Source organism: Schistocerca americana, chromosome 8 (genome assembly GCF_021461395.2).
Source record: "Schistocerca americana isolate TAMUIC-IGC-003095 chromosome 8, iqSchAmer2.1, whole genome shotgun sequence".
Classification (NCBI taxonomy): domain Eukaryota; kingdom Metazoa; phylum Arthropoda; class Insecta; order Orthoptera; family Acrididae; genus Schistocerca; species Schistocerca americana.
Genome location: NC_060126.1, coordinates 288,303,324 through 288,591,681, shown reverse-complemented (window position 1 = coordinate 288,591,681; position 288,358 = coordinate 288,303,324). Strand labels below are relative to the sequence as shown.

Here is a 288,358-nt window from a genome sequence, read left to right as displayed (position 1 = left end):
ATGCTTCGATTATTTCCTTCAAATTTTCGAGTGTTTCCATTAGTGCCTTTGCATTCCATAGTGTAACACTTTTAATGGCTTGCTTGCCTCCTTCCCCTTACACCAAAACTTTGAAAGCTAATATCTCTGAAATCGCTTGGTTTTTTTCCAGTTTTAGCCTCTCAACAGATGCGCATGACCAATCTCAATCGAGTGGTAGCAGTAGCTCAATTTAGAAAAAAAGTGATTTACTTGTGTTTTTTTTCCCTAAGGATTCATATATGTCTGCATCTACATAGATACTCTACAAGGCACTGTACGGTGCGTGGCGGAAGGTACAATTCACCACTACTAGTCACTCCCTCCCCCGTCCCATTCTCAAACAGAGCGAGGAAAAAACGACTGTCTGTACGCCTCCGTATGAGCACTAATTTCTCGTAACTTATCTTCGCTGTTCTCACGCGCAATGTATGTTGGCGGCGGTAGAATCGTTGGGCAATCAGCTTCCCTAAATTTTCTCAGTAGAGTTCCTCGAATCCCTCCAGGGATTGCCATTTGAGTTCCCGAAGCATCTCCGTATCACTTGCGTGTTGTTCGAACCTACTGGTAACAAATCTAGCAGCCCGCCTCTGACTTGCTTCGATATCTTCCTTCAGTCTGACCTGGTACGGATGCCAAACACTCCAGCAGTACTCAAAAATAGGTCGTGCCACCGTCCTATATGCGGTCTGTTTTACATGTGAACCACATTTTCCTAAAATTCTCCCAATAAACGGAAGTCGATCGTTCGTCTTCCGCACACAGTTCTCACACGTTCGTTTCATTTCATATCGGTTTGCAGCATTACACCCGCGTATTTAAACGACTTGACTGTGTAAAACAGGACACTACTAATACTGTATCCGAGCATAACAGGTTTGTTTTTCCTCCACATTTAGAGCTAGCTGCCATTCTTCGTCCTCAGTCGTCAGGTTACATTTTTTGAATGAAAAGTTCATATTGGTGGTCAATGCATTGTTCTTGGGCAAAATAACATGGAAATAACGAATTTAAAAAATGGTTATGATTGACAATTATTTTAGAGTTTTTTCAAAGTGAATACCATTTATATTTGAAAACAAGTAAAATATATGCAATAACCAGAAAGTTCAGTATTAAGTATCGAAAAGTTATGAAAACATCACTGGAGTGTGAAAAAATAAGTCGTTGCCAGATGGAGTCCTGGTGTTACAACGAAAACAATACAACGCTATGTTGTTGGGATGAAATAAACGGTCATTTGTTCAACAGTGTTGTTCGTATTAGCATATGACAGCAGCGTCTAAACGAACTCTAACCCAAAATTGCTATAAACAAATAGAATGTACTTTAATTTTTCGAAGTCGTGCTGATACTTTTTTTAATCTGATGTTTCAACTCACTCAAAGCATACTGAGGAAAACAGGTGATGCAGTGGAAGCACGTGGTGCAATGTATATGTTACAATTAGACGCAGCGCTCTTGGTTTAATCTCTGAACTAGAAAAAAATGAAATGCGGATGTTGCATGTATGCTACATTGTGACTGGGGAGATTAAATAGGTTTGTTTAGACACAGAATCTACATAACTGTGTATCGTAAATATGATTTTCTGTGAGACGTGCTTCAGCAGCTTACGATCAACGCGATGAATAGCGACGTAGGGATGTTGGCCAAATTCGGATGGCCTCGGACACTGTACAGAGTGAGTTTGGTATTTACTTTCCACCCTATCTCCGCGATTCAAAAGACAAAAAAATCTCAAATATTTTTTCATAAATGATGATAGGAGAAATTTTACATGTAAATTCATCGTGCTACAGGCCAGGATATGACAGTTACAACATTCGAAAACGGTTGTCAACAATTATGACTAATTATGCGATTCTGCTACTTAAAAGTTTTTTTTCCAACTAAGTAAGCAGTTCATTTTTAAATTTTCTAACGAGGCGAAACTGATTGTAGTATCATTTTTGTAACCCAAAGTTAGAAAAACGCAACAAAACAATTTCATTTTCTATAACGTGTTGCAATATATGAAAGAAGAAAAGTTCAACGGCTATACGAAATAAAAACACTTGGAATATAAATATTGAGCGGAATATGCAGTAGATGTAAATATCTGAAAATTTTTTCCGCAACAACCGTTACGAAAATTTCGCCCCTCTCTTTTTTGACATCAGAATCTACTTAATGTGACGAAATTTTTGCAAGTTCGTTTTTTCTTGTTCTTAATGACTTTTCTGATTAGTGGCTCTATGATTGCGAGGTTTTGAAAATCACAGCTGTTTTCCAATTCACAAACCATTTTTTATGTATAACACGAACCCAAACCCAGCCGACAAAATTTGGGAAATCTAGGAGAGACTTTTTCTCAATCTTTTGGTTCAGGGGGCCAGGAGTCTCTGGCGGCCCGCCGCAGAGTAATTATGTAATACTGATTTACTGGGTTTGTCACACACTTTACCTTTCTTTCTGTGAAAATATATTCGTAATAATAAAAGCACCTGCAATATGCAATCACTAAACGAAATACGAAATGATCCGGTTTCTCGTAGGCGCCTATGAGCCCACAGAAGTAAAAGTACGTCACTAAGGGAGCAGTTCAGCATGCAGTCGTTGTGCCGGTCATCCAGTGAAACCTCACACCAAGAGCATATCGGCAAACTCTTCATAAGTGAGCCTATACACAGTACTGCTGTGTATCATTGTTAAATCATTGTACGACCAATACTGCTAGAGGAAAAAAGCCGAGACAGAAAAGAATAGTACTCAGTGCAAGCTTGAGGGTGAAGTATGTTATCAACAGCAAGTACTGTAACTGAACGGAACAATATTACTTCTAAGCAAGACAAACACCGCAATCCTGTCTACATTTGCATATTTACAGAGATGATATCGGTGCAATACTGATGCGAAGAAAAATGGGGTAAAGAAATCAAACCAAGTGGATTTAGAGTGAAAATTTTACTTTGGAAACACTACTCACACTGTGACTAAATCATGTCTCCGCAGTATCCTATCTTCCAGGAGGGCTAGTCCCGCCAGTTTCGCAGGAAAACGTTTGTAACGTTTGGAAGGTCGGAGGTAAGGTACTGGTAGAAGTAAAAGTGCGGTGACGTATCGTGAGCTGTGTTTGGATGGCTCTTTTGGTAGAGCACATGCCAGCGAAAGGCAAAAGCTACGAGTTCGGGTCTCGATCCGGCACACAGTTCTAATCGCCTAGGAAATTTTCGAAATCGAATTACTCTGTAACAAGCCATCTGAGACTACGGATCCATGATACCGAAATACTCGAAAAATGTCCCCAACAACCTCAAAAATTATGTCAATGGAGTTTGGATTTACCCTGCATATGATATTGGTATTCTAACGGAAATAACTGTTTGTGACTAAATATGAGATGAGGTTGGCGGTATTCGCAATGCCCCGTGGCGCTTTATCTTCCTTGAGAGGGTTCATGCAGCAGGTTGCTGAACGTACAAAGTACTTTCTCGTGGCAAAAGCATAAATTTTTCCATGAAGGCATTGCCGTCTTGTCTCACTGTAGGATAAATATATTAATAGTTATGGCGATTACTTTTGAAATAATAAACAGCTTACTTACTTTCTTCAACGTGTCTCGTTTTCATTTGACTGCACCTTAGAGTTCAAGTAAACATAACATGAGAAACCAAAAGTATGATGGCAGTGTGTGACACGACATCAGTATAGCAGCCTGTAGTTGCATAATGTTTTTTAGGTTAAAATAATTAGTAATAATATTAATTCTGTCTCACTAATCACAACAATATGCCAGTAAATCCCGAAATACGTGCCTCAGCAAATGACCAAAGGACACCACGTAATATTTGGTGATTGACGTGTCCAGACTAATGCTTAACACTTATGGAAGGAGTGAATATTAGTAAGGATTTTGTTCATTAAACAGTCCGAGAGCGATGGGCGATAGATCGTATCCAAAATTTTTCCAGGTAATTTCAGTAAGACCGGCATGTTATAACGTGTTAGGGGACCCAGGCTGAAAGTGTAACTTGTGTGATATAGTTATGTGCGTACAGTTTGAGTAGTAATAAGGATTTTTTTTAATTTGGCCAACGACACCTTATGGTTATTCAAGGGATACGATCAATATGGACGCAGCACTCTTATGTGTGCTCAATGGGGACTAACATGTGAAACATATAATCACCCTGCAGTCGAAGGCGATTAGTTTCCGCCAGCTCAATCCAGCCCACTTAAAACATCATAATAGTAATGGTGCGAGGCAAAGGGAGTGTGCCAAATCTCTTTCCCCCTCTCCCGCCTCCCCCCCCCCCCCCCCCGGCGCACATGCACAAACACAAACACACACACACACACACAAACACACACACACACAAAGCCAGTCATACCATTTAACCCATTCATCAGACATTATGTGCGCAACTTCTCGGATGCAGTCATCATGCTGCAATGTGTTTTATGGATTTCGTTGATTCTTTAACATATGGACATACATGAACTGTATCAGCATTCATCGATCATAATATCACAACTAATAATGATTTGTGTTAAAAATCATCATAATTCTTTTTCGGTACTCTTATTTTGATTCGGTTAATGATTTCAGTTCTTCACTCATTTGTAAAGTGTCGTTCATGACAGACAGGTAGCCATGCCCTCTATCCAGAGAAAATTTTAATTCACTTGATAGTACACAAAATGGTGTCACTAACTCAGCATTCGGGCATCCATGAACAAATGCTGTTATACGACCACGTATAATGAAACGAAATAAAGGTTTACACATTCTTCGTTTTGCAGACAGTGCTAACATGAAACGTTTACCAACTGTAGAGAATCAAATCTCTGAAGTATTTTTATCATTATCAATCTGCTGTAGCTTTCCTAATTTAAAAAAAAAAACCTTAGGAATAATAATTGTGACAAATACACTGTTCGAATCTTGTTTCAAAGTAGTTTGTGTTTTTCTCTTTTCTACGGAAATCAAAATCAGTGAAACGGCAACTAATTAATACCAGTATAAAATTACGTAGCAATTAATTAATTTTTCAAAACGTTCGTGGCTATGGAAGTGAGAGAAAGTTTCATTCAAAAACTAATGTCGGATAAGTAGACAAGAGAGCGCAATTATCACTAGGAGCGAATAAAATTCTCCCGTTGAGTGAGGATACCCATGAACGAAGCCCATTTTTTTTCGAGTGCCGTTAAAGAAACCGAAAGAATTCCATGCACTACTAGTCCTGTTTCAATATGGTTCTTGTTAAGCAACATGACAATTGCCCCTCATGTATTACTGACCACTCAGCCAGTGTGCGGGCAGAGTACTATATCTTTTTTAAAACCCTATAAATAACAGCAATATTGCCAGGATGAGGATTTCATTCTCCAACAGCGTGAGCACTGATATGACACTATATATTGGATGAAAACTGTTCGATCCGCTTGAAAGTTTCAGTACCATTATACACTCCTGGAAATTGAAATAAGAACACCGTGAATTCATTGTCCCAGGAAGGGGAAACTTTATTGACACATTCCTGGGGACAGATACATCACATGATCACACTGACAGAACCACAGGCACATAGACACAGGCAACAGAGCATGCACAATGTCGGCACTAGTACAGTGTATATCCACCTTTCGCAGCAATGCAGGCTGCTATTCTCCCATGGAGACGATCGTAGAGATGCTGGATGTAGCCCTGTGAACGGCTTGCCATGCCATTTCCACCTGGCGACTCAGTTGGACCAGCGTTCATGCTGGACGTGCAGACCGCGTGAGACGACGCTTCATCCAGTCCCAAACATGCTCAATGGGGGACAGATCCGGAGATCTTGCTGGCCAGGGTAGTTGACTTACACCTTCTAGAGCACGTTGGGTGGCACGGGATACATGCGGACGTGCATTGTCCTGTTGGAACAGCAAGTTCCCTTGCCGGTCTAGGAATGGTAGAACGATGGATTCGATGACGGTTTGGATGTACCGTGCACTATTCAGTGTCCCCTCGACGATCACCAGTGGTGTACGGCCAGTGTAGGAGATCGCTCCCCACACCATGATGCCGGGTGTTGGCCCTGTGTGCCTCGGTCGTATGCAGTCCTGATTGTGGCGCTCACCTGCACGGCGCCAAACACGCATGCGACCATCATTGGCACCAAGGCAGAAGCGACTCTCATCGCTGAAGACGACACGTCTCCATTCGTCCCTCCATTCACGCCTGTCGCAACACCACTGGAGGCGGGCTGCACGATGTTGGGGCGTTAGCGGAAGACGGCCTAACGGTGTGCGGGACCGTAGCCCAGCTTCATGGAGACGGTTTCCAATGGTCCTCGCCGATACCCCAGGAGCAACAGTGTCCCTAATTTGCTCGGAAGTGGCGGTGCGGTCCCCTACGGCACTGCGTAGGATCCAACGGTCTTGGAGTGCATCTGTGCTTCGCTGCGGTCCGGCCCCAGGTCTACGGGCACGTGCACCTTCCGCCGACCACTGGCGACAACATCGATGTACTGTGGAGACCTCACGCCCCACGTGTTGAGCAATTCGGCGGTACGTCCACCCGGCCTCCCGCATGCCCACTATACGCCCACGCTCAAAGTCCGTCAACTGCACATACGGTTCACGTCCACGCTGTCGCGGCATGCTACCAGTGTTAAAGACTGCGATGGAGCTCCGTATGCCACGGCAAACTGGCTGACACTGACGGCGGCGGTGCAGAAATGCTGCGCAGCTAGCGCCATTCGACGACCAACACCGCGGTTCCTGGTGTGTCCGCTGTGCCGTGCGTGTGATCATTGCTTGTACAGCCCTCTCGCAGTGTCCGGAGCAAGTATGGTGGGTCTGACACACCGAAGTCAATGTGTTCTTTTTTCCATTTCCAGGAGTGTATGTTTGTTATAAGTAAGGAAGCGGCGTGTAACAGCTTGAAAAAACATTGGAGCGCAAACATAAAAAATAAACAAAACTGAGTCCCTACGAGCTAGTCTCGAAACGAGAATGTCTTTATGGAGCTTAAACGATCATTTCAAACGGAAAGAGGGACATTAAAGAAATTCTAAAGAGAGAGAGAAAAGTAACTAGGAATATGTTTGCTTCAAATTATAGTAAGGAACACAAATGCTAAGAGCAAATAAACAAATTAAATAAAATATACCAACATTTATTCCGGTACGAGAAATCGTAGGCTAAAATTCTTTGACCATGTTCAGAGAAATGAACCAACCAGATTAACTAGATCGTGGAATCGTGCGACACCCACAATAAAGCTGAAATTCAAATAATAGAACAGATTGGTGCAGTAAAAGAAAACATGAATCTAGCGGGGGAATGACGCAGCTTGATATACATACTGAAAAATTTGTTGGCAGAATATTCACGATACACACATCATATGAAGGGCGGAAAAGAGCTCATTCTGAGATAAACAAGTAATACAGGCACAAAGAAAAGCTGAAACAAAACTCTGGAAATGCTTCTTGTTGTACATCACGTTGTCAACTAGAGCCCAAACTTGAATAACACATATAAATAAACAAAATCCACTGAGTACCAGAAATGTTGACTAGCCATTTTGTTTGCTAATTTGTACTCGTCAGTATTGCTCCGATTTGCCATTTTATTTTTTTAATGACTGTCAAAAGTTATTTACGTGACCACAGGTTCAGTTTCGTTGTGCGCTGACTATTTGCTTGTAGGACATCACGTGCTCAGGAAAGCTCTAATCGTAGTAAGACAGAACCTGTCTCGGCGGGACGTAATCATATTACCGGTCGTTGCTAAGCGACAAGCATCAGATGCCGTGTACTAACATGGGCGTTTACGAGCTGCTGCAGGCAAAATCGCCTGAATGTAATCTCTGAGCACATATCATTAGGAGAGACCACTGGCAACAGGTTTCCATCCTGTACCCGTGGTCACCGAGCACGCTATTCAGCTGACTATCGCAGAAGGCCGTAAACGTCGTTATGTGAAACTGATTGAAATCGCTTGCGGATGTTCTGATACTACGCTAGCCGCATGTCGATGAACCTGCCTGCGTACCCTGTGTTCTGACAATGGCTGCCGATAACAGGCAATAAATAAATCAAAGAAATTAAGCGTACCATATTGCTGACAGATGAAAGACGAATGTCGGATAGGAATCTGAACCACAAGCATCGCTCGTAATGGGAAGCAATCGACTTTCGGAGACATTCGCGCATGCCGCACCAACCGACTCTATTGCTGATAACCTCAGTCTCTCAGCTGGTTTTTGAGTCAAGACAGATGTTAAAGGCAGCAGAACGAGAACAACTGTGGTATAGGGATGGATACGAGCACACGGCTTTAACGTTTCGGGATGATTCATCGATTCTGTACACCGTATCCAATACTTTATTTTATAACAAAACTCACAAATGATTTCTGTTTCATCTGTCTGCGTGATACGTTCTGCCACCGAGAAAAAATACGAACAGAGGTTGCATTATTCATAAAATAAGAGCATGATAAACATTAATTCAGTAATTTTATTTTTTAAATCATTGTCTTTATTCGATGTACACTCCTGGAAATTGAAATAAGAACACCGTGAATTCATTGTCCCAGGAAGGGGAAACTTTATTGACACATTCCTGGGGTCAGATACATCACGTGATCACACTGACAGAACCACAGGCACATAGACACAGGCAACAGAGCATGCACAATGTCGGAACTAGTACAGTGTATATCCATCTTTCGCAGCAATGCAGGCTGCTATTCTCCCATGGAGACGATCGTAGAGATGCTGGATGTAGTCCTGTGGAACGGCTTGCCATGCCATTTCCACCTGGCGCCTCAGTTGGACCAGCGTTCGTGCTGGACGTGCAGACCGCGTGAGACGACGCTTCATCCAGTCCCAAACATGCTCAATGGGGGACAGATCCGGAGATCTTGCTGGCCAGGGTAGTTGACTTACACCTTCTAGAGCACGTTGGGTGGCACGGGATACATGCGGACGTGCATTGTCCTGTTGGAACAGCAAGTTCCCTTGCCGGTCTAGGAATGGTAGAACGATGGGTTCGATGACGGTTTGGATGTACCGTGCACTATTCAGTGTCCCCTCGACGATCACCAGTGGTGTACGGCCAGTGTAGGAGATCGCTCCCCACACCATGATGCCGGGTGTTGGCCCTGTGTGCCTCGGTCGTATGCAGTCCTGATTGTGGCGCTCACCTGCACGGCGCCAAACACGCATACGACCATCATTGGCACCAAGGCAGAAGCGACTCTCATCGCTGAAGACGACACGTCTCCATTCGTCCCTCCATTCACGCCTGTCGCGACACCACTGGAGGCGGGCTGCACGATGATGGGGCGTGAGCGGAAGACGGCCTAACGGTGTGCGGGACCGTAGCCCAGCTTCATGGAGACGGTTGCGAATGGTCCTCGCTGATACCCCAGGAGCAACAGTGTCCCTAATTTGCTGGGAAGTGGCGGTGCGGTCCCCTACGGCACTGCGTAGGATCCTACGGTCTTGGCGTGCATCCGTGCGTCGCTGCGGTCCGGTCCCAGGTCGACGGGCACGTGCACCTTCCGCCGACCACTGGCGACAACATCGATGTACTGTGGAGACCTCAAGCCCCACGTGTTGAGCAATTCGGCGGTACGTCCACCCGGCCTCCCGCATGCCCACTATACGCCCTCGCTCAAAGTCCGTCAACTGCACATACGGTTCACGTCCACGCTGTCGCGGCATGCTACCAGTGTTAAAGACTGCGATGGAGCTCCGTATGCCACGGCAAACTGGCTGACACTGACGGCGGCGGTGCACAAATGCTGCGCAGCTAGCGCCATTCGACGGCCAACACCGCGGTTCCTGGTGTGTCCGCTGTGCCGTGCGTGTGATCATTGCTTGTACAGCCCTCTCGCAGTGTCCGGAGCAAGTATGGTGGGTCTGACACACCGGTATCAATGTGTTCTTTTTTCCATTTCCAGGAGTGTATTTCGACGTGTGTGTTGGCTCCAAACCCTGAAGTATATATCTGCCTGCAGGAGGATATTTAGGTTTTGATTTTAAATTGCACGTTGAAATAACTTGTTTCAGGAAATTTATCTTTCACACAGAGCATTAAAATTTTTTCTTTACGTGTCATCACAGTTTCAACATTCACATGTGATACTGAGAAAACGACGTGATATACAGAGCACAGCTCCCAACCAGCTTCATATGAGAACTACTTCTCACGACTCACCAAGAAGAACAAAAATTAAACAAAGAACAAAGATTACATACGTATCAAAAAATTTCTTCTACGTAAAAATGAATTACTTACCGATAACATTTTCTTTGCAATTTCCTTTTGAAAGTTTATAATTAAACATTTTAATGTAGATGGCTTCAAATGCAAGTAAAATTCAATAAGTAAATTTCTTAATAAATCTGACACATCACAAAAAATTAAGTTTTCTGAAAAAGGTAGAAGCAATATTGTTTGTTAGAGCTATTGTTTCAACACATATTGTGTATATAAAGAGTAGAAAAGTGTTTTATTGATGTCATTGAAACTACACGGAATGTAAAATTACAATTTCGATCTCAGCTGTGTTGTATAGCAAATTTATGGAGTTTATCGAACAACACGTTTCTCCTAACAAGTACTCTACGTAAAGGAAGACGAGCTATTGACCAGTTCCGTTATAACTTCTGCCCTGGTTCATATCATGAAGATCTCAGATAACGACCTAAAGAAAAATCTGCGCATATTTTCGGATTACACCAACGTACAGAAACGATAACCCCTCATATACAGCAAAGTTGACACTACAATGTCTGCTAGTTCGTGCGAGTAATGAAACATAATTCTTTTCACAGTTACGATAGTATTCAGACTGCAAAATTACAGGCACTAATGAGCTGACATGTTCTTAAACCAAGAGCATATATCATTTGAAACACTATTACTTCCCATATAATACGCAACCTAATACATTATCATCTACTTTCATCATATCACTGCTAAGAAAAAAATTGTTTTGCTAACGAAATTCAAATCTCAACCTTGATGAAAAATTCATGATTACCGATTTCCTTTCAAACGCTTGTCACAGACAGCTCGGACTCTGGTAAATGGAGGAAAACTATGATTAAAAAATAAGTTAAGAAAAAGAGTTAGGACGTTGTGAAATGAAATGTGTGTACACGCTGTTTGCAATATTTGGTTCATCTCAGATCTGCCAACAAAAGCGCTGTTTGCAGGTACTGACGGACGGAGCAAAGAAGACATAAAAACCAGACTAGTTTTGGCAAAAGGGCTTTACTAGCCAAAAGAAGTTTACTAGTATCAAACATAGGTCTTAATTTGAGGGACAAATTTCTGAAAATGTGCGTCTGAAGAACAGCATTGTATGGCAATGAGACATGGACTGTGAGAAAACCGGAACAGAGGAGAATAGAGGCACTTGAAATGTGGTGGTACAGAAGAATGTTGAAAATTATGTGGAATGATAAGGTAAGCAATGAGGAGGTACTCCGCAGAATCAGCGAGGAAAGGAACATATGGAAACACAAGATGAAGGGACAGGATGATACCTATTAACACATTAAGGAAAAACTTCCATGGTACTAGTGGGAGCTTTGGAGGGTAAAAATTCTAGAGGAAGACTGAGATTAGAAAACATGACTGGAATACATCCAGTATATAATTGAGGAGGTAGGTTGAAAGTGCTACTCTGAAATGGAAAGTTGCCACAGGAGAGAAATCTGTGGCGGACTGCATTAAACCAGATAGAAGACTGATGACTCAAAATGAAAAGGAGTGTAGCTCAGTGATCACGCGCCAGATCACAGATACAATGGTCTCGGATTAGATTCTCCGTCCGTTCTATGATTTGTATCCGTCACTTATCACCTCTTTCGCCTCTGCCAGTATTACTTAACGTCGAACAGCCAAGGTCCACAGTGATTCGAAGTCCACGTTAATGATGTGGAATGATTTTAAAGAGAGAGTATCGACAGCAATTGTGAGAGATATATCACAGTGTTGGTACTCATCCCCCATGGTAGACAAAACGGGTCAGATCGCTGTTGCAGAAGCAGGGACAAAAGCATGCCAAGTTTAAAACAACGCAAAATTCCCAAGATTGACAAAGTTTTGCAGAAGATCGAAATATAGCGCGTACTTCAATGCGAGATGCTTTTAATAATTTTCACAATTAAACTCTGTCTCGAAATCCAAAGAGATTCTGGTCGTACACAAAGCACATCAATGGCAAGACGCAATCAATACATTCAAGTGCGATAACGACGGTGAAGTCACTGATGACAGTACCACTAAGGCAGAGTTACTAAACACGGTTTTCCGAAACTCCTTCACCAAACAAGACGAAGTAAATACTCCTGAATTCCAATCAAGAATAACTGCCAATATGAGAAACATAGAAGTAGATATCCTCGGTGTCACAAAGCAGCTTAAATCACTTAATGAAGGCAAGGCTTCCAGTACAGGTTGTATACCATTCAGGTTCCTCTCAGAGTATACTGATACAATAGCTCCATATTTAGCAATTACATACAACCGCTCGCTTACAGAATGATCCGTACCTAAAGACTGGCAAATCGCTCAAGTCACACCAATATCCCAAAATGGAACTAGGGATAACCCGTTGAATTACAGGCCCATATCACTAACGTGGATTTGCGGTAGGTTTCTGGAACATATACTGTATTCGAACCTTATGAAGTACCTCGAAGAAAACGATTTCTTGACACATAGTCAGCACGGATTCAGACAATATCATTCTTCGGAAACACAATTAGTTATTTATACTCATGAAGTAATGAGTACTATCGACAGGGGATGTCAAATTGATAGAATACTTTTAGATTTCCAAATGGCTTTCGACACCGTTCCTCACAAGTGTCTTCTAACCAAACTGCTTGCCTTTGGAATATAACCTCAGTTGTGCCACTGGATTCGTGATTTCCTGTCAGGTCACAGTTCGTAGTAATAGACGGAAAGTCATCGAGTAAAACACTTTCTTGGTTCTAGCCAGGCACATATTCCCTTCTGTAACCCCTAGGAATGTTTGACTTAGCAGCTTTGATAACTAGTCTAACGAATTCATCGTAGTTTCGTAGTTGTTTGCTGTTGTCTGTAAGTTCTTCGCAGCGAAGTTGGAGTCAAGGCCTTTTGAGAATCCATCCCAGTTAGCTCGTTGAAAATTCCATCTGGGTGGGGCATTGAGTTTACAAGGGGAATTTTTAAACCAATTTCTGCCATAGCAGGATGGTGTTGGCAGCCTCTTGTTTCCATCTAGCGAATCGTGCTGTGAACTACAAACCAAGTGTTCTGCTCAATGGACAAACGTTGAGGTACAATCCTTTCCCAAAATATCTCGGAATCACTCTAGGTAGAACCCCGGGCTACAAAGAGCACATCACCAAGCATTCTCATAAAGTTTCTGCAAGGAACAACGTACTAGATAAGCTCAGTGGTATTACCTGGGGAACCTCTTCTGACTGTCTGCGTTTAACTGGCATCAGTCTTGTGTACTCTGCTGCCGACTACTGTGCACCTGTCTGGCTGGAAAGTGTACATGTGAAGAAGGTAGGCACAAAACTTAACGACACAATACGCTGCATTACTGGTTCCATCAAATCAGCCCCATACCACTGGTTACCTGTACTGAGTCACATCCCTCCACATCACTTAAGGCGGAAACAAGCTCTACGGAGAGAGGCCAAGAAAATCTCTGCATCACCTTCTCTACTACTGCACCAGGAATTCTGTCATCCGCCACAGCAACGATTACGATCAAGAAGACCAGCAAGTGTTACTGCAGGACAACTCATCGCGGATGGTTTTGATCTAAATGAAAGCTGGAAGTATGAATGGTCAACAAAAACATTGGGAACAAGAGCCCATCACCTTGATCCCACAAAGAAGCCAAAAGGTTTTGACCCACCGAGGAAACTTTGGTGCCTCCTCAACGGGTTAAGGACTGGACATGGTTGTTGTAACAACTTCAGGTACAAATGGGGCTGGATCAGTTCACCAACGTGTGAATTTAATCAAGAAGGGCACACAATTGAACATTTAGTCCAACGCTGTCCAGTTCATTCATATCGTGGAATTCTCGATGACTTGTTCACTCTCACACCAAGCTCAATTAACTGGTTGAAAAACACGGACTTTAAGGTTTAATCTTGTCATATATCGTATGTATATTGTATAAAATCATTTGCCTTATATCAACTGTATATTGTATAAAATCACCATACGGTTACACAAATAAATCGAGTAAAACAGAAGTAACATCCGACGTTCCCCAAGGAAGTGTTACAGGCCCTCTGTTGTTCCTGATCTACATTAACGACAGGAGACAATCTCAGTAGCCGTCCAAGATTGTTTGCAGATGATGCTGTCATTTACCGTCTTGTATTGTCATCAGATGACCAGAGCAAATTGCAAAATTATTTAGATAAGATATTTGTATGGTGCGAAAAGCGGCAGTTGACCCTGAGTAAAGAAGTGTCTGTTCACATGAATACTAAAAGAAATCCACTAAATTTCGATTACGCGATAAGCCACACAAATCTGAGGGCTGTAAATTCAAGTAAATACCTAGGGATTACAATTAGAAATAACCTAAATTGGAACAATCACATAGATAATGTGGGTAGAGCAAACCAAAGACTGCGATTCATTGGTAGAACATTCAGAAGGTGCAACAGGTCTACTAAAGAGACTGCTTACACCAAGCTTGTCCGCCCAATTCTGGAGTATTGCTGTGCGGTGTGGGATCCGCACCAGGTAAAAAGAATGCCAGCTCGTTTTGTATCATCGCGAAATAGGGGAGATAGTGCCACAGACATGATACGTGAATTGGAGTGGCAATATATAAAACAAAGGCGTTTTTCGTTGCGACCGGATCTCCTCATGAAATGTCAGTCACCAGTTTTCTCCTCCGATTGCCAAAACTTTCTGTTGGCACCCACTTACATAAGGAGGAATGACTATCATGATAAAATAAGAGAAATCAGGCTCGCACAGAAAGATTTAAGTGCTCGTTTTTCCCGCGTGCCGTACCAGAGTGGAACGGTAGAGAGACAGCTTGAAGGTGGTTCATTGAACCCTCTGCCAGGCACTTTATTGGGAGTAGCAGAGTAATCACGCAGATGTAGATCTAGATGTAGAAGGTCCCTGCGTAGCTGTGTAGGTAGGTCCTTTCAAAGTTCGAAGGTAGACAAAAATACAGGGATATGCCACTTCCAGCTGGACAATGCCAAGTAGGGCACTGTCGTTCTCAAATCAACTTCCGCCTTGAAGACTGATATCAAAAGGAAATAAAGAGGGCTAGTGTGACTGGTGCAAATTCATTAAGTACATCTGAATTTCTAGAACGAATGAGGGTAGTGACAACAAAACTACTATTCACGTTGGTTCGTAGAACGTATTACACTTAAGGAGGCATCCAAGTTGCTGACAGGAATGAGATACAGAAGAATGGAAAAGAATGTTGAGGATCTGTTAGATCAGCCATCCTCAGAGTGGTGGGTGGACCCCTTGCGGATGGTGGGCGGGGGGGGGGGGGGGGGGGGAGAAGTGCAGAGAGTAGCAGAGGGGAATGACAGCTTTTATTGAAATATTTGTATTTCGTATTATGTATGAGAAAGACTTCCAGTCAACAAATATTTCTGGCATCATATTCCACTTCCATGAAACAAGCAACTTCCTCAATCATTAATTTCTATTTCAATTCACAAGAACTGACCAGCAGATCCAGTCAGGAGGAACAGTGAGAAAAATAGCGAATAACATTTCATCACACAGCCCCCGCCACCGATCATCCAGAGGATTGGCTGCTTACCAAATATTTAACAACCGTGGCCTAGGGGCAGTCTGCTTTCGGGAGATGAGCGGCGAGGACTTCTTGTTTACGACCCGTCCGCAGAGTCACGAGCGCGCGTAGTTTGTTTCTTCCTCGAGGTAGCTAGTACTCGCTTCCGTTGACATTGAGTCGCTATGGCTCATCCCCACAGAAAGGCTACCATCAAGATCAGCCTCCAGCCCGACTACGCAAGACCACGAGACTTTGAAATCGAACGATTAATCCGTGATGAAGTTGAAATACCACAAGAGCACATCACCGGTATCCACCTACCCATCACAAGTTGTAAGTGGCGTGAATAAAAGGAAATTCGAGACCAAAAGCTAAAAGCTCCCCTCTCTATGTGACAACGCGCCACGCGGTCAGTCCAACTCACCCTTCTTCGACTGGAGCACAGCTGTGTACGCTTCCCGTACCGGCGGCAGACTGCCTCCCGTTTCTCCAGCCTCTTCCACGCTCCGCGTGGACCGGAAAACCCCAGGATGCCATTTCCGCCACCAACCTAACGCAGGTGGATTTCTTACAAGTAGCGGAAACCTCTTTGCCGACTTGACCACTACGAGAGTTGGCAATGAAAGGTGGCTACAGGACCCTTTCAAAGTAGCGTCACTTACGTCAAGATGGACTATGAGGACTTCTGTCACGCTATTGTGAGCAGATGTGCGAACACTCTCGAGTTCAAACACTCCGATGGTCACATCAGGGCGGTTACCGTTGACTATGCACACTAATTGTGGAGAAATTACGACGCTACCCGGTCGGATACCCGAGAACTGTTCAAATTGTAAATACGCCGGGAAAACTTCATATCGCACTCTAAGTGTCTTCGAACTCCCGTTCGAAGTGCCGCCGGACGTTGTTACCGCAGCTTTCCGCCAGTACGGGACGGTATTTAGCCACTTGGCCGAAAAATGGAACACCTTCGAGACATACCAGGTCGTCAATGGCGTCCGACAAGTCAGAATTGAATTAAAAAAAAAAAAAAAACACGTGCCATCCTACGTTGTCATAGGTGCTTCTGGTTGCGGCCAGGAGGTTCATGTACGTTCGGAGTGTATTCAACGTCGGGTTACACAAATTCCATTAGATGATGTGGCACCAACTCCTACCCTCCCGCCCTCTCCTTCAACTACGCAGGGGTGACACGATCGACCATCATGGCACATGAAAGACCACTTGGAAGACAGCAAGCGTTAGAATACACACCCGTCGCAGGTCCTGGATTGACCAACACAATTACGGAGGTCACAGAGGTTGCAGAAAGCCGCCCATCGACTCCGCAAGAAGATTCGGATGAAAGAATAGAACTCGACGCTAGGTTTGTACCGACTCTACTTTTCTTCCTGAGGGGGATACGATGCGGGAACCGCACATTCTTTCGGACACAGAAACCCACATTCGCAAACAGGCAGAAGAAACATAAAAAGCGACGCAACACACCATCAGACGATTGCCTCCAACGGACGTCTTCTCCAGTTGACTACCGGACGGACTACGAGACGAGAAAAATGGGTGACACTGGATCGCCCTCACCTGTCACTTTCTCTGATTTCGACACACCCGTTTCTGCTCTCTCTGGTACACAGACCACAAGCACAGCTTCTGCCACTGGTACTCGACCAGAAACAACTGCGGATTCACCCTAGGTCACTCAGCTCACAAGTGGCCTTCCGCAGCCACTGATAACTTACGGACCTTGGGCGGACGTTACTGAAGACGATTCTGCGCCCACTGTAGTGCATGAGGAGAGGGGTCTTTCCTCCCACACTTTGGCCCTTCCCGAATAGCAACAGATGACGGCCCAGACGCGGCCTGCAGATCACACGCCCCAACTTTTACGACGACGCTGACGGCAGCCCCCATTGCAGGAGACGATCTACAGATATATCGCTTAAGAGGATCAATATTAACACCATTCGGAGTCGTACGAAGTTGTTGCTGCTCCAACATATGCTCAGTGCAGCAGACGTTGACATTGTCTTCCTCCAACAAGCCTTCGTCGCCGATTTCCCGAGTATGTATGGTTATAAGGCTCATGTGTCCCACGTCTCGCCAACTAACAGCAGAGTCGCAGTTCTCCTCAGGAAGGGCCTCGAGGCGGACGAACTACGATATCTCCCCTTCCGGAACGAATCGCCGTCGCGACCGATCGCTCTTCTTCGCAGAAGGAGTAGCACCGCTTTTGCAGAGCAGGCACGTGTCTTGGTATTAGGGGCCATTTCAATAGTACCCAAGCACTTAAAGATCAGCTGCCACGCCATTCACCGTGTCCCGAATTTGGGACACTCATCAGCGACCTCCAGCTGGTAGATGCATGGGAACATGTCCGAGGAAATCGACCGGGATACGCTCATTTCACGACTCACTCATCTATTCGCATCGATAGGACTTACATCTTCCGTTCTCTCGCAGCTACAGTGAGCAACGCGGAGGTGTGGCCAGTAGCCTTTTCTAATCACGACGCCTATATGGGTTTCGTCACCCTTCGCCGCCAACGGGTGTGGCGCAGCCGACATGCCTGGAAATTAAACCTTGCATATCTCGCTTCTCCCGATTGTCGATGCGCCATCGATGACACGTGGAGTTCGTGCGTCCGCCGCCTCCCGACGTATCTTACATCGTTCAGTTGGTGGTTAACCTGCTCCAAGCCGGCCCTACGGAGAACCTTTATTACGTATGTTCGTGAGACCGCTGCTTGGAGGCGGCCGACACTCGACTTTTATCTCACCGTCCTTCGCGAATGTGCATCCTTGCCACCCACACCGGAACGACAGTTGACAGTACAGCGTGCGAAGCCGCAGAGCGTAGCCCATATGCACCAACACCTCGAAGGGACGATCGTCCGAGCGCGAACGCATGGCAGCCTCTCAACAGAACGACCCACAATGTACCACGTCATTCGAGAACGTAAACTGCGAAGACGGGCGCTGATACAGGCCATCACTACGGCAGGCGTCCGTCGCCACACACACAACGCGATATTGTTGCAGCCTTCTTCGACCATTACGCACGACTTCATTCCGCTCAATGTTCCGACCCGACGACGGTGACAGTGTAGGGGTTCTTATTGAGGTAGTGGCCGTATTAAACATGAATAAAATATATTATGTGACAGTGACGGCTAACTACCACTGATTACTGAATCAAAACGGTATTGTAAATATCTTGTATTCATTGTAAATTATCTCACGATTGAAATTAGATCATATTGAACAACTCATGAATGAAAACAAATTAAACACTGTTCTTAGATATACTACACTGGTAAGATTGGCTCTCAGCTCTTAATGTTAAGTTGATGCGAAGTTAGATTTAATTATGCCCCTGGATAAGCAAATGGTAAATGCGATCTGACTGCGTTCCTATAATCTCAATGTTAAGTTGATGCGAAGTTAGATTTAATTATGCCCCTCGATAGGCAGATGGTAAATGCGATCTGACAGCGTTCCTATAATCTCTTTTGTGTCTGAAATAATACGCACTTCGGACACCACCACCAAGAATCAAACCAAACAACATGCAAAAAGAGAAATTACCAACAACGAATCATAAGCAAAACTGCACGGATGCTCAGTGGATGGCAAGAACACGATCCAACAACTATTTCTGAACTTTACTGCCGCTGCTGCAAGTTTTACTATACCGTCTACCAGTGTGCTGTCTCCGTCGAAACTGCTGGGGCGACGACTGCAGTTGTGAAGTCGCGGAATTAGGATGTTGTTGTTGTGGTCTTCAATCCTGAGACTAGTTTGATGCAGCTCTCCATGCTAATCTATCCTGTGCATGCTTCTTCATCTCCCAGTACCTACTACAACCTACATCCTTCTGAATCTGCTTAGTGTATTCATCTCTTGGTCTCCCTCTACGAATTTTACCCTCCACGCTACCCTCCAATGCTAAATTTGTGATCCCTTGATGCCTCAGGACATGTCCTACCAACCGATCCCTTCTTCTAGTCAAGTTGTGCCACAAACTTCTCTTCTCCCAAATCTTATTCAATACCTCCTCATTAGTTACGTGATCTACCCACCTAATCTTCAAAATTCTTCTGTAGCACCACATTTCGAAAGCTTCTATTCTCTTCTTGTCCAAACTATTTATTGTCCATGTTTCACCTCCATACATGGCTACGCTCCATACAAATACTTTCAGAAACGACTTCCTGACACTTAAATCTATACTTGATGTTAACAAATTTCTCTTCTTCAGAATCGCTTTCCTTGCTATTGCCAGTCTACATTTTATATCCTCTCTACTTCGACCATCGTCAGTTAGTTTGCTCCCCAAGTAGCAAAACTCCTTTACTACTTTAAGTGTCTCATTTACTAATCTAATTCCCTCAGCATCACCTGACTTAATTCGACTACATTCTATTATTCTCGTTTTGATTTTGTTGATGTTCATCTTATATCCTCCTTTCAAAACACTGTCCATTCCGTTCAACTGCTCTTACAAGTCCTTTGCTGTCTCTGACAGAATTACAATGTCATCGGAGAACCTCAAAGTTTTTATTTCTTCTCCCTGGATTTTAATACCTACTCCAAATTTTTCTTTTGTTTCCTTTACTGCTTGCTCAATATACAGATTGAATAACATCGAGGAGAGGCTACAACCCTGTCTCACTGCCTTCCCAATCACTGCTTCCCTTTCATGCCACTCGACTGTTATGACTGCCATCTGGTTTCTGTACAAATTGTAAATAGCCTTCCGCTTCCTGTATTTTACGCCTGCCTCCTTTAGAATTTGAAAGAGAGTATTCCAGTCAACATTGTCAAAAGCTTTCTCTAAGTCTACAAATGCTAGAAACGTAGGTTTGCCTTTCCTTAATCTTTCTTCTAAGATAAGTCGTAAGGTCAGTATTGCTTCACGTGTTCCAATATTTCTACGGAATCCAAACTTATCTTCCCCGAGGTCGGCTTCTACCAGTTTTTCCATTCGTCTGTAAATAATTCGTGTTAGTATTTTGCAGCTGTAACTTATTAAACTGATAGTTCGGAATTAGGATAAGTATCTCAAATATCTTGAGCAGAATAAACTACTCAGAAACTGCTAATACCACAAGCCCTATATTTCCTCTAAATGGTATACAACGCTTTCAAGACTGGCTCAACAACCTTTAAAGTGCAGCCCAGTGTGTCTTGTACTAACGTGCAATACCAGTATGATAGCTCTGTGCACAGGTTGACTTTGTTCAATGGTGACTGCCAGCCTATAAGGCGGAATCAACTGCAATTATACTAGTAGTCAATGCAATGCCTATAGTGGACGCTGATGTCCTACTGTAGCCGGCCGGAGTGGCCGACCGGTTAAAGGCGCTACAGTCTGGAACCGCACGACCGCTACGGTCGCAGGTTCGAATCCTGCCTCGGGCATGGATGTGTGTGATGTCCTTAGGTTAGTTAGATTTAAGTAGTTCTAAGTTCTAGGGGACTTATGACCACAGCAGTTGAGTCCCATAGTGCTCAGAGCCATTTTTTGTCCTACTGTAGTTGCAGACTCTAGATCATGCACAGCACAGTATTCAGAATCTAAGTCCCTATCTCAGAGCTACCGACCTTTGCGACCGTCCGCTTTCACGGCATAAGACGCTCTCACCCTGTCGCTCTCTGCACGATGCTCTTGCGACAATCTTGCCGCCAAACTCTAATCAGCCAATCCCGACGCTGCAAAGGCCTCCCACATCTCCCTCGCGGAGTGATACAATTTCTCCACCTATCCAAAAATTTCTCTGTACAAACAGCGGGCGTTGCCCGACGGGCTCCCTGCGAAGTTTTGTAGAACTATCCAGTATTTACTGGCTCCCAAGTTGACAGACATATGTCGGCAGCTTATGAACCCCGTGGTGCCACTCCCCGCAGCCTTCGCAGAAGGAATAAGTACACCGGTGCACCCCCCTTCTAACAGCCATGTACCGCAAGTCTCTAGAGGAACGGAGGGTTCCAAATGATTGGAAAAGAGCACAGATAGTCCCAGTCTTCAAGAAGGGTCGTCGAGCAGATGCGCAAAACTATAGACCTATATCTCTTACGTCGATCTCTTGTAGAATTTTAGAACATGTTTTTTGCTCGCGTATCATGTCATTTCTGGAAACCCAGAATCTACTATGTAGGAATCAACATGGATTCCGGAAACAGCGATCGTGTGAGACCCAACTCGCCTTATTTGTTCATGAGATCCAGAAAATATTAGATACAGGCTCCCAGGTAGATGCTATTTTTCTTGACTTCCGGAAGGCGTTCGATACAGTTCCGCACTGTCGCCTGATAAACAAAGTAAGAGCCTACGGAATATCAGACCAGCTGTGTGGCTGGATTGAAGAGTTTTTAGCAAACAGAACACAGCATGTTGTTATCAATGGAGAGACGTCTACAGACGTTAAAGTAACCTCTGGCGTGCCACAGGGGAGTGTTATGGGACCATTGCTTTTCACAATATATATAAATGACTTAGTAGATAGTGTCGGAAGTTCCATGCGGCTTTTCGCGGATGATGCTGTAGTATACAGAGAAGTTGCTGCATTAGAAAATTGTAGCGAAATACAGGAAGATCTGCAGCGGATAGGCACTTGGTGCAGGGAGTGGCAACTGACCCTTAACGTAGACAAATGTAATGTATTGCGAATACATAGAAAGAAGGATCCTTTACTGTATGATTATATGATAGCGGAACAAACACTGGTAGCAGTTACTTCTGTAAAATATCTGGGAGTATGCGTACGGAACGATTTGAAGTGGAATGATCATATAAAACTAATTGTTGGTAAGGCGGGTACCAGGTTGAGATTCATTGGGAGAGTGCTTAGAAAATGTAGTCCATCAACAAAGGAGGTGGCTTACAAAACACTCGTTCGACCTATACTTGAGTATTGCTCATCAGTGTTGGATCCGTACCAGGTCGGGTTGACGGAGGAGATAGAGAAGATCCAAAGAAGAGCAGCGCGTTTCGTCACTGGGTTATTTGGTAACCGTGATAGCGTTACGGAGATGTTTAATAAACTCAAGTGGCAGACTCTGCAAGAGAGGCGCTCTGCATCGCGGTGTAGCTTGCTCGCCAGGTTTCGAGAGGGTGCGTTTCTGGATGAGGTATCGAATATATTGCTTCCCCCTACTTATACTTCCCGAGGAGATCACGAATGTAAAATTAGAGAGATTAGAGCGCGCACGGAGGCTTTCAGACAGTCGTTCTTCCCGCGAACCATACGCGACTGGAACAGGAAAGGGAGGTAATGACAGTGGCACGTAAAGTGCCCTCCGCCACACACCGTTGGGTGGCTTGCGGAGTATCAATGTAGATGTAGAAACCTGAAGGTGGGGCTTCCGCGGGATTACCGCCCGCTAACACTCGTCAATTGCGACATGAAGATATTCATCAGACTATTAGCAAACCCTGCACGACCGACCCTGACTCAGATCATCTCACCAGATCAGGCTTGCCTAGGTGGTATCAATAACATCCACACAGCACTGTGTCGATACCGTGACATACTGGCCCTAGAGAGGGCACGCCGTATCCCAGGAGCGCTGGCATCACTAGCTTTTAGCCAAGATTCGATCGAGTGGATCACGCGTACCTAACGTCCGTTCTCCAACACATGCAGTACCCACAGCAATTCAAAGACGTCATGATGCGTCCCCTCCAAGAAGCGGCTTCCAAGGTGCTCCTTAACGGGCGTCTCACGCAGTCCCTCTTCTGTCAACCTTACGCTACGCTCTGGCACTGGAATCGCTCTTCTGTGGACTCCGTCAACGACTCACCGGACTCACGTGACGTCGCAATTCGCTGTACTCCGCAATCGTGACGATATAGCCAGCGTACTAGAATCGATTATCACATATGGTGTGGCTTCCGGCAGCTGTCTCAACGTCATCAAATCGGTCGCCATGGCCATAGGAGACGGGTTGAATTTAGCAGGTGTCGACCCCCTACAGCTTAGTGGCACTATCAAATGTCTAGGAATAGTGTTTCACGCCGACATACGGTGCACTGCGGCCGTTTATTACCGCAGCTTTTTACAACAAATTCGGGCCCAGATCTCCGACCTTCGTTTGCGGACCCTCGACATTCTTAAAAAGACACAATTTGTCAATGATTACCTCGCATCGCGACTTCCACACATAGCGCGTGTCCTTCCAGTACCGTTACTGATGGCTGGATGTCTATTAGCGGCATTCGGAGCCTACGTCAGTACAGGTATGCTCTTCAAAGTCAGTTATGAGTCGCTGACCCTTTCCCCAGAAAGAAGAGGTCTTGGCCTAGTCCATGTCCACGACAGAGCGGTGGACCTGTTTGTCAGCTCGCATATCAATCTGTGGCCCCACCACTCGGAAAAGTTTGACAGGTTTACTGCTGGAGTTCTTAGCTCCGTCCTACCTTACGCCCCCCACTGACGACGCAAGACATACCCCCACCCTTCTACTACTTCTGGCACTTTTACATTGAACACAGTTATGTCTGTATCGCAGTACCACCGACGAAACAGGCGTCGGGGCGGGATATATCGCGTCCTACAGCAGAGGCGCCCACCAAACATTGTGGAGGCCAAAAACCCTCATGTTAGTTGGAAGGTGATGCGGCGGACGATTCACTCGGTTACATTCAATACGGATGTCCGATCTACATGATACATCACAGTCAACGGTAAACAGATCATCCGATAGCGCCTCTACGAGATAAATATGGCGGACTCGCCTCTATATGGAGACTGCGGAGTACCGGACACGGACGAGCACCGTCTCACATGTGGCGCGGCAGGAGACGTATGGCGCTTGGTGTGACAAATTTTGTTGTATTGTCTACGGCTAACTCCGGAACACATCACATCTCGGCTGGACTTTTGGAACTACCTATAAGAACGTCATTGCAAGATTGCATGGAACCCAAAACATGGACAGTATTTTTCCAATTACTTACGGAGTACCCTACGCGACCCTCCATGCAGCTGGATCATCAACAGGTAAGACAAGATACCCATTGACTGAGCTGACAAGAACATGTCCGATTATCGGTGGAATAACATACAACTTGCGTGAAGACGTACCTGGATGACGAAGCGTCTGGAGAGTAGCAATACACTCTACTGCATCGTGTACGAAACACATCTTTCGCTTCCCCTTATATTTTACCTCGGTGTAGGAAGGTACCGAGATATTTGTTTTGTTTACTCAGAGCACGACGCGGTGCTAGGTACATTTATTTTCCGTGTGCTATAAAGTAAATACAAGTCACAAATAAGGTACATGTGCCAATAATATAAGACCCACTCTCATTTTCTAGCATAGAAAGTTTGAAAACAGCACTAAATGTCTTCGGTAGTGATAGCTTGTGACATCTAGTGGCCATTTTAAATTCCTTCTTGGTAATCCTTGTGACAGGGTGTTCTGCATTTAGATCAATAATTTTTGGTAGCTATAATTGAAGTACGGTACTTTAAAAATATATATTCACAGTTTTACAGCCCTAATACAGGAACGTCAGGCTTACTGGAAATGTTTGTTTCTAGATGGAGCCACAGAAAGAAAGAGCAACATGAGATGAAGATAATTTAAAACAAGCTATGGAAGCTGTTGCCAAAGGGATGCCTGTCAGAGCCGCTTCGAAAACATACAGGATTCCTCGATGTACGATACGCAACCACATAAGTTCTGGACTAACAACCAAAAGTTTGGGACGAAAAACTTGTTTGGGCGAAGCTCAGGAAAGATAACCTTGCCAAAGAATTTTTCGACTTGCGGAAGTTTGGTATCCAATTACAGCTAAAGTGCTCAGAAGATGTGTATATGTATATTGTGAAAAGAATAGTGTGCAGAATCCTCTTAATGAGATGAAGAGACTGGCTGGACGCAAGGGGCTCAAGCTCTTCCTACAAAGACACACAGACATTGCAAGAAGGAAGGCACAACACTTGAATCCAAGAAGAGCTGCAAAGCTGAACAATATTATTGTAAACGATCATTTTCAGAAACAATTTGATTGTTGATTAAATTTAATTATCTGAAGAGTTAATAAGCAGTAAGTATCGAAGTTCTGTATGAAGCATTTGTAAAAACAAGCAGTTATAAAAGTCTATGTATCATCTCGTTGCACTTATTTCTAAAATAACATTACATCACAACTTTTGCAGTGTATTCAAACAGTTTTCCTGCCCTTTACGTGCCCCAGAATGTTAATATGAACAAGATGTGGCTGCGGGCCACATTAGGAACAAGGTTTACTAACAAGGCCCAATTGCAAGAGTTAACCATTTTCTTTAAAGTGATGATATTAATTAAAAAACTTTCATTGTTCATTTATTTTTGAACTGAATATAGTTGTAGGATGTTGCACGTACAATCTCGGAATCTTGTCACTTACACATGCGGAATACGAAATTCCTAAACGTTAGGTGGGCCTTATTTGGTACGCGCACCTTACATTTAAGAACCAATAAATAAAAATAAAAAACAGTTTCCATAACTGATTTCCCCTCACCATCCCTGATACCGGCGGAGAGGACAGAGATTCAGGGCACTCTCTTGTCCTAGGGGTGGGAAACTGCCCCTAAAGGCGGAAGAATCAGCAATGATCAACAGCAAGAGGATGAAGAACCACTGCATTAAAGAAACGTAATGTGTACCCACAGGACATGCCACCTGTAATTGAAGATGTGTCATGATGATCTCTCCATTGGCAAAAGATTCCGGAACAGTCCCCCATTCGGATCATCGGGAGGGAACTGCCAAGGGAGAGGACATGCACATTGAAATGTCGGACCAAGCACCTATTACAGAAACTCGACAGAACACACCGAAGCACAATTTGCTTTCCGGACGCTCTGCATTAGTTACAGAGCGCTAACAAAAATGAAATGGACTTACTTGCATGTGGGTCAAAACTGCACTGACCTATTCTTAAGTAATTCTTGTACTTGTCAGATTCAGTATCGTAGAGACTATGAAGCATGGCTGGTATGTTGCCTAAGAGCCACACATTTTTTCGTCCATTTTGTGTGATTTTTCTTTCGCGAAGCATATGATTATGTAGTGTACAAACCGCAGGAGACCAACACAGTTTTATTCTGAGCGTCGTCCACCATAAAATCTTCTCGACATTGTAACAACGCGTTTGACGTCCGGGAAAAATATTACTAACCGTCAACTAACTACAGATACGAGGTCGGCATGGCATACTGTTGCCAATGAAATATTCTGGTACGTGGTAAGCAACATACTATGCACCTAACCGATTCGCCTAATTGTGTGAAATATAGCAAAAAAGACACATTTACTCACAGAGTCACATATTGCACAGCCAAGGAAATATGGTGATGGCTTCGAGGAACACTTGCCATATGCTAAGAACGGCGGTGCAACATATCCTTACAGAACAGATACTATGATCAGATCTAAACAGATATTCAATGCAAAAACACAATGGGTTTATCTGGTTACTCGGTCAGTTTATCCACTGTTTAATGAGCATGGACGAATCAGAGCGCTTGGAATTCAAATATAGACTCGAAACACTGCAGCACGAACTGCGGAAGCAAATCAGATACAAAGAAACAAGAAGGAAAAATGCTTCCATCATAGCATAGCAAAAGGCGAATATGTTGTGGGCAGAGATAGGGATGTAAAGAAGTGAACTAGCTTTTAGGCGTATCTGTCTGCTTCAAAGACATTTAAATCAAAACATCTTGACATATTCGCGCATTCTTACTTGTTGGTATTAGTACCAATGTCATGACTGTAATGCTTCGTTTCAAGTAAAGTAACATGGTACATTTTGTCATGTAATATAATATCCCATAATTGGACGCTTCTTATTATAGATCCACCCCCACTCTCGGATGCTTTCTATCTAGATGCATCCCAATCTCTAGAAGCAGATTAATTTGTGTATTTGTTCTTACACCCCTCACCATACATGTAACAGGAGTGGGTCTGAGATTGCCCACTAAGCTTGGAAAGTATGGTTAACTCGTAAAAAAGCGCGAATATGTTACGACGTTTCGATTTAATTATGTTTCAAGTTCTAGATAAGTCGAAAAGCTAGACCCTTCTTTTACATCCTTAACTCCGTCCAGATCACATTCGCCTTTTTTGTGCTACGACAGGAGCATTTTTCATTTTGGTACACGATTTTTCTCTACCGTAATTTTGACATTAGACCTCCATAGCTTGGAAACCGATATAGATTTTTGTTAAGAGGGGTGACAAACCATCCGGTACAGGATTTTTTATTGTCTTTCAAAGCATGTTGCTTATGTCGTGGCGACAGATACAGACTTGTCTACCTTCTTATATAATTTCAACCGTTTCTCACCAGTAAGAAACATAAAGTGGCGCTTGAAAAGAACTCACAAAAAAAATGTTTTTTTACACGTAAAGTCGAATGAAGCCAGATTTTTGAAAGCGAGTTATCAGTTTTGTCGTAAGAATGCATTTTTTATTTATTTGACTCACTTTAAACCATTTCTGCGCGTTTAGTTCCGTAAGAGGGAATTTTATGTGGTAGATTTAGCTCGGCTTTAAACCACGTACCGTACAAAAATTATTAGATAAAAAAAATTATTTTCACTTAATCGATTTATATACCTTCGTCCAAAATTTGAAACACTTCGTAAAAGTATAGAAGTGGCACGCTTCAAAAACCTCCCAGAAAAACGCGTATTTCCAACGTAAAATCTAAATGAAGCAAGATTTTTTCAAACAGTTAAGTTTTATCTTTTGCCAAGACCTGATACACCGGTGCACCCAATTTCAACTATCAGTCTCACTCCAGTCCGGATTTATTCCAGGGTGCTGTCTTTGCAGGTGAAATCCGAACTCTGCATATACAAATGGTGTCATTATGCTGATCATTAACTTCGCTCAATTAAAATTCTTTTGAAAAGGAATTAATCGATTCGCACAGTTTGCCTTGGCGCCAAACCTTTCTTAACATACAACATACTGTAAAATAGCTACATTAAGACAGACGCTGAAATGGCTATACAAACGGCCACTGGTCCGGGATAAACCAAAATCTTTTCACCCCGTGCTCCTAGCTCAAATAGAACTAGACCCTCCACTCCCCTCCCGCCCCCCCCCCCCCTTTCTCTGTTACGGCGCTAAGTTCGGGGGTGGCATGGTACTCAGGTAATTAGTTCTGCATCTATTCCTTTTATTATTTTATCGGTGACACCAGTAACTGTAGTATTCAGCCAAAAAGTAGCTGTGAGAATGCTTATTTAAAAAAACACTGCAATTATTGATAATAAATACTAGCAAAAAATATTGTACATTTACCAAAATTTTTGTTAATTCTAAGTTGAAATTGTAAACTGAATTCCGTAATTTTATGTCTGAAAAAGAAAACACATTAATAGAAAAAAAGAATAAAACTGAAATCGAATCAGTCAAAAATATCCGCAGAACTGCTCGGCGGTTCTGGCCCGTCGCAGAAAGTCACCCATGTGTGGCCCGTTATTCCTGCCTTTCTAGCGTTGTCTGTTTCCTTGTTGCACCGAGTTCTGTGGACTTTATCGGGCTCGACCGAGTACCCAAACGAACTGCGGGCCTCGATGGCAGATCGTGGTACAGCTGAGCTCGACTGCCCGCGTTTCGGGCAACAGAACGGAGCGGTCGGCCGCAGACGGACTCCAGCGAGAAAGTGTGCCGGGACGCACGGGTCTGGACAGCATGCGCCGCGTTGCCCGCATCTCTACAGAAGACCCGTCCGATAAACGGGTCGCCAATAGGTGCAACCGCAGCTCACGCTATTCACAAGGCTCGTCATTCCTACTGGTAGCGTGAGGCCTACGAGAAACGCAGGCCGCAGCGTTTACGCCACGAAGGCAGGCCAGCGCCCGATCGCTCAACTCAGCAGAGGAGGAGGAGGAGGAGATTAGTGTTTAACGTCCCGTCGACAACTAGGTCATTAGGGACGGAGTACAAGTTCGGATTAGGGAAGGATGGGGAAGGAAATTAGCCGTGCCCTTTCACAGGAACCATTTTGCCTGAAACGATTTAGGAAAATCAAGGAAAACCTAAATCAGGATGCAAGGAGGCGGGTTTGAACCGTCGACCTCCCGAATGCGAGTCCTCTGTGCTAACCACTGCGCCACCTCGCTCGGTCAGCTCGGCAGACAAACTGCGTTTCTACACCTGTTAGCTCGTAAAAAACGATAACTGCATTTCCTAGCGAAATATGCTATTATGCGGTCTTACTGTTATTAGTTCTACGATGCTGAGAGGTTCATAGCCTACCTATAATTTGTTACGGCTGTGCTGGGGTACATTAAATTAAAACCATGCCAAAATGATTATCAGTCGCACAAGGCGCCACTTCTTGTATGAAATGAGAACTCTTAAGCAGCAGAGATTAAATGCTATAAACAAGCTGCTATACCATTTATACCGAGTATTGATCTTAAACTAAATTCCTAGCAAGATTTCATAATAGCAGATTCCAGTAGCAGATGTCATTCTCGTTAGTACGTACCCGACCAGCTGTGAGTTAACACGTTTAGAAACGCATTTTTGTCTGCTGAGCTGAGCAAGCGAGCGAATTCAGGTTTACCTTCTTGGCGTGCGCACCGCGGCCTGTCTTTTTCGTAGGCTCCGCGGGTGGGGTTACGGACGTCACGATAGTACGCTGCCATCCACTTTTTAAGACGCCGCAAACTGAGCTTCTCCCCTCCCTCAACATCTCGAAATACTTGCAGTGAGACTATTGCGGTCATTGCTCGACGTTACTGCTGTACAAAGTCTGTTCTGTGATGTCAGAGGCGTATTGGGTTCGACTCACAGTGATCCAAAGTTGTGGATGCATTTTATTATTCTTTACGCATTGTGAATAAAAGCGTTGATGTTTTATTCTTTTAATAAATGTCTGGTGTGTACAAGTTTTCCCAGCCACCTTGTTTCAACTATGGACACAGCAATTTACAGATACCAATAGGTAATATATAGCTGGAATCTTATATGAACGTATAAAATGGTTAAATACGAATTTTTATTAGTGCTCTTAACACTCTTATTTCTCTATGAAGCCGGCCGGAGTGGCCGAGCGTTTCTAGGCGCTGCAGTCTGGAACCGCGCGACCGCTACGGTCGCAGGTTCGAATCCTGCCTCGGGCATGGATGTGTGTGATGTCCTTAGGTTACTTAGGTTTAAGTAATTCTACGTTCTACGGGACTGATGACCTGACAAGTTAAGTCCCATAGTGCTCAGACCCATTTGAACCTTTTTTTCTCTATGAAGGTATAAACCGCTTCTATACTTGCTGAGCAATGTGGCGCAGTGGTTAGCGCAAAGGATTCATTTTCATGAGGACTATGGTTCAAATCTCCGTCTGGCCAACCAGATTTGGGTTTTTCATGATTTTCCTAAATCGCTCCAGGCAAAAGCCCAGAAGGTTCCTTTGAGAACGGCACTGCCGGTTTCCTTCCGCATCCTTTCGTAATATAAACTTTTGCTGCGTCTCTAATGGCTGCACTGTCGACGGGACATTGAATAATCTTCTTCATTCCACCCTTGTTACTGTACTTAACTAATACTCGAAAGACTACCTCTTCAATGGCTACTATTCTACCAGAATAAATTAAAGTTGAACTAATGCCTTCTGTGGACTAATATGTGGTAAAATCCCACTTCTTAACTTGCTAATAAACTGTAGACCTAAGTTCTCAAATCTGCCGAGCGGGGTAACGCAGTGGTTAGCACACTTGACTCGCATTCGGCATCCTACCATCATGGTTTACGTTTTCCGTGATTTACCTAAACCACTGAAGATAAATGCCGGAATGATTCCTTTGAAAGGACACGGCCGCTTTCCTTCTCCATCCTTACGTAACCCGAACTTGTCCTTCATGGCTAATGACCTTGTCAACGGGATGTTAAAAACTAATCTCCTCCTGCAGTTTTCTCTCCCTCACGTAAGATTACACACAATCACTCGTTCATAGACAGATACCAGTATAAAACTGCACTAACGTTTGTTTGCATTTAGGTAGTTAAAAGTGGAATTTTTCTCGATATGGGCTAAGTTACTTTCTATTAATGTCACTATTGCAAATTTATTAACTTAAGTTACAAATGTTTGAGCAGCTGTATATGTATTGAAACTGTATTAAAGAATCAGCACGTTATTAATTGAAACTGTTGTGAATCTAATGTTAAATATCTGTAGCAAAATTCCTATTTGCAGAGTTTGTAGTCATGCACTACAAGAATTGGTTTTTCATTACGACAGAAATGTAATGACACAGCCGAACTAGTCAATGAACAACAAAAATGTAATAACACAGCCGAACTAATCAATGAACAAGGTAATATCATAAGTACTAAATCAAGCTAACGCTTATTTCTACTTCAATTTTATATTTGTAATCCAGAAGAACGGACTGCGAGTAATATCCGAACATTCTCTTTAAGGAAGTATTTAGTTTTGTTATTAATTTTAAGAATAACTGACACTGTTCTGAAGTACTTTGCTGTTATCTGTATTTAAATACTTTCAGTAGCGTGTTATTCAGTTCATCGACACCGATACGTACTAGTAATCGTCTTTTTGTTGTGAAAATGGCCGCCCAAAGATGTACAGTTCTTCTCCTCACCTGAGGCTGTAGTGATGGGGGCAGCTGAAGAAAATCTCTGACTTCTCTACTTCCGTAGATGTTTTCGCTGAACTCAGAAGTTGACAATGTGAGACTGCGCCTTTAGTTCAAGCAGTGACAAATTAAATAAAAAATATTATCCTTCAAAATAGCTGTTCCAAAAATATGTTGACGACATAAAAGATGGAGTATCCGGTTGGATTCAGCAGGCAATTATGGACGCCTACGCAGTCTTTTATTTATGTGGCGTGGCATCGGCTTATTCAAATTTTCACTTCCAACTGAATTACTGAGCTCCGTTTCATCTTCTGTAGCATCAAGGCTGCTCAGCAGTCACTTTCTTTTGTACCGTTCATTGTCGCTATAGGTCACCGGCTCTTTCCATCTACCAATCAAAACAAATAGCTGTCATTTTCTCCGTGCACAGTCACTGCTATTGTTCCAGACACTCAAATTTTTTCAGACGAGAACCTGCACAATTCTTGTTCTTCTGATGACTTGATTTCTTCGCCCACTGCCGATCAGCAGTGTCTACTCTCTTGAAAAATATTCCTATATTTCGCTCTTCAGTTCTCCAGTTTTCTCTCTTCCGTCTTCTCCCTCATCAGGCTCTCTTCTCCCTTCGGAAGTTTAAGACAAAGACTTTCAATCGTAAAATTTAATGACTCATTACAACCTTCTCTGGGAATTTATTCATTCTGATCATCGCTGACCTTTAAAAACTGCGTCCACTGTCACAATCCTTCGACCCCCCTCTCTACAGTATTCGTTCCAACGTTTGAGTACCACAAAGAAACTACTGTCCCTCAACAAAACACAACTGTTTCTCCTCTAAGAAACTAACATGTTCTTTCTATCCATCTTTCAATTGCAGATTACCATAGTTTTTAATTATCAGGCTATAGCATTTCATACTTACAGATAATGTTACATAAAACTTTACATTTGATCACATATGAAATATAACAGACAGAAATTTAAACACACACCAAAAAAATTAACACAAAATAAATAAAACGCATATTACATTTGAATTTGCATTAACATCTATAATCATGACTAAAGGACTGAAAGACAGGTTAGTTATGCTCACATAGGGCACGTCTAACATTGTTTTCTACCGTAGGGCACAAAGACCCCAAGAATATTTCGCTACAGTGGAAGAATATAAATCGAAAACTGACGTTTATGTAAAGTGCATGTCGTGAATCTTGTAAACAGCCGTCTGATGATGAACTTGTCAGTTCGAACCCCGTTACGGCGCTATTTACTTAAATAAATAGCATTATTAATAGTGGCTGGTTGCTGTCTTCTTCTTTGTAAGAACAACCTACATTAATTGTACACAGCCAAGGTCTCACCATGGCAGTTTTGGACAAAATAGCTTTGTTTTTCTTTTGTTGATATTCATCTTACATCTTCTTTTCAAGACACTGTCCATTCCATTCACCTGATCTTCGAACTTCTTTGCTGTCTCTGACGGAATTACGGCGTAATCGACAAGTTTCAGACTTTTTTTTCCCTAAACTTTAATTTCTATTTTAAGTTTTTATTTCATTTTCTTTATTGCTTGCTCATTTTACAGACCGAATAACATCTGGGATAGGCTACAACCCTGTCTCACTCACTTCTCGACCACTACTTCCGTTTCATGTCCCTCGACTCTTATAACCGTCGTCAGGCTTCTGTACTAGTTATAAACAGCCTTTCGTTTCCTATGTTTTAATATTTCTCCCTTCAGAATTTCAAGAGAGTATTCCAATCAACATTGTCCTCTAAGTCGTTAAATGCTATAAAAATATATTTGCCTTTTCTTATCTTCTAAGATAAGTCGTAGGGTCAGTATTGCCTCATGTGTTCCTACATTTCTGCGGAATCCAAACTGATCTCCGCGAGGTTGGCTTCTACCAGTTTCTTCGTTCTTCTGTAAAGAATTCGTATTAGTATTTCGCGACCGTGAATTATTAAACTGATATTTCGATAGTTTTCACACCCGTCAACACCTTTTTTTTCTCTCGAATTAGAATTAATACTTTCTTCTTGAAGTCTGGGATATTTAGCCTGTCTCATACATTTTGCGTACTAGGTGAAAGAGTTTAGCCCTGTCTGGCTGCCCCTTGGCTATCAGTAGTTCTGACTGGAGGTCATCTACTCTTGGTGCCGTGTTTCGACTTAGATCTTTCACTGCTCTGTCAAATTCTTCTCGCAGAATCGTATCTCGTATCTTCATGTACATTCTGTCCGCCCCGGTAGCTCAGTGGTCAGCGTGACGGAATGTCAATCCAAAGGGCCCGGGTTCGATTCCCGGCTGGGTCGGAGATTTTCTCCGCTCGGGGACTGGGTGTTGTGTTGTCCCAATCATCATCATTTCATCCCCATCGACACGCAAGTCGCCGAAGTGGCGTCAAATCGAAAGACTTGCACCAGGCGTACGGCCTGCCAGACGGGAGGCCCTCGTCACACGACATTTCATTTCATCTACATTCTTGCCTTCAAGTCCGTCTCTCTTGTAGAGACCTTCAGTATACTCCAACCTTTCAGTTTTCCCTTCTTTGCGGAGGGCTGGATTTCCATCTGAGCTCTTGATATTCATACAGCTGCCACTCTTTTCTCCAAAGGCCTCTTTAATTTTGCTGTACATGGTATCTATCTATCCTCTAAAGGTACACGCTCCAGAATCCTACATTTGTCACCTAGCCATTCCTGCTTAGCCATTTTGCGCTTCATATCGTCTCATTTTTTAGACGTTTGTATTTTCTTTCGCCTACTTCATTTGCTGCATAGTTCTATTTTCTCTTTCCGTTAGTTAAATTCAATATCGCTTGTGTTATCCAAGGATTTCTACTAGACCTTTTCTTTCTTACCTATGTGATCCTCCGCTGCCTTAATATTTCATCTCTCAAAGCTATGCACCAGTCTTCTACTGCATTCCTTTCTCCTGTTCTAGACAATCGATGCCTAAAGCTCCCTCTGAAACTCTCAGCAACTCTGGTTCTTTCAACATATTTAGGTCCAACATCCTTAATTTTCTACCTTTTTGCAATTTTTTAGTCTGTAGTTCATAATCAATAAATTGTGATAAGAGTCCACGCCTCCCACTGAAATTGTCTTACAATTTAAAATCTGGTTTCGAAAACTCTGTCTTATCGTTATATAATCAATCTGAAACATCCCGGTTTCTCCAAGTCCCTTCCATGTGTACAGCCTTATTTCATTATTCTTAAATCAAGTGTTAGCGGTGATTAAATTACACTTTGTGCAAAATTCTATCAGGTGGCTTTCTCTTTCATTCCTTTCTACCATTCCATATCCACCTATTGCTTTTCCTTCTCTTCCTTCTTTCTAATATCGAATTCCAGCCCCCCATCGCAATTAAATTTTCATCTTACTTAACTATCTGTCTAATTTTTTTTGTCTAATCACACAATTCTTCAATCTCTTTATCATCTGAGGAGTACTAGTGTGGTGAGTGTAGGCTTCTTGTCTGTCTTGGCTACGATAATACGTTCACTATGTTGCTCATAGTAGCTTATCCGATTTCTTATTTTCTTATTCATTATTCAACTTACTCCTGCAGTACCCCCAGTTGCTTTTGTATTTATAATCATGTATTCGCTTGACCAGAAGCCTGTTCCTCCTGCAACTGTACTTCACTAATTCCCACTATATCTAACATCAACCTATCGATTTTCTTTTTAAATTTCCTAAACTACCTCCCCGACTAAGGGACCTAACACTCAACGCTCCGTTACGTAGAACGCCAGTTCTGTGTCTCCTGATGATGACATCCTCCAGAGCAGTCCTCGCCCAGAGAACAGAATGAGGGACTACTTTACCTTCGTAATATTTTACCCAAGAGAATGCCATCATCATTTAACTCTACAATAGAGCTGCATGCCCTCTGGAAAAATTACGGCTTTAGTTTCCCGTTGCTTTCAGCCATTCGCAATACCAGCACAACAAGTCCGCTGTGGTAGCTTTTACAAGTTCAGATGAAATAATCATTCAGACTATTGCCCATGTAATAAAACACTTTTACGCATTCGTCTGTCAAATACAACACGACCGCAGTGCAAAAAGGAGTGTGCCATACGTCATGTGTGTCTTAGCGCTACTAAGTCTAGCCGGGTACACGGTGGAGCCAGACCCACATTTGTTATGAGCAGTCCTTGCAGCCTTAGAAAACACATCTGTCTTGGGCTTCCTGACCTGTCGTTAAAGTTGGGCAACTGGATGTCTTAAACATTTATTTAGTTTTTAAATGAATGTTTCATGAACTTTTAAGTAATATTGTCACTCTATGAAAATGGGAGGGCATATTGCTACGTTTATTTTATAACCATGTTCTCGAAAATTTTAATTTTGTTTGCTTTTACTTGACGGCAAAATGTTCTGGATAGTATTTTTATTGCCGGCCTGGGTGGCGGAGCGGTTCTAGGCGCTACAGTCTGGAACCGCGCGACCGCTACGGTCGCAGGTTCGAATCCTGCCTCGGGCATGGGTATGTGTGATGTCCTTAGGTTAGTTAGGTTTAATTAGTTCTAAGTTCTATGGGACTGATGACCTTAGAATTTAAGTCCCATAGTGCTCAGAGCCATTTTTTGATAGTATTTTTATATTTTTAAATTATGTGAAAAGATATTAAGTTTTATTCTAAATTTTGTTAAGCGTTACGAAATAGCGAAGATTAATGTATTCACTTCAGTTAAAAAATAAAACTAATTAGTAATAATATTTTAGCGTGGGTGAACAAGAGTTCAAAAACATGTGTTAATTTGTCTTCAGCCTTCGTTCCATTACCAAGCACAACGTCAGAACTGTCACTCTGGCCGCTTTACAATTTCGAAAGCGAGTCTGATCGCCATATAACTGATCTGCTATTTTGTATGTTATGCAGGAAATGGTACACATGAGCTGACTGTGTGATAGTTACCGCACTTGTTAGTCCTCACTACCTTCTGGATCGTTTGGATGATACTTTTCCTAAGTCATTTTTCTCAAGAATAATGCTATCTACAAACCACAGTCAACAGTAGTTTGATCGCGACCTCCCCCAGTAGTTTTAGGTCTGCAGGAACGTTACATGCGCATTTCACCTTATTTGACAGCAAGCCATCCTAAATTCTGACTCATCCCGCTACGTCTTCCATGTCGACACCGAATTTCTTCTTCTATCACGTCAACTTGGTTCCTCTCTCGCCCTCCCGCCGTTCCCCGTAAAGGCATTCAGTGTACTCGTTCCACCTATTCGCTCTTGTACATTTAAAGCGACGTCTTTGTGTCTAGTGTCTGCCAGGCATGTTTTGACTTTTCTATATGCTGAACCAGTCCTTCCGATGGCCATTGTTTTTCGTCTTCTTCACATTCTTTCCTGGAAGATGTCGCCTTACCCTGTGTTTCCATTTATTTCAATCTGGAGTGTTTAATATTCCTGTTTTTTGTCATTTACTCAATCTGAAGTGTTTAATATTACTGTTTATTGTCATTTCCTGAACATTTTTTACGTTCTCCTTTCACTGAACATCCTCAAGGATGCTTTGCAGTTAGCTTCTTTGTGTCTACAATGAAGGAAAAAATCGCATCACCAAGAAAGAGGTGGGCGGCATAAACTGAAGTGGGTAGGTGTGTTTCTACGTCTAAAAGATGATGTCTGTTTAAATTTCCAGTCAGTCGCATAAGAGTGGTCCTAGTAGCGCCACTATGGGGTTACAAGTCAGGCTTGCTTTAAATACGTGCTTTAACGGTGGTGAGCACTTTGTTGGTGGTGAGTTGATGTTAGTCGAGAACGCCTTTAAGGAGACAAAGAAGCCATTATCAAAACCACATGGAATTTGAACGAGGTCGTGTACTAGGGCTACGAGAAGCTGGATGTTCCTTCAGCGATACTGTACAATGACTTGGCAGGAATGTGGCCACTGTACATAATTGCAGGTAGCAGTGGTCACGAGAGTCTACGATCTAAAGAAGACAGGATTCCAGCTTGCCACGTGTTACTTTCAAGAGGGAAGATCATCATGTTCGATGTGAGACTCTGGCGCATGGTACTGCATCTGTAGCGGCAATCTGAGCAGCAGTTGGCACCTAAGTGACACAAAAAGCTGTTATAAATCGGTTACTTCAACGACAGCCCCGAGCCAGACAACCTGTAGCTTACATTCCACTGACCCCAGCCCATCGCTTTTTGCGCCTTCAGTGGTGACAAACGAGAGCACATCGGAGGGCAAGGTAGAGGTCTGTTGTATTTTCTTAAAAATGTGGTTCTGCCTCGGTGCCAGTGATGGCCGAATGTTGGTTAGACTGAGGCCAGCTGAGAGCCAGCAGACATCCTGTCTGCGCGCTAGAGACACTGACCCTACACCTGGAGCTATGGTGCGGAGTGTAATTTCGTATGACAGAAGCAGTACTCTCATGATTATCCCATGCAGCCTGACTGCAACTTTATACGTCAGTCTGGTATTTCGACTTGTGCTACTAGTCATGAACATCATTCAAGGGAGGCCCGCCGGGGCGGCCGAGCGGTTCTAGGCGCTACAGTCTGGAACCGCGAAACCGCTACGGTCGCAGGTTCGAATCCTGCCTCGGGCATGGATGTGTGTGATGTCCTTAGCTTAGTTAGGTTTAAGTAGTTCCAAGTTCTAGGGGACTGATGACCTCAGAAGTTAAGTCCCATAGTGCTCAGAGCCATTTGAAGCCATTCAAGGAGGTGTTTTCCAACAGGATACGTACTCTCACTTACTGCTGTTGTAAGCCAGCATGCTCTACATAGTGTCCACTTGTGGCCTTGGCCTGTTCGATCACCAGATCTTTCTCCAATCGAGCACACATGGGACAACTCCAGCGTCATCCACAACCAGCGTTATCCGTTCCTGTCTTGCCCGACCAAATACAGCAGGCATGAAATTCCATACCACAAACTGACATCCGGCTTCTGTACAGCACAATGCACGCACGTTTGTATGCTTGTATTCAACATGCTGGTGGTTACACTGATTGCTAATGTAGTAGCTTTGCACCTAGATAAATGTATTCCTCTACGTATTACTCTACGTTAATTATTTTTTGGTGTTGCGATATTTTCTCCGTCAGTATATGTCTGTCCAACTGTTGAATTCACTATCACACTGCCTACAGCGTTAGCGAATTTCACATGTATCTCATCATTCCTTAGTAGTTCAGTATACGACTTCTTTCCACACTGATTCTTCTGGTTGATCAGCTCAAACTTCAATCCACTCTCCATCATTACTAAATTGTGGAATGAATCTGTATGCGATCACTTTACAATCCAGTGTCTCCTTACGGATTCGCTGTCTCGCCATGGTGTGATTCAGCTGGAAGCTTCCCTTGTTTCCGGGACTTTTCGAGTATATCTCCTCCTCTCGTGACTGTGGACAGTGTATTCACTATTACTAACAGAATTTTGTTTGCAGATTTCAATCAGTCTTTTTCTTCTCTCAATCATGCTACCGAGCTCTTATACTTCCATAGCTCCGTAATGTATTCCTTCTGCTTGCATGACGTTACAGTCACCCAAGATTATTTTATTTTCATCTCGGTTAGCATAATGAACTACACTTTCAGTATCCTCAACATCTTCCCTATCTCCCCATCTTTTGCCTGACTTACTACCTTTGCCACTGGTTCCCTTTCGATTTTCATGGAAATAATCCTATTACTGAACTGTTCGCAGTATCTTACTCTCTGTCCTGCCTTCTTCTTATTTATGACAAATCCTAGTTCTGTATAAAGTAACTTCCACTGTAGGAAAATACCACATTTTTAAAATGTGGTCGGCTGAATTACCTGTGGAAATCCAACTTTTGTCCTCGGCTGCAGAGGATATTTTGCGATGCACACCCTGTCTCGCTACTGACTGAAGTAAAATTCTATTTTCGTGGCTCCCCCGCAGAACGCAATTGGCCATTGTTGATTGCCACGTCGTTATTTTTATCACCCTATGGTGGAAGACTGATACAGCACCGAAACCCAGATACCATTTGAGAGGTGAGAAAGGCCTCTGAAACTGATTTGCTGGATGCGAAATTGGAGTATCTCATCAATGCTTAGCTCAAAACTGGGTATTCGTCCGGTGAGATAGACTTTTAAGACAACCACCAGAAGAAAGGTGTCCGCGAAGGCGAAGGCCTAACTGCCGTTCATTAAAGACGTTACTGACCGCTTGACGGAATGGAATATCACTGTAACGTACAAATTCACTTGGAAGACGCAAGAATACCTCACATCAGCCATGAATGCTCATAAACCGAAGCAAAACAAATATTTACAGGATGCTGTGTGGTTGTTGAGAGGTATAGTACTAGAAGAACGTTCGAAAAAAGCCTAGAGTAACATGATGGCGTCTAGAAGTAGAGAAACAGGCAGATCATCTATTTCGAAACATACTTTTCAGCCAGGAGACCACCAGAATAGATTTGATGAGACTAAAGTTATGGGAGGCTGAAATGGAGACTATGAAATGCTACAAGGAGAAACGGTTGGGATCCTAAACACCTTAATAATTTAGTCGGAAGGAGGAGGATCTGAAATTAAGTGGTATCTGGATTCCGGTGAAGAAGAAGTGCACATACGTGCTTTGCCCTGTTAGAAAGCTTGTATCCTACAAATTACCTCTCTCCCTTGCATATGCAAAATTTGTCGCTTACCACCAACACTCATGATAGCTCGCAACAAATGGAATAAAATTTCGCTACCATAATGTTCAATGCTCGTATTGGCTAAGTGATTCACGGTAGAGCACTCATAAGACTACTGACAGCACATTGGTTCTCAGAGATTGCGTGACGTAGATACACAGAGGAAGCTTAAACTCTACCGCCGTCGTTCATATCTCCAGCTACAAGACCTGTGAATCCTACTCCTGTTATATAACTTTTTGTTAAGTTTTACATCACTTTATTACGCCCTAAATCCTCCCCACTGACCCCTACTGTGTGTAGACTGATGCTTGGATACCCTTTTTCATATTTGCCATCTTCGCTAACACGTTGTGGCATCTGACATTTCACTCATTCGTAGAATATTGCCATTTCATGGATATTTTATTTCATTGCCCAAAGGTACTGTCCGTTGGCAGACATCTGCCACACATCCGCAATCTTCTTTTTGCCAATGGAGAGATCATCACACCACTTTTCATTTACAGGTGAAATGCCCTTCGGATGTTTCAGTGCCTCATGCATTTCTATACTGTTTACTGTTATTGATCCTTCGACTATTAGCAGACATTTTTCCACCTCAGGATGAAGAGGATGCCCAGAAACCCTGTACGCTCTTCATTCTATGATACAGCCGCTGACAGAACTAGGGTGACTACTTATAAGTCTTTGTCATAGCTCATAAATTTTATTCAAAATTTAAACAGTGGTTGGAACTGAACCCGAGGCACACAACATATTTGTTATTAGGGAAATTCGCTTCTCCTAGACCTGTTCAAAATCAAATTGAAATGAAATTGGATTCAGGACCATCTTAGTCTAATTACTATTCAAAATTAAATTGAAATGAAATGCGACTGAGAAGCATTTCTTGGATGATCAGTTACCATTCAGATAGTGCATCCTCCTGGAGTCTTGCACTTCTAGTAGCTCATTTTATTTTCTCAGACGCATTTATTAGTTAGGTGTGGGGTTTAGTGTAGAAGAGTTCAAAGTAACATCAAAATATGAGAATGAAATTATAGCTCTGTAGACAACCAATGCAGTATTTTTCGTTTTTTCCCTTTTTTCCAAGATTTTGATAAGATACTTAACAGACTTGTTTATCAGGAACACCTTTCATTTAAGTATTTGCGAAAAATTACAGCACAAGTAAGATTAAAAACTACATTTCAACATGTGAAAGATATAGTACAACGATTTCTCTTTGATCGGAGTCAGTGTGCAAAGGTACAATTTTTCGAATGTTTTACCAAGGCAATGCTATCACTAGATGATGGCACAAGATTTCATCACTGTATATTAATATCTTTAAGAAAAACGTAGATAGTTTGTGAGGCAGCTCATCTTCAGTAAAATGTTTACGCAACTCACAAAGTACCACAACGTTAATTCTTGCTTCTGTTTCATAATTTCGATTTCATGGCAGCTTCTTATCTTTACAAGTGTGACCTTTCTATTTCAGTGCTCTTTGAAGTTGTTCTGCATTTAGGTTATATTCTCAGAAATTAAATATCTGTTAGTTTAGATTCCTTACACGCCAGAACCATGTGGTACGTTCGTATATTCGCAGTGATCGTTACCTCTGAGTTTTCAGAATGGGTGTCGTTCACAGACTTCGTTTAATGTTTGTGAATTTATGAATGCCTGCTGATTACTGAGAGGAAAGTGTGTGCTTTCACTAAATGACAAAATTTATTTAGTTACGTGGGTCAAAAAAGTATTGTTCCTGTACATGTACTGTTCGAAGCAGGATATTCCTAATCAAACGTTTTTTAACCAAAACATATTTTACAACAAAATTGTAATCAGTTATTGTTTTATCACGTAATAATAATTGATGTATATTTGGTTCGACTGTGAAAACCAAAACCACAACGAATAGACACTGTAATCTTGTAATAAGTCTTAAGCTGAAAACCACATATGTTGTCCTCCCTACTCACTTTAAAATATAGTTGTGAAGAAATGGAAGTCAGTTGGAAAATGGAAACTTTATTTAAATGGTTTCAACGTTTATAAAAAGTTTTCTTTAGAGAGAAAAGAGTGACAACTGGGCTACGTGTTTTAACGGAAGTACGTTGAAATATGGCCGAAAGTCTTCAGTAAAATGGAAAATTTCAACTCCATAATATTAAATACACTAACAAGATGATGGTCGTCATTAAGTACTATTTGATGACTACCATCATATTGTGTTTTCAATATTATGAAGATTAAATTTTACATTTTACTGACGTTTTTCGGCCATATTTCAACATATCTACGTTAAAACATGTAAACTATTTGTCATTACATCCTTCATAAGACGATATTTATGTAAACATTGGAACATGGTCTAGGGGTTTCAACATACCTTCCATTCTGCAACTGACAGGCTCTTTGTTATTTTTCACTGAGATCTTATCCTACAGTTACTGCTTAAACCGTGCGCAAAATTTTAAAATTTAGTTATAATTTGTTACAGTAATCCATATAATAATGCATCAAAATTATCGGTACTAAGACCTATAGCTTCCTAAAGTCACTTAAGAAAATATTGATCCGCATGTTTCCTGTGGCCACTTTGAGCTGCAGCTAATTTTAAGTACAGTGTCCAGAGGAAAAATTGGGTGTTAAAAATTGGTTCAAATGTCTCTGAGCACTATGGGACTTAACAGCTGAGGTCATCAGTCCCATAGAACTTTGAACTACTTAAACCTAACTAACCTAAGGACATCACACACATCCATGCCCGAAGCAGGATTCGAGCCTGCGACCGTAGCGGTCGCGCGGTTCCAGACTGAAGCGCCTAGAACCGCTCGGCCACTCCGGCCAGTGAAAATTGGGTGTGATTATTAAGTGAATGTTTATGGAGCATGAGATGTAGATAATAATAATTACAATGCTAATAGCAGTAATAATACTAACAATAATAATAGTAATAATAATGAACGCAGATATAAAAAACAAACACATTTAGAGTCCAAATAAAAGTGTAGCGGATTTTACAATGCTCAACTGTGAGACCAACGATAATAGCGTATATGATAGCATCTCAGTCGGCCATATACCCTGAGGGTGTGGCAGTGCCTCTGCCAAAAGATAAAATAGTAGCATATTATTAACCTCACGCACAGCACAAGGAATTTACAGATCTTGTAGCAATACAGAACCGATGTCTGTTGCGCAAATGCTGCAGGAGCATCTCACAAATAAAATAAATAAGGTTTTTACTGCATTGAGCTACAAATAAGATAATGATGTAGGCGTTGTGCTCATTAGGAGCACAGCGCAGCAACCTGTGGACCGCCTGTAGCAATCAGCGACACGACAGCCGTAGGTGCGCCCACGACGGTTCGGCTTACGAAGTCCAGCGAGTGCGAAGTCGTAGACATGTGGGAGCCGCACACAGCCCGCCTCCTGCTGGGATCGCCCGGTGCCGCTGCCGCCGCTGCTCTGATCTTCCCACGCGCTGCCGCCCTTGCCACACAACACGGGCCGCGACGGCTGCACAGCGGGTGGCGGCTACTGCAGGCGCTCAGCGATCACAACGCCGTTCTTCACCTCGCTCCAGGCACGCTGCTATCCTTTGCTCCAAACGACTTAGCCAATCGCATGAGACCTGTAGTCGCAGCAAAATCTCGCAGTTGCCAAGCCCACAGTCCCACCACTACACCACTAGCCTGTCGCACGAAGCTTCCGGCAGCTGCTGTCTTGCGGCAGCGTGGGTTGTGAGCAGAACAGTTATGTGTTCATGACTTACAGTTGCGGGGTGAATATTTTATCTGCTGTTACTACTGTTTCTCGTGTGATTCTGAGCAATGTTGAAAGCAAGTTCGTTAAATTTTATCCAGTTTTTATTTATTCGTATGGCTGGAGCCCCCCGTCGGGCAGACCGTTCGCCGAGTGCCGGTCTTTCAATTTGACGCCACTTCGGCGACCTGCAGTCGATGAGGATGATACGATGATGATGAGGACAGCACAACACCCAGCCGGGAATCGAAACCGGGCCTAGATGATCGACAACCCGTCACACTGGCCATTCAGCTACCGAGGGCGGAAATTTTATCCAGTGCAGTAGTTCGATGTCCACTGCTGGCCAGGGTATTGCCGCACCATACCATTCGAGAGAAATGGGTCTCAGCAATAAGTGTAGGCACCATCCATCATTACCCTGAATAGTACTTTCGACCATTCTGTCGTAACTGGCCATGGCAAAGTGAAAGGAGAACATCGTTGATTTGCTTCAGCCACTAGACTGCTTCCCTCTTACTGCAATTTCAACCAGGTATACAGGGCGACGCACGAGAAACCGGCCCCCAGTACAGGGACTGCACAATGTTGCCCGCCAGTTGTCATCTATTGTTTCGAAGCTGTTGCGACTACGTTTTGTATTGTTAGTACAAAAGCCGTTGGGACTTGGTCACGAATGTGGAGTAAATATCTCAGCGAGATGCATCCTCTTCAAGAAGAAATTACGATCGTGGAGGCGTACATGTCTACTGGATCATAAAACGAAAAGCCGGACACTTTTGCAAAAAAGTTTCCGGTTGATTCCGTACCAGTAAAGAGCACTGTACAAGATTTGGCGACAGAGAGGCCTACTACAGGGTCAGTTGGAAGTGGAAAAAAGATAGGGTCCGTTCCGTTCGTACACCTGCTGCAGCCCCGGATATTCGAGCACGAATGATCCAGAGTCCAAAGAAGTCGCAACGCAAATTGCCGCAACAAGTAAACTTTTTGCGAAGGTCTCATCAACGTGTTTTATACCAAAGACGTCTACAAGTGAATTGTCGCAACAAGTTAACATTTTGGGTAGGTCTCATCAACATGTCTTTTACCATGTAGGGGCGAAGCAATGAGTAGTAGTAGAAATGAGAACAGTGAGAAAACTTAACATCAGGATTGATGGTCACGAAGTAAATGAAGTTAAGGAATTCTGCTTCCTAATCATCAAAATAATATATGACGGACGGAGGAAGAAGGTCATCAAAAGCAGACTGGCACTGGGGAAAAGGGCATTCCTAGCCAAGAGAAGTCTACTAGTATCAAACATATATCTTAATTTGAGGAAGAAATTTCTGAGAGTGTTCGTCTGGAGTACAGCATTCTATGGTAGCGAAGCATGGACTGTGAGAAAACCGAAACAGAAGAGAATCGAAACTTTTGAGATGTGGTGCAACAGACGAATGTTGAAAATTAGGTGTACTCTATGGTACGGAATGAAGAGGTTCTACGCAGAATCGGAAAGGAGAGGAATATGTGGAAAACACTGATAAGGAGGACAGGATGATACGACATCTGTCAAGACATCAGGGAATGACACCCATGGTACTCGAGGGAGCTGTAGAGAGCAAGAACTGTAGATGAAGACAGTGATTGAAATACATCCAGCAAATAATTGAAGACGTAGGTTACAAGTGCTACACTGAGATGAAGAGGTTGGTACAGGAGAGGAATCCATGGTGGGCCGTATCAGACCAGTCAGGAGGATGATGATCCCAAAAAAAGGGTGAAGCCCTACATAATGATATTTGGTCTGGAACTGAAGGAGGAAGATAAAGCAAAACGTGTGAATTGCGGTCGTGACTATGCCAAACAATTGAGCCTGGAATGTTGGATTCCCTGCAATATTTCACGAGTGATGATGCGTGGTTCCATCTGACAGGACATGTAAACTCGCAGAGCACCAGATACTGGTCAACAAAAAATACCTATACGATTAATGAGGAACATATTCAGGGTGAACGAACAGGAGTGTGGTGTGTCACGTCAGTATGCCGGATTGTGGGTTCCATATTATTTTGAACAACAATAAACATTGCTGTGTGTATGTGAATGTTTGAGGAACTTTACTCACAACTGACTACCCACCATGATGCCACCATGATGCTGCTTCTCAACAGCGCAGGGGAAATCTGTCACACTTCACGTGAGTCAGTCTCGCGAATTATGAAAAATTCACAGAAGAAACGACTGTCTGCAAAGGATTGTGGCCTCCGCGTTCGCTGGACCTATCCACCATGTGACTTCTACATCTACAAATACATCTACATAGATACTCCGCAAGCCCCCGTATGGTGCGTGGCGGAGTGTACTCTGTACCACTACATGTCATTCCCCATCTTGTGCCACTCGCAAATAGAGCGAGGGAAAAACGACTGTCTGTACGCCTCCGTACCAGGCCTAATTTCTCGTATCTTATCTTTGTGGTCCTTGTGTGCGATGTATGTTGCCAGCAGTAGAAATGTTCGGCAGTCAGCTTCAAATGCCGGTTCCCCAAATTTTCTCAATAGTGTTTCTCGAAAAGAACGTCGCCTTCCCTCCGAGATTCCCATTAGATCTTGGGTATTAATAACCGCTTCAGCTGTATTTAGTCTCTTATTACTGGATCACTACCGGTTTCGTGCTAAAAGCCACATCTTCAAGTGAAAATGTGTTTAAAACACTTGAATATGTGGCTATGTACCTAAAAGCCACATCTTCAGGTGAAAATGTGTCTAAAACACTTGAAGATGTGGCTTTTACTACCACGAATCCGCTAGTGATCCAGTAATAAGAGACTAAATACAGCTGAAGCGGTTATTAATACCCAAGGTGACTACTCATGGCCGTGGTTGCCCATCTACAAGATTGTCTGCATTCCCATTTGAGTTCCCAGAGCATCTCCGTAACATTTACGCTTGGATGTCTTCCTTCAATCCTACCTGGTACGGATCCCAAACGCTCGAGCAGCACTCAAGAACAGGTCGCACCAGCGTTCTATATGCGGTCTCCTTTACAGATGAACCACTTTTTCTTAAAATTCTCCCAATAAACCGAAGTCGACCATTTGCCTTACCTACCACAGTTTTCACATGGTCACCTCGTATTACTTTGTTACGCCCAGATATTTAAACAGACTTGACTATATCATCCAGGACACTAATAATACCGTAACCGAACATCATAGGTTCCTTCTTCCTACTCATCCGCATTTACTTACATTTTTCCACATTTAGGTCTAGCTGCCATTCATCACACTAACTGGAAATTTGTCTAAGTCTTATTGTATCTTCCTCCACCCACTCAACTTCGACACCTTACCGTACACCACGACATCATCAGCAAACCACCGCAGACTGATGCCCACCCTGTCCGCCAAATCGTTTATGTGTATAGAGAACAACAGCGGCCTTATCACACTTCCCTGGAGCACTCCTGATGATACCTTTCTCTCTGATGAATACACGTCGTCGAGGACAACATACAGGGTTCTATTATTTAAGAAGTCTACGAGCCACTCGCATAACTGTGAACTTATTCCATATGCTCGTACCTTCTTTAACAGCCTACAATGGGGCACGGTGTCAAATCTAGAAATATGGAATCTGCCTGTTGCCCTTGTTCCTACTTCTCTGTATGAGAGAAAATGGTAAGCTGAGTTCCACACTAGCGATGCTTTGTAAAACCGGTAGTCTGATGACAAAAATTTGTTACCATAGACGTGATGTAAAGGAAATTTATTTTATGTACCTATCTAATTATGCATTAACAATAGCAGGCCGGCCGCTGTGGCTGAGCGGTTCTAGGCGCTTCAGTTCGGAACCGTGCTGCTGCTACCCTCGCAGGTTCGAATCCTGCCTCGGGCATGGATATGTGTGATGTCCTTAGGTTAGTTAGGTTTAAGTAGTTCTAAGTCTAGAGGACTGATGACCACAGATCGTAAGTCCCATAGTGCTTAGAGTCATTTGAACCATTTGAACAATAGCAGTTTCAGTTTAAAGTGGCCTATTGTAAAGGCCAGAAGCGGGCGTGGAGTTAATAAAGTTCTTATTATCAACGTAATAAATTTTGTGTGGTTTCATGTGTAAACGTCGACTCAGCGCACGCCAGACGGACATTGGGGGCATGTTGAGTTGTCGAGCTGCACGGCAAACGGATTTCTTCGGACTACTTGTGAAACTATGGCAGATGCGTTCGACGTCTGTGTCAGACACTCGGGGAAGGCCCAGCAATTTGCCTTTATAGAAACAAACTGTTTCTCGGAATTGTTCATGCCAGCGTCTAATGCTCTGTACTGTAGGAGGCTGCACACCAAGCCTGGTACTAAAGTCACCCTGAACGGTTATTACTGATCCGTACTAGGTAAAACTTAGAACACAAAACACTCTCTGTTGTCTCGACACCATTTTTGCTAGAACTGAAATGGGCACACACTGCTGATACCTAGCGGGAACCATGTAAAACTCGAGAGTTTGTTCTTTCCAACAGTACGTCGTTCACGCATATATCTCAAAGAACATAACAGTTATGATTTTTTAGAATCGGATGAATCTTTTTGATACACCCTGTAGCTTTTAAGGGGACCCGGAACGTCCTATACCTCCAATGTTAAATGTAAGGAACATTTTCTTATGAACTATTATCACTAGAATGATGAAACTTTTACAGTATAATATTTCATATATTTAATATCATGTACCATATGGATTTTAATTTATTGGTGTTTTTTGGGAAGATATTAATTATTTTGTTACTGAAAATAATTGACACATTTTTTGGCATAGTATCTTTGAAATAAAATCTGTTATCAATTATGTATCACAAAAAGGCTATGATATAAGGTGTATATTGGCACTGTTTACATTCCTTGAAAATTTCAAGTCTTTATTTCTAATAGTTTAGCAGAAAATGTTCCTTATATGGCAAAAAAGTGAACTTGTGGAAAACGAGTTTCAAAGTTTCACTAACATTTTAGTGGAGTCCAGCACTATAAGACGAGTTTTCACTGTCACTAGACATCTCCCCATCTAGCCTTCTTTTCACACCTTTCATTCTTTGTCTGGCTTGCCTCCCACCTTCCTTTTCTTTCCTTTCAGCATCCCGTTTCCTCTCATTGTCTATCGGCATCATTGCACTCACCATGTACTTTCCGGGCATCACATCCAACTTCTGCAGCACATTGTACTTTTTAATGTTACCTTTGTTGTACGTAGCAATGGCATCTTATACTCCAAAATGAAGAGTATGAATTTCCACAAACACGTTTTTTGACATTCTGGTCCAAATTACATTATTCACACTCTCATCTTGATTTTGTGTACGTCTATGGAGACATTTCTTCAAAATTTAAGTTGCAGAAAGATCTATGAAAATTGGTTTTATAGCCTTCATAACAGTTTCTGGTAGACTGTGATGATGCTTGTATACACGTTTACATCCCTGATATTTGTTGTACTTGCACCAGGGATTGGGTCCCTGTGGGTATACTCCATGTAGTGGTTCCTCGTCAGTCGATAAGGTGAGGTAGTAAAGTGCCATTACAGCCTTTTCCATTGCATCAACACTGTGAGTATTTTGTCTTATTGCCAGTCCATAGTCTCTCTGCAATCTGTAGATTACCTCGTCTGTCAATCTTTTAGCTCCACCAAAAGGTTTTCAATCACTGACTACTTGGCCTTTAATTGTGGTCTTCAGTCGACACAGCCTTGTTCCCATACGTTTCTGAACGTGACCTATCCACTCCTGTTTAGTAATGGTAACATCATTTCCATAAGGTTTCAGCTCAGATACAGCACAAAAGACTTCGAATCACCATCACCCAGGAACTATAGGTACCTGGCCTTGTACCACAGAAGAGAGCGACTGAAAATGTCTTTCACACCGGAAACTTCCGTGGCCCCACTAGACCCACTGTAATTCCTTCGACAGTTTTCTGTATGCTCGTCCTTCACTCTTTTAGGATACCTACAGTGCTTGGATTTAATTATAACATCTATAACTTTTGTAGTACCAGCACTTGTTGTCGTTATTACCCCATTACGTAAAGTGTGCCCGCGCTTCTGCCACGTACCATCTAGTGCGACAGCCAGGTCCCGAGGATTCTGAACATCTGGAATTTCTTCATTCACCGCCACAGCCTCCTCCACTGCTTCTTTCATGGATTCCTGGGCAATATCTTCTAAACACAGGATCCAACAACCGAGTTATATTTTGAGAATTGCGTTGGTGGTGGTGGTAGATTCATTACACCAGAAAACATTTGACCAGCAGAGTAATCCTTACCGATTGACCTTAGAGTATAAACACATCTAATATTTACACCATAGTACTTGCTTTTCTCACTATCAGTTTCACCTTGGCCTATTTCGACATATTCTGAGTTCCAAAATGAAATAATGTAATGACAACTAGTACAATGGAGACAGATTTCTGCTGCAAGTCCTATGTGTCGCTTGACATTTACTGACATACTCAATTTGCAACATTCCTTACACAGTACTGAACTCTCAATCACCTTTGAGAGCAATGAAATGTTAATTATTTCGTTCACATTATCCTCACTACACTTCTCCAATAAACTGCACTATTTTTCAGTTGATCCATGCAATTTCTTGCTTGTGCTAGAGACAGGAGTAGATTTCACTTCATGAATAACCTCACTATTTTCACAATCATTTCCCAAGGTCGGAGAAATTGTCACAGTTCCACTAGTGTACCTCGGAGGAGGCTTCGTCCTCTTGTAAACTCTGTTACTAAATCGAGGCATATTCGTTAAGTTCCACTTACGCAGCACAAATCGTGCAATAACCACCAAATGCTCAATGTAAACAACATTATCCAAAGACTACATTACGCAGACAAAACAATTGCCTATCAAATCGCGTTGTCAACATAATATAAAGTCTTTGGAAAGACCGGAAGTTTTGAGAAACGATGTTTTCAATGAACATGTATCCATGGAAATTCAATGTCGCGACATGCCCTCTACAGCACATTATTAAAAATAATATTTTCAATACTTGGAGTTGAGCTACAGGTAAGATTAATATGTCATTTTAAAGAGGAAGATCTGTAGTATTTTATTTCACAATAAACTGAAAACCCAAAATTTCATCATTTTTAGGTTCCGTGTTCCCTTAAAATGGAAGTTGTAGTTTCTAATCGAGTTACGTGCTTACGGATTAGATCTATACAAAGGTCTTAAAAAGAGTGAATAGAACTGTAGAGGTAATACTGGGGTGTGAGTAGACATGATACTCTGTTTGCAGTGACGTTGGTAGTCAGTGTGGATAGACGACTGCCATAGCTACCTCGGGCACGCGCAACAACGCCAGAATGCTACAGTGCTTAGTAGTTTCCAGTTTGTTTACAACGTCTACTATTGCCGTAATTTAAGGTACGACCTGTACATATTTTAATACTTTCATGATGTGTCTTTGTGAATTTTGTGGATAGTAATGAAACGTTATTTACAACATGCCTTTAAATATGGTTTCTACAATAAATAGAAACTAGAAATCTTCAGAAAATCCGCATTTGTGATACTAACGGGTAATAAATATTCTGTTACTGTATAACTGTTTCACGTTGGGCACTGCAGAACTAACAAGCACCGTTACTTTGCCTTTAGAGCTAGAAGCCAATTTAAATTGATCGCAGCATTATAGTTCGGATCCAATGATCTGAAACTAAAGCAAACGTGTATTCTGCTATTTTATCGGAGTAAATATTGAAGATCTATTGAGGTTCTAGGTTGTAGTAATTTTTATGGCAACTGTTCGCTAAATCATTAAAAAGTCTTTTATCAAGTATCAAATTCGGCTATTACTCATAGAATTATTATTTATACATATTTGCGTACCACTATACAGTTTGGGATGCAATACTGTGGATAAATCTATTTTAGGTGATGAATTTGTCCCGATTTAAATGACAGGAACATTGTTTCCAAATGTCTCTCCAATATGAATTCCGTAACTATTTGCACCATATAAATTAGTGAAAAGACGAAAACTACTTGACCTTCCCCTTAGCCCCCTTTGTTTAAAACAATTTCAATAGTTAATTTGGTGTGAACTATGTTCAGTAAACTAGGCAGACTACAAAAGAAAAAAAGAACTCATTTAAAGGTTTATTATACCGTTGGTATAAAGATTCGTGTTGAAGATAATATAGCTCACACCTCTTTAGTTAAACCGGAAATTACTTCTTACATGAATTTGGTAAATGATAAAATTGATCAAGTCTGTCATTCCATCGAAACTGAAATAAGCGCTATGTAATCTATGTAAACAAAGAATATGGTGCTTGATTTTTAGCTGTTAATGAACTAAACTGTTTTAAATAATGAAATTAGGCAATCTCACATCCTGATTACGTTAAAGCTCATAGCAACGTCAATTAGAATTTTTGTGGAACAATATACTTATATCAGATCTTATTTAATGTGGAGTTTTAACTATTATAATTATGAACAAGATGATGGCAGCAAAATTTAGTTTTACACTGTTTCATTGTCTGATAATAAAATGATGTAGGTACCTGACTTATGGCACGAATGATACAAGAAGTTACAACAATAATTATACTACACGACTATTGTGTTGAGAGGTTTGTTAAAGCTTTTCGTAAGGAACAAATAAACGCGTAGCATGGGTCCAACTCCGAAAAATTAAACAATTTTCATCTGAGAAATGATAATAATTAAGAATTAGTATTGCTTTGCCTTACATTTGTTTCACCACTTGGGCACATAACAAATCCTGTGGTTTCATCAGTAAGTTCTTCCCTACTTCATCTTGCCTATTTCTTTACCTGTATCTCTGACGTCGTCTTCCTTCGTAATGAGCAGGTGGAACGAACGCCTACGTCTCTCAATGTTTCTGTCAGCTGGATTATACTTGCTTACGTGGGCCACGCTAAGATTGCTTATGGACAAGTTCAGATATAGGACTACTTCGCTGCTATCCTGCAGTTCTTCTTGTGAGCTAAATCCTATCTAGAGGCTGTATTCGGGGACGCCGTTGTCACTTTGTGGATAATTAACGGCGCACTTAGAGCCTCACTAAGCAGGAGGGTAGGAGTACAAAATCCGGTTCTGATTCTCCCACGCCGTGAGACTGCTGCCAGGGCGCCTTTTTTTCATGAATTTTGTGAGGTCCAAACAGATGTCTGTGTTACTCCCGTTAAGATGTCTAAGTGGCAGCGTTACGCAGAAACTGCAACTTAGAGCAAGCATCCATAATATAATAATTTCCATTCTGAGAAATTAGTTCTGAATTCTTCCTTTTCTGCTGATTAGATCTATTTTTTCAGCTATTCTCATTGTTGATGTACTCAGTCAACATATAAACGACTAGGTGAACAAATTCTACTTCACAATGAACCAGCGACGAGCGCCAGTAACCTAACGTCTCTCGATGAGTGTCGCACTGTAAGTCTTTCTAAATTCATTTTGTGAATGAAATTTGCTTATCAGTAAAGTAGCGACAGGTGCGGTAAACATTATGTATAACTGCCACTGGTGAAACAAAATACGATAAAGAGTGTAAGTACAGAGCTACATCAGGGTTAATATTGAAAAGAAAATACTGTATGTTTGAGGAAAGCAAAGTGAATTACAGCATGTCACCCTGTAAAATCCAAAACCTTAAATTAATGCAACTTCACATGATCAGTCACAACAAACTGGGTCCTCGTATTATAGTTTTAAGCCTAAGAAATTGAATCAAAATTGTTATAAATTTTGCATAAATAATAAAAAAACTGAAAAAAAGATCGGTAAAATTTTAATGAAATGGCCTTTGTGAAAGTAGCAAATATAGATTAGAGCATCATTTTTCTCGAAAATCCTGCATTTTGTACTTGGTTCTAAGGAAGACTTTTTGACAGTTAAATGTCACATCAGTGTGGTTTTTATGTGAGAATTACTATTTCTTGAGGAGATGAACTTTTCGACACTTCATACAAATTAACTTTACCTAAAATGCCCTGACTGATTCCAAGTAGTTAAATATCACTTTCACATCGAGTTTGTCCATTTGTCCCTCTGCATTTGGTCTTGAAAACTGGAACAAAGCCACTCAACTTTTGACTAATCTTATTTCACCAAAAAAGCGCTGCACACGTATGTGTAAGTAACGAGTAAAAGGAAAAACATGGTGTACTGTATAATGTAGATCTAGAAAAGAAAAGCGGGTGTTTATACTCGCAGCTAGATGTTAAACAAGGCATAGAGTTCACGTGTGTTATTAGACTGAAAAGAATTTCATCATAACTCAGATTCAAAACTGAAACAGGAAGCCGATAGGGAGGCTCCAGATTACCAAAACTATTCTTTAACCTCAACAGCCCCAGAGAATTTTCTGCCCTTACAACTGGGGAAAAGAAGAACGAATACGTGTTAATGGAGGATGTGTCAACCAGCTTCCTTTTGCTGATGAAAATGTTGAAATGTATGAGGTTAATTCGGAAAGTAAGGGTACAAGAATTTTTTGAAGTATAAAAACTAAATTTATTTTAATAAATTTACATCCTTTGTAATATACACTCCTGGAAATGGAAAAAAGAACACATTGACACCGGTGTGTCAGACCCACCATACTTGCTCCGGACATTGCGAGAGGGCTGTACAAGCAATGATCACACGCACGGCACAGCGGACACACCAGGAACCGCGGTGTTGGCCGTCGAATGGCGCTAGCTGCGCAGCATTTGTGCACCGCCGCCGTCAGTGTCAGCCAGTTTGCCGTGGCATACGGAGCTCCATCGCAGTCTTTAACACTGGTAGCATGCCGCGACAGCGTGGACGTGAACCGTATGTGCAGTTGACGGACTTTGAGCGAGGGCGTATAGTGGGCATGCGGGAGGCCGGGTGGACGTACCGCCGAATTGCTCAACACGTGGGGTGTGAGGTCTCCACAGTACATCGATGTTGTCGCCAGTGGTCGGCGGAAGGTGCACGTGCCCGTCGATCTGGGACCGGACCGCAGCGACGCACGGATGCACGCCAAGACCGTAGGATCCTACGCAGTGCCGTAGGGGACCGCACAGCCACTTCCCAGCAAATTAGGGACACTGTTGCTCCTGGGGTATCGGCGAGGACCATTCGCAACCGTCTCCATGAAGCTGGGCTACGGTCCCGCACACCGTTAGGCCGTCTTCCGCTAACGCCCCAACATCGTGCAGCCCGCCTCCAGTGGTGTCGCGACAGGCGTGAATGGAGGGACGAATGGAGACGTGTCGTCTTCAGCGATGAGAGTCGCTTCTGCCTTGGTGCCAATGATGGTCGTATGCGTGTTTGGCGCCGTGCAGGTGAGCGCCACAATCAGGACTGCATACGACCGAGGCACACAGGGCCAACACCCGGCATCATGGTGTGGGGAGCGATCTCCTACACTGGCCGTACACCACTGGTGATCGTCGAGGGGACACTGAATAGTGCACGGTACATCCAAACCGTCATCGAACCCATCGTTCTACCATTCCTAGACCGGCAAGGGAACTTGCTGTTCCAACAGGACAATGCACGTCCGCGTGTATCCCGTGCCACCCAACGTGCTCTAGAAGGTGTAAGTCAACTACCCTGGCCAGCAAGATCTCCGGATCTGTTCCCCATTGAGCATGTTTGGGACTGGATGAAGCGTCGTCTCACTCGGTCTGCACGTCCAGCACGAACGCTGGTCCAACTGAGGCGCCAGGTGGAAATGGCATGGCAAGCCGTTCCACAGGACTACATCCAGCATCTCTACGATCGTCTCCATGGGAGAATAGCAGCCTGCATTGCTGCGAAAGGTGGATATACACTGTACTAGCGCCGACATTGTGCATGCTGTGTTGCCTGTGTCTATGTGCCTGTGGTTCTGTCAGTGTGATCATGTGATGTATCTGACCCCAGGAATGTGTCAATAAAGTTTCCCCTTCCTGGGACAATGATTTCACGGTGTTCTTATTTCAATTTCCAGGAGTGTAGATCTCGCATTATTTTTCCACATAATCACCATATACCTCAATAGATTTTGTCATCCGTGGGATAATTTTTTGACTCCTGTGCTTTCCGCCGCCTTTTTCAGTCAATTTTTCACTTCGTGTTTCATCTCGTTATCGTCGGAAAAGAGTTTTTGACGAAGATGTTCCTCCAATTTAGTGAACAGATTATAGCCACTAGGTGCGAGATCGAGGTTTAGAACATCCTAAGCAACCGAAGTCAACAACTCTTGTGTTGCATGAACAGTGTACGGACGCGTGTGTTCATGAAGGAGACAAGACTCCCGTTGTCAGCATCCGGCGACGTTTCTTTTGTGTGTATTCTCACAATATCTTGCAGCATTTATTGTTCCACCTCTTTGCAAAATATCAACGAGCAGAACCCCTTTACTGCCCCAAAACAAAGATGCCACAGTTTTCCTCGCTGTTTGCTGGGTTTTGAATTTTGTGGTTGGAGAAGAATGAGTATTGCGCCACTGCGTTGATTGTTGTTTGCTCTCTGGAATATGGTGATAAGCCTAAGTTTCACCTCCCTTCACTACAGAGTTGAGGGAAGCCTCGCCTTCAGTTTCAAAACGGTGAAGAAATTTGCGATTGGCACTGACTGTTCATTTTGAGTGCTTCGACAAGCATGTTGGGCACCCATCGCGCAAACAAGAACAAAAGTTCGTGAAATGGCTCAAATGGCTCTGAGCACTATGGGACTCAACTGCTGTGGTTATCAGTCCCCTAGAACTTAGAACTACTTAAACCTAACTAACCTAAGGACATCACACACATCCATGCCCGAGGCAGGATTCGAACCTGCGACCGTAGCAGTCGCACGGTTCCGGACTGCGTGCCTAGAACCGCGAGACCACCGCGGCCGGCAGTTCGTGAAATGTTTGGACAAGCTGCATGCAGGTCGTCAATTCTCGAACGACGATCAGAGAGATGTTCTTCAATTTTTCGATCCACATCATCAGTCACAACAGACGGCTTCTCGTTTTCCGCTTCTGTCATCATCGCGAATTTCCACCTAGCAAAACTGAAATTCCGTACCCATTTCGTTACATGCTGCCTTAACGTTGCGTCGTCTCCATAAACTGAAATAACCTCGCGATGAATCGCAGCGGCGTTCATGCCCTTAGCATGGTAGCGAATTCAGTTATTCAGTGCGGACACGGGAGCCGGAAAGATAACGCTGATTTCTGACAGTCACCACAACACTAATCGACGAGCTACTGATTGTTAGAAATGGTCGTTCCTTCCGCTGATTTACCGCTACACGGCAGTTCTACCAAATTCCCCCATGGACATTCCATGCTAAAGCTATATGCCTCGTAAGTTTCCGTATAACCCATTTAGTGTCCAGTATAGACAAGCTACATCAACTAATTCAAGAATTCGACAGAACAAGCTGTCAATTAACTATAACAAGAATAAAATCACCTATAACCAACAAACTGAAAAGAAAAAACACGTCTTGAAAATGAAGTCGTAGAGCCACTTGACGAGCTTTTATATGTAAGGCAGTTTAAGAGAATGACTGAATGGACAACAAAAATAAACAGTGGACTAGAAGGCTGTTTCACAACATAACTTCCGCTGTATGTGTATTTACAATTTTAACTTATGGCTATGAGACACAGACATTTAATGACAAGATGATTCGATAACTGACTGGTGCTTAGTCAGCAACGGTGAGATCGAAAAAGTAGCAAATGAACCTTAGAGCCGACTGGACTGTAAGGCGTAGTTGTGTCTACAAGGAAAACTTTATAAAAATAGACATGTAGCTGGAGTGACTGTGCTGGTTGTGGGACCAAACTGCTGAGGTCATCCATCCCTAAGCTTACGCACTATTTAATCCAACTTAAACCAACTTACACTAAGGACAACATCCATGCCAGAATGAGGACTCGAACCTCCCACTGGGGCAGCCGCGCGGACCGTGACGGGACGCCCTAGAGCGCGCGGCTACAGCACGCGGCCACAAAATAATTTTCAACACATCTGTTTAGTAACCAGGAGACTCGGGCTCGAATCCCGGTCCGGCGCTAATTTTCAACCTGCCCAATTGATTTAATCAACACCAACTCGCAGTCGAAAGAACAAACACCTCATATAAATAAGTTTTCGCCTAGAAGTCATGTCATGCAACGCATTGAATAAACCATCAGGTGGGCATTAACAAGGAGGACTGTAGTATCTGTAAATGTGTATGACATAAATGTGCGCAGAAAGGTACCGATATCAGGTGGGCATTAACAGGGAGGACTGTTGTATCTGTAAATGTGTATGACATAAATGTGCGCAAAAAGGTACCGATAGTTGAATAAACCATCAGGTGGGCATTAACAAGGAGGACTGTAGTATCTGTAAATGTGTATGACATATATGTGCGCTAAAAGGTACCGATATTTAAATGGCACCCTATATCTTTCATTCGGTATTTCACTTCCTCTTCCCACGACCCGATAAGTAACGTACTGTAGCGTAACATCAACATGTACATCTGCATCACACCTCACAAGTCATCTGATGGAGTGTGGCGGCGGGCACTCTGGCACCACCAACTGATAGCCCTACTCTGCTGCATTCGCGAATGGTAGGTGAGGAAAATGATTCATGGCAACACTCTGTATTGGCTGCAATTACTAGAATTTTCTCTTCACGCTCATTACGCTAGATGTATGTAGAAATAATATTTTGTCCGACTCTTCCTGGAAAGTGCTTTCTCGAAATTTCCATAGTGAACGTTTGCCGAGCGAGGTGGCTCAGTGGTCAGCACACTGGAATCGCATTCGGGAGGATATCGGTTAAAACCTGCGACCGGCCTTTCTGATTTAGGATTTCCGTGATTTCCCTAAATCGCTTCAGGCAAATGACGGGATGGTTACTTTGAAAGGGCACTGTCGATTTCCCTCTCTATCCATCTCTAATCCGAGCTTGAGCTCCGTCTCTGATGACCTCGTTGTCGACGGGACGTTAATTACTCATCTCCTCCCAAACCTCTCCGTGATGCACAACACATCTCTTGAAACGACTGCCGGTGGAATTTGTTGATCATCTTGGTAATGTTCTCGCGCCGACTAATGGACCTCGTGAGGAACGTTCCGCTCTTCGTTGGATCTTATCTAACTGTTCTATCAGTTATACCTGCTATGGATCCCATATCGATGAGCAATACTCAACAATCAGTCAAACAAGAGCGTTATAAGCCACTTCCTTCGTGGGTGATCATTTCCTTAAGATTCTTGCTATGAATCTCAGTCTGGCATCTACTTTTCCTACTATTCGTTTTTTATGTGGTCGTTCCACTTAACGTCGCTCTGCATAATTACTCTTAGATTTTTACGGTAGATGCTGTTCCCAGCAGATTCTCATCAATAGTATTGTTGTGTAGTAGTGGCTTTCTTTTGCTATGTATGCGCAATATGTTACATTTACTTACGTTCAGGCCGTCAGAGCCTACACCATTCAGCGACCCTCTGCAAGTTATTCTGCAAATGGAAACTGTCTTCAAGCATTCTACTTTGTTGCATACAGCCGCATCAGCTGCGGTCAGTCTCAAAGAACATCCGATGATTTTTACCAGATCATTTATATCCACTGTAAACAATAACGGTGATATCACACGTCGTTGGAGTACTTCGGAAATTACTTTCACCTCTGTCGATTTTGTTCCGTTAAGAACGAAGTGTTGAGTTCTATCTTCAAATGGTTCTGAGCACTATGGGACTTAACTGCTGTGATAATCAGTCCCCTAGAGCTTAGAACTACGTAAACCTAACTAACCTAAGGACATCACACATATCCATGCCCGAGGCAGGATTCGAACCTGCGACCGCAGCGACCCAGCCGGTGTCAGATGCCTTCTTCAAGTCAAGGAATACTGCATCAACCTGAGCGCCGTTGCCTACGGCACTTCGGATCTCATGGAGGAACAGAACGAGCTGAGTTTCGCAGGATCTCTGTTAGCCGGAAACCTTGTTGATTTTCGTAGTGGGTATTTTCGTTCTTCAAAAAAGTCATAATCTTGAGAATAAAACATGTTCCATAATTCTACACTAGAATGACGACAACAATATAGATCTATAATTGAGACGTTGAGATCAAAAAGGGAATATGAAACTCAGTTGATGTTCTGAGATATATTGAAAAAACCGTATAATTCTGAACAGCGTTATTCCCAAACCTTATAGTTAGTCCCACAGACTCCCGAGGAAGAATGCAATGTTATACCAACAATCTGTAATCATAGGATGATGACAACTAAGAGAAAATGGTAATAGAAAATGACTGACATATCCCCTTTGTGATTTAAACAACAGCCATTGTACTGAAATATTGACTTAAGTGGCACAGTCTCTCCACTCGGCGTTTTGATATGCCATGGAGTGCAATAAAAGCTTTCTTGCATACCATAGTTTCCATGAAGCCAACTTTAACCTGCAGATACAAGTGAATTAGTACCATAAAACACAAATCTACATAATCGTAATACTGTAACCCTATTAAATATATGCCTTAACTATTTGCCGCCGGCCGGGGTGACCGAGCGGTTCTAGGCGCTACAGTCTGGAACCGCACGACCGCTACGGTCGCAGGTTCGAATCCTGCCGCGGGCATGGAAGTGTGTGATGTCCTTAAGTTAGTTAGGTTTAAGTAGGTCTAAGTTCTAGGGGACTGATGACCTTAGAATTTAAGTCCCATAGTGCCCAGAGCAATTTGAACTATTTGCCTTAAAGATTTTACGAAAGGTGGATCAAAGGTGTACCTAATTCGGGAAATAAATATTACACTTGTCATGCCAGTTACCTCATAATAATAATTTGCTGTCCTTCCACGATTTGTAATGGAATTTAGGCGCGGTCACCTTGCTTTCGGAAAGAAGGGAAGAACGTGAGCAATGAAGTACCCATCCTGTCCATCATTGTTGGCCGTATTGTTGAATTCTGTCAACAATAGTTCCTTCTCAGCAAATGAGAACTCAAAACATTTACGCCGGCATCTGTAAACAGATATTAGCGTTTTATTAACCTATATACTAGGCATATAACATATTTTTGCCGATTTCCTATATTACAACTAAAACATAAGTTTAAACTTTGTGTCTATGAAAGGAATTTATATTCACGTTTTAGTACAATGTTTTTACACAACTTGCCTCTGCTACAGAATATTACGTTACGTACAGAGAATTTAAACAATGAACATTGTATGGCTATTTACCCGCAATCTGCACCTGTTACCTTCCTAGGAACAATGTTTCCTTTCCAGTTGGCATGATCCAAACCATTGACCTTCTTTTGTTTAATCAAATTCCTCTTCCACACTTCGGGGCGTCTTTTCTTCCTCCTAAAATCATATAAATCGTCTTCGGACTCTGACGGTTGGGTCACCGAAGCCATTTGGAAATCTCACGGCTGATCACTGCAAACCACTACAGTGCTGCCCTCACGTTCTTTCGTGCAATATAGGGACTTGTGTCTGTGACAAGTCCTCTTTCTGCACGAAATGTAATTTCAAAACTGAATTTGACAGGAAAAAATCACTGAGAAAGACCAATTGTACAACCAACAGACACGGAATCGTGCAAAAATACCAACTAAAGTAATAACTCATATACTCCAAAAACGATGACAAGTCCCGTTTCGGATCTCAACGCCTCAATTGTGTGCATCTGTTCTGCAGCGGCCGGCCGCGGTGGTCTAGCGGTTAAGGCGTTCAGTCCGGAACCGTGCGACTGCTACGGTCGCAGGTTCGAATCCTGCCTCGGGCATGGATGTGTGTGATGTCCTTAGGTAAGTTAGGTTTAAGTAGTTCTAAGTTCTAGGGGACTGATGACCACAGATGGTAAGTCCGATAGAGCTCAGAGCCTTTTGTTCTGCAGCCTTTACTGAAAACAGGAATGACCTGCGCTTTTTAGCAGTCGCCAGGTACCATTCGTTTGTTCCAGCGACCTACGATAAGCTGCTGCTAGAATGGGAGCAAGTTCATTTGCATAATCCTTGTAGTATCGTATAGGTATCTCGTCTGGTCCTGTAGCCTTTCCACTACTGAGTGATTGTAGTTGGTTTTCTGTTCGGCGGTCGATTTCTCAGCATCTGCCATTTCGGCGATCGTACGATGGTTGAAAGGAGGGTGGGTGTTACGGCCTTCCGCCGTGAAACAATTTCGGAAGACAGAGCTCAGTATTTTGGCCTTCTCTCTGTTGTGTTCGTCCCTGTTCCAGTATAATATCTGAAAGAATAGATGAGTTCGAACCTCTTACTGATCTTACATAAGTTGGAAACTTCTTGAGGTGATTACACAGATTGACTGACAAAGTTTTACTTTCATAGTCGTTAATACTCCTCTCATTATTCTCCTTACGCTCATTTTCGCTTCGTTCAGCTTTTAGTTGTCACATTGGTTTTGACTTCTCTTGAATCTGACATGAAGCTCTTGTTGTTTACGGAGCAGATTTTGAAGAAGACCAGTGAAATTAGGAATATTTACAAAGTTATTGCAACTACGACAGTCTAAGAAAGTGTAAAGCGACATATCTGAAATATTTGAGACTCGCGTGCAGAACATCATTATACGCAAGGTTATTAAACAACGATAAGCCTTTCCCATCCTTTAAGACCTTAAACGTAAACGTCACATCCACCAGTTCGACGATTTAACACAAAAGTGACGTTGATTTTCCTGTGCTAGTACACGGCGCAAGTGGAAGGGCGCCCATACCCTGAGCAAGGAGATGCTGTATCCCTCCTAGCTTTCAGGGAAATGAAAGAAACATAGTGCAATCAGGTGTGTTTCTTTCAAGAAAATGGTTTAAAAAACGATAATAAGCAGATTTTTAACAGAGTCGTAACTGGATTTTGTTATGGCTACTTACAAGTCGTCATTCGTCTCCATACACCGAGATCTAGCCCCCCCCCCCTTTCTCCCACCTGCAACTCGTATGGGCGCCCTTGGGCAGGTGCCCTAGATAATGTAAGTCGTCCATTTCAAATACAAGGAAAATGGTAACTTACATTCTCCACAGATTAGACACATGTCTGTCTTCGCTTCCAAGATGTATACTGTATTCATACAAACTTACAACCGAAGACGGCTGACTGAATGGTCGGTGTATGTTTTTCTTGCTTTTCCATTTGTTTACCTTCAACTCCAGCAATTAAATCTCTCCTCTTCCCCGACCACCCTCTCTTCCCTTCCCTCCCACTACTGCACTGAACAGTAGGGAGGAGCAAAGTCAGTTTTATGTTACGTTTTCAATAACGTGATACTTCCAGTAAAAAAAACGGAAACGAAACGATAATGCTAACTCACATTCTCCACACGACAATAGCCTTCTCTTCGTTGAGGCACCTGTTACTCATACAAGATCTTGAACTGAGGACAGTTGACTGAGTGACCGGCGTGTTTCCATCTGTTTACTGTTACTGTTCACCTCTCCAACGGCCTTGCCTCGTTGAATACGCCGGTTCTCAGTTCACCTAAGTTAAGCCACGTCGGACGTAGCCAGTACTTGGATGAGCAACAGCCAGCGTACGTTCCGTGCTTATGGAAATAAAGTTCCCGATCACCAGGTTCTGCGCCAGTGTTCTGGATTAAATTCCAGCTCTCTCCACAGTGACTCATTGAGTGAGGGCTGCGACACAGTTGATGGTGATCCATCCATTTCTCTGCCTCGTGATGGCTGGGTGTTGTGTGATGTCCTTAGGTTAGTTAGGTTTAAGTAGTTCTAAGTTATAGGGGACTGATGACTATAGATGTTAAGTCCCATAGTGCTCAGAGCCATTTGATCCATCCATCGGTTGGAGATGTCATGCTCGGCATCTCCCTTGTTTCTGTTCGAAAGGATTAGACTAGGTGCCAACACGGGGTTTCCCCCTCTCCCTCCTCTCATCACCATACAAAACACACACGCACGCACGCACACACACACACACACACACACACACACACACACACACACACACACATCACAGTCACTTGCACTTAAGGGATGCACTCAAACACACAATCCTCGCATTCGCGAAGGAAAGGTGCTACTGTGCCTGTGGACACGAAGATCTTTCCAATTAGGCGGCTGAGCATGCCATTCGTGTTCTACTAGCCAACAATTATATAATTTTTACGTGAAACCCAGCAAGTGGGCGAGCTACGTTACTCCCCGTACCTGTACTGTGTGTCAGTAGAGAAGAGTAAACGTCAAATTTGTGTTACGTTCTTAACAGGTTTATGTTTGCGTGAAAGGTGCTCCATGGCACAGTTTTCAACAGATCTTAAGGAGAGGAAATGGACTATCCAAAAAATATGATGTCGTATTTTAAAAAAAGAAGACGTACTGCTGTTCATGTCTCGGTAACGCACAATTATACAAGAAAGGCAAACATGCTGGTTAATGTTTCCTTAGTAGCTAAGCAACATTTGCTTGATACATTTTTTCTTCTCCTTCTGGACAAAAATTTATTTGGTGTGGCCAACGTCAATGACACAAGAAATAATTATTTGTCGAAGTCTGTACAATTACCTGAAATCCATTTCCACAATTTTCCCGCAAATGTTGGCACGCTTCCTATACGAAGTTTTCTTCTTCTTCTTTCTGCGGGTTTTCTACACCACGCCGAGTATCTCGAACCCAAGTTTCCAGCTTCTTCGATCTTGCCAGTCCTTTTCTTGCATGGCTTTGTCCTGCATCTCACGCCTCACTGCATCCTTCCTATGTAACCGGGGTTTTCTTCTTTTTCTGCGTCGTGGAGGTCTCCAAAGCCATATTTTAGAAGCCCATCTCTCCTCTGGCATTTTTCTAAGACGCCCGTACCATGTCAGTCTTTTGTTTTCAGTTGTGTTCAGAAAATTGTGTTTAACTCCATTCTATTCTCGCAGCACTGCATTTCTTATTTCGTCTCTGGTTGTTACTTCAAAACTTTGTCTCCAAAATTCTGTTTCCATTGCCTTTAATTTCTGTTCATCAACTTTGGAGGCTTCCCACTGTTCAACAACATAGAGAGCAATGCTCTCGATTATAATTTTGTATTCCCACCTTTTCAATTTTTTTGGCACAATATTTCCTCGTTGTTTCCACCCTTCTCTGAAATGATTACCCTAAATTTTTATGTGGTGGACTACACTTCACTGTAGATTTATCATCCTTCACAAGATCCGTTCCTATACCTACGATAAATAAGAATTCAGTCTTCATACCCCACTGCTCAAATTCTTATTAAGCTTTATTGGCATATAATATACATCCTCTTTTTCCTCAGCGAAAATGACCCGATCATCAGCGAAATTTGTGGAGAACAGTGTGTCGTCACGTATCCTTATTCCTATGTTTCTGAACTTACTTTTCCTATTTGCCTTGCTACATTCAAAGCCATTTTAAAGAGGGTAGATGCCAAGCAGTGTTCTTGTCTCCTTTTCTAACCTTAAATTTCTGTGATAGTAACTTTCCACCTGCTACTCAACAAGTGCTCTCTTAATACAGCTTTCCACCTGCTTGTACGTAAAATTTGTGAATGTTCTGATGATTCATTCCTTCCCACATCTTAGAAAGTGGTACGCTTTCAAAGATCTTATGCAAGGCTATACATACCGTGTATCCAAGCAACGTGCAGTTCTCTTATCAGGTATTATCTATACAAGACCTACCTGCCTGGATGACCTTCTGGTTTTTTACGTCCTGAATTTCTCTTTCAATTCCGATTTTAATGATCTTACTATATCGTCTCCGCATAGAACTGAGATCTGTGATGCCTTGACAATTTGCGGAGTCATCCGTGTTTCCTTTTTAAACTTATATTTGATCAACCATTCTTTAAACACTAGTAGAATTCCCCTCCACTAAGAGAGAGAGTAAATAGCTTCGCGAGATGTTCAAATAATATGTCTGGTTTGGCCCTCAACAACTCCATACAAACAGCTCGAGGTCCTGGTGATGCGCCATTTAAGAATTGTTTAACTGACTGCTGTGCCTCCGCTATTGTTATATCCTTGTTTTTTGTGTCATGTTCTATGCCTACAAAGGAGCGTATGTCTTGAATGTAGGATCGTTTTCGAAACAGTTCTTTATAGTATGTCGTCCATCTGTCTAGGCCTATCATCTGTGAGCTTATACTACTTCTGTTATTTATTCTTGGCTTTTTAATCGTCTTCCACGCTTCGTTGGAATTTGAATCCTCTATGTAGTTATTCATTTCTTCACATTTAAGTTGCTGTACTGCATTTTTTGCGCTAACTACAGCTTTTTTCGCCTCTCCCCTCACTCTTACATGCCTACTTGTGTCACCAGTCTTACTACTCATAAGCCATCTGGGATATGTCTCTTTTTTTCCCTTGACCCTTCTGTGGTATCATCATTCCACCTATCGCTTTCAAATTTGCATATTTGTTCTCAACTCCTCCGAGATTTTCGTTTGCCGTTTCACGAATAACTGTCACAACTTTCATCATCAGTCTGATGTAGCTTCCCATTGAATCCAAGCTTGTATAAGAGGGCAACTGAAGGATCCCACGGTAAACGTATATAGTGGTTGATCAAATTTCTCTCTATTCTCATTGCTGTTGTTTTGAAACTTACTGATTTTCTGGAAGGGGAACAAAAGTGCACACAGAAACAAATCATTTTCATGTTCCATGGATCATACACATATTGTGCAAAATGATCCATAGAACAGTCGGTGATACTTTTAAGAAACTTGTTTACTATTTCTTCTGTTACTGGATGTATGCTTGGACTGATAACAATACTAGTGTCATCTGCAAAAAGAATTAATTCTGCTTGTATGTTACATGTAAGATCGTTTACATATGTGATGAACAATAGTGTACCAAAGACTGAACCTTGTGGAACGTCATACGTAATTCCTCCCAGTCAGAAGTATGCCCCTAAACTATACTGGTTGAATTACCAAATAAAAGCTCTTGCGTTATTTTGGTTAGATGTGACAAAATGGCTCTGAGCACTATGGGACTCAACTGCTGAGGTCATTAGTCCCCTAGAACTTAGAACTAGTTAAACCTAACTAACCTAAGGACATCACAAACATCCATGCCCGAGGCAGGATTCGAACCTGCGACCGTAGCGGTCTTGCGGTTCCAGACTGCAGCGCCTTTAACCGCACGGCCACTTCGGCCGGCTAGATGTGACATTATCCGATGGTTAGCTATATTGTCAGTCCCAACAATTTCAATTTATCTAGGAGAAAACGGTGACTCACATAGTCAAATACCTGAATTAATGGTTCTAAAATTTGGTGACTCAAGGTGTAAATGACATTCTCTGTAAAGCAACTCTTTTTGAAACCCAAACTGTGATTTGTTGAGGATATAAGCTACGACACACTCGCTAATTGAACAGTGACCCGAAAATACAATAAATTTCCTTTACTTCACTTCTACAGTCACAAATGTCTTTAATGACCATCTTCAGATCTCTTTCATAAAAATATGTCCTAATATTCTGGAGTCATAGTAGCATTTGACTATGATACTACGGCTCTAGTATATTCGGACATGTTTTTATGGAACAGATATGAAGATGGTCATTATAGACCGAAACCGGTAGTTTGATGACATACAAATTGTGACCATAGACGCGAAGTAAAGGAAATTTAATGCTGACAATAGTATTGTTGCTAAGCTGAGATACTATTCTACAATACGTCGCCTTCTAAAAAAATTTGAAAACCGACGTCAGCAGTGAATGGTCGATCCACTTTCCACTCGCCGGTAGTCTCTGCAATCCTCTGCCTCGGCACGATTTCTTTCCTTATAGTAGGCGCTTTAAAACATTTTTCGACGCGCCCCATCTTCTGAAACAAAAATTATTCGCCCCTCCCCCTCACCTCCTATTGCTGATAGGAACATAAGAAGACACAAAAAGTAATATATATACTTTCATTAAATTCGATTGCTTTTCCTTACAGTACTTTCTTAGGGGAAGAGACACTCCATGAATCATTTCCTTGAGAGATCGTGTTACCGCTGTGAATCAGTAACACATCCATGGGAATGACGAACCTTATATCTCTTTGTTTTAAATAATCTAAAGAGCCAAAGGAACTGGTACACCTGCCTAATATCGTGTAGGGCCCTCGCAGTCATGCAGAAGTGCCGCAACACGATGTGGCATGGACTCGACTAATGTCCGAAGTAGTGCTGGAGGGAACTGACACCAAGAATCCTTCAGGGCTGTCCATAAATCCATAGGAGTACGAGGGGATGGAGATATCTTCTGAGCAGCACGTTGTAAGTCATCCCAGACATGCTCAATAATGTTCATGTCTGGGGAGTTTGGTGGTCAGCGGAAGTGTTTAAACTCACAAGAGTGTTCCAGGAGCCACTCTGTAGCAATTCTGGACGTGTGGGGCGTCGCATTATACAGCTGGAATTGCCCAAATCCATCGGAACGCACAATGGAGATAAATGGATGCAGATGCTCAGGCAGGATGCTTACCTAGGTGTCACCTTTCAGAGTCGTATCTAGACATATCAGGGGTCCCAACTCCAACTGCACACGTCCCACACCATTATAGAGCCTCCACCAGCTTGAACAGTCCCCTGCTGACATGCAGGGCACATGGATTCATGAGGTTGTCTCAATGCCCTTGCACGTCCATCCGCTCGATATAATTTGAAAGGAGACTCGTCCGACCAGGCTACATGTTTCCAGTCATCAACCGTCCACTGTCGGTGTTGTCGGTCCAGGAGAAGCGTAAAGCTTTGCGTTGTGAAGTCACTAATGATACACGATGATGTTTCGTTGAATGGTACGCACGCTGACAGTTGTTGATTTTCCAGCATTGAAATCTACAGCAATTTGCGGAAAGGAGGCACTCCTGTCACGTTGAACAATTATCTTCAGTCGTTGTTGGTCCTGTTCTTGGAGGATCTTTTTCCAGTAGCAGCGATGTCGATGATTTGATCTTTTCTGGATTCCTGATATCACGGTACACTTGTGAAATGGTCCTACCGGAAAATCCCGACTTCATTGCTACCCCGAAGATGCTCTGTCTCACCGCTCGTGCGCCTGCTGTAACACCACGTTCAAACTCACTCAAATCTTGATAATGTGCCATTTGGCAGCAATGACCGATCTAACAACTGCGCCAGATACTGGTTGACTTATATAGGCGTTGCCGACCGCAGAGCTGTTTTCTGCCTTTTTAGCTATCTCTGTATTTGAATACTCATACCCGTAAAAATTTCTTTGACTCTTCAGTGTGCCACCACTGAGAGTCAGCCACTATTTAAGTCACTGTCTTGGAAGTGACTCCTGTAGCGTGACTGAAATCATGTTAATAGTAACAATGGCTGTGGTCAACAATGTCTCCTTGCGGTCATTGTTGGAAGGAAGTGACTGCCATATTGTCAAGCGGCTTATTGTCATTAGTGATTGGTAAATTTTAGGTAAGCCGATGACCGGTGAGCGGGCTGTGTGATGAAATAATTACTCTTAATTTTTCTTAGAATTCCTGCTGACAGGATCTACTGGTCGATTCTTGTGAAATAAGACAGCAAATTAACTATGGTGGAGCTGCCTATCTTGCTTCATGGCTATGATAATCATATGCTAGCAATATTGTCTCATTGGAAGGCTTTTTCTTAGCTAATACAAATATTTCAATGGAAGTCGGCGGCTTCCTATTTTGAAGACAACTGCTCTATAGCATAATCAACAGCTAATTTGTGGTGGATATTGTGAATGATAACGCAGACAGGCTGGCACAAATCTATGAACAGTACTGTCTTAAGGTATGGAATGATTTTCTCAAACGGTTCAAATTGGGACTTAACAGCTGAGGTCATCAGTCCCCTAGAACTTAGAACTACTTAAACCTAACTAACCTAACGACGTCACACACATCCATGCCCGAGGCAGGATTCGAACCTGCGACCGTAGCAGTCGCGCGGTTCCGGACTGAAGCGCCTAGAGCGGCTCGGCCACCGTGGCTGGCAATGATTTTCTCCTTCACTATTATAGTATGTGTGTACTGAATGGTCCGCATTTAACTTTTGGTTCCATAAGACGGTCCAGCAGTTGTCAACGTTGTGGGCAGAGTGGAGCCGTGCACAGGAGACGGCCGGCGGTGGGTGTGTTGGCCGCGCGCGCCCGCATCCTTGCCGCTCCGGTCCGCTATATAAACGCGCCGGCCGGCGGAGTCCTCACGCACTCCGTCCGCAGCGCGCCACTCTCCACGCACCGCGCACCTCGCACCCGCTCCTCATGGCTCCGCCGATGATGCTGGTCGCCGCGACGGTGTTGCTTCTGCTCAAGGTCAGTCACCCCGCACGCTCCACTGTCCTCCAGAACCAACCGCGTGGATTACTTGTGCAACCGTTCCGTTCAGTGTCAATAAAAACACTTTGCTTTTATACCACAAAGTACGTCTGTTGCTTATTGCTTATTCTAAACACGAACAGTATCGCGATCCCGGAGGAGGAGAAGATTCTAACAAAGAACCTGCACAGATTTAGGACAAGAAATAATACGAAATACAGCTTGCTTTTTCTTGTAAATACTAGACGCTTCTTCCCTGGCTTCCGAAATCTTTACGATACTGTGCCACACTGTCAGTCGATAACTGTTATACAGAGCGACCGAAAAGTGATAGTAAATGTGTCTATAAATTACAGATGCACTGCATTGTTTCGATCAACCATCGCAAGATAACACCACAGTTATTACTGATAATAAATGAAGAGAGCAATGTAACGGGTACAGGTCGCAGTGTCTACGCAGTTCAGCACGCGATAAAATTACCGTCCCCCCTTGAGCAACAAGTCTTCATCGTTGATGGGTATTCCCGGAAATGGACGACTCATGTCGCTGTTACTGAGAGACAGAAGTGATGACACTTTCTGCAGGACCTGACCATCATTTTGCAGGACAATGCTCAAGCACGCACAGTGCAAGCTTTTGCTGATTTGTTTAGCTGATGGGGCTGCAAAGTGCTATACCACCTACTGCAATCCCCTGACTTAAGCCCTCGTGAGTTCAACTCGATTTCTAAACTGAAGGAAACACTTCACGGCTTCAGAACTGCTACAAATTCGTCGGGCAATAGACCGCGCCGCTCGATTTTTAACACAACTGTCACTGCTAAGAGTATCCTACGACTTTCACATCCCTGCAACGGGTTATATACAATGCTGGTGACTACTTTGAAGGTCAGTAAAACTTTGAAACACGTATCTATTTTGAAACTTCTTGGCAGATTAAAACTGTGTGCCGGACCAAAACTCGAACTCCGGACCTTTGCCTTTCGCGGGCAAGTGCTCTACCAACTGAGCTACCCAAGCACGACTCACGACCCGCCCTCACAGCTTCAATTCTGCCAGTACCTCTTGCGTAGCTCAGACAATAGAGCACTTGCCCGCGAAAGGTAAAAGTCCCGAGTTCGAGTCTCGGTCCAGCACACAGTTTTAATCTGCCAGGAAGTTTCATATCAGCGCACACTCCGCTGCAGAGTGAAAAACTAATTCTGGACGTATCTTTTTTGTACGAGCTTTAAATGAATAGTTGCCACTATTAAAGATCTAACCCCCGTAATTCCCTGTGACAAATACATCCATATTCGATAGACGTTTGCCAGTTGTTCGTGCCAACATGTTGTAGAAACATTTCGTAGGAAATATACAAGTGCCACAATGCTGAATAATTCAACAGTAGTGAAATTGATCATCTATTCCCGTGATTACAAGAAGTAAAGCGTATAGATCGGACATTTTCACAGACGTTAAAGTGGCTGGCTGATGTGATGTTGCGATCGCCGTCGAAAAGTCTGAGGGGATTATCTGACCAATCTCATGTTTCGTATGATAGAGCTCAGAAAGTTAAAATTTTGTGCATGTCATGGTTGCAGTGTAGAGGATCTGAAGGTACTGGATGAAGAAAAGCGTCTAGCTTACTATGGGCTATGTGGCTTCTGTAATTTGTTGTCGTCCATGGAATCGCAGAACTAGACCATTAATTGATGAGGTATGAATTCACCTTAGTGGATACTTGAATACGCAAAAAACTAGAATTTCGTTAAGAGAAAATGCATAAGTCTTTCATGAAATCACCCTTCGCTGTCAGACAATTTAAGTATGATGTGTCGTACCGTGTCGTCGAATAGTGGTCCCTATTTTGTTTGAAGCTACTGTGATCAGTGTGATCTACCAAGACATCACTACATAGTTTATTTCGCTTCTTGGCGCTGGTGAACATCATTTTTGGTTTCCATCAGAACGTGTAACTCGGCAGACATCTATTACTTTTTATGTGCGTCATACAGAGTATCACCGGAAATACATGACTGGCTCGAAGAATTTCGAGACAAAGAACACTGCAGTGAACACAAAACAAAATAAACTATAGTAAGTACAGGTGTCCTATAAGGAAGCGTAACATGATCTCCAATATTTTAAATGTGCACAAAGCTTTTCTCAGACAGATATATTATCAGATTGTGGGTTTATACTGTCTTCAGGAAAGTAATGTCCCTATATGATTGTATGGAAATATGGGACGGGTCTTGATAGCGTTTTCACAGGTGTTCAGAATTTCAGGTTCCGTGAGACAGCCACAAAAAGAGGGTGAATCTTACATCATAAAATTACAAGTAGTAAACTTCTTGAGAATGTTACATTGTTCAAACATTTGTGGGAGTAATACTGCGCAGCCACTTGATGTGGAACAAAGGGACAGAAGGCCGATGAAAGACAAACTTGTTGGAAGGGTTCTGAGAAGTTAGGTGCCCGTGTACAGGAAACCGCATAGGATACACAACGCTACTGCTGCAGTTCTATAGCACTGTCTCAGCGTTCGGCATTCTTGTCAAGTGCGCTTGACAGTAGGCACAGAATTATTTCGCAGCTATCATGGGTACAAAACATTCGAAAGTGTACTAGAAATGTAACTGCTTATGTCTTAGCGCGAAAAGAGATGCTCAGGTACTTTAAAGGGCAATCTCTGGAAGAGAGATTACTTTGTTTCCGCGGTACCTTGTTAGAAAATTTTTAAGAATATTTACTCGAGGAAGACAGTGCGCCGGCCGAAGTGGCCGTGCGATTCTAGGCGCTACAGTCTGGAACCGAGCGACCGCTACGGTCGCGGGTTCGAATCCTGCCTCGGGCATGGATGTGTGTGATGTTCTTAGGTTAGTTAGGTTTAATTGGTTCTGAGTTCTAGGCGACTGATGACCTCAGAAGTCGCATAGTGATCAGAGCCATTTGAACCATTTTGAAGACTGTGCAATAATTTTGCTCCTACTTTCGTATATTTCGTTCATATGTCAGGAGAACAACGTGTGAGAGACAGTGGCGTGTCCCAGAGCATACAGACAATTATTTCTCACTTTCTACACACGCGATGGAATAGGGCAGGAAGGCGCTTACCTTGGTACAAAAAAACCCTCCGCCATGTACTGTGCAGTGGATGTCAGGGATATCTGTCTAAATTCAACAAGCTTCTCTAACACAAAACTATAAAAAACATCTGACGGGAGACCGCACGAGAATGCCTGTCAAAGAATTCCCTAGAAGATCCTGAACATCTTCAGGCTCTGCGATACATCATAAAGTAACGTCGGATATGCTCCGAAATTCGTAGCTATGATTACGGCCCTAGTATGCTGTATTTGATGGTATTTTCTGTGGCAGAAAATCACTAACTTTTGATAATTTTTTCATTGGATATGTGTCTCACAAGCGCTCACACGATAGAACTTTAATTTTTGCGTAAAAAATGGGCTATCCAGCTACGTGTTACTATTTGTGCCTAATTATTTGATACAGAACTGGAATAATTGTTCTGGTCCCACATATGAAAACAACTGAATATTTTCAAAGTTATATATCTTCCACTTATGTGCTTAGTGACAGAAAAGGAAAGACTTGATTTGTGTCCCACTGCAACTCATTTTTCTCCAACATAAGCAATACAATTGTAGGGCAAAACAGGCGAGCACGGATGTTGATTCTTAAAGGTTAATGTCCTGTCCGCATACAAACGTAAGAAACAATATATTACCGCAGTAGCTCCAACACAAGTAAGTATTAGTTGCAGCCTTGTCGAATTAATCGACCCAACATTCACTTGAACTTAAGTATCTAAATCATGAAAACCAACTACTGATAGATACACTAGAATACTCTCTCGACTTCTTCGGAGCAGAACACCTGTAGTTTACTGCTGCTTAATAGATTTGTTTTCTTGGCAAGTGTACTGCCCGTTAAACAGCCATGATTTACGATTTCCGTGATTACGTGAACCATTTTAAGCAATTACTAGTGTGGATTATCTCTTGAAAAGGCAACGCTTGACAACTTCTACATTCGCTGTCCATATGAGTTCGTAAATTGTCGCTTAATCGAAGCTCAGTGTCGACAAAAAATTAAAAACTAATAAACCTGACAAAGAAAAACTTTTCCACAGTGTTCGGAAGTTAATAATATTGACTTTTCAGTTGGTAGTTCATGGCTCGTCATTAAATGTGTTTTCATGAACACGCCTTTTATCTATGGTTCTATTTCCTTCTTTACGCTGTAATGAATGTTACACATGTAAACATCTCATATTACTCGTGAGACAACACATGAATATATAGTTGTCCGCCGGCCGGTGTGGCCGTGCGGTTATAGGCGCTTCAGTCTGGAAACACGTGACCGCTACGGTCGCAGGTTCGAATCCTGCCTCGGGCATGGATGTGTATGGTGTCCTTAGGTTAGTTCGGTTTAAGTAGTTCTAAGTTCTAGGGGACTGATGACCACAGATGTTAAGTCCCATAGTGCTCAGAACCATTTGAACCATTTTACAGTTGTCCTACTGAATCAATAGCTGATATCGGCAGCTATGAAGCTGTTGAGACTATTACTGGTTAGATCTTCTACTAGATAAAATTCTGCAGTTATCAAGGAGTATTCTATCCCTGTGCTTTGTGTAAATTGTGAGACGTCTGAGAACAGATAAGAGAGGCTTGCCCTGCGCTGTTGTATTTGCATTCATATTTTTGCTGAGTGGAGTCAGTCCGCTAGTGCAATACAGTGAACGAAAGTACTACGGATGCTACTTGGGCTATGCTTGCTGTCTGCCAGCAGTAGCTTGTCAGCCTTGGTAGTGTAGTGGTAAAGTGCGCGCCTGGACACCATGAGGTCGCAGGGTCAGTACCGGTCGGACCACGGAAATTTTCAGTGTGGTCCTGATCTAGTCTTCTCCTCTGAACAATGTGAATAGTCGCCAGGAAAAATTACTGATTCGAATTCGGCGTTAAGCTGCAGCTCCCCTTACCTTGGTGAGATAACACGTAGATTAGAGACACACAAGTCGCCGAAGTGGCGTCCAGTTGAAATACCATTGAGCCTCACCAAGTTATTAGTATTAGTAGCAACTTTCAGGTTTCACTACAATCTACGATATCAGAAACGCTGACAGCGGCGGAAGATGGTAAACCTGAGTGTGAGTTAACAAATGCCTCCATTGTGAGTCAGCGATTACACATTATATTCATTTAAAGACTTCAGTTAGGCAGAGTACGAGACGAAAGGAAATGAAAAACTGTTTGCTTACAACTGGAACACATGCATTATAAAACTTAATATGCTGTATATTATGTCAGTAAGTAGAACGTTACCCCTTGATAGAGGAATGAAATCACTCTTTTCGCTTATGGCATATCATTATAAACACAACTGTAAAGATGTATGAAGTACGCGATGTAGTAAGTATTTGTTAATCTACAGAAAGAAAGAGAAGACTTTTCACGTAATAGAAGACAAAACTTAAAAATGTATACAAGTGCGCATTTTTCTGTCATGGAGAAGGAAGTGACTGAGTGTTTACGATAACTAAATACTATCACTTCACCTTGATTCGAACAAATTAGGTGCTACGTGGGCTCAGAATACTTTCGTCGGAATTCAGCTGAAGATGGCCAGAAAACTCGGCGCTGAAATATCGTGGCAGAAAGTTGCAGACAACCGGCAGTTCTTCTGAAATCTTATGGAACAATTCGTACGTCGGGAAAGTTTTAAATTTCACATAGGTGCTACATGATATTATTCACACGGATGAATGAACGTGTGATTCCAATAACATCTGCGTCGGATGCATGAATGTGGATCACATTTAGCTTATGTAAAACTGAGAACATATTTATGGAGTCATATTTAAATGGAATCTGCGTGCATTATCAAAATTACAACTTATTTTTGTTAGAGGGAGCTAGGCTGCGAGCTAAGCATCACGAAATCAAAAGTCCTGAATCTTACTCGAGCACCAATGAATATAGTCACATCAAAACGCCTCTATTGAGGCTTGACCTTCCAAGTGTGTTAGTAACATACTTACACAATTAAAGGCCGACTTGAAATCCCCACTAAAGTAATAATCTTATTACGTACTAAACTGTCGAAAACTGAGTTTACGAGCCCTTATCTGTTTGAAGTACGTTATTAATTTCTAACTTCTGTTATTAATACCCGAAAGACATTCCTGATTTGCATTTCGTTGGTCACAGAGACGCGTGCGCACACTATAGGTGGATATTTATTGAATAGTTATGGCGTGGGTAGTTATATGATGGAGACATCCAACAAGATTATTACAGTGCATGGGAGACTAAACTGAAGAAGAAGAGATCACACACCTAGCCGTTTCCCATGATTTCCCCAAACCAGGTCATTCCAGTGTCTGAGTGGCTCCTTTGAAAAAGTCACATATTTCCATTTAAATTATTACTTTACGTATAAGTGGGTTAAAGTCATATTTCATTTCACCCTTCAATTATTTTTTCACTCCTGAGAGAAACTAAGTGTAAATCACTATAACCTGTGGTCACCGGAGCAGGTAGAACAGCCACGCAATTATTTTGTTTCCTCTTTATCGATAAGAGAGGATTTCCTTCAAATGGTTCAAATGGCTCTGAGCACTATGGGACTTAACTTCTGTGGTCATCAGTCCCCTAGAATTTAGAACTACTTAAACCTAACTAACCTAAGGACATCACACACATCCATGCCCGAGGCAGGATTCGAACCTGCGACCGTAGCAGTCGCGCGGCTCCGGACTGAGCGCCTTAACCGCGAGACCACCGCGGCCGGCGTGGATCTCCTTCTGATGTCCAAAACTTCCAAAGTCAAATTTTTATTGCTCTATAAAATAGTAACATCTTTGTAATTATTGTCCTTCTAATTTTTGTATTGCACAGGTATCCATGTTGCACAGTGATTCTGTAGAGCTCTGCAGGCGAGGCCATTAGACATTGGTATTGTCCATGTTTCTTCCTCTTTAACCCTTCCTCCGAGAATTGTTGACAAGAGCCATCAGTGAAGGGGATGTTGCAGTATCTACAGATATCCATGTAAGAAGAAAGTATCTGAAACATTTCTGTTACTCTGTTGCTACTGCCGGCCGGTGTGGCCGAGCGGTTCTAGGCGCTTCAGTCTGGAACCGCGCGACCGCTACGGTCGCAGGTTCGAATCCTGCCTCGGACATGGATGTGTGTGATGTCCTTAGGTTAATTAGGTTTAAGTAGTTCTAAGTTCTAGGGGACTGATGACCTCAGAAGTTAAGTCCCATAGTGCTCAGAGCCATTTGAACCATTTTCTGTTGCTACTGAACTCAGCTTCATTTGAAAGCTTCAGTTTCCTTCCTTTCCTCCTAGCGGGTATTTGAACAGTGATGTGATTCGCTCTCCATCTCAGGTTACAAATCCGTCATAGCTTACCTCAGTGAAACCTTCTGTCACTGTTGCTGTCAGTATGGAAGGCGTGTAATGAAATCAGCCGTTCCCTTTTCAAAGGAACCATTCGGGAATTTCCCTTAAGTAAGTTGAGGACACAAAGCCAAAGTAAGAGCTCGTGATCGTTTTTGCACTCTTTATTATAACGTTCTGACAAGGGCACAATTTTAATTTCATTGATAACTAGTTTCATTAGATTCTGTTGAAACATCAAATCAAAACAGTGAATTAGAAACATACTACATAACATTAAAAAAACTGCTGGATAAGTACAGCACAACAAAAAATTTTACGTGTTTTTTTTCGGATACGTTGTAACCCGTTAGATTTTAATGCCATACACAAGTGCTCTGTGACAGATAGTAGACGCGTACTTTTTAAATCAAGGACAAGGCGCGCCGGCCGGAGTGGCCGAGCGGTTCTAGGCGCTCCAGTCTGGAACCACGCAACCGCTACGGTCGCAGGTTCGAATCCTGCCTCTGGCATGGATGTGTGTGATGTCCTTAGGTTATTTAGGTTTAAGTAGTTCTAAGTTCTAGGGGACTGATGACCTCAGAAGTTAAGTTCCATAGTGCTCCGAGCCATTTTAGCCAAGGACAAGGCGGCTTCAAAAAGTAAGTTACTCGTTACTTTGGCTAGACAAGTAAATTTTATTAAATGCTGCCTTACACTTCAAAGTGACACAGATACATCGCACTATTTTTCATCACAGACACCAGAAATCTGTAAACAACGGTCGGAACTTTCTACGAATCCTTCAGTTACTCGACGACAGAAATTCTCTCCGCGGTCACGGAGCCAACCCAGAACCGCGTGTGAACGTCCTCACCGCTGGAAGATGTGCGATTGCCGCGATACAGGTCCTCGATTGGCTGGACATTTTCGTCTGTAGTCGGTATAGATGGTCTTACTCCACATTCAGTACCACCCACGTCTATGCGGCCTTGGTCAACTTGTTGGCGTTATTCCACTGTGATTGAAGACGACATTGCGTTTGCCCCATGTACCTTCAGAATATCACCGCGAAACAGCGTACACTTAAGACCTAGATAACCATTCCCACTTGCCCATTCTCACTCACTCACTCTTCCCAATTAATTATCTCTTTGTGTCTCTCTGGCCCCTGTCTCACAGCCACAGTCTCCTTCGTTCTGTTTTGCTACTGCTCTCTCACTTTCACTGTCTCACTCTTGCTCTCTCTTACTGCTACTATCTCATTTATTCCTTTCCGCTGCCGCCGTGTCTTTTCGCTGTCACTATATCTCTCTCTTCCTCGTTATTATTACCCTAGCTCTCATTATCACTGGCTTTCAACAACTTCCTCTTTCTCCTTCTCTTTATGCCTCTCCCAGTGGTGTGTCTCGTTCACTCTTTTCCTAGCACTGTTCTGTAATTGTCAGCCATATTCCAATGCCACTGCGTCCCTCTCCTTTTCTCGCACTACCACTGCCTCATTCGCTCTTTCTAACGAATGTCTACTGTCTTCCAGTATTTCTTACTTGTTGATCCCTTTCCCACTGGCAATGTATCTTTCTCTCTCAGCATAATTGGCGCGAATTTGTTCGCATGCCAACCATTTTGGGAAAGTTTTTGAATTGGCTGAGAAATGTAGAATGAAGGAGCTGGTACCTCACTTTTCAGTAAGAGTCTTTGAAACAGTAGCATATTCGCATTTCTTGTGCTCCATTAGGTGCATTTTTCCTCCGGTTCCCTTCTTATCCCTGCTACAGTAGTATACGTCACTCACATGAAAAGAACTTTCAGTATAATTTTGATAGTTTACTTATGTCAAACTGAAGTAACGCAGAACTAATTTTACACATCATATCAAGTTTTAGGAGCAAAAAAAAAAAAAAGAAATGTGCGGTAGTACTGCAACATGAGGTTCCCGGAACCCAAATAATGATAACAGTGATGCTTTACAGCATATTTCTCCGCCTACTTCGCTGTATAAACTACGTTTTCGCCTCACGCCGAATTTTACGTGTACAAGTTAACCTCTGTATCTCCGAAACGCAAAAGATATAAGAAAATTTGCAAGGTTGTTAGAGATCTGGATCGTATGGATACATCGTAAAAATTTCAGCCATTTTCTCTGCATAGACATCTTGGAATCAGAGACTCGGTTTTCCCACCTAAAAAGCATATTCTCGGAGTGTTTCTCGATAAAGGATAAAGATTTCTGAAAGAGAGATGACGGCACTCCTAGATAACTGTCTAGAGAATATCCAGTCAACATTTGAACAATGTTCTGCGATTAGTTATTTATATATCGGCTGCACACTGTAGACCACGTCTAATGCAGAAGAAACCCACAGATTTGTTCCATTTGCCTGATCTGGATAAAGTGAGTTGACTATGTACTGCAGGATAGTCACAGTAAGGTGATGCTTCTGCTAGTTATACAAGGGCTATCCGAAACATTTTTACACTACCTTTCTATCACCAACAGCGCACGACGTATGAGCCCTGGGAAAATGTCGTTTTTGTGGGCAGAGTTTTGGAACAGCTTGGTAAAATCATAAAGATAAGTAATTAAGGGAAATATAGAAAATCTAAATTTGGATAGACGAACAGAGCTTTCAAATCCGGTCCGCCCAAATACGAGCATAAACCGCTACGTCACCTCGTCCGCTGATGGCGGTGAGAAACTGTCACACATTTGGCAGGTATTATGATTTATGGGTCACGAGCGAGAATTTATGGTGGCTGTCAGCGGTTACAGCATACTTAGGTGGTTGCTCGTGTACGCAGGGTCAGTGTCGCGGGGCGTGGGCCCCGCTTTGCAGGGGTGGAGCCGCCAGCGGTGTTCCCGCGCCGCAATTAGGCATTCGCCGCGCCGCCCCGACCTGCCCAAGGCGGGCGACCTCGGCCCATCCGCGGCCGGCCGCCACGTTGCTGCGCGCCTCCGCCGGCCCGCCGCCTAATGCCGTGATGACCACTCCTTACATTTCTTATACAGCCTGATGCGCATGTTGCGTGGCGTTTAATGAGCAAGAGGGTCGTTGCGCCAATTTTGGCTCGTAGCCAGCCTAGGACGTGGCGCCCAAAGTTGTTTGCCCCTGAGAACGCTCTTATTTACGTTGATATGTTTCTTTGCCGGTTTCACTGTTCAGACTCAAGCTTCGCGTTCTGGCCCCTAAGAACCATCCAGTGTCAATAAGGCACCGAGTTCTTGTCTGACAATGTTCTAAGAGATATACGGATGAGTTATGGAGGAACATGTTGTTAGCACACCCTCGAACTGCGACTTCCCAGTCAGGTATCTCCTCAATTGTCGTCACGAGGATGAGTGCCCTCTGTTCTAGTCCTCTCACTAAGAAAAAAGATCTGTGCCAATACCAATAACTGACCGTGCCATCCGAATTGTAGACAGACACGCTGACCGTTCAGAAGTGGACCTCATTATCTACATGTTGTCGGCTAGTTGACACATACTTTTGTTGTCGTGTCGTTGCTGTAGTTATAGGTCGATTCTAGGACGTAGTCGTCAGCATTCAGAGTTCACCACAATCTGGTGTCAAGGAAAGCTGTACTTGGTTCTCAAATATACGTCTGCTATCCGCAATATGTCTATCCTCTGCCTTTTCAGTCCCATTCGCGATTCCCTGTAAGTCTCCGAATTAACTCTAATGTCTCTGATGTTTACCTCGCGGCATTTTTATGACATCAACAGCGTAAACCATAACTTAAAAAAAAGAAAAAGAAAAAAACTGACATGAGTGGAAATATGCGATAGTAGAGGCTAAAATCTGCGCTAAACACGTTGGCGAGGTAATTCCGAATTTGTGGTTACAAGCAACCACAGACGTCAGTATGAGTTATTGTCCTATTTGCTACAAACTTATTTTAATTTAAAGGTCCGAGTTATGTCCTCTTTCTAACTGCGCTCAAATCTCACCTTTGTCGTACCTGAACAAGAAATACACAGTACAGTTCTACGTTGACATGTAGTAACCACTCAAAGACGGCAGGTGGCAGCACTAGCAGTGGAGGGTGTATAAAATGAGTCGGAGGGGGGGGGGGGGGTGGAAAACAGTACAGTCGATGTCGTAATGCGAATAGGAGCGATTTATCTGATGTCCAAAAGGGAATGATCACTTCCTTTCGGGCCAAGGGTGGAAGCATTTCCGAAACATCTAAGACCTTAAACTGTCCGCTTGCCGCCTTGGTTCAAGTGTACCTTGCATAGCAAAAGGGCATTATCCAAAACGGTACCCAGGCAACAGTAGTGCGCCATACGCCTTAGATAAAAGAGGTGAACGATGGCTGCGGATGTGAGTGCGGGGGCAGGGATAGATGTGCAACTGTTGACCGGCAAGATGAACCAAGGGGACACCAACACGGTGTCGTCAACGAACGTTCAGAGAACGTAGCTGCGTACGTGCCTCTGCAGCAGGTGCCCTGTCCTTGACCTATGCTGGCAGCTGTTCATCGGCGACGAAGGCTGGAATCTGCACGTCAACGCCCGAACTGTACGTCCATTGAGTAGTTGTAGGTGGCCTTTCAAAGGAATCACGTTTTATCCTCCTTCGGACGGACGATCGTTGGCGTGTACGTCTGAAAGCAAAGGGGTCCAGGCCGGAGGAAGCGCTATGATTTCGGGAATGTTTTCGTGGAGTTCTCTGGGTGACCTCGTCATTCTGGAAGGCATAATGGATGAACACAGGTATGCATCTATCCTGGGGTGGTGTTCACCCCAACGCGCAGTGTGTTTTTCGTTGGCACACCCGGAGAATGCAAAGTATCACACAGCTCGCAGTGTACTCGAAGAGCATCGGCCACCAAACTGTCCGGATTAAAACTCAATCGAGAATTGTTGCACCAGCTCGATCGGCCTGTTCGCGCCATGGATTCTCGGAAGAGAAACCCGGCACAGCTCGCCGCGGCACTGGAGTCGACGTGGCTCCACGTCCCTTTCGGTACCTTCCAGAACCTCAGTGACTCTCTTCCTGCACGTCTCACAGTGGTTCAGTGCAAAAGGTGGGTATTCAGGCTTTTGACAGGTGGTCGCATTAATATAACTGGACTTCTATACTTTATGTATTTTAAGTTTCTGCACACTCACACTTGTTAAATGTGTCATCTCCACGCATGGATTCAATACTGCACTGTATAGTGAGTTAAAAATTCTTTCAGACAGCGTCGGATCATCTCATATAGCTTAATAAGACTGTTCAGTTCGTTGGTCCAAGTCTTAAACTTGTCAACGGCGGTGCAAAATCCACCTACGGTTTTTTCTTGGAAGAACGTGATCGACTAGAACTCCTAAACACATTCAATGAGAAGCGCTGCTTATGTGATGACTAATGAACTGTATGTGGGCTAGCCCAAATTTAAATGCTGAGTTAATCGAATATTTAACGTACGTTTGCACTAAATACGACAGTATCCCTTACTGCGGTGACAACGGCTCTTAAACACACATTCGCAATTATCTCGCAAACAATTCGCTGGCTTTAACGTTTTTGCTTCTATTATCGTATCCATTCAGCGGTATCAGTTTTCACCAATAACTATGATACGTCCTCTACTGTCTACAATCCAACACTATCATTTCCTCCAGCCATCCCCCATCCTCCTGCTATCCACATTTCCACGCCCTATTCTCTCAATGTCATTCGCGACTTTGGTTGATCTCCACATGAATTTATCTGACCGAGCGAGGTCGGACCGTGGTTAGTACACCGGACTTGCACCTGGGAGGTTGTCGGTTCAGATTCTTGTTCGTCCATCTAGATTCAGACTATCCGTAGTTTTACTGAATAACTTAAGGCAAATGGCGGTATGGTTGTTTCGGAAACGACGCGGATGATTTCCTTCCCCATTCCGAGATCATGCCCCATCTTTAACGAGGTAACGTTATACCGTAATTTTCCTTCCTTCCGTCTCATCGTGTGTTTATGCCCCTCGTGGTCATGTTGTGAGATGTATGTGGGTGGAAGTAACGTGTTTCTCGTAAATATGCTTTCGCGAAGCGTAACACCTCTTCTATAACATCTACCGTTGAAATCAGATGTAGATATATGTTCTGCTTTAACGCTCATTATACAAAATAGTGACCAGTCAAGTTGCGCCCCATAAAATTTTCCCTATTATTCTACCTATTGAGCGATCCATATTGACGAGTAACACTCAATAACACAATGAAAATTTTATAGGCTATCTTCTACATTGATCAGCTGCATTTCAACGGGATTCATCGACTCTGTCATCTTCACTTCCTTTTACTAGTGTCATACGGTCGTTCCACTTTAAATCCCCGTGATACCAAATATTCGAGGGTTTCTTTGTTTCCAGTGTTTGTTTGCTAATCCTGTAATAAAATCTTCCGCCTGTTCACGCGCATTACATGACATTGTGAGGGCCAACTGTCAGTCCCTGCACCAAGTGAATGTTCTCTGGGGCGTTTCTTAAACGCTACAATATTCTGGCGTTACGACTTCCCTTTTGACGTTATCCACTGGTCATTTACGTATGTCCTAAGGAGTAACACGCCCTCATTGTACGACCAAAGCTCACCTGTTCGCTAGTTGAACTGGAGGAGGGCGGGAGTAGATAATGCGTTTTGCTAAATCAAGTGAACCGTCCAGGCATTAGACTGTAGCCGGGCTGGATTCTCGGCCGGGTTGGGGATTTTCTCTGCCCGATGTTTGTGTTGTTCTCATCGTTTCATCATCATCATTATCATCATTCGTGACAGTGTATAGAGTGGATTGTGTAAAAAGTGGACTGTGTAAAAAGTGGGACTTTCTACGAGCGCTGATGACCGGACAGTTGAGCGACCCACAAATCTAACATCATCATGATCATTAGACTGTATCGATATAGGCAAATTGCAAGAAACCTAAAGGACATTCACCAGAGGAGCCTTTGAACCACCGCGTCTCGAATATGAGTTTAGCGTCCACCGTCGCCCCCTTTCATTCTCCTTTCTTTATTGTGCCACATGTTTTCGGAGAATTAGTCTTCTGAAGGAATTAATCTTCTGAGAACGGCACTGCGTTCAACCACAACCACACTGGTATGCAAAACTTAAGGACTATAGTAGCTTTCGCATGACGTGTATCACAGTTCGAAAATGCTTCAAATTGCTCTAAAGCGCTATGGGACTTAATATCTGAGGTCATCAGCCCCCTAGACTTAGAACTACGGTACTTAAACCTAACTAACCTAAGGACATCACACACATCCATGCCCGAGGCAGGTCTAGAACCTACGAGCGTAGCAGCAGCACGGTTCAAGACTGAAGCGCCTAGAACCTCTCGGCCACAGTGGCCGGCTCACAGCTCGATTGAACATACAAAGAAGTTTTACAGTGTACCACGGGAGGTAACTGAAAGAAATACCCAAAGAAATCAACAAAAACGTCACTTTTATCTAAAGACAATAATTACACTGAAGTCACTGCGATTCATGATGGTTCCTTGTACATTACAAGAGGCAGGTTATGGTTCTTAAACAGACATGCGAGCACCACAGACGGCAAAGCATGTTCTGCAACGTCTTCCCATTCGGCCCTGGAGGTTGGTAAGGAGTTCTTGAGGTAGGGCGTTCCATTCCTCAAAGAGCGCTATTGACATCTGCAGAATGTTCACTGGTGCATGTGCATGTGCAAGTGGACGTCAGGGCCGAAAGGAATCCCAAAAACACTCGACGTGGGGAAGGTTACAGTGTCACAATATGGTTGACAGGTGATTGTACCGTGTTCAAAAATATGCAGCTCAATAGTGCGTCGGTACATAACGGTTACTGCAACTGTAGTCGCTCTTCCAAACTGCATCTCATACGAGCAAACCATTTTCGTCTGTATCTGTGGTTACTCGTACTTTGGCTCTGTTTAGAAAGGAATAGCTCGATGTAGTCGTATGGTCGAGACGCACACGTCTGCTCTCATGCCACATTGCTCATTCGCTGCAAATAATAACCTGTAGGTTTGATTCTGCAGTCAAACAGTCTATGCATTGGCTAGAATTGAGAGTTAATAAAATACACAGAAATACAAAATAAAAGTTAAATGAATAATTTAATAACGGAAGTACTATTCCAACGTCTGTACTTGTCGCAAACGACAGAGAATTACGTTGAGAACGGACATCTCAAATAAACCGCAAGTGGTCCTATAATATTCAGTTAAAGTACAGACAGAAAATACCCTTATCAAATGCAGTACAGTTACATTGAGAGTGTTACGAGAACAGTAGCGAATTCCCGAAACTAAACTGTAATCAAAGATACGCGAAAACTCAGCCAATTTTGTAATCACAATGTACACAATATTCACCAGCTCAAACAATTCTAGATGTAAGTAGGCTGTTTAGGTTTTTATATTGGTAACGCCACGAAGCGCTCTGTATGAAAATCGCTGGCTGTGCTGTGTGCAGTCTGTGGCTGGTTTGCATTGTTGTTGGCTATTGTAGTGTTGGACAGTTGGCTGTTAAACAGCGCGTAGCGTTGCGCAGTTGGAGGTGAGCCGCCAGCACTGGTGGATGTGGGGAGTGAGATGGCGGGGTTTTGAGAGTGAATGATCTGGACAGAGAGAGTAAATTTGTAAGACTGGGTGTCAGGAACTGATATATATATATATATATATATATATATATATATATATATATATATATATACAAAGATGAGGTGACTTACCGAACGAAAGCGCTGGCAGGTCGATAGACACACAAACAAACACAAACATACACACAAAATTCAAGCTTTCGCAACAAACTGTTGCCTCATCAGGAAAGAGGGAAGGAGAGGGGAAGACGAAAGGAAGTGGGTTTTAAGGGAGAGGGTAAGGAGTCATTCCAATCCCGGGAGCGGAAAGACTTACCGTAGGGGGAAAAAAGGACAGGTATACACTCGCACACACGCACATATCCATCCACACATACAGACACAAGCAGACATATATATATATATATATATATATATATAACTTTTGAACACTATTAAGGTAAATACATTGTTTGTTCTCTATCAAAATCTTTCATTTGCTAACTATGCCATCAGTAGTTAGAACCTTCTATTTAGCTGGCAGTAGTGGCGCTCGCTGTATTGCAGTAGTTCGAGCAATGAAGATTTTTGTGAGGTAAGTGATTTGTGAAACGTATAGGTTAATGTTAGGCCATTCTCTTGTAGGGATTATTGAAAGTCAGATTGCGTTGCGCTAAAAATAATGTGTGTCAGTTTAAGCATAGTCATGTATAATTTTTCTAAGGGGACGTTTCACAGAGTCGAACATGATGATTTACAAATTATCACACACAATACAAATCATAGTAACTTGTAATCTGTCTATCCTCCGTTCCGTAAAATAAGCAGAAAAATTTAGAAGTCTACTCTGGAGCACATTCAGACCTCTAGAAATATAAAGTTTCTTCACAAGTGTGGTAGCGGACGCTCACCATCCAGAATCAAACACCTACACCATCGAATAACACTCGTTACTACAGCCAAGTTTGCCTGTTTCCAGGAAAGTCCAAAATCAGTCCCTTGAGCTCTTCATTCGAAAAGTCTGAGTCTCCACGTGACTCCCAAAGGAAGAAGGAAGGAGGATTGGGTTTAAAGTCCCGTCGGTATCGAGGTCATTACAGATGGGACTTGATTCTCATAGTGTTCCGCTACTGTCTGCCTTCCCATTGGCTGAAGGCCATCCCCCCCCCCCCCCACTAAAAAAATACATCGTTCTACATTATACAGACATAACTTGACTCATCTTGACCATTTCCTGAATCAAACAAATATATTACACAATATTTACATACAGACATGTTGTAAACATTCAGTCACACTCAAATCATTCACGGTAAATGTAAATAAAGGTTTGTCCATTAATAAATAAGCCAGCATTCTTGCGTAAGTGCGCTCACGGTGATGAAAACTGATTATTGTTAATATCATTTAAGCAATAATTTTGGCATGCTTGTCAGAAGTGTCATTTGGCACTCTTTTCCAAAGGTGGCATCAGCTAACAAATGCGACTGACCACTTCTAAAATTACCGTGATTTTGTTTTATGTAGTTAATATGTAAATAAAGTTACTGACAAGATAGTAAACGGTTCGTTAGGTAAATACACGAGTACGACGAAATGTGAGGTATTCATGCAGTATTCATTTGCTGTGTAATTGTGGAGGATACAACGTTCTGACAAACATTTGCATGATGAAACGTATACAAAATATAATACATCAAGAAATAAAGTAGACGCAGATACATAGCTTTCAGCGACGATAGCTACAGTGCAGAGCTATCATCTGAGATATCGTTAGTTGAAATCGCATAAAGCACTTAAAATGTATTAATTCAGAGGTTCATTATGAAAATATTTGGTCACTATAAATTACTAACTTTTATTGTTTTATAGGTACTGAAATTATTGTTGTGTCATTGTATGCGGGTCATTTTTCTGTGATCTCCGATGTATTCAGATTTGCATTAATTTTTTTTGTTGTACACTATTAAAGACTCTCAAAGCGCTTCACCTTGTCTGACACACTGTCATTTTTGGAGTCTAGTCTGCTGCATAAAGGTATTGCTAGCAACAGCCGTTCAAATTCCCAGCTTTGGGTTTTACCCATTTCCGACGAGCTGCTCGTCAGCAGCTTATGTAGAAATATGTGTTTCAAGTTTTCGTCTTGTGTATACAGAACTTCACATCTGTAGAAGGCCGCGTGGGGTAGCCGCGTGGTCTGGGCGCTTTATCACGCTTCGCGCGCCTCCCCCCGTTTGAGATTCGAGTCCTCCTTCGGGCATGGGTGTGTGTGTGTTGTTCATAGCGTAAGTTACTTTAAGTTACATTAAGTAGGGTGTAAGCCTAGGGACTAATGACCTCAGCAGTTTGGTCCCAGAGGAACTAACCACAAATTCCCAAAATCTGTAGACGCTAACTGTAGGTACACCATCACATTTTTTTCTTCCCACTATGGTATACTCAGTGATAAAACAAAGCAGTAAGCTTTTACCAAAAATATTGACCCTTAGACAATGTGTCTAATAGTGTATTTTAAATACGACAGTATGCCATCTTCGGCACTCTATAACATTAAATCACTTGATAATGGCACTTTGAAGCCGAAATCATGATCATGTAAATGTAATACTGCAAATAAAAAACAGTCTAATGGGGGTACTGACCTTAAAGAAATATATTATGACTTTGGCCCCACATTATGAAAAAATTATTACACATCCAAGCTGGCTGGCCCTCGCCGTTAATCCGCCGGGCGGATTCGATCCGGGGCCGGCGCGCCTACCCGATTCCAGGAAGCAACGCATTAACGCCCTTTTTTTTCCACTCCCGGCTAACCTGACGGGTCGTGGTTTTGACAGTGATTATTATTAGTATATGTATCAGTGCACAATTTAATAAACAGCCTTTATTACCCTGTCAACGATGTTAATGTTAGGCTAGTTCAGTAATATGTTCTGACTACCAAGTTGTTAATTATGCCTCCAAACGTGCAAGAAAACTGCTCATAACAATTTCTAAATATTTATTCAAGAAGCTTCACTGTGGTGCTTTTAGGATAATTTTCTACTTTTCGCTTAACTTTGATAGCATATTACTTACAGGACTTCATTTGTGCTTCGAAATACATTGTACGTATTACTCGTGTTCTTAATTGTGATTTAGAGTACTGTGGTATACAGTACGTTAACCTTCATCCAACTCGGTAGTTTTAATAATATCTTTTGTACTACTATGCCTTACGCTAAGATATGATATCTTAACTGCTCTGATACTTCAGTAATTGTCAATAGTTCAATGAATAATTACTTTCGGCAGTTTTAATACTCTCTTGTACTATTATGCCGTACACTAAGATATGTTATCTTAGCTTATCTGAGACTTCAGTAATTGCCAATAGTTCAATGAATAATTACTTTCGTGGTATTGAGCAGGGAGCGAAGTGCGAGTAGGAGGAGATGGAGCAAAAAGCATTCACAAATAAGTAGGAGCATAAATCACTGCGTAGCATGAGGTGTCAGCTGCAGGGCATCCGCAAATCCACATGATGCCAATTACAACTGGGATTTATGTTCTGTCTACCACCAAAAGTTATTTACTAGCGATGCGGCGTCAGAACTCGTATTCCGGACGTCAGACATTAGTTTTACTTTCTACTGACCATGAATAACGAACCAAATAAAACGGCTTAGGAAGTGGAGGTCAACGGACTAGACACGGTGACAAAATGAAAGTGAATGTCTCCATTTCAGAAGGATAGTGCTTACAGGTAAGTCACCTGTTAACAAAAGCTACTTTCGTTGGCAGGTTAACAGTATTCTGTACGTCGATATTCGCGGTGTGACATAAAAATATGATACGTAGGTTTTTTTCAAATGGCTCTAAAAACTATGGGACTTAACTTCTTAGGTCATCAGTCACCTAGACTTAGAAATACTTAAGCCTAACTAACCTAAGGACATGGCACACATCCATGCCCGAGGCAAGATTCGAACCTGCGACCGGTTCCGGACTGAAGCGCCTAGAACGGCTCGGCCACAGCGGCCACCCATCTAGGATTTATCTGTAAAATAATTGTATCAGCGTTGGCAATAATAGAGATAACTGACTCATTCAGTATTTAAGAGTACGTATGGAGAACAAAAGTCTGCCATTTTGTCAAACTGATAAGCCGATCAAGGAAAACCGACATGTCCCAAGTAGGGGGCTCCATAGCGTGTGGAGGCGTAGTAGCTGCTCCAGTGCTGTGCCGTCTGAATTGAATCCGTTCGCTAGTTTGACGAACATCGGCATCGTGCAAGGTCCATTGTAATAGCTGAAACTCGAAAGAAACTACTTTGCTTTCTGTTGCCGGAAAAACGGTAACGTAAAAAAATGAAATAATGGAAGAATAGAGAGAGTGAGAGACAGAGAGAGATAGAGAGAGCATAAAAAAAGTGATCGATAGAGCAGTAAGAATTCTATGGAAGTGAGGTCAGTGGTTATCTTCTAGTTGTCGATATTCTCGGTCGGTGAAACAGACCATTTAAGTTCGATAGTACCCAATGTAGAAAATTAACTACAACGGAGTTTGGACTGAGTTTTAACGTACGAAATCACAGTATATTACTGCACCGTATGTATGGTGTCCGAACGCAAGTGCGCTTTTAGGTTTCGTTGAGTAGCATCACTAAGCACTAAGCACTCCGTCGTCAGGCCACGAGTGGCCTGCCGGGACCACCCGACCGCCGTGTCATCCTCAGAGGAGGATGCGGATAGGAGGGGCATGGGGTCAGCACACCGCTGTCCCGGTCGTTATGATGGTACTGTTCGGTCGAGTAGCTCCTCAATTGGCATCACGATGCTGAGTGCACCCCGAAAAATGGCAACAGCGCATGGCGGTTGGGTGGTCACCCATCCAAGTGCCGGCCAGTGGGTAGTTTATAGATAAACGGAAATTTATTGCAGTTTACATCTATTACGAAGACTTTTTTTGTTGTCACTCTGATTCACTTGAACATCATATTAGGTGGTCCACTTTTCAACTTTTTCGCGTTCTTCACTGAAAGGGCATATCTTTTGTTAAGTACTGATTAATCATTAGGTGCATTAGCAGTAGACATAATTCTATATAATATGGAACGATCTTACGTATGAAAGGTTTTAGCTAAGATGCTGTGTAACGTTCATTGAGTATTTAAAAACACAGAGTGAAAAATTTTAGTGGAAAGATTCCATTAGGACTCGAGTAGCCATTAAGGGTAAGCTGTCGGAAACAGGCGAGGTATGCAGGGAAATAGGTCCGTCAGTTACGGTGACAGTTTGGAGTGACTTGTTTTCTGTCTTACGTTGGCAAGTTTCTGGAGCTTGTACAGCTCTGACTATAGGAGCTGCCTGATTGGGCTGTATCCTGTTTGAAATCATGTTCCGATATCGGAATGTACTGACTAGAAGTCCGCATGGATCGTATTGTATATGGATGACGTTCATTATCACCTCTAGTAACCTAATCTCTCTATTCGCAAATGTCCCCTGGGTTGAATATCTATGTAAAATTCTCTGTAAGTCATGGTGACAAATCTAATACTTCCGTGATGCGGGAAGTCTACGACCTCTCATTGTTATATCTGTGCTCAGCTGTACAGAACCATAACTGAGATAGCACTTTTGGTCTGAAGGACGTTAAAGTGATCAATGTTTCGAGAAGCCGCCTTTCTTTTAGTCAGGTACGTGTAGCATGCAATGCAGGATTGGGATCTGTATCAATAAATGGCTATCCCGGATCATGGTTCATTGTTCAAGGTCCCTGTTACAGTTTACCTAACCAAATGCTTCGAGGGCCAGCAAAAATTTGATTTCCAATGTTTGACGTAATTATTGATCAAATTTAAAGGTTTAAATGTTGCATAATGCACTCATTAAGCAGTACAATTTTATGATAAACTTTTAACCCTTAAGAGACGGTTGCTAACTGTTGTATGCCTTGAGGCGCTAATATCCAGATTATAGTCTTTCAGCATTTGAAGATGTGAACACTTAGTTCGTAAACTGTACACATACTTTCAAAAGTTTTCGAGACCTCTTCTCGCTGACGCCCCCTTCCTCCCCCCGCCCCCTCCCCCCACACACACACACGGGCAAACACGACAAAAAGCAATGAATAAAATGTATTCTTTATTATATTTGCACTGATCTTGCAGTAAAACTGGTGCATCCGACATGACGATTTAATTTATTATTATTTTTACTACTAACTCTATTCGCAATACATTTTACAGACAGTGTCCACATATTCCAGTGAACCTAACTGCAAAATTATATAATTTACCACACATATTTCCGGAGATGTGACTGCATAAACGCTTAGATGAGTGAAAAGTTAGATTTTGGTTAAAACGGATCCCAAATTATCCAGACATATTCAACCAGTGTTTGATAGGTAGAGCACATAGTGTCTTTCAACAAACTTTAAAAATAGTTTCTTCGTCTAAATGCCTTTGATCAAATGCGAAGATTTGTACACTTAGAAATATATTTTATTGAATATCAGTAGGGAATGAAGAAGTCCTCATAATGTGCATATGATATTGCAGCGCCTGTGTTATTCTGATGACTACGCACTGCGGCGACCACAGCCGTTACGAAACACATCAGATGAACTCGCAACTGCTGATAATGACTACCATCAGCTGTATAATGCATAGTGACGATTAGAAAGTTGTCCGGGTCGAACACTACTTCCATACGCCCTAGGAAATGACCTGTTGAAGAATGGACCAGATGCCGTGCTGCCAAGTCCCACACGGGCTCACTACATCCGGATTTTCGTAATGAGAAAGGAATCTGACAAACAGCACTCAAATCTCAGAATTTAAAAGGAAATAGATTTCTACTAATTCTCCCCGAGTAAAATATGTTATCGTAACGGTGTTCCTTAGTCTGATAAGGAGGTAATCGGGCAAACTCACTAACTTATTATGAATGTGTCCTGCAATATTCTTGCATCATACACCGTAGTAGGAAGGTCATGGTATGCTGCACGACGCCGACTGATGCACTCGGAAGGAAAGAAGGAATGAAGATTAGTAGTTAAGCCGCTTTTGCATCGAGGTAATTAGAAACGGAGCGCAAGCTCAGATTAGGGACAGATGAAAAAGGAAATCTGCCGTGCCCTTTCAAAGGGATGATGCAAGCATTTCCCTTAAGCGATTTAAGAATCAGGAGAACCTATATCTTGTTGGTCGGACGTGGGTTTGAACTGTCTTTTTCCAGAATGCGAATCCAGTGTGCTAAGCACTTCGCCACCTCAATCGGTGAGGTACTCTTGTTCCCCATTAGACGCCGCACCCGCAAGTCATGTTCATTGACGTAAAGAAAGAATCGGTCTTATTGTTGGATAAGTACTTTATTCCATCTGTCGATTCATCCGACTCTCCATCCAAGCGTGCCGGTGGTTTGTAGAGGGATGGGAGAAGAGACCGGGCGAGAGCGCCTTCAATTGTAGCCCCGTTTCCAGCCGAAATTCTCAACTAAATTTTTACTCTCCTGTACTTAACCACATTCGACAAAAACGTTACACCTCTCAAGGGGACATCATGTTAACTCCGGCTCTGATCTTGGTAATGAAGTCAGCTAGGAAGGAGCCCACATATATTTTCATGTATGCTGAAACCGTTTGATAACCATTTGATAACGCAGAGCTATAAAATTATCGGGTTATGCTGTCCCAAGTTATGGGATAAGAAGTGGTGATTTAGCGGGTCAAGCGAAGACGCCTTAGTTCAAATAGCTCTGAGCACTATGGGACTTAACATCTGAGGTCATCAGTCCCCTAGAACTTAGAACTACTTAAAACTAACTAACCTAAGGACATCACACACATCCATGCCCGAGGCAGGATTCGAACCTGCGACCGTAGCGGTCGCGCGGTTCCAGACTGTAGCGCCTACAACCGCTTGGCCACCACGGCCGGCGACGCCTTAGTGTTTGTGTAAAAAGAATCGTGTAGGTGGAGCCTTGTGAACACGGCTGTTGACTTCCTAGATGGTGGAAAGGGCAACTTTTTGTCGCCAAGAATATTGAAATAAACATCCTGGCTCCAAGTGATGGTACAAAAACCGTCCTCAATACATTACAGAATCACCTCCAACCTGAGGTGAATCGCCTCAGTGGGAAGTCGGTGCTCCCGGTGCCTGGTATCATTTAAATGTTATCATTTAAATATAGACAAAATCCCGACTCGCCGAACGACGCTACACGCGTCCAGTCAATTACTTCCCAGTTTCTGTATTGTGTGATTCCCTGAAGACGTGCAGCTTTATGTGCTGCTGATAGCAACGGCCTACAGCGAGAAATAGGAAACTGGTTGAGATGGATCTGCATTGAATGACAGCAGTAACTCTTGTCGAACTTCAAATCGATTGTAATTGACAAGGCTGACACTCGTGTCTGGTCCGTGTAGATTTGAAACTTTTCACGCCCACTGTTCTTGCTGCGTGGTGTACAGCGTGAGTCAGAAGAAAAGCTACATGCTTTGAGGGGTGATGGTAATTAGTGATTCTGAACGAAAAATTTCGAGGAGCTGTGCCCTACTCCGAATGGTTTTCGAATTAGAACATATTTACTGCCACTTTATTTACGTATTTCTTAAGCAATTCGAAAACCACATCCCTCAGTCGAAACGAGTCGCAATACAAAATTAAACTACACTAAATTTCCTACAAAAGCTATCCTATTCATTTTTCTCTAAGACTAAGAGTGTTCACTAAGAGCGCAAGTATACTGAAAATCGCGCGCGACGCGCATACGTTGCAGTTTAGGTTCCTCTTGTAACCCAGTTTGAGGTAGTTTCCCGACTTGATGGATCACAAGTGTCCTAAATAGTTTGTCTCCTCTACACTAATGTGGTACATCGTAAGCAATGACAGTGTTTGAATAACACAAAAATTAATCAACATTATACATTAAATGTGTTCTATCAAGGAATTTATTCGGAATGGGGCATATGTTTATTTTATTTATTCGTTGGGGGCCATCTAGGACCACGTTAAGTCTAGTTGCACGTAGCACTGAGCCTGGCTTTTTTCTGAACCCGGACTTCCCTCATTCGTTGTGAGTGGGTCTGCTTGTGCTCTTCTATCCAAAGGACACCGTGTCTTCTTTTCGGTTGCTCGTCTCAGGTTATTCCGCTTGTCACTATCTTCTTTTGGAAAAGAACTGTGTCAAAAGCATCTTCGGGTTTGATATGTAGCATCTGGAGGTCTTCTTTGGAGTTTTTAAACCATGACACCTCAGTTTTTGTTTTTGAATAAAAAAAGAGAAGTATATTTTTGATTAAACTACTTCCGTCCATTCGTTTGAGGTGACATCAAATTGTGCCCGTCTCTTACGGATTGTGTCTGTATTTTTTTGTATTTTACTGTAGGTTTCCTTGTAGGATCTGTTTTAATGGATGCCATTCTTGTACTTGGATCCTAGGATTCTTCTAATGATTTTCCGTTCTTGTTCGTCCAGTTCTTCGAAGAGTCTTTTATCAGCGTTTAGGGACAGAGTTTCGGGTGCATACAAAACTACTGGCTTAAAAACTGTTTCGTCGTGACGTATCTTAGTGTTTTGTGAAAGGCATTTCTTGTTGTAGATAGTGCGGGATGGTTGGTAAGCTGTTTCTAGTTTGCGTATCCGTGCCCTAAGCGCTTCCTTGCCCAGTCCATTTTTCATGCCGATTTCACCAAGGTACCTGTATTTCTCTACCCGGGCAACGACCCCATATTTCGTACGGAATTTTGGAGTGGCGTCTTATGTGTTAATTATGACTTCTGTTTTCTCAAATGGTATTTGCAGACGAGATTGTTCAGCGATTTCCTTTAACAGTTCGATTTGGTCTCTAGCGGAGTCTACGTCGTTTGACAGAATGGCAATGTCATCGGCAACAGCCAAGCAGTCTACATGGTTCCCCTTCGGTGTGGCTCCAAATAAATGTCCGTATGTCCATATGTCCATATGAAGTTTTTATTTTTATTTATTCTTTTTTTGTTGAGAATTACTATTACCCCTCAAAGTATGTGCCATTCCTCCTGACTCGCCATGTATAAAGAAACCGGTCAACTTCACTCACAGTACTGTCATGGGTACATTGTCGATAGCTCATCTTTGCCTTTCTGTTGCACTTCCACGTGGTGGACCTGCTGGCACATTCCACTGTATTGCTTTTCCTTTGGCCTACGTTAGTGGCAGTCGGCCATGTTTCCTCGTAGTACTAGTTGTACACCATGTACCAGGCTCCAAAGCAACTGGTGTATTTTTTTAAGCGACTGACTGATATTTAACGAAGGTTGCTTAAGAATTTTCTTTATGTTTCCAGTTTACCTTACCCAGCGTATGATTCGTATTCACCGCACGTAGCGTTACTTATATCGCTTTTCTTAACATCGTAGGATGAAGTCAGTAACAACATATCCAGTACCAACAGCCATGCCTTCTGCGAGACTGTCCACAGCTCGTGGTCGTGCGGTAGCGTTCTCGCTTCCCACGCCCGGGTTCCCGGGTTCGATTCCCGGCGGGGTCAGGGATTTTCTCTGCCTCGTGATGACGGGGTGTTGTGTGCTGTCCTTAGGTTAGTTAGGTTTAAGTAGTTCTAAGTTCTAGGGGACTGATGACCATAGATGTTAAGTCCCATAGTGCTCAGAGCCATTTGAACCATTTTTTTCTGCGAGACTGTCACACATAAGCCATGGAGGAAGTCAGACCTATGTACACCGAACCGCCTTCTTGGAACTGTTAATACATTTTGATTCAACCATGCTCCCGCCAACTTGTGCGGTACCGAGCTAGTTATCGGGGCAGCGGCAAGGCTGTTAATCTGACTCCACCCACGCAGCTGTAGTCCCACCTTTGCTGGCTCATCGCTGGCGATCACGTGGCCGCGCGCTTCGCTAGATTTACGATGTTGCCCGCAGCCAGTTCGCTCTAGTTGTTTTAATTACTGTGGCCTTCATATGGCGTCCTGAGTACGTAGGAGAGTCACACGCGGGAGATGTCGTTTTGGCTGCCGTACCATAAAACTGGTTTTTCCGGCGACCCACGTGGTCCAAAGAGCATTGACTTTGGAAAATATGCGTTATTTCACCCTGATATCGTGCAGGGGCTTGCGTGGGAACCTGTATCAATTCTGAGACAAGTTTCGAGTTAAATTATCAGCGTTAATTTCCTGAGTGGACATAATTTAAAAACTTTTGAAATTTAGTCTGAATGTTTCACAGTGAGAGGGGCGGAAATGTTATGCCAAGCCTTATAAAAACTTAAGAAGACACAACAGTTAATGGAGACACTGCAGACGTCCATATATTCTTTCATATTAGCTTGAGGGACTATTTGCTAGAGGAAAGTTCGCAACTACATATGCAGAGAGTGCCAACATATATCAGCCTATAGGCTTTGATGACCGTCGTCAGTGAAGGCAAAATTTACGAGGCTTTGAGGCTGCGACATAATCTCCTTCAAATTCCTAGTTCACAGTAGAAATTTTGAACCCTCTGCTGTGATCTCCTGGAGTCCCAGGTTAACTGAATACTCTTCTGTGTTCAGTTACGACCGGCCGGTGTGGCCGTGCGGTTCTAGGTGCCTCAGCCTGGAACCGCGTGACCGCTACGGTCGCAGGTTCGAATCCTGCCTCGGGCTTGGATGTGTGTGATGCCCTTAGGTTAGTTAGGTTTAAGTAGTTCTAAGTTCTTGGGGACTGATCACCACAGATGTTAAGTCCCATAGTGCTCAGAGCCATTTGAACCATTTTTTGTTCAGTTATGTTTCGCAGGTCCAACACTCATGATGTAAATTATAGCACACTTATGGCACGAAGAAAGATATGTAACATCTCCTACAGAGGCTGTCCAAGCGCATACACTGTGTATGCGATTGCAGTCTTTCTCGACGTATTCCATAGATGAATTCTTCTCGGGTTATCAGCCGAGTGGTGGCGAAGTGAAGATCATCATCTTCGCCAGAAGATGATGGGTACGAAACCCATTGAAACGTCGCGACAAGACGACGCCACCACTCGGCTGATAACTCGAGAAGAATTCATCCCTTACACAGTGTGTCTCAGTTCCGTTAGGGCTGCTTGGGTGATGTTCCAAATTGCAGTGCTATCTGGTGACGAGTTGTGGCGTTATGACCCTTGAATTTTCATTACCTGTGTAGAAGGTCAAAGTTGTAGCTTCATTGTAGCAGGCGAGGCGTCCTGGCAGCAGACGTACCGGCTCGAGTCTGACACGGGTCGGGAAATGACGGTGGAGGAGCGAGGTAACATCAAGTTTTTTGAGTCCTCCATCGTTTGTGGACGAGAGGCTGGTTTCTGATTGCTCCTCAAAAACGATGCCAGACCACACAAAGTGAAGACAAGTGCGAGCTTTTGGGCACGAAATGGATCCCCCACCGTATTCGTTCCGTTTACCCACAGCCGAATTCTGGTTTATCCCCGAAATGACGTTGACAATGGATAACACACATTTACAATTCAGTTAAGGACATCCAAGGAAATTGTACTGCAGTACTAAATGAAGTTCTAAAAAGGACTACAGTCTCTGTTTTAGAACACTTTTAAAACTATTTTAGCTGTGTCTTTATTCATGTGGAGACTACTTTGAATAAATACAGCGATTTTGAGAATATAATCTATCACTTTTATTTTTCAGAGCCACAGTCCTAAAGGAACTGGGACACACTGTGTAGGAATATATTGCTCGTCCATGCGATATGATCAATAGTGAAAATGATTGAAACGTGTTTGTCGTGACTGATACGTGAAAGTAATTAATGAGCTCTCGTATAACAATGAAGAAATGGTACTGAGCCCATCTGAGACACGTCAGTGTGTTCTGGACTGACTCATTTATATTTCATTTCTCTATTTCATCCTGTAGATTCTGGTACCGATAAATGTATTAATGCCGATTATGAGTAGCCTCCATGATTGCAAAAATTAAGCCGTGATTTCTTGGTTGATTATCCTCTCCGCACTGGATAGATTTTGCATGTGAATTTCCTGTAGCTGCACGTCTGGGACGCGTAATGAGCTCACAAAGGGATAGGCGTGGATCGAGGACCCCAGCATTGTCTCCAGGAGATGTCGGTCCTGTTCTAAGAGGAGTACTGGCGAAGACCAATGGATCACGTGCACGCCAGTTAGGCCGCCGATTGTTTTGTTTAAACAGACGCCGATAAGTAATAGCTCGGTAGGCAGTTAAGTTAAAGTGGTATGGACAGCTCTGAAAAGGGCAATCATGGAAGCTGGAAAGAAAAACATATGCACCAAGAAGGTAACTGCAAAGAAACCATAGGTAATAGAAGAAATACTTCTCTTAATCGACGAAAAAGGAAGTGCAAAAAAATTCAGGGAAATTCAGGAATACAGAGATACAAGTCATTTAAGAATGTAAGCTGGAAGTGCAGGGAAGCTAAGGCGAAATGGATACATGACAAATGTGAAGAAACCGAAAAAGAAATGACGGTCGGCAGAACTGACTCATCATATTGAGAAGTCAAAACAACTTTTGGTGAAATTAAAAGGAACGGTAGTAACATTAAGAATGCAGTAGCAATTCCGCTGTTAAATGGAGAGGAGAGAGCGGGTAGGTAAAAGAGTACACCGAAAACCTCTGTGGCTGGAAAGACTTATCTGAACATGTGACAGACGAAGAAACGGAAGTCGACGTAGAAGAGATAGGTGATCCAGCATTAGAAACAAAATTTAGAAGAGCTTTGGAAGACCTGAGATCGAATAAGGTAGAAGGGATTGATAACATTCCACCGGAATTTCTAATATCTTTGGGCAATTGGCAACGAAACGACAACTCACGTTGGTGTGTAGAATGTAAGAGTCTGGCGATATACCATCTGACTTTCGGAGAAACATCATCTACACAATTCTGAAGGTAGCAATAGCCAACAAAGGCGAGAATTATCGCAAAATCAGCTTAACAGATCATGCATACAAATTGCTGACAATAATAATATAGAAAAAATGGAAAAGAAAAATTGAGGATGTGTTAGATGACGATCAGTTTGGCTTTAGGAAAGGTAAAGACACTAGAGAGGCATTTAAACGTTGTGGTTGGTAATGGAAGCAAGACTAAAGAAAAATCAAGACACGTTCATAGAATCTGTTGACCTGGAAAAATCATTCGATAAACTCAAACGGTGCCATGTGTGAAATTCTGAGAAAAATAGCCATAAGCTATAGGGAAAAACTGGTAATATGCAATATATACAAGAGCCAGTGGGGAACAATGAGAGTGGGGGGTGGGGGTCAAGAACGAAGTGCTCGGATTGTGTAGGGTGTAAGACAGGGATGTAGTCCTCGCTCCTGCTGTTCGGTCTATTCGAAGGACCAGTGATATAAATACAAAAAAATTCAAAATTGGGATTAAAATTAGAGGTGAAAGGATATCAATGACACGATCCTCTTGTAACATTGCGAGCCTCAGCAGTAGTTCAGAACAACTATAGCATCTGCTTAATGGAATGTACCGTCTAATGAGTACAGAATATGGACTGACAGTAAATCGAAGAAAGACGAAAGTAATGAGAAGTAGCATAAATGAGAACAGTGAGAAACTTAACATCAGGATTAGTGATCACGAAATAGATGAAGTTAAGGAATCCTGCCACCTAGGCAGCAAAATAACCCACGACTGGCGGAGCATAAAGAACATGAAAATCATACTAGGTTTCAGCAAAAGGGCATTCATGGCCAATAGTAATCTACTAGTATCAAACATATGGCTTAACTTGAGGAAGAAATTCTGAGAATGTACGTTTGGAGCACAGCATTGTACGGTAGACATGGACTATGGTAATCCTGAACGAAGAGAGTCGAAACATTTGTGATGTGATGCTAGAGACGAATTCTGAGAGTTAGGTGGACTGATAAGGAAAGAAATGACATCATGGAATAACTTATGTGATAGCAGAGGGAGCTGCTGAGGGTAACAGCTGTAGAGGAAATTGGGACACATTCCGCAAATAAATGAGGACGTATGTTACAAGTGCTACTCTGGGATGAAAAGATTAGTACAGGAAAGGAATTCGTGGCGGGCCGCATCAAACCAGTCAGTAGACTGGTGAATATCGTGGTCAGTAAAGCATAAGGGTGCTCTGATCCACCATAAAACGCCGTTATAATCAGCCATGAGGAAACCCTGTGAAGACAACTACCTATTTTTACAGAGCCAAAGCTAATCGGCCTAAGGTCTGTGACCGGGGACACAGCAAGAGACTGTGTAAGTAGGCTCTATAGGTTTTTATGTTGGTAACGCCACGTAACGCACTATATAAAAATCACTGTCTGTGTTGTGTGAAGTCTGTGGCTGGTTTGCATTATTGTAATATTTGCTATTGTAGTGTTGGGCAGTTGGATGTGAATTGCGCGTAGCGTTGCGGAGTTGGAGGTGAGCCGCCAGCAGTGGTGGATGTGGGGAGAGAGATGGCAGAATTTTGAGAACGGATGATCTGGATGTGTGTCCATCAGAAAGAGTAAATTTGTAATACTGTATATCATGAACTGTGCGATTGGACCCATACGGATCACGCAAAGCTTTTCCGATTCAATTTTTTAATTCTCCAAACTTCTCTCACTCTTTCCCCATGAATTCTTTTTCTTTCCTCTGTCCATTTTGTCCCCTGTCTCTTGCAAACTTCATTCTCGGGTTGTACATTCCAACTATTGATTTTTTGCCTGTATACATTTCTGTTTATATCTTCTGAAGAATTTATTTGTGCATTTGCTAGATCTGTTTTGGTTTCTTGTATCCAGGGTATGGTTTTCAATTTTTCAATGTATATTAAAATTTTGTGGGATAGTCTGGGTGTTGGGAGTCTGTGGATATGACCGTAAAATTTTAGTCTTCTTTTCCGGATGTCTGCGGCGAGGTTAGATAATTTTTCTGTAGTTTTCCGAGACTGTAACCTGTATCCATCTTCCGTTCTTTTTGGGCCAAGAATCTTTCTGATAATTTTGCGTTCCTCTTTCAGGATGCCTTCCAGGTCGCCTTTTCTATGGAGTGTGAGTGTTTCGCTGGCATATAGTGCTTCGGGCTTGATTACTGTATTGTAGTGTCATATTTTTTGAGTGAATGGAGAGACACTTTTTATTGTAGATGTTGTGAGTTTTCCAGTATGCTCTTTTCAGTTTTTGCAGTCGAACTTTTTGTGCAGTTTTCTCTCCCCCTGTGGGTTCTAGGACCTCGCCTAAGTATTTAAAGAATGGAACTCTCTCAATTTGTCCATATTTTGTAGTCAGTTTTTGAGTTTCAAATTTTGAGCAGATGAATTTGGATTTTTGGAAGGAAATTTGTAGCCCAACTTTTTCGGCGCATTCTTTGAGAATGTCTATCTGTTTAATTGCTGTGGTCTCGTTTTCTGCTAGAATGGCCACGTCATCTGCAAATGCCAAGCATGAAATTTTAATACCATCTTTAGATCTTCCTAGTTGTATAGGCTTCCAGTAATTTTGATTCTTCAGTTCTTTTTCCCATTCTCGGATGACTTTGTCTAAGACAAGGTTGAAGAGGAGTGGAGACAAGCCGTCACCTTGTCTGACGCCGGTTTTGATCAGGAAGGGCTCTGATATTTCACCCAGGAATTTTATCTTAGAAGTTGTGTTTGTGAGCGTTTCTTTGATAAGGTTTAGGGTTTTCGGATCGAGTCCTAGCTCCTCAAGGATAATAAAGAGAGATTGCCTATCGATTGAATCATAAGCCTTTGCGAAATCAACAAAGGAACAAATGATCGGACTGTTTCTGACTGCTTTGTATTTTAGTGTTGTCTTCAAATTGAAAATTTGTTCTGCACAGGATCGGTGAGGGCGAAAGCCAGCTTGGTATTCACCAATACTGTGTTCGAGTTATTCTTGTGTTCGTTGAAGAAGACAAGCTGAGAGGATTTTATAAGTGACTTGGAGAAGGGAGATTCCTCGATAGTTGTTTATATCTGCCATGTCTCCCTTTTTATGCAGTGGATGAATTAGGGCGCATTTCCAATCTTCTGGTAGTTTTTCTGTCTGCCAAATGTCTGTGATGATTTGAGTGAGTTCTTTGAGGGAATTTGGTCCAAGATTTTTAAGTAGTTCTGCAGTGATATTATCTTCTCCGGATGCCTTGTTCTTTTTCAGTCTATGAATATGTCTTTGGATCTCCTCTAGTGTAGGTGGTGGGGATTCTGGATTTGTGTAGATAGCAGTTTCTTGAGGGAATCTTGAAGAAGGTTCAGGGCAATTGAGGAGTCCGGAAAAGTATCTTGCCAGTTCCTCACAATTTTCCCGATTTGTGAGCGCTAGTTTTCCATCTGGTTTTCTGAAACATAGATTTCGTGAGGCGTATCCATTGATTCTCCCAGCAAATGTCTTATAGAAGTCTCGTACATTATAGTTACGGAAATTTTCTTCAATAGACTCACACTGTTCCTTGAGGTACTTCCTCTTGACTTGTCTGATTGTTTTTGCCACTTGTCTTCTGGTGTTGTGGAAGTGATCTAGATTTTCTGGGGATTTTTTACTGTTATACTTCAGAAAGGCTTTCTTTCTTTCTTCCAGCGCTTTTTCACATCCAGAGTCCCACCAGGGGTGTTTTGTGTTCTTTTTCAATGGGATCAGTTCTTTTGCCTTCTTTGTAATTTTTGTTCGAAATTTTTCCCAAGAGTCAGCTGGTTCCTTTTCCCACTCCTCCTTCAGATTGGTTTCTTTGATTGTTCGTGTGTCAAATTTCATCATGTGTGTTTTCTTCGGATAGAATTTTTTTGGGGTGAATTTCACTTTAATGGGTGTTAAGTAGTGGTCTGAGTCAATGTTCGCCCCTCTGCGGACTTGGACATCATGGATCTCTTTCTGTACGAAATAGGAGATGGCAATGTGGTCAATCTGATATTCGCCGATCTCTTGTATGGGGGACCGCCAGGTCTTTTGTTTTCTAGGTTTTTTTCTCAAAGATGTAGACATTATTTTCAGATTATTTTGTTGGCATAGTTCAATAAATCTCAGTCCGTTTCTGTTGGTGAATCTGTGTGCTGGATATTTTCCAACAGTTTTTTGGTGTTCTTTCTCTCTGCCAATTTGTGCATTGAAATCTCCCATTAAGATTTTGATATCATCCCGGGGAATTTTGGCCATGACATCTTCAAATTTAGTCCAGAATTTTTCAGTTTGTAGTTGGCGTTTTTTGTTGTATATGTTTGTGGGTGCATGAACATTTATCAATGTGTATTTCTTGTTGGCGCACTGGATACGCATGGTCATGAGGCGATTATTTATGGAAGAGACCTCTCTAATTGAGCCTAATATATTTCTGTGCACCGCAAATGCCATGCCCAGAAGTGGCGTACCATTGGCAATTCGTTTGTCAGTCTTGCTCTTGAAGATGCGATAGTTTCCATAGTCTATTGTATTTTCATTCGTGAATCTAGTTTCTTGTAACGCTAAGATCTTAATTTTTTGTTGGTCTAGCTCTGTTACTAAGTTGTGTAATTTTCCAGGTTGAATTAGGGTCTGAATGTTAAAGGTACCAATGTACATGGGAACCTTGGGACGAAGTTTGCTTGAGAACTCTGAACGTGATGGCCCGGGTTCCCCAGAATCCGAAAACCCAGTTGTCGTCTGTCGACGAGTGGATTGGTTACCACCTGGGGTAATTCTGTCATTACTCTCACGAATCATGATAGCTTGTAAGTTTTGGTCCAGTGTTTCCACTGGGTGTTTAGAACCAGGGATTGTCAGTTCCTGGAGCATATAATAAAGCCGCATCTACTAGATGGACAGACGCTGACCTCGCTGCCGCTCGACTCGAGTACAGACGCATTGAGGATTTGGAATGTGAGATTTTTTTTCAAGGTTTTCTCCTATAGATCCGCCGTGTTCTGCGTTAACAGGGTCACCTCGTGTAGGATGTGGCTCTTCACCACGCACGGACGGTCTTGGACGTAGCTTCCTCAGATGCAAAGGTCTTGCATACCTCCTCAGCCCATCCCTGGGGTGGTGAGGACCAGTACTGAGTCAACCCCAAGCAACCTTGACCCCTGTATATATATATATATATATATATATATATATATATATATATATATATATGTGTATGTATGTATATGTATATGACTTTTGAACATTATTAAGATAAATACATTGTTTGTTCTCTATCAAAATCTTTCATTTGCTAACTATGCCTATCAGTAGTTAGTGCCTTCAGTAGTTAGATTCTTTTATTCAGCTGGCAGTATTGGCGCACGCTGTATTGCAGTAGGTAAGTGATTCATTATTGTTAGTCAGGGCCATTCTTTTGTAGGGATTATTGAAAGTCAGATTGCGTTGCGCAAAAAAAAAAAAAATGTATGTCAGTTTAGTGATGATCAGAATAAGTAAAGAGAGAAATGTCTGAGTACGTTCAGTTTTACTCAGCTGTCTGAAAATCAAATAACGTAAGAGCACAGTAATTCATAAATTTTTCTAAGGAGGTGTTTCAACTAGAACGCCACTCTCAAATCAAGATGTCTGTCCTTTTCATGCGAAAAGAAATAGGTGGTTTCCTTTTAGAATTTTTCTCCGTTTGCAGGACCGAAGTGCCGCCACCTAGGCGTTGTCTCTACGCAGGGTGAACGGTCTGTCACGCCATAGAAAACGTGAAAAGCAACTCCATCGGGTGACCCTAACAAATCACTCGGGAGTGGTATGTACCAAGGCTCTTAGCTGCAATTAGAGACGAGCAAGGCCAGCGTACTGGATGAAATTATTACATCTGTAAACAGTGGAAATTTTGTATTTAACTTTGAGAGACACGGTACTCGCAGTAACATAAGCCACTGGGTAACTGACAAACTTTTCCCAGGGAGGGGAGTTTAGCAGTTTCCATACAAACATATTCGTTGGACAGAATTTAACGGAGCCTTGGCTTTGGCGAAACGTAGCCTTATGTGTACTTCAAAGGAGAGAGGCGTTACTGTGGGACAGGAATTTGGATACAGCTCTGAGAACTGTGAGGACACAACTTTGCTGAGGGGCTCTTTTTCGACAGCTCTAGCAAACTTGCAATATTGAGCCACCAATACGTCAGGAGCCGTTCACACTACTCCTTCCTGGAGCTTACAAAGGTGGTTTGGATATCTGGAAGAAAGCAAGCAAAAAATGTTTCTTTTTTTCCGTAAACATCTCACCTCACTTCTCTACATAGTCTCCTATGATGGATATATAGCTGGTCCAGCGATCCTCCCAACGTAAATACAGGTTCTGTCAGACTCTGCAAAGTAGTCTTTGATTGCAACTATCAATTCCTCATCTGACGAAAATTTCTTTCCATCAAGCCAAAGTTTCAAGTTAGCGGATAGGAATAAGTGACTTGAGGCTATGTCTGGCGTAAATGGTGGATAAGAAACAGTTCAAAGGCCAATGCATTCATTTTCGCCGTTGTTATCGCTAATGTGTGGGATGGTCCATTATTCTGGTGAATGATTACATTTTGGCGTGACAACCTTGGTATTTTCAGCCAACGCTAGTTTCAAACGATCCATCAATGAACTAATATAGGGTCCAGTTATGGTTCTGCCTTTTTTCCAAGTAATCTATCAGAATTATTACTTGGCAGTTCCAGAAAACCTTACCAGCTGATAATACGGTCTTTGCCTCATTCGGTGCACTTACACCAGTATTGACCACCAATTTGATTCTGGTGTTTCATCTGCTGTCACAAATTGGAGTAAAATGTCTTGCGTACTGCAATTAAACCACGCTAGACATTGAGTTGAAATGCTGAGCCGGATGTGCTTTTGGTCGACTGTGAGCAATCGCGATTCCACCTCGCACATAGCTTTTCCACAGCCAATTCTCGGTGCAGAATATGACACTCTCTCTCTATTGAGATGTCTACAGTCTTATCACTCTCACGAAATTTTGTTCGATGGTCTTGCATTACTATACATAGATTTTGTCAATGGTTACCTGTGTGGTGACCTCAATTGGACGGCACTTCCTCTTCGTTGCTTGGCCGACCACGTTTAAATTCACCAGTCCAGAAGTAAACGGTCTTCACTGATGGTGCAGAGCCTGTGTGAAGTTCATCCAGTTCTGCTTTGATTTTTGCAAGAGTCCAAGCCTTCAAATTAAAATGTTTATTAACAGCACGAAACTGTTTTCACCATTTTCAGTCGCAATCGACGCACTGATCAATACAGACGCCTGTCAACAATGAACTGTACGCTATACAGTGTTGACATTCTTTAATGATCCTTGGAATAATTAAAGTTACCAACCACGAAGGCGCTACAAAAATGTTCCATTCTTTCACGAATATTTACCCGAGCCATCAAGCCATCCTCGTAAATCATGGGTTAGAATTTGATGCACATGCGAGATATAAATTGTCGTTGAAGGCGTAATTTTGACTTCTTTTGATTCGGCTCCCAGAGGTCATTAACGATCAATCACTATAGTTGCGTGTGATATCCTATGTCTTTTGTGGAAACATCGGAGCAAAGACTGAGCAGACATCGCGATCGATTCTTTTTATGAATGATGTGTAAAGTTGTAAGGAGACGTTTATATCCCTTGTTCTTTATTCTCTCGTTGTGTTACTTTCTGTGTGTGTTATTTTTCCAGATATCAGTTCTTTTTAATATCTGGTGTTAATTATTCGTCATAGATGGTTCAAATGGCTCTGAGCACTATGGGACTCAACTGCTGAGGTCATTAGTCCCCTAGAACTTAGAACTAGTTAAACCTAACTAACCTAAGAACATCACAAACATCCATGCCCGAGGCAGGATTCGAACCTGCGACCGTAGCGGTCTTGCGGTTCCAGACTGCAGCGCCTTTAACCGCACGGCCACTTCGGCCGGCTATTCGTCATAGACGTTTGATAATAAAATAATGGAGATAACAATTCCCGATATTTTATTTCAGTAGATAAATGAACCCACTTTTATTGAGATTATTAATGCTTATTGAAAGAAGCAACACCCCAGGTTCATTTGTCAGGGCTGCCCTTTTCAACACGTTATTCCGTTCTGAATACCACATCTGAGGGGAGCGATATTCCTATTGGAAGTTCAAACCAACGCAGATTAGTGTGGTTGCCAGAAGGCATGTGCAACTTGTTTGGCATCTTTAATATTCCTGCAGCGTTCGACTACTTCCAGAAGTTCACCGTAACTTCACTGTAACAGTAAGGCTACTTATGTTTAGCTTGCGCATTCTCGCAAACCATGTTAACTTTAAAAAACTTATTTGTTTCTATATGGGATGTCTGTTGAAAATTTATGATAAAATATCAGTTGATGGGAGGAGCCTTTGAACTTAGCACAATAATGTCTACATTCAACCTGATGTGCATGTCCAGCTAAATGTGATGGAACTACTTCCAGGCTGATACTTTATCACTGTTCAAAAACTTATTGAATTACCTCGTTCCAGGAAGTCGTATGTAGAAACAAAACTGGCGGGAGGATTAATGCTACTGCACGTAGTGACGGTAAACCACTTCTTGTTACGCTACAGGAAACGTGGTTAAATTGAAAACGCCGAGTAAAGCTGTCCTCAAACATTACAGTGTTTTGCTGGGCATGGTCCTATAGAAAGCGGTCTGTCCTCGCTTTCCATGAACGCTGATTGTAGGGGGCCTGGAGTATAACGTGGAGTCTGACACAAGACGCTGGTTGGCATATTCTACAATAGAAAATCGTTGAGAGGGGTGGAGAGGTGTAGGAAGTAATAAGCGATAGGGAAAACCGTGGGACAGCTTGGGGATCGAATTTCAGCTCTTTAGATATGTGCATCGAATTGCATTAGACAATCTGGAATACTAAACGCCACATAAATGGAAACACTGAGGTAACATGTAAAACACTTATGTGTGCGTATTTGCCGTTATTTCGCAACTAATTCAAGTAATCTACTGTGACCAGTGGATGAAAACCTGTGATTAATGGAGGGGATCAAATATTTTGTTGAACGCAGTTCGAAGATGTTCGATCGTGCCTACGTTAGCGATTAATGTTTCACTGAGTCTTATTCAAAAATTGTTATAAAATGAATATAAGCAAAGGTAACAACGGTAACAGAATGTAGTCGAAATAAATCTGGTGATGCTGATAGAATTACATTACGAAATGAGGGACTAGAAGTGGCATGTGAGCTTTGCTATACCGACGATGACTGAAGTAGAGAGGTTGTAAAATGCAGACTGCTAGTAGCCAGAAAAGCGTCTCTGAAAAGGAGAAATTAGTTGTCGATCATAGAATTGTAGGTACTTGTACTTACACGCAAGTCAAATGTAGACGAAAAGCGATTTAAAGAAGAAGATTCGAGAAGCTTTTGAAATGTGGTAGTACAGAAGAACACTCAAAATTTATTTTTGTCATTCGCATTACCGGCTCAGTGAAACTGATAGGAATGACCTAGTTTAATGCGATTTGCATTTTCTTTATTGCACAGTATAACAAGAAGAAGCGCATTTTCAGTTGCCACGAAGAACACTACTCTTCGAATTCTATAGGAAACGTGAAAGGATCTTGTATCTATCGCTCTATCATCTCGTACTTATGCAGCTCAAAACAATTAAAGGGACTAGCATTTGATCAAAAGTAGCATGGACGTAGTCTGTGCTTAAGACATATTTTGTCGCTCATAGCCTTCCGATATGTTTTAATACTGAGAACAATGCTCCACAACTCTTTTGAAAGCCATGGCTTAGTGCCACCATCGAAATGCATCATGCTGTGTCTAAGAGTGAAACGGAAGGAGCAATGTCTCACTCTGTCATCTAATGAGTGTCAGTAACGAGTGCGTCTCTATACTATTGAAATTGATGGTAAGATCCTATGGGACCCAACTGCTGAGGTCATCGGTCCGTAAGCTTAACACTACTTGATGTAACTTAAACTAACTTAAGCAAATGACTACACATACACCAATGCCCGAGGGAGGACTCGAACCTCCGACGGGGGAAGCCGTGCGAACTCTGACAATGCGCCCCAGACCGCGCGGATACAAATCGCGCCCGTGTCTATACTATTTGTGCATGTTTCATCAGTCAACATGAGGCATTTGCCTGAAGCAGCAAGTGACATTACTGGAGGAAGACTGGACTACTCGTGCGGTGTCTGCAGATTTTAGCTTCATCTCTTGTTGGGAGGAGTTGGAAATGATTTCGTGAAACTGGTACGTATACCACAAAAACCAGGAAAAGGGAGAAAACAGAAAACTTCGGCCAGAGACGGCCGATACGTGGTTAACTTTCATCTTCGCCTGCGGACTGCGACTGTACAGGACCTATAAAATTAATTAAGAGCAATGACTGGTTGCAGTGTCAGTGATCAAAAAGTAGGCAACAGACTACAAGAGGCTGATGTAAGATCAAGAAGACCTCATCACGATCCTCGATTAACAGCTCGACAAATGAGACATCGACTTCGATTCGCTGAGGAAAATAGGCACTGGCAGTTGCGTCACTGGCGCAATGTATTGTTTACAGACGAGTCCCGCTTTCGCCTAACATGGCGCGATGGACGCATTCGTGTGTATCGTTGTCATGGTGAATGTTTGTAACGAAGCAGCAGTCCAGGGCTCACTCGTGTGGTGCGGAAACGTAGTAACTGGGCAGTTCGGACGTATAGATACTCAGAGGCCGAATAAATGCTCAGAGATACATAACCAGGATTGTGCTGAGCCATGTTATGCCCACTGTAGTTGTAATGGGTCCCCACTTTATTCTGCAACAAGACAATGCGAGAGCGCATTCAGGAACATGCACCACGGGAACGTTACAGGTCCTTGCGATTCAAACAGATTAGCTTGTTCTCAGTCCTTTCCTGAGTTCTTCATCTTTTGGATCTGCAGCTCTTGCAGATGAAGGACCATTCACAACAAAACGTGAGTAATAACGAATACATACGACACACCAAAATCACGAAAAATCACGAGATGTGTTAACTTGCTGATAAAATTCGCGTTTTCATAGTTTGGCTTGCAGATGACAAGCCATCAGCGCAAGACACAGTACAGATGATACTGCAAAACCAGATAATGTAAAATCATGGTAATAACAAAAACGAGCAAAAACTGTCTTTAGGCCTCATTTTGTTAGATCGGTTACAACCTAAAATATGTTCACTATTTACAGTTTTTCAATAAACATGTTTGGAAACAAGGAAAAACAGTGTTTTGCATAAAAGGCGGACCCTGTAACCAGTAATTCCCGAATTCTGTTGATCATTTATGAGATACACTCGACAACCAACTTCGGGCTCGTCCTGTAGCAAAACAGGCTCTTGATAAATTTGCAGAGGCATTTATTGAGGCGTGGAAAAGAAAATCCACAAAAAATTTTGGCGGACATATCAGCAGCATGCCTCGAAGACGTGAGTCTGTAATACCGGCACGTCGATGATCTACCAGATGTTGAAATGCTCCTTCTTGTAACTTAAGTGAAGTATTTTCCGCTCTGATTTACTAAATTGTGTTAAATTTCTGGTCGTGGTGAGAACAGGATATGTACATTTCTGTTTAACAAAGGTTTCATTTTCCAGAACAAAAATCTCTTTCACTCCAAACATCCCTGGAAAAAGTATGGAGGTGTTTGAAATGTTTTCCCTCTAATTGTTTCAGCAGTGTGTACGGATGTCTGTATTGTGGGAAAATAACCAGGTCTCATGTAATAAAATCACACTCTCGTTTTACGTGTGTTAAGTGATAAAGCCTGAAAAAAACAAAGAAACTTATTTGTTAACCATTTGTTTTAAGTTTCATGATATTCGCGAATTAGGTTGTCCGAAGCACTCTGTACTGCTTGGTCTTTATGCTTTTTTCCGACGTGTCGTGTGTGTTTGCAAATTGTCGTCACGTAGGTGGACTGACGACGCGTGAACGCGGCAGCAATTTACGTCACGTTAGGCTGCTAGGAATCCGCGGCGGCCCGGCCGGAGGTGGTCATCTGTCAGGGGTAAACGGCCGTCCGTGGCGTCGCGGCCGCGGTAATTACCCCGTGGCAGCGCGGCGCGTCCCGTCCGGCCGGACCTTGGATTACCATAATTGCTGGCGTGGCACCCCAAGCGGCGGCAGCGTGGGCCAGGTCTTAATGGCGGCCGGCTCTGGGCCGAGGGCACCGACCAGCAGACACCAGCGACTGCACACCTCTCCCTGCTCAACGACCCGTGGACCTTTCCTTATCACCTCGCTTTGCACCGGATAGAAGGTTGAGTGAGTTTGTGCTCTGGCTGATACACTACTGGCCATTAAAATTGCTACACCGCGAAGATCACGTGCTAGAGTCCCGAGATTTAACCGACAGGAAGAAGATGCTGTGATATGCAAATGATTAGCTTTTCAGAGCATTCACACAAGGCTGGCGCCGGTGGCGACACCTACAACGTGCTGACATGACGAAAGTTTCCAACCTTCTCATACACAAACAGCAGTTGACTGGCATTGCCTGGTGAAACGTTGTTGTGAAGCCTCGTGTAAGACTTTGATAAAGGTCGGATTGTAGCCTATCGCGATTGCGGTTTATCGTATCGCGACATTGCTGCTCGCGTTGGTCGAGATCCAATAACTGTTGGCAGGATATGGAATCGGTGGGTTCAGGAGGTTAATACGGAACGCCGTGCTGGATCCCAACGGCCTCGTATCACTAGCAGTCGAGATGAAAGGCATCTTATCCGCATGGCTGTAACGGATCGTGCAGCCACGTCTCGATCCCTGAGTCAACAAATGGGAACGTTTGCAAGACAACAACCATCTGCACGAACAGTTCGACGACGTTTGCAGCAGCATGGACTATCAGCTCGAAGACATTGGCTGCAGTTACCTTTGACGCTGCATCATAGACAGGAGCGCCTGCGATGGTGTACTCCACGACGAACCTGGGTGCACGAATGGCAAAACGTCATTTTTTCGGATGAATTCAGGTTCTGCTTACAGCATCATGATGGTCGCATCCGTGTTTGGTGACATCGCAGTGAACGCACATTGGAAGCGTGTTTTCCCCATCGCCATACTGCCGTATCACACGGCGTGATGGTATGGGGTGCCATTGGTTACACGTCTCGGTCACGTCTTGTTCGCATTGACTGCACTTTGAACAGTGGACGTTACATTTCAGATGTGTTACGACCCGTGGCTCTACCCTTCATTCGATCCCTGCGATACCCTACATTTCAGCAGGATAATGTACGACGTCTGGTCAATGGTGGCCGAGCAACTGGCTCGTCACAATACGCCAGTCAGTACTCTTGATGAACTGTGGTATCGAGTTGAAGCTGCATGGGCAGCTGTACCTGTACACGCCATCCAAGCTGTGTTTAATTCAATGCCCGGTCGTATCATGGCCGTTATTACGGCCAGAGGTGGTTGTTGTGGGTACTGATTTATCAGGATCTATGCACCCAAATTGCGTGAAAATGTAATCACATGTCAGTTCTAGTATAATATGTTTGTCCAATGAATATCCGTTTATCATCTGCATTTCTTCTTCGTGTAGCAATTTTAATGGCCATTAGCATACAATGGAGTCTTCTTTATGCCTGCCTGTATTCCGCAACTTCACGGGTTCAGCGTGTTAATTAGTGGAATTGACAATGATAACTGACCTATATCAAAATTACCCAAGATGGTACACTCAATTCGGTAATGGAAGACATCAAAGTGTGTCGTTTCCGCCACTATGGTCATGTTGGCTATACTCTCTTTTGTTGCTGAGGTGACAATTCTGACTGAAGTGCGGTTTCATCTGTGCCAGAAGAAGGGGAGTGACTCAGTACAGTTGCGCGTCTCGATATATGTACGGTCAGAGCAGACAAATAGTTTACTTGGCTCTAGACGGAAGGCGCCGTCAATGTCTTACTGGAACTCGTTATTGCGTATATTGGTCACGAGAGTACTGAAGGGTGTGTAAGAATAAGACGTGCAGAAAGTATATACCTTAACGGTGTTGGAGACTCAGTGTTTTCAGGAAGTGTGTAATGATCATTGTGTCTCAGTTTCTGACTTCTTGCTTTCAAGTTCTGTGACTGTTCTTGAAGCATTTCCTAGATTTGGTGCACCACGAGTGACACTTGCATTGCAAACTTATTCTTTTACTTGTGCTCCAGTCTTAACCGCCTCCAGACTGTGTCACTGATCTGAGTAAAATGGATATAAAATGCGCATGTACCATTGCCAATATTGCATTTAAACGAGTACAATGTATTTACTTGATTCTACTGAGATACGTTAAGCTTGCTCTGGTATCATACATTAGTGGAATATTGTACTGTCTTTTCTAAGACTGCGTTGTTTCTGGTAGGATGAGATATTTTCTATACTGAAGGACTTTGATCAGACGAATACTTGGATATCTTCACCTACAGCTTTTATCGTCTACAACTCCCTCTAATACCAAGGAAGTTATTCACTGATGTCCTACTATTATGTCTCTTCTCCTTGATAGTGTTTTCCAAATATTCATTTACTCGCCGATACGCTGAGGAACCTCATCAGTCCACCTAATTTTCAACACCCTCCTGTAACACCACACCTCAAATGCTTCGATTCTCTTCTTTTCTGGTTCTACCACATTCGATGTTTCACTACCATACAATGCTCCAGACGTACGTTCTCAGAAATTTCCTCCTCAAATCAAGGCCAATGTTTGATACTAGTAGACTGCTCTTGGCCAGGAATGCACTTTCTTCAGTGCTAGTCTGCTTCAATGCATTTCTCACTCCGTCCGTTTGCGATTTTCCTGCCTAGGTAGCAGAATTCCTTAACTTCATCATTTCATTTACTTCATGATCACTAGTCTTGTTGTTAAGTTTCTCGGTGTTCTCATTTCTGTTGCTTCTCATTTCTTTCATTTCTCTTCGATTAACTCTCAGCCCATATTCTCTACTTATTAGAGACAAGACCTACTCTATTAACTGATGAAAACAATTCACTGTCAAAAAGTGACAAAGCTTATTGGTAACATGATTGGTAACAGAGGATTCCAGTTCCTCATGGGAAACAAAGTCAGTAGCCAGAAATTCCTTCAAAATGGTTTACCTCAAGGCTCGGTTCATCCCCATTGCTTTTCAGCCTATACATTGCTGACATGCCAGAAACAGCTTCTAGGAAATTTGGCTACGTTGATGACTGTGCTATTGCAACAAGGCACACCGATTTTGATACAATGGAAGAAACCCTGTCATCCGATCTGTCTGCCCTGGTAGCATACTTCCGTAAATGGAGGCTTAGGCCTAACGCCACGAAGACAGAAGTAACTTGCTTCCACCTCGATAACAGAGAAGCCGACAGTGCTCTGGAAGTATATCTTGACGACACGCGCCTCAACCACAATAAGGAGCCAAAGTACCTAGGAGTCACGTTAGACAGAACCTTGTCATTTAAATCACACCTTACAAAGCAGCTGCCAAGGTGAGAACAAGAAACAACCTTAACCATAAACTCTGCGGAACCACCTGGTAATCAACGGCAACAACTCTGAGGACGTCTATGCTGAGCCTGGTATACTCTGCGACGGAGTACTGTGCACCACTATGGCTAAACAGTAGTCATGTGAACAAAATCGATGTCGAACTTGCATTATTTCAGGAACCTTTAGGTCTACATCTAACATATGGCTACCTGTCCTGCGTTATATACCACTCCAAAAAATACTACGAGAAGCAGGGATGGTCAGGGAGTACAACAAGATCGAAGCAAACCCTGAACTACCGGTACACATCGATATACCTGACCTATCAAGAGGCTTCGTTCAAGTCATCCTCCTCTTGCTCTTGACAGCCTCACTGGGGCCGACATCAACTCTTTGAGAATAGAATGGCTCCAAAACGCCCCAACAACTTACCACCTAAAGCCTTGTACTACTGAGGCAGATCCTGGGTTTGATCTGCCCCGCAAGATCTGGTCAACTCTGAACGGACCTAGAACTGGGCATGGAAGATGTGCTGACTCACTCTTCAAATGGGGACTGCTATCTTCCCCAGCATACGACTTCGGCGAACCTAAGCAGACCATTCAGCACATCTGAGAAGAATGCAGTGCTAGAGCTTTCAGCGGGGACTTTGAAGAATTCCCCGTGGCATCCCAAAAATCCATTTAATATATACAAAGACTAGATGTTTGTTTGTCATTACATGTAATATTATGTAATGTAGAATAACGTGATCCAATACTGAAATGTACTTACATGTCATACGCTAAATAAATAAAATAATACTTATTAGACTACTCATTCCGTTCATCAGATCTTGTAATTCTTCTTCACTTTCACTGAGCGTAGCAATGGCATCAGCGGTGCAAGATACCGATGGTTAAAAATATATTTTGTTGTACCATTACCTACTTTTATGGTGGAATTTTCATCTTAAAATTCCAGCCTTAGTAGAATTTCCAGCACCACAGTGACGTTACCCAAAGACTGGGACTCCTCAAATTCTGTTGTTTGTAGTGGAACTTCAATTCCAACGTCTTACTTGATGCTCTTGTGAATATCTGTTCATTGAGATCAATCGATTTTTAATTCCGTTAACTGTTTTGCTGTTGGGTCAATAATTGTTTGATGAGCAGTTTAATAATCTTAAGCTACTGCAGGTTTTGAATAGATATCATATTGCAACACAGCAATTTTTTTCTTATGAGATGTTTGATGATGAAAAGCAATTATTCCATTGAACACACAATTGTATTTGCTGAGCTGTGAAAAATCTGTTTTATGTAATGTATCTGTCACTCAACCAATCGTTTCCCCTTTTCCTAATCAAGGCGTCCCAATGCTTCTGCACAAAACGCACCTACGAGGAAAGAAAGTACAATTTTTTCATAATTTTATTTTATCAATAACTCTACTAATTCGAAAAAAACTTTAAAGGCCACCAACAAGAACCATAACATTTCTTTAAAACATACACAGTGTATACATTACATTACATACAATCCTTTTGTGGAGTACAGCATTTCACAACAGTTTCAAAAATAACCGCTGGGTATAGCTTTCCAAAATGTTCCTGTCTCAAACAGATTAATTATGATAGCGTGAGGATCACATTCTTCACTGATCTAAAACACACATGAGAAACAGTTATACACACGTCTTAAAGTGAAATGAACAAGAAAATCCTCTACAGTCTAAAAAGAGAGGAACTCTTTCTTCGATAATGTGGTCTGAAAACCAAACAATTGTGCTAAACATATCTTAATTTAGGAGCCCCATTGAATAAAAGTCTACTCTTAACTTAAATGGACAATACTTGGACAAAATATCAGGCATTAAAGATCGAAACATTTTCCAACAATGTAATTTCAAAAGCATCTTGCCTGACATGAATAGCTGTTTAGCCAAACCTTCTCTAAAGAAAACGGATCACTGATCTTATTCGAGAGCAGAGCTATAAAAATATAATTGCCTTAAAACAGTTTTTAAACACATATTTAGCAAAATTAAAGGCACCTGTTCATACATAATTTCTTAAAAACACTGCACACAAAACTTAATAGCACCCCCCAAAACAAAGTACTGAAAAGTCTGGAACCGAGTGAGCACACAATGTACCACTAACAATATAGACTAGAAAACAGTCATCTCAACGCCGTCAGACTATTAAACAAGATTAATTGGTGGCGAACGTTAATACAAAAATTTGTCCAGTGTTTGCGTGTCAAACTGTAAGACTTCTTCATTCTTTTACTGCGATGAAAATCCACAAGCAACACGGCGAAATCCAAATGACTTGGACCGTGCTTGTTGCGCCTGCTGACCGTTTGACACAACAGACATCACATTCAGCAGCTGGAGAACTAACTGAGCCAGCAAGCATAACGCTTCCACGTCAATGCAAAGTTTAATCTCCAAACATAACTCGAATTCCACTTCACTTGCAGTTGGCCCTGTAAGCTGGTACTGTAGACAACATGTAACTAGATGAATATATTGATAAATCGGAAAGAGAATATCGACATATAACAGTGACATATAAACAAATAACCGCAAAAGCTTTTCCACGATATATCGATGCGTAGATATGAAAACGGCAATATCGAGTGCCTGTATTTTTATTTCATATTATATTCTTTTCGTAATTTGCGGTAAATACTTGAAATAGTCCTTTTGAAAATGTAGTAGAACATAATTTTACTTTCACTGTGTGGAGTCTTACTACTTTTTGAGCTTTCATCACGTCCAGTCTTTCCCTTTGACTGCGTGAAGCATCTATTAGTTTTTTTTCTTTTTTTTTGTCATCTGTCTGCTGACTAGTTTGATGCGGTCCGTCACGTTTTTTTCCCTTGTGCCAACCTCTTCATCTCAGAATAGCACTTGCAGCCTACGACCTAACCATTTGCTTGATGTGTTCCAAGCTCTGCCTTCCTCTACAACTTTTGCCCTCTACAGTTCCTTGATGTCTTAACAGATATCCTATCATCCTGTCCCTTCTCCTTGTCAGTGTTTTCAACATATCCATTTCACCTCCGATTCTGCGCAGAACCTCCTCATTTCTTACCTTATCAGTCCTAATTTTCAAATGGTTCGAATGGCTCTGAGCACTATGGGACTTAACTTCCAAGGTAATCAGTCCCCTAGAACTTAGAACTAATTAAACCTAATTAACCTATGGACATCACACACATCCATGCCCGAGGCAGGATTCGAACCTGCGACCGTAGCGATCGCGCGGTTCCAGACTGTAGCGCCCAGAACCGCTCGACCACCCCGGCCGGCCCTAATTTTCAACATTCATCTGTAGCACCACATCTCAAATGCTTCGATCCTCTTCTGTTCCGGTTTTCCCACAGTCCATGCTTCACTATCATACAATGCTGTACTCCAAATGTACATTCTCAGAAATTTATTCCTCAAATTAAGGCCGGTATTTGATAATAGCAGACTTCTCTTGGCCAGGTATGCCCTTTTTGCCAGTGCTAGTCTGTCTTTGATGTCCTCCTTTTCCCGTCCGTCATTGATTATTTTGCTGCCTAGGTAGCAAAATGTCTTAACTTCATCTAGTTCCTGACCATAAGTCCTGATGTTAAGTTTCTCGCCGTTCTCATTTCTGTTACTTCTCGGTACTTTCGTCTTTCTTCGATTTGCTGTCAGACCATATTCTGTACTCATTAGACTCTTCATTCCATTCAGCAGAATAGAAACTTGTATTTCTGTATTCCTGAATTTCCCCGAACATTTTTGTACTTTTTTCTTTCATCGATCAACTGAAGTATTTCTTCTGTTATCCATGGTTTCTTTGCAGTTATGTTCTGTGTACCTATGTTTTTCTTTCCAGCTTCTGCGATTGCCCGTTTTAGAGATCTCCATTCCTCTTCGGCTGTACTGCCTGCTGGACTGTTCCTTATTGTTGTATCTACATCCATAGAGAAAATCAACCGTATCTCGTCATTCCGTAGCACTTCCGTAACTCACTTCTTTGCGTATTGATTCTTCCTGTCTAACCTCTTAAACCTCAGCCTTGTCTTCATCACTACCAGGTTGTGATCTGAGTCTGTCTCTGCTCCTGGGTACGCCTTACAATCTGGTATCTGATTTCGGAAACTCTGTCTGACCATCATGTAATCTAAGTGAAATCTTCCCGTACACCCAGCCTTTTCCAAGTATACCTCCTCCTCTTGTAATTATTGAACAGAGTATTCGCTATTAATAGCTGAAATTTATTACAGAACTCATTATTTTGTCTTTATCCTCTCTCATTTCTTGTCCCAAGCCCATATACTCCTGTAAACTTTACTCCTACTTCTTCCCCTCCAACTGAGTTCCAGTCCCCCATGCTTATTACATTTTCATCTCCCTTTGCGTATTGTATTATCCTTTCAATACCCTCATATACTTTCTCTATCTCTTCATCTTTGGCTTGCGACGTCGACATGTATACCTGAACTATGATTGTCGGTGTTGGTTTGCTTTCGATTCTGATAAGAAAAGCCCTATCACTGAACAGTTCAGCGTAACACACTCTCTTCCCTCCCTTCCTATTCATAACTAATTCTACTCCAATTATAATATTTTCTGCTGCTGTTGATATTACCCTATACCCATCTGACCAGAAATCCTTGTCTTCTTTCCATTTCACTTCACTGACCCGTACTGTATTTAGGCGGAGCCCTGTTCCCTTTTCAGATTTTGTTGCTTTCCTACCACATTCAAGCTTCTGACATTCCACGTCCCAACTCGTATAACTTTATCCGTTAGCTGATTATTCAATCTTTTCCTCATCTGCTACAAAAGTACTAAAATTACAGTACTATAAAATAACTGCAGGGCAAGAACTTAAACCGGGTTACCCTGCAAAGAGATACCGGCTCTGTGAATGGATTTTGAGTAGGATGTATAACGGAGTAAGAGACCGTCGCCTAACTGGATACGTTAATTCACAAAAGTATGGAGTTCTGAAAAGCCTAACGTAATACACGAGGCACCACTGCATGATGGAAAATACGAGTGACGTGTGGTATTGTTGGTAAGAGAATAATAGATCCTACTTTTTCCAGCAAATAATTAATAGTGAGAGATATGTGGAAAATATTTTGCGTTATTTTTTGGTCACTTGTTTGAGAGAGAACGTGCTTTTGCAATCTTTCATCAGAATACAGTGACGACACATACAGCCATCTCCTCATTACAGGAATGTCCTGACGGTTTTCAAGATAAGAGTTACCATTAACATAAAATGGTTTCCTCGTTCTCCAGCTTCATCAATAAGGGGCATTAAAGGGGTGTACAAGTCAAGTCCACGCACTGTAGATGAACATTTAGAAGAAACTGCTGCCATTTCTCAGAGGGGTCTGAAGGATGTAAAGAGCAATATCCTAAGCAGGTGGCAGAAATGCTTGAACAATGTAGGGAGGCAGTCACAGTATCTCCTTGCTTAACAGATGTGAGTAATTTACTTTTCGTTTTAAGTGTCTTCCATCAAGAATGTTAGAAATAACTTATGCGACAAACCGTACTACATTCACTGCGGACCTTGCGTCCAGCTGGTATCGCTGGCAGTGCCGCAGACTGCATAAGCGGTTGTGAGAACGATTAATCACCTTGTACAAAGTTTGCTAAATTTCGAACTGCTGCTTTGTGGTATAACATTTTCCATTATATTCAGTGTACAAACAAAAAATTATATACAACTACACTGGTGTAAAAAATTAAATCAACCAACCGCTCTTTCCCCGTCCTGTGTCTAATTCACGATATAATCATACGAATTGTCAATAGAGTACCGTGGGATCCCGTACTGCACTGAAGATGGCATTCCTGTCAACGGACAACAACACCAACGATGACGTCATGGCACCTCTCACATGGAGTAATGTTTGCCGTTAGTCCCACATCCACAATCGCTGTGTTCACAGTGACAGACGGTGAAGTATGACACAGAGAAGACGTCTACCTGTATCTCTGCGATGGATTGCCATATGAAGAATGGAAGCAGGACTGTAGCAAATTGATGTGGGCCGACAGCTTAATGTGAATCGTTCTGTTGTTTCTCGGATGTGGTGACAGTTTGTGTATGTGTGAAATCTTATGGGACTTAATGCTAAGGTCATCAGTCCCTAAGCTTAGACACTACTTAACCTAAATTATCCTAATGACAAACACTCACACCCATGCCCGATGGAGGACTCGAACCTCCACCGGGACCAGCCGACAGTTTATAAAGGCCGAAACGTTATTCCGAGGACCTGGGCGCAGCCGTCCATGTAAAAGGTGTACAGAAGGTTTCGGCAGAGTGGACTTTATTGCCGGATACGTGCTGTATGTGTACCTCTGACCCCTCTTCAGAGAAGAGAACGTCTTAAGTTGAGTCGTTCACGTACGATCTGAACGGTCGAACAGTGGGCCCATGTTATCTTCACAGGTGAGTCCCAGTTTGGTCTGGAGAGTGATTCCCGACGGATTCGCATCTCGAGGAACACGATTTCGGAACCCAAACGTTGTATAAAGAATAGATATCGAGGAGGATCCCTAATGGTGTGGGCTGAGATTGTGCTGACTACTCGAACACATCGCCATGAAACTGTACGGGTGAATCGGCAAGGTTTAGGTATCGTGACGATATCTTGGGCCTCATGTGCTGTTACTGCGACGTGGTTTGGGCCAAGACTTCGTATTCACAGACGACAATGCTCGATCTCATTGAGCACAGGTGGTTGATGCTGTCGTGGAAACGGAAGATATTGCACGCATGGCGTGACCTTCTCGCTCTCCCAATTTGAACCCAATAGAGCACATTTGGGTTGCACCATGTCACCATTCACCCACCACTCTCCAAGACTTGCGAGTAGCTCTGCGGGAAGAATGGACGTTATTGCTTCAACATGAGACTGATGACATCATTCATAGCAGACCCTATCGTTGCCAGGCCTATATCGCCGCCATAGGTGGTCAAACGCACACTGAGCACATTAACGAACTGTATGGAAATCCGTTACGTTTGAAAAAACGAAGACAATTTTTTCCGTTATACATGTTGCAGTTGTTTACGTTCTGTATTTTTTACATTGTTTTTAGTTTATTATCACCTATTTATACTGTTTTGTGGCAGAATAAACGCAGCCTTGCAAAATTTCCGTTTGTTGCCTCAATTTTGGACACCAGTGTAGATAAAGAAACAGAGAGAAAAATGACTGCCAAGCTTCCCCAACCATTTATTGGCTTTATAGCGGACTTGTTTTGTCACATGCACCAGAGGAAAGACACATTTCGGGTTGTCCTGAACGATGTGTGCCACCATCTGCGCCATCCTTTTGCGATCACTGCTTGGAGAGTCTCGCTGCCCCAAATTGTAGAGAGTAGTAGCTGTTCTCTCTGTTCCATGCCTCATTCGATTCATTTTGCACCAGGTGAAAGACTGTAAGCGCTGGCTAACAGTCTCGTGGCCGTTTTCCAGGCTGGTTGAGACTTCAGATGGATTGTAGAATCTTCCTCAACATCCGAAGGTTCTATGTTAAATTACCCTATACGTCTCCTGTCGGTGGTGCTGACAATAATCAGATGCAGCCGTACAGCCGTCCTGGCCCTCGCGGCTCTTCAGTAGTCTTTGTCAGGACTCACTATTACACAAACGTCCATTCGGCTCTTAATTATCTCCAGACTTAATACCGAAGGCGTAAACAAAGCTAAAAGCGGTTACTTACTCACGATCAAGGTGTTAGCCTTAAACAATTTAGGGAAATCACGGAAAATCTAAATCTGGATGGCCGGAAAGGAATGTGAACTGCATACCGCTTGGTCAGTTTTATGGAGGTAAGGTGATCTGACAGCTCAAACAATGAAGAGTTGCATTGTTCAGTGAATACGTAAACCGCCAGTGAAGTGTTGTAGGCGACAAATATATGCATATCGTCAGGACATCGTCAGGACATTAGCTTTTTGTGTCGTGCTACTGTCAGACGATGAAAAACATATCAACAGTCCATGAGACTGCTTCCACCTCTTGCCCTAATCGGTGCCATTTAGTGGGTAGGGTTACGTCGCCTCCAGTAACTTTCAGAGCAATCGTACCCCGCTGTAGCACATACCAACGGGTACCAAGCAGCATCAGACTGTTATTGTTTCTCCTGACTATCGATCAGTCCGTCCAGTGTAATTGATGGGTGTGAGCGGTTTTAGGGGGCGAGTATACTGTACTGAAGTTATTCCTGTGAAGGTCTTCATTCAGAACACTGGTTTCATGCAGATCTCTTCCCTTGTTTATGTTGTGCAAGCCTCTTCATCTCTGCAACTTACATCGATACCGTATTCGAGCCTTGGTCTGCCTTCTCTATTTTTACGCATGCTTCTTCACTCCATTACCAAATCTACGATTTGTGATACATCAGGCTGTGTCTCTTCAACCGATCCCTGTTTTTTTGTCAGGTTGTATCAAAAATCGTTATCTCCTTGTTAGTGATTTCACTTGCCCTTCTGATCTTCAGCATTCTTCTATATATCCAGGAAAAGTGCTCGTATCGGAGCACAAAAAGGCGAATATGCTCCTGTTCAAAACACCGTGACTCAAAAATGGAGTACCAGTTACCTCATCCTGCCTTCCTCAGCACCTTCCAAAATTTTCCCAAACATTTTGGCATACGAGCATACTCGCTGTTTTTTAAAATGCAACTCCCACAGGGTTCCTTAACTGTAAATCACTAACAGCCACTAGTCCATCGGTGTAAGTCGCTCGTACCCTTCCACTTCCATTTGCCCGTCCTCAGTCACTCGGTCAGACGAACACATTGTCTTTCTCTGTGTCGCTAACGGTCACTGTCTCTTGTCTCACAGCCGCAGTTTCCTTCGTTCTGTACTACTACTACTACTACTACTACTACCACTGTCTACTGCTTCCTCTCATTGTCACTGTCTCCATCTTGCTCTCTTTTATTATTTCATTCTTTCCCACTGCTCCTGTCTCTTCTCACTCTCACTATTTCTTTCTTCCTCGTTGTCATTGTCTCTCGTTATCGCTAGCTGTCACCTCCTTCCACTTTCTCCTTCTCTTTATTCATCTTCCACTGGCACTGTCTCCTTCAATATTTTCTTAGCACTGTTCTGTCACTGTCAACTGTATTCCACTCCCAGCGTGTCCCTCTCTTTTCCTCATATTGTCATTGGCCTCTTCGCCCTTTCTGTACCATGACCATTGTCTACTATCGTCCAGTATTTCTTATTTTTCGGTCTCTTTCCCACTCCCAATGCCTCCTTTTCTCTCAGCATAAAATGGCGCGAATTTGTTCTCATGTCACAATTTTTGGAAAAGTTTTTAAACGGTCCGAAGAAGGTAGAATGAGGCATCTGGTATCCTGCTTTTCAGTCAGTCTTTTAAAAGGGAGCATATTCGCTTTTTGTGTTCCGTTAGGAGCATTTTCATTTTTCCACTGGTTCCCATCTTTTCCTTGCCTCATATGAAAGAACCTTGTGGGTCAGAGAAATTTTGATGGTTTACTTATTTGCAACTGAAATAACGCAAAACTAATTTCACACCTCAGACCGGATTTTACGTGCACGAGAATTTTGCATGTGTTTCAGTACTGCAACATAGCGTTCTCAGAACCCTTCCGGTCAAAATGGATACACTTTACAGCATTCTTCTCCGTCCTACTTCGTTTTATATGCTACGTTTTTGCCTCACGCCGAATTTTACGTGCCGGTTTTGCGATTAGGATAGCTCTGAAACGGAAAAAAAATCTCAAGAAAATTCTTAAGGCTGTTCGACACTGGGCTCGTACGAACATATCGTACAAGTTTCAGCATTGCTGTGCGTAGTCGGCTTGGAATCCGTAGCTTGGTGTCATTACAAAAAAAAATTCAAAATATTCTTTTTTTCTGTGGAAACACCCAGGAATTAATGTTGCCTCCGTAAGCACTTTAAGGTCCACCGTAGACGACATCAGATGCAAAAAGAGCCAACCGATTTGTTCTCTTTCCCTATGCAAGACGAAGTGTTTAATAATCATACTTTGACCCTAAACTTTAGGATAGTGACCCTAAGACGACTCTTCTGTTATGTATACAAATGGTCCCTATCTCAAGGGCTATCCGAAACACTTGACCTCACCTTAACATCGCCAATAGAAGTCGAGGTATGAGACCCGGAAGAATCCCGTTTTTAAACGCGGCGTCTTGGAACATACTAAGGTAGCGCACGCTGTCACGTGCGTACCCGCTTTGCTTCCAAAACATCAGATAAAGTGCTCCTTCCCTAATTTGATTCTCTCGGCGAAGCCTGATTTAGAGCCACTTTGTTGATGTTCTTCTTACAACTTCTTTCCAAGACTATGCGTTTCATTCGACAGCTCTTCTAAGTCTTTTGCTGTCTCTGAGAAAATTACAATGTCACCGGCAACCTCAAAGTTTTTATTTATACTCCATGAACGTTAAGCCCCTTTCCAAATTTCTCCTTGATTTCCTTTATTATTTGCGCAGTGCATAAATTGAACAAGATAGGGTGCAATCGTGTCTCACGCCATTGTGAACTGCTGCTTGCCGTTTATGTTCTTCGACTCTTTATAGTAACAGTCTGGTTTCTGCAAAACTCGTAAGTAACCTTTCACTTCCTGTATTTTATCCCTGTCACTTTTAGAATTTCAGAGAGTGGATTCCCATCAACATTGTCAGAAGCTTTCTCTAAATTTACAAACTCTATAAACGTAGGTTTGTGTTTCTAGAGCCTATCTTCTGAAATAACACGATGTGTCAGTAATGTCTCACATGTTCCTACACTGATCTGGAACACAGTTCGAACTTCCCCGAGATCGTCTTCTACCAGAATTTCCAATCTTCTATAGAGAACTCTTGTCAGAATATAGAAGCCATGACGTATAAACACAATAGGTCGATACTTTTAGCACCTGTCTTACTATATCCTTCTGTGTTTCTGAGGGTATTTCGAGTATCATGTTTTTTCACAGCAGGTGTAATAGACACGGCCACCCGCTCCCAAGGATCTCAGTAATTCTGAGGGATGTCGTCTCCAGAGGGATTGTTTCGTGTTAGATGTTTTAGCGCTTTGTCACATTCTGCTCTCAGTATCGCATTCCCCATCTAATCATCATCAAATTCCTTTTCCCCTTCTGTAACAGTGTCTTTAATTTCATTTACCTTGCATAGCCCTTGTGTATATTTTTTCTACCGTTCAGCCTTCTGGTTTTTGTTTGGTATTGGCTTGTATATCTGCTCATAATATTAATACAGCTTCATCTCTTTTTCTCCAAATGTCTCTTTCTTTTTCCTGTAGATGGTATCAACCTGGCCTGAGTCATACATGCTTCTAAAGCCTTCCATTTGTCCTCCAGAAATTCTAACTTCTCCATTTTACACTTTCTGTCAGTCTCATTTTTAGATCTAGTGTTCATACCCTTCTGCCTGCTTCATTTGCTACATTTTAAAATCTTCTCCTTTCGCCCCTATGCGATCCCCTTTTATGCTTGAGAGATCAGATGTCAGTGTTCTTGCGTGGGTGTTGATGTTTGTGCTGTGTGTCATACAGTGAACAAAGAAACACGAATTGGCCTACGGTTTCTGTATGCCACAGGGAAGAAATAGATCACTATAATGTGGCTGTTTATAAGTTGTTGTTCTCAGCAGTGAACTAGTGAGTGTTCCGGTCCGCTACAACACGTGTGTGCGCTGTTAAAGATCGCGGTAGCCTCCGGGACCTCTGTCACCATCACGTTGTTGCCTACGGCAGCTTGGAAGCGGCAGTTTTCCGCAAGCCGAGTTTCTTTCGGCGCACCCCCGACAAGTCTGCACATCTGCAGCTCAGTGCGACAACTTTCAGCACAGCGATCGCTCTCGGACTGTGTCAGCCAGCGATGTTCAGGGCAAAATCTGTACATTTTGTTGTGGTGAGTCCTGTTATTGACTCACCGTAGATTTCTGTTGTTTCTTGACGGAATTCTGAGCAGAAAATTCCCTGAGCATCAACCTGCTCATCCCCATGGTGTTCTGGTCTTTCACAAGGATGTTTCCCATGCAAAGTTCCCAACGCACTGTCAGGGATAATGTTTAATGATCATCTTCTACTCTCCCAGTCTGTACCATCACCAAACTTCATTGAGCAGGTTTGGAGATGATGGTACGTCGTAGCGTCAGATATCCATAGCTGACATCATACGTTGACGTTTCACGTGCCGTATTCCCCGAGCTGATGTCCGACACAAGTATGATCGTCTTTTAACAGGCTTTCAGGATTCCTTGTAGCTAGAGGAGGCTGTCACATAACGTTTCTATAAAGAAAATCACTCAGAGATTAACGATGATGTAAGATACAAAACCTGTACAATAATTTGTGAATAACTCTTCATTCATGTATCACTGTTTCTTCCGCGGGACAGGTTTTCATGTTCCATTGTTACTGTAATAGAATGCTATACCATTTTTAATTATGAGGATTGTCTTCCTGTTAAGATCTTCCATTTACTGCTTGTTCGCAATAAGCCATAGTAATTTGGAAATTTGTGGTAAGCTCCTATGGGACCAAACTGCTGAGGGTCATCGGTCCCTAGGCTTACACACTACTTAACCTAGCTTAAACTAACTTACGCTAAGGACAACACACACACACACACACACACATACCCGAGGGGGGGACTCGAATCTCCGACGGGGGTGAGCCGCACGAACCATGGCAAGGCGCCAAAGACCACGCGGATACCCCGCGCTGCAAGTAATTTATTTTTCAAGGAATTACTGACAGTTTTAATGAAAACAGAAAATTTTATTTTCGTTAGTATTTATTTATTACATATTTGTATATAAATTACAATTAAGAGACGAAGAATACAGTTTAACTCAAGTTAGAAGGCAATAAATGTAGAATTTGTTTTTGGAAGAGAGAGTCTATGAATCCAGCAGTTTGACACATTCTATGATTCCACTGTAGCACTTTTTTCCTCTGTACCTTCTTTTTTCTTCAGATGGCGTACAGATAGCTTTCAAATTTGAATTTGCATTTTGATCAACGTCGTAACCTAAAGTTCCCTTTTTAATACACGTCATGAAGTCTATGATGACTATTTTTTTTATCTTTTCTGATTTAGAATAAAGTATTTCTTCTGGTTTCAACACAGCCCGTTCGTTATTGTTGGGTGGTTTTTTCTTTTTATTGTTAGTAATTTATTTTCGGCTCATAACCAGTTATTCAATTATTTTTGAAACCTTCCCGTCTCCTCTATATCTCTTTTGTTACGCCACTTTCCCTTCTGCAATAACCTATGAAACCTTCCCTTAGGATTTCTATCTCTTGCTTAATAATAACAAATGAAATATTCCTTTGAAATTTATTCTCTTTCTCAGTCTTCACATACAAATTTAATTGCTGCTTATTAAAAGTGTTTTTCTGATTATTTCGACGAAACATAGAATGTGTCGGCATCGTGGCCCTCACTCGTTATCTGCAATAACCCAAAACTGTTCCTTACCTTTTTTACTGTTACTGGATCGCGATCTGACTGCTACGTCGAACTGTGACATGAATATACTTACTCTGTTTTACTATACTTTATTAGCTGCTGGTGGGGTGTCATAATAAGTGGCTGCATTTATTACCAAAGCTGACGTTATGCATTAATAGCAAAGCTGACGTTATTCTTTAATTAATTTGACTGACGTTATGTAATTCATAGTTAAACTTTTTCTTGACAACAATAAAATTTTGCACAGTTTTACGTTGATGGTTTTTGGGATGGATTATAATCAGTAATGCAATATTGCTGGTAAAAATTAATTATATTCTGAATGAAATGATTTTACAAACGTTCAAATGGGACTTGCTTTTTACAATACTCTTACAACTAGCATTGCGCAAACATACCTTCAGTAGTCTTGAGTTCCTCAAAAAAATAATTCAACAATATTAGTTCCTCTTATGATAATAGTTAGCTGATGTCTCTGTACATCCGTTTATAATCTCTTGTAAATCATAGCTGGTGGCTGTCAGGCACACCGCTCCTCTCAACCTCTCGCTTCAAACCTGCTACCGACTCGCTTCACTTATCGTTTACTACTGACTTCCTACGAACGCTAAAGTGCGGTCTCTTCCGCCAACAATGCTTTCTGGTGCAGACAATCCCTGCTACCATCACAAAATGTATCAATGCGCGGTCTTTCCCGCTCTTTTCTTAAAATGTATCCAACGCGGTCCCTCCCGCCCTTTTTAAAATTATATCAATGTGCGGCCTGTCCTGCCAACAATACTTTGGTGCAGACATTCCCTGTTACCACAATTATTTCCAACATGACAAATATTAATTATTCCTACTTAATCCTATTAATAAAATATAAGCATCTTTCATAAATTGTGGTTTGACAGTAGACAATAGAAATATTACATTCTCCACATACGAACTTGTATGCGAGACTACTACAAAGGAAGTTTGATATTCGTTACAGAAGTGTTGTTTATTTAGCTTTTCGTTTGTGGAGCATGCGAGGTACATTGTACGTTTTCGGTCACAGCTGTACACAACCCTATTTGTATAACATTAAAGCAACAAGTAGGATGGAGCGCTCGGAGGCCTTTGAGCAAACAAAAGATTTCGATTACTGAAGTGTGGGAGGTGGGCAGAACCACACAGCGGAAACCAGAAGAGAAATAAAACGGCACAGTTAATTTTACAAGCTCGGCCTGTTGCTGGCGGTCTGAGAACCGCGGGCGAGACATTAAGCAGCGCGAGCAGGTGTTACCTGACAGCGGACCGCCCCCTCGTTCATCAAATCCAGCGCGCCAGATGACCTCATTTTCTTGCTGCTCCCTGGGCTCCACAGCAGTACGTGCCTGCGAATACCGCTGTTAGTATACCAACACTTGTCGAGCACTAAGAATAAATTGTATAAAGAGTATGTAGCTGCACGATCAGGCTCAGTGGACAACTTGATGTAGACCGCCCACCGTGTCGTCCTCCGCCAATCGGGCCGGTGGGCGTCGTTTTATGCGCTGTGGAGGGGCAGTGGGGCAGCATATCGCTTTGGAGCTGTTACTTCTCCTTCAAGTAGTTCCCCAATCAGCTTCTCGAGGCTAACAGTTTCATCTGTTCAAGGAGAAATCCTGGGTGGTGCCGGAAGTTGAACACAGATCCTCCGAGCGACAGCTACATTTTTATACCCTGTTTGAAATCTTCTGTTTGAATCTCTTATTTCTAAGAGGGCTAGAAATTCAATAGTAGCAACTATTTATTCACAACCGCTACAAAAGACGTACATGTTTGCACCTGTTACTGTTCTTCAGAGTAGTCACCAGCGGTTTGTAGAACCCGTTGCCAGCGATGTGGAAGGCGTAGTATACTGTTAGCGGAGCCTGTTCTGTTGATGGTGCGAATGGAGAGTCTACTGCCTGTCGAATCTCTGAAACAGTTCAGAAGTGAATGCCACGAACTGGTTCTTTCATCTCCGGAATCAAATCAAAGTCACAAGGACTCAAGTCCGGGGAGTATGGTGGACGGTACAGTACTTCCTAGTCCCATCGACCGAACAGAGCAGCCACAGCTTGCGCTGGATGTACCCGTGCATTGTCGTGAAAAGTGTTGGGTGGTGGGTTGCACAGAAAGTGTCGCCGCTTCTTTCGCAAAGCTTGTCGCAGGTGATGCTCCAAAAACGAACAGTAATACTGTGCATTGACGGTCTGCCTTGGAGGAACTTGCGTTAGGATAACACCATCGCAGTCGTACACACCGGTGACCTGGGACGGGCGAGTCCACTTCCTCGGAGGTAAGGTAGGTATGTCAAAAACGTGTGCTATCAGCGACAGTAGTAGATTCCATTGCATTGAGTCTCCATAGCAGTGTTGCCATTATTTGAGTTCCAGCCTACGTATTATGCGTGTGACGCTAGAAACAGGTTAATAATGAAAGGAGTACTTCTTCGAGTTTGGTTATATATCCTGACAAGACAAGATCCTCCTTCTTTTGGGCTTACAATGCTGTCTTAGAGTGAAACAAAATTTCACTTCGTTATAGCACTGGAATCAAAATGTTTTTCTCTTCTGTTAAAACAAATCATCTTCTGAAACGAAAAAAAATTAAAAGTCAAAATAACGCCTTCTTTACGAACTGATTTTTATAACTAAAACTGAAAATCCAAAACATTATGACCACTGCCCACCACGACGTTGGATACCGCCTGGAGGCGATGCGCGGACGTGACGCGGCAACAAAAGCATGTAAACGGAGCAGACACGGACGGGGATCACCCAAGCGAAGTTAAGGCCTGCCAATGGAGAAATGCATTGAGACAAGCGACTCTGACAAAGTGCAGATTATTGTTAGGCAGATTCTGTGAACGTGTATTTCGAAAACTGCGAAGCTGTATGAATTGTCACATGCTACTGTGGTGAGCATCTACGGAAAGAGGTAGGACAGGGAAGCCATCACTAGGCGCAAAACGATTGGACGTCCATTATTCACAGAATATTTGATTCTGAGGCTTGCCTGCCCTGTAGGACAGACGGTGATCTTTGTCATCTCTGCCGAAAGAGCACAATGCTGGTGCTTGCACAAGTGTTTCGGAGCACACCGTTCATCGTACATTGTTGAACATGGAACTCCGCAGCAGACCACCCCTATGTGTTCACGCGTTGACCCAACGACATCGCCAATTTCAATTTCTGCGGGCACGAGAACTCCGGAATCCGACTGTCGATCGGTAGAGGCCTGCCGTCTCTTCGGATAAATCACATTTTTGCAACACTAGGTCGCTAATCATTTTCACAAGCGCAGTGTTCGAGATGAAAGTCGGCTCGAAACGTGCATCGCCCGAAGGACGCAGACTGGTGGAAGCAGTATTATGCTATGGGAGACATTCTCCTGCACTTGCGTGGAACGTGTGGTAATAATCGAAGACGCGCTGACAACTGCGAACCGCCTACAGCCCTTCATGCTTGATGTCTTCCCCGACGGCGATGTCATATTTCAACAGTGTAATCGTCCTTGTCTCGGAACAACAGTGGTTTGAGGAGCATTATAGTGAACTCATGCTGATGCATCGACGGCCACATTCGCCTGATGTAAATCCTGTGGAGCCCACCTGGATCGCTGTTGGATGCCATTACGGCAAAAAAGATCAGCAGCCCGTTATTTACGCGAATTATATGGCCTGTGCGTAGACATCTAATACCACGTACCTCCACAAACTTACCAACAAACTGTTGGATCCCTGAATCGCATAATCAGTGATGTATTTCGTTCCAACGACGCACAAATAGGCTATTAAGCATTGATCATAGCGTTCTTGCTCATCAAGAGTATATTAGAAACTTTGTGCAATTGGTTAAAACATTAAGAGAACATGAACTTATAGTGATAATTGGGTCATTGTGTTGTAGCGTATGTATAAATGTCATTTCCTTGTTTTCTCTATGTTTAGGTAATTTTTAGCATGTAGCATTAAAAGGGTGACTTAAGGAGAAATTCTCTTTCGGTGCCTATCCGTTTTGGAGATGGGCGGTCATGACGGCCGTTCTTCTCTTGTTGGTAGCAACACGGAAAAGTTCTTTTGAAGACATACTGAAACGGCATCGAAGATTGTCAAACCAAGATATTAGTCTTTCCCCAGGACCTCTTTCGTTGTTGATTTTCCCTTGAAGTATTTTTTGAAGCAAATTGTATCTATTTGTATTACGCATGATACGCCCTAGATATTGCAACTTTCGGTATTTCACTGTCTTGATTAATTTAGGTGTGCTCGTTTTTCTCAAAACTTCTACGTCTGTCACTCTCTGTATTCTCAGGTACTCTCAGGATCTGCCTATAAAGCCACAATTCAAAGGCCTCCAGTTTCTTCTCGGTGTTTTTATTTAAGATCCATGTCTCCACCCCATATGGGAGGACTGAATACACAAAGCGGGGCAAAAGTCTGATTTTTGTTCTTAGAGTTAGGTTGCGGTTTTTTAAGACAGCATTGATTTTCTAAAACAGACTTCTTGTTTTCCCAATGCGAATCTTAATTTCTTGTTAGTTATCTTAATTTTAATTTGTTAAGGTTCCAATGTATGTATATTGTTTAACCCATTGTATAGTTCTTTGGTTAACAACTAATTTCATTTCTGTAATATTTTTCTTACTTGCGACCATGTTTTCTCTTTGTGATGTTTATTTCAATCCTATACTGACTGCTGACACAATTCCGTCCATTAATAATTGTAGCGCTTGAATAGTGTCAGCAAATACAACAGTACCATCTGCATATCGAATGCTGCTTGATCCTATTCCATTTATCAAAATTCCTTCTTCTACTTCTTCCAGGACTTCTCTAAATATGAATTCTGAGTATATATTAAATAGCATGGGTGACAACGTACATCCCTGCCTCATTGTATTCTACATTAATACGCAACACCGCTGTTTGATTCCAGTACAGGTTCTTAATGATTAGCTAATGATTAGCAGATTTCGTGCATCCATTCCAATATTTATCAAAATCTCCATCAATTGGTCGTCTTTTACTCTATCAAAAGCTTTCTGGTAATCTAATAGATAAGCAAATACACTTTTATTTACATTTTTACATCTCTGGAACAATGTTTGTACATTGAACAAGGTTTCTCTCGTATCTACCACACTGACAAACCAAAGCAGATTAGGGGCTATCTGTTCCTCTCATAGTCTATATATTCTTATGTGCATCGCCCTCAAAAACAATTTCAAGATAAGGCTCATTAAGCTTACCATACGATGGTATCCGCATTGTTTTGCATTTGTCTTTTTGGACAGAGTAATGAACCATGACTTCAGCCACTCCAATGGAATGTTTCCAGATACACAAATTTGATTGAAAATTTGGGTTAACCGTTTCACATCATTTTTTTCCATCAATTTTAAGAGCTCTGCTTCTATTTTACTGGCCCCACAGTGTTTTCGTCCTCCATCTGATAGACGGCTGTCTGAACCTATACTTCTAGTATACCTGTATCACTTGTACGTAAATTAAAAGCACATCTAGTGTCGTGAAATAAATTTTCTATATTTTTTCCATGTGTTTTTCTTGTCTTGTAATCCATCAAGTTTCCTGCTTCGTCCACTAGTTTTTCATTGATGCCTTACCTGTATTTCCCTGTTATTTCTTTAGCTTTCTTATAAATATTGAAATTATCGCATATACTTTGGTAAAACTCGATTTCACCGAATTGCTCCGCTTTTTCATTTTCTTTTGCCTCTCTTTTTTTTCTTCTGACTTCGATATTTATCTTCCTGTATTCCATTGGCCTTCCTTTATGTAGCCACCTTTCCTCCATTAGATTCAATATCACATTCGTCATCCATGACTTCCTCTTCTTTCTCTCTGGTTTCATGTATTTTTCTTTTATTTGTTGTACAACATTCTGTTGTTTCAAATGGTTCAAATGGCTCTGAGCACTATTGGACTTAACTTCTGAGCTCATCAGTCCCCTAGAACTTAGAACTACTTAAACCTAACTAACCTATGGACATCACACACATCCATGCCCGAGGCAGGATTCGAACCTGCGACCGTAGCCGTCGCGCGGTTCCAGACTGTAGCGCCTAGAACCGCTAGCCCACCCCGGCCGGCTCCTGTTGTTTGTTCAATTCTAAATTGACATTGTTACGTGCAATATTCTTCATGTTAATCTCCAAGCTGAGTTCTGCTTGCGTATTCTGTTTTACTCTCGAGTCTTTCCTTTTCTTCAGATTGTAGATCTCCTCCTTATCCCTTCACCCTGTTCATTCTAACTTTAAAAACTCTTACAAGCGCTGGATGAGGAGAGTTTTCGTCTCCCCCTGCTTAATTTTTTACTGATGTACAATTGTTCCTGGAACGTTTATTCACTAGTATGAAACCAATCTGATTTCTCACACATTTCCCACGTCTACCCATTGGAGACTTCCATGAATAGAGTCTTCTGGCGGACGTTTAACCTAAATGCTCATAATCACTGGGCCATTTGACACAGCAAATTTCTCAAGATCCCCCCTCTATAATTCCCCTCTCCTAGTCCAAGTGGTCCTAATTTGATTTATGTTAACACAAAATTCTCCTGGCCCTTCAACGTCCTTGTGCATTGTAGGGCCGAACACTGGTATTATTTTTATATCACTAGTCCTACCACTCAGCTGCAATAATGTTACATGGGCTGATACAGGTAGGAAACTTTTGAGACATCTTGCTAGTCTCATTGATAGTATACACCGACTCCAGGCTCGTGCACCCCGTCTGCTCTTCCTGAGTATAGCACTCTATGTCCATTTATGTAAATATCTCCTGTGTTCGTTCGGCCATCGCTTCTCTCTAACTCCACGTATCTCTATTCCTACCTCAAAATTTTTTGAATTGTTTGAGTATTTTCCCTCCTTGACTCATTGATTTTACATTTCAGGTTGCCACTTTTATTTTTTCTTGCCATTTGATATTCTTCATGCCTATATTCATTACAGTTCTTCCCGAAGATCCGATTGAATAACTAATTTCGTCATGATCATAACCGTGATGATTATTAGGACATTCCATAAGGCCTTTAATGTATTGGTTGTCCAGTGCGATCTACATCCTCATGGTTCCCCCGCCTTTACAGACAGTTTCCCAACTCTATGGCAAAAGAGTGCCCTAACCTCAATCCGCTGTTTGCAAGAGAGGGGGTCTCCTTGTCCCGTGAGTCACTCGGTTGCCAGAGCCTCGTCAGTCTAAAGCAGGTGAGGGTGACATTTGGGTAGAATCTACCCATTACACTCCTAAGGAGAAGTAGTGGTATTAAAAATACACTTTCAGCTTATGTGCTTCATATTCTTCCTCATTACCAGAAGACGCTTGCCCTAGTTTCTCTTCATAGCGTTTAGTGCAAGATGTTGTGGTGTTTGTAACAAATAAGGTTTCTACGTGTGGTTGCCTAATGTTATCTCCATAATGGAATTCTCACACCTACATATGATTAAGAGATCCTACCATTGATAGACCATACCTAGTGATTCTCATACAACGAAGTACCATGTTTTGGTTTTACTTCACTTTAGTACATGAAACCAGTTCCCATTACGATGCTACTGGAATGAACCAAAACGTGAACACCTTGAATTACGTGTTGTCAAAAAATAAAGAAGTAAATAAAAATTAATAAATAAGTAAATAAAAAAATCATAAAGAGTGAATAAATTGTATAAATATTAAATACGTAATATCGGATTTTTTCTAGATTGGGAGTACTTCTTTTTTTACTTTCTTTAGGCCGTTCCCTCCGTTATTAGATGGACACAAAGTTGACTCATACTGTTTAGCACTGAGAAACGGAAGTCCTTCATCGTTACTGGCAGTTTCATAAAAGGTTTGGAGGACAAACAAATAAAACTCAACACATTTATTGTGCGTGTTTCCCAATCCACAAAACCAGAACGCTCAGTACGGACTGCCCAGGAACAGACATTCGGCCCAAGTATACTTCCGTAAAGAAGCACTTCAGTGCATGTCAAACTCCCCAGAGAGGTAAAGAATCTTCACTATATTAAACAGAATAAGAACTCTGTCGTGGAGAAACGACTTAATGTGGTCCCTGTGTCGAAAGTAACATTTCTCAAAATCCAAGCGCCAGATTCTCCACTGTGGCTCTGGCCATCGAAGCCTCTAGCTTGATCCTCAAAGGGAACTGTCCTTGATCGCTCCCAGTAGGGCAATGCTCTTCATAAATCCCCAGAGGCAAGACCTTGCTCATTTCATACTCCGCACCCTATTGGACACGTGGCCTCTACGTTTTCTCTCAGGCGACAAATCCAATTGGCCGTTACAAGAACATTACCTCTACTAAACGGGTCCTCAATCTACTATCCAACCACCTGAAGCTCATACTTCTTTTAGAAGATTTTCTGGAAGGTTCCATTTCCCCACTTACGTTCTTAGCGCTTCGGATAAGAAGATTCCTCGGAAGACGGCTTGCGACCATCGTTTATGCTCTCGTGCATTCCTTTTACCTTCTTCCGCCCCTGGCGCTCGTTTTCAATGTACACTATAATGAAATAATTTTCCGTCCCCCAGAGAGCAAGCTTCCTCCCACTGTGACCTCGTACGGGAGTTCTGCGGCCTCTAGCATCGTAGACTGCCAGCAGCACGCTGCGCTCTCTCTCGGCGCACGTAGTGTGTGCCCCTGCAAAACACAAGTCTCTTCCTAGCCGCTCTGTAGCTAATAGCAGCTTCTGAGGAACGCATGGCCCACTTAACCCTTTCTGTCAGTTCTCAACACTAATTAACTCCCAGACATGTGGTACTAGGAAATTTTTTGTACGTGGTGCTAGCCATTACCATGCAGTGAAACGATTAATAATCCGATTGTGCTTCGTAAACAGTGATCTAATATAAATATAAATCTGCAGGAATACTAAATATATGGTGGAAAAATTTTGCCACCTTACAAGGTGAAGAAATCGAAACTTAAAAGAACGTTGAGACTACTGACTCAGATGACAGAAAAGTCAGAACAACCTTCAGCGAAATTAAAAGCAACGGTGGTTACCTTAAGAGCGGAACAGGAATTCCATTACTAGACGTAGACGAGAAGCAGTTAGGTGGAAGGAGTGCGAAATACCAATCGAGCAAAGCCTTCCTTCTGAAATAGTATGACGATCAGCATAATTTGTGGTGCTGAGAGGCATATTGCTCCCTGAAGGACTCAAATAATGAAATAAAATATTATGAAACAGATTTTAGTCAATACTATTAAAAAAGAGGTCGCCCTAGAACTGAGTCTTGGCGATTAACGCTTCCATAATTCAGTATGGGCTCTGAGCACTATGGGACTTAACATCTATGGTCATCAGTCCCCTAGAACTTAGAACTACTTAAACCTAACTAACCTAAGGACATCACACAACACCCAGTCATCACGAGGCAGAGAAAATCCCTGACCCCGCCGGGAATCGTACCCGGGAACCCGGGCGCGCGAAGCGAGAACGCTACCGCACGACCACGAGCTGCGGACATAATTCAGTATCAATATACTGCATGGAAATTTGGAAATTTGTGGTAAGGTCTTATGGGACCAAACTGCTGAGGTCATCGGTCCCTAAGCTTACACACTACTTCATCTAACTTAAACTAACTTACGCTAATGACGACACACACACCCATGCCCGAGGGAGGACTCGAACCTCAGACTGGGGATGCCGCTCGGACCGTGACAAGACGCCCTAGACCACTCGGCTACCCCGCGAAGCAAAAAACTGCATGGAATGGTGGATTCACTAATTATGAAATGAAGATCTAGGCCCAAGTGAACCCCGATTTTTGTTACGAAATATTCAGTGTGTACGTATTAATAAGGACATTACATAGAACTGGGTTGCTGTATTCTAAATTAACATTCGATTTATCCAAAGACAGCGAATTACAATAATGATTATAATAAACTGCAGTTGTTTTTCAGACTCTAAACGTAACCAAAAACTAATATATTACATAAAAATAAATTAAAACTTGGTAACTGTGAAATGTGGCAATCAACAAAAGGAAGTCCGCAGCTCGTGCTCTAGTGGCTAGCGTTGTTGCCTCTGGATCACGGGGTCCCGGTTTCGATTCGAGGCCAGGTTGGGGATTTTCTCCGTCCGGGAACTGGGTGTTTGTGTTGGTTCAAATGGTTCAAATGGCTCTGAGTACTATGGGGTTGGTGTGTTGGGCATCTGACGCATCTGCATTTGCGCCACAGTTCCACACGTGTCACTTTCGAGCGTGATTTTATATGTACGATTCAAATTCCCTATGTAGAGCGGTCTGTTGCAGAAATATCCCTTTGTGGATCTGGGCTCTTTCCAGCCCGGTACCAGAAGAATTTGATAGAACACTGACAGATCTAAGTCGAAACAAGAGCCCGCGAGTAGACGACATTCTTTTATAAAAAATGGTTCAAATGGCTCTGAGCACTATGGGACTTAACATCTATGGTCATCAGTCCCCTAGAACTTAAAACTACTTAAACCTAACTAACCTAAGGACATCACACAACACCCAGTCATCACGAGGCAGAGAAAATCCCTGACCCCGCCGGGAATCGAACCCGGGAACTCGGCATTCTTTTATAGCTACGGCTAGCCTTGTGAGAGCCAGCTATGTCAAACCTCTTCTATCTGGTGTGCAAGATGTATGACGTAGATGAAATACCCTCAGACTTGAAGAAGAATGTAATAATTCCAATTCTAAAGAAAGCATATGTGAATATAGCCGCATTATCAGTTTAATAAATCCTGCTTGCAAAATAATAACACGAATTCTTTACAGAAGAATGCAAAATCTTTTAGAAAACGATGTCGGGAAAGATCAGTTTGGATTCTGGAGCAATACAGGAACACGCGAGAGGAAAACTGCCCCTAGGACTTATCTCAAAAGATATTTGAAGGAAATAAAAGCATTCGTTTATATAGCATTTGGAGACTTAAGGCTTTTGTCAGTGTCGACTGGAGTACTCTCTATGAAACTCTGAAGCTAACATGGATAAAATACAGGGAGTGAATGGCTATTTACGACTTGTATAGAAGCCAGATGGCAGTTATAAACCGCGTGACTGCTACGGTCGCAGTTTCGAATCCTGCCTCGGGCATGGACGTGTGTGATGTCCTTAGGTTAGTTAGGTTTAAGTAGTTCTAAGTTCTAGGGGACTGATGACCACAGATGTTAAGTCCCATAGTGCTCAGAGCCATTTGAACCATTTTGACAGTTATAAGAGTAGAGGGGTATGAAAGGAAAGTGGCGGTTGAGAAGGGAGGGAGACAGAGTTGTAGATTATCCCCGAAATTACTCAAAGTGTACATTGAGAAAGCAGTAAATGAAACCAAAGAACAATCTGGAGTATATCACGGAGAAGAAATAAAAAACTCGGGGTTTTCAGATGGTATCGAAATTCTGTCAGAGACAGCAAAAGACTTAGAAGGGCAGTTGAACGGAATGGACACTTTCTTGAAAGGAGGATATAAGATGAACATCAACAAAAGCAAAACAAGGACAATTGAATGTAGTCGAATTAAATCAGGTGATGCTGATGGAATTAGATTACAAAATGAGACAATTAAAGTAGTAGAGTTCTGCTATTTGGGTAGCAGCATAACTGATGATGGCCTAAATGGAGAGGATATAAAAGTAGACTGGCAATGGAAAAAAAAGGTGTTTCTGAAGAAGAGAAATTGGTTGACATCGACTATAGAGTTAAGTGTCAGGAAATCATATCTGGAAGAATTTATATGGAATGTAGCCATGTAACAGTTTAGACAAGAAGAGAGTAGAAGCTTTTGAAATGCGATGCTACAGAAGAATACAGAAGATAGGTGGGTAGATCAAGTAACTATTGAGGAAGTACTGAAGAGAACTGGCAAGAAATAAAATTTGTGGCACAACGTGACTAAAAGAAGCTATCGGATGACGCATTCTGAGACGTCAAGGTTTCACAAATCAAGCACCAGAGGGATGTGGTGGGAATAAAAATCGTACAAGGAGACCAAGAGATGAATAGAGAGCAGATTCAGAAGGATGTAGTTTGCAGTAGTTAGTCAAAAATGAAGGGGCTTGCACAGGATGACGTAACATGGAGAGCTGCATTAAACCAGCCTCCAGACTGAAGAACACAACAACAACAACAACAACCAGGCGAGCTAGTAGAGGCAGTATGTCCCCAATGGGAGTATATGGGAGAGGATTCCCAGTTCCAGCCAGGGGACGTATGCCGGAAAACCTTGCTGGAAACCATGTGATCTGCGTTCCCAGCGATACTGATTAATTGAGTGCGTCTGGGTGTTCAGGAGAGTTGTTGTTTGCAGCTAATGTGCAATACTCTGCAGTGTGAGGAAGCAATTCTGTAAATAGACAGGCAATTTAAGGCTGGGCGCGGAGAAACCGTTAAAGTGTGCATGGGTGGCCAGGTTGGAGTAATGGTGCGATGGAAATGGTGGGTCTTTCTGGAAAGGCGTAACGTTGGCAAGGTACTACCACTGATGAGGAGCGAAAACGTCTCACATTGCTTAATAGAGGCGTCTCTCAACCAACCCTCTTTCGTTGTTCGCCAAAGGTAGCAGGTCACGGCCGAAATATCTTCCATTAAGTCTTCTGGGGAGAATTATGACTCTTATCAACCCTGCAGTTGTGTAACAGATAATACTGGAAGCTCGAGTAAGGTAGAAGGAAATGCCGGCTTCACGAAATATCGGGAGTAAAATGGAATGTTGAGTGTTTACGGAAAAAGTTCAAGGCAATCGTAAAATGCGTTTTAGACAGGTACGTGCCGAGTAAAACTGTGAGGGACGGGAAAAACCCACCGTGGTACAACAACAAAGTTAGGAAACTACTGCGAAAGCAACGAGAGCTCCACTCCAAGTTTAAACGCAGCCAAAACCTCTCAGACAAACAGAAGCTAAACGATGTCAACGTTAGCGTAAGGAGGGCTATGCGTGAAGCGTTCATTGAATTCGAAAGTAAAATTCTATGTACCGGCTTGCCAGAAAATCCTAGGAAGTTCTGGTCTTACGTTAAATCAGTAAGTGGCTCGAAACAGCATATCCAGACACTACGGGATGATGATGGCATTGAAACAGAGGATGACACGGGTAAAGCTGAAATACTAAACACTTTTCTCCAAAGCTGTTTCACAGAGGAAGACCGCACTGCAGTTCCTTCTCTAAATCCTCGCACAAACGAAAAAATGGCTGACATCGAAATAAGTGTCCAAGGAATAGAAAAGCAACTGGAATCACTCAATAGAGGAAAGTCCACTGGACCTGACGGGATACCAATTCGATTCTACACAGAGTACGCGAAAGAACTTGCCCCCCTTCTAACAGCCGTGTACCGCAAGTCTCTAGAGGAACGGAGGGTTCCAAATGATTGGAAAAGAGCACAGATAGTCCCAGTCTTCAAGAAGGGTCGTCGAGCAGATGCGCAAAACTATAGACCTATATCTCTGACGTCGATCTCTTGTAGAATTTTAGAACATGTTTTTTGCTCGAGTATCATGTCATTTCTGGAAACCCAGAATCTACTATGTAGGAATCAACATGGATTCCGGAAACAGCGATCGTGTGAGACCCAACTCGCTTTATTTGTTCATGAGACCCAGAAAATATTAGATACAGGCTCCCAGGTAGATGCTATTTTTCTTGACTTCCGGAAGGCGTTCGATACAGTTCCGCACTGTCGCCTGATAAACAAAGTAAGAGCCTACGGAATATCAGACCAGCTGTGTGGCTGGATTGAAGAGTTTTTAGCAAACAGAACACAGCATGTTGTTATCAATGGAGAGACGTCTACAGACGTTAAAGTAACCTCTGGCGTGCCACAGGGGAGTGTTATGGGACCATTGCTTTTCACAATATATATAAATGACCTAGTAGATAGTGTCGGAAGTTCCATGCGGCTTTTCGCGGATGATGCTGTAGTATACAGAGAAGTTGCAGCATTAGAAAATTGTAGCGAAACGCAGGAAGATCTGCAGTGGATAGGCACTTGGTGCAGGGAGTGGCAACTGACCCTTAACATAGACAAATGTAATGTATTGCGAATACATAGAAAGAAGGATCCTTTATTGTATGATTAGATGATAGCGGAACAAACACTGGTAGCAGTTACTTCTGTAAAATATCTGGGAGTATGCGTGCGGAACGATTTGAAGTGGAATGATCACATGAAATTAATTATTGGTAAGGCGGGTACCAGGTTGAGATTCATTGGGAGAGTGCTTAGAAAATGTAGTCCATCAACAAAGGAGGTGGCTTACAAAACACTCGTTCGACCTATACTTGAGTATTGCTCATCAGTGTGGGATCCGTACCAGATCGGTCTTACGGAGGAGATAGAGAAGATCCAAAGAAGAGCGGCGCGTTTCGTCACAGGGTTATTTGGTAACCGTGATAGCGTTACGGAGATGTTTAATAAACTCAAGTGGCAGACTCTGCAAGAGAGGCGCTCTGCATCGCGGTGTAGCTTGCTCGCCAGGTTTCGAGAGGGTGCGTTTCTGGATGAGGTATCGAATATATTGCTTCCCCCTACTTATACCTCCCGAGGAGATCACGAATGTAAAATTAGAGAGATTAGAGCGCGCACGGAGGCTTTCAGACAGTCGTTCTTCCCGCGAACCATACGCGACTGGAACAGGAAAGGGAGGTAATGATAGTGGCACGTAAAGTGCCCTCCGCCACACACCGTTGGGTGGCTTGCGGAGTATCAATGTAGATGTAGATGTAGAAACAACAACTCTGCTGACCACCAGGAAGCACAACATAGTTGTTCATGTAATTCTGGATCAGTATGTTACAGACTAAAATTTTGCAAGTATAGTGTACGTGAAGGTTTATGACTTTCTCGACACGTGCAGAGAGCGTTATCGGCATGCCCACGTCAGTAAGCCGTGTGATGAGGGCTACACTGCCACTGAAAACATCAATTACGAGCATTCTGCATTCAGACATTATCGCCCAACTCCTTCACTGTCTGATGCCTTCTGCAAGAAGGTTATGCGAGATCCTATCACATAATTAGTTTATTGTGTCTCATAGTTCTGTCTCTTTTATTGATACGTCCGGGATGACATACTTCGACGTTTATGTAAAAGAGAATACTTCAGCACGAATTGTTCTCGTGTGCCAAGGTCCCCATATTTTCCAAGCGTCTTATTTTGTACAGCTACGAGTGAACTGGAGTGTCCAGCTATGTCGTGAGGCGTGAGGTGACTAGAGTTCAGACGTTTATTTCTGACCATTCCTACATTTCATTTTATTCATCTGCAGGGTGAACCAACGTTCACACTCTTGGCCGCCGCAGCGAAATTCCTTATCCCCTAAGATTATAAAAATGTCTGAGACACAATTTTGATACAAAATAGACGTCGAAGAAAGTAAATCCAATAACGCTGCCGTCACATGCATTCCAGGTATCTTCACTCGGGACTTGATAATTGTGTTGCTGGCTTAGGGAAAGTAGCCTATGGCTTTAGCAACCGAGCAGCGCTGTAGTCCCGCATTTCGGCCTGCAGAGCGCGCGTGCTAGTCTTGTTTACCCTCTGCGGCTGTCACTTGTGCACCGTCTGGTACTTCAGGGCAATGGTGAACAAATTCCGTAAATCAATATTCCGTTTCACGTTCTGAATAACTACGCAAGACAAAGGGCGGTCAAGGTAAAGCTCTTTCTTGGTGATAGCCAAAATATCGACAAACGACATATAGGGCATCGACTTGTCAATACTTAACAGTAAGTTGTACTCGTATGTTAGTCACCGATGACGTGACTTGCGACATGAACCTTCGAAACGCGCAGCAGGAGCTCCGTTTCTGCCACGCCGAATGTAACGTCGGGCCGTTGACGGTGATCACGCAGGATTAGGCATGCGAACAGTTCGGGACTTTGAGTTGCGGTTCGAAATCAATCTTTAAGACACCGTTCACGGCCATGTAGCCCGACGGTGGGTACAGTTTCGACCATACCCGGTCCTCAAAGACGTGCGCCAGGTAACCATCGACCTCCATCATCACGTGCCGTCCTACTTCCAGAAATGAGGCTGCTGCGCGGTCATCATTTACTGCGGCCAAACGCGGACTTGTTGAGGATGCTTGCAAATAATGTCTCAAGTATCGCATCACACAACTTCCGGCTTCTGACGTGACGCCCAAATCGCAACCGACGTCCTTTCCAGTCTCCTACGCGACGGCACTCGTTGCCCCGGCAACTTCGCACCAGCGCCTGGATCCTATATTGGCGTCCTTAACTGACGCCACAGATACCATCGCTGCTCAGCAAGAAACGGCCATGTTGACATCCACGGCACCACCGCCTACGGAAGTCGATCATCCGTCAGACGACCCGATGAAGTTTACATCAACAATAGTACCGATGACTACCTTTGTGCCAGAAAGACGCGATTCATTTCTGTCTTCTGACATGGAAGGCCGGTCACAGAAGCAGCGGTCACGTAGACCCGTTTACGCAGACATCGCACTCCTCCGATCGGGATGCGTCGCCTCCCGATGACGCCCACTTGCCCTTCCTCTGGACGACGACCGCGTCGACTGAAGTCGAGGACACCAAAGTAATCGTGACTCCAACAAACGAACAACCACCAGCCCTGACAGCTAGTGAAAGGGTAGTGAAACCAGAGGACGTGTTTATCACTGTGAATGTTTCTTCATCATTCAAGCATCGTATGCTGCCGGAGTGAACACATGATTCGTTGGTATTTCACATTCCTGCGTGGAGCGACGACATCGAAATCGACACTGAATCCCGGTCAGCAGCGGCGCTTCTGGCTGCCACGACATGAACATACCTGGGCTGCTACCTTGGAGGATGGACGGGACGGTCTATGACCTGTTTCTCGTCGATCACTTACAAGGTGATACAGCACATCCCCTTACTGAACCGCCAATCATACAGGATTGCAACGATCAATATCAACCTCGTCAGTTCAACCCTGAAATTACCTCTGTTACGATACATGATCTAGACATCCGACGTTGACATTGCACCCCTACAGGAAGCATAACTGGCTGCTCTGCCTTAGACCTCTGCTATTGACCCCCATGACTGGGGCATGACTGTATATGCTCGTTAAGGAATCCCCACTATAGTTCTCACCATTCTCCCAATAGCATGTGCCGTGGATTTCAACACTATGGACACACTTATCAACAACATCTGCATCCAGTCTGATCCCAACCACCAACAGGAGAGAGCCACAATCTACTCCAAAGTCATTGCCCCATTGTTCTTAGGGCGTGAAGCTACCTACATATCTGGAGGCGGCTTGAGCTGTGTCTTGCAACATAAAGATAAGGCGCCTCACTTTAACACCTGCCAAGAACTCTGCATGATCGTCTGAAGCCTCCGGCTCAGTGATGGATGGGAAGAGAAGTTTGGAATGCCCGTGGGCCCACATATCAAACAAGCCACTCAAAAAGTCGACTAGATAGAATTTATGTCTCCAGGGAGTTAACATACGATTACCAAGACGCTGAACTGTGGCTTCTGGTTTTATCAGACGACGATGCATACACCTCCACAGTTCTCCTCAAATCGAACGAGTCTGACGTAGCCAATGCAATGGGAAGTCAACATGATACATCTCCAGGAAATTGAATGTTAACGGCTCGTAAGAGAGACTTGGAAGAAATGCGAACAACGACTACTCACTCGCAGAACGATTTTATAGTGATGGTTATGGTGTGCTAAGCCCTCCTTATGGCAAATCTTGGTGCGATACGGAAAGGACATGGCGGAATGGCGCCGACACAGAGCTACGTACTATTATGCCATCCTCCAACACTTAATCACTCAGGGACCCGGCCCGACCATCGAGAGAGGGTGGCAGCAGATTAAGGCACGCCTAGTAACGATGGTCCGATGGCATGACGTCACCTACAGGGATTCCTCGCGAGAATGCGTCTACAGGACTCGCTGGACCGACGACGACAACGACGATAGCTCATCGCCAATCTCGTTACGCCACAGGCAAAGACCCTCACCCAGTGATATTCCCCAATGTAGAGAATACCCAGGTGATGGAACTAATCATCAGGGACAAAGCGGAGGCTGCCATTGACAAGGGTGCCAATAAAGAATCTCCCCGTATGGATAGTCTCCCTGTGAAGTTCTGTCGTGCCATTCAGGTGTTAATGGCCATGTTATCACTCCCAGCTTTGCCACACGCGTCATAATTCCTAAATATAAGCCACGCCGTGGAGCAGGTGTTACCGACTACTGTCCAGCAGCTGGAGAATGTCGGTATGAGATAGCACTGACCGCAACGTGCCGGCTCTGGGCTGCAATGGTCGCAATGGACTTTGGTAGTGCATATGACAAAGTGTTTCCCAACCCCTCTTCCTCATTGTCATACATGGTATTTATGAGGGCGCTAGCTCACACGTAGCAGTCAACGATCGGTTAACGAGTCCAATTCTGATAGGCGATCTATGCGACATGGCTGTCCTCTATCGACCCTTCCATACACCTTGGCGCTGGAGCCCCTCATTGGGATCCTCGAGTCTACGCTCTCATGACTCAAGTTACAACAGCGACAACACGCCTTCCGTTGTCGGGCATACTCCAGGAAACCGGCTCCTCTTTGTTCTCTCGGAAGCGGAAACACGACATATCACTGAAGCAGTCATGAAGTCATGACGTATGGGACAGCGGCCGGCAGTTCGATGAACGCGAATAAACCTGCAGCGCTGCCTGTGGGATGCAGCCTTCCCGATGTCGGGTGCACGCAATGGACTTTGGTAGTGCCTATGACAAAGTATTTCCCAGCCCCCCTTCCTGTACGTTGTCTTCAACCCCAATACATCCTGTATGACGGCCACTAATTTTCGTCGCGCTTGCGAATTGTTTTCGCCGAGACCTACAACAATCTACTCAACCGTCCCGACCGTTCAAAATATGGTCTACGTCAATCGCCATGTTGCTTTGTAACTGGTGCATGTTACACAAGTTCTAACCTCACCAAGTACGATTGGACTTTGTTTGCAAGCGGCCTTCGGCTACTATCTGATGGCGGGAGCAATCTGTGATGTCTCATATTAAACTCTTACTCCCTCCTCCCCCTATGTGAAGGAGAAGATGGTCTACAGAATTTACTGCACAGGGCTGATGTTCTGCACATGCGGATGATGCGAAAACAACGGCCAGTACCGGAAGCATTCACTGTACACAGCTTGATGGACGTCTGCACGCTGGCGTTCATGCTTGCACTAGTGCTGGTTGGTCACATTCGTAACTCATTGCCACACCCTGCGACCTTTATTGTGGCCTACAGTTACGTGTATCCCGCACTAATAACCATACGACCTAATATGGCCAAAAACATCTATCTCACTCCATTACGTCGTGTGTCACTCAACATTGTAGAACGGAAGTATCCTGCGGTCTGTTATTCAATTGTGTGGCACCACATCCGCCAAATTGATCACTGCACATATGTTATAGCAACACTATAGATAGTTACCAATGGCGAAAACTTCGACACGACAGAAGTTACATGAAACCTGATTAGCTGACACCCCATTGTGTACTGCCTACCAATATCTCGAAGAAGACATCCACCGCCTCACATGCCCATCGGCCCTTCACGTCGGGTAGCCGAGCCGCAAGATCGTCGGCTGCTTTCTCCGAATTCCTCCGACCATGGTTGAACCTCAGACATACATCTTTCCTGAAGACATATACTTCCCAGTTGCCAAAGTCAGCTCCATACTCTTGGACAAAAGGTTGGACGCTCAGTTACATCTACGGCGACGGCGACAAATCAGGCCTTAGCTTTTGGCGCGGGTTGCAAAATGCCTACACCAGCTTTGTGCGACGACCCAATTACCAGACCCTGTCTGCCAACTACTTTCGTGGTGTATTCATGTCCCCACTGTCCTTTTGAACTTCTCCGCCCGCTATTCTCGCTGCATCTGCATCTTTCATCTCCATTTTCTGAGGACGTCATAAAGGCGAGCGCATAAGGCAGCCCACATACTTGTCTCTCTCCTCACATTATACCAGAATTGTTATTAAATAAATAAAAAGAAGTCACCATCAACCCTCCCTAACTTCCACATGCAGTCCCCTCCAATGCATCCTACTGTGGAGGGTTCATGGTGCACCGTGCCGAGTTGTCAGTTATGCCCTCCCCCTCCAGGCCCACGGGATCCGCTGATGGACGAATGAATAGCCCCTACTGTTTCTCCTCTCCCCTTCCTTCCTTTGTAAAATTCGCTACAGGTAAATATGTTTAACTGTTGTTCATTATTGGTTTTTGCTAATAAAAACAAAATTAAAAAACTAAAATAAAAATGAAAAAAAGTGGTAAGTTTTGTGCTCTGGAGAAGAAAGTTGCACTTGTCTTCAAAAGGCAAAGGTCCCGAATTCGAGTCTAAGTACACTAAATGGAAAAAAAATCAGTAGTTTGAGTTTTGTGTTGGAGGACTCGAGTTAGAGTGTTCTAATTCGTGTGTAGTTGTAATTTTTCCCATTTTCTGATATTAGGCTGTGTGTTGTGGTGTTTGGCATCTTATCCGTTACACGTGCAATTATTTGATACTAAACCAAGAATGAGAAAAAAATTGTTTTTAATACTCCATTGTTAAAGCCGTATTTTACCTTTAAATATTTACTTTGTTCTTTTCCACACAGTGCATCGCTTCATGTTTTCCAGTCCCTTACCAGCTTTGTTTCCCTTTTCTTCAGTTGTACCCCTTCCCAAAAAGTAAAAAATAACAATTCCACTTTCTCCCTCTTGGTCTATCCCTGTTCCTTTTGGATAAAAGAATCAGGGATAGGCGCTTTTTACTTTATGGGAAGGGGTATAACTGAATAAAAGGGAAGCTTTTTGTGAAACCATGCAAATCATGCATGCCTCTATTCGCACTGTCAGGAGGCTGGTGGCATTAGCGTCTCAAATACCCTGTTTGTTCACACCTATTACGCCACCTGTTTAATCTACACTCCAGTTGCCAATACAGTTTCTTTAGATTATGTTCCTAATCAGAAAGCTGCAAGCAAATTAGTCCGTACTCTGAAGGCAGTTCTCTTAAAAATGCGTCAAGTGCCCTCTGCTCAGCCTCTCGTAAAATCGCCTCATTCAACCTAGCATTCTGTCCTAACTTGTAAGATCATCGTTATTCTGTCTGCAGATTCTTCCGCCGATTCCGCGTGCTTATTCGTTATCATGTCCAACTGTTCCCTAAAATGTCTGGCACTATTCTACTTCGAGTACCTCTGGACTAAGCCCTTCTTAAATTCCCCAAATATTGTACCTCCCTCGAGACCCTCGGCACACTCTGCGTAAGTTTTTGCTTCTTCTCTTTATCTCAGCTTTGCTGTCCTTAAAAGTTCCATGACACACCACCCTTCCACCTCTGCCAGATACTTAAGTTCTTCCACACATGCTTGCACATCCTCCGTTGATTTACCAGAGGAAAGAGTAACTAAATTTACGGCTGACAAATTTCTACGTTGCTGTGGTGACTCTAACAACTAGATCACGTAAGTAACTTTCTACTGTCAGCTGTCAATTGCGCTACCTTTCCCAAAAATATGCAAACTGCGTCTTGTTCTGACACACCTTGCATTTGTGACTCCTGCAGAAGCATTGTCTTCTGGACAGTCATCTTGAAACAGAAGAAATCACAAAACCTAGTTCTTACATCTGATCGAAACCATTTAGATTCTCAGCACTGCCTGGTCATATGCCTATAGTGTACAGATGTTAAACATGCCACTGATACTGATTCTCTACAGTTATGTCGTATGACCCACGTTACACTGCATACATCTAACATGTACTATGCAATTGTGGCTCCCATTACCTCTGAAGCGCGATGCATGTAATGATTCTTTACCTGCAACAATAAGCATAGCAGTCGAGCTTCTTTTCCATGACTAAAAAACTCAACAAAAATTTTTTGACCCACCACGCTGTACACTGTAGATTCAGACAATGCTCTGAAAAGGCGTCTACATTATTCTGACGCCAGTGAAGAAGGCCTGAGTCAGAGAGATTGTTTCGTACTTTTCAAATTCCTTTACTACGGCTCTTCGTTGTGATACAGTACAAGAAGCGGAGGTGTGGCGGAAGCATACAGCTGCCTCATGCGAGCGCACGAACTGGCCGATGTCTGTGTGTGTGTGTGTGTGTGTGTGTGTATGTGTGACTCCAGCAATACTGACAGAGTGCATTCTGGCCGAGCGGTGGCCTAATGGCATTGCTTCTGTCAGAAACGTCCTGAGACTCAGCGGCGGCCGAGGTGTGCCTAACGCCTCTAGCGCTGCCTGGATGCCGGCAGTGGGTGACGCAGTATCCGTGACCCACAGCAGAAGCGCTGTGGTCGGCGCGCCGTATCCCAGTGCTCGACCGGCCTCGCGGAGGCGGCAGCTCTACACATAATGCCTCAGGGCAGGCTGCGTTGTCTCACAGTCCCGCGGTGGTAGCGCTACAATACTGTCACGAGGTGATTTCAGTATAGAAGCGGCTAGGTATTTATATGCTCATGGGCTGTGCTTTGTTGGACTCCGCTATGCCTTGCAGCACTCATACTGAACACTTCCACACATGCTGTAGCGGTCCTACTTTGCGCGGCTTTTTACAGTGTTTCCGTTTGACAGACTGTTCTCAACAGCCGAAGTCACGCAACCATCTCTATAATGATGAACGTAGAGGGACTTAAAGGGGAGCTTCTTGCTAGTATATCACTAAGTGTCAGCAGATGCGAATGACCACGAATCACTTCTATACAATGCTCTACTGCAGACACATATTTGTTATATTTTTTCCCTTAAGATAAGGTCTTATTCTTGGTTTGCCGAGGCTTTTCGCTTTATTTATGCCAGTCTACGTTTTCTATCTTCCTTGCTTCGTCCGTCACTTGTTATTTTGCTACAAAGGTAATAAAAAAATTCATCAATCAAGTGGTCCTAAATTCTAACGTTAAGTTTTACACTAGTCTAATTTCTGCTTCCCCTCATTACTTTCGTCTGTCTTTGGTTTACTCTCAATCATTTTTTTCCCCAACAGACTCTTTATTCAGTTCAACAGATCGTGTAATTCTCTCACACCTTCACATTGGACAGTCGTGTCATCACCGAATCTTACCATTGGTATCCAAACATCCTGAATTCTAGTCCGAATTCTGAATCTTTCTTTTGTTTCATCACGCTTTGGATACATGTTGAAAACTACTGAAGATAGACAGCATCACTTACTTACGAACTTTCTAATCGAAGCCTGCTTGTTTATTGTACACATAGCATGTATCTGTTTATCTGGGGATTTCGTTCAAAATGGCTCTGAGCGCTATGGGACTTAACATCTATGGTCATCAGTCCCCTAGAACTTAGAACTACTTAAACCTAACTAACCTAAGGACAACACACAACACCCAGCCATCACGAGGCAGAGAAAATCCCTGACCCCGCCGGGAATCGAACCCGGGAACCCGGGCGTGGGGATTTCGTCCTCCACTTTGCAATATCATCAAATCCTATGAAAGTGAACTGGTTGTACTTATATCTGCGTTAGATTATAATCGAATGCCACAACTTTTACCTTTTCTAAACCCAAATTGTTTGTCACCCAATAAATCCACGCTCTCCATTCTTCTGTGTGCATCACACTAATGATGTGGATGTTAGTATGCACAATTATTTTAACAATTCCGAAGGTACGTTATCTATCCTTTCTGCCCTGTTTGTTGGGAACTCTCTCTCAAACTCTGAGACTGTATCCCTTATGTTTTCCAGATGAACTGTCATTATTTCTTCTGTCAGGTTTGCAGACACTTCATCACTCTCGTAGAGGCCCTCATTGTTCGCTTTCTATAGCTCTCTCCTCTGCCCTTAAAAGCGGCTTAACGTTAAAAGCTCCTCCGAGACTATTTTCATACCGTTTTCTCCACTTTTTCCTCCATTCATTTCTACTTATCTTAATTGTACTTACTAATCGCTTGGCCGGCTGATGTGGCCGAGTGGTTCTAGGTGCTTCAGTCTGGAACTGCGTGACCGCTACGGTCGCAGGTTCGAATCCTGCCTTGGGCATGGATGTGTGTGATGTCCTTAGGTTAGTTAGGTTTCAGTAGTTCTAAGTGTAGGGGACTGATGACCTCAGATGTTAAGTTCCATAGTGTTCAGAGCCATTTGAACCATTTTTTACTAATCGCTTCATTGCTAATATATTTTTATCTTTTTCTTTAAGTCCCATAGCGTTCAGAGCCATTTGAACCATTTTTTACTAATCGCTTCATTGCTAATATATTTTTATCTTTTTCTTGTCCTGAATATTTTTACATTTTCTTTTCTCGACTAACCGAAGTAATTCTTCTGTTACATATTATTTCTTAACAGCGACCTTCCGTACACCTACTGCCAACGTGATGTCCACTATTGAGCTTATTTAGACATCACTCAAACTACTCTTTGTTTTTTCCCCAAATGTTTAATTTGAGTTTGCATTAGAAACAACTCAGGAATTAAGTGTATGGAAGAAGGAAGGAGGGTTAAGATTAAACGCCCCGTCGACGATGTGTATGTTAGAAACGTTACACGAACTCAGGTAGACAAAACTTGAAGATGAACCTGATCGAGTTGCTTTCCAAACTAACATTCCTCCATTCGTCTTATCGATTTAAGCATGCCACGTAAACAAAAAAAAAAAACTAAATCCGGGTGGTTCGAAGGGAGTATGTTCTCCGATCCTTCCGAACGTGAATCCGGTACCTTAAGGGGAGTCAGAACGGAAGTTTTTTTCACGTTTTCAGATTTTTATCTCATTTTAAAATTTGCAGTTTTCCCGATAAAATGATATGTATATCACTTATAAACTCGCAAGTGAAGTATTTTAATTTATTCTGTTTAATTTAATCTACACCAGTTGAAAACGTTAAAATTTTTACGAACATTCCTTCAAGATCTAATAAAATTGGTAATTTTTTATGTTTTTTTACATGGAAGGCTGTGGATTCCTGTGTTATAAAGATCATGTCCAGAAGAGGATGGGCACCAGGTTGAGGGAGCTGAAACAAAGTTTGAGAGACAAGAAATTTTCTGACGGTAAAACCATAAGAGGGAGGCTGACAGGCAAAGTGATTGATGAACTACAGCAGCATTATGGGATGACCGTTAGAAATAATACTGAGGGTTTGTTAAAAATGAAGCAGGCATTATGAGCTACCTTCTTCCACAGACTGTCAACTGATGAAAAACCAGTACACCACCCTTGCCCTCCTGGACCTGATTATAGTGCTATCACTCAATGGCCAGTACTCAAACAGTTCATACAGCCATAAACTTTCCATCCAAGTAGCAGTCATGGATATCATAAAACCTGTTTCCAGAGACCTGGCAAATCCCGAATTACTGAAGAAGTGTCTGCATGGTCAGACTCAAAATTCCAATGAGTTGTTCAATAATCTTATATAGAGTCGCTTACCAAAAAACTTTTTTGAATGAAGACACTAAAGTCGAGGGTCAGTGATGCTGTTATTGCTTTTAATGATGGCAATATTGCTAGGGTGAAAGTGCTACTGCATACGGGAATTAATCCTGGTGCAAACTGCGTAAGAAACTTGAACGGATGGACAAGGTTCTCATTGATAAAGCAGAGTATGCAGCACAGTTGGTCACTAAGGAGTCCAGAAAGAAGAAAAGGAGAAAAAACTTGGAAAAAATCAAGAGGTTGACGTACAGTATGGTGCAGGGTGATTCTGAGTGACTAAAAATAAACTATTAAGCATATATTAAGTGAGTCACAGTCTATTGAAACTTTAGAAGCCGTTCCTGAAAATTTACATTTTCTGTTGCATTTTCCCTAAATCTCAGAAACAATTTAGAATATGATATTCAAGTCTTCAGGGAGAAATAACATACATATCCTGGGTCTACTGAACTAAAAGAACATATCGTTACGTATAATTAAAATTATTTAGGGTAACGTACAAAAAAGTACACAAAATTTTAACCGTGTAGTTAAAAAAATTGTATTTCAGAAAGCGGTGGCTGAGATGCAATTATTCTAGTTTAGTAGACTCAGAACATACAGTCCTGTAAAAGTTTCATGTCAATGGCTATAGTGGTTCCTGAAACGTAGGGAAGCCCAGTCACTAAATTTAACATTGTCGGGATAGGGCGTTCCAAGTCCCCTTAACACCTATACGACCTCGAATTCGAAGGGAATATGAACCCCTGATCCTAACGAACGTGAATCCAGTACCTCAACAACTGTGACACCTCACAGGGTAATTTAAAATAAAAGAATAATTTAATTTCTTGAAACATTCTGGAAAATTGAAACCGTGTGCTGAACCGGGAGTGGAACCCCGGAGCTTGCCATCTGCAGTAAGTATTCTTAACATCTGACCTATCGAGGCACGACGAACGACCCAGCCTCATAGCTTTGCTGGGTCACTCTCCGGCAACCAATTTGAATCTGCCAGTATGTTTCTTAATAGCTCATTATCGGCTGCAGAGTGAAAGATATATTTCGGAAATCAATTTTCATTTTGTCATAAGTTTGTATAAGTTCTGTCAGCGGAAGTACATAACTCTTAGAACTGTGAATAACCTCCTGGCACTTAACATAGCTTAAGGAAACAGCTCTGCGTTTTCTCGGATTGGTAAGAGGTGCGCAGGTTCTAAAGTCTCCAGTTTCCCTTCTCGGGGGTAAATAGGAATATTCGGGTTGGCTTCAAATACACTCCTTACACACATGACACACATGGCAACACCGAACGACACTTCGAACACCTAGAGGTGGTGACTTGAATTGGGGGGGGGGGGGGGTGTTTTAGACACAAGAAGAGCGAGTAATCATATGTTTTTGCCACTTGTGCTATGCGATGTCCATAGAAACTCACCGCCAGTGAGTGAGAAGTTTGGTGCTGGAGCGTGATGAGCGAGTGGACGTGAGTTAGCAGTTAAAAGAGACTTCAATTTGATGAGACAACGGACGAAAACTATCTTGGCGCTCCACCAGCTGGTCTGACAACACAGTCATGCGAGTTGAGAAAGTTGTTTTGGAGGATCAGTAGAGGCCATTATGGTAACAAGTGCAGCTACCAAGATGTTGTATAGAAGGAACTCTATTCTGTGTTGCGGGAAAAACGGCCGGAAAAAGCTTCACGTGTGATCTTTCGTCAAGACAATTGATCAGCGCTTCGGGTGAACGTGACGCAGTAGTTTCTTCGTGTTAATAACTTTGAAGTGGTTATTTTACTTACCTGCCTAACTTCTGGCGATTTTTGGGTTTTTTTAACTATGAAAGATGCACTCCGCAGTCGCACATTCTCCAGTAGTGTCGGTATTCAACATCGATTCTCCCGATGAAACAGACTCCTAAAGAAACATTCGGAAAATAATGGTGTAGACTTTATGAAATGAGTACACAGTTCTAAGGCGATTATGTTGACCAGTTACTGAAGGTTAATAATGGTTTTGTGACTGCTTTGTAACGCAGTGAAAATCGATGGCAGAGGGGAGGGGAGAGTAGTTTCGGACAGTGGATTGCATCCGAGAAGAGCTGTTTCTAAACTATAGTGCTAGTGGAAGTACCTAAAACGTCTGTGTAGTGTGGAGTACAGCAACAGTGATCCCTGGAGAGACAACATATTATGTGTTTCTAATGATATTATCTGTGCACGAACTTAATATTAGATTGTTGCATTTTCTTTGCAGTTAAGTAAGATTTCATTTTTATTCTATCTTCAGATACAACTTATAATATTCTCTATACTTTTGGTCGTGACAATGACTAGTCTGATTAATGGCAACGGGAATGTCAAATTACTGCAGCAGGATGATCACCATGAACGCAAAGCAATTATGGGCTGCACCAGACAAAACAGTTACCGTAAAACATTTATGATTTATCCTTTAACAGGCAAATATAGAGACGTCGCGACATAAATGGGATCAAAATAACATGAAAGGCAGCTTAATAAGTCAGACTTCTTGAAATGACAGTCAGGGAAGCGAGTGAGAAATATTCATGTCATTACCACATTTACGGCAAAACAAAGAGGTGGTCATGAAACGGTTTTAGAATACAGTACATTTTTTTTCCGAGAACATTCAGTGACGAACAGGAACCGCACGATCAATGAAACATTCGAAGACGACTGAAGTGAGCGCCACGTTTGTGTGGGTTGGGCCCACGAGAACTGTGCCCATATGGAACTGAATAGTATTTGCTATACCTGTGATAAATGGTTCGCTCCAAATTAATATTCAGATTTAGGCCTAATCTATTCATAACTTTAAGTTGATACGTTTACTACGAATTTTTATTTATTTGAGTCACTTTTCTTCTGGTGTAGGAACTTGCACTTATACTGAAGTGACAGAAGCCATGGAGTACCTCCTAATGTGGTCTCTGACCTCCTTTTGCCCGGCATAATGCAACAACTCCCCTGTCGTGGACTCAAAAAGTTTTTGGAAGTCCACTGTAGGAATATTGAGCAATGCTGCCCCTATAGGCTTCCAAAATTGCGAGAGTGTAGCCGGTGCACGATTCTGTGCAAGAACTGACCTCTTAATTATGTCCCATAAACGTTCGATGGGAGTCATTTCGGGCTATTTTAGTGGCCAAATAATTTGTTACAACTCTCCAGAATGTTCTTCAAACCATTCTATAATAATTATGGCCCAGTGACATGATATCGTTGTTTGGGATCATGAAGACCATTAATGGCTCCAATGGTCTGCAAGTAGCCGAACACAAGCATTTCTAGTCAATGACAGGTTCAGCTTGACCGGAGGACCCACTGCATTCCATGTGAACCCACCCGACATCGTTATGGAGCGACCTCTAGCTTGCGTAGTGCCTTGTTGATAATCTCGGTCCATGGCTTCATGGGCTTTATTTATTTTATTTACACGTCAAGATCGGTAGGACAAAATTGAGGAGCAAATCTCCAAGGTAGTGGAACGTGTCAGTACATGAAATTACAACATAAAAGTAATAACAGATAAAAATAAATATTTATGAACCCGAAAAAGTCAGTCGACAAGTTTAAGTAAACGCAATCAACAATACAACAAGAATCAGCTTAATTTTTCAAGGAACTCCTCGATAGAATAAAAGGACTGATACATGAGGAAACTCTTCAGTTTCGATTTGAAAGCGCATGGGTTACTGCTAAGATTTTTGAATTCTTGCGGTAGCTTCTTGAAAATAGATGCAGCAGTATACTGCACACCTTTCTGTGCAATAATTAAGAAGTCCGATCCAAATGCAGGTTTGATTTCTGCCGAGTATTAACTGAGTGAAAGCTGCTTATTCTTGGGAATAAGCTTATATATATATATATATATATATATATATATATATTGAGATGCCAAAGTTCAAAACGCCCAGACTCATGTACAGGGGTCGACAAGAGGGTCGTGAACTTACACCACTTTTTGCCCGAACCGCCCGTTTCTGAACCAAAAATATTCTTTTAGAATGGGAAGAGCTACACCAAAATATAATACCATGCAACATAAGCGAATGAAAATAAGCAAAGTACACTAATCTTTGTGTCGAACGATCCAAATGCAGGTTTGATTTCTGCCGAGTATTAACTGAGTGAAAGCTGCTTATTCTTGGGAATAAGCTGTTTTTGTTAACAAGAAATAACAGTAACGAATATATATATATATATATATATATATATATATATATATATATATATATATTCGTTACTGTTATTTCTTGTTAACAAAAATAGCTTATATATATATATATATATATATATATATATATATATATATATATATATATATATATTGAGATGCCAAAGTTCAAAACGCCCAGACTCATGTACAGGGGTCGACAAGAGGGTCGTGAACTTACACCACTTTTTGCCCGAACCGCCCGTTTCTGAACCAAAAATATTCTTTTAGAATGGGAAGAGCTACACCAAAATATAATACCATGCAACATAAGCGAATGAAAATAAGCAAAGTACACTAATCTTTGTGTCGAACGATCACTCACTTCAGATATCTTTCGAATGGTAAAAATGGCAGCATAAAGTCTTTGAACAAGATCCTGAACGTGGGCTTTCCACGACAGCTTACTATCTATCTGAACACCTAGAAATTTGAACTGTTCAGTTTCACTAGTCATATGCTTGTTCTGTGAAATTAAAACGTCTGCGCCACACTCGAATCATACCATCAGCTGTCGTAAACTCAAATCGGGACTCATCTAGGATTTAAGCGACATGCCCAGGAGCCCAGGACAGGGGCCGCTGGCGAAGTCATGCAACCGCGTCTTTCGTCTACTGGCACAGCACATTATCGCCTAATTTCGCCGCACTGTCCTAACGGAAACGTTTGTCACTGGTACCACATTTGTTTTTGTGTTTATTTGACGCAACATTGCTTGTCTGTTAGCACTGACTACTCTGCGCGAAAGCCCTTGTCTCGGTATTTAAGTGAAGGCCATTGGCCACTACGTTGCCCGTGACGAGAGGTAATGCCTGATATTTGGTATTCTCGGTACGCTCTTGACACTGCGGATCTCGGAATATCGAGTTCCGTAATAACTTCCGAAATGGAATGTCCCATGCGTCTAGCTCCAACCAGCAGTCCTAGCTCCAACTACCATTCCCCGTTCAGAGTCTGTTAATTCCCGTCGTATGGCCATACCCATGGCGGAAATTTCTTCCCATGAATCACCTGAGTATAAATGACAGTTCCGCGAACGCATTGCCCTGTTATACTCTGTGTACGCTAACTACCGCCATTTGTATATAAGCATATCGCTATCCCATGACTTCTGACACGTCAGTGAACTTTGATTTAAAGTTAATAAACATTTACGGCTCAGTTTTTGTTTTATACGAAAAATTTTCCTCTTACAAGTCGAGGTTTCATGTTCGATACAGCTCTACAAAACCCTGAACGACCAAAATGTAAAGGGTGGAAAAGATATAAAAAATTCAACTAACGTATGTTATTATGACACTGTTTTACTATTCTGTTCCGTAATGCATCATAGTACAGTTTAATGTGAATAATGTTCCTATACAGCCTTCAGAAAGAGTTATAATTTCGATAAAGCCTGCACGTCCCCTAAACAATTTTCGATCAGGGACTTGAATGCATATTCACACTACACTTGAGACTACATTCACCGCCTTGTTTAGAATAACTGTACCGCCGTGTCTCCGTGACGTCAGCAGAGGGCGCCAACATTGCTGGCGCCTGGAGCAGGTGTTCGACCCGTGGTGGCCCGCATGCTCTGCATCCTCAACAGGCGCCGCCGTGGCCCAGGTTTCTCGTCGCCACTGCAGCTCTGCACGGGACACTCAGTTACCCTGTACCTCCGTTACAATACTGGCCACAGCGACAACTCTTTTCTAAACCCAAGATAAAACAATCCTTCCTTTAATCCTGCCACAAATGCACCATTTTTCGATTGTCTGCAGGACTTCGAGAGTAATAGAACACGAGACTGAAGTGTTTTTTTTGTATTTCTTTTAATACATACCGGGGAGGGAGTAGCATTACATGTCCAATCGAATGACAACTTACTGCTGAAGACATCTTAGGCAGAAGGCAGCAGTATAACTACACAGAACTTTAAAAAAATCAGCCAAGAAAATTTCACTTAGAAGGACCCTCATACATGTCACGATTGAGGTGACGTGCTCCTAGGTCTTAATTCCCAAAGAGAATACGACGTTCTGGCTAAATTTCAGGTGAAGATAGTTACTACAACCCTCACTCTGCTCTATAACGGGCGGAAAATCTATGATATATATCGAGTTTTGGTTTCCTGGGCAGTTTTACCATCGGCTACACAGTTCCTCTGGATTGACCCACAGTACATAAAGCTGTGTTCAGACTTTACATTTGAAGAAAGGAAGGTAGTTAGTAAATTGGTTACAACACTGCATTCATATACGGCCCAAATCTCCTTTCAGCAGAGTCTGATATAGGCCTTCCGCAATTCTTCTGGGCCATATTCGGATAGTTGCACGGTATTTCGTTCTTCAGCTTAGGGTTGATTATTTCTTACATCTCTTCGAAATGAGTTTATGCGCTCTCCCTCTAACGTCCGCAGCTCGTGGTCGTGCGGTAGCGTTCTCGCTTCCCACGCCCGGGTTCCCGGGTTCGATTCTCGGTGGGGTCAGGGATTTTCTCTGCCTCGTGATGACTGGGTGTTGTGTGATGTCCATAGGTTAGTTAGGTTTAAGTAGTTCTGAGTTCTAGGGGACTGATGACCATAGATGTTAAGTCCAATAGTGCTCAGAGCCATTTGGACCAGCCATCTCCCTCTAACGAAATGTTAAGGCTCTGACAGTCAATTCTGTCAACTGACGGGATGCGAAGGTTTCGGTGGACCGTCGATCCCGTTATGTGATGGGGTGTGATATCTCCCGCTTTCAAATACGAAATCACGTATATTGATGGGATCCATCGGTCTTCATTGTTAGCTAGTTTCATTAATAAATACTGAAAAAACAAACAAATTGGTGCCGTTCTAAGGAGTGGTAAGGTTTACGTGGCTATCAGTCAAAGTGTTAAATTCCACGCTTCTTTCTGATTTGCTATGGTATTGGCAAAGTATCACTGAGAACATCACATTGAGGTGACAGAAGTCGAAAAATACCTCCTAATATTGCGTCGAACCTCCTTTTGCCTGGCGCACTGCAGCAACTCGACGTGGCATGTCCATGAAAACTTCATTAATCAACCTTTCTACTTGATTTGTAATGTTTGTGTACAAAAAAACATTGGCGTCTTGTAATGTAACTGATATAATCATATACCGAAGAGAGATATACTGAAGAGAGCCGCGCGGGGTAGCCGAGCGGTCTGGGGCGCCTTGTCACGGTTCGCGCTGCTCCCACCGTCGGAGGTTTGTGTCCTCAGCGTAAGTTAGTTTAAGTTACATTAAGTAGTTAGCTTAGGGACCGATGACCTCAGCTGTTTGGTCCCGTAAGACCTTACCACAAATTAGCAAAAAAATTACTGAAGAGAGTATAAGGTCTCTAATATTGACGACTGTGCATGTCACTTTAGTCGTACGATGTTTTAACTACAACTCTAAGTGGATGCAGCTGTAGCGTGGACTTCTTGATGTTGAGCTTTACACTTCAAAGATCATTTACGATCACAAAAGGATTTTTCGTGCGCAACAGTTAAAGAGTTGCTCAACAGATATATCCTAGTCGCTCCTAAAAGGAACACACTGGTCGGCTTGGAGCACTGCAGACGATGTAGAACTTACGATATATAAATTACGATACAGAACTTACCCGAAACTGTCACATGAGCGTCCACCACTGACGTAAGCCATGGCAGTGAAGTTGTGTGTGTGTGTGTGTGTGTGTGTGTGTGTAAGTGGGTTGTATTACATCAGAACAGTAAAACAGAGGCGTGAGAGAATGGCAGCAAGGTACTACCGCGTTTGGTTATGCTCATGACCACACCGTGAACGAGTTTTCCCTGTTTGTTAGTGTATCAAGGTGGACTGTGCGACGCGCGTACAGTGAATGATCTACCACAGGTAGCCAGGTAATGCGACGCAACAGGGGCCGCAGACGCGTCACATCTTGTCACTCTAATCGGTTTAAAGTTCGACATTAAAAACGTCTATCAGTAGTTGCAGGTCCTTCTCAAGAAGTTTCTAAGCGAACACTGTAAAGAGGAACTGCATGCAATGGATATATGGAGTCGGGTACCTGCAGGAGGCCATTTCTGTCAACGGCAAATCTCCTGGACCTCCATGATGAGTGCGCTGTGGATGTTCCCGTTTGGAAAGATTGACGACAGACATGTTAAGAGAGTTGCACGCTTACGTTCTATGTTGGATGAACACCGAAGAACCCTGTAGCAGGCCGTAGACTAACAATAATATCTGACTGTAATATTGTGCAATATGTTGAGAGTTGGTGCCCAAAAATTAGTCGATATTGAGCAATGTCATTGTCAAATCTCGGACCCGACTATATGATGCAAGCAGACACTAACTGTTATTTTGTTCTTCAGCGGCTTTGCACCACGTAAAGAAGCGGAGAGAGATGAAGCTTGAGGGTAAGGGAACCCAATGATTATCGTAACTTTCTGAGGATGGATACTCGATCATTAAAAGTAAATTTGCAAATGGCTGCACCTGTATTTGTGATGACACCAGCGTAATATTTATTTATTTAGATATAATTTTATAAACGAGAAATACACACATTTTATCTTAAACAGTGCTAAAAATTTGTTGCCTTTGAAAAACGTTCAAGATATCAAATTACCAAAGTGTTGGCTCCAATAGCTAATCAACAACAGCTCCTCTTTTCGATGCAATTCTTTTCAGCTATTTCCTACAATTTTTTCGCAATGGATACACTTTCTTTACTAGCTGAAGCTAATCTGCATCCCTGCACATTTCTCTACGTTCCGACAAAAACTGCTCGTAATTCTCCGTTTCTTTTTGACGATTAATACATGCGTTTCATTTAACACACCATGAAGCTTGTCAAACTCCGAAATAATTCCAAAGATTCTCAAATGAAAGTCCGTTCCGCTGATTTCGAACTTATTTTCAGTTCACAACACAACAAATAGTGCAGAATAAACATTTAGCACAAGGAACTGATCTGACAAGGACGTACAACATTGGCCAGAGAGTACACATTCCAAACAGTTTGCTCAGTAAAATCCAATTTCAGTAGATCCATCAATACATTGCATAATATTTTGCACCTTCGATTTTATCTACAGATCATTAATATAACGCAGTATGAAATACTGCACAATTTTATTGGCATTCTAGGGGCCGCTTATCGCACTTCGACATGTCTGCTAATTCAACGTAACATCCCCGCAATTTGGTAGCTCTAAGACATAGTCATCAGTCAGTGGCTTCAGCTTCATATTTTTGAATAAACTTGTGGACTTATTTCTTCATCGGTTTGAGACCGTTATATGGGCTGCAGGTGGTGTTACACGTATAATTGTGTTGTCTCCAGGAAGATGAAAAACATTTTGTAAGGTTTGCTTATCTATGACGTCAGAATTAGTTGCAACTGTAGACTCCAGCCAGCCGAAGTGGCCGTGCGGTTCTAGGCGCTACAGTCTGGAACCGCGCGACCTCTACGGTAGCAGGTTCGAATCCTGCCTCGGGCATGGATGTGTGTGATGTCCTTAGGTTAGTAGGTTTAAGTAGTAGTAAGTTATAGGGGACTGATGAACTCAGCAGTTAAGTCCCATAGTGCTCAGAGCCATTTGAACCATTTTTTGAACTGTACACTCCGTTACTTGTGTGGAAGTAAAATGTTCGTTTGATAGCATTGAACTACCCGTAGTCGTAGTTCTGTTTTAGATTACACGTCCCTGCTTATCCACGCAATTACAAAGCAATTCATACAGGGTGTCCATAAAGTCTGCGTACATAGAGAATTCTAATAAATAATAATAAAGCACATTTTAGTCACTTTAGTGTTAATAAATAATATTTTCAACATGATCTCCGCGCTTTTCAATGTATAACTTGAAGCTCCTTGCAAGATTAAGGTGAACTCGACAGAATAAGTCTGAATTGCCGTCGATTTTAGCACACTGACTGGTAATGCGTACTGTAAGGTGGTTTAAATTTGTAATCTTCATCGAGTAAACTTTCACTTTCAGCATACACTATAAAATTGAAAAAAATTGTCGTTCACCCAATCTCTCAAAGCTGCAGCAAAATGGACAGGGGCCCTATCCTGCTGAAAGCAGTGTAGAGGACCCTCATCCAAACGCTTAATTTGACATATCAATTTGTCTCTCAGCATATTGAGATAAATCTCACCCTTTCCTTGTTCACCAAAGGAGAAAGGTCCTAGCATATGAGCTTTCCAAAAACCAACCACACTATCATCTATTGGCGGCCTTGCTGTTTGGATGGACTCATCCAATGTGGATTGCCTTGAGACAAGTGTCGATGATTTTGTCAGTTCACTTCATCATTGACATAAAACACAGCCTCATCACTGAACAAGACACAGTGTTTAGTAAAATTGATATTTTCATCGAACTTCTGTGCAAACTATTCACACATCTGCATGCGTCTGTCGGGGTCATCTTCATGTAACTGATGCAATATCTGTTACTTATACGGCTGAAACCTTTCCTCTGACTGGATTTCGCGCATGGTTGACTTCGGAACATGCAATTCCATGCGTGTCCGAACAAGCGATTTCTCTGGGCTAGCATGCACGTTAGCCACGACAGCTTCTTTCGTTTCGTCTGAAGTCTTTGGTGGTGCGGTACGTGGTTTGTCCAACACAATGTCTGTTTCTTTAAACTTGGTGGTTAATTTCCCGACAAACAGGTTGACGATGAGGGTGGCGAAGGTTAAAGCCTTCCGCAGTTTTGCGATACGACCACCCTTCTCGTCCACTTAAGTCTATTAACTCCACTCGTACTTCTTTTAACACAGTCATCATTCAGTATGGAAATAAACAAAATTTATGAAAATTATTCGAATTTATATTATTATTATTTACTTATTTATTAATATTTATAGAATATAAATTATTTGTTGGAATTTATTAGAATTCCCTATGTACCCAGATTTTGTGGACACCCTATTGTGTATTCTGGTTTCCGAATCACAATTTACATTATCATAAGCGATGGAAACGATACATGACGGAAAAGTATAATATCAATTATGGATTGAAAACTGGGTCATAGAATTTGTAGTCCGTCTCAGTTAACTGCTAAAAGGTATTAGCAGCCTCTAGAGGAAATATCAATCCGTCGCAAACATTGACAGCTACGTCTTAATACAGAGGGAAAAGAATCTGAACTTTCCGAAAAAATTACTAACGATGGCTGGAGTACTGACATCACTGTTACAGACAGTCTGCGTAAACCACTGATGCAGGGTATATGTGGAACGTGATAGCCCCTACAGCATCAACTAAGGCCTGAAGATGGCGGATTGAAGTGCCGAAACTGCTAGTTGTTGTTGTTATGGACTTCAGTCCTGAGACTGGTTTGATGCAGCTCTCCATGCTACTCTATCCTGTGCAAGCTTCTTCATCTCCCAGTACTTACTGCAACCTACATCCTTCTGAATCTGCTTAGCGTATTCATCTCTTGGTCTCCCTCTACGATTTTTACCCTCCACGCTGCCCTATAATGCTAAATTTGTGATCTCTTGATGCCTCAGACCATGTCCTACCAACCGGTCCCTTCTTCTTGTCAAGCTGCGCCACAAACTCCTCTTCTCCCCAATTCTATTCAATACCTCCTCATTAGTTATGTGATCTACCCATATAATCTCCAACATTCTTCTGCAGCACCACATTTCGAAAGCTTCTATTCTCTTCTTGTCCAAACCATATATCGACCATGTTTCACTTCCATACATGGCTACACTCCATATAAATACATTCAGAAACGACTTCCTGACACTTAAATCTATACTCGATGTTAACAAATTTCTCTTCTTCAGAAACGCTTTCCTTGCCATTGCCAGTCTACATTTTATATCCTCTCTACTTCGACCATCATCAGTTATTTTGCTCCCCAAATAGCAAAACTCATTTACTACTTTAAATGACCCATTTCCTAATCTAACTCCCTCAGCATTACCCGACTTAATTCGACTAGATTCCATTATCCTAATTTTGCTTTTGTTGATGTTCGCCTTATATCCTCCTTTCATGCCATTGTCCATTCCTTCCAACTGCTCTTCCAGGTCCTTTGCTGTCTCTGACAGAATAACAATATCATCGGCGAACCTCAAAGTTTTTATTTCTTCTCCATGGCTCTAAATGGCTCTGAGCACTATGGGACTTAACATCTGAGGTCATCAGTCCCCTAGAACTTAGAACTACTTAAACCTAACTAACCTATGGACATCACACACATCCATGCCCGAGGCAGGATTCGAACCTGCGACCGTAGCAGTCACGCGGTTCCGGAATGCAGCGCCTAGAACCGCCTTCTCCATGGATTTTAATACCTACTCCTTTACTGCTTGCTCAATATACAGATTGAATAACATCGGGGAGAGGGTACAACCCTGTCTGACTCCCTTTCCAACCACTGCTTCCCTCTCATGCCGCTCAACTCTTATAACTGCCATCTGGTTTCTGTACAAATTGTAAATATGCTTTCGCTCCCTGTATTTTACCCCTGCCACCTTTAGAATTTGAAAGACAGACTTCCAGTCAACACTGTCAAAAGTTTTCTCTAAGTCTACAAATGCTAGAAACGTAGATTTCCCTTTCCTTAATCTTCCGTCTAAGATAAGTCGTAAGGTCAGTATTGCCTCACGTGTACCAATATTTCTACGGAATCCGAACAGATCTTCCCCGAGGTCGACTTCTATGAGTTTTTCCATTCGTCTGTAAAGAATTCGCGTTAGTATTTTGCATCTGTGACTTATTAAACTGATAGTTCGGTAATTTTCACATCTGTCAACACTTGCTTTCTTTGGGATTGGAATTATTATATTCTTCTTGAAGTCTGAGAGTATTTCACCTGTCTCATACATCTTGCTCACCAGATGGTAGAGTTTTGTCAGGAATGGCTCTCCCAAGGCCGTCAGTAGTTCTAATGGAATGTTGTCTACTCCCGGGGCCTTGTTTCGACTCAAGTCTTTCAGTGTTCTGCCAAACTCTTCACGCAGTATCATATCTACCATCTTCATCTACATCCTGTTCCATTTCCATAATATTGTCCTCAAGTACATCGCCCTTGTATAGACCCTCTATATACTTCTTCCACCTTTCTGCTTCCCCTTCTTTGCTCAGAACTGGGTTTGCATCTGAGCTCTTGGTATTCATGCAAGTGGTTGTCCTTTCTCCAAAGGTCTCTTTAATTTTCCTGTAGACAGAATCTATCTTACCCCTAGTGAGATAAGCCTTTACATCCTTACATTTGTCCTCTAGCCATCCCTGCTTAGCCATTTGGCACTTCCTGTCGATCTCATTTTTGAGACGTTTGTATTCCTTTCTGCCTGCCTCATTTACTGCATTTTTATATTTTCTCCTTTCATCAATTAAATTCAATATTTCTTCTGTTACCCAACGATTTCTACTAGCCCTCGTCTTTTTACCTACTTGGTCCTCTGCTGCCATCACTACTTCATCGCTCAGAGCTACCCATTCTTCTTCTACTGCACTTCTTTCCCCCATTCCTGTCAGTTGTTCCCTTATGCTCTCCCTGAAACTCTGTACAACCTCTGGTTTAGTCAGTTTATCCAGGTCCCATCTCCTTAAATTCCCATCTTTTTGCAGTTTCTTCAGTTTTAATCTACTGGAAATGTCTTACAATTTAAAACCTGGTTCCTAAATTTCTGTCTTACCATTATATAATCTATCTGATTCCTTCTATTATCTCCAGGATTCTTCCATATATACAACCTTCTTTTATGATTCTTGAACCAGGTGTTCGCTATGATTGAGTTATACTCTGTGCAAAATTCTACCCGACGGCTTCCTCTTCCATTTTTTACCCCCCCCATCCGTATTCACCTACTATGTTTCCTTCTCTCCCTTTCCCTACTCTCGAATTCCAGTCACCCATGACTATTAAATTTTCGTCTCCTTTCACTATCTGAATAATTTCTTTTATCTTATCATACATTTCATCAATTTATTGATCATCTGCAGAGCTAGTTGGCATATGAACTTGTACTACTGTAGTAGGCGTGGGCTTCGTGTATATCTTCGCCACAATAATGCGTTCACTACGCTGTTTGTAGTAGCTTACCCGCACTCCTATTTTGTTATTTATTATTAAACCTACTCCTGCATTAGCCCTGTTTGATTTTGTATTTATAGCCCTGTATTCATCTGACAAAAAGTCTTGTTCCTCCTGCCACCGAACGTCACTAATTCCCACTATATCTAACTTTAACCTATCCATTTCCCCTTTTAAAATTTCTAACCTACCTGCCCGATTAAGGGATCTGACATTCCACGCTCCGATCCGTAGAACGCTCGTTTTCTTTCTCCTGATAACGACGTCCTCCTGAGTAGTCCCCGCCCGGAGATCCGAATGGGGGACTACTTTACCTCCGGAATATTTTACCCATGAGGACGCCATCATCATTTAACAATACAGTAAAGCTGCATGCGCTCGGGAAAAATTACGACTGTAGTTTCCCCTTGCTTTCATCCGTTCGCAGTACCAGCACAGCAAGGCCGTTTTGGTTAGTATTACAAGGCCAGATCAGTCAATCATCCAGGCTGTTGCCCCTGCAACTGCTGAAAAGGCTTCTGTATCGCTCAGGCACGCACGCAAGCCTCCCAACCAACGGCCAGGTCCATGGTTCGGTCGGGGGGGGGGGGGGGGGCACTTGTAGTTACGCAATAAATAAGATCGTTAAGACTGAAGTAGGCGTTTCATTTTCTTATAATATTGAACGCTTGCTCCCCAATACCTGCAGTCAAAATGTCCGACATACAAAAAATTACTAATCAGTCTTTTCACTACAGTCGGTTTCTGGTCCATAGGTAAAAGATAAGTGTAGGGCGTCGCTAGCCAAGCGAGGGATACTTTAGAGGTGCCGAGATTACCTGTACAATAATATACTGGCGTCAGTGCTATTATACTATAACTGTAGGGTGCGAGGATTGATAGCGATGAGGAATAATACGTTAACACTAACTTATCTACTGACTTGATGTTTCGGATCGCATCGACAAGTTGTAAAAGGTAGTATGTCTCCATTAAACAAGCAGTACGTAGAAAAAGAACTAACTGAGCATTGTGAGGCGGCAGCTGCACTATTTTGTATGCTGAGCTTGAAATTCTTTGTATGCGTCTAAGAACGATTTTACAATAAAAACGAAACGTTATACATCCTTCAAATACAAAAATGCACAGTATATAAAAGTCTTAATGCTACGCTTCTGTTTTCCTACCATGTGTCACATAAAATTTCGGAATCTTTAATGATCGGTTTTTAAATACTAACTAGCTGACCCGACAGACTTCGTCCTGTCAAAAAGATTTGTAATATGGCAGTGTTTTTGCCTACGTATTTAAAAAAATTCTCCTGAACAGAACCGTCACCCTGGTGATAGGGCGTTGTGAATAAAAAATAATTAAATAAAACATATATAAGGATTTAAAAGTAAGTAATCGCTTTATTGTTAATCATGTGAATCATAATTATTATTATTATCATTGTAGTGCTTTGTGGTATACGATGTTTTTTGTTTGATTACCTGGCGCATAGATAAACAAATCTGATGGTTTTCCAACACGGGAACAGGCAACATACAATTGACCATGTGAGAAACATGGGTTTTCTAGATTAATACCACAAACACTTAATGATTGCCCTTGGGACTTGTTTATAGTCATAGCAAAAGCAAGCCGCACTGGAAACTGTAGTCGTTTAAACTCAAATGGCACATCAGTCGGAATCATTGGGATGCGCGGTATGAGAACATCTTCTCCTTTATACTTTCCTTTGAGTATAGTTGCTTCTATCACATTGTTTAGTAATTTTTTTATCGCTAACCGTGTACCGTTGCAAAGACGCGGTTGGTTGATATTTCGCAACATTATAACCACCGATCCAACCTTTAATTGAAGATTGTGAGGTGGCAATCCTGGCAAATCCAGCGAGTTTAAAAATTCCGGTGGATAGTTGACTATCATTTACATCTATGTTTTTTGCAGCCAGTATAGCTCGTTCGCTCAACCAATCATGGTTTCTGTAATTTTGAGAAACATCTGGAAACACCTTCTGAATAAGTTCATCTTTTGATCGAGTTAACTGACAAAAACTTTGAGGAAAGTTAATGCAGCCAGTCAACATGTCTATAGGAAATTTGCCATTACCAATGTCAATGAGTTGTTTAGAGAATATGTTTCCAGATTGGTCATTTCGCAACTCGACACGCATATTCTTGCTTAAATGAAGTACTTTGACATGTTTCCACAAATTGGAGGACTTTAGACATGCATTGAGTTCATCAGCTGGCGTTGATCGTGGAATCACTGGCAATGATTGACAAAAATCTCCTGCTAATAAAATCATTGCACCACCAAATCGGTTATTATTGCTCCGTAGATCTTTTAAGGTTCTGTCTAAAGCCTCCAAAGATTTTTTATGTGCCATCGTGCATTCATCCCAAACAATCAATTTACATTGCTGCAAAACCTTTGCCATTGCAGAGTTCTTCTAAACGTTGCAGGTTGGAGTTTCATTGCTTTGCATATTTAATGGCAATTTTAGTGCTGAATGGGCTGTTCGACCACCTTCAAGCAAAGTTGCTGCGATTCCCGACGAAGCGAGTGCAAGTGCAATTTTATTTTGTGAGCGAATTGTTGCTAATATTAATGAAATCAAAAAAGTTTTTCCTGTACCACCAGGTGCACCTAAGAAGTAAATCCCTCCAGTTTCATCATTTGTTACTTTCATAAGAGTTTCAAATACATACTTCTGTTGTTCAGTTAACAGTGGAAGATTTGTTTGAATTAATTCTTTCAAAGCGTTGAGATCATACAGTTTTTCTCGATGCAACTCTTGGTTAAAAGCGTCATGCATTGGACGATTGGGCGCGGTCAGGCCTAATTCAATTAATAGTTTGTTTGACATTATCAAGCACATGTCCTCAATTGAAATCAATGCTTCATTGTAAATTTCTTCACTGATTTGTATATTTGGATTTCCCATTCTATTCCGTATTTGATACAAAATATCATCACACATATAATCTTTGTACTTGATCCACAAATCAATTGGGTTTGATGGGAAGCATGTAGATATGATTATAGAAAACAATGTTCGTATTTGATGAGCATGTGATGATATTACAGCATCATTGAGAGTTTGCTCCCATTTTCAAGCAATTGCAAACGTTGACAGGCTTCTCTGTAGGATCCACACAATTCACCATGAACAGTTCGTAACTGTTGGAATGATGTTGGGCCACGTACATTGACTAATAGCAGTCGTAAATAAAAACATTCATCATTGCTTGGATGTACTGAATAAATCCGGCCAATCGCATCGGTGGAATATACATCTGTATATCCTGGAACTGGTTTTCCTTGTTTCCGTCGTATAAATCTCCTTGAGGATTGATTCCAGGTATAATATTTTGGCATTTCAGAATATAGCAATGTTTGTGCGAAATGATCGTTTTGGCATGTCTCAAAAAAACTGGTTAATGTAGTAGATGGTGGCTGAGCAGCTCTTTGTACTGCGTTCTGTGCTGTAAAATACACTCTTTGTCCATTTTCTAAATGCACAGCTAAGTGAACAACAGAAGGGTGTCTCTCACGAATAGGAAAAGAAAATATTCGCCAAACTGCTTCATTACTACTGATATAGCGGCCCATTTGGTATTGGGTAACTTCATCATTGGAATTCTCTGCACCAATTCCAATCACAGCCATATCACTCCCTTTGGTTACATATTTGCAAATGTATTTAATAGATTTCACTGAATGGCAAGATTCAACGTTGATGTGTGCTTTGAATGTCTTTGATAAAATGGGTGAATATGGAACAATCCAACGATTATCTATTTAAATATTTTGTTGATTTAATTTGACAATTGTTGATTTTCCATTGTCTGCTGTCGATCTGCGACGATACAATGGATAACCGTCATTACCAGTAATTGTTTCCGATATTAATGTCCGTGGATATCGTTTTGAACATTTACCATCCATAATACACGGTGAATTTTGATTAAGAGTTCCACAGGGACCATGTATCATGTTTTTGATAACTACCTCATGCAATCCAGGATCTACTTGTACATTAGGGATTTCAGCTGATATCACTGCATCAACTTCATTTGGCCTTATCTTTTCAACCAACCAAATCAAAATGTGTGCATGTGGCAATCCTCGTTTCTGCTACTCCACAGAATACATCCAGCAGCGTGTCTCACCAAACACATTATGTTTTACGATGAAATCCATTAAAGATTTCAACCTTTGTCTAAAGACTCTGGCCGTAATATCATGACGATCAATGGGTGATTGCCCAGGGAATAAATCCTGCTTGATTTCTATCCATTGCGGATTGCATGTAAATGTGATGAACAAATCTGCTGTACCATAATGACGAACATACGACATGGCATCTTGAGAATATTCGTGCATATGCCGAGGGCTTCCGATGTATGTTGCTGGAAGAATAGTCATCCGACCGACATTCTGTGCATTTCCATCAGTATTAATCGCATCTCGAAGGTGAATATACTCTTCAGATCGGAGTTTGGTTTGATTCAACCTGATGAATGTTAATCTCTCCGTTTCAATTTTTACATACATGTCAACAACATATTTGTGATATAATCGCCGACATTTCAATATGTGATTTTCTTCATTTTCCCGAATCATTAGGCGGTATGAATAATAGTTCATTAAACTTACTTTTTTGTTGGTTTCAGAACCTGTAAATAGATTTTCTTTTAATAACATTCAAATATAAAATTAAAATACATAATATAATGACTGACATATTATCGCCATAGCTAAATTAATATTTTAGTTACCTGTAATGGGATTTATCATTTTTATTGAGAAATCGTAGCCATCTTCACCTTGCCAAAATATAATGGGATATTGCAGTGCATCATATGAGCGGTGTGTTTCCTTTATACGTTGTAATTGATCATTCCGACGATGTAAAACAATATCACGGGATTCCAAGTTTTCTCCAACTACAACGATAGCAACTTCATCAATAGTTGGTGCATTAAAACGTCTTGTATGTTGACCTGCAGGTGTTTTATCAGCTCTGATTACAATTTTGTGATTATCGGATGGCATCAGATCCAGGGCAGTTTTAAACAATATAATCAATTGATTGTGTTGATGAAATAAAGTTTGTAATTGTTCTACAATAGACCTCTTTACTAAATTATTATGTGCACAACGCAGATCAATTTCTTGTGGTGAATTGCCCATAAAATAAATTTGCAGGAATTTGTTGTCGCTATCTGACACTGGTAACAGTGAACCTGCTCTGTGATATATTTGCCCTTGTATCTGTAAATAAAATAAAATATTATGGTGTGGTATAAATTAATGGATTGTCAGTGATCAAACTTAAATAATATTTGATCTTAAAAAGTATATATTTAGTTTGAACTAATATCTATCAAATATAAAATATAATAAAAGTGTCACTGAAACTGAATCACCATATAATATGATGACTAAGTGATATATAAGTGATTAAGAAATTGAAGATTAGTGACACATCTTAACTTTTGTGACAGAAAATTTTGTTCGCTAAAATAATTATGAGTAACTGCTATAATACATACCTTGAAAGTTGGCATAAAATTTTCCCGAACTACATTTGTTGCCCCAAATGAAGTCATTTGAAAGCAATTGTTATATTGTTGGATATGTGTCAAAAAGTGTATAGAATCTGTTCCTATTCCTGAAACCAATGAGTACAATGGTTCTGGTGGTGGGTCCAATGGTATCAATTTCACTTTACCATTTGTGCAACACAATCCATTGGCTTCGTTTTTGTATTTTAATGCCTTACAGTGTGAGCAAACCGAGTTCATAGAACCAATAACAACACATTGGTAGTTACTGTAGTCAATTGACACATCGTAACTGAAAGCAGCTCGATTCAAACTTGCGCGATTATTAGTTGAATGTCGCGCTCGCGCTTCACGCGTTTGTGATATCCGAATTCTTTCACGTTCATTTCCGTCGTCACGTTCTTGTGCCGTACGATTAGATCGGTAATTAGCTTGGTTTGTAGCATTTCTGGTTCTTCTACCTAAATTGCTTCGTCTTATAGGAGGCATATCAAATATAAATTAGTTTTTCACTAATCACGAACTAAACAAACACTAACTAAGTAAACACTCTGCACAAAACACGAATTTGTTTCGTGTATCAGTTGACAAAAGCAAACTCAGTAGATTAGGTCACAGACAACTTTTTTTTTTTTTTAATTTTATATGACTTGAAGTCAAATCCTTTTAAGCCGTACGAATTGTAACGCGATTTTTGTTTGACTGATGTAATGACGTGGAAACTGATGCATTTTATCTCGCGTGCCGAAACTAATACAAAAGAAACGCGAGTTTCGGAACGCGACATTAAACTTCTCCAACTATGTATTCTGTGCTCCAACGCACACACGCACATTGTTTTGATAGATATGATCTTTGACGTTAGGAACACACCTACATTGCTTAGACATCAGTGAGTGCTTGTAATTTAATATGAACTTTATACCATAGCAATAAAGCTCAAATTGACTACGTTTTAGTTACAAATCATTTGTATAGGAAAAAGAAAAGGGCGATTTTTAGGGTTTTTCCAGCAATAATTCTAATTTTTCTCGCCGTAAAAACCATCCTTGAACTTCAACGAACATTTTAAAAAAAGATTTGGCCAAATTGGTCGAGGCGTTGTTGAGTTATGCGCTTACCAACACATTTTGCGATTCATTTTAATATGAACTTTATACCATAGCAATAAAGCTCAAATTGACTACGTTTTAGTTACAAATCATTTGTATAGGAAAAAGAAAAGGGCTATTTTTAGGGTTTTTCCAGCAATAATTCTAATTTTTCTCGCCGTAAAAACCGTCCTTGAACTTCAACGAACATTTTAAAAAAAGATTTGGCCAAATTGGTCGAGGCGTTTTTGAGTTATGCGCTTACCAACACATTTTGCGATTCATTTTTATATTATAGATAACACCAATCTAGTTTATTGAGCTAAATGAAAGTTCTGCAACACCGTCCGTTTAAACTGATTTACGTTTTGTCTTAGAGCTCGTTTCCACTATTTAGGAGGAGAAGATTAAATCACATTTCTGCCTCCTCCTTCATCCATGTGAACTCACGCTCTGCCTGTAACGTCTTCAAACTTAAATCTTTAAATACCCTTCTTTCTTCTTTTCACTTACCAGTTTGTTCCAAGAGGTCGTACGCATCGTGAAAAACTATCATTTTGTAATATTGTCGACGACTTTGAGGCCAGTATAAATTCGAATAAAACTAGGGTATGTGAAGAAACTGGCCAAGGCCTTCTTGAAAGAAAACAGAGCGAACTGTGTAAGACGCGAAGTGAACCGCTCTGGTCCGATTACAGGTCCATAATGTAACAACTATTCCATTAGTCTCGGTTTCCGACTATAAAAAGGAAAAAATAAGGAAGAAAACTCCCCAAAAATTGAAATGATCATAACTCGTTTTAATGGTGACTGAAGGTATACCCAGCGTGAAACATATTCCTAGAAAGTCCTGTAAATGTCAATTCGGTTCATGGTTCCAGCAGTGTGATAGCATTGTGATTAACTCACGGGACTAGTGTGCAGGACTGTGGCACTTTCAAATACCCGTTCATCCACCCAGATTCAAGGTTCCTGTGGTTTCGCTAAATCTCTTAAGCCGAAGGCTGGAATGGTTCCTTCAAAAGAACACGTCACATTTCCTTCCCCATTCTTCCACAGTTCGAGCTTGTATTCCGCTCTGAAGACCTTATCGGCGGCAGGACGTCAAACTCCAGTCATACATATTCTACAAACGTGCTCGGCGTTGAAAATTAACTCCCAACACTTCATCAAAGCCCCAAACTACTCAGTTCAGCGTCGTCGGAGGAACGCTCATATTTCCGCCCCCTCGCACCGCTGACGTCATTTAAAAATGAAGGAAAGGATAATTCTGTATCCACTTCCTCTACCGTAGCTGTACACTCTTGACAGCGCTACACGAAACGAGCAACGAATGTTCCTCGAGAGCCCTTAAGCCCCAGACCACCGGGCGCTGGCGCTTTTGTACGATAATGGCTCGTCCAGCTGGAGCGCCTTCCAGCTGGAGAGCGACTTCTGGACTCGTCAGACGTTCGGCGACTTTTTGTCCCTCATTTAACGATCCACCCACTCGCCAACAGTTTACAGCAGGCGAACACCACTACTGACATGTTCTGCCTACGAATTACTAGCCGCGTATATTCTCGGGTCCTTCCCTTTTTGTGCGACGTCCAGCGAAATGCAATTTCCCACAACCTTCTATGGATAATCTTCGATCTCTGCTCTCGCATTATGCTTCTCACGATTTACAATGAATGCCAGAGAGTGGTCTCGTATGCGTAATGCGCACTTTAAATTTTAGCACCACTCCAAGAACAAGGTGCAGCGCAAATAAAATTTCCATTATTTACACGCATTATCAGGTACGTGAGAAGATTTTCCTCTCTAGGTAAATAACCGTGGAATAACTTTTCGTATACGACTATTCCGATACACCTTCGACATCTACTTACATACCTTCCGTTATCTCACTTCTGCGTACGTGGTAAATATCATTCTCATTGGGTCACAGCTACGTCTTTCAGTCCAGCGTGTTCCCTGGTGCATTTGTACGGGGTGACAATTACTGAACTATATGAAAAAACGTAAATTAGTTACGAACTACGGCGAGCACACACTTTATTCGACATGTAAACATCACTACAGATATTTGGATTTAGGTTATGTTCAATATGCTTGCTATCATTGACAATTATGTGCCACAGACGAATAGCGAAATTCTGCATGACCCTCTAAAGTGTCGGAACATCGTTGCTATCGATGACCTCCTGAATGGCTGTTCTCAGCTCAGCAATGATTTTGGGGTTATTTGTGCACACCTTGTCTTTAGTATAGCCCCACAAAAAGGGGTCATATGTGTTCAGATCCGGAGAATGTTGTGGACAATCGAGGCCGCTGCAGTAGTCCCGAGTACCCCAGAACTAGAATACGGTCCCTAAAGTGCTCCTCCAGGACATCACACACCCTCCTACTCCAACGGAGTCGAGCTCCGTTTTGCATGAGCCACGTCTTGTCGAAATCAAGGTCACTTTGGATAAGGGGGATGAAATAATCTTCCAAAAGCTTCAAGTACCGTGCGGTGCCATCAAGGAATATCGCACCGATTATTCCGTGACTGGTCATTGCACACAACACAACCACCCGAGCCGGCCGAAGTGGCCGTGTGGTTAAAGGCGCTGCAGTCTGGAACCGCAAGACCACTACGGTCGCAGGTTCAAATCCTGCCTCGGGCACGGATGTTTGTGATGTCCTTAGGTTAGTTCGGTTTAACTAGTTCTAAGTTCTAGGGGACTAATGACCTCAGCAGTTGAGTCGCATAGTGCTCAGAGCCATTTGAATTTGAACAGCCACCCGTTGAGAGTGAATAGACTTCTCAATCGTGAAACGCTGATTCTCAGTCTTCCAATGCGCCCATTGTGCATATGAGGAACCTATTCGAATCAAAATGGGCTTCGTCGCTAAGCCAAATCATATAATATCCACCGTGCCCCGCGGCCAGCCGTGCAGTTTAAACGCCCTAACGCAAACCGTTTGAAGTTATGACGATTTTATTTCTTATAGTTCAATAATTGTCACCCTGTATATTTCCCTTCCCTCTCGTTGGTTATCAACATGTATCTCTGTATTACTCCCTGAGAAACCCTTTTTCATTCAAATTGTGGTCGCATTTAAAGAGCGAATCACAATCCCCGCAACTTCCTGTTCATTGAGTCGTTGTTGCCAGGTTCCCCACATTTACAAACATTTCAACAGTTCTATAACTTCATTGTCAGTAGTTTGTGCTATTATCTTCCCGGTGTGTTGATTGTAGAATGTATCAGTCTTATAAGTGAAGAAGTCGGCTGTAAACTTTGTAAGGGAAAATTTACGAGAAACAAAGTTTTGCATGTAAGACATAATAAGTGGTATGGTCTATTCATTTAGTTGAGTCTTCCACGACAGACCGAGAAATTACAGCTCTATCTCCCATTTCAGACTCTCAGTAACGGCAGCTTTGTCAGTATGAGTGCACGTAAACAGTGGTCGGTGCAAAACATGTCTGACAGTAGCAGTAATGCGTGCGGTGTTCATGGTAGGAGAATGTTATCAGGGACGATTTGTACGAATCTGAGGATGATGTCGGTAACTACGACTCAGATAAAAAAACTGAATATGTTCCTGAGAGCATATGTGCTTCAAAAGTTGTCGTTTATCAGGTAAATACTACTATGGTGCGTAAAGGATGTAAGTACAGATATTTCTATTGGTGACTGAGGACGCTGTACCGAACAACATTACATCAACGTTTGTATCATTTACAGACTAGTTATTATAGCTTTTACATGTCATATGTTTTTCGCTTGGGTAGTACCTCCAAGTTCCTGTGGTAAGAGGAAGCCATTAGTGCTTATATTTCCCTGGGAAGCATGTCAGGTGTTGAAGCGTGGACCCATGGGCCCAAAACGTTTAGTCTGTATTCGTAGAGATTGTCCACATAGTGGTGCAGCTACCTCCGTGCAGAAAACATCATCTCGTAAAGTTGGTGACGATGTGTGTACACATTAAGGCACCACATATGAAGCATGTAAATAACGTTAATTCATGTTCCTTATCGCTGTTTACATGAATTTACGTGACAATGTCATGTTAGACATGTTAAGGGCGATACTTAACATTGTTTATATGCTGAGGTTATATACCTGCCAAAATTAATTTCTTATTGGGCTCAGTCATAAATTAATTGTTGAAGTTTTTATACTTTCTTATTGCAGAATCAGGTAATACAAATCACACTGTCAAAACCGGAACAGTATATTGATTTAATTCGTCCAGCAAGTAAACAGTGATAACCCATCTTAAATTCATTCAGTTTGCAAATAAACAGTGTTAAGTACCCATTGTCTGTAGAATTATCGTTTGAAACATTAATCATTGCTGTAAATATATTTGAAAATAATGATTTAGCTGAAAAATGAAGAATATCCTTGCTTATACCTCAATTATCTGGTTTACGACGTTTCACTGAAACTTTGATGTGCAGTTTCTCGAAACAACCAGCTTGTTCATTACCAATGTTTACAGCCGATATCTACAATTTATTTTCAGAGTTACTTTCAAATTGAAGTACCCTTATGCTTTGTTTAGGTTTATCTCTACTAATGGCTAACAAAACAGCATTATCAGCAGAGTTAATTTGGTCCGGGATGTTCCATTAACGCGTGTCCCATCTTCTTTTTCGTAGCTTAGGAACATAGAAAATTTTTTAAACTGAATCATTAGCTTTTGCAAAAACCATTATTCCCACACACGGCCATTGTCCACACTTATAGCTCCGTTCTATAACTTCGTCATTACATGCAAAGAAATCAAAAGTGATGCGTATATCGAAACGAGAGAAATCTTTTAGTATAACTGTCAACGATCAGGAACTGGAGAATGTGATGCAGTTCAAATACTTGGGATGCTTGTTGACAAATTATGCCCATTGCACAAACAAACAAGTGAACAGATCGGGTGACATAGAACTATGTACTGAGAAGAGAAGGAGAGAAAGGCCAGCTGGATCGGACACTTACTTAGGCATGAAGGGCTCATACACAACGTCATCGAAGGGAAGAGCAAAGAAACTACAGGACGAGGAAGAAGACGAATTCAACATCTGGGTGACACGAAAGACGGAAGGAAATAAAGAAGACTGAAAGAACAATCTCAAGACAGGGAATATTGGCGTCAGAAATTCTTCGCGCGGGGACAGAGACCTGCCAATAGGCAGGATACTGTATAGTAATTATAATAGCAATAATAATAATTCATACATACATACACACAAATTGTGGACTGTACTGATACTAGCTTATTATTTTACCTCTGAAAATCACGTTTGCCCTATATAGTCGTTGGGAATTTTAGTGCTTGTCTTAAACAAAGAAATTGTCACCATTGTATATGGTCTCCAAAACACTGTGATCTGTTGCTTTTCCCCCAACGTTATAAAATTCCATTGGAGTTGATTTCAGATTATACGTCTACTGCCCCTGTAGATTATCCGCCATTATTTTCGAAATTTCATTAGCTACATTCTGTATTTTCTGCTTTTCTGTTTTTGAACTGTACAGATATTTGAAGGACTCTCCTCAGGTATTCTAAATTTCCTCTGTGTTTTGGGTTACTGTCTCATTTGCCATCTCAAAAAATGAAAAGTAACCTCTAGCCAGATAAGTTCCGGTTTTATTTTCAATCATTTGCCTTGTTAAATTTTCTTTGCACTTTCTCTCTTTTTATCCTAGATAGTTTTATTAAATTCTGTTTATTTGTCATGTTCCTATTGTAAATATTTGCAGCAATTTTTCTTTTGTCATGCAAAAAAGAAAATTTACGCCATTGGAAACTGAATATTTTTTAACTAAACATATTTCGTCTATACACAGTGTGCATGATCAGTGATTTTCGTTTTGTTGTTCTTTTCATGTATCAATTGGTTATTCTGCTCGAACTAGACGCACACAGCACAGGTGACCGAATAGTAATTAGAAACTTGTGCTGTGTACATCTAGTGCGTGCAGAAGAACCAGTGGGTACATGAGAAGAATAACAAAACGAAAATCACTGATCATGCCTAGTATGAATAAACGAAATATGTTTGGTAAAACAAAATGTACATGAAGTTGAAACAGGCTTAATTTTTCTTATCTACATGATAAACATAATTATCATGTTCCTATTGTCGTTTAAATTCACTCGTTTTCTTTAATAGTGGTCTTGTACCAACTGATAGTTTTTTCCCGTTTTCTTCTTCATACTTGCAGCGTCCTTCGACATTTTCATACTTACCCTTGTTAAAAGTGGTTTCTGTAAATCATTTTGTTTAATCTGGTATACGTCAGTATTCTTAAATAAGTATACATATTCTACATATCTGTTTTTTTGTCTCATGAGGTTTTTTTCTAGCTTTGTACAAAAATGTTCGCTTCATATTCGTAGTCGCTTACAGGCTTACGATCGTCACATCCTGTTCGTTATTTTCTTTCCTTCTTTCTTTCTTGATAAAATGTAGTAAACTTTATTGCTTCTAGGGCTAATCGAAAAGTAAGATCCGATCTGGCGCGATAAGGAAACCACAGTGAAAATCGAAAGGAACTTCGGACACATGTGTCAGGCAAAGTCTGTAATGTAAATGGACAATTACAGAGCCCCAGCTTTGGGGAAGTTATCCGCGTCAAGAGTCAAACAACAATGATGGGTCGGCACAATAAAATTGAGTACACCCAAAGAGACTTGTCAAAATATACGAAGCATGACTGCTCAATGAGCTGGGACGGAACACCCCAGAGGATATATTGTAAGATCCGTTAGACAACAGGTGTATAAAAAATCAATGAAGTAAACGCTTATGCTCCGTCTCCGTTGACTTCGTCATGCCATCGACGGAAAATTAAACGCTAATTTTTGTTTCACGTCGGCCGGAGTGGCCGTGCGGTTCTAGGCGCTACAGGCTGGAGCCGAGCGACCACTACGGTCGCAGGTTCGAATCCTGCCTCGGGCATGAATGTGTGTGATGTCCTTAGGTTAGTCAGGTTTAATTAGTTCTAAGTTCTAGGCGACTGATGACCTCAGAAGTTAAGTCGTATAGTGCTCAGAGCCATTTGAACCAGCCATTTTTTGTTTCACAGGATTCGTACTTCCAGAAGTAAGCGACAGTGATGCCAAATACAACGAGCAATTCAGCCCATCATGAAACGCAGCTGTTCTCGACCGCTTTGAGAGAAAAGAGCCGCGATGTACATAGGAGATAGGGCCATGTTTTGCCGGCGTTCCCGTCCCGGTTTTACGACAGGTGTCCGCCATTACCTTCGCCTACGCAGACGAGTTCTCTCTGAACGATGTGGAATTGGCTGCTACCAGAAATGGCTGCTGCGCCCCAGTGCTATTAACGAGATCCGAAAACTTACTGCAGCAATAACTTTGTGAGTAGGCTGTACTCCAAACATATCATTACCTGAACCAAAAGCCAAAATTCCAATTATTTAACCACTTTACAACCCGCCGGCGCCCCACTTGATCAAAGTCTTCCAGCGTCTTTGCATACTGATTCGAAGATGCATTAACGCCCACAGCTTTTTAATATCCAGTACGCGGTAAATAAGGAAGACGTTGTGAAACGTTTTCGTTCCATGCACACATTCCACTTTCTCCGAGATAGGATCGGCAGCGACTAATTTTACAATGTCGTTGAACTGCTGATAAGTAGCATGGCCTTCCCAAAAAGTTAAGCGTAGGTGTTTCGAAGTATTTGATAATGAAACACGTTTCATTCATGGCTATGTAATTGATGCTAACAGAAAAAGAATCGCTCCGTTCATTGTCTGCAACTGTTTCGTTTACTAGGTTGGACGAACGAGTGCTGAAAAGTAACCCTTCGAATTTCTTATGTGAAAACTTTTAAAGCTAAAACAAACGTTATTAACATTCCACGTCTTATATTCTTCATGCCTATATATTTATTTCTCAACATAGCCACTGCCGATGGACTCGTTTCTCCCATTTAGAGAAAAGTTTGTTGAAAGCGGCACTGTAGAATGTTTGACTTTGTTGACGGAGCCAGAGTCTCACCTCTGTTTGCACCGCTTTATAACCTCTGAAGTGTTCTTTATGTTTGGAAACAGGTGAAAACCTGATGCGGCCAAGTTGGTGGTAAGGGGCGATGATCGATGAAAGTGAAACGAAGGGTTCGGATTGTTAGAGATGTCGCAACGCTCGTTGTGCTGCTGTATTCTCATGCTTAAGAAGAGGTTGCCGGCCGCGGTGGTCTAGCGGTTCTGGCGCTGCAGTCCGGAACCGCGAGACTGCTACGGTCGCAGGTTCGAATCCTGCCTCGGGCATGGTTGTGTGTGATGTCCTTAGGTTAGTTAGGTTTAAGTAGTTCTAAGTTCTAGGGGACTTATGACCTAAGATGTTGAGTCCCATAGTGCTCAGAGCCATTTTTTAAGAAGAGGTTGCTCCATGTGCGGACGCACCCTTCGATCTCGTGCTTTCAGTATTCTCAGGGTCTCTCACGCACCGACACAATTACGTTACGATAAGTTAGACGTCGCCACCTTACACGCGACAGATGGCTGCAACTTGCGTCAGCGAAGCGGCTAAGTCTACCGAGTAAGACGCATAACCTCAAACAATATTAAGAACAGAGTAAAAATTCGAAGCATTACTTTTCAGTGTACCTTCGTAAATGTACAGGGTGTTACAAAAAAGTACGGCCAAACTTTCAGGAAACATTCCTCGCACACAAAGAAAGAATATATGTTATGTGGACATGTGTCCGGAAACGCTTACTTTCCATGTTAGAGCTCATTTTATTACTTCTCTTCAAATCAATCATGGAATGGAAACACACACCAACAGAACGTACCAGCGTGACTTCAAACACTTTGTTACAGGAAATGTTCAAAATGTCCTCCGTTATCGAGGATACATGCATCCACCCTCCGTCGCATGCAATCCCTGATGCGCTGATGCTGCCCTGGAGAATGGCGTATTGTATCACAGCCGTCCATAATACCAGCACGAAGAGTCTCTACATTTGGTACCGGGGTTCCGTAGACAAGAGCTTTCAAATGCTCCCATAAATGAAAGTCAAGAGGGTTGAGGTCAGGAGAGCGTGGAGGCCATGGAATTGGTCCGCCTCTACCAATCCATCGGCCACCGAATCTGTTGTTGAGAAGCGTACGGACACTTCGACTGAAATGTGCAGGAGCTCCATCGTGCATGAACCACATGTTGTGTCGTACTTGTAAAGGCACATGTTCTAGCAGCACAGGTAGAGTATCCCGTATGAAATTATGGTAACGTGCTCCATTGAGCGTAGGTGGAAGAACATACTGACGAAACTAAAATGAGCTCTAACATGGAAATTAAGCGTTTCCAGACACATGTCCACATAACATCTTTTCTTTATTTGTGTGTGAGGAATGTTTCCTGAAAGTCTGGCCGTACCTTTTTGTAACACCCTGTAGTTACATTCTCATTTACAGATATCTTTGCATCATGATATGTTGCTTTCAGTGAAACTGGATGATTCAAATGCTGCGGACTTTTAAAGAATATACTATTCGTTTAGTACCTGGTGTTCTAGACGAAGATCGATGTACGAAAATGGTTAGTTTCCATGCTGTTTTACAGAAGATTTATTTACAGCGTACAGTGCCCTCGCTTCTGCTCGACACTGGACTCCTTGAATAACAAATTCCACTGACGGAAATTGAAAATCAATATGTTTAACGAACGTTACCAAACTTATATTCCAATATTTGCGTGCCTATGGGATACGTTGATTAAAATGTCATCCTTATGTAAGCTTATTTAGATAAAAACCAATTCTACGCATGAAGACTGATATGAGTACAAAACGCTAGTGAGAGCGCTACTTTAACTTTTCAGATGGAGATCGCAACACAGCATGCCCAGAGTTTGCGGACGTGCAACTTATTACTGTCTTTCGGAATGTCAGAAGGGTCGAAGTTTTGACGCCAGGAGGGACGTGGGAGTACAGCGTTGTCGTGGCAGATCACACAGTTATACGTAGTGCGATTATTGCGAAAGGAGAGGGAACGAGAAGGACTCAGTTCAAAAGTGTAGCGAGAAGAGCAGAAGGACTACAACAAGAAAAATTCGTACTATTGTTTGATTGGCTCTGACGAATATACGGTTGACAGCTGAAATCTGGTTGAGGGTACAGGCAAGAGTGTAACCATTAAACATCTGGAGAGCCGCGCGGGATTAGCCGTGCGGTCTAAAGGCGCTGCAGTCATGGTCTGTGCGGCTGGTCCCGGCGGAGTTTCGAGTCCTCCCTCGGGCATGGATGTGTGTGTTTGTCCTTAGGATAATTTAGCTTAAGTAGTGTGTAAGCTTAGGGACTGATGACCTTAGTAGTTAAGTCCCATAAGATTTCACACACACACAAACATCTGGAGAAGGTTACTGGGAGACGGGTTGAACTTTCGAGCTGTCACTCGTCGTTTACCTCTGACAGCATACCACATACAACAGATTTCAAAATAGTTTTTGTTGATTGTGTTCACTAACGTTGATAAATCTTAACGATGACATATTGTAACACGTGTAGCTGCTGTGTAATTTATTTTTAATTAAACGGCCGGTTTCCATAAGATACCATCTATAATATAAAAATGAATCGCAAAATGTGTTGGTAAGCGCATAACTCAAAAACGCCTCGACCAATTTGGCCAAATCTTTTTTTAAAATGTTCGTTGAAGTTCAAGGACGGTTTTTACGGCGAGAAAAATTAGAATTATTGCTGGAAAAACCCTAAAAATAGCCCTTTTCTTTTTCCTATACAAATGATTTGTAACTAAAACGTAGTCAATTTGAGCTTTATTGCTATGGTATAAAGTTCATATTAAAATGAATCGCAAAATGTGTTGGTAAGCGCATAACTCAACAACGCCTCGACCAATTTGGCCAAATCTTTTTTTAAAATGTTCGTTGAAGTTCAAGGATGGTTTTTACGGCGAGAAAAATTAGAATTATTGCTGGAAAAACCCTAAAAATCGCCCTTTTCTTTTTCCTATACAAATGATTTGTAACTAAAACGTAGTCAATTTGAGCTTTATTGCTATGGTATAAAGTTCATATTAAATTACAAGCACTCACTGATGTCTAAGCAATGTAGGTGTGTTCCTAACGTCAAAGATCATATCTATCAAAACAATGTGCGTGTGTGCGTTGGAGCACAGAATACATAGTTGGAGAAGTTTAATGTCGCGTTCCGAAACTCGCGTTTCTTTTGTATTAGTTTCGGCACGCGAGATAAAATGCATCAGTTTCCACGTCATTACATCAGTCAAACAAAAATCGCGTTACAATTCGTACGGCTTAAAAGGATTTGACTTCAAGTCATATAAAATTAAAAAAAAAAAAAAGTTGTCTGTGACCTAATCTACTGAGTTTGCTTTTGTCAACTGATACACGAAACAAATTCGTGTTTTGTGCAGAGTGTTTACTTAGTTAGTGTTTGTTTAGTTCGTGATTAGTGAAAAACTAATTTATATTTGATATGCCTCCTATAAGACGAAGCAATTTAGGTAGAAGAACCAGAAATGCTACAAACCAAGCTAATTACCGATCTAATCGTACGGCACAAGAACGTGACGACGGAAATGAACGTGAAAGAATTCGGATATCACAAACGCGTGAAGCGCGAGCGCGACATTCAACTAATAATCGCGCAAGTTTGAATCGAGCTGCTTTCAGTTACGATGTGTCAATTGACTACAGTAACTACCAATGTGTTGTTATTGGTTCTATGAACTCGGTTTGCTCACACTGTAAGGCATTAAAATACAAAAACGAAGCCAATGGATTGTGTTGCACAAATGGTAAAGTGAAATTGATACCATTGGACCCACCACCAGAACCATTGTACTCATTGGTTTCAGGAATAGGAACAGATTCTATACACTTTTTGACACATATCCAACAATATAACAATTGCTTTCAAATGACTTCATTTGGGGCAACAAATGTAGTTCGGGAAAATTTTATGCCAACTTTCAAGGTATGTATTATAGCAGTTACTCATAATTATTTTAGCGAACAAAATTTTCTGTCACAAAAGTTAAGATGTGTCACTAATCTTCAATTTCTTAATCACTTATATATCACTTAGTCATCATATTATATGGTGATTCAGTTTCAGTGACACTTTTATTATATTTTATATTTGATAGATATTAGTTCAAACTAAATATATACTTTTTAAGATCAAATATTATTTAAGTTTGATCACTGACAATCCATTAATTTATACCACACCATAATATTTTATTTTATTTACAGATACAAGGGCAAATATATCACAGAGCAGGTTCACTGTTACCAGTGTCAGATAGCGACAACAAATTCCTGCAAATTTATTTTATGGGCAATTCACCACAAGAAATTGATCTGCGTTGTGCACATAATAATTTAGTAAAGAGGTCTATTGTAGAACAATTACAAACTTTATTTCATCAACACAATCAATTGATTATATTGTTTAAAACTGCCCTGGATCTGATGCCATCCGATAATCACAAAATTGTAATCAGAGCTGATAAAACACCTGCAGGTCAACATACAAGACGTTTTAATGCACCAACTATTGATGAAGTTGCTATCGTTGTAGTTGGAGAAAACTTGGAATCCCGTGATATTGTTTTACATCGTCGGAATGATCAATTACAACGTATAAAGGAAACACACCGCTCATATGATGCACTGCAATATCCCATTATATTTTGGCAAGGTGAAGATGGCTACGATTTCTCAATAAAAATGATAAATCCCATTACAGGTAACTAAAATATTAATTTAGCTATGGCGATAATATGTCAGTCATTATATTATGTATTTTAATTTTATATTTGAATGTTATTAAAAGAAAATCTATTTACAGGTTCTGAAACCAACAAAAAAGTAAGTTTAATGAACTATTATTCATACCGCCTAATGATTCGGGAAAATGAAGAAAATCACATATTGAAATGTCGGCGATTATATCACAAATATGTTGTTGACATGTATGTAAAAATTGAAACGGAGAGATTAACATTCATCAGGTTGAATCAAACCAAACTCCGATCTGAAGAGTATATTCACCTTCGAGATGCGATTAATACTGATGGAAATGCACAGAATGTCGGTCGGATGACTATTCTTCCAGCAACATACATCGGAAGCCCTCGGCATATGCACGAATATTCTCAAGATGCCATGTCGTATGTTCGTCATTATGGTACAGCAGATTTGTTCATCACATTTACATGCAATCCGCAATGGATAGAAATCAAGCAGGATTTATTCCCTGGGCAATCACCCATTGATCGTCATGATATTACGGCCAGAGTCTTTAGACAAAGGTTGAAATCTTTAATGGATTTCATCGTAAAACATAATGTGTTTGGTGAGACACGCTGCTGGATGTATTCTGTGGAGTAGCAGAAACGAGGATTGCCACATGCACACATTTTGATTTGGTTGGTTGAAAAGATAAGGCCAAATGAAGTTGATGCAGTGATATCAGCTGAAATCCCTAATGTACAAGTAGATCCTGGATTGCATGAGGTAGTTATCAAAAACATGATACATGGTCCCTGTGGAACTCTTAATCAAAATTCACCGTGTATTATGGATGGTAAATGTTCAAAACGATATCCACGGACATTAATATCGGAAACAATTACTGGTAATGACGGTTATCCATTGTATCGTCGCAGATCGACAGCAGACAATGGAAAATCAACAATTGTCAAATTAAATCAACAAAATATTTAAATAGATAATCGTTGGATTGTTCCATATTCACCCATTTTATCAAAGACATTCAAAGCACACATCAACGTTGAATCTTGCCATTCAGTGAAATCTATTAAATACATTTGCAAATATGTAACCAAAGGGAGTGATATGGCTGTGATTGGAATTGGTGCAGAGAATTCCAATGATGAAGTTACCCAATACCAAATGGGCCGCTATATCAGTAGTAATGAAGCAGTTTGGCGAATATTTTCTTTTCCTATTCGTGAGAGACACCCTTCTGTTGTTCACTTAGCTGTGCATTTAGAAAATGGACAAAGAGTGTATTTTACAGCACAGAACGCAGTACAAAGAGCTGCTCAGCCACCATCTACTACATTAACCAGTTTTTTTGAGACATGCCAAAACGATCATTTCGCACAAACATTGCTATATTCTGAAATGCCAAAATATTATACCTGGAATCAATCCTCAAGGAGATTTATACGACGGAAACAAGGAAAACCAGTTCCAGGATATACAGATGTATATTCCACCGATGCGATTGGCCGGATTTATTCAGTACATCCAAGCAATGATGAATGTTTTTATTTACGACTGCTATTAGTCAATGTACGTGGCCCAACATCATTCCAACAGTTACGAACTGTTCATGGTGAATTGTGTGGATCCTACAGAGAAGCCTGTCAACGTTTGCAATTGCTTGAAAATGGGAGCAAACTCTCAATGATGCTGTAATATCATCACATGCTCATCAAATACGAACATTGTTTTCTATAATCATATCTACATGCTTCCCATCAAACCCAATTGATTTGTGGATCAAGTACAAAGATTATATGTGTGATGATATTTTGTATCAAATACGGAATAGAATGGGAAATCCAAATATACAAATCAGTGAAGAAATTTACAATGAAGCATTGATTTCAATTGAGGACATGTGCTTGATAATGTCAAACAAACTATTAATTGAATTAGGCCTGACCGCGCCCAATCGTCCAATGCATGACGCTTTTAACCAAGAGTTGCATCGAGAAAAACTGTATGATCTCAACGCTTTGAAAGAATTAATTCAAACAAATCTTCCACTGTTAACTGAACAACAGAAGTATGTATTTGAAACTCTTATGAAAGTAACAAATGATGAAACTGGAGGGATTTACTTCTTAGGTGCACCTGGTGGTACAGGAAAAACTTTTTTGATTTCATTAATATTAGCAACAATTCGCTCACAAAATAAAATTGCACTTGCACTCGCTTCGTCGGGAATCGCAGCAACTTTGCTTGAAGGTGGTCGAACAGCCCATTCAGCACTAAAATTGCCATTAAATATGCAAAGCAATGAAACTCCAACCTGCAACGTTTAGAAGAACTCTGCAATGGCAAAGGTTTTGCAGCAATGTAAATTGATTGTTTGGGATGAATGCACGATGGCACATAAAAAATCTTTGGAGGCTTTAGACAGAACCTTAAAAGATCTACGGAGCAATAATAACCGATTTGGTGGTGCAATGATTTTATTAGCAGGAGATTTTTGTCAATCATTGCCAGTGATTCCACGATCAACGCCAGCTGATGAACTCAATGCATGTCTAAAGTCCTCCAATTTGTGGAAACATGTCAAAGTACTTCATTTAAGCAAGAATATGCGTGTCGAGTTGCGAAATGACCAATCTGGAAACATATTCTCTAAACAACTCATTGACATTGGTAATGGCAAATTTCCTATAGACATGTTGACTGGCTGCATTAACTTTCCTCAAAGTTTTTGTCAGTTAACTCGATCAAAAGATGAACTTATTCAGAAGGTGTTTCCAGATGTTTCTCAAAATTACAGAAACCATGATTGGTTGAGCGAACGAGCTATACTGGCTGCAAAAAACATAGATGTAAATGATAGTCAACTATCCACCGGAATTTTTAAACTCGCTGGATTTGCCAGGATTGCCACCTCACAATCTTCAATTAAAGGTTGGATCGGTGGTTATAATGTTGCGAAATATCAACCAACCGCGTCTTTGCAACGGTACACGGTTAGCGATAAAAAAATTACTAAACAATGTGATAGAAGCAACTATACTCAAAGGAAAGTATAAAGGAGAAGATGTTCTCATACCGCGCATCCCAATGATTCCGACTGATGTGCCATTTGAGTTTAAACGACTACAGTTTCCAGTGCGGCTTGCTTTTGCTATGACTATAAACAAGTCCCAAGGGCAATCATTAAGTGTTTGTGGTATTAATCTAGAAAACCCATGTTTCTCACATGGTCAATTGTATGTTGCCTGTTCCCGTGTTGGAAAACCATCAGATTTGTTTATCTATGCGCCAGGTAATCAAACAAAAAACATCGTATACCACAAAGCACTACAATGATAATAATAATAATTATGATTCACATGATTAACAATAAAGCGATTACTTACTTTTAAATCCTTATATATGTTTTATTTAATTATTTTTTATTCACAACGCCCTATCACCAGGGTGACGGTTCTGTTCAGGAGAATTTTTTTAAATACGTAGGCAAAAACACTGCCATATTACAAATCTTTTTGACAGGACGAAGTCTGTCGGGTCAGCTAGTTTTCCAATACAAATTTTTGTCAATAGCAGGTTTTAAAAATAAATATCGAATTATTACTTATAGATATATATCTTGACATTTGTTTTATGATGTATGTACTGTATCAAACGTCTGCTGTCAATAAAAATATGTAACGAAAAATTGCCTCTGACCAACAGCGGTCGTACAATAAAAAATAGATTTTACTACAGCTTCACGTGTTTGCAACATGCCACATCTAAAAACAGACGAAGACGCTTGTAAGGTACAGGTCGAGGGTTGAACAGAGCATACATGACGTGAAGGAGTCCTATAGCTTCGCGTCTGGCATCTCTGATGTGTGGCAGCCTTGTAAGCCACCGATCGAGGGGTGAACCCGAGATATTTAAGTAAATTGAAGGATGGGGGTAGAAAGGATAGGAAAGGAAAGGAAAGGACAGCGGCGGCGAGTGAAAATGTCCACACATGTCCGAAGAAACAGACACCGTAGACTCCTATAACATATACACGAGGTATTGCTGGTCTCCTCCATGTAATGGCGGCCACCTCGTCCTCACAGATGATGTCGAAGTTGTCGTCCTCTGCCACGGCTATCAGGAACGTTAGCAGCTCATCCTCCATACCGTGGACGTCTTCCTGATCGACGATGTCGTCCATCAGCATGAAGTTGGCCGCGAACATGTCTGCCAGCACTCTGGCTTCTTCGTCTGGGTAACAGACGGCGTCCTGACCGAGCTGCAGCTGTCGTCATTGGAGTTTAGTGTTGCCAACAGGCCATCCAGTCTCGGTGTCTGTGATGTTCTGGCACCGGTTTGATCTCGTGCCCCATATGATTTTGGCGGCGTTTCGTGTCGGGTGGCAGATGTGCTGCCACTTCCGGAATCTTCTGTCTTCTGTCGGATCGCTTCCGTGATGCGAGGCAGCAGTTGTTTTGGGAAATCTTTCGGCTGTTGCGGGCGTCTCGGGACTGCTCTGTCAGTCGCTCGCAGCAGCTGACGGATGAAGAATGCTACTGCCGCTTCGGACCCCACGGCGTCCAGGTCTGGTAGAACATCGAGAAGTTCGACAACTTCTGCTCTGAAGCACCCGTCGTCCTTCCGTCAGTGATTTCTGCCTCGGGCGGGCAGCGCTGGCGCTGCGCCGATGACGTTCACTGCGTAGATTACCAGCAGGTGATCGGACCAAAGGGCGCAGTGCTTTGTGGCAGACGTCAATTGCCCGACGCCTTTGCCGATAGCGACGTCGAGCAACTCCGGCTTTCCTCTGCTGGAAGGAGTGCATTTTCACACAGCCCAGGATGATGACGTCGTTTTTCTTGCCAGTACACAGGAGGGCAAGGTGTATACAAAAAGGAGGTAGATGGCTGGCTCTGAGCACTATGGGACTTAACATCTGTGGTCATCAGTCCCCTAGAACTTAGAACTACTTAAACCTAACTAACCTAAGGACATCACACACATCCATGCCCGAGGCAGGATTCGAACCTGCGACCGTAGCAGTCGCGCGGTTCCAGACTGAGCGCCTTAACCGCTAGACCACCGCGGCCGGCAAGGAGGTACATCATTCCGGCTCCTGGCGAGTAAACAATCCCAGACGCTCTTGCGCGCCTTGAGGTTACACTAAGAACTCTCGTGGTTATGCATTCGGCAAGGATGTCGCGGTGTGCATCCAAAGAAAAGAACTAATTTCGTGTCAATCATGAGCAAGTGTCAGTGTAATCACGCTGTGCTACAATATATTAATATTGCTCGAAGTACGATAAACGTTATTTATCGTGGTTTTTCCAGGGTAAACATTCCGAACTGGCTTGGGGAATAAATTATATAAAGCAGGGATGCAAGTGGAAAGATATGAAGTCAGTACATGAATAACACTCCAAATAGTTATAACTAAAAAATGGCTCTAAACACTATGGGACTTAACATCTGACGTCATCAGTCCCCTGGACGTACAACTACTTAAACCAGACTAACCTAAAGACATCACACGCATCCATGCCCGAGGTAGGATTCGAACCTGCGACCGTAGCAGCAGCGCGGTTACGGTCTGAAGTGCCTAAAACCGATCCGCCACAGCGGCCGGCAGTTATAACTCAAAAATTAGTTTAAGATAAATTAATTCACATAAATTTAATGCTTTCCTCACAAAATATTGGATTACTCTATTTCACTATATTTCAGGAATTACATCACTAATTTTGCTCACGTTTCAAGTGGTTCAAATGGCTCTGAGCACAATGGGACTTAATAGCTGTGGTCATCAGTCCCCTAGAACTTAGAACTACCTAAACCTAACTAACCTAAGAACACCACACACATCCTGTAAGGTGTCAGGCAAATCCAACATCTTCCATGAAAACCCTGACATGATAAGCAAATCCAGTAGTATGTCACATAGCTCCGAATAAATCGTGACATTAAATTAACCAAAGTAATACGAGTAACGAGTGAGCAAATGGAATACCACAGACTAACACAAGAATGCCTAAATGCATGTCATACCTTCCCACCGTGAGACAGACGCAGTTCCGAGGGGAGAAACGAGAACAGAAGCCGAGAGCAGAACCGCGTTAAGCTAGAGGGCCCTACGATAAGGGACGGACTGGACACCCACGTCGCCAGCTAACCAATAGGACCACCCCAGCTGCAAGTTTTAGCGTGAGACTTTTTCGCGTCTCTGTTACGTTAGGACCACCCCCCAGCCCATGTTAAAAGCAAGAGCCCTCCAGAAGAACAGTATAGATCTTACGATAACACAAAAAGGGCCACACCACCCGCAAGTTTTTAGCGTGAGAGTTTTTCGCGTCTCTGTTACGTGAGGACCACCCCCAGCCCATGTTAAAAGATAGAGCCCTCCAGAAGAACAGTATAGATCTTACGATAACGCTAAAAGGACCACACCAGCTGCAAGTTTTAGCGTGAGAGTTTTTCGCGTCTCTGTTACGTTGCAAACTTTAAAAACATTGCCCCACCACGAAAAGTATAACGTTTCTCATTGGATAGACAGAATTTTTGTAAGCGGAGCTTAAGGTTAACATTGAGACCCTGATTGGTCAGATGAAAACACAGCCAGATAGTTTTTTTAAACCAACTTCGGTAAATTGTAGTAAGGAGAAGTTAGGAGAAGTTGCTTCAGAGACGGCGAGGTGAGCGGAGCTGTGCTGCCCGCCGCCCCCTGACGAACACCGACAAGGTAATGAACGCACGCGATGCCTCATAACAGCGCATAAAGCTTCACTCAGAACTGCAGAAGTCTCATCTGTTACACCCCCTTTTTCCGTAATACTAGTGTCGATCGTCAATTTAAGCTCACGGTGTTCACATTTGCCACTTGAAGTAAAAATCTGAAATGCAATGATTTTTCTGTTACATAGTTATTGAGAAGCCACATCAGCCACTTTAATTTACGACAAGTTAGATAAGTAATTAAAGATAATTGAGGGTCACTGTAGACGATTTTTATAGTTTTCTCTCTTGTGAAACTTAATTTAAACCTAGATTATAGATGTGATATGGCATAGGTCATCCTTCGATCCACTGTAGAACTTGGAAACCCACTCAGGGAATATTCGTTCACATTTTTGTTGAACGCAGTTGGTTTTTACCATCCTGTATTAAAACATTTCCTTTTATCAATAGTGCAATTTATAAACAATGTTTTTTGAGTAGAATAAAATTTCCAATGGTAAACTTAACTGCTTTTTCGACGTTATTTTACCTGCTAACTAAAAATAGGAAACCCTTGAACCCCTTCCACTAAATTTAGTTAGTATTAAGATTCTTTTACAGGGAGTGCAGTGGAGCTGACGCTGAAATCATTAAGTATTTGGTTATATCATCGCTAGTCTCACTGAACTCTTCTGAATTCTACATGTCATGCGTAGTCTGACGTCTCCTTACCAGCAACAGGTCCCAGGTTAAAACTAGTCAATTCCCTAAAAAACACACTCAGAGCGTCGTTGCGCGAAAGTGGTAGGGAGACACGATATAGAACAAACAGACACCACGCAGAATGTTAGAATCCATGCCCGAAGCAGGATTCGAACCTGCGACCGTAGCAGTGGCGCGATTCCAGACTGTAGCGCCTAGAACCACTCGGCCACTGCGGCCGGCTTGCTCAGATTTAATAGTGTTAGTTTTTGTTTCTGGAGACTGTAGCTTCATTTCTCAATGTGTACTAACTTCTCCAGAGAAGGAAAATCTCGTACAACTTGCGACTGAACTCCTGCACATCTTGCGTGCTCTCTGAAACCTTAACAATAACAATGTGTAGTCAATAAAATTTTTCTGGGTTTTTTCACCGCATTGTCAATACGTAAAAATAACCGATGTTTCGATCACTGTTGCAAGTGACCTTCTTCAGGGTGTCACTTAACGGGTTGGCAAAATCCTCCGCCGAACAGGCAATAGACGATTTTACAAAGCAACAACAGGTTAAAAGATGTTCTTCGCACAACGAAAGATGCAGCTGAAAACTACATGCTGTTGCGGTTAACGAAATCAGGTGCAAATGTGGATTACTGTATACAGGCAAGACTGGGGGACCCATAAACACACCGATGTCTGAACACGAAAGATATATCTAACTAAGACATACCAAGTCAGCGGTGGCAGAACACCAGGTTGAGTGCCGCAAACAGATTGATTATGGTGAAGCTCGCGTACTGGCGAAAGAGCCTCTTATTTCAGGAGGAAGACTAGAGAGGCAGTAGAAATAGCCAACGACCCGCCAACATATTGTCCGCAGCTCGTGGTCCCGCGGTCGCGTTCTCTCTTCCCGAGGACAGAGTCCCGGGTCCGATTCCCGGCGGGGTCAGGGATTTTCACCTGCCTCGAGATGACTGGGTGTTTGTGTTGTCCTCATCATTTCATCATCATTCGTGAAAGTGGCAAGATTGGACTGAGCAAAGGTTGAGAATTAGTACAGGCGCTGATAACCGTGCAGGTGAGCACACCACAAACCAATCACCATTGTCGGCCGGCCGGGGTGGTCGAGCGGTTCTAGGCGCTACAGTTTGGAACCGCGCGACCTCTACGGTGGCGAGTTCGAATCCTGCCTCGGGCATGGAAGTGTGTGATGTCCTCAGGTAGGTTAGGTTTAAGTAGTTCTGTGTTCTAGGGGACTGATGACCTCAGAAGTTAAGTCCCATAGTGCTCAGAGCCATTTTTTGAATCACCGTAATCATCATCAAACATAAACAGAAATAACAGCGTTAGGGGACGACAGCTCACGTGAAGCAATACACAGAGGCGCGCAGGAGACTGCAGCGGCCGCAGGTACACAGAGTACTGGCGCGCCTCAGCCGTGTTAAAAAGCAGGAAATCAACGCCTGTTTTTCCATTCGCCTTCTTCAACCAATCACAAGCAGTAATGCAAACATCAGTCAAAACGCCGGGTTTCCACCAATGAAAAGAAATAATAAAAACACCAATAAGAACTTCTAATATCCCCCCCCCCCCCTTAATCCTTAACAGCCTATCAGAATTAGATAACAGCCACGCCTGCAGGTATATAAAAACATTGTTTTCTCATTCAGCAGTAAACAAGAACACCCTGAAGACGGTAACTTGCAACAGTGACCGAAACGTCTGTTGTTTAACATATGAAAATGCGGTCACAAACCCAGAAAAATTTTATTGACTATGAAAATAGCAGCGGAAGCCGGAGTTTATAATGTGTAATAATGTGTGCCAGAACGGCTGCGTAGCTCAGGCAGTTAGCCTCTGGCCGGGCAGCAATGCGGAGGTGCTGTTTGTGTCCTCCCCGAGCGCTGAGCGCTCATGTTTGTTTACTCAGTACTCGACCGTTTCATGCGAGCCGGCTTAAGTGAATACAATGTGATAATTACTGAACTATATGAAAGAAAACGTAAATTAGTCACAAACTACGTCGTGCAAACATTTTATTCCACATGTAAACGTCACTACAGATATACGGATTTAGGTACTGAAATGTTCGATATGACTGCCATCGTTGAATATGATGTGGCGCAAGCGAATAACGAAATTCTGCATGACCCGCTGAAGTGTCGGATCATCGATGCTGTCGATGACCTCCTGAATGGCTGTTTTAATCTCAGCAATGGTTTTGGGGTTATTGCTGTACACCTTGTCCACGAAAAGCAGTCACATGGGTTCAGATCCGGAGAATATGGCGGCCAATCGAGGCCCATGCCAGTGGTCTCTGGGTAACCCAGAGTGAGAATGCCGTCCCCAAAGTGCCCGTCCAGGACATGAAACGCTCACCTGCTTCGATGAGATCGAGATTCGTCATGCATGAGCCACATCTTTCCGAAATCGGGATCACTTTGGATAATGGGGATGAAATCATCTTCCAAAATCTTCAAGTACCGTTCGGTAGTCACTGTGCCATCAAGGAGTATCGCACCGATTATTCCGTTACTGGGCATTGCACACCGCACAGTCACCCGTTGAGGGTGAAGAGATTCTCGATCGTGAAATGCGGATTCTCTGTCCCCACAATGCACCAATGTTGCTTGTTGACGAACCCATCCAAATTAAAGTGGGCTTCGTCGGTAAACCAAACCGTGCATGCACATACTAATTCCCGTCATTCCCCGCAGCCAGCCGTGCAGTTTGAACCTCCTAACGCAAACCATTCAGAAATTATAGTTCAATAATTGTCAAATGGTTCAAATGGCTCTGAGCACTATGGGACTTAACTTCTGAGGTCATCAGTCCCCTAGAACTTAGAACTACTTAAACCTAATCCAGGCTTCCGACATCATCGGCATAACCTAAGGACATCACACACATCCATGCCCGAGGCAGGACTCGAACCTGCGACCGTAGCGGTCGCGCGGTTCCAGACTGTAGCGCCTAGAACCGCTCGGCCATTACGGCCGGCAATAATCGTCACCCTGTTGATCTGCATGGAGAACCAATACAGAAAATCGATGCTCAAATTTACGTTCCAAAACTAATTTGCACGACTAAAACCACTCGAACGATTTTTACGAGAGTAGGTGAAAATCCAGGCTTCCGACATCATCGGCATACATTTATCCATTGTGAGCGGTATAGTCCGTGTAAAGATCGTTAACGATGCAACATGTGAACGGATCCTTTTCGAAAGAAAACAGAAACTAAATTTCTGTCACACTGTTGCAACGTGAGTACTGTGGACGTCGATCATACTGGTTTGGGACTCCGCACCATCAGAATATTTGAACTTCCATTTGAACTCACACCAGAAGATGTCTAGTCGGCCCTTCTGCCCTATGGCACAGTATATAGTCATGTCGCGGAAAGATGGACGCAATTCCGAACATATCCTGTCCTGAACGCAGTACAACAGGCCAGAATTGAACTTAGAAGATATGGTCTCCTCATATCCATATATCGGCGGCTGCCGTACCGTCGTCGTTTACGACGGATAATCAAGGACTTTTTCCGGACGCGGGAAGGATGGCCATCTCCTATCCGAATGCGCCCAACGCCGGATCACACACTGATCGGTGCCACTGAAAAATGAAACGCCCATTCTACATGTTACAGACTCCACTCCCACAACGGCGCGCCCTTAAACAGATGGTGATGTCCAGGTGGTTAAATGGTGATTTACTCTTTGATCGTGCCAACTGCGGCCTTTCGTTGACGGATCGTCGTGGGTCGCTGCGTCATCTGACACAAAGGACGCACCGAAAAGCAACGATCCCCAAAGCGCCGTAAGCGAAGGCACAGAGAAACTTGAGAACAGGTTGAGGACAAATTTCTGGTGGACGAGGACTTCAGCCGCCAAGTCGATGCTCCTACGAAGCCAACCGCCACTGGCAGCAGCGTCGGAACACAGAATGGGACTGAAGGAGTTTCGTACGCACATGCCCTCAGCTGATCGATCCGACACCGATACTCAAAGAGGGCGCTGTCGTCCACACGCCAAAGTGGCGGACACTCATCCTATGCTCTGAGGTGACGATAGAAGATGGTCTTACTCTCCGTTCAACGGTGTTGAGGGGTGAGGATAAGGGTGCCAGGAACGGTTCCTGTAGAGGTGTTTGGGGTGGCAAGAGGTGACGATGCAGGCTGAAACACAATAGAAATTTCCGAGATAATGAATAACGTTTCACCCGCAGTTAGACGATAGGCTTATTGTATCACCACAGTTAACCTCAATGTGATTAGAACAACGGTGAAAATCCAGCTGCTGCAAGAGTTGCTTCATCCATCGGATAGTGACTTGGCTTTATTGCAAGAAATGCATCTCCCATGCCTCCCTTGACACCAGTGATCAGACTAACAGCGGTATGGTGTTACTAGTGCTAGACATTAATGCCATCGAAGATGTGACTTACCTCCCTTCAGCTAGGGAGCTGGCTGCTGGGTACACGTATTTTAATTTGTATGCTCCACGAAGAACCGACAAACGCTGCCAGAGATCGCAGTTTTACTCAGAGGAAATCGTCCCCCCCCCCCCTATTTCTTGGCCGATGCGATCAATGTACACTGATCAACCAAAACATCATGACCAACTACCTAATAGCCGGTATATCCACCTTTGGCACGGACAATAGCGGTCACGCATCATAGCATCGAAGCAAATGAGGCCTTGATAGGTCGCTGGAGGGAGTTGACACCCCATCTGCAAACATGTCACCTAATTCCCGTAAATTCAAGGGAGGGGATTTCTGGCCTTGTGACATAACGCATTATGTTGTTGAAAAATGCCATTGCCGTCGGAAAACATGATCGTCATGAAGGGGTGTACGTAGTCTGTAACCAGTTTACGATACTCCTTACCCGTCATGGTGACTTGCACGAGCTCCACTGGTCCCATGGATGCTCACGTAAAAGTTCCCTAGAGAATAATGGAGCCGCCTCCGGCTTGTCTCCATCCTCAGTATAGGTGTCAAGGAGCAGTTCCTCTGGAAGAAGACGCATTCGCGCCCTCCCATCAGCATGTTAAAGAAGGTATCGGAATTAGTCAGACCATGCAATGCTCTGCCACAGCGCCAACGTCAGGTGCTGATGGTCAAGTGTCCATTTCAGTCATAGCAGCCGATTCGTGGTTAATATTGGCATATGCGTGAGCCGTAGGCTGTGGAGGAGTGTTCGGTGCACTGTGTTCAAATGGTTCAATTACCTCTGAGCACTATGGGACTTAACTTCTAAGGTCATCAGTCCCCTAGAACTTAGAACTACTTAAACCTAACTAACCTAAGGACATCACACACATCCATGCCCGAGGTAGGATTCGAACCTGCGACCGTAGTGGTCGCGCTGTTCCAGACTGTAGCGCCTAGAGCCGCTCGGCCACCCCGGCCGGCGGTGCACTGTGTGTTCAGACATAATTGTGTTCCGGCCGGCATTAAAGCCTGATGTTAATTCCACCATAGTTCGCCATCTGTCCTGTTTTACCAGTACGCCCAGCCTATAATGTCCGACATCTGTAACCCCAGGACGTCTGGACGTGGCTTCACCTTGGTTTCGCCGCGTGTCGAACTCACTCACCACAGCACTCCTCAAACAAGTCGTGCAGTTTCCAGAATGCTGGTGCCAAGCCTCTGGGGCACCACAATCTGCTCTCGGTCAAACTCAGATAGATGTGCGCCTTCCACTTTCAACACTCGTGCAGCACACTCACTGATTCTACTGTATATGTACTGTGCGAATGTCTGCCTAGCACTAATTCCTTGCTAGGTGACGCTGCTATCGCCTGGACTGGTTAATATCAATAGTAGGACGATGGTCATAAAATTTTGGCTGATCAGTGTATCTTCCATGGCTATTTTAACCGTCTGCTCCACCCAAAGACCAAGTACCACACTTTTCGACCTGCATCTCATCAATACTTGGTAGAAAGGGCCAAGGTGACCTCCCTAGACATACATGTCATACTGGTCACGCGGCTAGTCGTCTTGATCGGATCTATGTGTCACACGATGTCAAACGGTGGCATATTGTCTTTTCAGACCGTAGTGCCTTCATATGCACCGTCACGCTCCAGCAACAGCTGATGAATGTAGCACACTTCCAGGACCCTGAATGCCGTCAGATTATCGCCACCACGTTTTCAGAATGCGAAACACGTCTTCCACGATACCTACCGACTTTAGGATAGTTGACAGACCGTGAAATACCAGCGTTCCAGCGGTTGCTAATACAATATGGAAAGGATATCGGTGCATGGCATCGTCACACTTTAAACTTTTATTACAAGATCCTTTGCGAACTCGCATACCATCCTCCGTCACCAGACCGACAGATGGCAAGCCGCAGAATTAAAGTCAAAATATCTCTTACAGGGGGAAAAGAGTAAGGGGTCGTCGTGTCGTCGCGGCGTCAGGACCGAGCGAACGGCGAATGCATCACGTCGTGCTTGATAACTGTTGACGCCGACGGCAGCTAGTCGCGAACATCACTTGGTCGGATGGTCGATCCTTAACCAGGTGACAGCCATTGTGGAAGTCTTTGAAAACAGCTATCGGCGTTTTTAATGGGAGAATAACGTAGAAGAGGGGGACGATAACGACGTATGCAGCACGTATCGCGCACCCTCGACGTCACAGCAGAATCGTAACTTTCAGTGGAGAATACGCAGGGCTACACTGAGGACGCGCTAGATAAGGGTGCACTTAACAAGTCACCTGATCCAGACGGCCTGCCTCTCGAGTGCTTTCGGACTTTCTGCACTCTGATGATGCCACGCTGGTTCGCCATGTACCGAGAGCTGGTGTCACGCGAATTCTGCGTGCCACCTGCCTTCGTCGATTCATTACTCATCCCGATACACAAGTCTTAAAGAGTTTGATCAATCGAGAACTACTGCCCGATTACAATATTAAATTCAGATTATAAATATTTGCTCGGTTGCTGCCAGCGCGCATAGAGATCCTGCCACTAATCCTTCTAATGGAGAAAACTATATGAAGAGGACCAACACGCAAACGGTTACTGGTGAATATCGCGAATTGATAACTCTCGCCACATCCTGTAGCCTTACAGCTGCAGTGATTGCAACTGACTTCGACCACGCTTTCGACAGATTCTACCATTAGTTTCTTATGTCAGTTATAATCTTCATGGGCTTCCCATGTGACTTCCCTGGCGTAATTTTGCGTCTCTTTGGCGGAGCATCATCCCTTGTACTGGTAAATGGACGCACGGTGGGTCCCGATCCGGCATTCGGTTCGACAAGGATGCCCACTCTCCACGATTTGTTACGGGATCGCCGGCCGGAGTGGCCGAGCGGTTCTAGGCGCTACAGCCAGGAACCGCACGACCGCCACGGTTGCAGGTTCGAATCCTGCCTCGGGCATGGATGTGTGTGATGTCCTTAGGTTAGTTAGGTTTAATTAGTTCGAAGTTCTAGGCGACTGATAACCTCAGAAGTTAAGTCGCATAGTGCTCAGAGCCATTTTGTTACCAGAGCGAATGGCATGGAAATTAATTTTCAGAGCCATACTGCTATCTAACTTCGGCAACTCCAGAAAGTCGGATGCCACATCTGAGTTGCGGACGCTACAGAAAACAACAAATTATTTACGACAGTGTGGCTGCTGCTGTATCCGTACCTACGACAGTCACGCGTACCTGCTGCCCTGAGCATTGGGACATAAACAGGAGAGCTGTGTGGGCGGAGAGATAAAGGAATGGCTGCTCGCGCACACGCGGCGATTATTTCCGATTGTTTTACGGCTGTAACAGCCCTTCAGTACAGCCGCGGTTTACGGCGCCACTCCCACGATTTACCAGCACAATGCTGGGCCATTAGTCTAATCTTCCACACAGACGGTTTGAGACTACCCGCGCACAATAGCTGGTTAATGGCTTGATGTCTTCATGGCTTTTTATTGCTGCATCGTCGAGATTCAGGCTCCTTATCTTTTAGTTTTGTTTTTAAACTGCTTCAATGCTCGTGCATCTGTTGAAAATGAGGAGAGGTGAATAACGCAGGGAGGATGCCATTAAATAACAGATAGATGGGTAAGATAAATATTAAGCTTGCGGTACTAAATAACACGATGTATGCGACTGGAAGAAGCGGCGAAATAGCTAAGATTGATGGCTGATAAGATTCTTTTGAAAGCACTTTCCACTGCATAGTATTTTTATATTTGTATGTGCGTTAACTACTCCAGTGAGACTTAAGTTTGCGTGGAACTCTCTTTTAGACGTATAACAGATATTATACAAAATTCGTATGTAAATTCCCTTTCACATTCGTTCCGAATAACGGATAAGCAATTAAAACTGTGGCAATAAAGCCTTTGTTCACATTATTTCTATAAAAGCTGATAGTAGTACAACATCTAACAGTTTACTGTTTCCACATAGCACTATAATGAAGCTTTGCAAGCATAAAGTAGCAGTTGCTTCTTCAAAATGACGCCGCTGAAATAATAAAGACGTTGACAAAACATTACGCTGCACAGAATAATGAAGACGTTAGACGAAGAACTACACTACACAGAATTGGAAGTAATCATACAGGAAAACAATTTGGAGAGACATGTGGTCAAACAATTTTCTGACAGAATGGAGACCTGAATAAATACATAAGCTTAACGTGTACAGATTGCCGGCACAGATCCTGTAATCAGAGTAGTATCACGGCCATGGTTACGGCGAAGGAGGAAACGGAGAGGAACGCAAAAAAGGAGAACCCTAATATGCGAACGAGAGACGAAGAGTGCGCTACACTTCGCAGGAACTGAACATATGAGGGCGGAGTTTGCTGTCTGGAAGAGGTAGTTTGTCGAAGTTTCTTCAGATGAGAACAGCAGGGATGTATAGGTTAACGTAACGGAAATACTTTGAAGTTCGCCAAGGATTAAAACTCGAGAAGATATATTAGGGATTTTAGAGTCACGTATGATGCTTTTTTCAGATGTATGTACAAGGAATCAATTTAATCAATGAATGAGGGGTAGTTGATGAGATGAGAGAAAAAACTGTGTTGAAAGCAGAGTAGAGTAGCCGCAGGTGCGATTAAGAGGAAGGGCGGAGTGATATGGCAGGACGTGTCCCGTTCCCCACCCCCTCCCCTAGCATGCGCGTTTAAAAGACATAGGGCGGAGTGATATGGTAGGAAACGTCCTTGCCATCCCCCACCAAAAAAATAAATTCTAAAATCGTTTGTATTTTTACACACATCAATTCATACATTTCCCAATTGATTGCAGTTCAGGGTCCTCCCTGTTATCTTGAATGTAGGTTCACAGTAATAGACGCAGTGGCCGTTACGTTTGTGGAAAACGTTTGCAGCGGACGCCGGCGGGTAGAACATTGGTGACCCCAGTGAAAACAATCGCGATGAGCCGGGGTCATGGCACAATAGATGACGATAAGCCCGACTGTGGTGCTGTGCAAGACGTGGAACACCTCCTGGCCTCTCAAAACTGTCCCTGCATATGCAAGCTTGATAGTTTCTTGCAGGGAAAGAATGGAGCACCGCACGTGCCCCATTTGCTACCAGTCCGTCCCACCTTTGCACAGGTACCATTGAGAATGTAATTTTGTTTATGGGACTCTACATACAATTACGTTCAAAATTCGGGAAACAACATTAACTAATTGAATATTATAACTTTCATATAACGACTTACGCGGTGCACGTCAGAAAAGTTCTCAGAGACACGAATGTTACCATTTTCATATTTAACTTTCGTTTAGAGTGACAGCTTGTGGTAGCGATAGGCGGCGTGAGCTACTGCTCCACCCGGTCCACCGGACTGCAGTGCAGTGCAAACAATTGCCACTTACTCGATTCCCGCACTAGCTGCAAAATTCTCTCTCGTATTTGAACCTACACATCAGTTTTTCAGTTCAATCGCGTTTCATTAGAAAATGGTATAGGTGAAATCTTCCCACAGGAGATCGAGCTAGCTAAGATGATCCTCTCTTGGATTAGAGTATCGGCGTAAAGGGCTTTTTCCTAACTGTAAGAAGCTCTCTTAGATGATGTACCCAAAATCAGATCTGGTAGCGCATTGGATTCTTCGGAAGATGCGAGCACGCGACTTTCGATTCTAAGTAGTGGTGCGGGTAGCTAGTTTCTATTAAATGACTCTCGTGACGTCATTATGATGGATTTACGTCCATTTCCTGCGACCACAAATGACCCTCATGATGGTTTATCTGTCAGTGGAAACCATATCATAATCCCTAAAGTAGTGCCTGAGAGTGAAGTTCAAGTATAAAGAGCAAAACGCCAGCAGTGGCAGGGTGCTCTAGGGAACAGGAAACAAGGGTAAGGCTACGGCTCTCGGGAGACAGGCACAGGAGATAGGCATAAGGCGCAGCGCCAGACCAGCACGAGCCGCCGCTACTGGGAGGTCAGTATGAAGATGTTCAGCAGTCCTTCACTAGACGACAATGACATTGTTTTCACAGTGGGGATAGACTTAAATATTCAGAGATCAGCCAGTTTCCATGACTCTACTGGCCATTAAAATTGCTACACCACGAAGATGACGTGCTACAGACACGAAATTTAACCGCCAGGAAGAAGATGCTGTGATTAGCTTTTTAGAGCATTCACACAAGGTTGGCGCCGGTGGCGGCACCTACAGCGTGCTGACATGAGGAAAGTTTCCAACTGATTTCTCATACACAAACAGCAGTTGACCGGCTGTGCCTGGTGAAACGTTGTTGTGATGCCTCGTGTAAGGAGGAGAAATGCGTACCATCACGTTTCCGACTTTGATAAAGGCCAGATTGTAGCCTATCGCGATTGCGGTTTATCGTATCGCGACATTGCTGCTCGCGTTGGTCGCAATCAATGTTAGCAGCTATGGAATCGGTGCGTTCAGGAGGGTAATACCGAACGCCGTGCTGGATCCCAACGGCCTCGTATCACTAACAGTCGAGACGACAGGTATCTTATCTGCATGGGTGTAACGTATCGTGCAGCCACGTCTCGATCCCTGAGTCAACAGATGGGGACGTTTGCAAGGCAACAACCATCTGCACGAACAGTTCGACGACGTTTGCAGCAGCATGGACTTTCAGCTCGGAGACCATGGCTGCGGTTACCCTTGACGCTGCATCACAGACAAGAGCGCCTGCGATGGTGTACTCAACGACGATCCTGGGTGCACGAATGGCAAAACGTCATTTTTTCGGGTGAATACAGGTTCTGTTTACAGCATCATGAAGGTCGCATCCGTCTTTGGCGACATCGCAGTGAACGCACATTGGAAGCGTGTATTCGTCATCGCCATACTCGCGTATCAAACGGTGTGATGATATGAGGTGCCATTGGTTACACGTCTCGGTCACCTCTTGTTCGCATTGACGGCACTTTGAACAGTGGACGTTACATTTCAGATGTGTTACGAGCCGTAGCTCTACTCTTCATTCGATCCCTGCGAAATCCTACATTTCAGCAGGATAATGCACGACCGCATGTTGCAGGTTCTGTACGGGCCTTTCTGGATACAGAAAATATTTGACTGCTGCCCTGGCCAGCACATTCTCCAGATCTCTCACCAATGAAAACGTCTGGTCAATGGTTGCCGAGCAACTGGCTCGTCACAAATGCCAGTCACTACTCTTGATGAACTGTGTTATGGTGTTTAAGCTGCATGGGCAGCTATACCTGTACACGCCATCCGAGCTCTGTTTGACTCATTGCCCAGGCGTATCAAGGCCGTTATTACGCCCAGAGGTGGTTGTTCTGGGTACTGATTTCTCAGGATCTATGCACCCAAATTGCGTGAAAATGTAATCACGTGTCAGCTATAGTATAACACGTATATTTGTCCAATGAATACCCGTTTATCGTCTGCATTTCTTCTTGGTGTAGCAATTTTAATGGCAAGTAGTGTAGTATTTGTAGCTTATATACAGAAAACTCCTCATGAATGAGTCTGTCTATTAAAATCGCATCAAAATCCCTTTCTAATTCCTGAGATTTGCCTGAGCATACTAACAGAGACTGTGATGGTTGTTTTCAGTTTGTATGTGCGCTAGAGGAAGAGGAAGAATACGGGTAGAAGAACACTTGTTGCTGAGCTAAACACGTAGCTTTTTAAGAGAGTACCTCAGAACAAAACGACCTCGACGAAGGTTGTATCCCCCAGTCAGTGGGAGCGGACAGACGCGAGCCGGACAGGTTTGGGAGCCGGCGGCGCTGGTGAGCAGTGTATGGGGGCGGCACGGGCGGGCCGCGCCGTGGTAATTGGCGGCTGCAGAGGGCAGCAGACGTCTGACTGTGGGGCGCGCCCTGCCGTCTGCCAGCCACAACACCAGACACGTCACGACGCCACGGGACAGGGACTTGGTCCCGGGCCGGCGACGCCTGTCACGCAGCTGCTGGCCTTGCACACCATGTCTCCTCCGTGGATCACCCGTCTTGAGTTTTACGTACATTCATTTGTTTTGTTGAGTCACCAGTCTCTCTCTGACCAACGAAGCAGGGCTTAGCAGTCTCGTCATCTATACGTACATAGAGGTGACAAAAGTCATGGGATTCTTCCTAATACAGTGTCGGACCTCCTTTTGTCCAGCGTGGAGCAGCAGCTCGACGAGACATGGACTCAAAAAGTCGTTGGAAGTCGTTTGCAGAAATACTGAGCCACACTGCCTCTATAGCCGTCCATAATTGTGGAAGTATTGCCGGTGCAGGATTTTGTGCCCAAACTGAACTCTCGAGCATGTTCCAAGAATCTTCGCTGGGATGCGTGTAGGGCGATATGAGTGGCCAAATCACTCGCTTTATTTGTCCAGAATGTTCTTCAGTGTGCCCCAATGACACGACGCATTGTCAACCATAAAAATTCCATCGCTGTTTGCGAACATGAAGTCGATAAATGGTTTGAAATGGTGTCCAAACAGCCGAACATAACAATCTCCAGTCACGATCGGTTCAACTGCAGCATAGGACCTTGTCCATTCCATGTATTTTTTTTTTTTATTTTTTATTATACACGTCTAGTTCAGTAGGCCCAAATAAGGAGCAACACTCCAAGGTCGTAGAACTTATCGGTACATGAAATTACAACAGAAAAGGAATAACGGATAAAATCAAATGTTTATGAACCTAAAAAAAGACAAGCTACAAGTTTAAGTAAACACAATGTAACATAGGGGTCAGCTTAATTTTTCAAGGAACACGTCGACAGAATCGAAGGAGTGACCCATGAGGAAACTCGTGTGGTAGCTTATTGAAAATGGATGAAGAAGTTTACTGCACACCTTTCTGCAAAAGAGTCAAGGAAGTGCGGTCCAAATGCAGGTTGGATTTCTGTCTAGTATTAACTGAGTAAAAGCTGCTAATTCTTGGGAATAAGCTGTGATTGCTAACAAGAAACGACAGTTTGGAATATTGTCACATAGGAGAAGCTGTAATTAGACGAATGACGAAAACTAACTTCACTTAACGAAGGTTTATTCAGCACTTGCACATACAAAGCGCGGGACGAACTGCCTCCGGCCGGAACACATACGTTATATATACAGCTACAGAACATTCCAGTACAATGATTCTTGACATTTGTGGATATTTCTAGAATGTACTCGAACCCAATATACAAATTAAAAGTGTACAGGCAAGGGGAGTTTTGAATTCATGGCCCTCCGTGTAACAGTTTGTATCATAATCCACTACACCACGAAGATCCTCAGCTTCTTCTGTGACAATAGGTATCTATTGCAAGACCAGTGCCAAAATACCCAGACTAGTGAACAGGGGTCGACAAGAGGTTCGCGTACTTACACCATTTCTGGGACAAGAACATCCTTTGAGAATGGGAAGGGTTACCCCAAAATATAATACCATACGATATAAGCGAATGATAATAAGCGAAGTAGACTACTTTTCGTCTCGAACGATCACTTACTTCAGATACCGCTCCAATAGTAAAAATGGCAGCGTTAAGTCTTTGAACAAGATCCTCATCGTGAAATTTCAACGAAAGTTTACTATCTATCTGAACACCTAGAAAACTGATCTGTCAGTTTCACTAAGCAAATGCCTATTCTCTGAAATTGAAACGTCTTCTTTTGTTTAATTGTGTATTGGAAACCGTAAAAACTGAATCTTATTGTCAATTAGCGTTAGTTTACTTTCTACAAGCCATGACCTCATGTCATTAACTGCACTATTGGAAAGAGAGCCAATATTGCACACAACATACTTTACTACCAAGCTAGTGTCATTAGCAAACAGAAATATTCTAAAATTACCTGTTATAGTAGAGGACATTTTATTGATATAAATAAGGAACAGGAGTGGCCATAGCACTGTTCCCTGGAGCACCCTCCTCCCTCCCCCCCCCCCCCCCATTTGACCGTTCCGCGCTCAGACCCTATATCACGGCCATTCTCAACATTGTCTGTTGTTAAAGTAAGACGTGAACCAATTGTGACCTGCTATCCGTATTGCATAATGGTACAACTTATGGAACAATATTTTGTGATCAACGCAATCGAACGCCTTAGTTAAACAATAAAAAAAAATGCCTAGCGTTCGAAACCATTTGTTTAATCCATCCTGTACCTCACAGATAAAAGAGAATATGGTATTTTCAGTTATTAAACCACTTCTAAAGCCGAACTGTGCATTTTGTAGCAAATTATGTGGTATAAAATGATCAATTATTCTTACGTACACAGCCTTTTCAGTAACTTTGGCAAACACTGATGACATTGAAATAAAATTGTATACGTTGTCCCTTTCTCCCTTTTTATAAAGCTGCTTTACTACTGAGTGATTTAATCTTTCACGAAACTGACCATTCTTAAAGGAAAAATTACAGATATGGCTAACAAGGGAGCCTCCCCATCGCACCCTCCTCAGATTTATTTATAAGTTGGCACAGTGGATAGGCCTTGAAAAACTGAACACAGATCAATCGAGAAAACAGGAAGAAGTTGTGTGGAACTATAAAAAAATAAGCAAAATATACAAACTGAGTAGTCCATGTGCAAGACAGGCAACATCAAGGATAATGTGAGCTCAGGAGCGCCGTGGTCCCGTGGTTAGTGTGAGCAGCTGCGTAACGAGAGGTCCTTGGTTCAAGTTTTACCTCCAGTGAAAAGTTTACTTTCTTTTTTTTCGCAAAGTTATGATCTGTCCGTTCGTTCATTGACGTCTCTGTTCACTTTAATAAGTTTAGTGTCTTTGTTTAGCGACCGCACCGCAAAACCGTGCGATTAGTAGACGAAAGGACGAGCCTCTCCAATGGGAACCGAAAACATTTGATCGCAAGGTCATAGGTCAACCGATTTCTCCACAGGAAAACACGTCTGATGTATTCTATACGACACTGGTGACGCCATGTGCGTCACATAACAGGAATATGTTGTCGACCCACCTAACTTGTACACTTGGCGAATGGGTAAAAGGATTCTTCTACCTTTCTCGATTTAGGTTTTCTTGTGGATGTAATAATCACTCCCAAAAAAGTGATCGCATCGGACGGACGAACGGACAGATAATCACTGTCTGAAAATAAAAAGTTTGACTTTTCAGACGAGGGAAGACTTGAACCAAGGACCTCTAGGTTCACAGCTGCTCACGCTAACCACGGGACCACGACGGTCCTGAGCGGGTACTCTCCTTGATGTTGCATATCTTGCACATGGTCTACTCAGTTTGTATATTTTGCTTTTTTTTATAGTTCCACACAACTTCTTCCTGTTTTCTCGATTGATCCGTGTTCAGTTTTTCAAGGCCTATCCACAGTGCTAACTTATAACTAAATGTGAGGGGGGTGCGATGGAGAGGTTCCCTTGTAAGTACAAGGTTAACAAGTAACAGCACAGTACTTTGATATTCTCCTAGGCAGTCCATCATACCCATAAGAGTCCTTAGTCTTCAGTAATTTAATTATTGACGCAAGCTCCCTTTTGTCAAAATCACAGAGGAGTATTTCAGACATGAACCTCGGAAAGCCATTTTCCAAGAGTTTTTACTTGATGCAACAGAACTGCTCAGAAAACGATTGTTAAATACTGCACATATATCAGTAACAGAAATATTTTTACTGAGAACTGGCTTTATACTGTCGACCTTGGGCTGCTAACCAGAGACTTGTTTCACAACTGACCATATGATTTTAATTTTCTGCTGTGAATCATCTCTGGTGGACGAGCGGTTCTAGGCGCTACAGTCTGGAACCGCGTGACAGGTACGGTCGCAGGTTCGAATCGTGCCTCGGGCATGGATGTGTGTGATGTCTTTAGGTTAGTTAGGATAAGTAGCTCTACGTTCTGGGGACTGATGACCTCAGAAGTTAAGTCCCATAGTGCTCACAGCCATTTAAACCATTTTTGAATCAGGTGTCCCGATTATGTAAATAACAACATTTCTTCATATTATGTGCATTTCAATATTAGTAACGCTAGTAGCGTGCATGGTATCCTCAGGCCTCTGTTCAAAATGGCTCTGAGCACTATGGGACTCAACTGTTGTGGTCATAAGTCCCCTAGAACTTAGAACTACTTAAACCTAACTAACCTAAGGACAGCACACAACACACAGCCATCACGAGGCAGAGAAAATCCCCGACCCCGCCGGGAATCGAACCCGGGAACCCGGGCGTGGGAAGCGAGAACGCTACCGCACGACCACGAGATGCGGGCTCAGGCCTCTGTAATGACCTCATTTCGGTGAGGGACAAGTCATCATGAGGTCCCATAAAGCTACTAGAATGCGAGCCCACGCCATTATGGCGCCACCACTAGCTTTTCGTGTTGACAACTTGGGTCAGTGGCTTCGTGGGGTCTGCGTCACACTCGAATCCTACCAACAGCTCTTACCAGCTAAAATCGGGACTCATCTGACCAGGCAACGGCTTTCCAGTCGTCTAGGACCCAACCGATGTTGCCTCGAGCGGCTACAGGCTGTGTTGTGCTGTTAGCCAAAGCACTCGCGTCGGTGGTCTGCTGCCACAGCCCATTAACGCCAGATTTCGCCGTAATATCCTAACGGATACGCTCGTCGTACGTTTCTCATTGATTTCTGCGGTTATCCGAGCAGTGTTGCTTGTTTGTTAGCATTGACAACTCTACGCAAACGCCGCTGCTCTCGGTCGTTAAGTGAGGCCATTGGACACTGCGTTGTCTGTGGTGAGAGGTAATGCCTGAAAATTTGTATTCTTGGCACACTCTTGGCACTGAGGATCTCCGAATATCGAATTCCATGACGATTTCCGAAATTGGATGACCCATGCATCTAGCTCCAACTGTCATACCGCGTTTAGAATCTGTTAATTCCCGTCGTGCGCCCATAATCATGTCGGAAACAATTTCACGTGAATCATATGAGTAGAAATGACAGCTCCAGCATTGCACTGCTCCTTCATAGTTTGTTTACTTGATACTACCGCCATCTGTATGCGTCCTTAACGCTGTACCATGACTTTTGTCTCCCCAGTGTAAGTTCCAATTATGTAAATACCAACACTTCTTCTTATATTGTACATTTCAGTATTAAGCACACTGGACTAACGTTTAGTAATTCCCAGAAGATATCACGCTAGTAGCGCGCAAGATATCCTCAGTCCTGTGTAATGCCTTATTTCGCTGAGGAACAAGTCCTCATCAGTAGGTCCCGTAAAGCTACCAGATTGCGAGGATACTGACTGTCACATTTCACACGGTTCTCCAAACATAGACATATTCTTCAGGATTAAAATCGTATGACTTGACGGTCCAGTCGAGGTGTGATTTTGTAACCGAGCGTTCGTCAAACGGGGAAAGTATATTTCTGAACCCAGTACCCGGATACCATATATAATGCGGAATTGGCCACTACATTCCACGAAAGGTTCACCTGTTAGTATAAAAGGAGGCACGCGGCATTGTGATGTCAGCTGAAAAGCAGAAACAGCAGAATGTGCCGGTCAACAGAGCTCAGTGAAGTGGTCTAGTTATAGGATGTCGTCTGAGTAACAAATCCATCAGGGACGTTTCAGCACTCGTAAAGTTGCCCAACTCGGCTGTCGCGGAAGTGATTAAGTGGAAGCCCGGAGGGACGACCACAGCTAAACCACTATAAGGCAGATCTAGTGCCCCGACGGGCAGGGATCGTCGACCATTTCCGAAGGCAGCTGTACAAAATCTCGTGAAATCAGCGTAGGGAATCGTGCGTGAGTTGCAGAGTGCTACCAGCAGCCCAGATAGAACAATATTTGTTCGTGGGGTGTTAAAAAGAATAGTCTAGCGGCTCTTCATAAACCACACATTTCTGTAGTCAATACTAAGCGATGCATGAGTTGGTATAAAGGGCGATGGTACTGGGCAGTGGATGCCTGGAGTGATGAATCAGACCATACTCTGTCGCTATTCCATGAAACGCCTTTGGGTTTGACGAATACCAGGAGAAGATTACCCGCAATCATGTGCAGTACCAACAGAGAAGTACGAAATGGGATGTTTTTCGTGGGTAGGGTGCGGTCCTCTTATTGCACTTAAGAAACGGTAACTGTGGAAGTATATTAACACATTTTTCAGCGTAGTGTACTGCATACAACAGAGAAACTGTTCGGAGAAAATCACTGCATCATTCTAATATAAGGTATCATCTGTGGGGCAACGATTTTTGGTCAATTATATTCCTTAAATGGGCTGAATCGGATGGAATACCTTTGGGATGAGTTAGCGCCCAGATTATTTACCTTCTGTGATTTCGGCTCTTGAGGACGATTGCCTTGAGACTTTCAAACACCTCACTGAAAGTGTCCCTTCCAGAGTTCAAGCCATCATAAAGCCCAAGGGTGGACTCCCCCTCCCCATATAAATGGTGTCCCATTACCTCTGATCAGTCATTTTCCTGAGGATCCCAAAAGTCCGGCGCCATGACTACCGATTCATGATACAGCCTTGAATTTTTTTTCAGAGGAGACGTGGTGTGCCACCGCTCCATCGATTGTCCTTTTGTTGCCGGTTCAAAGAGATGAATCCATGTTTCATCGGCTATGGCAATGTTAGACAAAAAAATTGCAACGTTCAGCCTCGTAACGCTCGAGAAATTCCGCGCAGATGGTCCTTCGTCGTTCTTTATGGTCTGCTGTCAGGTGGCGTGTAACTCAGCGGACACACAGCTTTGAGTACCCCAACTTTATGTACTAGTGTATCAGGACTACCAATAGAGGCGTCCAGTTGTGCGACGAGGTGTTTCATTGTGATCCGTCGATCACCTCGAATGCGAGTGTCCGCGCGTTCCAACGTTGCAGGAGCCCCAGTTATGGGCGTCCGGCCAGCACGCAGAAGATTGGACAGGCTTGCGCGACCTTGTTGCGGTGATGGCAGACTCTTCGTACAATGACTCAACATGTTCTTGTTTACTGGCAGGTCTCCACAGACATTCTGCTAGCGCCTATGAATATCCGAGATGGTCTGATTTTCCGTCAAAAGAAACTCGAGGACAGCTCTCTGCATGAAACGCATCTCAGGTACAGACGCCATTCTGAAGCCTACATATAGCACCACCACCTATCGGAACTTCAGGAAACTATTGGCGCTAAAGCAAAAATATTCCGCAATGTCCCACAATAAATTCCGCATTTTCTCAACCCAAACAGGCATAGAAAAAAAGTGTCTTTCATTGCAAACCCTCCGTTGCTCTCGCGGATGACACTCGTCATCCACATGACTCTCCTGCTCAATTTTGTCTGACAGGGCTGGATTGGGTTCATGCCATTTTCAGTATCTTTCTGACAACTCTCCAGCTGTTAGCTTCAGTTATTGTTGGCTTTCACTAACGAAAGATACATTGTTTATGAAACATTATTATAGTCTGGAGGACACTGATCATCCGTATGAGCTCTGCTGCCACAAACTGAAACAAAGTAAATCTATATTACTTTATTGCTTTCCTCGATTCAATCGATCTTTCATGTTCGTAAATTTAGTCATATTGAAACTGATTCCAGTTACCTTCCTTGTTACCTAGTATTCTCTTTATTCTTAAATTGTGGAAGAAATGTCTAAGGCCAAAAAAACCTCGGACAGAGTTTAGTAGAGATCCTAATGTACGGCTGCAATAGTTCAATGAGCTGAGTGATGAAGATGCTCACAGTGATAGCGCTGACTCAGAGGATTGTGTTCATGTAAGTGGTCATGATACAGGAACAGAACCAAAAGTGTCAGAAAATGATGAATATGAGTCACAGGAAAAAGTAACTCAAGAGGATGCGTTTTTTAGGGAAAGATGGAATAATATAATGGAGGTAAAATAAATATCCTACCAGTGCTGGAAGCAGATCTTGTAATGTTATTACGCATTTGCCTAGGCCAAAAAATCAAGCTCGAAAAAAAAGGACAGAAATAGAAATTCTGAATTTGTCTCCGATAAAAACATAATAATCACTATCGCAACATGTACTAATATACACGTCAATGAAATTTTTGGTAACTTTTCTAGGGAAAGGGATGCTAAAGAAACACATGTGATAGAGTCCGCAGCTCGTGGTCATGGGGTAGCGTTCTCGCTTCCCGCGCCCGGGTTCCCGGGTTCGATTCCCGGAGGAGTTAGGGATTTTCTCTGCCTCGTGATGACTGGGTGTTGTGTGATGTCCTTAGGTTAGTTAGATTTAAGTAGTTCTAAGTTCTAGGGGACTGATGACCATAGATGTTAAGTCCCATAGTGCTCAGAGCCATTTGAACCATTTGAACACATGTGATAGAGATCAGAGCTTTATTGGTTTGTTGTATATGTGTGGACCTTTGAGATGTTCTAGGAAGGGCATAACTCAAAGGGAAACGAAGATGAATCATGTTATTTATGCATGAGTGAAAAGCGATTCAGGTTTCTCTTGACGTGTCTGAGGTTTGATAATATCTGCAATAGAGGTGTTCGCAGAGAGATTTAGAAGTTGGCTGCTATCAGAGAGGTGCTTGAACTATTCACGAACAATTATCAAAAATACTTTTCACCTAGTGAATATCTTACTGTTGACGAACAGTCTTTGGCATTTAGAGGAAACTGCCCATTCAGGCAATATGTTTCTAGGAAAACTGCAAAGTATGGGTTAAAAGTGTTTGCTCTGTTTGATGTAGGAACAGCTTACACTTTGAATTTAGAACCGTATGTCGGTAAGCAACTGGAGGGACCGTATAACGCCAGTAATTCAGCTTAAGATATTGTTCTTCGAATGGTCGAACCAGTACAATGTAAAAACAGGGATATTACTGGCTACAACTGGTTTACTAGTTTGTCTTTAGTCAATAAACTTCAGACGCAGAAACAGACATACGTCGGAACAGTAGGAAAAAAGGAGAGAGAAACGACGAAAGAATTTCAATCAAAAAGAGAAAGGGAGCCAAAATCTTCTATCTTTGGATTTCAACAGGATTTTACATTAGTCTCATACTGTCCAAAGCAAAACAGAACAGTGTCGGTGTTGTGAAGCATGCATTTTGATGACGCTATAGATCGTTTAACAGGAGAACAAGATAAACCTGAAATGATTACTTTCTGTAAAGTGTGAAAAGTGGGGGTAGATCTTGTAGATCTGCTTTGTCAGAAGAACAACGTGTCACGTAATTCAAGAAGGTGGCATATGGTACTGTTTTAAATATTTTTAACATTTCAGCAATAAATGCTTTATGCATGTACAAGAACCACTGCATGGCTTCAAATCAGGTTGGAAAAAGGGTTGATTTTATAGAAAAAATCAGCTGGAAACTAATAAAGCTTCAAATAAAGCGACTTTCCCTTATTGAATGCCTTCCATGTGAAATTTGGAGGAAAGCTATATTACTGTTAGGCACTCAATAAATTGTGGAACAGCCAGAAAAATGAACTGGATCACGTGGAAGGCGTTATATATGTGGAAGAGCACGAAATAAAACAACTCGTAGGTGGTGCACTACATGGAACAACTGGACATGTGTAGATGATCTGAAAGACATATGTGTGAACTGTGTTGTCAAATAATGTCTTCTATATTTCAATATTATTTGCACTTTTTCACTAAGTTACTGTCTGTAAATGATTATTAGTTAGGTTGTTGTTTTCAAATAAACATTTTCATGTTCTTTTGATAAGTAGTTGCATTGTTACACACACATCAATGTGTACATGGAAAACAGATGTAAATTTGTTATTTTGAAATGTAACCTTGTTAAATTATTGCACAAACTGTTTGAAACGTTAGAATATACTATACTGTGTACGAATTTTAAATATATTATTCTTAGATTTAATAAAATATCTTAAAATCAGTCATAGAAACCATTAAAATTACACAAATAGACCACTTGCTTTGTGGATGACACCTGTCGTCCGTGCGAGTGACCACGTCACGAATTTTCGGGCGAGTAACTGAGGGTTAATAAACGTCCGTCCTATTTTCATGTTCTGCAACATAACTTCCCCCATCCTTTGCATTTAATACAGATGATCATTTATTTGCATTCGATCTTCCTCGCACAGCTCACTATATCATTCCTCTGTTTTATGAATGAGTTTGTGATATTGCGTTTCTGCAGTGTCCAAAACTCTTCGTTTTGACAGGTAAGCTGTAGTTACAGATTTATTATCCTTTGCTGCGGTTACATTTTTGGTTTTTACCTGAAAAGCTCCTTGGCTAGGCCTTGGAAGTTTTATTTGGGGATTTCATCATTTCCCTCGGATTCGGCGATATTTTTTGGAGGGAGACTATCAACTCACTTTTTGGTTGCCATGACTTCTTCTGGATTGATATTATTGGGCAATTCGTTTCCTTCAACAACGTCGAATGCTAGTTTTCTTACGTCCGACATGCCTAAGCCCATCACCATCTCTTCAAACGTAAGGTTATGTTCTTCCGATTCCTTTTCAGCAAAATTTTGTGTATCACATTTTGTTTTATCGTTTTCATTTTCAGTGCGTCTCTTGATCGTTTAGATATACAGTTACACCTAAATGCAATTAATCTGTTCCACTTTTCATAACCCCTTTACGTGCCATGCTTGCCATACTATAATGTGATGAACACATGAGAACACCACATCATTTCTAAGCATTATGTTGCACTAACATTGCAAAACGCATTTTTTAAAGCTCACTATAGGAGCAAGTTTCTCAAATTGGCCCCTTACAATATCAGAAACTTACAGTGGTCCATTATAACAATGTTGTCATTTTCTCTTTGTCATTACCCTACAAGTGAACCACGACGAATACAGATTCATAACTGTATCAAACGAAGATTATTTCATGTACGTTCTCCCATAAATAAAACACTATGTTACCAATCACCGTATAACAATAAATCTCTTCGCCATGTTCACAAAAAATTAGATGAAAACGACAGCAAAACCAGCGCTCTCTCCAGGCAATCTGTTCCTCAATACACAGAGCTCATTGTTGACAATATGACTCCAAAATCATGTAGTTCATGCTGACCACATTAAACGTCAGTTAGTAAAATGTTATAGCAGTGGTACAAATTAGGAGCCGGTGAAATATAGCCAACTCCATATTATAGGAGGTCATTATCTAAATAAAGGAATAATTATATTAAAAACTCTTAAATAACCTGTTCCTGCATCCTCACATGAAGAGCTTAGGTGCTCAACAACGTTCTCGTGTCACCAAATCTGACAAGGAAAGCAATTTTACAGTAGGTATAAACATTTCCGACAGAAATAAAGCTTACCTGAGTTAGTCTTTTCTTAGGTACCCATTTCGTTAAATATAGACGAGTGAGATAGTTGGTAGTACTGCCCATATCTTCAGTCATTGTTGGCATGTGGATGAAAAACCTTACTGGTTTCTAACGACAGTGACCTTTCCCTCTAGCGCTCCCAGTCCTGCAACAGTTTCTGCGAAAAATGCCTGGTAGGAGCGTCACCCTCCGCTAAGTTCAACGAACACTTGTTTTTACCAAACAGCGAAGCAGAACAGTGACGAAAGTCATGGTCGCGAAGACAAAAAGACACCGCCAATGTCCGAGGAAATTTAACGACCGACACTGCAATTAGAGCCGCATTAGCGACAGAACGAGAAACCAGACAAGTTCACAGTCGTATAATTAGGTGACAGCAGACTATTCATTACGAATGTGATTTGACGATCCCCCGGCGAGAGGAAAACCCTACCACACAGGCATCCGGTAGCAATCAGTGACTTTTCGCTTCTGAGTGATATGCTGTACAATTACTACAGGCAAAAGGTCAAGAATCTCATCGAATGGTCGGTCTTATATATTCTCGTTCATTCTTTCTTTTCTTAATTTTATGTTTCCGTCACAAAGGATCTGTATGCAGCAGATCTCCTCCAAACATGTAATTTAAGTTGGTGATCCGGGTGCGGCTGAACATAGCAAGAGTTCTGTAGAACTCGAATAGACACTAATGTGGGTATGAAGATACTCAGTGCTCAAGCTATTGATATTACTGGCATTTGGGCACTAGGCTCGCCACTTTTAAAGTACCGGATGTCTTTGTACAAGTACCCCTTATTATTGTTTTATTTAGTTGGTACAGTAGTTTTCTTATTGTCCATTCTCAATCGTCATACGTACGTATTTGCGTGGCACTTGATGCAACAGCTATGTAGGACACCCTTAGGAAAGTTCCATTTGAAACTCACGCGCATGCCCGCGGCGAGAGTCTAGCCTACGAGCTGGTTTGTGGCCCAGTCGGACTCCAGAATTTCGGACTTCCCACTGGAGTCGATGTTGACGTACCACATTCGGAGACAGCCGCGATCGCGTACACGGTGTCAACGTAGGCGCCACGTCATTCAGTCGATCGAACCAGAAGCTCAGACGTTCTCGTGTCGACCAAGGGTACGAATTGCTCCAGGTTCACTATCAGTTGGAGAACTGTGGGACCTCTCTTAATAGGTTAGGCGAGCACTATACGCAGGACGTGGCATTTAGACTAGTAGAGCTCTTGTGACATGCACATTTGGGTTTTACAGAATAGGTAAATCCGCATACACGTCCTGTTAAATACAGAGAGTAGCATTCCTCGTGTCTAATCGGAGAAAGTGGATTTTTATGCAGGGTTAGTTAATTGTAGGAGTGTTGATCTAAATATCTCACAACTTTTCTCGCTTATAAATGGTAATAATGCCCACATAGGACTGTTAAAGTTGAGTCGAACTATGGTAATCTGGCCGCCCAGAGTGGCCGAGCGGTTCTAGGCACTACAGTCTGGAACCGCGCGACCGCTACGGTCGCAGGTTCGAATCCTGCCTCGGGCATGGATGTGTGTGATGTCCTTAGGTTAGTTAGGTTTAAGTAGTTCCAAGTTCTAGGGGACTGATGACCTCAGAAGTTAAGTCGCATAGTGCTCAGAGCCATTTGAACCATATAGTAATCTGATGCTTTTACAGACTGAGATATAACAAAGAAAAGTTTCAAGAATAACTGGGAGAACATTCAACGTAAATTTCTTGGACGCCTTACAGTATGTGGAGCAAAATTTCGGTGAGATTGGTATTTGGCTGGCGGTTATGTACGCCTGGGATTCTGAACGCATGATTTGTTTTATTAGCAACGTTTTACATTGCCAGGGAACATATATAAGTAAATAAAGCAACACTTCGTTCTGTTTTCACATCAGGCAACTCCAAACGGAACAACAATTTTAAAAAATACTGGCCTCACAGTAAGAAATAATAAAAGCTTGATAGCGAGCATTAAGATCCTACAATAGTACTTAACGTAAGACACACGTATAGACATTGTTCATAAGAAATATGGCTTCAACACGCAGAAAATAACTTTACAAGAGTCACAAACATAATACTGCACAACAACGCTATCTTATCAGAAAAAACAACAGCACGCAATTTTAACGAATAGTTTAACTACACCACGAACAGGCAACACTACTGAAAGACACAATCTACTCTGATACTAGGCACTAACACACAATAAAGCATAAACGGCTGATAGAATTACAAACCTTCTATTTATGACACAATTAGACACACCACAGCTTCGCCGTGCCTTTTCGCTTCAATTACAGTATTAATGCAGTCAGAACACATAAAGCACTCACCGTGATTGATCTAGAGCTAGTGTCTTTGATTAGTAATCAAAACGCCCCACCACTGCTTAAATCTTGAATAAAAGTCTTTAGCAATGGTGACCGAAGACTTCCGTCATGAGGAGTCACCCTCAAACAGCCAACGGTTTTCTCAAAGAGGGCGGAGGAGCGGACAGAAGTTCAAGGCAATCCCTTGCCCTTGGGGTGGGAAACTGCTCCTAAAGGTCGGAAAAATCAGTAATTATCGAACGCATGATGATGCAGAAGAAATTAAAACTACTGCATTAAACATCCATATTATGTATCCACAGAAGATGTGGCCTGTAATTAAAAAAGTGTCTTGATTGGCAAAAGATTCCAGACTAGTCCCCCATTCGAATCTCCCTTTGGGGACTTACAAAGAGGAAGTGATCATGAGAAGAAGATTAATAATGAACGAAAAGATAACGTTCTACGAGGCGAGGACTGATGTGTCAGAAGTTCTAACGTGGCAGGGAAGTTAGAAAATCTAAAAAGGGGAATTCTAAGGCTCAATGTAGATATAATGGGGGTGGGGGTCAGTGAAATGGAAGGAAGATAGGGGTTTCTGGTCAGATGAGTATTGGGTAGTATCAGTAGCGGCAGAAAATCATATAACGGGAGTAAGATTCGTTATGAATTGAAAGATAGGACAGAGAGTGAGATACTGTGAACAGTTCAGTGATAGGGTTGTTCTCATCAGAATCGACAGCAAACCAACATTGACAACAGTACTTTAGGTATATATGCCGAAGTCACAAGCTGAAGTGGTAAAGTATATCAGGACACTGAACAGGTGATTCAGTTAGATGGACATGAAAATCTAATAGTCATGGAGGATTGGAATGTGGCTGTAAGGAAAGGAGTAGAAGAACGGGTTACGGGAGAGTATTGGGTTGTCACTAGGAACGAGAGAGGAGAAAGACTAAATGAGTTCTGCAAAACATTTCAGCAAATACTCTGTTCAATAATCACAAGAGAAGGAAGTATACCTGGAAAAGACCGGGAGATACGGGAAGATTTCAGCTAGATATCATCATGGTCAGGCAGAGATTTCGAAATCAAATATTGGGTTACAATGCACAGCCAGGAGCAGATACAGAGTCAGATCACAATTTAGTAATGGTGAAGAGCAGGCTGAAGTTTAAGAGACTTGTCAGGCAGAATCAACGTACAAATAAGTAGGATACGGGAGTACTAAAGTATGAAGAGATAGCTTCTGTGGAGTCTGGAAAGTATGAGACGAGGTACTGGCAGAAGTAAATCTGAGAGGAGGAAGCGTGAGTCGTGCTTGGGTAGCTCAGACAGTAGAGCACTTTCCCGCAAAAGGTCCCGAGTTCAAATCTCGGTCCGGAAGTTTTATGAAGAGATAAGTTTGAAGTTCTCTGAAGCAATGGATACTGCGATAACGAAGAGCTCAGAGGGTACTTCAGTTGAAGGGGAATGGCCTTCCCTAAAAAGGCCAATAGTTGATGTTGGAAAGAAAAACGTGAGTACAATGAAGGTAATGGCCATGAAACCATGAGTAACAGAAGGAAGTACAAAAGTATTCCAGGAAATTCTGAAATACAGAAATACTAGTCACTTATGAATGAAATAAATAGGAAGTGCAAGAATCTAAGCGAAATGGCTCCATGAAAATTGTGAAGAAATCAGAAAAGAAGTAATTGTCGGAAGGACTTGCTCAGCAAATAGAAAAGTCAAAAGAATCTTCCATGAAATTAACAGCAAGAGCGGTAACTTTAAGAGTGCAAAGAGAATACCACTATTAAATGCAGGAAAGGGAGCGGATGGGTGTAGGGAGTACATTGAGAGCCTGTGTGAGGGGAAGGCGGCGCCTGTTGAAAGACATAAGAATCAGGAGTCGATAGGGGAGAGAAAGGGGGCGGGGGGTCCTGTGTTCGAATAAGAACATAGACGAGCTCTGGAAGATTTAACATTCCACCGGAATTTATAAAATCATTGGAGGCAGTGGTGTGTAGAAAGTATAGGGCTGGTGAAATGCCATCTCACTTTCGGAATAAACATCATCCATACAATGCCTAAAATTGTAAGATCGGGCATGAGCAAGAATGATGTCACAATCAGCAAAACAGTTCATGCATTCAAAGCGCAAACAAAAATAATATACAGAAGAACGGAAAAGAAAATACAGGTTCTGTTCGATGATGACCAGTTTCACTTTAAGGAAGGTAAAGGCACCGAGAGGCAGTTCTCACGTTTCGGTTGACAATGGAAGTAAGACTGAAGAAAGTATTTCTCAACCTTGAAAAAGCCTTTTACAGTGTAAATTGCTGCAAGTTGTTCGAAATACTTAGAAGAAATAGGGGGTAAGAGATACTGGAGGGAGCTGCAGACGGTAACAACTGTAGAGGAAGACAGAGATTGGAACATGTCAGCAATAAGGTGGCACAGGGGAGAATTAGTGGAGGGGGCGGGGGGGGGGGGGGGAGGGGTCGCATCATCAAACCAGCGCATATGCAGTTGTGAGCACACTGAACTGCACGTCACTCTTATGCTCTTGTTTAAAATCGTCGTGATGGAAACTCTCTGCCGCAATTCCTCCCTGCCTAGCAGATGCCATACCTTCTGGAAGTACAGAGGAAACACCGCCTGCTTCCTCAGCCAGCAGAAGTCCACATGACAGCTGGCCACACTGTGTGTCGACCGTTGCACTCCCACTGCTGTCCTACCTCCATCATTTTCCCCAACTCCAGGGTGCTCTCTGCTTCTATAGGGTCTGTCACATTTCGCTGGCAGAAACTCACCGCCAGCTGCTCAGTACTGCTTGCAAGGCCCTGTCTGCTGCTGCTGCTGCGGATGATACTCAGAGCTGGCTGCTGGACGTTGTTGCTTTCACGTCGTGCCAGCATACTGTTCCCTATGTGATCTGAGGGTCTCCCGGCGTACAGAAATCTTGAAAATTTCTCGGGTATTCAGCCAGGTAGCGCCTTTTGGACGACGCTACCTGGCTGAATACCCGAGAAATTTTCAAGACACTGTTCCCTGCTGTGTCACAGCGACACAGCTGGGCTGAGCATGATACTGCCTCCTCCCATACACCGCTGGCAGGGCTGCACTGCCTGGCCCATGCTGGCGCGACCATCTTGGCATGCGAGAGTATTAAGGTGCCGTCAGATTTACCAGTCATAGACTGGAAAACTGAAGTAATTAGCATATGTAATAAACACAGGGAACAGTGCGAACTTTTCTAAATGGCTCATCTGAAAATTACCTTGAGCTGTTAACTTTTCAGCTCAGATAACGTAGAACGGGGATCAGTGAACATAAGGCCATTGTATAGCATAACTGATTACACATGTGAACAATAATGTAAAGAAAGGTGGCAAGACATATCTGCTTAATGAATGCAACAAAAAGTTGTTTTCGTACTACCTGAAGGATCAACATGAAACATTCATCTCTGAAACTGAAAATGTATGAAGGGGCCTTAGACCAGTATGTCCAAAGCGAATTTGTGAGGTATGGAAAGCCCTGATTTAGTTCGACAGCTGTTTTATAAACATACTCCGAAAACAAAGAGAACTTCGCTGCACATTTAAACATAGAAAAATTCTCGTACACGAACAGAAACTGAACGAGCGAAACTGATGTGAGGAAAACCATGTGCAAAACGTTCAAAGTCTCACGTCGTGACAGTACATATTTTAGTTTCGCGTTAAGTCAGTAAATGGATCAAAATCATCTGTCCATACACTCTGTGACTATAATGGCGTCGAAACAGAAAATGACAAAAGGTCGAAATATTTTTTTTCCAGAATTGTTTCAATGAGGAAGATCACACTGCTCCTTTCAAATGACACACGAACGTCAATGTGACAGTTACAGAAATAAGTGCCTTTAGGGTAGGAAAGCGACCTAAATCAATCAGCAGAGGAAAAGCAACGATTGTTATTCTGAGACTGGCCTTCATCCTCTCATTTTTAATCCTTTTCTTCGTGTTGATATGCTGATTTGGGAACTAACTGAATCATGCTCGAACAGTCCACAGGTGTACTGCCGGTCCATAGTGTCCAACGGGCACAATATTTCGGGGATCAGACATGTCGCCATTGTCAGCTGTGCTGACGAACTGAGCGCCTGAGGACGGGCAGCCGTCCTAAATCCTTTTTCCCCGCGAGGCGTTCTCTCCGCGGTCCGCGCCCGCGGCCGCGCGTCGTCGGTCGCTGAGAGGCTGGCGTCGGCGTCTGAGGTGGCGTCGGTGTAACTGCCTCGTCCGCCCTGGTCGCTCGTTCGTTTTCTTTGCCGAGCCTCTTTTTAATTAGACTCAGTGCTGGTTCCCATGCCTTGCTGAGGTTATAGCCGCAATCTCTGTCGATGAGTCCGTCCCTGGTACGAATTTCGATAGCCTCTCTAACGACGCTGTCCCAATATTTAGATGTCTGTGCCAAGACCCTGGTATGTTGGTAGTCCATTTCGTGATTTTCGGACAAACAGTGCTCTGCGACTGCCGACTTGTTGGGGTACATAAGTCGAGTGTGCCTCTGATGTTCTCGGCAACGATCTTCGATGGTGCGCACTGTCTGTCCAATGTAAGTCTTCCTACACTGACAGGGAATCTGGTATATGCCGGCCTTCCGTAAACCGATATCGTCTTTGACACTTCCCAGTAATGCTCGTGTTTTATTGTTTCCTCAATATTCGTCCTATTTTCCACGATAGTGCGCCAGTATACGGTATATAGGCGGTGGCTATCTCTTCCTCCGTGACTTCTTCCATCTCCACACGCTGTACTGTAGAGGTGGGGTAGAGAGCGCGTCTGATCTGCCATTCCGAGTACCCGTTTTTCCGAAATACAGTTTTGAGGTGTTCCATCTCATGGGGCAGACTCTCTGCGTCCGAGATGGTGCACGCCCTGTGCACCAGTGATTTTAGTGCCCCATTCCCCTGCGAAGGGTGGTGGCAGCTGTTTGCATGCAAATACAGGTCGGTGTGCGTTTTCTTCCTGTACACCCCATGGCCCAGGGTGCCATCCGCTCTTCTTTTGACCATGACGTCCAGGAATGGTAAATTTCCTTCTGCTTCTGTCTCCATAGTGAATTTGATGTTCGGATGTATGGAGTTCAGGTGTGTAATGAAGTCTAGGAGCTTGTCCCTTCCATGGGGCCATATCACGAACGTGTCATCAACATAAGGTAGAAAACAAGTAGGTTTCCATTTGGATGACGCCTAAACTTCCTCCTCGAAATATTCCATATAGAAATTCGCGACCACAGGCGGAAGAGAGCTCCCCATTGCGACTCCTTCTGTTTGCTCATAGTATTCTCCATTAAACAGAAAATACGTGGAGGTCAGAACGTGCCTGAAAAGGTCGGTCGTCTTCCCGTCAAATTTCTGTGCAATGAGCTCAACTGACTCTCGAAGAGGCACCCTGGTGAATAACGAGACCACGTCAAAACTCGCCAGAATATCTGAGTCTTTCAGCTTGAAGTTCTCGAGACGTTTTACGAAATCCATAGAATTACGAACATGATGAGGGCATTTACCCACGTAAGGGCGTAGTAGTTCTGCCAGGTATTTGGCCAGCAAATATGTAGGTGCCCGAATGTTGCTGACAATTGGGCGTAACGGCATCCCTTCTTTGTGGACTTTAGGGACTCCATAAAGTCTTGGCGGTACGCGTCCTTGAGGTGTCAGTCATGCTCGTGATGTTAAACCCACTCATGGGAATCGATGAATGGTTATGTGATCCACCTGCAGTCTCAATTCGTCACTTTCTTCCAGTTTCCTTAGATTCAGGTCCATATGTTGCATTTTATTAGCAACGCCAGTGGCATGCTAGTTCGGTGGTTCTGCGTGGGCTGCAGCGACAAGTGGAAGAGGGAAATTGTTCGTAGTTTTTATGGCGACCATTGCAAAGGGGAGACACCTGGTGTAGAAGGGGCTAGCACATTATCAGGGACCGGAATGACGCTGTCAGTGTGGTTCTGGGATGCCCCTGTTGTAGAAAATGCTTACTATTTGGTCTTGACATAAAATATTTTTCATACGAAGTCCTCTAGCCGTAGAAAACACGAAAGCAGTTTTACACTAAAAGGGCATCTTTCTGGAGTGCTAGCAGACAAATTTTTCACCAAGATAGGATATTTCTATATCGCGTGAGAAGCAGACACCGTGAAATGTCTTGTTTTGTGGCCCTGAAGGTGCCAGTCTGGCACCAAGCCTGGAAAAAGATTTACGCATTTCTCTGTATGTGGAGTGCAACCCTATTGGTTCAATCAGAAAATTTCCATAAGTGGGAGGTATAACTTTGTTACTAAACTCACTACTCCACAGAATAGAGGTAGCCATCCGATTGCGGAGGAAGGTGCATGACACTATATGACTGACCTCTGGAGCTGAGAAGTGGAGGAGTCTGAGGGGGACGATCACGTGCCAGGTACTCTTGGAGACGTGGCTTCCATTAGCACTTTACGCGCTCGCTGCAGACTCAGAAAATGTTGCGCTTGCGTACTATAGAGGCGGAATGACACGAGAAACGATGGACATCTGTCAATAGTGTATTTGATTTTGGGGCTTATTCTGTTGCGGCAACGCATGTCTTGCAGCTGTAATTTCCAACATGCAATTGGTAAATTGTATATGCGGCGTGGAGTTTCGAGACTTTCATGGAGTTTAGGTGCTATCGTACCGTAGGTTTTATTCAGTCTTTCATCAGTTAATACAATGACACACCAATGATTTATTGGGAAACGTTTGGTGTCTGGGTCTACGTATAACATTACGATCACATTTGTCTAACCACTAATGGTAAATTCTGTAGTTGTCTTTCCAACCCAGTTCGGTATTATCCATTTGGTCACCCATTATCAGTATGGTCTTCCACCCTTACATTCTACTAATTAATTGCATCAATTTTTGTAGGTAGTGTGATATGATTATTCCGTCATACTTCGTGGTATAAAATTAGTGTACCTTGCTGATCTCATGTGAATACATTCAGGGGAAATAAATGTCGTAATTCCACTGGAACTCGAATTTAATTTAAGTATTTAGAAATTCTATCCCATTTCACGTTAGATATTGTAGATGTTTTAATTAAAATAAAATAAATTAATAAAAGACTTGAAAAAGTAATAGAGGAGAATTTCGGCGAGGAGCAGTTTGGCTTTAGACGGAATACGGGCACCAGAGATGCAATAGGGCTCCTACGAATCTTGGGAGAAAGGTTTATTGAAAAAGGAAGAGACCTATATATGTGCTTCATCGATTTAGAAAAGGCATTTGACGATGTGGTTTGGGACAAGCTGGCGACTATTATGAGGGAAAAGAGAGTGGACTGGAAAACCAGAAGACTTATAAACTCATTATACCTTAATCAAAAAGTTTCAATTAAAGTGAGAGGAGAAAGTACAAACTGGATCAGACTAGGGAAAGGAGTAAGACAAGGATGCTGTTTATCACCTACTCTTTTCAACCTGTACTTGGAAAATATGATTGACCAATGCTCATTAGATGACAAAGGAGTAGAAATTGGAGGAAGAAGAGTAGGGTGCTTGAGATTTGCTGATGACATGGTCCTTCTAGCCACAGGGGAAAAAGAATTACAGGATTTGGTGGACACCATTGCAACTAACGGAAAAAAATATGGAATGAAAATTAACACAAATAAAACAAAAGTATTGGCAATAGGAGGAAATAAGGAAATAAAAATTGTGCTGAATGGAGAAACACTAGAACAGGCGCAAAATTTTAAGTATCTTGGAAGCAGGATAGACACCGACTGGAAGTGCACCACAGAAATTAAAACAAGGATAGCAAAGGCAAAAGAGGCGTTTTATAAGAAAAGGAGAATCTTCTGCAGCGGTCTGGACAGAGAACACAGAAAGAGACTCATAAAATGTCTTGTATGGAGTGTTCTTCTATATGGCGCTGAAACATGGGCTATGAGGAAAAAAGACAGAGAAAGGCTGGAGGCTTTTGAGATCTGGACATGGCGGAAGATGCAAAGAATAAGTTGGATGGACAGAGTAAAAAAATGAAGAGGTACTGAGAAGAGCGGGAGAGAAAAGACAGTTACTAGATGTAATAAAGAGAAGAAAAAGAAATTGGATTGGGCATATATTAAAAAAGAATGACGGACTGATAAAAACAGTTTTAGAAGGTTATGTAGAAGGGAAAAGGAAGCGAGGAAGGAAGATATTCCAGATACTGGATGACATGATGGACGGTACGACATACAGTAGCTTTAAGAAGGAAGCAATGGATCGCAGAAAATGGAGAGGCAAAGGACCTGCTAATATAGAAGATAACTGATGATGATGATGATTGTAAATGTTTAGATACCGTCAACATAACTAAATAACATGGGCCCTTCTGGTATTGTTTACACAATTAATTTTCGTGAAAATAATTAGGGTTTCTGTTGTGTAACAATTTTAATATGTAGTTGGGTTCATGGGAGCTGCCTGTCTCGCGTACGCCCAACCAGAGTGGACAATTTTTATCGAACTCTGAATCAGAGCTCTGTTGATATCTTGCACCCTATAAGATTCCTCATACAGTATGGAAAGAAAGTGATCCTCTTCAAGCAGCAGTGAACCATAGGTTTCTGGAGTAGCGACGAGTGGAATTTTTGTACTGTAAATATGTGCTAATCATTCCTTTATTCAGTGGTACAGAGCATTGATAGTGGAGATAGGCGACGCCATTTTTCTTTAGCTTCTCTAGCGGCGTGCTATGGTACTGCGGTGCAGGGATTTCTGTGTAGCGCGAAGTGTAGAAATATACCTGAAAAAGAACAAAAATTTAATCACCTAACTTTATTTTTTCGAGATGATAGTTCATGAATACCTCATGAGTGCTCCACTTTATCAATGGGCTGCGCCAAACTATTTGTCCATTATATTCGTCTGCTTAAGTTCTGTATCTCTCTGGCCTTATTTGTTGTCAGTTTTGTAGAGTATTCAGGAATTTCCCACGACATACTCCCCGCTATTCCACTTCGTCTGATAATTTCAGTAGAACATGTCACAAAGCTAATCCAGCTTCTGTTGGTTGTTGTTTTCATTTTAGTGGCTCGTTTCGGTTTCTGAACGGTATGGCTTCGTTTGTTGGGATTTTATCTAAATGGCCATTTCTCCATGGAGAACTGTAGTCTTTTTATATAACGGCCAGTCTGTTGTGTGCTCGTTCCTGAACCCAATGGGCAGTGTAGAGAGCATAAAGTTGAACACCCTCATTATTTTGAGTCGTCGTATGTATTGTATGTCGGTAGTGCATAATGAGTTTGGTGGGGTGGGGGGAGGGGAGAAAAGGAGGGGCAATTTGAAACACATCTTTATTGGCGTTTATCTCACGTTGTTAGCAAACTACTACATTTCGTATAAGTCACACTGTCTCGGGGGACAGCAGAATAGCCCGCCAGACCGCATTTTGCCAAAATATCTCTAGATGTCCAGAAAGGCAACGATTTTCCGTTGAAAGATTACCGTCAAGCCTCCTTGCCCAGGGACTTCAGATGAAAGTTGATGTCGTCAAGCCCTGAATGAAGATTGCGCAACGGATAACTGGGGAGGGGAGCTTGAGACCGCTACCTAGGGAGCGTGCCCTTTCTGTACGATACTAGAGGCTAGGGGCTGGAGGGCTTACACGCTGGTGTGTGGGTCCGTGCATTCTATATCTTTTATTTTAAATGAATTCCTTTAACTTGTTTCCTATGTGATTTTTGGGGTATGTTAATGATTGATGACAATTGATTACCTATTTATTTTAAACATTATCACTCGGCTTTACAGCGATTGCAGCAATTGTTGCAGTTTACAGATATTACAGTTTTACAACTTATAACTCGGGTACATTATATACTAATCTTCACGCACATTTTTACGGACAAGACGGAATTGCGTTGGCCAAATGTATACCACAAAAGCCTCCCAATATGTTACATGGGACATCCTTTATGTGAGGAGGATAACGGGCAAACTGGGGACCAGATACATTAACACAGGGGGTCAAATTTCCGAAATTAAACGAGAATATTCATTTCCTTACACAATCCGAAGGTGGAAATAAAAGAATTAGTGCAAATTTTCAAATACCTCTCTTCCATGCGTGAACATCGAGGCAGACGCACCGAGGGCACGTCTGCTCACTTACCCGTCTTCTGTAACACTCCCAGAATATCGCGGGCACCCAGAGGTCTTCCTAGGCCCCGGTGAAGGGGATGAACGAACCACTTGGCCGTGACCAACCTCTCCACCCCCAATCTTGTGACACTGGAACGTCTTTGACTTTTACCTGCTTGAGCTGTCTCTCTGATCCCCTACCCAGGAGGAAGGTTGGCACTACTATACTACAGAACTACTTCCCAACTAAGACTTGGCCACGTTTTATGGAAAGGTGTGAGGAGGATTAGGGAAGTTCATGTGCTGATTCACATTGACGTACAAGAAATGCATAATACACGACACATATACATATGTATTATGAAGCCTGACACATTTCTTTCCACCCGTCCACATGGGCTCTGTTGCACCCGCGGCCGGCTGCGTCGTGCAATAAAATTGGCGGCGGAGCCGCCTCCGTTTGTATTTCTCGGTGCGAGCGAACAGCGAAACCTGCTGCTTATGGAGCGGAAACTACTGTACCGTTTCACTGTGATGCCCAGTCTTGATGGCTTTAGTGATGTCAGAACTCAGTCGTAATAGAGGATCATTGATCTTAGGCTGGTTCTAAGGATCCATTCAAAGACCCTGTCGTATCACCTCTGTTAACGAAATTGGTGGGTATGATTTAGGATCTGCCCCGTTTATCTTGCGGATCATGATCTCACACGATTTACGTCAATGTGATGATGTTGATCATAAGTCAGTTGTACAGTAGTGTTTGTATGGAAACGACGGTCGTATGGGGAGCTTTCCGAAGAGTGGAGTTTTTTTATACCAGTTCTTGCTGTGGTTAAGATTTGTTCGTAATCATTAGGATTCCATCACACCACGTGAGCTATTAACACGGTCGCTACCGGTGCCAGAACTCACTATTTTGTCGGGCATTAGTCTGTGAAACGTATGTGGACGTGGTAACTCTAATGACAAGAAAGAAATCATACGGTTATGACTCATCCATGGTAGTCATCTCGAGTATTGGCGATTGTAAATAGACGAGATTAAAGACACTATTTTCCACAACAGCGATGAATGTTCTGAGTAGCAGCGTGAGACATAGTAGGATGACGCTGTTGGTGACACAGTACCATTCAAAGGCAAGTATGGAGGCTCGAATCACAGTCTGTCACGATTTGTGATGTATGATTAATTTACTCTGGATGTAGTTTAAGACACATAAACATCGTGTATTTGACCACCATCACAGACGGCATGTGAGAGCGGTAGAAGTGGAGGGTACATGAAGCGTGTCCGGGAGACGTGGAAAACAATGCTTTCGCTGTTCCAACGTGGAACCGAAGCGATTTATCTGACGTCCAAAAGCCGGCCGGGATGGCCGAGCGGTTCTAGGCGCTACAGTCTGGGACCGCGCGACCGCTACGGTCGCAGGTTCGAATCCTGCCTCGGGCTTGGATGTGTGTGATGTCCGTAGGTTAGTTAGGTTTAATTAGTTCTAAGTTCTAGGGGACTGATGACTTCAGAAGTTAAGTCCCCTAGTGCTCAGAGCCATTTGAACCATTTTTGACGTCCAAAAAGGCGAGATCATTAACTGCCCGGGCAAGGGTGGAAGCGTTTCTGCGTTTCTGAAATAGGTAAGTCTGTAAAGTGTTCCATGCCGTTCCGTGCAAGGCAAAATTGTGCCATCCAAAACAGGTGCATAGGTAGCTGCGGTGCACCATAGGCCAAAGACGACTGCAGTGAGCGACGACTGCAGAGATGTTTACTCTGGAATAGATGTGCAACTGCTGAGCAACTGAACGTCCAGATGAACCACGGGGTTGCCAAAAATGTCTCCTCAACGACCATTAAGTGAACGTAGCTGCGTAAGGACCTCCACAGCAGGCGCCTGGTTGATGCACCCATGCTGACTGCTGTCCAATGATGACGAAGGCTGTCGTTTGCACACCGGTGCTGCAACTGGACGTATACTGAGTGATGACAGATGGCCTTTCCAGAAGGGAGATGTCATGAAACGTCTGAAAGCAAACCAACCTGCAACAGTCGTCAGAAGGGTCCAGGCGGGGGAGGGAGCGTTATGTAAAATTGGAAATTTGTGGTAAGTTCCTATGGGACAAAACTGCTAAGGTCATCGGTCCCTAAGATTACACACTACTTAATCTAACTTAAACTAACCTACGCTAACGACAACACCCACACCCATTCCCGGAGCGTTATGGTCTAGAGAATGTTTCCGTGGCATAACCTAGGTGACCTCGTCATTCTCAAAAACGCAGTTGATCAACATAAGTCTGCATCTATTCCAGGGGACCAGGTCCAAACCTGCATGCATCTTGTTTTTCCTCGACCCGATGACGCCTACCAGTAGAACAATGCAGCATGTCACCCAGCTCGCAGTGTACGTGGTTCGGCGTGTACCAGGATGAGTTTACCCTTCTCTCCTGGTCACCAAACTCCCTGAATTCAAACCCAATCGAGAATCTGTTGGAGCACATTGATCGCGTTGTTCGCGACAGGCATTCTCAACCGAGAAACGTAGCGTACCTGGGACAGCACTGGAGTCGCGCGGCTCCACATCCCTGTCGGTAGCTTCCAGTATCTCACTGATTCTCTTCCTGAGCGTCTCGCAGCGTTCCGCGCTACAGAAAGTGAGTATTCAGGATGTTGACAGGTGCTCACATTAATGTGGCTGGACTACATCGAACTGTGATAAGTTAAGGGTAAAGCTTTAATCAAGCCGAAAGTTAGTTTGAACACCACGGTGCTTCACTAGTCATGGTCCAACAGGAGGTTGTGTGCCCTTACTATCCACCGACCTTCGAACTGACGTACTCAGCGAGTTATAGGTGGACCTACAGTGTAACGTGGGCACCGAACCACGGTGCCACTCAGCATTTTTCGCGTAAACAAACATTTCCAGATTTGAATAAAATGATCTGAGAAGAAGAGATGATCGCAGATCGAACCCGAGACCACTAGGTTAAACTCGAATATACCGAAATATGTAGCCCTTGTGCTATTTCTGGAGCGAGGCCTTGCTTACAGCGTCCGCGGCGCGGTTAAGGCAAGTAAAGAATGAACCAAACTTCCACCACAATTGGTATCAAAGGACAACATTTTAATTTCTAGTTGACTGACTCCTGTGAGCCGACGTGCAAAATATGATTGTGCGAGGGCAATGAAGGAAAGAGATAGCCCCACTGGAGCGCTCAATATATTTAGAGCAAACTTGGAAAACCTAGAACTGGAAGACTTAATAGAAATTAGCGTCTCGCTCCTACTGAATAAAATTCCAATTCCCTAGCCTTAACGTTAAGTCTTATCGGACCTACTGGTTCTCAGTAAAAGTAAGATCTACGGGAGGTCATCTGATTTCTTATAAATGTAGTGTACACATTTATGTACAAAAGTCTAGTCGCGTTTTTATCTAGTTATTGCTAACGGTTGCGGATCTTAAAGTTTTAAACTAAAATACGGGAGGATTGGTGATGTGACCAGCGTCAGCTCTTGTACGTCGTTACAGTTGACGTGACTCTGCAATAATTTAACCGATGGCTGAATATCCGCGACGCGGTTAATGCTTGTGAAAGACACCGACCAGCGCGCCGACATCTGCATTATGCGGGTACTGGTTTGTCAAATGTGTGGGCGCAAGGTTTCAACGGGTGAGTCTTCTCTATCTCTGTACTCCTGACCAAAAGTCAGGTCTGGTGGTCTAGCGCTGAACAGCATACCTGGCAACCGAAACATCACGGAATCCAATCCTTGCTGGATCACCACTTTTTCCAATATTTCTTTTACGCTAGCATTCACGTCTCAGCGAAGTGTAAATTTGCCAGAAACGACACGGTTCGGATTCCACGTTAAACTGTAGGTCCTCTTTCCGCGGTTGCAAAACTGTGGTACATTAGGGACAAGCAAGTGACCGAAGAGGCGTCTAATTGAAAGATGTCCACCAGGCCAGAGAGTCACATGAAATTACTGTTTCTTTCTTCAGAAGTCCACAAAAATTGCTCATCTATTCATTAACGACAGCAGCCATGGGAGAAAATTAAATACCTTGTGAATAGAGCGGTTTGACCAGGTCTGCTTGTCACTCCTAAGCGTTCCACACACATAATGCTGGATCAAATTCTGTCACTAACCGCTACGGTCGCATGTACGAATCCTGCCTCGGGCATGGATGTGTGTGATGTCCTTAGGTTAGTTACGTTTAAGTCGTTCTAAGTTCTAGGGGACTGATGACCTCAGAAGTTAAGTCCCATAGTGCTCAGAGCCATTTGAACAATCTGTCACTAACGTTTATTCCCGGGTTCACACTCCATTGTGAAGTGACGCGAGTCACATCGTTGGTAAAAAAAATGAATATAGTAACCATATTGGAAAGGCACATAAAACTACTTTTATAAAAAAAACAGCATGTCTGCAGCGAGAAAGAAACTGACTCTCACAGTCGACTCTGCGCGACGTATGCGAGACGTGAAGAGCAGTATGTGACTGAGCTCGCTGCATCTTTAAGGGTGTGATCTAAAAGTTTCCGTCTGAGGGCGTCGCTGATGCATACCTGCAGCTTAGCGACTTCGATGCCGATATATAAACACTGAAATGTAGACAAGAGATAAGTGCGGGATTCGTGTCTTTCTGACGAGCGTGCGGTAAATGCGGAAAAGTGAACTATAACGACGTTACTACCAAATGCATCCAAACAGGACCAACGTGGTGTTATTCTTTTCTTGTATGGCGAAGGGCAAACACCGGTTGACATCCATTGCAGAATTAAAAATGTGTATGGGGCAGCATGTCTGTCGAAAATGTTCGACAAGGAGTGCTGCTGCATTACGATAACGCACGTCCGTATGAAGTACATGTCGTAACGCAGAAGTTACGCCAAGTCGAGTGTGAGGTGCTCGAGCACGGGCCCATGAGATTATCACGCCTTCGGTTTCTTGAAAACGTCCCTGAAAGATCGACGATTCGTGTCGGACGTCTCATGAGCAGTAGGCAGTTATGACTGCTTCACGCAGTAGGACACGGTGTTTTTCCAAACGGTATCTACAAAGTGGTACATCGATGAGACGATTGCCTCAATGATCAATGTGATTTTACCTGTTTGTCATACCGATTCTGGACTGTACGGCCTTCGAACGGAAACTTTTTAATCGCCCCTTAGACGTATCGCGAAATGAACTTCCAAAGTTTCCAGATAGATTCCGCCTTCAGCAAACGATTTCCTTTCCTCTTTTTACCTAGACATATTTCGCATCATCAGTGGATATTCGTTTCCAAAGGCATCAAAGGTTTGTAGCAGTGAAATAGATTTCTCCGGGAAGACCGAGGTGCAGCACCTCGCTGACCGCAGTACGGGAGAAGCTCATAGCCACGTGGTGGCGCCAGCAGCATATAGTGGTCCAGAGGTCAGACGGCGGTAGTGGGCGGGACCACCGAAACCTCCTCCGCCGCAGTAGGTCCGCCCCTGTAGTCACCGCTACGAGGCGCTCCACGCCGCGCCGCCTTGTTACGAAATGCCGCCGTTTCCGCGACGCCCACGCTGTGCTCGATGGCCGGCCAGGAGCTTCCTATCCTGCCTCGTCTTCCCAGCACCTCACATGCTTCGTCATGCTGCCATGTGTTTGAGTATTGTGCACGTATTTTCACAATAGGATGTAAGTAGGCTCATTAGGTTTTTATATTGGTAACGCCATGAAGCGCTCTATATGAAAATCACTGACTGTGCTGTGTGCAGTCTGTGGCTGATTTGCATTGTTGGAATAGTCGTCATTGTAGTGTTGGGCAGTTGGCTGTTAACAGCGCGTAGCATTGCGCACTTGGAGGTGAGCCGCCAGCAGTGGTGGATGTGGGGAGAGAAATGGCGGAGAGCGAATGATCTGGACGTGTGTCCATCAGAGACAGTAAATTTGTAAAACTGGATGTCATGAACTGCTATATATATTATCACTTTTGAACACTGTTAAGGTAAATACATTGTTTGTTCTCTATCAAAATCTTTCATTTGCTAACTATGTCTATCAGTAGTTAGTGCCTTCAGTCGTTAGAATCTTTTATTTAGCTGGCAGTAATGGCGCTCGCTGTATCGCAGTAGTTCGAGTAACGAAGACTTTTGTGTGGTAAGTGATTTGTGAAAGGTATAGTTCAATGTTAGTCAAGGCCATTCTCTTGTAGGGGTTATTGTAAGTCAGATTCCGTTGCGCTAAAAATATTGTGTGCCAGTTTAGTATTGATCAGAATAGGTAAAGAGCGAAATGTCTGAGTACGTTCAGTTCTGCTCAGCTGTTTGAAAATCAAATAATGTAAGACATTTATCAGCACAGTAATTCATTAATTTTTCTAAGGGGACGTTTCAATGATTACGTCAGTTATTGAAGTAATCTATATCTATATCTTCTATACTAATAAAAAATCTGTAAAATCTGTTATTGAAGTAATCTATATCTATATCTTCTATACTAATAAAAAATCTGTAAAACCGGCGGATCCGTCTATTTTAACACGCTTCTCCAAAACCACTAGACGAATTTTCATGGGATTTTCGTAGGTAACTTGAGCATAGCTTGGGGCACCGTGTAGGCTTGATTTCGCCAAAAATCACCGGCCGGTGTGGCCGAGCGGTTCTAGGCGCTTCAGTCTGGAACCACGCAACCGCTACGGTCGCAGGTTCGAACCCTGCCTCGGGCATGGATGTGTGTGATGTCCTGAGGTTGGTTAGGTTTAAGTAGATCTAAGTTCTAGGGGACTGATGACCTCAGATGTTAAGTCCCATAGTGCTCAGAGCCATTTGAACCATTTTTTCACCCAAAATCGGATCGCGAAAAACAAAATAACAATTGAACGTTTCATTCGCAATCGACAATATCACTATAAATGTGAAAGTTTAACTCTGCCGTTTACAGTTTCACGACTAAGACACTGAACCGATAACAATGAAATTTTGTATGAAGATAGTCTGAACCTCGATGAAGAACATAGGCCACTGTCGAATGTGTTTAGTACAAGATACTAATTGATTTGAACAATTTACTCGCTGAGCAGTGATCTTGCTCGTCCGGGATTTAATCCCGCTTATTATTACCATTACATTTGACGAACGACGACTTGGTTCTATAGCTACTACAGCTCTGTTGGCTGGTCTAAATTAGGTAATTGTAGGATTCTTTCAGAGCAGCGAATGCGGATAGATGTCCTTGCGAGAAACTTCCAAAACTGATCGGTTTACAACTAGAAAGACATACGACTGACAATTCTCCATAGCATGGACCATACATCAAAATATAAAATTTTCTACATGACTAAGACTAAACAGAAAGATAGAGAATATAATGGAAAATCAGTGCTCCTGGCGGCTCCTGCGACAGTTACCTTTGACGGAGCGAGGTTTGTGAAAACATTCGTCACAACAAACAGTGTTGTCAGCCGCTGTCGCTACAAGAATATTACGCGTATTATGGAAAATATATATTGTTTGAAAAAGCTATTTATTTTTTTACTTACTATTCGTGTAAATGTTTCTTAGGTTGATGCGCGCTACGTGATACAATTCAAAGTACTGAATGCAATGCTTATACAATCTTGACTGTGTTCAGTTCACACTTGCACACTATTTGTTGCATAATTTACACGTTGAATAATGCATAGTGCGATGCATAGACACACGCTCCTGCCCACGCCCTTCTGTATGCACTTTTCGGCAGCGATGCTGAGTGTGCCTATGCATCGTTCGTAGGGACAATTTGTGAGGGTTGTGCATCACGAGCTATCCTTACCAGAACAGACAGACACGTGAGGACAGCTGACATTATTGAGCGTAGAGTATCTTACTTACATCACTCATCGTAACAAAGCTACTGATGTATGAGTGCAGCCACAGTTAACAGCTAGAATCAAAATAAAACGCATTTACATTATTATGTATTGAGTCGCTGTTACTGCGTACTAATGGTATTTTGCAAAATATACGAAAAATTATTTACCCTTGGGAGACATCTCGCCAGTATAGTGCAACACCGCATTTACCCTAGATAATGGCCTCAATTCGATAAGGAAGAGTCGACAACTTTCTGGAGGTATCCCATACCGAGCCATACCGAGCTTGGGGATCGGACCCTGTATGGGTCTTCTCGTACCGCACTCCTACTAATGAGTACTTTTTATTTCTTAATATATTTCTAAATCTAATTCACACTTTTTGTATATGCACTAGTTGTACAAACGTATCTACTTATTATTGGCGCCATATCCCACTCAAAATTTATTATTCAGAGGATAGTTTTCGAGGTGCTAGTATAGGAATGTATTTAGTTTTCCTAGAAACCATATTACTTAAAAATAATGAGGAAAATTACACTACTTCTTGCATATAGTGAGGAATTTATACTGAGGTAATAAGTAATCTTGGTAATACTAAGACCTGCTATTAGGAAGCTAGAAATCCAGACTTTACAATAATACGCTTTAATTTGCCTGGAACTAATTAAATTACCTGATAATTATTGTTGAAGCTCAACATCAACCAAAAATTTCTGTAGGCTTTTGTGTCATTGTACCTACGTAGTGCCCAAGTTTAACGCCATACTTTGCTGGCCTAATTTTAAGGGACTGAGTGACACCTTTCATTAATTATTAAACCATTAATTAAGAATTTGCATAATTTATCATAATTTCAAACTCTATTCGTAAATACAGGCTGTCAAATCAAACACATTTCAGCCTTCTTATTTGCAAACCGTTATTTTATTTGGCTACCAGTTTCGGCGATTCCCTACCCAAATCGTCAGGCACATGACCGACGTGTAAGAAGATTCACATCCCGGTTCCGGTCAAAATAGTGGCCAACATTCAAATAATGCTATTTGAAGATTTCTGCTTACTACAGCGATCACTTCAACCGTCATCTGCCGTCTCAAGTACGCCTAACGAAAATAACTCCCTAAAATCTACCTGAACTGCACCTATTGAAACGAAGAGGGCAAAACGCCTTTTGTTGCTTTCGTACCGCCATCTCGACCGGTTGCGGACTGTGTAATGGACGAGCGAGCTGGCTGCAGCATGGAGACTCCCGGCTCCAGCCTCGTGCACAGCCGAACCGAGACGGGCTTGTGCCCAGACAGAACTGCCAAAGACGCCTCCTGAATCCATCCCCTTTCCTATGCTATTTTTTCAACGCAGATTTAGCCTGTTTTATACTGTTGTAAGTAGGTTTAATGAAAATGAAGCACGTCGAAACCTAATTTTCAGGTCGATTTGACACAAGAATTTTCTCTATTTGCTCCGCAGCACCGGAGTGGCAACACTACGTTTTTCCAACGAACGATCTTTACCCACGAAGCCACTCTTACGAAGTGCGGTAACAATGATTATACACTGAAGCGTCAAAGAAACTGGTATAGGCATGCGTATTCAAAACATGAGATATGTAAACAGGCAGAACACGGCGCTGCGGTCGGCAACGCCTGTAAGAGACAAGTGTCTGGTGCAGTTGTTAGATCGGTTACTGATGCTACAATGGCAGGTTACCAAGATTTAAGTGAGTTTGAACGTGGCGTTATAGTCGGCGCACGAGCGATGGGACACACGATCTCCGAGGTAGCGATGAAGTGTGGATTTTCCCGTACGACCATTTCACGAGTGTTCCATAAATATCAGAAATCCCGTAAAACATCAGATCTCTGACATTGATGCGGCGGAAAAATATCCTGCAAGAACGGGACCAACGATGACGCAAGAGAACCGCTCAACGTGACACAAGTGCCACCCTTCCGCAAACTGCTGCAGATTTCAGTGCTGGGCCATCAACATGTGTCAGCGTGCGAGGCATTCAACGAAAGATCATCGATGTGGGCTTTCGGAGCCGAAGGCCCACTCGTGTACCCTTCATGACTGTACGACACAAAGCTTCACGTCTCGCCTGGCTCCGTCAGCACCGACATTGGGCTGTTGATGACTGGAAGCATGTTGCCTGGTCGGCCGAGTTTCGTTTCAAACTGCATCGAGCTGTATGGCTATGGAGACAACCTCATGAATCCATGGACCCTGCATGTCAGCAGGGGACTGTCCAAGCTGGTGGAGGCTCTGTAATGGTGTGGGGCATGTGCATTTGAAGTGATGTGGGACCCCTGATACGGCTAGATACGACTTTCACGGGCGACACGCACGTAAGTATCCTCTCTGATCACCTGCATCCATTCATGTCCATTGTGTATTCCTACGGACTTCGGCTATTCCAGCAGGACAATGCGACACTACACACACCCACAATTGCTAGATGGGGTTCCGTGAACACTCTTCTGAGTAAACACTTCCGCTGCCCACTAAACTCCCTAGACATGACCCTTATTGAGTATATCTCGTATGTTGTACAGAAGAGATATCCACGCCCTCATACTCTTACGGATTTATGGACAGCCCTGCACGATTCATGGTGTTAGTTCCCCCCAGCACTACTTCATACATTAGTCGAGTCCATGCTGCGTCGTGTTTTGGCACTTATACGTGCTCGAGGGGGCCCTACACGACATTATGAAGGTGTACCAGTTTCATTGGCTCTTCAGTGCGTCACTGTACACGTCCCTTCTAGCACACAATTCCATTTTTAAAAAAAATCGTACTTCCTTCAGTATGCCGATCGATGTAGGGGATAAGACTCTATACCACAAACCAAAGTACGTGTCCCTTAGCGTACTATCTTTTGCCAAAAGCCTGTTTCCGATATCGGAAACCGTTCACGAAATAAAAGGTGTCTTACTTCTTACACCTCTCACCTTGTATATCTTACTTGTTATTTTGCTCACGGGAATTATCGGCTGTGGTTTCCACTCCCTTCTGCTGTCAAGATGGATGTGAACGTTTACAAAACAGTGCAGAAATAACGTCTTTCTGTCACTTCCTCCTTCAGCCTTTACCATGCTGCAGAACAGACTGAGTTCAACAATCTGGCGTACGGATTACTCCAGCAGTTACCAACACATTATAAACACGGCAGCCACTAACGTGCCAGACAGCCATCGTCGATTCTCATAAGGACATCCTTACTGCACAACAGAAATACAATAGTTTACCATTTGCCGGTGGACAAGGAAAACCCAAGTCGGCTTGCTGATTCTATATTCAGTTTCATGCAACAGAAGTGCGTAGTACAGTACAGTTGAAAGAACGCAGTCATGCTGTACTATTGTTGTGTACGTCTATACTTAGACACAACACATCAGCCAATAAAGCAGATACCATTTACTGCTGTACAAGAAAGAGAAAGAAGTGTGAAATTTCATGGTCTAAAAATCTAATTTGCAAGGTTTGGATCTTGTCGAAGACTGTCAGCACAACACAGTGTCACGTGCAGTCACAGAGCTCTGAATTATGCATTCCAGTTGGCACGCTGCACAATAACATGACTAACGGGAAGACGATGATTACATTTGTGCAGTCCTAGGCCGCTAAAAGTTGATTCTACAGCCAAGTTTGAGAATGATTTTGGGAGGTTTACCGTAATGGTATATTCGTATATTGTCCTTGTGCTACACTTTAATTAGCCAGGTTCAATAATAGTTATTTAAAGTTTATTCCCAGTTTCTCCTCATCGAGGTTTGTTAATGTGGAGTCTTCGTTTATGTTCAGTGGGACTTTTATAATATTTCTTTTTTTCAGTTTCAACGTAACGTTGTGGAAGTATGAATGGTAGTCCAGTTCCCAAATTAATCTACAGTAAAGTTACTAATAAGATAATCATGAATGTCTTAAGATATGGTAAGTTTTCTGTACTTCTACTCAAAGTTAGTTCTTAAGGCACGACACCAAATTAGTTATTTTCAAAATGGCATTTCTCAATTTTGCCCCTCCTGGAAAAATTTCTGTGGACATCCATCAATAGGAACGACACTTGCGCCTTTCGATGCTTTAGTATGAGTTAGTTTCATTCGCTTTAGAATAACAAGAAACTTGTACGTAAGTACAAGTTACACGTACGTAGCGCCTACTTTCAGTAGACTTATGACAATGGACGCTCCAGTTATGTAGCCGATGATCAGTCAGCGCTCGTTTGTTTACTTGAGGGTTCAACTTCGCTCAAACAGAGTATGGGTGTGTATAGGCACAACGACTAACAACTCCTGCAGCATTATTAATCAGCAGCAGAAGACGTATTCTTGTATTACGTTTTATTCACACAGCAGACCTTACCAACCGAAAGATCGAAGGAGCAAAAGTACTAACTGGAGTGAGTAAATTACATATGCTCTCCACAATTTTTTTTCCTTCTTCCGGCTAAAGGCCTTGCTTCCACCATCGCGACTCGCCACAGTCCTCCACCGACAGGAATTGGCAAAAATAGGAAGCCTTGGATCAAATAGTGTATTTCCTTCAGTACCCGGTCGCCAACCTTTGACATCCTACAATGTCGTGGCAATATCTCCATTGTTGGTCATGAGGTGTTACACGCTTCACCCACGGTCCCTGCTGTCGAGACATCTGCGCGGGTACCGGGCGCGGTTGGGTCACCCTCTCCCCAAGGGGATTGGCGGGTTCAGCGGCGTTCGCGGCGCACGAGGCGGATGGTCAATGTGGAGACTGCCCGTGTGACATCGCCCGCTCTGCCTGTGAGTTGACTGGGTGCACCCGACTGCAAATTGTTGCTCATGTCGGCACCAATGACTCCTGGCGTCTGGGTTCTGAGGTCATCCTCAGTTCATACAGGCGGTTGGCCGAGTTGGTGAAGGCGGAAAGCCTCGCTCGCGGGGTGGAATCTGTGCTAACTATTTGTAGTATCGTTCCCAGAACCGACCGCGGTCCTCTGGTTTGAAGCTGAGTGGAAGGCTTAAACCAGAGGCTAGGGCGATTCTGCTATCGGGTGGAGAAATGTAGGGTCCCCCTGAATAGGTCAGGGGTGCACTACACGCAGGAAGCGGCTACAAGGGTAGCGGAGTACGTGTGGAGAGCACATGTGGGTTTTTTAGATTAGAGAATTCCCTCCCTAGGCCGGACAAGACACCTCCTGAGACGCGGCAAGGTAGTAGTAGGCAAAACGCAACAGGGAATAACAATATTAATGTGGTAATAGGTCTTTAGAAAAGTTCCAGAACTGCTCTCATTAATAAACGGTCCCAATGCCCACATTGTACTGGGGACAGAAAGTTCGCTGAAACCAGATGGAAACAGTAATAAAATTCTAAACTCAGATTGGAATGTATACCGCAGACAAAGGCTGGACAGTGAAGGGGGAGGCGTGCTTATAGCGGTAAAAAGTGCAATAGTATCGAAGGAAATTGACGGAGATCCGAAATGTGATATAATTTGGGTGAGGGTCACGGTTAAAGCAGGCTCAAACATGGTAATTGGATGTCTCTATAGACCCCTTGGCTCAGCGGCTGTTGTGGCAGAACAACTGAAGGAAAATTTGGAAAATATTTCGAGTAGATTTCCCCACCATATTATAGTTCTGGGTGGAGATTTTAAGTTGCCGGATATAGACTGGGAGACTCAAATATTTATAACGGGTGGCAGGGACAAAGAAGCGGTAAAAAGTGCAATAGTATCGAAGGAAATTGACGGAGATCCGAAATGTGATATAATTTGGGTGAGGGTCACGGTTAAAGCAGGCTCAAACATGGTAATTGGATGTCTCTATAGACCCCTTGGCTCAGCGGCTGTTGTGGCAGAACAACTGAAGGAAAATTTGGAAAATATTTCGAGTAGATTTCCCCACCATATTATAGTTCTGGGTGGAGATTTTAAGTTGCCGGATATAGACTGGGAGACTCAAATATTTATAACGGGTGGCAGGGACAAAGAATCCAGTGAAAATTTTTAAGTGCTTTATCTGAAAACTTCCTTGAGCAGTTAAACAGAGAACCGACTCCTGGCGATAACACATTAGACCTTCTGGTGACAAACGGACCCGAACTATGTGAAACAGTTAACGCAAAACAGGGAATCAGCGATCATAAAGCGGTTACTGCATCGACGATTTCAGCCGTAAATAGAAATATTAAAAAAGGTAGGAAGATTTTTCTGCTTAGGACAAGTGACAAAAATCAGATTTCAGAGTACTTGACGGCTCAACACAACAGTTTTGTCTCAGCTACAGATAGCGTTGAGGATCAGTGGACAAAGTTCAAAACCATCGTACAATATGCATTAGATGAGTATGTGCCAAGAAAGATCGTAAGAGAGGGTAAAGAGCCACCGTGGTACAACAACCGAGTTAGAAAACTGCTGCGGAAGCAAAGGGAACTTCACAGCAAACATAAATATAGCCAAAGCCTTGTAGACAAACAAAAATTACGCGAAGCGAAATATAGTGTGAGGAGGGCTATGCGAGAGGAGTTCAAAGAATTCGAAAGTAAAGTTCTGTGTACTGACTTGGCAGAAAATCCTAAGCAATTTTGGTCTTATGTCAAAGCGATAGGCGGATCAAAACAAAATGTCCAGACACTCTGTGATCAAAATGGTACTGAAACAGAGCATGACAGACTAAAGGCCGAAATACTAAATGTCTTTTTCCAAAGCTGTTTCACAGAGGAAGACTGCACTGTAGTTCCTTCTCTAGATTGTCGCACAGATGGCAAAATGGTAGATATCGAAATAGACGACAGAGGGATAGAGAAACAAATAAAATCGCTCAAAAGAGGAAAGGCCGCTGGACTTTATGGGATACCAGTTCGATTTTACACAGAGTACGCGAAGGAACTTGCCCCCCATTCTTGCAGCGGTGTACCGTAGGTCTCTAGAAGAGCGTAGCGTTCCAAAGGATTGGAAAAGGGTACAGGTCATCCCCGTTTTCAAGAAGGGACGTCGCACAGATGTGCAGATCTGTAGACCTATATCTCTAACGTCGATCAGTTGTAGAATTTTGGAACACGTATTATGTTCGAGTATAATGACTTTTCTGGAGACTAGAAATCTACTCTGTACCAATAAGCACGTGTTTCGAAAAAGACGGTCGTGTGAAACTCAGCTCGCGCTATTCGTCCACGAGACTCAGATGGCCATACACACGGGTTCCCAGGTAGATGCCGTGTTTCTTGACTTCCGCAAGGCGTTCGATATAGTTCCCCACAGTCGTTTAGTGAACAAAATAAGAGCATATGGACTATCAGACCAATTGTGTGATTGGATTGAGGAGTTCCTAGATAACAGAACGCAGTATGTCATTCTCAATGGAGAGAAGTCTTCCGAAGAAAGAGTGATTTCAGGAGTGCCGCAGGGGAGTGTCGTGGGACCGTTGCTGTTCACAGTATGCATAAATGACCTTGTGGATAACATCGAAAGTTCACTGAGGCTTTTTGCGGATGATGCTGTGGTACATCGAGAGGTTGTAACGATGGAAAATTGTATTGAAATGCAAGAGGATCTGCAACGAATTGACGCATGGTGCAGAGAATGGTAATTGAATCTCAATGTAAACAAGTGTAATGTGCTGCGAATACACAGAAAGAAAGATCCTTTATCATTTAGCTACAATATAGCAGGTCAACAACTGGAAGCAGTTAATTCCATAAATTATCTGGGAGTAGACATTAGGAGTGATTTAAAATGGAATAATCATATAAAGTTGATCGTCGGTAAAGCAGATGCCAGACTGAGATTCATTGGAAGAATCCTAAGGAAATGCAATCCGAAAACAAAGGAGGTAGGTTACAGTACACTTGTTCACCCACTACTAGAATGTTGCTCAACAATGTGGGACCCGTACCAGATAGGGGTGATAGAAGAGATAGAGAAGATACAACGGAGAGCAGCGTGCTTCGTTACAGGATCATTTAGTAATCCCCAAAGCGTTAAGGAGATGATAGATAAACTCCAGTGGAAGACTCTGCAGGAGAGACGCTCAGTAGCTCGGTACGGGCTTTTGTTGAACTTTCGAGAACATACCTTCACGGAGGAGTCAAGCAGTATATTGCTCCCTGCTACGTATATCTCGCGAAGAGACCATGAGGATAAAATCAGGTAGATTGGAGCCCACACAGAGGCATACCGACAATCTTCCTTTCCACGAACAATACGAGACTAAAATAGAAAGGAGAACCGATAGCGGTACTCAAAGTACCCTCCTCCACACACCATCAGGTGGCTTTCGGAGTATGGATGTGGATGTAGATGGCTGTAAAAAATAGCATGAATTTAGCGGGAGGAGTGACTCATTAGTTCCAGAGTGCCACCAGCAGTCCAGCTAGCATAATGACTGTGTGTAGGGAGTTGAAAAGAATGGGGTACAACGCTCGAGAAACTCATCATAAGCCACATATATCTGTGGACGCTTGACGTGATGTAAAGAGCCATACCACGGGACAGTGGAGACTGGAGACGAACGACCTGGAGTGATGAATCACGCTATACTTTATGGAAATCCCACCGAAGTATTTGGGTTTAGCGAACGCTTGCGGAACGTCAAATGTCTTCCTGAATAGTGCCAACGTTGATATTGGGAGAAGGTTACGAGGTGGAAAGGTCTTTTTTTGTTAGGCTATGGTCCTCTTATTGCCCTTGCGAAGACGAAGAATATGAACAAATTTTACGGCATTGAGTACTGCATACAGTAGAGGAACAGTTAGGAGACGATGGTCGTTTGTACCAGCATCTCATAAAGCAGAATAGAAGCACTGGGTTGTGAGCAATTAGATTCCTGGAATCGACTAGCCTGCCCACAGTCTCGGTCTGGGCCCAACAGAACACTTTTGGCATGAGTTAAAACATTTATTTCGCTCCGACGCAAGCGTCCAACATTACCATCTATCCTGGTTTCGGCTCTTAAGGATGAATCGACTGTCTGCTCACCAGATATTCTCCCCACTGAAAGTGTCCCAAGCCGCCATAGAGGCGAGAGGAGGACAGTTGCATATACATGGTTATATTTTACAAATTATTTCTTGTGTGATAAAAATCAATGGACTTTATTCGCTTTATTTGTTGTGGTAAGTAAATTTTTCTCGTAAATTTTATTTGTACATATTATATAACTTACTTGTTGTGCTAAAATGATAAATATGTTGGAATAGAACAAATGCCTACATATACTGGAGACGGGACTTATCGGGATATTTTCACTATTTTCTTGAAGGGGAAATTGATGACGGATGTAAACATACAGCAAAACACACAGATTGTGTTGATAAAAGTGTCAGTTGGCTGAACGAACTTGCAAAGAGGGAGGGAAACGTGTAGACGACATAGCTTAAGGCTCTTTACCGGAAACGCGATCCAGATCGGACGCGGCGCGCAGTGGTAGTCTGGTGGCCGTGATTACGCAACACAACTCCGCGTAGGTGCGTGGGCCGCGGCACGCATCTCTGCATGTGGGAGGCGGGTGGCAATTAAAGCCACGACCGTGGCAGTGACCTACGGATCTTTCGAAACCGCCCCCCACGGCCGCCGCCGCCGCCGCCAAGACGAAGCAGAAATACAGCCGCGGACGGCATGATTTGTCTCACCGCCTTCCTGGGCTTGGGCAACTCGGCGACCCGTGCTGTTGACCCCGCAGGCGGAAGAGCGAGCAGCGGCAATCACACGGTGGCGGAGACGAGGTTTCGCCACGCTCCGCTGGGTGCGAGCGTAACTAAAGCCAGCTGCCTCAGCGGCGACGGGAATATCGAGAGCGGATGCCCGGTCGGCAGGTTGGTGCTGCATCCACAGTTCGCTTGTAACTTGCAGCCGTTTGTTTTAGAAAGGTGAAGTAATCGGTGCGATCGCTATCCTGTCTTTTTACACGATAGCCGCAATTACCTCAATTACGTAACTAAACTGGTGTACCTGTCGCTACAACACCAGTTGCTCAGTTGGAAACGCTGCTTTCGACAGGAATACAGAAAACAATTGTCGTATTTGTCAAATACTCTCTTTAAGCTATTGGGGGAGCGCTAAGTGAAAGCGAAAGGCGGCAGTGGCCGCGCTAACAGAGCAAGTGTTCCTCGTGTATATAGATACACAGCGCAACTGTTGTGTACGAAGTGTTGCATAACCGAACGGCGTGAAGCGTCTTCATCTTCTTCAGCAAACACCGTCATGTATAGCTCACCGTTGCATAAAACGGCTTCAGACTTTTGATTAGTCTACTTTACAAACGAGTTAGTGTGATAAAAAAAGTTTACAAAAACTTTGAAATTATGTTTAATATTTATTTAAAGTCGTTAAGTGCTCTTATCCTCAAACACTGGATGACTATATTCTGGGAAATCTGAATTCCGTTTCAACAGAAAGCTAGTTTTTCACGCATCTCAACTTTTAGAAACATCATATCTGTTGAACTATGTGTCATAGAAACGTATAAATTTTCCATTTACAGTCAGTGGTATGAGTGAAGACTGTATCTAAAATGCGTTTAAGAAACAGATAATAAAAAACCAGTAATATTTTACAACATCATGCTTCATGTCGCAATTTTACTGCATGAACAGCGAAAATGTAGCAAGAGATGAACATTTTTCCTTCCATCATATTGAGGGGCGTTGAGGGTGGAGATGCGGGGGTGTCTTCGAGAAACGTAAGATTTGAAATTAGGTGTTAAGTTCGTTGGAAGTCGCTAACTGCTCTCGTTATCAAGCACTAGGTGAGTATATTCTGGGTAATTTGCACTTCGTTTAAAGAGAAAGTTGGTTTTTCACACATCTCAATATTTCTGACATCATATCAGCTGAAATGTTTGTTATCAGTTCATATAATTTTGCAGGCAAATTCAGTGGTATATGTGGATGTTTTCCGCAAAATGCGTTGCGAATACAGTTTGTAGCAAAGAAATGATAAATTTAAACGTCACGCCTGATGCGGCGGTTTTACTTTATGAACAGGGAAAATGTAGTAAACGATAAACATTTTTCCTTTCATCGCTTTTGTGTGTCTGTGTGGAGGGGACGGGGTGGGGAGGGGCGAGGGGAGGGATCATGGACAGCGATAAAATATTTCTCAAAAGTTTGAAATTATGTGTAAAGGTTGTTGCAAGTCAATAACTGGTCTCATTCTCAAACACAGGATGAACACAGTTTGGGTATCTGCACGTAGTAAATTCCGGCAAATGCAAATTTTTTAACTGTAATATTTATCTTACTGCCTTGAACATTTCACATAAGAAATGGTTCAAATGGCTCTGAGCACTATGAGACTTAACTTCTGAGGTCGTCAGTCCCTCAGAACTACTTAAACCTAACTAAGGACATCACACACATCCATGCCCGAGGCAGGATTCGAACCTGCGATCGTAGCGGTCGCGCGGTTCCATATTGTAGCACCTAGAACCGCTCGGCCACCCCGGCCGGCCATTTCACTAAGACTATATCTGTTAATGAGTAGATTACATCAGCATTTTTAATTTTTCTGTTAGGTCTCTATTTAGATGACATATTGAAAACCAGATTTTTGTTTTTCCTGAAAGTCATTAGAAAGGCAACCTGAGACTGGGTCCGGATTTCGTGCCCCAGATGTAGATGTTATGCAACGCTTGATATGCATCTTTAGCTAATGGAGTATACTGATCTTCTGTAGTCGACATCGCAAGGAAAAGTTAGTGTTGTGATGCACAAACCTGAAGATTTGGTTGCAGTCCTAATTTTGGAAAATATGTAGATGTTATGCAGCGCTTGATATGCATCTTTAGCTAATGGAGTATACTGATCTTCTGTAGTCGACATCGCAAGGAAAAGTTAGTGTTGTGATGCACAAACCTGAAGATTTGGTTGCAGTCCTAATTTTGGAAAATACTTCTGTCTGTTTCTTGGTTGCTCCTTGGGGGCGAATTCACGTATTTAGATCCTAATCTGTGCTTCAGTACCCTATTGAAAACATTAACGTGGTTTCATTCTCCCCGTGCATTTCATCCCCAAAATTGCGAGGGGTTAGAGCTCGGCCGTGATTAGGGAATACCTTTAGGAGGCATCTCTGTTTAGTTGGAACACGAGGTTGACGCCCCTACCACCACCCTTTTGAATCACACCCAGCATCTGTGCCTGCTGGAAAGAATGTTGCCAAGGGTATGTTATCGCTGCTGGCACGCAATCCCTGCTTGTATCTGAGTGAATCTTCCTAAAAATGTCTACCGAAACGTCTTAAAAACGGTTACCAAACAAACTAATTCCTAACCTAAAGTCGTGTACTGTGCAGAACTCTGACTATACTGAATTATGTAAAGACTTAATGTGATTTGTTCATCGTTTTATAAAAATTGAAACTAAATTCTCCTATAAAAACGAAATGCTACCCTCAATGTAACCTGACTTCTGAAGTAAATGCGCAACTAAACTTACAAACAAATTCCTGCCTTGAACTGTGTTTTCACTTGCCTCGTGTCCTAGAAAACAGTATTTACAGATTTCTTAAAAGCAGCGCACAGCATAAAGCAGGAAATTAGCGTTAAAAGCAACTCCTGAAAACGTCGTACCACAAAGTGCTATGTGCGTACGTACATAACAAACCGAATGAAGGGTGGGAATTTTAACTGATAAGAAATGGATTTTGACAAAATTCAAATGAAACTCCATATTCAAAAGTAATGCCTTAAAAATCAACTGAATGTCCACAGTAGTATCTACATGCCGTGGCTTCAAGGAATATGCAAGGGGAATCTCATTTTCCTATCACAGCATTCCATATAACAATCCCATCTGAAATTCGTTACTATAATCTCAATAACACAAAACAGTCCTACTCGCTTACATGCTTACCTCCATCCCTCAACATTCGAAAATAACTCATAAATAATCTCCTTAGCTTCTCTCTCCATAAAAACGTCAAAAATATTCATAAAATGGTTCAAATGGCTCTGAGCACTATGGGACTCAACATCTTAGGTCATAAGTCCCCTAGAATTTAGAACTACTCAAACCTAACTAACCTAAGGACATCACACACACCCATGCCCGAGGCAGGATTCGAACCTGCGACCGTAGCAGTCCCGCGGTTCCGGACTGCAGCGCCAGAACCGCTAGACCACCGCGGCCGGCTAAAAATATTCATACTCCAACAGCATCACACTCGTATCACACTTATAAAGAAAATAAACTGACAATCCTTCAAAATATATCTGCTACTCAACATTGAATGCGAGTAGCTTTGATAGCCCTTTCAGGCAGAGGCGATGCAAAAGTCGCAGATATTGTAGCAATTGTCAAAGAGTACTCGCCTTCATGGTTTTGGTCTGCATGAGCTATGAATATCAGGCACAGAATTTACAGAGTGACCAAACTATTATGCATACCTCACACAGCTTGAGAAGGTTTCTCGATGCTGGGAGTCCGGTGTTCAAATAGCAAGCTGAATGCGTTATTTTCGGAGGGGTGAAATAAAATTGGCAAAACTGTGACTATTGGCAATGAGAAGGAGGAAGAGGTACGGATTGTATCCTCTGTATACAGAATGTCCACACAACGTATGCTTCTACCAGTTATATCTAAAGCTCAAGTTTAATTGCAGAGCGCTTTTTCAGACAGTTGGAAATGTCACAACAAGCTTTTCACTAATTACGCTGTAGGAAATACTGCAACCAGCCACTATTTTTATAGAAATGATTTTAATGTAATGTTACTAACTTCGCGACTGAGCCTACCTTCAAACGATAGCGCTGATTTCTTAGCAGGTTTTATGTTTATGTCCTCATAAAAAGCTCTTTCTTACACATTACAAGAGACAGGTTTGTTCTCTTTTTCAGTCCATTCTGATCCATGGACTAAACTAAACCTTGTATTTAGTTCATTCAAGGAATAACATCGATTGAAAAGGAGAAACTAAAACAAAAACTAATCCTTGTGTTTTGTTCGCCTCATGGAGCAGCATGGATCGAAGAAGAGAATGAAATCTCATCTACATCTACATCATACTCCACAAACCACGTAATGGTGTATGGCGGAGGGTACTTTCAGTACCACTATCTGATCCCTCCAACCTTGTTCCACTCGCGAATAGTGCGTGGGAAGAATGATTGTCGGTAAGCCTCTGTATGGGCTCTAATTTCTCGAATTTTCTCCTCGTGACCAATACGCGAGAAGTTTGAGGGAGGGAAGTAATATGTTGTTTGACTCCTCCTGAAAAGTGCTGTCCCGAAACTTCAATAGTAAATCTTTCCGTGATGCGCAATGTCTCCCTTGTAACCTCTGCAAGTGGAGTTCGTTTAGCATCTCCGTAACGCTCTCTCGCCAGGTAATCGATTCCGTGACGAAACTCGGTGCTCTTCGTTGGATCTTCTCTATCTCCTCTATCAGCCCTACCTGACAGTGATCCCAGAGAGATGAACAATACTCAATAATGGGGCGAACAATCGCCTTATAAGCCACTTCTTTCGTGGATGAGTTACATTTCCTTAAGGTTCTTCCGATGAATCTGAGTCTTGTGTCTGCTTTTCCCACTATCTGTTTTATATGGTCATTCCACTTAGGGTTGCTCTGGATAGTTACGCCTAGATACTTTACGGCAGACTCTGTATCCAGATGTTTATCATCAATAGTGTAGCTGTACAGTAGTGGATTTCTTTTCGTATGAATGAGCAGTATGTCACATCTGTTTACGTCCAGTGTCAACTGCCAGTGTCTGCAACATTCATCAATCCTCTGCAGGTCGTTCTGCAAATTCTTACTATCTTCTGGCGTTGCTACTTTGGTATAGACAATCGCATCATCTGCGAATAGCCTTAAAGAGCATCCGACGCTTTCTCCTAGATCATTTATACATCTATTGTGATCAGCAAAGGTCCTCTCACACTTCCCTGTGGTAGTCCGCACATTACCTTTATATCTTTCGATTTAGTCCCCTTAAGAGGAACGTGTTGAGTTCTATTTGCAAGAAAGTCTTGAATCAAATCGCAGTCTGCGATGTGAAAACGAGAGTTTTTCAAGAAGACAAAAAGGTAGAAACTGCCAAGAAATCAATGCTGCCGTCTGACGATGTGCCCAGGCCCAAAACCAGAAACGGTACAATGAAATCACTTCTAAAAAAAACTCCTGGTTGGTTGCAGTATTTACTACTGCGTAATTTACGAAAACAGCTATAATGCTCTCTAATGACAATGGATAAAATCAAACTTTTCACTCTATCATAAGTATTGCTGAAACAGAAATAGTTAAAGAACTGAAAGTTCGATACAACATGCAATTTTGTTCGAAGAGCGATTGTCTGACAATACAAACGGTGACCAAACAGTTGCCGTTCTAAGGCAGTACAATCAAGAATGGGAACGCCAATCAGGCCAAATCGCCGTGAGCACTGAGGCAATAATTCCACCGACGCACCAGATTGGAGATACCCATTTGGTAAAACACCGTGCCCTGCTGCGTGGAGAAGTTCGTAACTGCCTGCTGCGCATCGTCGTCCGATACGGATCGTGTCCTCTTCAAGGCTTTTTTTTTTTTTCTTGAGGTACCAAAGGCGCGATAATCGCTTGTGTAAAGGTAGGTCCATCGGATGTGTGCTCGTCTTCAACTTGAGTTACCGTAACTTCCGCTTTTCGACATTTGCGATGTGGGGACGTGAGTTGTCGTTAAACAGCAGCGTCCCTTGTCGTACCAATCCATGACGGTGGACATGTTGCCCCATACACGTGCATTTCTCCGAGCGATGTCTGCCGTTGTTTGTCCTTGGTCAGCCAATGAAATAGTAAAAGAGTAACGGCACATTGGATATTTTCAGACGCTTTTGGTAATAACGTTGCTACTGTTCACGTTTCAGCATCTCCCGCACCCGCACGTCAGAAATGCACAAATGCCACACTAATCCCTTCCCTACATGTCGGTGATTATATACCAACATCGGAGTCTCGCTGCGTTGCATGTACATTGCACCAACGCTCACAGACGGAATCTTTTTGATAGCCGCTTACATTTCATCGTTTATTAGCTACATCTACTTCGGGTACTTAATTATCCCAATATTTTACCGAGTAAAAGTAAATTAAGTGAAACGGAAGCATGAATTTTTAACATTTGCTACATATAATATTATCCAAAGTGATGCAGTTGTGATGGTCTGCCTGATATTGATCTCAAGTAGATTCGTATTCAGATAAGGCTGGACTAGATGTTTGTATAAAACCTTCACTAATAATTTTTGCTCTGGAAATTACTTCCCTATCTTACAACAGTCACTACTGTTTACATATGATGCCTGACAGATGGAGTAACGAGCAGCAGTCTAATAACAGCATGGCTAGAAGCAGTAAATCAAAGTGCAAGTTTCGTGATGGGCAGCGATGGTCGCAGTTCTGAATACAAACAAGCCTAACATCCCGAACCCGAGTTTCTCCCTGCATATACAGTGTTCAGATAACTTGCGCAAATGCAGCTGGGTGACGTCTTCGACATCCGCCGAAATTTCGATTGGTTTAACCACACGCCAATGATGGCCAACGTCAGGAATAATCAACTGTAAAATGCTTTTTTATTCCAGTCTCTGATCACAAATTAATTCTTTAGACGATGACCCGTTTCACTCTGCAATGACCATCCTCAGATATTTTTTACACCGTGTCCTAAAGTGATACGGCCATAATGGCATCGTCAAAACATATAAATATAATCAGCATAGCATCGTCACATAGATTTAAAATATGGTGTAGAATAGGCCACATCGTCCACATAGTGATTATTGCCAACTATGTGGACGATGTGGCCTATTCTACACCATATTTTAAATCTATGTGACGATGCTATGCTGATTATATTTATATGTTTTGACGATGCCATTATGGCCGTATCACTTTAGGACATGGTGTAAAAAAGATCTGAGGATGATCATTGCAGAGTGAAACGGGTCATCGTCTAAAGAATTCATTTGTGATCAGAGACTGAAATAAAAAAGCATTTTACAGTATTGGATCACTGTTTGTACACGCGATTATGTCGCAGTTCGTGATAATGAACTGTGAATACTAATAACCAACTGATGAGGTAGCATCAACTACGTCCCTCTGATTTTTGAGAAGTGAAAGAGCAAGATTCCATGGGGAATTTACGCAAAAGTCTCCATTTCATTCGTGAAGAGCACACAAACCCACTGACGGTACAAAACCTATTGGTCATCGGACAAAGAGACCAGTGGTGCGTTCGCCGTGCCATTGTGGATCGCGCGTCTGCGTATCTTTCAGTGAGGACAAACGTGGTTGTAATGCGACTCGCCCTTTGACGTGGGTCCCCTGTTGCCCGTTGCACAACGTAGCGAACGTCTGCTGCTGTAGATGACAATGGTAGACCACCTCCTCTCCTGCGTTTCGGAACGTCAACCATTGCTGTGAGCAAAGCCAAATTCCTGGTCTACTCGTCACACTTCATCCGTTTTCCAATTTCTTTGTGAGGCTTCCCAGTGTAAAGTCATCCAGATGTTATCCCTGTTCTATTGTATAATGAAGAACGCCACCACAGTGCACCATAACTGCTCACTGACAGAAGCACTGCCTTTTGACGTTCCTTCAACTGCCTCGTGTTGCGGGGCAGTCTCATTTGGCGCTATAGATACGCTGACTTCACGCGATTTCACGTCCAGATTTCAGTACACGTCTGAGATACCTCTGGCAACACGCTCCCGCCCTTTCATTCATTTCCACCTAGTAGTTAATATGCAGTGTTACCTTGTTACTTTAACTACTCTGGAGAGCCAAAGAAACTGGTATACCTGCCTAATATCGTGAAGGGCTCCCGCTAGCACACAGAAGTGCCGCAACACGATGTGGCATGGACTCGACTAATGTCTGAATTAGTACTGGAGGGAATCGACACCATGATCACTGCAGGGCTGCCCATAAATCTGTAAGTGTACGAGGGAGTGGAGATCTCTTCTGAACAGTAACTTGCAAGGTATCACAGATATGTTCAATAATGTTCATGTCTGGGGACTTTGGTGGCCAGCGAAAGTGTTTAAAGTCAGAAGAGTATTCCTGGAGCCACTCTGTAGCAATTCAGGACTTTTGAGGTGTTGTTGAAATTGCCCATGTCCGTCGGAAGGCACAATGGACATGAATGGATGCAGGTGATGAGACAGGAAACTAATGTACGAGTCATCTGTCAGAGTCGTACCTAGACGTATCACACCAACTGCACACGCCCCATACTATTAAAGAGCGTCCATCAGCTTGAACAGTGCCCTGGTGACATGCAGGGTCCATGTATTCATGAGGTTGTCTCCATAGACTTCCACCCACTTGACACAATTTGAAACGAGACGCGTCCGACCAGGCAACATGTTTTCTCTCAACAGTCCAATGTCGGTATTGACGTGCCCAGGCGAGGCGTAAAGCTTTGTGTCGGGAATCAAAGGTACATAAGTGGGCCTTCGCCTCCAAGAGCCCATATCGATGCCGTTTCGCTGAATGGTTCGCACGCTGACACTTGTTGATGGCACAGCATTGAAATCTACAGCAATTTGCGGAGACGTTCAACAATTCTGTTCTGTCGTCGTTGGTCTCATTGTTGCAAAATCTTCTTCCGGCCGCAGCGATGATGGTGATGTTTTACCAGATTCCGGATATTCACGGTACACTCGTGAAATGGTCGTCCGGGAAAATCTCCACTTCATCTCTACCTCGGAGATGTGCCCCATCACTCGTGCGCCGACTATAACACCACTGTCAAACTCACTTAAATCTTGATAAGCTTTAATTGTAGCAGCAGTAAGCGATCTAACAACTGCTCCAGACACTTGTCTATTTAGACGTTGCCGACCGCAGCGCCGTATTCTGCCTGTTTACGTACCTCTATATTTGAATACGCATGCCTATACCAGCTTCTTTGGTGCTTCAGTGGTGGTATAATGAAGAAAACCCTCACGGTGCACCGTAACTGCTCACTCACTGAGAAGGACTGCCTTTTGTCGTTCCTTCACCGAGCAAGGTGGCGCAGTGGTTAGCACACTGGACTCGCATTCGAAAGGACGGCGGTTCATTCCTGCGTCCGGTCATCCTGATTTAGGTTTCCCGTGATTTCCCTAAATCGCTGCAGGCAAATACCTGGATGGTTCCTTTGAAAGGGCACGGCCGACTCCCTTCCCCATCGTTCCCTAATGCGACGAGACCGATGACCTCGCTGTCTGGTCTCCTCCCCCAAACTACCCAAACAACCCCAACCGTTCCTTCAACTGCCTCGTGTTGCGGGCCCATGCCCATTTGGCGCTACAGTCACGATGACCTTAAGCGATTTGAGGTTCAGCTTTCTTTGAGCGACTGGGAGTTCTTTGGCAACACGCTCCCTCACATTCACTGATGTCCACCGAGTAGTTAATATGCTACGTCACTTTGTTATTTTAACTATCTCTTCTTTAAGCCTTGCAGAGCGTTGCAGGTAACGGTCAGTGTGTTTCCTTAAGGCAATAAGCCAGGGCTTTGTCAGCCAGATATTTTCGTCAGTCGAGGATTGGCGCGTGCAGTGAAGCGAGGAGCGATGGAGCAGTTTAAATGCTCCACTAAGACTCAGGGGGCTTGTTTGTTCTCCACAGTGTCACTCTGGCCATGTGCATGCAACGAAGCTGTAGCGTAACCGTGCCCTATGAAGACATTCACGTCGCAGTGACACTAAACCACGCATTGCCGTGCTTGTGCAGTGGCCGACGCGGGCGTCGCCGCTGAGCCTGGCGGAGGGCAGCACGTCGTACCACGAGGTGGAGCCGCACGGGCCGGGCACGTACGCCTGGGGCTACGACGTGGAGGACGCCGCCACGGGCAACACGCACTTCCGCCAGGAGGAGCGCCACGCCAACGGCACCGTCACCGGCAGCTACGGCCTCCTGCAGCCGAACGGCGTCGTCCGGGTCGTCCACTACGTTGCCGACGACGCGGGCTACAGGTGTGTCTCTTAGCCTTCCCCAGCCTCCTCCCACGTGTCACTTACTCCTCCGATGAAGCACAGTCGTCACAGACGGAGTTCTAAATTTTGTTTCCAGACCGAACCGTTCACTCTTCAGCGAATTGTGCGCTGTTTTAAAACTCGTAGAATGAAACTGTATACCAGAACAGGACTCGAACCCAGAACCTCGCCTTTCTCGGGCAGTGCTCCTGCCGACTGACTTATCCAGGCCGAAGTCACCATCCACCCTCACAGCGTTACTTCCACCAGCGCCTCTTTCCGAATTTCTAAACATCACATAAGCTGTGATTCTTCAATTTCTCCAGGGGTATTTCATGACGAAATAAATCTCGGGTGAAAAGCCTGGTGTGCGTATACAAACGACTGTATCATCAAAGAAGCTATAGAGATCAGAGTAAGAAAACCTAAATTGAATCGTGACAGCGGCTATTCTCTTAACCTAGCGTTGGAACCAGCCATTACTCGGATTAAGGAGAAAATAGAAATATCCCAAAATGTACTGACTTCGAGAGCAGGGGGGGGAACCTCCAAAACGCCGCCAGGAAACCTCCCTGGGCGCGGACCTACGAGGGAACACCCAGACGCTGTGCCACAAGTCGGGCGTCAAACCCCGGCGCGGATAGCCGAGAGAGCTCCCGCGGCGCGGACGGCGGAGGGAGCGCCCGAGGCCCGAGGGAGGGGGGAGGGTAATCTGATATATACCTCACGCCTGCCGTCCCTTGGCAGTACATCAGCACACCTGGCAACTAGGTCGATTGCCAAAATATTGTGTCCTTTGTACACTCACACCAGGCTGTTCAGCCGAGATTTATTTCGTCATCACATAAGTTCTCCCACATGCTTTGCGCGATTCCTTCTTTCCACGGGATGCACGTGAAATCAAAGGTTTCGGCTTCGTTTCCCGATCTGGCACTCCGTTTTAATCTACCGGGAAGCTTCGTTAACCTGGTTTTTGCACTAATACAAGTTTATTGCGATAGCGTAGTAGAAGCTCCGGGGGTGTGGATACAGACACAAGCCGGCCGGGGTGGCCGAGCGGTTTTAGGCGCTACAGTCTGGAGCCGCGCGACCACTACGCTCGCAGGTTCGCATCCTGCCTCGGGCATGGATATGTGTGATGTACTTAGGTTAGTTAGGTTTAAGTAGTTCTAAGATCTAGGGGACTGATGACCTCAGAAGTTAAGTCCCACAGTCCTCAGAGCCGTTTGAACCATACAGATACAATGACAACAATAGAACAGCAAAGTCGACTAAGCTGAAGAGGCATCTGATGTAGGGTAATTTCGAGCAACAGCAATCTGTAGCACAAATTCCAATACCACAATGATGAACGAGGCAACGAAGAGAAGTCCAAGCGAAACATATTTGTAGCCATTACCCTGTAACTGACATAGGAAGAAGGTTTAGACAGCATCCATGGTAAACACATCACTTGTTATCAGCTATTTTTGGCTCGTTCTTAAAGGCTGACTGTGCAGTTCGAGCTCTGCCCCCTTGCACAGTCATCGACTTTTCAGCCAAATATCAGGCGAATTGACAGTGAGGCCAAGGGAGTCCCAAATGGGAATATTTCTGAGGGCGTACAAGTTGCAGCATTGTGTCTTACAATCAAAGGGAATGTCCCGAAATCCATGGTCAGAAATATAGAGTTGGAACACATTTTTATTTTAATTGTGAGACAATAAATCCCATACAAAAATATGAAACCGTACTTCATATTTCTTTACGTCGATGACTTGCTCCATAGCTTAGCGTACATACGTCACTATCAACTGCAGACGAATTTAGGATTTCGTACTTCTTTCTGTGATGCCCGGCTTCAGTAACAGTACGTTTACTGAGTCGTTTGGTAGACGACTTCGATCCATTTACTGATAACCGGGGACCAAAACCTCTTGGAAGTTTTTATCAGACCGGTACACAGAATTTTACTTTAGCTCCGTTGAACGCTTCACACATGCCTCTCCTGACACTAATTTCGTCTTCGTTCATATCTGCCATTCAGCAAGATTGTGGCTACGTTTAAAACTGTGATGGATCTCTCTTTACTTTCGGAGCAGCGTTGTAATGCTTTTGTTGACAGACGGATGACCTTTCTCATCCCCCACAGTTTCACTTGGAACACGTCTGTATAAAGCGTAGCCCTATCGTACAGTACTATTAAGCTTCATCGATTTACACTGAACATTTTCTGTCCCAGATTCGAATGTTTGATGTTGAATGCTCACCTAATCTGAAATGTGTTTCTTCTCGCACTTACTAAGCAGATATTTCTTTCCATATTTATGAATGTTCCTACTCACACCAGCAGCTAGTGATGTTATGATAGTCTTGTAATTAGATTCTCAATTATCCTTCTCTAGGTGGATAAATAATAGTTGGTAGGCGTGTTTTTACATCTGAAAGATGATGTCTATTCAGATTTCGCGCCAATCAGGTAAGAGTGTCACTAGTAGCGTCCCTGTGAGGATTCAAATCAGGTTTGTTTTAACTACACACTGTAACGGTCGAGAACGTTAGTTACCATCGAGATAGGCCGTAGTGAATTGATGGGAGCCAAGAATGCGTTCAAGGCGACAAAGACGCCATTATCAACACCTCACTGAGCTTAAACGAGGCCGTGTAATAGGGCTACGAGAACATGTATGGTCCTTCTGCGACACTGCAGAAGGACTAGGCAGGAAGGTAGTCACTGTCCGTGTCTGCTGGCAGCCGTGATCACAAGAATGCACTGTCACAAGAAAACCGAGCTCTGCACGACCACATGGCGCTACTAAGTGAGAAGAGCATCGTGTTCCGTGTATGGCTCTGGCACATCGTATTGCATTTGCAGCAGCAATTTGAGTAGCAGTTGGTACCAAAGTGACACAACCGACTGTTACAAATCGGTTATTTCAGGGATAGCTCCGAGTCAGGCGCACTGTAGCGTACATTCCACTGACACCAAATCACTTCAATTTGCCGCTTCAGTGGTGTCAGGCGAGACCTCATTGGAACACAGGGTGGAGATCTGTTGTGTTTTCTGACGAAAGATTGTCTTTCTTTGGTCCTACTGATGGTCGCGTGTTGGTTAGAAGGCGGTACGTCTCAGCTTGCTAGACACACTGGACCTACATCTGTAGTTGGGGTGCGATTTCGTATGACAGCAGGAGTACTCTCGTCGTTATACCACGCACCCTGACTGCCAATTTGTATGTCAGTCTGATGATTCGACCTAATGTGTGTCACTCATGAATAGCATTCCAGGTGATTGTTTCCAAACAGTGTAAGCTCGCCGCCATACCGCTGTTGTAACCCGAAATGCTCGACAATGTGTCGACATTTAGCTTCGCCTACTCGATTGTCTTCAGTCGAGCACGTATGTGACATTATCGGACAACAACTAAAGCGTCATCCACAACTAACATTAACACAAACTTACATCCGGCACCTATGCAACACAATGCATGCACGTTTGCATGCTTGCATTCAACATTCTGGCGATTACATCGATTATTAATGTACCAGAATTTCACATTTGCAATGGCCTACCGCGCACTTAGATTAACGTACGATCTTGCAATGTTAATTACTTAAATATGATACCTAGACCTATGTATACCCGACATTTCATTACTCTACATCAATTACTTTTTGGTGATGCGGCTTTTTTCCGTCAGTGTATTTGGGAGCGGATTTCCAGTACCTGCATTTGCCTTACAACTAAGGGAAATGTTCCGAAAACATCTGTCGGAATAGGGGGATGAAACTACATTTAATTTTACTCTAGAACAACGTATCTCAAGTTAAAAAATTGAAAACCTTGTGTATAAGTATAGAATCATTGTTTATACATGTACAGAGCAAAGTCTTGCTCGCGGTGCAGCTGACGGTGTTCTATGAGTTGCCGATTGGGCCTCTTCATGCACCCACCATTACCAGATGGATTTCTAGCGACGCGCAGTGAGAGTAGCACTTATGACACGCCTGGAATTCGCACAAGCTACGCCTACGGTAGTGTGAGATTATTTCGAGCTACAATTCGCTGTACGCTGAGAACGCTAAATTAACTTTTAGCTGTCTCTGGACAAGAATGGGGGAAGATATGCGCATTATCCGACTCGGTGCCGAAGGTCTCTAACACCAGTTTCAGCAGTGACACTCGACTCGGTAGCGACAGCTTACAATCCAAGAGGTGGCAGAAATTTTTGTCGTCCGTAATGAGCTAGCTTCGGAAGGGGAGGTTGTTGAAGCAAGTTTCTGATCACCAAGCTACGTGGCAGTATCCTGTATTAAATTCCGCCTTTTCCGCAGTGTCAAATGTTGTGAGGACGTATGTCACTGTTGTTCGTGATCCGCTGGTCGGTTGGGGCATTAAACTGCGTGGCCACTACGAGGTATGATTGGAAAGTTTTAAGTATGGGCTTCTAATTGTACAATGGTGGTACTTACATGCTACTGTGGTGCATATCCTTCAAAATAGTCGCCTTCGCACCGAACACACAGACTACAACGGTGTTTCCACTTTTGGAAACGTTCCTGGAAATTTTTTTCCTGAAGTGTGTTAAGGACGCTCTCTGTGTTTCGTGTTTGCCTTCAGTCGAATCAAATCACTTCCCTTTCAGTGAAAATTCCAGTTTAGGAAACATGTAGAAGTCTGCAGAGCCAAAATCCTTGGAATATGGCGGTTGTGGAAGCACTGGAAGTTTGAATTTGGTCAAAAATTCAACGTTGGAGAAGGCACGAAGAGCCGGAGCATTGTCGTGGTGTAGCACCCAACTCCTGTTTTTCCACAATGCGGGCCTTTTCTTCTGCACCTTTTCACGAAAACGCTCAAGGACACATTTGTAATATTCCTGGGTGTCTGTCGTCCAGGGGTACATTCATGATACGCAATACCAGTAGAATCGAAAAAAATCACCAACGCTGTCATCACCTTCGACCGACTTTGCCATGCTTTCTTCGGTCGTTGTGAACCTAGAGTCTTCCACTGCGAAGACTGCACTTTGGTTTCAGAATCATATCCATATAGCCACGATTCGTCACCTGTATTTACCCTATTTAGCATACCTGGGTCATTTTTAGTCTGATTAATCAGTTCTTGGCACACTTCAAGCCAGTATTGTCTCCGGTCATTTGACAACACTTTTGGAATGAATTTCGCGGACACTCGACACCTGTTCAGATCTTCAGTTAAAATTGCCTGAACTGCATAGAAACTTAAATGAAGTTCATCAGCCATCTCCATAATTGCAATCTACGATCAGAGAGCACTAAGTCATGAACTTTCTCAATATTTTCATTCGTTTTTGAGGTGGAAGGAAGACCGGACCGTGATTCATCTTCAAATCACTCGCGGCCGTTTTTAAATCTGTTGAACCTGACAAAAACATTTGACTGGCTCATACAGTTATTTCCAAATGATGTCTTTAATAGTTTGTAAGTCTCAGAAGCTGAGTTCCCGGTTTTACAACAAAATTTCACACAAACTCGTTGCTCCATTTTTACGTCCATTTTCGCACAGACAGAATCCGGCAACAAGCCCTAACAGACCCGCACTCAACCAGCTGCCACAACAAACTCAATAAAGAAAACGCAGGTTCCTGTCAGAAGGCGTTCAAGGACAAGGCAATGACTTACTCCCACCCTCCGTGTACCTGCCCGCCAAACCAGTAATCAGTAGCGGATCCATTCTTAAAACTTTCCAATCACATCTCATCCTATTTCATCGATATCATAGCGCTAAGTTTCCCATGCTCTCATTACAATCAACTACATTCGACATGTACAGCCACTTGTTGCGAAGGAAAGGTACTGATGTGTACGAAAAAAGAAAAGCTTTACAATCAGAACACCGCTGTGCCTCACCAATACTTTGGAAGAATGGGACCTCTCCCACGTCGCCGTCATGCTCGCCGACGATGGTCATCCGTGGCAGTGTAGAACCCCGATTCATCGCTGAGGCCAAAGTGACGCCATTCGTCAGCAGTCCGTGTTTCCCGGTCGCGGCAACACTACAAACGCAAGTGTTTGTCTTTTGGCGTTAACAGTAGCGTCGCATGGGCCTGTAATTCCCTACCGCCGCCTGCTGCCAGTCCCTGACCAATGGTGCGGGATCACACAGAACGCTGCAGGGCGTCAATTAGGCGATCTCGGATGGAAGACGCGGGGTTTGTAGAGGTTTCAATGTGCATGGTGTAAAATACGGTGTTACTCTCTTATGGGCACATACGTGGTCGACCGGGATCTTATCGACGTGTTTACTTGCTCTCACGTTCCCATTCAGGCCAACACCGGTCCACTGTCACATCCGAATGCTCCGCAAATCGCATATGCACGATGTCACTAGTCAGCCAATTGGAGATCCACAATGAGGTCTCTTCCAAACTTTGTTAGTTGCTGATAACGCTGTCTCACACCAGTGACGGAAAGGTAGTAAATCAATTAAAATAGTCCGACAGAGGCTCAAATGGCTTTGAGCACTATGGGACTCAACTTCTGAGGTCATTAGTCCCCTAGAACTTAGAACTAGTTAAACCTAACGAACCTAAGGACATCACACTCATCCATGCCCGAGGCAGGATTCGAACCTGCAACCGTAGCGGTCTCGCGGTTCCAGACTGCAGCGCCTAGAACCGCACGGCCACTTCGGCCGACGTCCGATAATGTAAACATTATGTGAATGAACTTGGCCTTTTTCTAACAGCGCTCTGTCTTACAGGGAACCCCTTGAATGAGAGGTTGCATGTTGAATGCTTAATAAGGCTCATTTGAAGGTGTTCTCTTAACAGTTGCAACAGGCAAAATATTAGCTACTAGTGACTCACCATGTGCATAAGGAAGGTTACAGAAAATTAGTGTCCAGGATGTATGTACTACGCAGAATGGACATCGTCGACATTCAAGAAATGTTCAAAACAAACCATTCACTTGCACATGAACACCGAACTAAGACTGGCGCGCCACAGTGATCACAAAGGTTCGTACTAACAAGAGTGAACTCCATAGGCGTTGCAAAACATGCAGGACTTTCCGGTAGGAATCCACTCTAAAACAAAATGCGTGTAGAACCATATTAGTGTAACGAGTTGATGTGAACTGATGGAGTGTGACGGTATGCAACGTAATGCGAAATAATACATCGTGAAGTTTATAGTGAAACAGACTATCCTTTAAGGTGTACTTGCGGGTGGTGCGATAGTATATTTTTTAGCAAGGAGACTGAATTTGTCCTGTGGTTCCAGGTCGAATGGACTACAATGTCACGTACTTTTCAGGGTTTGCTCTAAATGAGTATAATTTTTATACGCAGACCAGGATTCAAGTAAAAGCAGTTTATTTTGGACAGATATAGGCCAAAAGCAGTGCTCATACCGTAGTTATAGTTCTCTTGTGCCCATTTTTCCACTCTTTCTTATAGTTGCGCAAATATTCCCTGCTGTCCTTGCAAGACCACGCACACGAGAAAGAATCCTAGGGGGAATAGTACCCCGAACTTCTTGTAACACAATAAATAACCTTCCAGCCAATTTACCATTCAGATTAACAATTGGCAGAATTGTATACGAATGCGTTAAGGCATTGAGTTTAGTTGCTCTTGATACGACTATCTTGGTACTTCTAATTTGCAGGGTACCTTTCATACGCACTTCCTTTTCAAATCCCGACTGGTCGGAGTAGGAGAAAGTTCCTTACTGACCGATGGGATGAGTTTGTTTATCTCAGCAACAAATTGTCGGGCCGTTTCCGCAGTTTGCTGTGCATCGTCAAGTTAACGCATTGTCTGAAATTTCGTTCTCATACAACTTCCAATTCTTTAGTACTGTTCAAAGTTATGCAACCACCCACTCCCTCCCTTGAAATCACTGTAATCTACTTCTCGTGCAATTTTATGTACATAACGCAGTAGGTCACTATCATGCACATCCTGCAAATTGTGTCGACCATCCTTGAAAAACGCAAACACTTGTTTTTGTAAGAAGTGCTCCTTGTCCTCCCTTGAATATCCGTAGTTTTTCTGATGCACTACACGGTCTTATTGCTGTGGACTTACTCGTATCTGTTCATAATTATTTTTTTTACTATGCTGTGGATGATCTTTCATTTACGTAATTATGTTCAGTACTTGCTCCTTCGATTACGATTTGTCCTTTACTGTGTTTCACTGGAGGCGGGATTTGTGCCTCCCCGTCTAACAATGACGATGAATTACATGGCTCGACACTTGTCTCAGTATCACTTTCAATTGTTAACCACATATCGTCATTATTGTACTCCTCATTTACATTGTCAGCACAGTCGACCATATACAACACCATATATTTCACTGACTCATATTACAGAGACGGTAATATGCCACTTCTTTCGCACTGCGGAATTCCTAGGGGTTCCTATCTGGCGAAATGTCAGCGTCGGTAACTGTTGTTGTATATGTAATGCCATCGTAGACAATATGTGGGCAGTCGAATGCCGTAAAGATCACTAGCCTTTTGAGAGCTCGCACACAATGGGCTCCTTGATAGTTCGCTTGATAAATACACAGGTAATTCCCAGTGTCAACAACAATAAATGCATAAAACTGGATATATGTGGACTATGTCCTATTCTAGTGTGGAATTATATCAGTCTGGAACCATTATCCTAGCATATATTCACGAAATAGCAATTCATAGTTTGGTATTCTTTGGCGAACTGTTTACAAGTTCAGTATTTATTCTGGTATAACCTGCAGGCTTCTTGTGTTTGTTAAGCATCAGTACTATTCGGAACTCTTGTAGTATTACTGTGTCAATTTTTTATAGTATTATTCTATTCATTTTATTATCTACTTCTACCAAGAGTTATTTTCACTGTACCAAAACAGTGTCTTTGTCTTCTTTATTTAAATATTTCGTTAAGTGTGTGTGTGTGTGTGTGTGTGTGTGTGTGTGTGTGTGTGTAAATGTGTGTGTGTAAGTGTGTGTGTAAGTGTGTATATGTACATTTTATATTTGTGCAATGGGTACGACGTTACAATTATGGAAATAATCGGAAAGGCACCAAGACGAATCTGCAAAGTCACAAAGCTTTCTAAAATTCATAGTGTCATCCAATCAGGACGCTTCATTCTATAATCACTAAGCTGTAAATTATGTCTATACACTTGGAAAGCTCATGACTTTTCTAATAATATGAGGTAGCATCATATCTCACATGTAAGTCGGGAGAAGGAAATGGGTACTTTAGGACCATTATCAAACATAGCTTGAATGGAATCTGAATAGTCAACTAAAGCATGTCACAGTGCGTATTCCTTAAAAACAGTTTATGAGATCAAGAAAAGTCAACCAATCAGCTACTTTCCAGTTCGGAACATCAATAAGATGGGACAGGGTGACGTCAAGGAATAAGTTTCACTGCGGTCAGTGGTTCTACTTGGAGAAGATATTACAAAAATGTCCGAACACCAGCGAATTAAGAAACTCAGGTTACATGCTGGTGAAAGTGTGAATTGGTGTGTTTTCTACGTATCTGAAAGTATTATCGATACAGATTAATCCACATTTAAGTGTTGAGAATATTCTTCTGTAATCGAGAAACTTTTTCTGTTGAGCGAAAAAACCAGACGTATTATTATGCAGGTAATGACGTTCTGTGATGCTGAGCCACTTTGTTTCAGATCGAGGACGGAGTATCGCCAAACCAGAAGTCGCACGTCGTTACCCAGCCCGTACCCTAGTCTCTTCAGCGCTGAAAATTACATCTTCACAAACCAAGTGTAATGCTTTTCATCACGACAGACCATATTCATCTTAGTGCCGTAACGGACAAGCTTCCTGTAACAACTACAGCAAATCTTTTAGTTATTGTGGGACTCTAATCACGTTACAGTCTCTTTGTGGAGAGGTGTAATGGCTTTAACTAAACAACGCTGAGAACATATCGCACACGTAGAGACAAGAAACAGATGAAGCTCTTTATTTACTCAGTACAAATTACGCGTAACGTAGTCGTCAGTGATAAATCACGGTACTCGTCTTCATCAAACATAAAAACTTTCAAACTGTAAGAATAATTCAGCTGATTCTTATATTTATTTTGTTATTTATTATTTAATTTTTTTATTTCAGAGCTTAATAAAGAATAAATACACTAAAATTTGAATTTGATGATTTGTTATTTCATCTTCATATCCTTAGCACATTTAGGTGGTTCCAGCATCCGTCAGTTATTGCACTTATCGAACTTCTCTTTATTATGAATGCAGTGCTTCTCAAATTTTCGGGGCACAGTAGTACCTCTGGCTGTAGTTACATTGTTTCGATGTGATGGAGATATCCGTCAAATAAGACATTACATAAATATCACGTACTGCTCGAATAAAAATACTATTATGAGTTTAATTTATTTACATTACGCAGCATTACATCACATTCCAAGGGTTCTATGGCGATGGGTCCTGTGATATGGAGAGAAGTCAAGGATACACATTGTATTTACATCCTGTAAAATAAAATAACTCAGTATAATTAAATATTATAGTTTTACAGTGTTAATATTATTCATAAAATGTCTGAAATAGTCTGAACTACTAATGTTAAGAACCACTGTGAAGATTTGGCTAACTGAAAGTTTTTAATAATCTACAGCTTCGTAATTTAACCATGTAATTTAAACGCAAGCCTTTAATGACATTAAACGCTTCCAATAGAAAAACATTAAAGAAGAAGCATGTATCTATATAAATGATGGAATGTCGTTGTTTATTTAAGTCTTTAGGCTACATTACCTCACAGCCAGGATTATGTATGGGAAGTTCCGTTTGGACATTATTTTGTATGATACTTTAACAAAGTTTAAATCCGCTGTCGTTCTAATGCAGACCTACATTGCATTTCTGTCTTCGTCAGGACTTCAACAAATTAATTATGTAATTTAAAGTGATACAAAAAATCAGAAACACTTATGGGAAGAGCAGTCACTCTTGAAATCATCTATCTTGTGCGCGCATCTGCTTTGTGCATGACAGAACGATATTTTAGTCTCGATAACAATTTGCAGAATCATAAATTTTTGCATTAAATACAAGTAAATGTAAGTTTTAAGGAACGCCATGTCTGATATAATAAATTGTTTTTTTCTTTTATTTACTGGATGACAGCCACAGGCTTTAGTTACACAAATACTGATTTCAGCTCTAAGTCATGATTATAGAGTAATCTAAATACCGGAAATCACATAAGTAAAATTGGTGATAGTCGTCAAGTAGACAAAAGAAGAAAAGAGGAAATAATATGTTATTCCATGTAAATGAGTAATATCCAGGTTGCATCAAAAATTAAGCAATTGGTCATACTGGCTACGAATTTATTTATTTAAAGCATTATCGGTTGCGAGAAATTCCAGTTACTCTTCAGGCGATACATGGTGTTCACATAACAGCTGAGCACGAAATCTTCACACAAACTGGTCGTAGTAACTTCTAGATCCTGCTTGAATTTCAAAACTGTGGTGCAATTTCATCCGTCCACAGTAGATGATGTTTAACTCTGTCAAACCATCGCCGTCTCTAACAGCGTTGTATTCATTTGTGCTGCTTTAGACTCTTACCATCCCTTATTTCCCCATTAAAAGCAGATTTCAGAATTAACTTTCAAATCGCTGTAATGAATCTGTATTAATTGGAACTAATCTTTCCAAACACCCTCCTTTGCTAAATCGTTAATACTTTCAGTACAAGAGATGTAAAATAGCCTTACGACGGGTGTCCCAGTAATAAAACGTTTGAGATTCACAGATCCTATAACAAACAACACTGTAACAATCTACTGGCTAATTTTCTAGGCAGTGGAACGGCTCAAAAACTGCCAGTTTGTAGGGGGAAGAAAAACAACGGATACAAGTACAGCTGAAATTCACGGAGGTACAAAATGTCTAATTATAGAAGAGGCAACGCTTTATTCTTGAAATCAGTGCTTCATCTATCTAGACAAAATCTGACGTATGTAGAAGCTATGAATTTATTCTGAAGCCATTTGTTACAGGCAGTAATGACGCAGGAAACTGAAGGAAACGCTCTGAACAGATTGCCAGAACAAACGTGATTGCCGAACAACTTCGTATTTCATTGTGTAGGCATCCATTCTAGTAGCTTTTTATGTACGTTATTACACCTGGTGCTCTCGAATTATGATAACATCCTTCTGACCATGAGGAATTTGAAAATGTTCTGCGTAGCTGTCGCTAAATTGGTAACGCAATATCGCCCACTTCCTACTTATTACGAAACAGCACAATTATTATGAAACAGTGTCTGCTCGACGTATAAAGTACTTCCTAGATGTTTGCTCGTTAGGTCCGACGTCTTGGCGCTCCCTGTTAAGTGCAGAGTCCTGTTCACGGACGATACTTCAAGCTGCGTGGGCAGCGCATTGTAAATGATACTTGTCCTTCCTCGCCACATGTTTCACACATGCGGTAACATCGTCAAGGGGATGATTCATACAGGGATGGTCGTCGTGACAGGTATCATACAGTCACTCTGACGCAATTAGCATAAACAATTCTGGGGTCAGACTTCAACACAAAAATATTCGAGAAATATCATGGCTCTTTCAGTGTAACCAAAGAAATGACATTCTTGTGCACAATAGTTAATTTTATCATCGCTTAAATCCATATACGACATGTCGTAACACTGACTCGTTCCAGCTCTCATAATTATTCCTGCATCAGTCCGAGCACAGACACTGTATTCAGAGTGGGCTCCATATAGCAGCAGGGAATACAGAAATCGACAGTGTACTGAGATTACTCGTTTGTATAGATTTTACTACTGATGACAGCGACAGAGAATTGTTTTTTATAACTGAAGAGCCCACGGAAAAGAAAGGGATGAATCTCATTTCGTACAATTTTCACGACAGGAAACCGAAATTTTCAAGATTACAAAATATACTTAAAATTTTCCTGTCGATCATAACCAGTAAAATTATGGTTCCAAATTTAATGTTCGTACAAGAAATACATTAGAAAAAAACAAACAGCAGTAATTATACGGTAAAAAGACAAAACATGCTGAGAAAGTACATCTTTACCACGAAATGGAAATTTCTTTTTGCTGGTCTTTGATTTTCGTCCAATATGTGGTAGGCTGGAATAAAAACTTCTTCCAGATTGGCCTCAAAACGGTTTAAGTTTTTGAAGGTCTGCATACATTTCATAAGATTTATTGGAAAAGCAATCTTGATTTATTTACAACAAGCTTCATATTACAAAACACTTACAATTACATGTTCGATGAGGCTGTAAGAAGTCGTCAGATCCCTGCGGTTGATACTCAGGTTTGACGTATACTTGCAGACTAACAGAACGTTCCAAATCTTTTGGTGTCCAGGCTCCATTGTAGGTAACCCTCTACGTGAACAGCTTATCTTCTTTCACAACCAGAGCTTCTCTGAGCGGTCGTGTCTTGAAAGAGCACTTCTGTTTGTAGGATTCTTTTAAAAAGGTAGTCCAATATCGTGTAATTTGTTGTTGAACAGGAATGGTTTTGTAAAGCTTTCGCTTCACTCTTGCGGTTTCAAAAGCATTAACCCAGTCTTCGGTAATACTGTAATAGTTTTCTTTTTTATCAAAGCAAAGTTTTTATCACTTTCCAAGTAACAGTGTTCTCTTATTGGAAATATTAGTTTGACTCTATCTAATCTCTTAATGGTGCGAACGAGATAGTGAAGGTATTAGAATACAGCGTAGTTATATTTTATCTTAGCACCACCCTTTCTTTTGGATCGAGGATTTCACTTCCATAACTGAGCTATAAACTAATAACTTCATTCGCTCATTTATTCCTTGCACCTTCAATGCAAGTATAAAGTACTGTTTCACCGTTGAACATTTCATGTGTGTTGAAACTGTAAAACTATAAATGACGCTTGTAGTAAACATCATTAGCTCTGATATTTGGTAAACGTAGGTTTTTTTTGATAGTTCATACTTATTGTTTTATTCTCCACTATCACTCTACTATCTTGCCTAGCTTTTCACTTTTTTGAATATAATGTAACAGTCCTTTGCTTGTCAACCTGGTCTTCCATACTAAGTACATTAATGTTTTTGTAACTTCTAACATTTCTTTCTCAGAGATGTTTTGTGAAAGTTTTACATTCAAACCTTTTAATTCTGCTTGAAGTCTGTCACATATTGAACAGGTATCAGCATGTGGGTATGAAAATAAGTTGAATTTTCTGTTAAATATCTTGCGGTGGGTCTCATATGCAACAAGAAGTTCAGGCTGTATCACTCAAGCGTTACTTTTATTGATAGTTTTTCTGGAAGGTTAATTCTATCTGACTTTCCTTTGGCATACAGGCTCTTTCTTTCCTTAAGTAGACTTAGGTGGTTTATAACGACGGTCCTCCTTACTTTGGATAGTTTCGGAAGCCAGTTACCACGTATGCCTCTTTTGGTTTTGGCAGATATTCCAGTATGCTACATACTCGATGTGTATAGTGTGCAATCTGCACTTTGCTAGTCCGTGCAAAGCAATGAAGGTCTTTTGGCAAAAAGGAATTTCACTCATGCTATCGTTTCGTTTGATTTTTACAATGTACCTGGAAGAGCAATCTCTGGCGTCGGAATCATCATACCTAGGCCTTCTACAAGTAATTACTGTCACTGAAATTAGCTGGTTAAATGGGGATATTTATCATTCCAGTTACGTAACAAATTAAAGTTCGTATTAACCTGTTCTCTTTTGTGAGGTCTAATTTGTTTGAAACACTCAGACAATGAGCATTCACAGTCACTGCCTACCTCTTAAGACATTGGCCTAAGGTTCCTACAAACACTACTCATTATGACATAACTTTTCTTTTGTTAGGTGACTGATTAACAGATGGATTCTCACATTCATCTTGTGATGAGACAGACATTTTAAAGATTTTAAAAAGACCACACTACTATCACACAACAAACTAAACACTGTTGCTATAAGGAAGCAACACAGAGTAAGAAACTTAACTGATCACGTTTGCAGCCCAACTGACCTAACAGGTGTAATGAAAGCAAACCTTGGACTTGTCCCATTCTTTACGTGAGAAGACCGGCTTAGAATGTCGCTTCTGTTACCACTAAAAGTGAAACCTTTCCATCACGGTGACAGGTCACATTATTTGAAAGTAATTTCGACTTCGTAGTAACACCGAGGGCTGTCCATCAGACTGTACCATGTACTCATTTCTTCATCGAATGGACTTAGCTACTTTTCACCGGGCGGTGATCATTGTCTTTTTGTTACTTACTCCACAACAGGAGTACATACCTAATGGATAAGCTTAATTAGGAGCATTATGAATTAGAGTGCTGGACATATTTTCTGTTGCTTACCGGTGACTGCTTCAATAGACATTCTTTAAATATACAAAACACAATCCAAATCGTGATGTCGGAGACACATCACGGTTACATTTTACAAGAGAAGTAAATGACACTTAGAACTCAAACATTTTACATTGTATTTAACTGCAGCTATTACGAATATCAGTTGGAACACAGATTTGTCTGTAATTATTCTATCTATTAATGTTCCCACTCCACAGTAGAACTATATTTACAGCAGCTGGATTCGGTGACAACTAACATAGCATATATTACTTTTTTCGTGCAAATGATTTTGTGGGTAACCTCTTTCACTGCCTCTGGACAGAAAATGAAAACAATTTGCTTGAGTCTATGGAGTCGAACATTAACACTTAGTTGCAGATGAACAGCAATTTTAATACCTTTCTGCGTTTACTGTATGCTATATCCACATTACACGTTTGAACTGTTCTAAAGTGAGAGTGTAGAAATGGTATATTATATCCTAAAATATGTAATGGTTTAATATTGTAATGAATACAGTAAAAGAGTCGAACATAGCAAGTTTTACATGACAACTGAGTGTGTGAGTGGATGACATAAAAGTAGAATAGAGAGGAGAAACGGTAACACAGACAGAGGGGGGAGAGAGCAGAAGTTAGAGAGTAAGAGGAAAGAGGTGCTGGAGACGGTTATTGTCGTGAGAAGAGGGAGGGGAGGGGGCATACAAGAAGAGGGAGAAAGATGTCACATAGACGTGGTTTAAAATTAGCAGCAGAGCCCATACAACGAGAAGTGAACAGGTTACAGATACTGCCGGTTGAAACGCAGAATATTTCTTTCGATTTAGAATTATGAGCAACCTTGTACTTATTTTGAAATTTAATTAGTTTGTATCAGTTTTACTGACGATTATACGCACATAAATCAGAAATCAACAGATCCTGGTTATGAGAGTTCTTAAGTAACGCAACGTACTAATGGAAAGGCTGATGGGCTGTATTTTAACAGATAGTGATACACTGTACGCCAAAGCCTTTTCCGCAGTGGTAACGCCGGTTTCCGCCAGATCACCGAAGTTAAGCGCTGTCGGGCTGGGCTAGCACTTGGATGGGTGAGGGTCCAGTCTGCCGAGTGCTGTTGCCAAGCGGGTTGCACTCAGACCTTGTGAGGCAAACTGAGGAGCTACCTGATGAGAACTAACGGCTCCAGTTTACAGAACCTGACAACAGCTGGGAGAGCGCTGTGCTGTCCATGTGCCCCTCCACATCTCTGTTGCTGCCTCAGGATCACAGGGTCCTGGGTTAGATTCCCGTCTGAGTCGAGGGATTTTCTCCGCACAGGACTGGGTGTTTGTGTTGTCCTCATCATCTTACTATTCGGGAAGTGCCGAGACTGGAGATGGAAAGATTTGGAACTTGTAAGGGCGCTACTGACCACGATGTTGAGCGCCCCACAAACCAAATTCATCATCATCCACATCCGCATCCAGTGACGCCAAAAGACTGAGGATGACACAGCGGTCGGTCAGTACTGTTAGGTCTTCCGAGAACCAGTTTAGACGACGTTTAATTTAGTTTCGGTATGCTGTATATTCAAGGACACAAGTGTGCTGGAGTGTGTGTGAATTCGTTCAGAGTTATGAGGATAAGTGAAATATTATATGTAAATTGAAGGTGGAGGGGGGAGGGAGGGAGGAAGAAAGTAAAGAAACGGAATAGATTACTATGTCAGTTGCATAGGGACATTACGCGGAATCAGCGGTGACGACTGAAAACGTGTGCTGGACCGCGATTTGAAGCCAAGACCTCCAGCGTACTAGGCAGGCGCGTTAACCACATCGTCATACAGGACACCGTGTTATCGCAGCTACGCGGACTATATAGGTACGCCTCACGGCCGAGCCGCGTTCCCATCGATAACCACCTATCCACAGTCACTGTTCATTTCCTCCGTACTCGCTACTCTGAGATTCCTGCAGAAGGTCAGACGTACTTGAGTATCCACAACGAAGAAGGTCGATCCACTGCCCAACTAGGCGAGTCAGTTATACGGATGCGTGGTGTCTGTTCTTTTGGACATGTCCGAAAGAACAGACACGACGCTTTCATATAACAGTTAACTGAAATTATCATGGGCTGATTATTTTGTAGGAGTAGCGAAGTAAGTAAATAGCGGAGATTTGATCGTACATGGATGTGTGTGTGTGTGTGTGTGTGTGTGTGTGTGTGTGTGTGTGGGTGGGTGGGTGGGTGAGTGGGTGGGTGGGTGGGTGTGGGTGTGCGTCTGTGTGGAGAGAGAGAGAGAGAATGAATGAGAAATTATAAATTGGCAAAGTCATGCTGCTAAATAAATTGACAATTGTATCACGACTTTACTACTTTTTACTGTTTTCCCAATACCGTGATATAACTGTGATTCTTCGAATTGTCTATTAAAATAACTACGAAATGACTTGTTAATACAATTGTGTTTTTTATGTTACATATATTATTACTGTGACATTATTCTCTCAGAATGGAACTGAAATGTGGGTGAGAAACAGTTCATACAAGCAAAGAACAGAAGCTTCCGAAAGCTGGTGCTTCAGAAGAATCCTGAAGGTTAGTTGGGTAGATCGCATAATTAATGAGAAGGTATTAACGAAGGATGAAAGAAATTTATGACGCAAGTGTGCTAAAAAAGGCATCGATTGATCAGGCATATCCAGACACGTCAAATTCTAAATCACTGACCTGACTGAGCAGCAGAAACATTTATATATTGAGTTTATGCATAAATAGTATCACAAACTTTTTGCAGAAAGTCTGGAAAATACACATTAAGCTCTGACGTAAGTTCAACAAAAATTTTATAGAAAACGTTCTTCAGTTTAAATTTTCCACTCAATGAATTTTTGTAACTTAATAGAAGTCTGAGAATTCGTTTAGTGCTTTAAAGTTTTACGTTTAATATTAGCAAGAAAATATTTTATCAGAAGGAGCCAATTAAGGCAATCTGAGTTTCTTCCTCTTTTGTTCTCTTAAATTTTCCCTACTTTCTAAACAAAAAAAGGAAGGCAGGTATTCACCTCTTATATACAAGCAAAACAATTAATATTATTAAGACGCAAAACCTCAAATTAGAAAGTAGAAAAGATGGCGAGCTAAATGAAGAGGAACTCATACCGACAAAACATAATCTTCAGTGATTGCCACACTACAAGTCTGGAGGTTCAGCACGATTTTTATCTCGTATTTCACCTATAGAAATTACTTATATACGTGAAAATAACGCTGTGTTTCGAGATACACATTAAACTGTAGGTCATGCTATAGCTGTTAAAGTACGTTAGTTCAAAGGTCGAAAGAAGACGTTAACATGCCACCTCCAAAATAAGTAATACTACTAAAATACAGCTCTTTCATACCACGTTATTGTTTCTGATACGCTATGCACTACGAAGAATTCTATGATGCATACCTATATTACCTAATCCTGTTAAGCCTCTCCGTTTCTGGGTATTTGTTGCAACCTGCATCCACTTGAACATGCTTACTGTAGTCAAGCCTTGGATGGCCTCTACATCTTTTGTCTACCACACTTCCTCCTATAATCAAATTGATGCTTCTTTAATTTATCCGGATATGCCTCATCAATCGATGCCTTTTTAGTACACTTGCGTCATAAATTTCTTGTATCCTCCGTTATGTTTAGTACATTCTCATGAATTATGCGATCTACTCATATGACCTTCAGCACTCTTATAAAGCACCACCTCTCGGAAGCTTCTGGTCCTTTCTTGTATGAACTGTTTGACAGACACATTTCAGTTCCATTCTGAGGGAATGTCGCCTACTGTAGGGGTCTTATTCTGAATTTGGTTTTTCAGTCCTCTGTCAAATGCTTCTTGCAGTATCATAATTGTCTTCCATCTCATCTACATGTATTTCTTCTTATTTTTATGCAAAATTGCCTCTACAATTTCTATATATTCTTTCCACCTTTATGATTTACGTTCTGCCCTTAGAGTTTGTTGACCATCAGAAATCTTAACATCCCTACAGGTGCATATCTCTTTCACAAATGTTACTTTAATATTCCTCTGGGTGGCGTCTATTTTTACCGTAGTCATACATGCTTAAAAAGTTTTGCATTTTTCATGTAGTCATTTCTGCTTCGTCATTTTGAAATTTCTGCCAGTCTCATCTTCTAGACGTTTGTATTCTCTTTTATCCGTTTCATTTGCTGCATTTTTATATTTTGTCCTTTCGTCAACTAAACATATCATATTGCAACCAAGCATTTCTACTGGGTCCTGTCTTTTCTTTTTATTTTATTGTTCACAACCTTCATTGTTTCATCTCTCAAATGTTATCATTCATCTAATGTACTGATCTCCCCCATTCAGTCTGTCGCTGCCCAATTCTGACTTCGAAATTCTCAACAACTTTGGTTCGCTTTACTTATCCAGGCCCAATCTCATTAATTTGCTACCTTTCCGCAATTTCTTCAGTTTTAACCGGAATTTCATAACGAATAAAAGATGGACAGCTTTCAAATCTGACCTTGTAAATGCTTTATGGTTTAAAATCTTTACGGATACCTAATCTTTCTGAAACCTAACAGTGTCTCTAGGTCTTTTAAACGCATACAATATTCTGTCAGGATTCTTTAACGAAGTTTTAGCCGTGAGTAAAGTGTGTGCAAAGTTCTATCACGCAGCTTTCTCATTCATTCCTTTCTTCCAATCCCTGTACTTTTACTACTTTTTCTTCTTTCCCTTTTCTCTCTAACGAATTCCAATCCTCAATAACAACCAAATTTTCGTCTTCTTTAACTACTTGAAATATTTCGTTGATACCATCATACATTCTTGAAAACTCTTCCTCATATGCGGAGCTAATAGGAGTATAAATTTGTACTACGGGGGTGGATGTTGTCTTCGTGTGTAACCTGGCGACGATAACGGGTTCACTATGCTTTTTATAGTAGCTCATTCCTTACCGTGTACAGACATAAGAAGGTGGCTTGAAAATATTCATTGTTTTAAGAGCGAGCAGTAACTGAAGAAAGGTAATTGAGCAGCGAAATAATAAGTGACGAACCGGTCTTCAAGATCGTGAAAATTCCGAACAAATAAGATTTCCTGCAGTTTCAAACAGTGTAGTTTGATAGTTGCTGCAGACCGAGTAATCATGTCGACGGTGTTTTAGGGGTTGACAATAGCGAGAGGTATCATAGAGAATGAGGATAAAAGCTTTTTGTTAATTATTGAAATGAGGATGTATTGTAGTCCCGCTGATTACTATAAACGTAAGAACAATGTTTGCCATAGCTCTGACAAAACGATCTAGATACTACTTCGACTTCTTAATAGGCATATAACTGCAACTTCACAGTCACGTGATTATGAATTGTGTTGTTGTTGCTGCTGTACTGATCAGTCTGAAGACTGGTTCTATGCGGCTCTGCAAGCTAGTCCACACAGCAGTGCTGTATAGCTGCGGGAAGTAAAGGAATTGTAGTTTCTACATCCCCTCACCCGTGCATTAACCAAATAAATTATATGTTCCAGAATCGTATTAAATCTCAACTTTATCTGTGATAATGAATGCAGGCCGAAGCAAAGAATTAACATTTGTACCAAGGCCGGAATTTGAAGAGGCGTCTCCTTCTAACTAGGGAGGGAGCCATACTAGGATAATGCGTGCAGCTGTGTTATCCGTTGTGCTGGCATGGCGCGGTGCTCAGAGCATGTGCCTGGTGATCAGGAGGCCCGGGGTATAATCCCGGCCTTGGTACAAATTTTAATCCATTGCTTCAGTCTGTGATAATTGACATAAATGTGTTGATGTTGTCTCTCCACAGATCCCCTCCACACGTAAATGCCTGCAAGTACTCTGAAAAACAAGAACTCGTGTGCTTTTAGCCGAATTTCGAACAAAATTCTGAAAAGCAGTTCCAACTTCAATAACTAACATCCTTAGCGATGTATTAAGGCATCACTGATACAGTGAATGTTTAAAGCCAGGTTAAAATATGCGATTGTTAAAACCTCTTCTCAAGGAAGGTGACAAGTTAGACTTAAACGGCTATCAATGTACTCGAGAATAGTCTCACACTTAAGTAGGAACAATTTACTTAGCATATCATAGTTTGGTTTCCGGAAAGGTTGCTCAACCGAGAATGGTACTTACAGATTCACAATAAAATTTCGCCAATTGTTATTTTTTGTAATCTTTTTAGGAATATGGTTATGTACATCATGTCACTCTCTTAGAAAAATCAAGTTTTATGTGACTGATGGCTTCAGACACACCTGGTTTGTATCATGCTTAACAAACGTAATGCAAAACGTTGTTCTAAATAATTCACACAATGACTGAAAGCAGAAAATTTTAGTGACTGAGGATAAGTCACAAATGCAGTCCTGCAGGATTCAATATTTGGTCCACTTCTGCTTCTTATATACGTGAATGACCTCTCACTTAATATTCTACAAGCAGAATTGGTACTTTTTACAGATGATACTAGTGTTATAATAAGTCCCATTAGAGTGAAAGCACCAAAAGAGATTGTTAATTATATCTTCCAATGAATTATAAAATGGGTATAATCTTTGAAAACAAAAGGCAAACAATATTCAGCTCTGTGCAGCAAATAGAGTCATACGAACACCTGATGTAGCACATGAGCAGGAACCTGCAAATAGAATAGAACGCTTCAATTTTTCGGGTGTACATATTGATGAAATCATGGACTGGAAGCAGCATGTTATTGAGCTTCTCAAACAATTAACTTCAGCTTCATTTGCTCTTCGTATGATTGCTGATCTTGGAAACAAAGGTATTAATCTCCTGGCACATTCTGCATATTTCCACTAAGTAATGTCTTACGGAATAATTGGCTGGGATAGCCCGTCACTTGAGAAGAATGTACTGATTGCACGAAAGCGAGCAGTAAGAATAATATGTGGTGCTCACGCACGAGCATCATGTCGGTACCTCTTCAGGTAGCTAGGTATTTTAACAACGTCACCGCAATACATGTGTACCGCAGTGAAATTGATCATAAATAATCCATCACAATTTGAAAAGAACAGTAAGGTCCATACCTACAGCACTAGAGGGAAAGATTACCTTTCTTACCCATTATCAAAGCTGTCAGTGGCTCAGAAAGGAGTACAATAAGCAGAAAAAATATCATAGATCGGTTTCTTATCAACACAAACTGTATGACATGTAGCAAATGAAATAGTAAATCTAATCTAAAATCATTTCACCTAGACAACTATTTCTATTCCTCGTACGAATTTATATTTAAAAACTAGTAACCTGTTAAGAAAAAAGGACTAGTTTGTAAGCGAAGTTGCATGATGGAACTAAAAAGGAATGTGCTCATTAACGTTAGCACTGACCATGTGCATGTATCCTGTAAGCTTAGACGTTCATCACAATTTCGCTCCAAGAGTCATTCAGATGGTCTATGGAACACGTAAGTAGCTAACTAACTAAGTAACTCTACCGTCGAGGTACACAAGCTAGCTCAGTGGGTCAAGATTCATCGTTAGTAGGTGGAGTACAGTGTGGAGTGACCAAGCGCACTAAGGAAGAGGATTCTGCTATGTAAGGTATATCATAACGAGAAGAATTATAATGATACACAATACATTTAGAAAGTAAATATTCGTTTATACTAGACAGATACCAATAATTAAAAACTGGGTCTCACTGCATCAACGAGTCCAGATTTGCGCTCTGCTTTCGGCAGCCCTCTACAGTGAAATAACTGCGGAGCAGTATCCAGTCGACGACAGTTTATTCGTGATTGCCAAGTATCGCGGCTGCTGTGGAACCTGCGCGGCTCGCTGCGACAGCGAGGGCAGGCGTCGTCAGTAGACGATGAAGGAGATGTGCGCGGGGACGGCGCCGGCGTCGGTGAGCGCCGCGACGACCCCCGGCGCCAGCGCGAGGCAGCCGTGCGACTGCAGCGCCGCCGACGGCGTCTGCGGGCGGCGCAGCGACGCCACGGGGCCCCGGTAGGAGGAGCCCAGCGCGCCGCGGCACGCCGTCGCACTGCGGCCAACACAGCCAGGGCTAGCGGCTCTGCACCCACCTCAGCACTTGGTGACGAAATTCATTTGCCACAAGAGTCAGCAGCCTAGCAGCAGATTAGTCACCCTCCTACGACAAATGAAAAGCGAGCTTCCACTCATAAGATCTATACTGGCAAACCACATCCACATCGAAATACAAAAACAACTGAAATTATGCAGCGGAGGGAAGGACATTTGTCCAGACGAGATACTAGTACGATTCTACGCGTAGAATGTGTACCGTGGGGTTATGGAGGAGCGAAGAGCTCCTGATGATTGGAAAAAAGAGCACAAGTCATTCCCGTTTACAATTAAGATACCGACACTTAAGCCGTCGGCACACGGACCTCGCTGTCGAAAGTTAACGTTGAACGTGCCAAGTTCAACGAGCAGCTGAACGCTCAGGAACGATGCGACTTGTGCATACGGTACGTTGGCCCCAACGTGGTATACACGATCGCAACGCACTCCAGCGGCAGTTGATGGATGTTTATAGTTTCGCCGGCCTAAGTGGCCCAGCGGTTCTAGGTGCTACAGTCCGGAACCGCGCGACGGCTACGGTCGCAGGTTCGAATCCTGCCTCGGGCATGGATGTGTGTAATGTCCTTAGGTTAGTTAGGTTTAAGTAGTTCTAAGTTCTGGGGGACTGATGACCTCAGACGTTAAGTCCCATAGTGCTCAGAGCCATTTGAAGCCATCTTTTTTTTTCTAGTTTCCTAAACCACGCTGTTTACTCAACGCACCCGCGTAAAATTCCCACGTTAGCTCTATTAAAACGTACATTTCCTCCATCGTCCACGAAAAGGAAAGTACCATGTTCAGTCAATAAGGACACAGGCTTCCATTACAAACAGTGCGGCACAAATTTGGAATACTTCTCCGCATAAGAATAATAAATAATGTTTATTATTTCATCATTCCCACATTTTAGTAAAACCCCGAGGTGAGTCTTACTTGATCACTGTTCCTACTCAGTAGCATAATCTTTGCAACATGTGAATTACGAAACGTAAAAGAAAAAGGAGCAAAATATCGTTATACAAGTAGCGCAAGCTGTCTAGTAGATTAAGCCAATCGAACAAAGTTACCCCTCAAAAAAAGGTGAACTTATATTTACATAACATCAAATATTATAGTATATACTTATATTAAACGTGCGTTGAGGCAGCCACGCAGAAATCATACTCACGTACAGGCTACTGCAAAATCTGAGGTTTTCCTGCCGTTTGTTAAAAATGTAACGGAATGAATAGGGAGGATTTTGACGAAGCGGAATATTACCGTAATTTACAAGCCGACCAGGAAGATACAGGAATACCTTAAGCCTGCCAAGGACGCTCGCAAACCACTGGAAAAAGCTGGAGTCTATAGGATCCCATGCAGCTGTGGTGATGTTTATGTGGGTACCACTAAAAGAACTGTTTCTAAACGTTTGGAAGAGCATAAGGGAAATTGCAGAAGAGGAGAAACGGAACGATCAGCTGTTGCGGAGCGTGCTTTCCAGCCAGGGAACCACAATATTCGTTTCGAGGAGACGCAAGTACTAGCGGCCACAAGCGGATATTACGAAAGGCTCTACAGGGAGGCAATTGAAATCGCTAAACACCCAAATTATTTCAACCGTAAGGAGGAGGGTGTGAAATTAAACGGCATATGGATGCCGGTGTTAAAGAAGATGTGTACCACCCGCCCGCTACTGGGTGACGGCAACGGCGATCGACGGCGACGGACAGCGGCCAATTGCACTGACGTTTTCAAAACACGTGACGTCACGCCGCGCCGTGGGAGCGCGCGGACACGGAATTTAGCGGCAGTCAGTAGCGAGCCAGTGGGTGTGTTGGACCTTCCATTGAGCTACGGACCCCTTTGAAGATGTCTCCCGCAGTCGGAGACGAAACGTTGGGAATCGACGCAGAATTCATCAACCGACCACGGCATAACAGCCCGGATAATTATAATGGACATGATACTTCCGGCCGTGAAAGTCTACATTTTATTAACACACCTTTGAGTCCTACAACCGGCGGACGAGCTTGCCAGCACTACCAACAGACACATCCAGTTGAGCAGCGAGGAGTTCGTTTGTCACCTGTCGATCACCTCAGATGAAGGTGTCCTCACGTTCCACCATCGCAGGACCCACAGTTGAGTGCGGTCGACTGATACTCTGGAGATCAGAGAGGTTTCTGCGACCTTGCTGCAATGATGGCAGATGGCTCTCCCAACGACTCACCATACTTTTGTTCACCACCAGGTCTACGTAGAACGTCTGTAAGCGCCTATGAATATCTACGATGCTCTGGTTTTCTAAGAAAAGAAACTCAATGACAGCTCTCTGCTTGGAACGCACCTCCATAACACTCGCCATTTTGAAGGCTACATAAGCGCCGCTGTCTGTATAGGTGAAACTACAGGGGCTGAGGCGGAATTATTCCACGATGTCCCACGCCAAATTCTGGAATTATCCGACTGAAATTGGTGGAGAAAAAGAAACATCTGGTCTGGTGCTCCGTCAACTCGTGTCTGGTTCTCTAAAAGACAGTGCGGAACTGTATCGAACGCCTCCCAGAAGTGAAGGGGCCACTGACAGATCTGGAGGTGACGTTACCTACGGAACGCCACGGCCTTCCTTCGCACGTAGCCTGTGGTGTGGCCCACCTGTAGCTGCAGCTGCCGCCCTCGACGTCGCACAGCCAGACGAGCAGCGCGGCGCCCAGCGCGCCCTCTGCTTCCCCCGCGGTGGCCTGCTGTGCAGGGCTGGCAGCCGCCATCGGTGGCGAACCGCCCAGGAGGCGCGTGCGTGACGTCAGCACCGGCAGCGGCACCACGGTCCGCGCTCCGTGCGACGGTCGCGAACTCCTGCAGATAGTGTTGTGTTCGCGCTCACAGGGTGCCCAACAAAGGAGTGCCTCATCTTACAATTCAGTCACAAGAAAGAAAGACCAACTCAAAAAAAAAAGCATCGTGGTAAATGCATGCTTGAACACATTGTAGTGGCCCCAGAATTTTACGAAAGTCTGGAGATACTTGTGTTACAGCCGTTCCGAACACGCGTTATTTTAAAGTAGGGCGTAAGCATGAGCATGGTATACTGAACCCATTTATTGTTTGTGCAGGCGAAACTGGAAGGGAGATAATTCGTCGGTGCTGGCAAGTGTTCAGCGCGACCTGCCAAGAATAATTAACTACGTCCCGGAACCTCCGTGGCCTGCTGCAAGGAGTAATGTAGCTTTGTATTGTTGAAAAACAAATAGAGTGACTCGAATAGTGACTGTTTAGTAGACGTTGAGCTGCTGTTGGAGAGTACGTGGACTGGACGTGGATTGTCAGCCACGATAAAAGCTTATGTATTAATTGTGTTCAAAAATGTGTAATTAACTGATCTTGGGTGCCCGGTAATGTGTGGGCTTACGTCATAAAGTTTAGTTGTTTTTGTGTACAAAGTGGAAATAAATATGTTCGGGTGCATTGAGTGATATTCCAAGAGTAGCGTATTTTTTAAGTAAGAAGAGAGAGCCGGCCGCGGTGGCCGAGTGTTTCTAGGCGCTTCAGTCCGGAATCGCGCTGCTGCAACGGTCGCAGGTTCGAATCCTGCCTCGGGCATGGATGTGTATGATGTTCTTAGGTTAGTTAGGTTTAAGTAGTTCTAAGTTCTAGGGGACTGATGACCTCAGATGTTAAGTCCCATAGTGCTCAGAGCCATTTGAACCATTTTTTGAAGAAGAGAGAGACCGAGAGAGAGAGAATTTCCCCGTCCTAGCAGTGAAATCTTCGGAGAAGCGTCTGGTGCTAGCAGAAGACATCGGCGCTGCAAGAAAGCAGAACCAGCATTCTTCAACAAGTAAGTCCACGAAAACGCTTAAGATGTATAGAGGGAGCTTAACATTACACCGGGCCACCGCAACATGCTAGCAAACCCTCATGTTGCGCTTTTGTATTTCACCCCGAACGTCAGCTGTACAGTGCCCTCAACACGTTGCAAATGTCAGTCGTGGTCAGAATAGTGTTCTTTCGAATTGTGAATCTACCATGTCGGAGCTAAGTGAATTCGAGAGTGGACAAATTCTTTTTCCTCTCATGGTGTGCTTCCATAACCAAAGCAGCCGAAATGTTTGGTGCTTCAAGAGACACCATATCGAAGGCTTATATCACATACAAGGAAAGCGAAAAAATATCATCGGCTACAGTCCCAATTCGAACGAAAGTGCATGCTGAATGATCCTGACAGACAGTTATTCAAGAGGTGAAATATGGAGATGATCGTTGCAAAAATTGCTGCAGAACCGCATGTCATACTCGCGGCACTTGTCAGCACCTAAAGAACAAGAAGGGTGCTCCATAAGCTGGGAATTGCAGGGCGGCTTCGTAGCAGTGTGCTTCAACGTTAAGTTCATTGAGCGCACATTCCTAAAAACAGTCAGTCTCCAAACAATAGGTGAGAAAATCAGTATGAAGAAGACTCATATGAGTTGAACGGAAAGGTATGTGAGATGTCTGCTGTAGTATCTAGTAGTAGGAAATAGTTAACGTGGCAATGGAAGGAGTAATAAAGGGGAAAAACAGTTGGGACAAGAAAAGGTTAAAACTGATCTATATGTGTATTTAAACCACTCAATCGATTTCAACTAAATTTGTTACCTATATTAGTTGTCTGGAAAGAAGTGCTGTGGAGATAAGTACCACATAGCTTAG

The 288,358-nt window shown here is 42.7% G+C and overlaps 1 protein-coding gene across 1 annotated transcript; it reads left to right on the top strand.

Moving 5' to 3' along the window:
• Positions 1–71,009: 71,009 nt before the first annotated feature.
• Positions 71,010–270,393, top strand: LOC124545219 (cuticle protein 10.9-like). The gene is made up of 3 exons (XM_047124090.1): positions 71,010–71,101; positions 260,009–260,250; positions 269,909–270,393. The coding sequence occupies exons 1-3, from the start codon at positions 71,051–71,053 to the stop codon at positions 270,009–270,011; spliced, it is 396 nt and encodes a 131-aa protein (XP_046980046.1). The 5' UTR covers positions 71,010–71,050; the 3' UTR covers positions 270,012–270,393.
• Positions 270,394–288,358: the final 17,965 nt, after the last annotated feature.

What these genes read in the sequence shown, in the direction of transcription:
- LOC124545219 (XM_047124090.1), top strand. Translation starts at nt 71,051, where the DNA reads ATGGCTCCGCCGATGATGCTGGTCGCCGCGACGGTGTTGCTTCTGCTC. An exon ending in CGGTGTTGCTTCTGCTCAAG is followed by an intron (nt 71,102 to 260,008) that starts GTCAGTCACCCC and finishes GTGCTTGTGCAG; the next exon opens with TGGCCGACGCGGGCGTCGCC. An exon ending in GCCGACGACGCGGGCTACAG is followed by an intron (nt 260,251 to 269,908) that starts GTGTGTCTCTTA and finishes ACTTTGTTTCAG; the next exon opens with ATCGAGGACGGAGTATCGCC.